The sequence below is a fragment of the Mirounga angustirostris genome, unplaced genomic scaffold (genome assembly GCF_029215605.1).
Source record: "Mirounga angustirostris isolate CCGP_5_RB_7025 unplaced genomic scaffold, mMirAng1.0.hap1 SCAF_1, whole genome shotgun sequence".
NCBI lineage: Eukaryota > Metazoa > Chordata > Mammalia > Carnivora > Phocidae > Mirounga > Mirounga angustirostris.
The window spans coordinates 33,785,003-34,035,065 of NW_026991709.1; the positions used below are offsets into that span (position 1 = coordinate 33,785,003).

Genomic DNA, 250,063 nt, shown 5'->3' on the forward strand with positions numbered 1-250,063 from the left:
GCTACCCAGTTAGCATCCTCACAACTTTAATAATTTAAAAAATATTCTAAAACATGTTACTTGGGTTTTGTTTTTTTTTTTGCCCCCAAAGGTTGTAGACAGATACAATGCTATTATCCTCCACTTACTTCCTAGTTCAGACGCTACCAAAATTGTAGACATAAGTCAACCTAAACGATTTCACTGTCGGTAGTCCTGAGGAGGAATAATCTTAAAATAATTACATAAGCATTTTTTTTGAAACTCCATCTTATTCCTAAACTAAGAAAGGCATCTTCCCTAAAGAAAATTATAATGGGAAGAGAAAAGTCAGGCAATATATTAGTTTGGTGCCTTGAGACTATCTCAATGTATTATATAGAGTAACACCAGAAATAAAGACACTTATAGTTATCAATTTCTCAGGTATGGATAAATCATTTTACCCAGCCTGGCATCACACAGACATTTATATATCCTTTTAATGAAATCAGAGGTTTCTTCTTGTATACTTCATAAAATTTTTTACTGCCAATTGAAGAAATTCAGGACACGCCACTTCAAAATATGATGCTTTGGTATATTGATTATTTTCATCTGAAGGCATTTGAAAAACAACAAATGCAAGGAGAGGCTTTCTCTAAACTCCCCTTATCTGCTTAAAGAAGGATCCTCCAAATAAAAATCAATTGTCATAAATCCCCTCCCAAAGTGTTTCATCAACCAGGGAAGTTTGACTCTTACCAAAAAAAGAAGTCAACACCATACCCACACAAATTGTCACAAATTATCATACTCTCCATCTACTCTTCTAAGGGCCCATTCATCGTTCCTAAAAATAATTTACACTCCCCTAAGTTACCCCTTCCTCTATTAAGGCAATATATAAGCTCTTAAATCTCACAGCTTTTTTTTGTGATTTTTGCTATTTTGCTTTTTTTCCCTGTGATGCCCCATGCATGTAATATTAAAAATAAATAAATTTGTAGACTTTTTCTCTTATTAATATTAATGCCTGCTATCAGTTTATTTCATAGACTCATCTATGGAACCTAGGGTAGAAGGAAAGTCTTGCTCTCCCCTGCACAATTAATAGTAGTACCCCTATTTTTACTTTTATGCATAAAAGTGTTCAAATCTTCTCTGTGATGATGAGATAAAGCTTTCCAGCCCTTCCTTAAACTAGGTTTGATCCAATTTTCTACCACTCAGATCCTTGTTCCCAGAAAAGAAATTCTCAGATCCAGTTTGATTTGATACTCCCCATCACCTAAATGTGCCACAGGATTTTTTGTATCCTATTTTCTCATCTACTTTCTCCCATCCATGATGGCTTTCTCCAATTTCTTACACATTAAACTTCCTATTTTAGAAACAAATTAGAGTAAACACTTGAGTTTTTGTAATTCAAATACCACTTCCCTTTCACCTTGTGGATTAACTTATATTTTCCTTAGGGAATTATATATTCCCAATTCTCCCTTCACCGTGATTTAAATGGCACTACCCTCCCCCCGCCCCCTTAACTGAAGAAGGCAGTGGACTTAGCCATTTGCAACCCACATGTTCCACTCTTCTGACTACAGATCAGTGATGGTCACATGACTCAAGTCAGTCTAATTATATATCTGTAGGACTGTAGCTGGGTAACCTGGAGGAAAGGATTTCTTTTTCTAATGTGCTTGGGAGTTCTGTGAATTTATGCCTGAAACTGTAAGGGATGAAATGTGGAAAAAGTTTGGTTGATACTGTTGGATGGGAAACATTTTTCTCTATCCATTAAAGTTCTTCTAGGTGGTCTAAGACCCAAATTGACATGAGACAGATTAACAGAAGAAAATCAAACAAAACTTTAATAACATGTATATCTCCTGTATCCATGGGAGAGACCCAGGAAAACTGAATATAACTCCCCAAAATGGCTACAGCCATCACCTTAAATACCATCTTCAGGTAAAGACAAAAGAAGATACTGGGGAAAAGAAGAAGAAGAAGATGTAGGGGGCGAGGAGTCAGTTATGGCAGGTTACCAGGAAAAGCATAGGAAATAAGAGTAAGGTTTTTATGCAGATATGTCCATGCCTTTTCCACTGATAAGTTTTTAGAAATTTAAAGTCCTTCCCTGCTCCCTGGTACAGCTGTGAGGAGACACCCTTACATATGGAGATCTCATGTACATATCTTTTACAAAAGAGTAATTTCTACTTGATTTTCAGAGTCTTTTTGTGTCTGCAGTTTCTTAAATATAATCAGCCTAAAATTACCAATATGCCAAAGAAGTATAGTTTCAGGTGGCAAAATATGTACCCCTATACAGTACAATGACAGTGAAGAGGTATGCAGAGAAAAGAGATTAAGTGAAAAACATGAGCAAAAGAAAACTTGGGTTTTCAAGACATGGTGAGCGCCCTAAAATCTAGCCTTGCTTGAAGCAATTTCTTCGCTTAAATATTTGCCCTGAACTTTTTCAATCAAGGGAGCCATCACATCCCACATCTCTTTGCCCTAAACCAAATGTTTAGAAGGAATAGTTCCTGAATGATGCACACTTATCACATTTATATCACATTAAGTATGATACATATTTTATCTTTATAAAATCAAGATTGCAGTTTTAAGATATAATTTCTTTTAGAGATTGCCTTAAAACATAAATACATAATAGTCCACTGAAATGGTTTATATGTGAAAGAAGTAGACATTGATAGATTTTATTTTCCTTTTATCTCATGGTTCAAATTTTTAATTATGAAGTTACATTCATCTAATACAAACGGGCATAACATATACTAATTTTTTACTATTAAAGGTAGTATTTTGCTCGATTAATTTGGGGATGATTTTATTTTCTTCAAGCAGTATCACTCACTTAGTGTTCTTCATAATTACAATAAATGTCACAATTCTAGGTAAAAACTTAGACAATATCCTTAAAGGAAATTATTTTATGTTTTATATTATTGAATAAACACATATGTCCTTGACAAAGAAAGTTTTATATAAATAATTAAAAAACAAAAACATATTTTCCTACAAATCTTTCACTTTTTTCTCAAAATAATTTAGTCATGAAAAACTATATAAGAATATAGAAATGTAATTGCTATTTTAATAATTCCATTTTCACTGTTTCTTAAGATTTTGTATAGAATCTTTGCTATATTTAATTTTCAGTCCTACAGCCTGTTAGATTAACTGCATATATAAACTATTTACCTTAATCTTAGTAGTGACTGGGGGTGCCTGGGTGGCTCAGTTGGTTAAGCGACTGCCTTCGGCTCAGGTCATGATCCTGGAGTCTCTGGATCGAGTCCCGCATCGGGTTCCCTGCTCAGCAGGGAGCCTGCTTCTCCTTCTGACCCTCCCCCCTCTCATGTGCTCTCTCTCTCTCATTCTCTCTGTCTCAAATAAATAAAATCTTAAAAAGAAAAAAATCTTAGTAGTGACTGTGCCACAGATACGATTATTTCACAAATCATCTAACCAAGCATTGTCCTAGGCTCTGTCAGAGAATTGTTAAAGCATTAGGAAAAAGCCCCTCTTTTAATGCAACAGAGTAGGGACAAAAAGATAGATTATCCAATTATATTATTTATGATTCATGCAACTTTCATCATTCTAATGCATGTTAGCATTGAAGTAGGTGTACAGATCCTATTAGTGACAGGAAGTCACATAACTTTAGGTGCCACTGTAAATATTTCATATTCTAACAATACAACTTTTCCTTATGTACATTGATTTCTTTTTCTGTACCTGAGGCAAAATTTTCATTGCTTCCTAAATAAGAGATATGAGAAAATACAATATAATGAGCAACAAGCCTAGACAGGACTAAGCTTGACTAATGAAATGTTCTATAAAAGATGTATTTTCTTTAGTGGCCCAATTCTGCATGCTAAAATATTACTTTCATTCTGAGTTATGGCCCATGAGATTGAACCACCTCTGTATAACAGTATCAGTAAGGAAAATTTTTTAGGACTTATAGAGACAGCTAAAACACTAATATATATGATGACTAAGCCTATATTAAATCATAAAAACAAATACAGTTTACTACACAATTAAAGCATAAAAATATATATAAATAGGCAAAATATTTACAGGTAGGTTTATCTTTAAATCTCATTATGCAATTGTATTTTTATCACAGTAGTTTTAGAATACAGTAGGTTCTTTCCTGATATGTTAGGCTATAAGAAAAGCAGCAAAATAAATATATCTTTTTGGAATGTCAATTGAGGAACATTATTCTGTTCAATTAGGGACCATATTTCTGGAATATAAACTTTTGCAGAAAAATCTTCAATACTAAAATCAGGAACTGCTTTAAACTATTAATTTCACATAGGTTTTTCAACTTTTATTTTATTTTTTAAGTACATAATACATTTGTGTAATGCAAATTTCAAGAAATTTGGGGTCCTACCTCTATCCTTTGTCCCAGCCTCTATTTTCAATGATGCTTCTATAGTGAACAGTCTTAGAAGTTAGAGATAGTGTCTCCTTTAGAGCAAAGAAGGGGCATGTTTATGCTAGGATAAAAGATCTGGGTTTCCAAATCACAGGGCTCCTGAAGTTCAATGGTCCTATCCTATTACACAAACCACTGCATGCACAAGTATCTATCTGAGCCCTCTGCATCACCTTCAAAGGACTTGGAGGCAAGAGAAAATGACAGAAATATGCCAATGTATGTTGTTTGCCTGACTTGAGATATAAAGTCCTTTATCCTTGACCCAAGAGTTTGTCTTCTGTCAGCACTGATGAAATTGGAACAGGCTAACTGATTAGCTTGTTAGTAGGTTAAAATCTCAGAGTTTTCATAGTTCTTCAAAATTTTGCAATAAGGACAAAATGCTAGCAGATAAGGCTTACTGGATAAGGAAAGATAAGGGCCCCAATGGCAATTGCCAGTATACAAGAAAACTCTCCATCATCTGGCTGTGAATGCTCTGGTCTAAGCTGTGGGTGAGAAGGTTGAGGAGTATGTCTCTCACTGTCCTAATCCTCCACTGAAAGTTCAGAAACGGAGTTATGAGAAGTAGGTTTGAAAGGGTGTCTTGGGGGATGCCTGAGTGGTTCAGTGGGTTAACTGTCTGCCTTCAGCTCAGCTCATGATCCCAGGGTCCTGCATCAGGTTCCTTGCTCAGCAGGGAGCCTGCTTCTCCCTCTGCTGCCACTCCCCCCTTTTCATGCTCTGACTCACTTTCTCTCTCTCTCTGACAAATAAGTAAATAAAATCTTAAAAAAAAAAAAAAAAGGGTGTCTTGGTTGTTTCCTCTTCTCTGGGCTGGGAAAGAAGGATGTTAATGATTACAACTCAGCATGTTCCCAAGCCCCAGCTAAACTGCAATGTAATTGAGGAGGTTGAGTCCCCAGAGCTGAAATAAATGGCATCAGCAATGAGGGCCTTGATATTCAATATAGGAATTGGGCTGACCTGATTTTAGGCATTCATTTGGCTGCACTATGAGTAAACAGTCTCTCAAAACCACAAAAACAAAATGAATTCAGAAGCTTGTTTATGAGGGCAGAGCTGTTCTCTCCTTAAATATCTCCTGATTCCTCCCTCTCTTTCCACTTTGACTTAGCTGCTTTAAAGGGAAAGATAATCACGGTTAAGGACAGGTCTGCTCCCATCCCCAAGGAGGACTAAAGGCCATACACACACCCACCCATGAATGCTTGGAAACTTTGAAGAGAGGAGGAACTCAAACTTTTATGGCTCTCTTGGAAACCCTCTCTATCCTATCTCATCCCATAGGAGAATAAGAGGTGCTAATTTAGGCAGGGAAAGAGAAGATAATCTGACCCTGTGGGTGGAGCCGTTTTGATCAATTTAATTTACTTTTGTTGCCACACTAAAAACTCCAACAATTAAAAATAATGATGTTAATGTTAGCTATTATAAACATTGAATGTATTATGTAAAAATCTTTGCTATATTAATGACCTCAGTTAAATGTACTCATTCAGTGATGATTTCCTGAGTTTCTATAATAGTGCATTTTTGGGGTTATAAGGATATAGTTAGTATCTTAATTCCTGGTACCCAGCAGGCATTTAAGTGACTGTTGAACTGATTTGAAGTGAGGTGAAGCAAATTTCATTAAAAGCTTCGATTAATGGAACTTACAATGTATTGGGTAGTAGGAAACTGACAGAAATTAAACATCACACTAAACATACGTTGAAGTTCTCTGGCAGAGGAACTCAAAAATCAGTAAATATTTAGTTGCAAAGGCAAATATTTATCAAGAAGATGACAGAGGCATGGTTCTAGGAGGGCATTTCTAGTCTTTAGAGCAAGTGAAATTTGAGAGAGAAAATCAATTTGAACATTACCACCTCTATCTCCAACCATCTAATATTCAATTTTCTACCTATAGTCACCAGCCTGAAATGCATCCTGTGGCCTGAAAACCACTTGATTTGGGCAATGTAATAGTATATACAGCCATACCTCATTTTATTGTATTTCACTTTATTACACTTCATAGATACTGCATTTGTTTTTATAAATTGAAGGTTTGTGGCGACCCTGTGTTGAGCAAGTCTGTTGGTGCCATTTTTCCAACCATATTTGCTCACTTCATGTCTTTGTCACATTCTGGTAATTCTCACAGTATTTCAATTTTTTTCATTCTGTTTATTATGTTGATCTGTGACCAATGATAATGACTCACCGGAAGTTCAGATGATGATTGGCATTTTTTTAAAAAAGTAAATTTTAATTAAGGTATGTACATTTTCTTTTTAGACATACTGCTATTGCACACAGAATAGACTGCATTATAATGTAAACATAGCTTTTATTGGCACTGGAAAGCCAAGGAATTCATTTGACTTGCTTTATTGTGATATTTGCTTTATTATGGTAATTGCTTTATTGCAATGGTCTGGAACCAAACCCACAATATCTCTGAGGTATGCCTGTATTGTAATGATACCAGAGTTTAGGGTAAATTACCTCACAGATTTTTCACAGTGCTCACAAGCAGTTTTCATGAAACAGCCTGGAGAAAGTAAGCTCTGTGTGAAGCAACATAAGCAGATACTCACTTTTCCCTGAAATAGTAAATTCATCAGAACTAGAATTTTCGGAAAACTCATGTATAAAGTGGGTTGGAAAACTGAAGTAATTAATGGGATAAACGGCAAAATTTTTTAAATGCAAATCAAATGTCTACTAGATGATTCAGAAGTCAGGATATTTTGTCCCCTCATATACATTGAGTTGTCGAAGTCACAGATATTTTGAATTAGTCAAGATAACAGAGGCCAAAACTTGTTCCACATGTTATTTGAGTAATTTAACTACAGAAAATAAATTTTTCCTAGATTCCCTAAATATCTAGGGGAAAAAAAACCTGAAGAATTTGTTTTATTTGCCTACTGAGGTATCATATACAATTATTAATATAATTCAGATAAGTCAAATTTCTTCTAGGATTATTCCCAAAGAATTTCACAGAGTTTTTGTTTTTGTTTTTTTTCTTTTGTTATGAAGTACCAGCTCTTACAATTCTAAAACTTTTCTAGTCCAGCTAGTTTGTCTCTGGGTGGGGAGAGGGAGGAATGACTTCTCTGGAGACTCTCAGCACTGGCATTGGCTAGAATTAGGAGCTAGTTAGGTCTGCAAAGGTTTAACAGTGAAATCACTCTTTCCCAGTGGTTAGGCTCAACCTTGGGAAAGGGTGTAGGTCAGGTCTTATTTAAACAGAGTGGGTAGCTCATCCCTGATATGTTACAACATTACTATGCTCCTAAAGTTAAATGTTGGGTTTATTAATTGGGAAGAGCTTTAAGAGGCAATGTTGTGGAGTGCAATGTGAACTTTCCAGGTTTCTGCTCACCTCAAAGTCCACTGGGACATTCTTAGAATGTAAGTGAATTCTGCAGTTATGCTACATTGACCAAACACTATAAAAATTGAAGATTAACTTAAGTCAATTGTAGCATAAGAAACTTTACATGATGTTAATAAGCAGTAAGTTTAACTTCTAACGTTTTCTGTTTGGGGCAAGAATTCTCAGCCTGCATGAATTTTTCCTAAATATCAAAAATTAGCAGACTTATGGAATGTAAGTTAATTTTTCATTATAACATCTAACATATGATTGCGATTGATATAACTCCATTTTGAGGATTTAGATATTTTTATTATCCTCTCAAAATACTCAAATATATACATTTGAGACCCAATATTTACTTCTCAATGTCACATTTAAAAGATGGCACCTTGGCCTCCATTATAAATCAGATTGTGTAATGTAAAAATTAGTGCTTAGAAATCATTAAGCAAATTCTGATGCACAGGTAAATATTTTATACAAGCAGTAAGTTCTCATTATCGTAATCATAACTTCAACCATTCCACTCATCCAGTCAGACCATACCAATCTCCCTTAGAAATAGTAGTACAATTATCTTAATATGTTGAATTATCTGCCTTCCTCAATAGATTCCAAGCTCCCTGAGGAGAAGGATCATCACATTCAACTCATACAATATTGGGTCTCCAGTACATAGGACAGCCTCTGGAACCAAATGCACATTTAATAACTCTTTGATGAATTAAGTTAAACAGAGAAATGGAAGCAGCTCAACCAGAGGACTAAGAGACAATGTATGTTTCTAGTGCAGTCCTCTTCTAAGCCAAGACCATTTGTGCTGATTGACTCCTGCTTCTAAGCTTTGGGCTACTGTGCACTCTGGTATTAAGTCAGAGCTAAATATTTCCTTAAACCACAACTGTGAGAATCCCTTTCTTGAATGTTATACATTTGAATTTCATCTGGTTAATATTTAGGTATTGTTCTGTATGTTAATCTATCACCTACTAATATTACCCAAATTTTATGTGGTATAGAAAAAAAAATCAGACTTGAACTTTCTCTAAAGTATAAACATAGTATTGATTAATTGATAGAGATCATAATATTTCTAAATAATTTTGCTCTGAAGGACATTGTTAAGAATTGTTAATCACACTCTCAAACACTAATTGGAATAGGAGAACTGGATAACTCACTTATTTTATCATTTTCTAAATCTTACCTTCATTATTTGCAATTCACTTAAACTTCCATTTCACTTCATTGTTATATTTATGTATTAGATTTTGACAATTAATATCAGCAAAATGCTATTTACATATATGTTCAGCTTCCTCCATTATTCCTTTCATTATATGTATGGTTAGTATTACTATTATAATTCCCAGTTGACATTTAAGTATAAGGGATCAAACAACTTATTTAAAACTTGTTGCCATAAAATCTTCACTCTGTGTGTGTGTGTGGTGTATGAAATATATCAGTCTAGGACTTCTTTTCTGGAAGGTCCTGTTTTATTCTGGTCAATTCTATTCCCCTTTCTAATCATCACTTTATTTTTTTATCAACTTACTGTTTTTTAAGAAGTTTGTTTTCTCAAGAATGTTTCTAAGATGTGATAACTAATTGTTCTCTGATATAATGTGGTGGAGGTGCTAATTATCACTACAACGGCAATCATCTTACAACATATAAATGTTTAAATTAATATACTGTGCACCTTAAATTTAGGCATTGTTATATGTCAAATACGTTTCCAAATAGAGTGGAAAATTATTGTAATCTGATATAATTGAATGAAATCTCTGCTGACTTTTTTTTATATATATTTATATATTTTTTATATATATTTTTTATATATACTTTATGCCCTTTTACTCTCATGAATCTGTCATAATTGGTAAAATAATGCATACCATCTTCTTCTGGAAGCACTCATTTTATCAAACCTAATTAGTGCACTCTCTCTGGTACTTTAGATAGAGAGGAGAGCTCAAATGAGTAAGTACCTCCATTGTTCATTCTTATCCCTGTCAGAGAGTGCTCGTTAGGTGTCTCCAGGTATTTCTGAAGTTTGTGTCTCTAGGTAATCCCAAAACAAATGAGGAGAAAATAAAAGAAAGAAGGCAGGCATTTAATTAATCAAATAGTTCCTGAAGTCCTACTCTGTACCTGGCAATATTCTAGACTATAGGAATACCTCAGTAAACAAAACAGACAAAACTTAGCCCTCATGAAGCTTTCTTTATGTGCTATGCTGGCCAGTAGAACTTTCTATGATAATGGAAATGTCCATATCTATACTTCCAATACAGTAGCTAGCCACTAGCCACATATGGTTATTGAACACCTAAAATGTGGCTAGTTTCACTAAATCTTAAATTTCTACTTTTATTTAATTTTATGACATTTAAACTTAAACCTGTGGCTAGTAGCTTCTGTACTGTACAGCATGATCCTAGTGTTTGTAGTGTCTTTGTGGGGGGGGGGGCAGGGGGAGTATGAAGGAAGGCAAGTTGGGTGGACATGGCATAAGAAAATGAAAATGAACGAGACTTCTTCCTTCAGACTTCTTAGTCCTTTTCAAGACTGAGAGTCTGGCTAAAATGATTCGGAAAGCCACAAGATATATGAGTCCCTGAAATACATAATTAAGCTGCAAAATGGTCTTTTTACTGATAGGCAATCATGTTGATGTCACAATTAACGCCTGAACACCAGTTAATGTCCACATAGGGAAGAATAATTACAAAAAGTCATTAATTAGGATCTATTTACTATTCCATTGTCAAAACTAATTGCCTGGAGTAAGATGTTCTCCCTTGATTAATAGCTTTAAAAGTGCAAGGGCCAAATCTATGACGGCTACTGTTTCCCAAGAAAAGTGCTTAAGGTTCTGGGAGCAGAACCTTAACAACCATCACTTGTGGTTTGGCTGCCCAGGCCAGACTTCAGTGTTAATTTCAAGACAGTTAACTGAGTTTGATACATTCAATAGGTGATCCAAATACCACTTTTTTCTATAAAGATGCAACCCTTTCCAAAAATAGAACCTTCTGTTCTTGAAGTATTGCTTTTATTTTGGAAGCTTCAGCCAATATGTAATATGGAGTTACAGTGAAAAGCCTAAGTCCCTCTTTGATACAGATTGCTGTGTGAGTTCACTACCCTACTCAGCGATCTGTCTACCTTAATTCAACCTTAGATTTTTGGTGGGTTTGTTTTTTTTGTGTTCTTTTGTTTTTTGTTTGTTGTTTTGTTTTTCCAAATTGACCCTTTTAATAAAAGGTACCAATACTCAAATGATCTAATAAATACATATATAACAAAAGTGAAAAAAGTAAAAGTAACTATGTGAGATGAGGTTCTTCCGAAAAACTGTCTTGTCAAGCATTCTAGGAGTCTGAGCCAAAGAAACACCACCATTTAGCTCATTCTTCTGCCCACCCACTCACACTTTTTGACCCACCTTCATACCCAGCTAATTCTAGTACTCCCTCTAGGGAAGGCTCCATATTAGCCCGGGGGTTCGCCAGCATGTGGTAAACAGACTGAAATTTTAAAAAGCGAACAGCTGTAAAATGCGGCCAATGGTGGTAAAGGTGCTTCCTGTCCTTCCTGATAGAGAAGGATGTGGGTACTGACCAGCTAAGGAGAGCTGTGCCCGGAGCGGTCACTGCAATGTCTCAGCCCTGCGACCACAGACTGCAAAACACCAGCAGGACTGGAATGACACCTGGGAAAGCTTAGTAGTGCCAAGTAGAGGACAGGTATAACTCACAGGACCTCAAAGAAGTGGAGGGTCACCAAAAGCAAACAGCAATGGGTTATTTTCCTGACCCGTGGTTTTGGTAGAAAGATAAGAAAAGTAACTTTTCACTGTCCACAAAAGCTTCCTCCCCTTGGTTTCACCTGCCCTGAGCTCCCTACCTTCTTAGCCTGGGATGGAGTCTAAAGGCAAGGTGAGCACAGCCCGGGGCAGGAACTAGCCACCAGGAACAGCTTATCTTCACCCTGTTCCACCTGGAGGATGGTTTTAGTATTAAGGTTACTTACTTTTAACGTTTTTACTTGCACAAACTTAAAGCTATAGTTGCAGCCCTAAAAGGTGAACATTTACCCATTTCTTCTGTCCTTTTGTCAGAAAAGAGGCAGAACAGCTAAAATTGGGTAGCGGTGCTTCCAGAGACAAGTTAAAGGCATGCATTGAAATGCGATCCCGGAAGGCATTTAGGGCGTTCTGCAGAGACCCAAAACAGACTGTAGACATACGCAGGAAATGTCACTCGGATTCAGCCAGACACAGCCAGTGGTGGAGCATTTACCCAATCCGAAAATTAGCAACTGTTACTCATACAAATCTTACTACAATCTGATTGCAGTTAACTCTACCTCAGCCTAAAATAAAGCCACAAGTAGTGCTGCATGTAAAAAACCAAAGGGAGAAAAAGTCTACAGGGCCATACCATCCGACAAGGCGTCATACCCCTGGTGGGCAGCAGGGGAGGAAAGTCTGCAGGGAAACCACGTAAGAGTGCTTTGAATATTTCCCCCCATTTGAGTTAGTCCCACAGTTCTTTAAGTTATTCTCTTGACTGATAGAATAAAATATATCCAGAGTCTGAATTTTTTGCTACAACTGATGTCAGGCCATAGAATTCCTCAATAGCTTGGGCATCTATTTTCTCTACAATGTTATCATCAAACAAAAGCCTGAAGCCATGACTCTTCACAATCGTAATATAATGCCCACGATTAGGACCACTGCCACAGTGAACTACCCGGGCCACCAGGTCGTACATGCGGTCCAGTTCACAGCATCGCTGGAAGTGCTGAAGAGCCCGAGTTCCAGTGGGAAGACCACCCAGTGAGACAGCGTAGAGACAGCGTGGTGTACCTATGGAGTTGCTCCATGTACTTGAACCACTCTAGGTGCAGGGCCAAAATCATGGGCAGCTTTTTTACTCTCATCCTTTTCTGGGCCTCTTGTTCGCTGCAGCGCGTTTCACGATAATATGTCTGTTCTGTGTTGCTGAAGTCTCTTAGACAGTGGGTAACAGATGTATTCTGCTCCACGGTGACAGAAAGGTCAAGAAAATCTTCATCTTTGCTACTAACCATATTACAGATGGAAGCGATGTTTCGGACAGTCAATAGTCTAAAGGTTGCAGCGATCCCGCACCACCATCTTTATAAGGTGAAAACAGGACTGTTCACCGTGGAGCACTGGCGGGGAGGCGGCCCAGGGTCTGGCTTGCAGTTTGGCTGGGAGAGGGAGGCCGGGGGTGAGTTTGTTTTTTTGTGGAATCCAGGATGCGCATATTTACTGGGCCCTTGGGTGTTGAGGTGGTATCCAAAGAGCAAAATCTTCCAGCAGCAAAGCTGGATGATTTCTCTGGCCTCTCTGGTTGTAATTCCTAGACCCTTTCTCTGAGCTTCCAAAGATTATTCATTCCATGAAACAACCTGAGGATCGAGACAAGTAGCAAATGATGGCAAATCTTTCCCAGTCCAGGAATTCAGTACAAACTCGTAGAATAAATGAGTAAGTGAATAACAACTGAATCCCATGAAGAAATAAAAGCACATTTGAATCTCCCACATTTTGTATTTCTATAACAAAAATTGAAGCTTAACAAATAACTTCATATAATTTTGTTCTTATCAACATATTAGAAAAATAAAGAGCCCTAATTCAACGATTAAAAATGACATTCCCCTGATGATAGCAAGTTCTACCATTCAGTATTTTATTCTGAACTATTTACTGTTTATTAGTGGTTTGTAACTGTGGGGTGAAAATACATATAGAACCCTTTGGCAGGGGGAGGTCATGACCCCCACATTTGAGAATAATTTACTAAACGTTATGTATTACTTTAGTGTCCCATGACAATAAAATGGAAAATGTTAAATACAATAAATACACTAGAATGCTATTGCTTTCCATTCATTTCCATATATTTTCAATATATATATGCATATGTGACATATATGTGTGTGTAAAAGAAAGAGAGAAACCAGAATGAATGCAAAGAGAATTTTCCACATTCCTCACACCACTTTTTTTTTTTTTTTTAATCATTTCAGGACCTCCAAAAGTCACCAGGACAGAATTAGATACGTAAGAAACTGGCTAGAAGAAACCTGGGGAGAGAGAGTAAGGCCTCTGAGTGAAAGCTGAGGTGACACCCTAATGTACCACGACTAAAGGCTGTCAGCTGACCATGCTCTCCACCGCAGGGTTTCTGTGTCAAGGAGGTCTGAGCAATGTCCTGCCGTAGCTGTTACAACCACCAACCATCCTAACAAGATGAAGGGTACAACTGTCATCATAAAGTATTCCCCCTTATAATATTTCAGTGACTATCATTACAAAATCCCATGTTCGAACTGTTCTAGATTAAAGGACTAAAGAGACATAATAAAATATAATTAATACATCTTCCTTGTAGGGATGCTGGCCTTAAAACAGTATTAAAAAAACAGCTATAAAATATATTTTGGGGACAGTTGGTAACATCTGAATATGGACTGGATAGTAGATGATTTTAGGAAAATATTGTAAACTTTCAGATGAGCTAACAGTATTGTGGTTACATAGGAGAGTTTCAAATTTATTATAGATGTATACTGTGATATTTAAAGATAAAACACCATGATATCTTTACTTATAAATACATTGATGACAATAAAAAAGTAGCAAAAAAGTCCAAATGTTAATAGGTATTAAATATGTTTAAGTATATGTCTGTTTATTAAATATTTCTCTACTGTAATGTGTTTGGATATTTCATAGTTAAGATTTTAAAGAAAAATATGAGCCAGTGTTGTTCTTTTAAAACACATTCTAGGGGCGCCTGGGTGGCTCAGTCGGTTAAGCGTCTGCCTTTGGCTCAGGTCATGATCCCAGAGTCCTGGGATCAAGTCCTGCATTGGGCTCCCTGCTGAGCGGGGAGCCTGCTTCTCTCTCTGCCTGCCACTCCCCCTGCTTGTGCGTGTGCTCTCTCTCACTCTTGCTCTCTCTGGCAAATAAATAAATAAAATCTTAAAAAAAATGTTATTACTCTACATTCATGGTAAATTATGAATAAAGATATAATTAAAGAAATTATTTCATCTATAGATGAAAACTGTTTTCTTTTTTTAATTTTATTTTCTGACAGAAATTCACTTTATTATAACTACTTTCAGAATCACACATGGGGTGCCAGGGTGGCTCAATCCATTAAGCAAATGACTCTTGATTTCAATGATCTCAGGGGCATGAGATTGAGCCCGCATGGGGCTCTGTGCTGAGTGTGGAGCCTGCTTAAGATTCTCTCCCTCTCCCTCGGCCCCTCTACATTGCCACACGTGCACACTCTCGAAAGAAAGAAAGAAAGAAAGAAAGAAAGAAAGAAAGAAAGAACGAAAGAACGAAAGAAAGAAAGAAAGAAAGCCACACTACGAGATATACTTTTAATATGCATCACTCAGATGCCAAAGGATCCATTTCTCCAATTTTTTTATATAAAGGAATATTTGTTGTGAAATTTATTTTAAAATGCTAATTTTGCTTTAGTTAGAGAATCTTTAAGAAACAAATAGTATACTGGTATGTGAGTGGTGAACAGATTGGCAGGTCCTAAAACTCCCAACTATATACTACATCTCTCATTTTCTGTGGTTACCTCTCTAGTCTCAACATTATCCTACTTAGCATATAAAAACAGATGGTGTCTACACCTATCATGGCGAAGCACTGTGAATGTGTAGAATTTCCAAACCACTTTGCTGTACATCTGAAACTAATATAGCATTATATGTCAACTACACTTCAATAGTGATAATTTTAAAAGCAAACAGATCATGAGATTAAAGTAGGCTACCTATAAAGTTTACGATATGTTAAACAGTGAGAGAATTACTCTAGTCATCTAGATACTAAAAAAAAAAAAGCACTAACTGAGAAGGATGCCATTTTTGCCAAAAGCTAATATTGTGGTTACAAAGAATGAAGAGATTTAAGTCTGTGCCATATTTAACATCATCACTTTAGTCCTCCAAATCAATACTTTCAGTAAGGTCTGAATTCATACACACAATAGAGATCATTAAAAAATAATAATCTAGTTTAAAAAATAAAATTCTCTGAGATTCTACAGCAACATAAATGCAGCCAATAATTAAAAACACATTTATTCTTCACGTGCTTTTAGCAGAAGCAGCTTATACATATGACAGGGAAAGGAATTTTATTCATGCACGTTACTCAGTATGAGGAAACTAAATTATCAACCCAGCATCTTATACACTTGAATTTTCCTTTCCAGATAATACGATGGATTTTTAATAGTGCCTTAGTAGCTATGTTTCAAGCTCTGTAGAAGTCCTAAATACCATTTCAATTAATGAAGAAGTATCAATGTCTTGAAAACACAAATTATCTATTCTTACGTCATCTTAGTGATTATTCTACGCTATGTTAAATTCTGCTTTTCTGAATGGGATCCACATCCTGTCTGCAGTGCAATCTAGTAATCAAATACTCCAAGTGCTTCAATTCTTAGCAAACATTAATATTTTTCCCTCTGCTGGCAGAAAAAATTACCAACACAATGTATTTATTCAATTACTATTTATTCACTCAGTCATACATACATTCACTCAACATTTCAATATTACACAAGATTCTAAGGATATAAAAATAAACAGTCAAGGCACTCTCCCTAAAGTACTTATGTAAAGGGAGATGCAAACTATTAATTTTAATACAAAATGATAAGCAGTATCATGGAGGTAAGCTGAATCTCTCCCCTATTGCATTCTCTAGGTATAGGACCATCTCTACATGTAGAAAAATTCAATCCTTCTAGATTCAAATTTGTTAGAGTCTTTGGCATTTGTTATTGTTGTTTCCAAGTCATTGAATCAAAATTGTGTTTAAGGATGAGTAGCCCATATTATACAAACAACAGTCAAAATGCACATCTCCATCCCTACTCCCTCTAATTCTGATTCCACTGATTTTATACAGTTTCCCTGTTCATTTTCTGTCTCTTCTGGGGGCATAGCAATAGTGGTAATTTTCCACATACCTTAATTTGTTATTTAATATTTTGGTTGTGGAGGATATGTTTTCACTCATGCTCTGTCACATTCCTCCCCACACTCTCTTCTAACCAAGGCTATCTTCTCTTTTCTGATAATGTTTGCCTTACATGTGTCCATATTCAAGGCAGCTAAAAATTTATACAATATGTCTACTGCAACCTTAGACAAAGAAATTATGGAAGGCAAGGACACCAAAGTTCTTTTATAATAAAGTAGGGGTAGGGTGACATATGTTTTGGGTCACCAACCATTTACCAACATGCACATAGAGTTATGATAGCAGAAAAGCACAGACAACTAATATTTTCTCTGAAATTTAAAAAATTTGTCCTATGAGCTAAGGATGAGTATACCAGGTTGTACAGCAAAGAAAAGACACTTCCAGAAGATAATATGACTCTTTTTTTGTAAAGTACGACAGAATGTGTTGTGTATTGGGAATGGCACATAATTTATTATAGTTGGATTACAAGGTTTGCTGAAGAGAGTTTCAGAAATTAACCCAGACAGGTAGCAAGTATCCACTAATAGAGGACTTTATACTACGCAAAGTCTGGATTTTAAGTTATATATGGAAATATACAATAAATAACTTTAAGCAGAAAACTTACATGATTTAAATTTGAATTTAGAAAGATCATCCTTTCTCAACTGTAAGGATTCTGAATAGTCAAGAGTAGTTCAGAATCTATGAAGATAGAATTACCTAGAACTGAGATGAACAAAACCTAGAAGAATATGATTTATTTCCTTTGTCTTCTTATGGTGTACCTGTTAGATAGAAATACATGGATATATGATTGTGTGTGTTCCAATAGGAAATAATATCTATAGCAAAAACAATGCAATGATTATCAATGATTTTTTTTTCATTTGTTTGTTTGGTAGTAATTTCCCAGTAAATCTAACACCCTGACTTTAGACTTTATCTATAGCACATCATCAGGAAAGTCCCTGCATTCTTTACCTGACAGACACCTAACCAGCAAAGATTAGGCTAATGATTGATGAAATGTCCCCTACTTATTCTAAAAGTTTTCAACTCTAAATACATCCTTGAAGTTTCATTTAATGAGTGTAATAGATAAAGTATAACATAGGTAATAATGCTTTCTAAGCCACAGTTCATCTTTTTTTTTTTTCTTCTCAATGACTACTTCACTTACCTATTTAGTTAGATTTTACACTAATTCCACAACATATGGGAGACCAACATCAAGAAAAGTATAAAGTCAACTACAAAGTCTAAGTGAAAACTGGTATAGGGGAAAGGAAGTATTATGGGATGAGAGGAGTCATATTAAACAAATGTGCAAGACCCAAAGGTCAACAAGGTTGTTAGAATTAACCCAGATTTGAAGCTTAGCTCCTTGTTGACCAAAGAGAAAGGAAAATACTGCCAGTTATAAAAATACTCATTGTCAATAGAACACATTTCAACTTTTAAAAGAAGAAAAGCTTGTCCTAATGCATGGTTCTAAAATTGATTTCTCAGAGGCAACTAGAGTCAGAAATTGCTCAACTCATTTATTGGCTTTAGATAAATAACTGGCTTTATTTTCACCTCTTAATGTTCAAAAAAGTTGCTCATGGCCAATTAATTCTCAGAGAGGGTACATTTACATGTTAAAGGGTAAACATTTAGACTATAGCAATTAGGCAATTCTTCAATTTGCAAGACAAGGATAGAAATCGTAAGTTTTACCTGGATCACATTTCTATATTTAACAAGACAAATACGATTTCAGTAAGATATTATCTATGAAGATAGATTAACCCATACAAATCTTTAAAATGTTTAGTATAAAAATACTATTTTTCCAGGTTAATTTTTAATTATTTATTGTGTGAATAAACCTGAACACTCAAAAACTTTATCAAGCATTTGTTACTATCAAAAAGTGAGGGGCAAGAAAGAATTTTTTCTCATCACACATAAGAAAATATAGCACCATAAAAAAAATAAATAAAAGGAAAACTGGTTCAAATGGGTGCAAAATGAGAGTAGCAGTTTTATACATTCTCTCCATACACATGATCTCTTTTTGATCTTGCATTATAATAATAATATTACTAATAGAAAAATCAAATTTTATTTAAGAATCACAAAACAAACATGAACAATATGATAGCGTGGGAAGCAATAAATGTTAGATATTCTAAATAAAGAAAAATCAATGATAAGTTCTCACACAATCGAATGATATATGTGTGTGTGTATATATATATACCTAAGTGATAGATAAACAATAAATAAATAAATAAATATATAGATATAATAAATAATAAATTTATATAGATGAAATTATAGATGTATATAAATAGGCAAATAGATAAGTAGATATAAATAGATAAATTTAAAAGAAGTTTGAAGAAGATTCTGGAAAAATGGCACTTTAAATTAGCACCCTTCTCCTAAATCAAAACCCTCGTCTCTTCTGAGCCAAGCTAAGGCTGCCGTTGGAAGGCAGGTGGTGCAAGAATGTATTAGTGAAGCTTCAAGGTTCTGTTTTGAGTTCTGAAGGAAACAAATGTTACTGAACTCCTTTCTGACCAGGAGGAGATGCTGAGGAACATTGTCAATGGATCCCAAGGAGTGGTTAGATCACCGATCGAAAATGACACCCTGGAGGAATGTTAACCAAAGTTGGAATGAATGTTTCTCTTTTCCTAGTCTCACATTACTGAAGAGACCTTAAAAGCAAAACTACATTATCACTAATACTAAGAGTAGGAAGGTGGCAGTAGGGAACAAGATAAGGGCTTTCTGTCATCAGACATTGACAACAGATTTGTTAATATCTGCTAGTCCCAATAAGAAGAAAATCCTACCATTTGTGTGTCATGATTTAAGTAGCCCAAACTGGGTCAGGCCCCAGGCCATGAAATTTGCAAGAAATGTAACATGCAAAAGACATTGCTAATAAGTTTTTGGAAAAAAGATCAATCAGAAAAGAACAGGAAACTTGTACCAATAATTAAATCACTTAAGGGACCAGATAGCATTCAAATATACATTATATATTCAAATTAAATTCAAATTACACCTTATGGAAATTACCAAAATTAAAAGTTTATTAAATGAAAAAAATCAGTTGATAAACTGGTGGAGGCTGAAATATAAATTAAAAGTCTGGAACATTAAGTTTAAGAAACATATTAAAGCAATCCTTTAGACAAACTCATCAAAAAGAAAAGGGAGAGAGAGGGAGAGAGGATCTAAATAAACTCAGAAATGAAAGAAAAGAAATAAAAATGAACACCACAAAAAATAAGGGATTTTAAGAGAATATTATGAAAAATTATATACCAAGAAATTGGACAACCTAGAAGAAATAGATAAATTCCTAGAAACATATAACCTACCAAAACTGAAACAGGAAGAAAGAGAAAATTTGAACAGACTGATTACCAGCAAAGAAATTGAATCAGTAATCAAAAAACTCCCTACCAATGGCTTCACAGGTAAGTTCTACCACACATTTAAAGTAGAGTTAATACCTATTCCTCTCAAACTGTTCCAAAAAGAGAAGAGGAAGCAAAGCTTCCAAATTCATTCTAAGGAGCCAATATTACCTTTACCAAAACCACATAAATACCCTACAAAATAAAGAGAACAATAGGCCAATATCTCTGATGAACATAAATGTAAAAGTGCTCAACAAAATATTAGCAAATTAAACCCAACAATACATTAAAAAAAAAAATTCATTCACCACAATGAAGTGGGATTTATTCCCAGGATGCAAGGGTGGTTCAGTATTTGCAAATCAATCAACATGATACATCACATCAACAAAAGAAAGGATAAAAACTATATGATCATTTCAATAGATTCAGAAAAAGAATTTGACAAAGTACTACATCCATTCACGATAAAAACCCTCAACAAAGTAGGTTTAGAGGGAAGTTACCTCAACATAATAAAGGCCATGTATGAAAAACCCACAGCTAACATCATCCTTTATGGTAAAAAGCTGAGAGCTTTTCTCCTGAGACCAAGAACAAGACAAGGATTTCCACTCTCATTGTTTTTATTCAACATGGTACTGGAAGTCCTAGCCACAGCAATCACACAACAAAAAGAAAAAGAAACAAAAAGAAAAAGAAATAAAAGGCATCCAAATTGGTAAGGAAGAAGTAAAACTTCCACTATTCGCTGATGACATGATACTATTTATAGAAAACCTTGTTAACTCCATCAAAAAACTACTGGAACTGAAAAATGAATTCAGTAATGTCATAGGAAACAAAATCAATACAAAAATCTGTTGCATTTCTATACACTAATAATGAAGCAGCAGAAAGAGAAAATTAGGAAACAATCCCGTTTACAATTGCACCAAAAATAATAAAGTACCTAGGAATAAATTTAACTAAGGAAGTGAAAGACCTGTAAACAATAAAATACTGATGAAAGAAACTGATGATGACACAAACAAATGGAAAGATATTCCAAGCTCATGGATTGGGAGAACAAATATTGTTAAAAAATTTTTTTACATACTACCAAAAGCAATCTACAGATTTAATATAATCCCTAACAAAATACCAGCAGCATTTTTCATAGAACTAGAACAAACAATCCTAAAATTTTTATGGAACCCCAAAGATATATTACAAAGCATTGGTAATCAGAATAGTATGGCACAAAAATAGACACATAGATCAATGGAACAGAATAGAGAACCCAGAAATAAACACATGGTTATATGGTAAGTTAGTATTTAACAAAGGATGCAAGAATACACAGTGAGAAAAACGCTCTTCAACAAATGGTGTTGGGAAAACTGGACAACATGAAAAGAGTAAAACTGGACCCACTTTCTTATACCAGACACAAAAATAAACTCAAAATGGATTAAAGACCTAAATGTGAGACCTGAAACCATAAAAATCTTAGAAGAGAGCACAAGAAGTAATTTCTCTGACACCAGCAGTAATAACATTTTTTCTACATACATCTCCTAAGGAAAGGGAAACAAAAGCAAAAATAAACTATTGGGACTACATCAAAATAAAAAGCTTCTGCACAACAAAGCAACAATTAACAAAACTAAAAGACAACTAAAAGACAACATACTGAATGAGAGAAGGTATTTGTAAATGATATATCTGATAATATATGATATAAAATATATAAAGAACTTATACAACTCAACACAAAAAAAAAAAACCCACAAATAATCCAATTAAAACATGGGCAGAAGACATGAACAGACATTTCTCCAAAGACATACAGATGGCCATCAGACACATGAAAAGATGTTCAACATCACTCATATCAGGGAAATTCAAATCAAAACAACAATGAGATACCACCTCATACCAGTCAGAATGGCTAAAATCAACAACCAAGAAAGAACAAGTGTTGGGGAAAAACGAATCCTCATACACTGTTGGTGGGAGTGCAAATGGGTGAAGCCACTGTAGAAAATAGTATGGAGTTTCCTCAAAAAGTTAAAAGTAACACTACCCGGGTGCTTGAATGGCTCAGTCAGTTAAGCCTCCAGCTCTTGGGTTGGGCTCAGGTCATGCTCTTGGGGTCATAGGATCGAGCCCTGAGTCAGGCTCTGTAACAGCACAGTCTGCTTGTACCTCTCTCCCTTTGCTCCTTCCCCTCCCCCTGCTTGCTTATTCTCTTCCTCTCTCTCTCAAATAAATAAATAAATAATATCTTTAAAAAAAATAACACTACCATACGGTCCAGTGATTCTACTTTTGGGTATTTACCCACACCCCTTGCAAAAAAACAAAGAAACGAAAATACACACACACTAATTCAAAAAGACATATGCACCCCTATATTTATTGCAGCATTATTTACAATAGCCAAATTATGGAAGCAGCCCAAGTGTCAATCAATGGATGAATGGATAAAGAAGACGTGGTGTACACACACACGCACAATGATATATTACTCAGCCATAAAAAAGAATGGAATGATGCCATTTGCAATCATGCATGGATGGATCTGCATGCTAAATGAAATAAGAGTCAGAGAAAAACAAAAACCATATGATTTCACTCATATGTGGAATTAAAGAAACAAAACAAATGAACCACGAAAAAAGAGGCAAACAATAAAACAGACTCATATACAGAGAACAAACCGATGGTTAGCAGAGAGGAGGTGGGTGGGGAATGGGTGTATAGGGTGTATAGGAATTAAAGAATACACTTACTATGATGAGCACTGAGTAATGTATAGAGTTGTTAAATCACTATATTGTACGCTTGAAACTAATATAACACTGTATATTAATTATACAGGAATAAAAAATAAATAAATAAATAAAATTTTCAAAAAGGAAATGCATATGTAATTTTGTTAGGGATTGCCAAATTGCCCACTGTAAGGGTTATAGCATCTGCATTCCCACCAGCAATAAAAGAAAGTGTCATGCAGTCTTGCCAGTAGAATGTGTTGCCAAACTTTTAAATTTTTTGTCAACCTGAGAGAAGAGGAAAAGTATCTCACTGTAGTTTTATTTGCTTTTCTCTTATTTTGAGTGAAACTCAAATAATTCTGTATAAATAATAGAAATATATTAAGAATAGAACCAAAAAGACAAAAGTCTGTGAAAATGGAGTCAAAATGTAGAATGACAAGCCTCATTGTCTTCAAATTATTCCTCAATATGATAACAAAATAGTATTCAAGTCCAGATTAAACCCAATTTCAGTAGACCCCACGTTATGATTCTCCTATTACACTGGACAGGTTATATTTACTATTGCTTAAAAAGATGTATCACTTGAGGGGCGCCTGGGTGGCTCGGTTGGTTAAGCGACTGCCTTTGGCTTAGGTCATGATCCTGGAGTCGCTGGATCGAGTCCCGCATCGGGCTCCCTGCTCGGCAGGGAGTCTGCTTCTCCCTCTGATCCTCCCCCCTCTCATGTGCTCTCTCTTATTCTCTCTCTCTCAAATAAATAAATAAAATCTTAAAAAAAAAATGTATCACTTGAAATTCAAAAAAGAAAGAAAAACAAAATAACCAAATAGAAATCATAAATTATAACTTGGAGGATGGATACAGGTGACAAAATATAGATAAATAAGAGACTAAAGAATACAAAGAAAAATACAGAGGAAAGAGATATAGAGACCTAGTCCTGTAGATTGCAAAAACTCAGAGTTCTAGTTGTGATGGACTTAAAGAAAAAAAAAAAAAGATATACCTTGATAAAATTCCAGGACTATAATCTAACCAAGAATGTATTACAAATAAAAAGAATCTGCTATGGACAAAGGAAAAAATAATTTCTACCCACACACTCTATCTGAGAAAACAATAAAGAAATGACCCTGATAAAATAGCAAAATGAATAAGCACAGAAGTCTTAATAGAGACAAAGACAAAGAAGAGATAAAAGAGTGGGAAAAAAATACACTCCTCTTTATAACTTGAGTTAATTTTAAATGGATAAAATCAGATCTCTGTATATTTAACATAAGTACTGAAAGATGCTTTCGATGGAAGAGACATGTGACAATAAAAATGCTTATGCTAATTTAGAAAAAAAAAAAGGGTACTACATAGGACAGCAAAACTTAGGGAAAAGAAAAGGAAAGTAATCCAGCATTCTTAACTGGTGGGGAAGAGATAAAACAGCAAGATAATACAAGCAAATATTGTGAAGGTCTTATCTTATAAGGTGATGAGAAGGAAAGCAGATGGAAAAGAGTTGAGAAAGAAAGTTATATTGCTGGAACCAATGGCTGGAATTTCATTTTCATGTAAGAGTAAAGAATACTAGGTTTCATTATGAACATTGGAAAATAGCCATTAACAATGGGAAAAAATAGAGGAAAATTCCCAAATTAACATGGGGGGCATAAAAGGAAGAGTTACAACATTATTAGACCTTATAAAATAAGGAGAAGAAAAAGACAACAACAAAGTCAAATGAAACATAAATTTCAGTTGGAAGAAATACCAAGTATGTAAGTAATTATGTTGAATCCTCCATTAAAAGTTGAAAATCATCAAACAGATTTTTTTTAAAAGTCTGAAAATGAATGGATTAGACAAAGGTATATTAACTAAACATAATACAAAGCAAGTATTAAAATACTGATACCAGATGGGGCAGCTGGGGGATGCACATTAAGGAGGGCATGTGATGTAATGAGCACTGGGTATTATATAAGACTGATGAATCACAGACCTGTACCTCTGAAACCAATAATATATTATATGTTAATTAATTGAATTAAAATAAAATAAATTGATACCAGACAATACAGAATCTAACATCAATTAACAAAAATATGCAAAGATAGACATTAACAGCAAATTTGATAGTATGGATATTCTATTAATTATAAAACAATCAGTATTAAAGAGATGCTTATATGAAAGTAATCTCAATTATCTATACATGTTTGATATGTTTTTTGTGGATTAAGATAATTTTTAATGTCATGATTATAGTTTCACTAAATATTGAGCATATTCACTGGAACACTTCACTTTATCAGTTTGGGGAAATACATTTAAGGAACACAAACAAATTCACATAATACAAATAAAAAATGGAAACATTTGAAAAATCAAAAAATATATTAATAATAAAAAATAATATAGACATATGTATATGTGTCTGATTATCTCTCATTAACAGTCAGAGAAGGAAGGAAGGAAAACCACATAAAGCACAGAGAGAAAAATGGGAGAATCTATCAACGTGCATTTTTCCTGGGTCATCAGGAACATAATGACTGGAGAGAAGAGAAAGGGGCAAGCATGTAATAGAAAATAAAGTTGTTCAAAACTCCTTGGTTATTTGATATGATCCCATTCATGTAAAATGATATGCATGTGAGTATGCAGAACGAAAACAGGAAAGTCTATGCAGTTAAACATCAAGACTTTCTATCAGCATTGGGAAAGCAGAAGAATATCCATAAGATTTAGATCAAGGCATTGGGGGTTGGAGAGGACAGGAGAGAGCTTTTTGTTATAATGCTTTTATACCATTTTACCCTCTTTCATATGTGTTACTTCAGCAATTTTAAAACAAAATCCCCTTTAAAGGTAAATAAATGAGTATGTATCAGAATACATGCAATGGAAAAGCTATAGCCCTTGAGATACTTTGACCCATATATAACCACTTTCAAAATTATCTTGACAGAACTACAAACATTTAAATAGTTAAGAATAGCTCTTTTAAAGATTGCCTTGTAGTTTAGGAAGTCATCATTTAACCAGAAGCTTGTTTTAGAAGTCCTCCACAATAAATAAATGTTTCTAAAAATCCCCAAAAATAAAAATAAAATAAAAGTCCCCCAAAATAAACAAATGCATCTAACATTATTAGCAAACAAGCTGTGTATGTATCTAGGACAACATATATAATTTGTTGATATCAGAAAACAATGCTTAATTTTCTTAACTCCAAATGAACAGTTTAAAATGCCAGAAAAACATTCAAGCTAGTGAAGCTGACTCTGATATACACCTTTGCAGGAAAATATAGACAGTTCAATCTTGTATATGGTTCCTATCAGTATTTCAGAAGAATAAAAGAGCATTTCTGGAACATCCCTGTAGAATCTTCTTATTGTCCTTGTCCCATTTGTTGAGGGACTTATATGTTCCACTTTCTTGCAGAAGATATACGTGCGTGCATGTGTTGTACACATATAGATACAGAACGTATAGGGAGAGGTGTTTTGCAATTGCCAGAGAATTTAAATTCTTTCCTGTAAATAAAATTTTTCTTTGTATTTTTTGGAGAAGTATCCTATGTGACAGCTGAAAGTTATTTTTGAACTCATATAAAAAGCTCCTCACTACAAAGATATCTGATCTGACACCCACGGGCAAGTGATAAGCTAACCACTGTTCTGCCCAAATCAAAATCCTTGGAAGGATTGGCTCGCATTGGTGCATCTTGCTACCTGTTGGCATGATATTTATGCTTAGTGGGAAAGAGGCTGTGTTTATACTGAGGCAAAATGCTGGTCATCTCAGCTAATGAAAAGTAAAGTAGTGTAGTAGAAAGAGCAGAGCTCTAGAAACCAAAGACCTGGCATGACCAGTAAGCCCCCTGTGCCTCCTCAAACCTTGTTTCCTTTACTGTTAGGACTATTTTGCAGTTTATCAGTATTTTACTGACTGATCCTTGCTTACAAGAAAAGTTGGGTCCCTAAGGATGTTAATGTCAGTACCAAAGCAATCAATTTAGGAAATGCTGCAGATCCAATGAACATCATGGTACTAAACATTGTGTGAAATCATGTATTAGATAAACCAGTGTAAATGGTTGAATTACAGATATCCAAAACCTGTTTAACTTCAGACAATTTTGTTTTTATTTGTTTGCTCAGAGTTTTGAAATTTCACACAATACAATTTGGGAAATGATGTGCTAAATATTATATAACATCCCTTCTAGGTATAAAAATATATAATTTATTAAATAAATCATTCTAAGTAGAAAAGTTACATCACCTGTATTTTTGTATCGCAAACTTGGCTTAATTTTTTCATATTTAGCAATGTTCCAGCATAACCTAGACTAAGCAATGAGAGCATTTTCTTCCTTGTAACATAAACAATGACAACAAAAGAACAGTTTTCTCCCTACAACTTTTTTCTTACTCATCTGCTCACCAATTTTACTTAACATTTATTTTTAGTACAAAAACACATTTCTCAGGATAACACATAAGTATGATTGCCAAAAATATTTATTATATTCCATTAAGTAGTGATTTCATGCACTTTTTCAAAATGCATATAAATTATCTGTTTAAATCAGTTGCTGAAAATAATAGAACTATAAGTGCTGGTTTCCACCCTTCCAACTGAAAATCAGAGAAAGATTTTTTTTTTCTACAAAAGCTTCCAAAGTAGTTCTCACAGGTATCCTGAATATGTACGAATCCAAAATTAATTATTTTCCTGCCTTCTCAAAAGATGCCTGAGCCCAGAAGATGCTGCCATAAAAAGAACATACTTAATTTATACCACCTTTCAAATAACCGGGCTGTGGCAAAGCATGACCAGACAGCCGCCTGCAGCCACAGTCCTGCAGTCACTTTACATTTAATGAACTATTTTGGTTATAAATGAATATCACTCAGCTCCCCCAGACCTGTGCTATCTTGAGCAGCTTCTAAGGCTCTGAGAGCTTGAGCAAAGAAATAGTAGGAGGCAGAGAAAGTAAATGGTTCCTGATAATTGTCACCGCTGGCACCAAACAAGAGGGATGGTAGGGATCGCTGAGCTGACTCGACTCTGCAGAACGTATGCTCATCTGGAGTCGGGGCAACAGACAGCACCTCGTCAGTGTACATGTTTTCCTTCTGTTTTCTGCTCTGTTAGGTTTTTATTTAAATGCAGAGATCTGACTGGAACATCAGAGAACTGTTTTCCATGGAGTGGATATCCAATTATTATGACAATAGTCAGCAAAGAAAAATTAATTTCATGTGAAAAGTGACAAAGCTCAAACAAAATGTGACCTTGAATACAGATGTATTCATATTGGGGAAAGAAACTGCTCTTTCTTGTCAGTCCCGCAGATATTAGCTGAGTTACAAAGGGGGTGTGGCTTCTTGTAAATTTATTTTAAATTTTCAATATTTAAAAAAAAACATGTGGGTCTATTATTTCTCACATCAAACCTGAAAATTTTTCAACAAAATATGCAAAACTTTAAAGATAATGTTAGACTCTTAGGCCTTACTGTATATTTCTCACACTATTTGAAAGTCTTCTAAATTAGGGAACAGCAAATATATCATCATAAGATAGATATGAACCCAGCTTGTTCTAGGAATAGAAAGAAGGAAAGCTGGTGCAAATGTAAAGAGGTGGAGGAGGGGGTAAAATCATATGAATAACTCTTAGCAATGTTCAGAGGTTTGCTTTTTGTTCTAATGCCATTAACCCACTTTAGATTTTATAAACAAAGTAGCATGATATGATTCATAAGGTGAAGAAATCACATGGTCTGCCATCTAGAAAATGGATGCTAGGGCAAAGCGGGGTGATGATGCCTTGCACTAGAACAGAAATACTAGAAATGAAAGAAGTAATGAAATTCAGAATACATTTTTAGTGGTGCTGGAAGATTTTCTGAAGGATTAGATATTGGAGAGTGGGGAGTCAGTTCCGTTAATCTATTATGACACCTTGAACCACTTCCTGTTAGATTCAGGGACAATATGGTGCTGAGGGGAAATCACTGGGCTGAAAAACTAGAGACAGTTATAATATTCCTAGTTCTTTCACTTTGATAAGTTGTGAAGGCTCCCTACATCTCTTTATTCCTCTGTAAAATGACCTTCACATTGCCTTCTTACTTGAGAATGCTGTGAATGTTACACACAGCAATCTACGTTACTGCTCATTGTTCTCATGCAACTCCTTTCTCTGTCTTAATTGCATTATGCTACACTTGTTCCTATTGAATGTCAGTTCCATTTGTTTTTCATAACTTCCCCAATTTATCAAAGTCAACAATCCAATCTTATCCTCCCAAGGTGCTGACCTTCCTTTTTTTCCCCTCTTATTCCCATGTGTACTCCTAATGAGGTAAATTTTCTACTCTATCATTTAGATTCTGGATTCTTCTTTTGTTATCTGCCTCCACCCTTTATTCACTTTTCCCATAGCCTGATGATAATCAGGTTTTTTATTTTTATTTTTATTTATTTATTTGACAGAGCAAGAGCACAAGCAGGGAGAGCAAGAGACAGAGGGAGAGGGACAAGCAGACTCCCCACTGAGCAGGGACCCCGACGCAGGGCTCAATCCCAGGACCCTGGGATCAAAACCTGAGCCGAAGGCAGCTGCTTAACTGGCCGAGCCACCCAGGCGCTCTGATAATCAGGCTTTTAAAACCCCTTGCTTCCTATGAGTACTATCTGTAAAATGGTTTTAGCTTTTATCACAAAAGATAAAGTTGTGCTTACTAAAGCTACATAACAATCAAAATTCTCCACAGTATACTATATCCAACATCCTAGATTCAGGATAAGATTAATCAAACCTCACTGCAGAAACATAAGGCATCATACTGTGAATTCTGCCCATATGAATACATATTTCACATTGTGATAAATCTTTTAGATGTAGAAAGTAACTGTGTAAGTATGTAACTTCAGGTTCTACAGGTAACCAGCATAGATGGGCTGGCTCAAAAATCACATTCGTAAAATATATACTGAAATAATATAAATAATTAATATTATATAATTAAATAATTATATAATTAATATAAATATTACTATGTGTATGTTTTTAATATGTATATATAATTAAATGTCTTTCACCATATCAGTCCTGATGTTTGATTATTTCCCCTTTGTCTGCTTTTATTTAATGTTCTCTTTTCTTTTTTGATAAAAGTAGAAAAGGAAAAACAAGCATTAAAAAGTCTAATTTTTGGCAGCAGACCTATTGTATTTATTCTTATTTATCATCTTTTATATGCAACATAAATATATATATGGCCTATATTAGGAATATAATCTAATGTATAATGCCCTTTGCTTGTATTTAATCATGACCTTTAAATAATAAGTATTTTAATCCTGTAAACTCCTATCTGCAGAGAATAAACGTCTAATTACATGGGGAAAATAATTAAAAATACGATTGACCTTTCCCTATGATTGCATATTGTATGTTTTTAATTAGAAAAAAATTAATATAAACCTATGAATACAGATAATTATTTTAAAATATCAGTGAGTGTCCAACTTAATATGGTTTACTTTTCTGGATCAATGACTACTTTCTATTCATTAATGCTAATATATCAAACTTTGTAAAAATATGACATTTTATAGCAGGGAGCAATTCTTGTATTTGTCATTTTAGAATTAAACATGGAAGAGTTTGCCCTGAATGCTAAAAGAAATCTAACCCACCTAAAAATACACTAACAGCATGAAGTAATACGGAACAGAATGTAGTTTTTCTAATGCCTCTTATAATACATTATTTGAAAGTTTATTTCCAAGCTTTCTCAATATTTCTCAGCTAACCCATGTCCTAAATGACACATATGTGAAATAGTTCATATACTTGTGGGTTTTCCCTGAAAGTATACAGCTTCACTGCAGTAATCACTGAACTATGGATATGTGTATCAAATCATAATACTGTACAATTTATATGTATACAATTTTTATTTAAATAACAAAGTATAGGGCACCTGGGTGGCTCAGTCATTAAGCGTCTGCCTTCGGCTCAGGTCATGATCCCAGGGTCCTGGGATCGAGCCCCGCATCGGGCTCCCCGCTCAGTGGGAAGCCTGCTTCTCCCTCTCCCACACCCCCTGCTTGTGTTCCCTCTCTCTTGCTGTGTCTGTCAAATAAATAAAAATTAAAAAATCTTTAAAAATAAATAAATAAATAAATAGCAAAGTATAAAAAGAAAAAATTTACCCTAATAGAAAATGTATATGTATACATATATATATTTTTTTTTTTAAAGATTTTATTCATTTTGAGAGAGAGAGAGAGCAAGCATGGGGAGCAGCAGAGGGAGAAGCAGGCTCCCTGCTGAGCAAGGAGCCCGAAGTGGGGCTCCATCCCAGGACCCCGGTATCATGACCCAAGCTGAAGGCAGACACCCAACCAACTGATCCACCCAGGAGCCCCAGAAAATGTATATTATTTAAAATAGCAAATATAAACTCTTCTAATGTTAGATTCAATTTTATATATTTCTTTTAGGCAAATAAGATCACATGATAAATATATATAATGTGACTAAAGACAGCAATTCCTTATCTACTAAGTATCTTTAACATGACTAAAAACAGTGATTCTTCATATTTTTCCACCATTGAGACTAGAAGTTTGTTTTCTTTCTCTTGTGTTCCCACCCTTCAGGAATAGAAGCCTTAAAATTTATCAGTGGAGTAAAACAGGTAGCAATAGCGCATTATAACATGACTATAATAAACCACAAGGGAGAGAAAATATAGTCTAAAAATTCTAAGAATGAAATTTAAATTCTTTTTATTAGATCTAAGATATGTCATCCATCACTAATATGGGGAATATGCTCAAAGTAACAGCATGTCAGTTACTCTACCCACAGGTCAGAAGCACTTTGGGACAATTCCTATGATAGGAATTTCCTTAGATACACAATAATAAATGTCTCAAATTTGTGACAGGTATTATAAATTATTTTGGCTATATAAAACTGTGTCTGTCACTCTAAAAACACCAACAAATGAAATGTGTATTTTAATCAAGTGAAGACTTCATTAAAAGCCTTGAAATAAATACTTGAAAAATGTATTTTTAAAAGCAGGCATTCAGCAAGAAGTCAATTGGTCCTAGAAAGGGTAATGGATGTCTTTATGAAAAGTCATTCATTTAAAAAAGAAATGCCATTAAAAGTTGAAAGTAGTGATCATATAAAAGAAACAATTATGGAAGAAAATTATTTTGGGTAACATAATTATATATGTCCTTCTATGCTCATCATCATTTGAGTCACTTACTTGAAAATGGAACTTTGCTGCGCTAATATTAAAGAAAAAGTGGCTCAGTCGTTAAGCGTCTGCCTTCGGCTCAGGTCATGATCCCAGGGTCCTGGGATCAAGCCCCACATCGGGGTTCCTGCTCAGCGGGAAGCCTGCTTCTCCCTCTCCCACTCCCCCTGCTTGTGTTTCCTCTCTCGCTGTCTCTCTGTCAGATAAATAAATAAAATCTTTAAAAAAAAAAAAAAGAAAGAAAAAGTATTAGAAAGTTTTCATGGCTTATAATTCAAATTCTGATCACTTTTTAAAATCATGATATTGACAATTGTTGTAGATTCCTCAGTAATGTTTGATATGTTAATTAGAAACATATCTGCATAGTTTTAGTAAAATATGAAGAAAAACAGGAAGGTCAAAAGGTGATAGACTGTTCTCTATCTCTATCTCTATGGCAGTCACTATCACAACTATTGAAATAAAAATTAAAATAATTAAAATTAAAGATTCAATCCCTCAGTTACACTACCAACATTTCCAGTAGTCAATAGCCACATTGTTACAGTCTATAGTAATGGGCAGTGCGGATAAAGAACATCGCCATCATTGCAGAATATTCCTTGTGCAGCATCAAATCCATTTTCTATATGTCTGTAATTTTCAAGTAAAATTCAGTTTGTTTCCATATTTTCTATGAACGTCTATACAGCAGATGAGATTAAATTAAATAACAATGATGTCCTGTTAAAGGTGAAAAAAGTTAAAAGTTATTCAGATTGGATGTGAAGCCTATTCAGAAAACCAGAAGACAGGAAACAAATGTTAACCCTAAATATCAGTGATTTCTAAATTTGGCAAAGTAAAAAGTACTCATTTATATTAAAAGACTGAGAATCACACTACCAACTGATAACACTAATCCATGTTTCTCATGGGTTTGAAATGTAGGGATATATTTATAAAGAATTATTGGGCGCCTGGGTGGCTCAGTTGGTTAAGCGACTGCCTTCGGCTCAGGTCATGATCCTGGAGTCCCTGGATCGAGTCCCGCATCGGGCTCCCTGCTCGGCAGGGAGTCTGCTTCTCCCTCTGACCCTCCCCCCTCTCATGTGCTTGCTCTCTCTCATTCTCTCTCTCAAGTAAATAAATAAAATCTTTAAAAATAATAATAATTAAAAAAAAAAAGAATTATTAACAGAAGTCCTCTAACCAGTATCTTTTGCTAGGAGTAATATGGAACAGGAATCACAAGGTTTCAGTGATGAATGGTTCCATGGACAAACACAAATATAATCTGACTCAATATTTCTTCAACCCTAAATCAAAACTACTGATTAAACACTCTAGATGAAGTATCCCAACGCTCTACAGACCAGTATGCCAATGCTTTTGGGAGTACATTTTCATGAAATTCTAATAGTTAGCCACTCAATTAGCAAACAAACTCCAACCTTTTAAGATGAGAAGAAAAATAAATCTGACCCTTTAATTTTGAGACCCTTTAACAACCCTGAATCATCCATTCCATCAACCTATTATCATGTTCAAAATGTTGGAAGGAGTTGAAGTCTGTCACATACGTGTCCTCAACATAACATGAATTTAACACATAATTTTGTTAATCAAAGGAGTGTCAGGGAAAAAAAATCTACTTCCCTTATAGCTCTATCTTTTTAAATATATCAATTATGTGAGGTGTTTTGTTTTGTTTTGTTTTGTGTGGAGAGGGTCTTTCTCCTTTTAATGTGGTTGTGATGGTAAAACACATGTTGAATGCTTTTGATTTTAAAAAAGTTATAGGTAATTATTTATTAACATGTATATATATGTAAGATATGGAACCCCCCAAAATAAGTAAAAGTAAGGAGGTCTGAAGTTCAGAAAAGGAATAAGAGAGGGTGTGGAAATAGATGGGATCTGGATGGTAGCTACCATACCTATTGTCAGGGCCAGAGGGGAGATGAAAGCCAACAGCTATGGAGTGGTCTAGACTATGTCCAAGACCAGGGAGAGGTCTAGAAAAGACTAAAGATAATGAAAAGTTCAAGGAAAATCTCAGTAATGGTCAAAAACGCAGGTAGTCAAGCACCAAGTGGCAGTGACAGTGGTAATAGGTATAAGTGGACAAAGGAAATAATTCCAGCAGAGAAATTAAGAGCTTTAGCAGTCGAGGATTCTGACACAAGCATCATTCTTTTAACAGTATGTAGCATCTCAACCACTTAATGATATGCCCACAAATTGGATTCCATTAGAAATTATCAACAGGCTGTACTTAGCTTTTGTTTATAACTTAAAACATTAAAGTCTACGGCACTTTTCCTAAGTTCACCCTCTTTGTCAATCACCAAGTAAATTATTTGTTTTTTAAACAATGTATTATATTAATTCATATTCTTCTCATAATCTCTATTTCATTGATGTCCTCATTATCTCTGACCTCAACTGCTGTACAACTCAACATACTCCCACTTAAACTTTCCTTCCCTCCAACCATGACCATGACATTTAGCTCCTAATCAGTGTCCAGTGGAAAAGGACAGAATGACTCCATGTGATAAGTAAGATTTACCTGAACTACTCAACCCTTTTATTGATACAAATTCTCTCTGACTCAAATTCCTCACTGTAGTAAGAGGAATCATCTTAGGGTTCTCTAGTCATACCAGCCTTAAGATGGGCACCAAGTCTTTGTACAAGCTATATTGTATCCACTCAAGATTTTCTCTTTGTTTTCCCTCCTTGGGTTTCCAAAATCATTCCTAAAAGAAAGCACAAAGTCTACTTTCTCCATAAACCAATTACAGGGCTATTTACATGGTAGTCTTTCTAAACCAGTATCTTTAACCTTTGGACCAAAGATCTAAGAGGAGGGGCTGGATTATTGAAAAGAATTGCAAACCAATAAGTACATAAAAAATTGCCTATACTATATAAATAAACACCACACAAAATCATACAAAAAATATTTAAAATACATATATAATTTTATGTGTATATAGGTACAATGTCTTTAAAACATATTTGTCATTTTTTACTTAATATTTATCATGCAAAATATAGAGGTTTCTTACCTCCTTCCTTAGAGGTCTTTAAACTAACCAATCAAATTGCAAGGATATAAATTCTACTATTATTTAACATTTGATGTTGGTTAAAGTTTTGTTTTTGATTTCAGGCCAGTGATTCTAGGGTAAAACACTAATGAATCTTTTTTTTTTTCTTCTACAGATAAAACCTCATTAATTCTGAGGTTAGATGCTTTGAGCAAGATGTGAGGAACTTCTTTTTGCTTCATGTATTAAACAATCTATAGCCTTAATAATTTTATGAAAAATATTTTCTTGGGGAAAGGAATATCTGACAAAAAACTTGGACATCCAAAATTATATCAAACTTCATTGGCCTATAAAGCACATTATGAATCTATACTCCTAATATGACTTAGGCAATAAATACTAATATTTGGTCTATTTTCAATTTCATATATTATTGTGCACCCACACTTATCCATTATCCCATTTTATTTTTTATATTCTTCTATGTAGTTTTTTTAAATTTTATTTTATTATGTTACGTTAATCACCATACATTACATCATTAGCTTTTGATGTAGTGTTCCATGATTCATTGTTTGCGCATAGCTCCATTCAATACGTGCCCTCTTTAATACCCATCACCAGGCTAACCCATCCCCCCAACCCCATCCCATTTTATTTTAAATTAGAAAATGGTTTTGTATTTATCTTGCCAAGACCTACATGCACTCTGACAACTGAAGAAAATCAGAAAAAAAAAAATAAACTTTTCTGAATCTTTTTGAATGACAAAACTTTACCATTATTCATCTGGTCTTTAAAATACAGTATTGTAGGGGGTATTTATATTATTAAAAAATACAAATAACATTAACTGAGCATGTGTTATGAAAGAAATAGTTTAAGATATACTAGTTATATTCGCCCAGTATTTTAATGGAAAAAATGAAAGATGTAATAACAGATTCCTATATCTTCAACATTTCTATTTTCTATGAAAAGCTCCAAATCCAATATCCTATGAAACTAAACATGATTGAAACACTTTTTTAGGGGCACCTGGGTGGCACAGTTGGTTAAGCATCCAACTCTAGGCTTAGGCTCAAGTCATGATCACAGGGTTGTGAGATCAAGCCCTATGTTGGGGCTCCATGCTCAGCACAGAGTCTGCTTTAAGATGCCCCACTCCTGCACTTGCATGCATGCTCTCTCTCTAAAAGAAATAAATTTTTAAAAAAGAAACATTTTTTAAATTTGAATTGTTGACAAAATACAATCAATCCATATAAATACTCAGATCAATTTGGATTAAGGTTTTGAGAAGAAAACCTCATTTCTAACTGAGGGTAGAATCTATACTTAGATGATTCAGATATGGGATGATCTTACAGAAAATAAATAAAGATAATTTATTCAAGGGATGTCTGGGTGGCTCAGTCAGTTAAGTGTCTGCCTTTGGCTCAGGTCATGATCCCAGAGTCCTGGGATACAGTCCTGCATCGGGCTCCTTGCTCAACAGGGAGCTTGCTTCTCCTTCTGCCTGCCGCTCCCCCTGCTTGTGCTCTCGCTCTCTCTCTCTCTCTCTGACAAATAAATAAATAATCTTTAAAAAAATAAAAATAAAAAATAAAGATAATTTATCAAGTCACTTTGATTAAGACTCTCAGGTAAGTCTGGACTTGCCTCTAGAAGGGTGCTTCAACCTGCAAAGAGAACAAATCTAAGACCTCTTTTGTTGGGAGAGGGATAGTAGGATTAGGATGAAACATATTTCTAGTTTGTAGAAGATGACATAAGCTTTTTTCTGAACAGTCTCCAAAGCAACTACTTCCATTCTTTATTCACGAATGAAAATGCTCTCTACTATGTACCTCACTTCTGAATAACTCCTCTGAAGAAATGAGTATCAAATAAGAGTAACAACATGTGGGGGGGAAAAAGGAAGGCCTCGCTCAGTTGAAAGATATTTTTTCCTATGTTTTATATAGATAAAAAATTTCTATCTAATATCACAGATTATTATCTCTTAACTAGAATATTTGGTTCCGACTCTGATCAAAATACAAACTTGGTTCCTGAGATTAAGAATTGCTGGAGTGGTGGGGGGTGGCAGGGATGGGGTGGCTGGGTGATAGACATTGGGGAGGGTATGTGCTATGGTGAGTGCTGTGAATTGTGTAAGACTGTTGAATCACAGACCTGTACCTCTGAAACAAATAATACATTATATGTTAAAAAAAAAAAAAAGAAGAAGATAGCAGTAAGGGAAAAATGAAGGGGGGGAAATCGGAGTGGGGAGATGAACCATGAGAGACTATGGACTCTGAGAAACAAACTGAGGGTTCTAGAGGGGAGGGGGATGGAGGGATGGGTTAGCCTGGTGATGGGTATTAAAGAGGGCACGTATTGAATGGAGCACTGGGTGTTATACGCAAACAATGAATCATGGAACACTACATCAAAAACTAATGATGTAATGTATGGTGATTAACATAACATAATAATAAAAAAAAAACACAAAATTTTATTGAAAATTTGTGTCAATACATAAACATAGCCAAAAAGATCAATCAAGGAAAGTATTAATTTGAATGAAAAATAAAGTAATACAGATTTATTTACAAAATAAAATAAATTTTGGTTCACCTTCTCCTTATAAAGGGATTTTAGTAAACACTTATGTAGCAACTTAGCAATGACAAGATTACAGATAAAAAATTGTGTTTGTAAAAGAATATGTCATTAACTCCTATATATGAATGATAATTTAGCAGGATGTAAAGATCACAGAAAAATACTGACAAACTGGAAATCTTTTTGTTTGATTGTTTTCTTCCAAGAAGTTGGTTGGCACAAGGTTAAACATAAAATTCATGTGCTTGAAAATCTGATGTTGAGAAAAACTTCTAATATATATTAGTTGATCTTTTTCTTGAGTCTCAAGGCAGTAGTGATGAGTTGTGAACTCTAGAGTTGGGTAGATTTGGGTTCAAATTAAGACTTCAACCTTTACTCTTTCTGAACTTACATACTATATTTCTATTTCTTACTCAGAGAAAGTCTAAAGTGAGTGCTTCTGGTGAGCCAGCAGTATGTAGTAGGAGAAATGGGGAAATATGAATTGGTAGAGTAGTGACAGAAGAATAAATGTCCTGCCATCTCCAATTTGTAACTACTAATATTACCTGGACACTTCTTATGAGAAAAGAGAAGAGAATGCAGAATCAAGTGTGGAAGTTGTGTCTATCACATATCACTTCTGCTCATCTTCCATTGATTAAAATTTAATTAAGTGACCACACCTAACTGTAAGGGAGGCTGAGATGCTCTTTGGCTATATGGCTAGGAAGAAGAGAAAAATGGATTTATTGAATAGGTAGAAGACTCTGCCACAAGGTAATATAATGCTACCCACCACATAGAGCTGTATTGCAGATTAAATGGCATAATGTACAGTTCAGTATTCACTATGTAGGAGTTAACAAAATATTTGCTATTATTATTAATGTCAGTGTTACCATTCTGAACTTCATTTCTCATTATAGAGTTTTAAGGTTGTGAAAGAGATTGTAAATTGATTAAATATTTACTCTTTCCCAGAAAGAGAATGAAAAATTTCCTTTCTAACACTCTGATACAACTTTCTTATTTTGAAAGAGAATAAACTTTGGAGTTGCACTAACTAGAGACTAAACCTCTACTTTCCCACTTAATATCTGGGCAACTACAACTTAATAAATGGTTACTGAGTACCTATAAAGAGCTGACCTTGTAGTGTGCTCAAAGAACATAGAGAAAATTAGTTTTCTCAGATAAACATTAAACAATGGCAATATTTTTAAATGAGTCCAATTATGGTAGTAAATTCAGAAAGCAAATATAGTTATGGTGAAATATTTTATCAGGGGACATCAAGAAAGAAGATTATTGTGCAGTGTAGGTGAGAAGTGACAGGGACTGAAATTTGAAGTGTGGCTAAAAAAAAGAAAAAGAAAAACTCATTTGAAGGGTACCTGGGTAGCTCAGTCAGGTAAGCATCCAACTCTTGATCTCAGCTCAGGTCTTGATCTCAGGGTCATGAATTCAAGCCCCACATTGGGCTCCACACTGGGTGTGGAGCCTACTTAAAAATATATATATTAAAAATTTTTTTAAAAAAAGAAACCCACATTTGAACAACTAATTTTAGAGGTAAAGTAACAAACAGTACTTGATTAATTGAAAGTTGGGGAAATAAAGAAAACTTCAAAGGTATTTTGGGGATTTTTCACCTGTTGGAGGTATAATATTGCCCAGACAGAGAATGCATGAGAAAAAGTAGGCTTAGTAGAGAATGTAGTAATTTAAACCTTATGTGTTTAAGTTGGAATGTCCCATATGAATTGCACTGAAAATGCCTTGTTGGTATTTAAAAACTGTCATGGTTAAAGATTTCAGCATAATGAACAAAAATGTGAATTACTGGTGAAAGGTGGTCAGAAACGGCAAAGAGAGGAAGACCAGAATGTGACTAGGAAGAACTTTAGGAGGGCTGGGAATAGGCTGTGATATGCAGAATGAGAGTGAAAAGGAGGGGGAAACAGCCCACAAAATTCTCAGGGGCTATTTAAACATTAATTTTTAGTTTGGTTAAGTATTTCAGAAATGTCAGTTTGCCCCATGACCAAATCAACTGAGGTCTGGACTGCAGTGGGTTGAGAAAGGAGAATGATGAGAGGAAATGGAAGGCTTACTGCAGAAAACTCATTCAACAACATTCTTGTAGGGAGAAAGAAAGAAGGACTCGAGTAACGTAAGGAACAAGATTTTAATTTTGAGGACAGAGGATAGATACCTTCATATGTTTGAAAATTGAAATCAAGAATGTCAGTGGGAAAGAGATTTACATTACCATGGTGGGGGGGAAAGATGATGTGAAAATCATCAGCTTGAAAAGGAGTTGAAATACTGCTTCCAGTAAGACAAGGTGAAGTCAGAGATGCTCCATGCAGGATGAAAGGGAAGATGAGCAAATTATGACTCTGTTTCTCAGTGAATAATGAACACGATTTTGTGCAGCAGGTGAAGAGAGTGATTTTCAAGGTGTAGATTTTATTTATTCACTTACTCAAATAAATAAGCTGTGAACACTAAGTTCCAAACACTAAGATAGGCACTGACAACACAAAACTGAATTCAACATGTTTCCTAACCTCAAAGTGCTTACATTTCAATAGGGAAGACAAATCAGGAAACCACTGATTAGGGAACTGTGTGGTAAGTGCTGCAGTGGAGGTAGGAACAGGATGCTTCTTAGAGAGGGAACACTAATAGAATGCATGGGGAGAAGAGAAGGAAGGAATTCTTCCTGAGGAAAGAAAGCTGAAGGTGAGTCTTAAGGGTGAGTAGCCTGTAAGTAGGCAATTAAGAAATTGCAAAGTGTTTCTTGGTAGAGAAAGATAGCAAGACTGAAGGCAAAGTTAGAAAACAGCATAAGGAATTCAAAAAATGGAATTTGTTTATAAGGCTGGAGCTCAGAACTTGAGTGAGGAATTTTTAAGTAAGATTAGAGGCACTCAGGAGCCAAATTGCAAAGCACATTTGCAGTTTAAGTTGTATTTTCAAATAAGGTATGGGGAACTATTTTAACACTGAAAATGTGAAGGTAGGCTCATTAGATTTGCATTTGAGAAAAAACACTCAAATTCAAGAAAGAAAATGTCCTCCTGGAGGCAGCAAGTAGTTAAGGCATTATTGCCTAAACTGATCTAAGGCAACAGAGATGGAAAGTAGATGAAAAATATAGGAGCGCTTTAGGACTTGGAGCTTGAATAATCAGGCTTGGAAAAGAAAAGAAGTGTTCTAATATGAAGCATGGGTCTTTGGCTGATGGTGGTATCAATAATGAGCTAGGGACTAGAGAAGACTGAATTGGGGAGGATGACGATGTAGCATTGGACTTTTGTTAATACATCTAATTCAGCAAAGATTTATGAGCACATACTCTTTTCCAGGAGCAATGCTAAATGCTGATATATTGAGCTTGACTTATCTATGGAACATTCAAGTGAGATTTTAGTAAGTGTATCAGTCACAGTTCAACCAGAGAAGCAGAACCAGTAGGAGATATAAATATAATATATCCTACAGGATATCATATATATATATATGATATCATATATATATATCTATATATCTGTATCTATGTCTGTATAGAGATATAGATATCATGATACATATATGGAGAGAGAGGGGAAAGAAAAAGAAAGAAAGATTCATTATAAGAAATTGGTTCACATGAATGTAAGGACTGGGGTGGCAAAGAACAGCCAAAACCCATAGAATTCCCTTTATCTCCTTCTCCCTTCTCCCTCTCTCTCCCCCTCTCTCAGAAGTTTCAACTCTGCCTCAACCTCCTATGTAGCTGATTAAGTTAGGCCCACCCAGATTATCCAGAATATTATCCTTTACTTAAAGTCAGCTGATTTGGGACTTTAATTACATCTGCAAAATCCCTTCACGGCAACAACTAGATTAGTGTTTGATTGAGTACAGAAGACTAGCCAAGTTGCCACATCAAAAAAGCCATTACCGTTGGTAAATCAGAAGGGAGGTGTGGGCTAGGGACATATATTTTGGTATTATCAGATTGCAGGTGGTAGTTTAAAGCATAAAGTTACATGAGCTCTCTCAGAATTAAAAATATAGAGTATAGTACTGGCCAAGTGTAGCAGTACAGTCCATTATTAAAAACCCTCATATTATCACCTCATGCCACACACACACACAGCAGAAGAAGATACAAAATCTTTAAATAAAGGAGTCACTTCTGGAAACATGTGTGGAGTAGACAGAGGTAGGATTTCAGATGTGCCTGCTCTATTTAACTTGTCATTGCCAGCTCCTCAAGAGGCATGGGTGTACTGACCAATACTCTTAAGTCCACTGATCTCCTGAGATCACTAGGGAAAAACACACTCAGGTTTCACTGTTTCTCTTTCCTCTTGCTGTCTCCAAATTGAGATCCCTTTTATGCTCTTTCTTCTCTCACAATATCTCATTTTGTTAACTTAATTTCACTGTATGTAAGGACAGATGTTTGGCACAGAGAGAAAGGAATACAAAGGGGGAAAAAAGGAATCCTACCAAGAGAGTAAGAGATGAAGCACAATCAAGGAGGTGGTACTGATGAGCAGTCTCAGTGTGAGGAGGTGAGAACAAAGTGAATCAAGAGGTGAATTAAGAGGTAAGGAACTTCATATGTGGAAGATTTCCGAAAAGTGAGAAAGGGGTTATAAAAAAATGAAAATCTGAGCAAGGATGATTTCTAAGGTTTAAGTAACTTGAGCTTATTTGTATGTTGAAGGAGAGAATCTTTTGAAAGCCAGAAGGAGCATGAGTACAAGGGTGGCATAGGATGGAGCTAAACAGTGACCTGAGTAAGGCAGTGGAGAACCAGGCTTTGGACAGCTCCAACTAGCTCCTTGATAGTAGGGTGAGAGGCAAATAAAAAGCCTCAAACTGAGAGGTTACATGGGAACCAATGCTGCAGGAACAAAACCATTTACCAGTATAGATGTGAAGGTCAAAACAAAGTGAAAGAATTTAAGAAATTGTCTTGGCAATAGGCACAAAGGTCATAATTTAGTTGTAACGATAATATTAGATCACTTGGAGTCAGAAGATAAATAGGATATAGGGAACAATTGGACCATAGTTTTCTATCTAATATCTGGTTACGGAGTCGTGATGCTGTGATTAATTCCACTCCTGGCACCACATTTTTGGCCCATTGTATCAGTTTTAAGTTTCTATGCTAAAGAAATATACTGTATTGCTATTGTCAGAGCTGCAGAGCCGTAAGGGTAATTGAAAGTTAAAGATTTCCTGGTCTGGGAGCCCTTACCTTACCGGGTTTTGATTGTCAGCCCAGAGAGATGTAACTCAACAATTTATTCTTCTGTACATATGTCCTGAGTGCTCCCTGAATATCCTTCAGGTCACTTATCTCAGGGACGCTCTTGAATGTTAAGAAAATAAGTCAATAAGTAAATTGCATGTATATTTAGATTTCCAGGGGAAAATTTTCTAATTCTAAAATCAAAAAAGCAGGGAGGGAGGAGAAAAGGAAGGAGAACTGGAAAAGAGGAAGGATGATAAGAAGAGAGTAAAGGAATGAGTATGGATAAACTACTCAATTCCTTATCTTGGTAAATGGGTAAAGTAAAAAACACCACTCAACAACAGCAACAGTGTTTTCATTTTCCTAGGGCTGCCATAGAAACAAGGTGGATTAAAGCGACAGAAATTTGTTTTCTCAAAGTTTTAGAGGCTAGAAGTCCAAAATCCAAGTGTCAACAGGGCCATGATCTGTCTGAAGATTCTAAGGAAAGAATCCTTTGTTGTCTCTTGCAGCTTGTGGTTGTCTGCAATCCTCGGTATTCCTTGGTTTATAGCTATATCACTCCAATTTCTGCCTCTATCTTCACATGGACATCTTCCCTTTCTGTGTCTTTGTCTCGAAACGTAAAAACACCAGTCATTGGATGTTGGGCCCACCCTCATCCAATATAGTCTCATCTTAGCTTGATTACATACACAAAGATCCTATTTCCAAATAAGGTCATATTTATAGGTCCCGGGGTTTAGGACTTAAACAGATCTTTTGGGGAAATAATTAAATCCACTATATCAATAAATGTCTATCAAAGAAAAAAACTGCTCTTAAATCATTTCAGTTCAGCTTTAAAATAATTGAACTTAATTCCTTCTAGTCTGCTCTCAATAACTTAGTTCCCTCATCTATAAAATGGGGACAGTACTAATTTCTACCCCCTCAGATTGCTGTGAGGATTTTATTAGTACACGTCTAGTGTTTAGAACAGCTCCTGGCTATCATAAGCATTCTGTAGGTGTGAGATGGGCAGCCTTGAAATATTTGTTAGCCCCTTCTACAACAATGATCCTGCCAAGACTTCACCCTGAAGAAATGATTAGCTAAATCTTATTGTCCAGACAGTGCGGGAAGGAACCAGTCTATTAGTGAGACAGCACTAATTAAAGTATTTTTATCATGTTTTCCCTATTGTTTCTGCAACTGACTCTATAATTGGACAATTTACTCTAATAGACAATGACCTTGGGCATTGTGGTTGGTTTTAGCAGCCCATTCTCAATTTTCTAACAGAAGCAGGTGAACTCTCTTAATTGGTATGCCTAGGGAGAAATATAAACATGTCAAATGAATAACCATCAAGTAATACACAGTATTAGGTGACATTCACTTTCTCCTCTGCCAACTGCCTTTAAGGTAAACTTGATAACAAAGCAGGACAAATTTTCCTTGTCTATACAGAGGTAAGATTAGCTCATTTTAGAGGTATAATCAGGGAGGAAGACTGCCTATAAGTGAACATTATAGACCAGCAATTCTCACCAAGTAAGCACAATTAATAGACAAACCTAGGCTATAGAAAAAAATAGATGTGCTACCTGAAGATTATTTTCTTTGTCATATGTCAGTCAAAAGTCTCCTTATTCATTTTTAACTGTCACAGAAATAAATGTAATGAATCCCAGCCATCAGCCCAATTAAGCAGTAATGTTATTTTGTTTTTGTTTTGTTTTGTTGTTTTTTTTTTTAAAGATTTTATTTATTTATTTGACAGAGAAAGACACAGCGAGAGAGGGAACACAAATGGGGAGTGGGAGAGGGAGAAGCAGACTCCCTGCCGAGCAGGGAGCCCGATGCGGGGCTCGATCCCGGGACTCCAGGATCATGACCTGAGCCGAAGGCAGTCGCTTAACCAACTGAGCCACCCAGGCGCCCCAAGCAGTAATGTTATTTTGAAAGGACTTAAGGTGAAAAATTCTATTAGGCCATCACCTTAATCTGCATTATGTGGGCTAGATTTTCTTTTTCCTCCTCAAATTACAGATGCATGAAAAAAACAATGATGCCTCCACTATTCTGTAATCCCATAGATCTATCTAACCAATGAATCTCAATATTATGAATAACCCCCTTCCTATAAGAGCTTCACCACGTAGACAGAATTAACAAGGAGCTGTAATAAAAACAGTAAATCCGGGCACCTGGGTGACTCAGTCGTTAAGCGTCTGCCTTCGGCTCAGGTCATGATCCCAGGGTCCTGGGATCGAGTCCCGCATCGGGCTCCCTGCTTGGTGGGGAGCCTGCTTCTCCCTCTCCCACTCCCCCTGCTTGTGTTCCTGCTCTTGCTATCTCTCTCTCTGGCAAATAAATAAATAAAATCTTTAAAAAAAAAAAAAAAAAAAACAGTAAATCCTAGTTCTGTGTAATTTGGGGTTAGCTTGGCATGGTGCTTTATAATCCATTGACAGCAGCCAGATATTTCAATCCTTCATTTTCATAATATATCTGGGAGGGAATGAGAAAAAAGGAGAAGGCCATAATTAGCCCCAATATTTTAACTACAAAAAGGAAAAACTGATGTTTTGTTTTGTTTCGTTTAACCTGGCTTTCTATAATGATATTCATATATTTATGTATATATTTAAAATAAATTAAAATCTTTCTCTAGTTTTCTTAGTTATCATAACATTTTCATAAAAGAGACTTAAATTAGTGCTTCTCAAACTTGTTGGCTCATTAGCATCACCAGGGGTGATTTTAAGGCCTTGGATGCCTAAGCCGGACCTAGACTAATTAAATCATAACCAAGTGGGGTGGGGAATGGGATTTCTGCATAGGTATTTCTCAAAATCTTCCTGAAGTATTCCCATGTGTAGGGTTGTGAACCATGGACTTACATGGCTAGAATTTGATATTTTAGGTGCTCCATTTTGTTCGTCTTCCCATCTGTTCCTTGTCAGTTCCCCAATTTGTAGATATCATTACTCAGTGTTAATGAAGTTCTTATATTGAGAAAGCACTTTTGCTTCTTCATTTTCCCTTTCCTTTGGGATTTCCAACATTTGGTTGTGTGGGTATTAACTTCTTGACCTTTCTAAGGTATAACCACATTAGGTTAATTCTATGATAGCATTAATACCAAAAGTGTCTATTAAGGATCCTATTTCTGTGTAATTGTCTAGAAAACAACACAAATACAGTTAATGTCCTCTAGAATCTTGCACTGATAATAACTGAAATGCAACCAAAACATATTGGCTTCAAGAAATACTCAAGTATATATGTTCATCAGCAGCAACTCAGGATATTCAGCCATAATCACACCAATTTTACTCTTCTTTTTGCTTAAATATCTCTTTAGATGTCAGATTACTCCTCTAGAGATCAGACTACTGCTTATCTTTCAAGAATTGTGAGTACTTTAGTAGTGTCAGAGGCCTAGAATAATTCTGCAACCTCAAACACAGAAGAATTGTGTATAATTCTGTCTCTTAAATGACAATGGCCTGAGGTATAATGTGCATTATAAATAAAATGTACTTCTAGAGGAGTGTAATTTCAATACTTATTCATTTATTTCCACACCAGAATGGAGAAGAAAAAGACAACTTATGTGTATAGCCCATAGCAACAAATATATTTCTCACATTATTGTTTCCAAGATGTCCCAAACAGTGCTATTTTCTAGAAAGTTTTCATTTACAAATCTTGCAGGCTTTGCTATCTATTTCTAAGATATTCTTAGTAACCTTTGAAACTGGGAAGCAGGCACATTTATTATGACAGTACTATCTGCCTGTCCAAAATTGTAACATAGTAATAATAATAATAAGCATTTACTATTTGAACTGAAGTAGCATAAACTTTAAAGGGATTGACTAATAGTTTAACCATGAATACTACAAAATTGACCATGGGATAAAGGCCACATCAGAGCAGACCAGATAATTTCATTTTGTGGCGCTTCACCAGATCAGAGCATTGATTTGATTTCTTTCATGTATTACATTACTGATATCAGAGTTACAAAATCAATTGTATAGGTGGCCCCACAGACCAGTTTGTTAAATTTATGAGTAGCTGGTTAGGATGAACAGTCAGAAAATCAATTTCCTTCTATTCTGTTTCTCATTAGTGTATGTGTTTTGTTTTGTTTTTGTTTTGTTTGGGATTACCTAACTCTTTTGAGAAAGCAATTTAAATAGACTATTCTTGCATATTCTATCAACTTCCAATCAAGCCCCTCCATGGCAAACAGGATTTTGCTTCCACACAAAAGAAAAGTAACAATAAAAACAATAACAAATGGTTTCCTTTATAACTGTTTTCCCATTAAATTCATCTGACAGAGGTCACTCACACACTGGCTAATTAGTGGGGTCATTTTCATCCCAACTCACACCATTGAAGGGAGAGTATTTGGATAGCATTTAGTCTTGAAAATGGGAATAGAATGTCAGCAAATACTCAGAACTTCTGGATATTTAACTCAACTGTCATGGGTTCCTTATTGTGGAGCCTGTCCTGCCTGTCAGCCAATAAATATGTATTAGCTACCCACAACATCCCACAAGTAATTAAAAATTTAACAGATTTCTTCATCTCCTGGGCCTACAGTTAGTTCACCATAAAATCATAATCATCAAAATTCATTCTTATTCACTTGGTTCTCTGATATATTCAATTCAATCCTATAAATATTTATAGCATGCTTTCTACTGTTGAAAAGTTTACAGTCTTGTATGAAGGATAACGCAAGCACATATAACTAGCTACCCAAATGAGCTAAATGCCATGAGACAAGCATGAATGAAAAACTATGGCTCAAAGTATAGGCAGTGATATTATTTATGAGAAGTCCACATGTCAAAGTACCAATGTTAAGTCAGGAGAATTTTAAAAAGTAATTGAGTAATATAAGTATATAGAGATTTTGTGACCTACAAGGTGGTGAGGTAACCTGACATGTCAACAGTGACGTATTTTCCATTTCTGGTTGTGACAGAGTAACTGACACAAGACTAACCTTCCCTCTCCCCTCTCTAAGTAACACAAATTTAAACAGAATATATGAAACTATATTTTCAGATGTTATACAACAGGCAACACAGAACTGAGTGAAGGAAAACTAGTAAGGTGAATTCCACTATCCTTCCATCCTTCTGCCTGGATGCACTTTATATACCATGATTCAGGGGAGGGAAGCCCAAAGAGAGAAAGGTGATCTCTCTGAGTTAAGAAGACAGATAATATAGCAGGAGGGGAAGAATGAAGGGGGGGAAATTGGAGGGGTAGACGAACCATGAGAGACGATGGACTCTGAAAAACAAACTGAGGGTTCTAGAGGGTAGGGGGTGGGGGGATGGGTTAGCCTGGTGATGGGTATTAAAGAGGGCATGTTCTGCATGGAGCACTGGGTGTTTTACACAAACAATGAATCATGGAACACTACATCAAAAACTAATGATGTAATATATGGTGATTAACATAACAATAAAAAATTTTTAAAGAAGAAGACAGATAAGAGGAATCTGTACAGAAAAGGAGCTCCAGAATTCTGCATAAAGTTCCCCTTACATCAGTACCAGAACACTAACCTGCATATGAAAAAAGTCATGAAGGATAGAAATAGTTTATTTCTTTCAGGGATCTGGATTACACAACTGTATTGGTTACAACTCATCCAATTCTACACTTAAGGTTGGTGCATTTCACTTTCTGTAAAATATACCTCAATTTTCTAAAAAGTGGTGACAGGACTGGCTCATCTTTTAACAGGATCACTGTGGCTTCTTTGTTCAAATTTAATCAAGTAGGGACATATGGAGGCAAGAAGAAGAGATAGGAGCCTATTGTTGTAAGTTGAATGAGAGATAGATGGACCCGGACCATGGTGGTATCAGTGGATGTGGTAGGACTTCTAACAGCTCTAGACAGATTTAGAAGTTAGAACTATTAGATTTACTGAAGAGCTGGGAAAGGGGTGGAAGACAAAAGAGTGGATAATGACTCCCAACTATTTTGGCTTGAACAAATAGAAGAGTGAAATAGCCATGTACTGATATAGGGAAGAGTATGGACAAAGCACATTGCAGAAAATAATAAGGAGTTCAGTTCTAGATGCATTAGAAAAATTGGATGAAACCACCAAGGGATTGCGTGTAGATTGAGAAGAGAACTGTTCATGGTCTGATCCCTGGGACACCCTCACAATAAAAAGCCAGGAAGCTGAGAAGCCAGGAGGAAAAACTGAGATGGAGTGGCGAATGAGGAAGTATAAAATCCAGGAGAGCGAGATGTCCTGGAAGCCATGCTCAACCTCTCCCTATCAACTATATCCTTAGACTTTGAAACACATTGCAAACCTTTCTAAAACAAAACAAAGCAAAGACCCCCCGCACATCTACTCCAGTTATAAACCTAGTTATCTTGTTGCTGAAGTCAAAGTTTTAGAAACAGTTGTTTCTTCTCTCTTCTTCCACACTTTTTCACTCACTCCTCAATTCCCTCCAAACTGGGTTCAGCCCCTAGTGCTCTGAGGGAGGCTCTCACTAAAGTCACCAATAAGGGGCGCCTGGTTGGCTCATTTGGTTAAGCAACTGCCTTCGGCTCGGGACATGATCTCAGGGTCCTGGGATCGAGCCCCGCATCGGGCTCCTTGCTCGGCAGGGGCCTGCTTCTCCCTCTCCCTCTGCCTACTACTCTACCTACTTGTGCTCTCTCTCTGTCAAATAATTAATAAATAAATAAATAAATAAATAAATAAATATAAATAAATAAATAAAGTCGCCAATAAACTATAGTGCCCTAAATCCAAAGTTTGGGTTTTTCCCTAGACCTGATCTGACTTGATTTCTTAGGAGTATTTGATATTCTTTACATCTTAAAACACTAATTTTCAAGACATCATACCTTCCTGGTTTTCTTCTTACCTTTCTGGCTTCTTCTTAGTTTCCTCTTTGGACTCATCCTCTAGTCTTTGAATGTTGGAATTCCTCAAAGCTCAGTCATAGGCTCTTTAATCAATCTATATTTACTCCTTAAACAATCTCATTCATGACAGGTGGCATAACAATGATTAAGAATATGAAGAAGAACCTGCCTGGGTTCAAATCTCAGCTCTGACACTTATGAGCTTTGTCAACACGGCAGGAGCTTCACCTCTTTTTATCTCGGTGTTACCATTTACTTTAAGATGGGGATTACAATGGTATTTATCTCACTGTCACAAAGATTAAATGAGTCTATATTTGTAAATCACTAATACAAAAGAACATAGGTTTAACTACTGCATGTAAGCAGATGGTTCACACTTGCTTTTCAGTGGCCTAGACATTCTCTATTAGAAACCCACATATACAACCTTTTTTTTCTTTTTAATATTAAATTAAGTTTCTCAAAGTTATCAAACTCACTGTAGTCCAAAACAGAATGAATGATCTATTCCCCAAAGCCTTGTGTTCTTTCCAGCTCAGAAAACTAGGCAGTATCCTTGATACCATCCTTTCCCTCACCACAACCTTCACACCCATATCCAATCCATCGCCACATGTAATGATACTAATTTTTATATATTCCTTGAATTTGCCTCCTTCTTTCCAATAAGTTCTACACCCACTAGCCTATTCTCATTTACTTTTATGTCTACTCTCTACTATGATAATAGCTTCTTAACTGGGCACCCTGCATCTAAACTTTCTCCTCGTCTCTATGCTGCAGGCAGAACAATCTTCTGATTGTGTTCCCCAAACTGAGCACAAAGTCTTTGTTGATTTATTATGATTCCGGGAAAGGCCCAAAATTCTTAATATGGCTTACAAATCCCTCAACGGCTGATTTCTTCATGATCTCATTTCTACCAATCTCTCCACCTTTAGCTCTTCTCTTGCTTTCCATAAATTCTTCAAATAACACATGCTTCATTCTGCAACAGAGCATTTATGCATGGCCTTTCCTCTTCCTCCCCTTATTTAATTTTTACTCTGCTTTCAGAGTTTGGCAGAATAATCATTTTCTTAGTGAAGCCTTGCCTGGTCTCCAGGTGTGGTAAAATCTACTAACTCATGTCCATATATACTTTTCCCTATCCACATAAAACTGTGGTAAACATTTTTATTTTTTTTAATTTTACATTTTTATATAACAATTTAGGTAATGAAAACTTCATGACAATAGGAACACAGTCTACATTTGCTTATTATCATTGTAAGCCCAGGGTCTAGGATGATTCTTAGCAGTTAGAAAGTGGTCAGTACATATTTGTTGAATGCATAATAGGGCAGCAATACTTACTGGTAGGAGAAAAACAGTTTCTAATGAGCTGTGAAAGAAAATTAAGCAATTAAGTGTAAAGAACCATCAGCACAAGCACAGAGATAAAATATGTATTGTCATTAGCCAGGGAATATTATTGAAGAATAATCATCACAGAGTGGTAGGATTGCCAAGCAAACATCACCCTTTCCAGAAAACAAGTATTATTCCAGATGCCCTCTTAGGAAAGTCAAAGAAGCAGAGCTCTAATATGTTTGGTGATCTTTAGACTTGAAACATGGTACCTGCAATCTTTCTTTATAAGTACCACAAAGCCAAATTAACTCACTAAAGGTTAGAAGAAAAAAATAGGCAGAAAGACTGTAACAGGCATATTGGAGCCAATTAGAAACACAGAATGGAATGGAAACAGCCATTAGGATGTTTCGCTCCAGTGATCAGTTTGGTCTGCAGACACCTGTAGGTCGTTCAGTAGTTTCTCTGTGGGCTCTCTGCATTTGAACAAGGAGCTTAACAGGAAACAGACAACAGGAGGTGGGGCTATCTTTTACCAGTTTCAGAGATAATAATGTCTCTCCCAGCATGGAGCTGATTAGAAGAAAATGCTGAGCCGTGGAAAATATGGTAAATTGAGCAGCATTCCAATTCTCTCTTGAATCAGTAGTTGCACCTCTGACTTCATCATATAGCTCAAATTAATGTTAAAAGGGCATAGAGTAGACATAGTTGATAGCAGATAAAATTTATGTAATACTAAGACTCTTTGCTCACTCAGATATCTTCCCTGTCAAATCACCAGTGAATCTGAAATTTCTAGCATAGAGCCATTGATTAAGTATTATTCCAGAAATAGATACATTTAACCAACTTTCAAAAATTATGTTGTCTAGGTAAGTAAGAAGATACTTAGCTATCACAGATTGGTTTATCTTATGTTAAAAACAAGCAAACAACAACAAAGACAGAGACAACAAACCCCAAATGGAGTCACATGCCAAACCCCATGTCACCAAACTGAGACTTCACAGTTTTGGCTCTCCCAGAAATGCAATCTTAAACCAGTCAATCAGGAATTGCCTGATCAGCAAATTATTATTTTCCCCTAAAGGAAAATAATCTTGTAAAAACCAACCCACTTTTCACCTAGTATAACTTCCTTGTTTCCTCTCCCTTTTGCTTATAAAAGTCTTTCCGTTTGCACAGCAACTCTGAGATCCTTTCTCTCTGCTAGATTGGATGCTGCCCAATTAAGACTTTTTTCCTAAAATAAACTGAAAAATTTTTATGTGCCTCAGTTTACCTTTTAACACTTCTGGTGTCAGAAGAGGTAAGTGGAGACCCCTGACAGCCCCCAGAAGCAACAATCAAGCAGGAATAGATGATACCTGTTAAGTCCCTTGAGCTCACTGCTTTCTCACTGCCTCCGGAGGTAGTGGATACGTCCCTCAGAGATCATAGCTCTGTAGCTTTTGTGTTATAAGCTATGTGTTATTAACTTTGAGCATTTCATTTTCCATACTGGATCTGGAAACCAGCTGGAGTCAGACTAGGTCCAACTTCAAAACTGAACTGGGTCCAGGGTCAAACTGGTTCTTACTTAGAAACCAGATTGGGTCCAGGGTCACACTGGGTCTGACTTAAGAACCAAACTGAGTCCCATGTAAGGCCTCAGGTGACTAAAATTTTGTTTTAAGCCTGAACACGAAGGTTAACCTTATCAAATCTTGAATTACAGTGGCTATAGTAGAGAATTTTTAACCCAAACAAGCTTATCCATTTATCTTAGAGAAAAAGGGGTCTCGGTCAAGTACTCATCATAAAGGGTAGAGGGAACATTATTTTTCTTCACCTACAATACCCAGTGACCAGGATGAAACTGGCTGAGACATCCCATTTATTCCACAGCCTGCAGACAGGATCCTGGGGAAACTAGCAGAAGCCAGCAAATGAGAATGCTTACCAAAGTCAGCTCTCCCAGATTTCTATCTGTGATGCCTGTGATGCCTGGTCAGGAGAGGAATGTAAAATTTAATGTTGTACATTCCTTTCCAAATTCAGATCAACAGGCAACAACAACAAAAAGTAATAATCAGATCTTTGAATTGTTACTCATTAATTTGCTTTCAGGTACCCATCAGATGTAGATCCTTTCTTTCCCAGGGACAGCTATTACCATCTTGTCTCATTTTGTGTCCTGACTGCTTGGCTTGGCAACTGTCAGGTTGGGGATCCAAACATAATGCAGGACAGATATATGAACTGCACTCCATTTACAGCTAGGGTTCTACTCACTATTGCCAGCTCTCAAGGAAATTGTCTAACTCTTTCTTTCTTTTGGTTATTTTGGGGAATGACTCTGGATCTCACAAGGGTAAGTGTCTTTTGCATCCTCTTTAAGGATGCCTCTTGTGTCCATGGGGTTGCTCAATATTGCCAGGATTATTTACTGTGTGTCCTGGTTGAAACCTGATAAGATATCCAAAAGCATTTTTTGTTTGTTTGTTTTATTTGTTTGTTTTAAGTAACTCTATGGTAAGGAGTTGGCCCAATTGGAAGCTGGTATTCAGAGCCTTATAGAAACTTTTTAAAAGTCTTTTCTTTCCTAAGATAAATGAAACAATATACATGGTGGGGAGGTGGGGCATTCTGAAGCCTTTGTGGAAGGATTTACTAGAACATTCCAAAGACACACAGCTCTAAATCTAGAACATAGAAATTGCTTGATTTCAATCTCAGTTGAAGAACTTCTCCCTGATATAAAGTAAACAGAAGAGAGTGTAGTTAGATGGGCAGGTCAGCCTTGATATAATTCAGGTTGCAACCCCATTCTTTCAGGAATTAAAAACACCTGTATCTGACTTATAAATGAAGTCTGAGAACAGAAATGCAACTCTAAAACCAATTCAAAGCCCACCTACCCTTTTTACCAATCACCAAACCTCCTTTATTTGTCTCAAAAGGCTTGGAAGATAGTGTAAAAGATACGGAATTAGGGAACAAAAGTTCTTCTTGATGGAACTTGCATTCTTTCTCTGTGTTTTTTGAGATGTAAGTATTCTACCTGTTCTTTCTAGGAAACAAGGTAATTCTGAAGGAGGAGAAGAAGAAGGAGGAGGAGGAGGGAGGGGAAAGAAGAGAAGCTGGAGGGGGAAGGAGGGGGAGGAAGAGGAAGAAGAAGGGGATGGGGAAGGGGAAAAAGAAGAAGGGTTATCAGCATTAAATATACTTTTATTCTATCTAGGTTTACTAAAAGTCAAATAAGTTCATATTATCTCTGTTACAGAATTTGTCAGCAAAAAAAAAGACAATTTACGATGATGGTTGGCTGTTTAATGTCTCATGAAATTTTCATAAATAATCTAAACACAATTGTTTAAGAACAAGTAAATTAAATAGATATAAGTAAGATAAAAGTTTACAAATAAACTTTTCAACAATAACAGTACCTTATATTTCTACTTACCAAAATCTTTTTTGGAATAAACTTAATACCTTCTCTATTGTATCAGACTCCCTAACTCTGAGGGTCCATTCTCTGCCTCAGGCTAACAACACTAAACCCATGGAATCTTGCAACCAAGCTCTGTACAAAGGAACACAGGACAAAGATAACTGGAATAAAACCACCTGTGCAATCTATAGACCCTTGGTAACTTGAAGGCTTAAAGTTATACTGAGAGAAGTTAAAGGATGGATATTCACTGAATATCTAGATGACTTCCAAATAAGACAGAAGACTGACATATTAATTATTGAACACAAGTTTATCTACTTTTGTCTTATTACAAATGAACTAAAGATACCTTTGTCTATTAGTAAACATGTCTTATGCCACGCTAAAAATTTTACCTTGAAAAAGAGTGTATTTCTAGAAATTACAAAATGTATTAATAAATTTGCCAATCTAGAGTATGCTGGTATAACAATCCACAATTGATTACTTCTTTTATTTTTTTTTCATTAGGAATAAAAGATTCTAAGGGTTAAAAATACTAATCAACATATACAGAACTATTAAGACTAGTAAGAGTGAAAGGAAACAACTGTATATGAAAAGTAGGCAGGAAAGTAAAATGACTGGTTGTTCCAGAATGAGAAAAAAAAAAAAAAAAAGCACAAAAATCTTATGATCTTAATGAACATAAAATAGTTGTAGAAAGTCTGTGGAAAAGGAATCTTGGGAAATAAATTTTACGTATGGTCAAGCTAAGATTGGAACTAATTTATTTAAGTTTATAAGGAATGAATTTTAATATCAAAAGAACCCTGGTGAAAAATTAGAATTGGTTTTCTCTCCGTTAAAAGGATAGTTCTTGGACTATCGGTCTGCTTTTGATGACAGACCATGAAAGGGGTGTGTGTGTGTGTGTGAGTGTGTGTTTAACCTTTTGGGCAATCTACCTGGAAAGCAAAGATTTTGTTTCTTACCAAAATAATTTCTGTGCCTCCCATAGTCAGATCTTTGATTACTTAAGAAAACCCAATCTTCTCAGTGTTATAATAGTTTTGTTCACAGCTATGTAACCTTCTGCATTACTTCTAAAATATTCTATTGCAGTTTAAATAGATAATTAAGTATTATTTCATAATGATATGTGATCTTATTTAGTCAAGTGTTCAGACCTTTTGACATTTTGGCAGCCTCCCAAAATCAAATTCTAAAAGGAATCTTTTTGATCTCAAAGTAACTCTGAGATTTCCCAGAGGGCTCCTAGAAAATCTCAAATAATTTGTCTTTCACCTTGTAAAAGAGACATATTAAACTAATTAGGTTTATTTGATATGTTAAATTACATGGGAAGCATCATCAAATAAGTGATAAACCTTCTTAGACTATATTTCATAAATGTATGTTATTAATATAAGGGTTCTAGATGTTGTAGAAATCTCTAACAATCTAATATGTCCTGGTATAAAGTTATCAGTCACAATTCCAGTTATTATCTTAAAATGTTGTATGTCACAAAAATAACCAAATTTCTTTGTCAATTCCATCATAATGAACTATCATCAAATCTTTAACATATTTATTTATTTATTTATTTGACAGAGAGAGAGAGTGCACACAAACAGAGTAGCAGGTAGAGGGAAAGGGAGAAGCAGGCTCCCTGCCAGGCAAGGAGCCCGATATGGGGCTCGATCCCAGGACCCCGGGATCATGACCTGAGCTGAAGGCAGTTGCTTAACCAACTGAGCCACCCAGGCGCCCCTATCATCAAATCTTTAAGTATGGGCATTTTAAAGTCATTTGTCATTTACAGACTTGTTTTAACTCTAATGCTTTGAAAAAGTGAGATTATGGAAAGGACATGAACAAGTACCTTTAACCAATAACACTGCTTCCAAATTGTAGAGTGTTGAAACTTCGGTGCATATTTCACAACTGAAGAAGGCTCCAACTGATATCTGGTAAATGCTGGAGACCTCAAAATCGAATTTATTAGGAAGAGATGTAGCCAATATCAAGGTAGACAGCTTCCTCCCAAGATGTCAGATCAAGAACATTTCTTTCCATTCCTCCTTCCCTCTCTGACTATCCTTTTCCTAATTCTTATACCATGAAAGCCTTTATGATTCTTTTGTTCACCTTTTGCCTTGCTCTGTAATGGAAAGATCAGGCTATAGTTCGCATATCTCAGGCCATTGCAAAGTGGGCTAGTCCAGCCACCAAATAACTGTTACATTTGCTATGCGGGTAATCCTATAGTCCTGCCCTGACAAACTCCTCCTAGATTTCCAATACTTCATTTCCTCTGGAATAAACTCAGTTTGCTCTCTATTGTGTCAGAGTCCCTAACTTGAGAGTCCATTTCCCTGTCTCTGTTTAGCAACCCCAAACCCAGAGAATCTTGCATCCAGGCTCTGGATAAAGAAAGGGATACAAGGCTAGGATAACTAGAATAAAATCACCTATGTGGTTTACAGACTTAAATTTTACTGGCCTCTCTGGCTGTCACCTTTTTACTCCCAATCCACACACTCAAGTGGGAATTACCAGGAGGTATTCATGATTCAAAATTTGCTTCCTTAGATCCCTACTCCCCTGGTTAGGAGTAAATGCAAATGAGGCTCTGATCAGAAACCTTTCCTTAACTCTTGAAGCTCCTGCAGAAATAGGTTAAAGAAATAACTGGAAAAAAAAAAATCCCTAGAGTCTGTGTCCCTTTCCTCACAGATCAAAGGATCTGCATGAATGATTTTGTTATTGTGCCTCCACAACTGATTTCCTATTATAGATACTGGTATTTATTATTTAAGCCCATATTTACAGCTACGTGTGAGTAAAAGGCAGCATTACACAGAATTCTGCTTTTGTGTGATCGTATATAATTCACTCATCTAAGTGAATGCTCTGGCCAAAGTTGTTCTTGATAGTAGGAAGGTTCTTGATTATCTTTTAGCTGAGCAAGGAGGTGTTTTGCTATAGCCAACATCACTTGCTGCACTTGAATTGATACTTCTAGGAAAGTTGAAACTCAGTTACATTAGATCACTGAACAAGCCAATTGGCTTAAGAAAGTGACTCCTTCAACAGGGACTTACTGATTCTGATTGGTTTGGGTCTTGGTGACCATGGCTCTAAAGTGTACTCCAGACATTGGAATTTATCCTATTTATAACAGTCATAGTAGTCTTCCTAATACACTGTAATCTCCCAAAAGCTTTAGGTCCATGTTCGTAGCTACTAACCACCAAGCAAGTGATCTTCCTAAAAATAAAACATACAAAAAGGAAAAAAGAGAATGATAAACTTAAAAGAATGTGACCCCAATGTAGTGCCCTATGAATACCACACAGAGATCTAGCAAAAACTGCAAGAACTCTGGAACAGTAGCTGAGAGTAGCATGAATGCCTTAAATTTCTGATTAAGTCTCTCAGGCTGAGAGTCTTATCAAAATGAGGGAACTATTTAAAACAAACAAACAAAGGACAATAGGCCAAAAATGGAGTTGCTCATGCTAAGTCCCACATCACCAACCTAAGACTTAACCTAGGTATAGTTTCAGCTCTCCCAGAAGTGGAATCTTAAACCAGTCAGTCAGGAACCATCTGATCAGTACTAGTTAGGGAATCTGCCTGAAAGACTTCTGCCATTCAACTTCTGTCTATAAAATCTTTCATTTTGATAGTTTCTTGGAACTCCTTATTATCTGCTAGATTGGATGCTGCCCAATTTGAATCAATTTTTGTTCAATAAACTCTTAAAATGTTTAATATGCCTCAATTTATCTTTTAACACTAATAAAGATCATTTGTAACAGAAAGCAGAGTCATGACATTTAGGATTGCATGAGTTTCAGGAATTAGTTTTAGTTGTAAGCAATATGGAGAAAACACTGGAACCAGAGTTGCTTGATCATATAAGGTCATGGAAAAGTGAGATAATATCAGTGAGTTAAAGACATCTTAAATAGAAGACAAGTGAGGTTTAGTTGCAATGGATAAACAATTTAGCCCATTTTAATAATCATAGGAAGTGGGCGCCTGGGTGGCTCAGTTGGTTAAGCGACTGCCTTCGGCTCAGGTCATGATCCTGGAGTCCCGGGATCGAGTCCCACATCGGGCTCCCTGCTCAGCGGGGGGTCTGCTTCCCCCTCTGCCCTCTTCCCTCTCGTGCTCTCTGTCTCTCATTCTCTCTCTCTCTCAAATAAATAAATAAAATCTTTAAAAAAAATAAATAAATAATCATAGAAAGTAGTGGTAAGGTAACTACCTTGAATCACCTTGTTCATACTAAATTGTCCCAAATAATGACTTCTACTCATCCTGTTTTCTTTTTTATATTTGGGCTTCCAGAAGAAACCCTATTGTTCCCATGAATATTCTTTTCTCACTGCCAAATCACTGAGTATATCTGAAGTTTCCTGTGTTCCAAAAATAATCCTTGACACAATTGATTCTCATAATCTCTCTTCTAAGTAATTGTAATTCTCTTATAAATTTCTGCTGATTTGAAATTAAGATGTGATCTCTTCTGAGCAGTCTCTATAAGCTTCAAAAAAAAATGATTTCCCAACAATCCTTACATGGTGTCTACCTCAATGAGGTGTGCCTGTGTCCCTTTCCTCACAAATCAAAGGATCTGCATGAATGATTTTGTTATTGTGCCTCCACAATTGATTTCCTATTATAGATACTGGTATTTATTATTTGAGCCCATATTTACAGCTATGTGTGGGTAAAAGACAGCGTTACATAGAATTCTGCTTCTGTATGATCATATATAATTCACTCATCTAAGTAAATGCTCTGTGACCACTGAGAATTCAAGAATACACTTCATCCCCCAATGAAAAGGATGGAATTAGAACATATCTTTTTACAACAACTGACTGAGATTAATTTGACAAATACCCATTAGGCCATCCAACAGCCTGCTCAGTTATTCCTATTTAATTTATTTAGCAAAAGACCCTGATCTATCAAGTTAAATGCCTTGATCATTCATCAGTTCACAGATAGTGAAGTGTCCCAGTCTATACCCAGATTATCAATCTGTGAAAGGTGAACATTTGGGTAACTCATATAACTGAGCAAGGTCTAAAGCCTCCAATATTTTAAGTTATTGGAGGCCATGACTGAGCTATAATCTTCCTCCTGTCAAATATTACAAACTTATAAGCAGACATTTGTTTCAATGAACTAAGTGAGCTCTAAATAAATGTATTTTCCCTGGCAGTTCATTCCTGACTAGGTATTTATTCAGGAAATCTTCATTCTATTATTATATTGGATATGCTTTGGTTTGTGCACAGAAATTATATTGTTTTGACAGCTCTATTATTTTTACTGGTTGGCTTGCAGCAATTTATCTTACAGTACATGACGAATTTATTTTTTTAATTGGCTCTGCCTTTCTTTATGAATGTGTTTATGAGGCACTATAGAAGTTCAACATTTTAATGTTTCAATGTTTTCCACCAATTTGGTAATCTTGTAAACAGCAGCATTTCTGAAGGGCCTCTAAGCAGTTTTGAAAACAGAATTTAAAAGGAAAAGCTAGTAAATTTAGTTTCATCTTTCATACTTTCCTGACAGTGCCATCCTCATAGTCGCCTTGTCTACATACAAAGGAGATAGTGATAAATATAAAAAACTCTGATCAGAATTAAGTCATTTTAAATCCCTTTAAATTTCATTAGGAACTGACAAAAGAGTTGCTGTTAAAGAAGCAAAATATCAGTTTTCTATTGCTGGTATTACCATAGGAGCCTGCACAAATGGTAGCTTAACACATCAAAGACCAAAGTTCTGACATCCCAATATTTTACTTAAAAAAAAAAAAAAGATTTCATTTTATTTATTTGACAGAGAGAACATGAGCGAAGGAACACAAGCAGGGGGAAGTGGGAGAGGAAGAAGCAGCCCTCTTGCTGAGCAGGGAGCCTGATGTGGGGGATGTGGGGCTCGATCCCAGCATCCTGGGATCATGACCTGAGCCGAGGGCAGACTCTTAACGACTGAGCCACCCAGGCGCCCCGCAATATTTTACTTTTATCTAAGAATTCTTAACTCACAAAACTGGAGGTGAACTAGATTTGACCACTGAACTAAAATTTAAATGTTTAATTTCATAATTAGGACTGTTTTTAGGCCCATCAGTTTTTATGGAACTTGATGCATATATATAGATTAGTCAGTTAAAATATATTTTTTAATCAAACCCATCTAATAAGGATCTCTAAAATATATTGCAATTATGAAATAGATAATTCAAGCATTTATTGACTACAATTTTGTTCCACATAGCAGAAAATCAACCAGATAGTTAGATTTTAATGCAATTTAGTAATACATAAAATTTCACCCAAAAAGCCAACTACTTATAACAGCCAATGCAACTTACTATATTCACCTATATAATTACTTATTCAGCAAATATTTAATAAGCACTTTCTAAGTGAAAATACTGTGCTAGGAGTTTTAGGAGAATCAAAGCTGAATCTAATATCCTCAGTATATATTTTCATTAAGTCTATTTATGTGAACATTAAAAAGGAAATATGAAGTAGAAAACCATAAATGTGACATTTTGAGGTGGTGTCAGTAAAACACTTTGGAAATCCCCTGGGAGAAAGAAAGCGAACTTCCAGGAAATAGATTTAGAGGTCAGACATGAGAAATGATGGGAACGGCAATCCAGGAGGAAGAAACAGCCTGAGTAAATCCTATCTGACCTCTAACCCAAGGTACTTTGGCCCTTGGCTGACATTTCTAATCATGTGAACACAGAGTATCTTAAGGAGAAAATGGAGCAGTGCATGGCAGCATGAAGCACAAAGGAAAACTCCCACTAGCAGTACATTAGAATCACCTGCCTTGAGGCCCATCTCAGACCAATTAAATCGGATCTTTGGTATGAGACCTGGCTTAGACTAACCTACAACCCAAGTGTCCACCAACAGATGAGTGCAGAAAGATGTGGTGTATAGATAGATACGCACAATGCAGTATTACTCAGCCATAAAAAGGAATGAGATCTTGCCATTTGCAACAACATGGATGGACCTAGAGGGTAATATGCTAAGTGAACTAAGTCAGACAGAGAATGACAAATACTACATGATTGTACTCATATGTGGAACCTAAAGAAGTGAAACAAACAAACAAAAAGCAGAAACACACCCATAAAAACAGAGAACAAATTGATGGTTGCCAGAGAGGAGGGAGATGGAGAGATGGGTAAAATGGTGAAGGATAGTGGGAGCTATAGGCTTCCAGTTATGGAATGAATAAGTCCTGGGATAAAAGGTCAGAGAATATAGTCAGTGGTATTGTAATAGCATTGCATGGTGACAGATGGTAGCTACACTTGTGGTGAGCATAGCATAACATATAGACTTCTTGATCACTATGTTGTATACCTGAAACTAATGTAACATTGTGTGTCAACTATGCTTCAATAAAAAAAATTCAGTAAAGTAAAATAAAATAAAATAAGTAAAATAAAACACCCAGATGATCCAACATGCAATCAATACTGAGAAACACCAAGTATATCTATTGTAGCAGACAGGACCAACTGGTCATGAAATTAAGTTAACCATAGGTCCAAACATACTTGGGACATTCCTCGCACTGAGTTTTGTTTGGGCTACAATAGCCATTTTTGTCACTGGAAATTTAGCTTAAGTTCTTAAGCCTAACTCTTCTTCTCTCCCTCATCTCCATTATACTGCTAAACCACATTTTCCTCTTATGTATCTAACACTGTATCACCAAGATAATAGCCTCCATCTCCATCCTTGATTCTGCCATGCTTCTAAAAAATACCAGGATATCTGGGCTTCTAAATTCAGTGCATTTTTCATTTTCAGTCACCTTTTCCTGCACTTGGTCTCATGGTTACCCCTTGAACTCTGCCATCATCACCTGCTCCACCTCTGGAGCTATTAATTCACTAATTCTAGTCTCTCGTGAAAACCATCTGGTCTTTCTGCTCACTTTCTCAAGTTTCACTGCAAAAATGTTTTAACTATAATCATATACTCCAATGAGCCTTCTGTTGCCACCTACCAGCATCTCATTTCTATCTTTACTTTTCTTCATGTCCAGCTATCATAGTAAATCACTACCTAACAAACATCCTTAGTTTCCCTACACCCACTTTCCTTCTTATTACAAAAAATTAACCTTCAGTTAACCCAAAAACTTGCCTTCATCATGATGGTACATCAAAAGGTAAACATCACTGGAGAAGAGTCATATAACCAATGGTATTGGTATCATAATTCATAATCCCTAACCTCATCTAGACTTTCCATATTGTCCAGTTATGTTTTTGATTTGTTTGTTTATAACATTTCCCTGATAATATTTTTGTCCCAATTCTCTGTAACATATATTCCATGAGCTTATGTTTAAACTTTCCCACTTCCCCGTCCACCTCCACAGATAACCTTGTCTCATATTTTGTAAGTAATCTGTGCACTGGCCCCTATCCCCTCTCCTGGCATCTTCAATCATCACCCACTCTGTACTGGATATTTCATTATCATAAATAGGGTGACCCCAATTCCTCACCACTTCATCTTTCCTTTTAAAGTTAAATTCTTCAGACAATTTTCTTCAATTCCCTTCCCTCAATCCCATTCTTTCCTGAACCCAATTCATTCAGGTTTTTACCAATTACTTTCACTTTGTTAAATCCAAGGATCACTTCTCAGTTAGCATCTTACCTCACCTATCAGCAATGCTTGATATTGTCTGTCACTTCTTCGTTTGGTTTCAAGAGTACTACAGTGAGCTGGTTTCTTTCTTTTATTTAAAAAAAAAAAATCACTGTTCTCAGTCTGCTTTGTTGGTTGGTGCTCATTTTCCTGACCTCAAAAACTTGAAGTGCCCTAATCTTTTTGTCTGCACTCACTTCCTCAGTGATCTCATCCAATCTTACAATTCTAAATGCCATTAATATGCTGCTTTATAAAATTTCTATTTTCAGCTGAGAAATTTCCTCTAAACTCCAGGCTAATATTTAAATATGGCCATTTTTTAAAGATTTATTTATTTATACATTTTAGAGAGAGAGCGTGCTTGCACATGTGAGTGGGGGAGGGGCAGAGGGAGAGACAGGGACAGAAATCCTTAAGCAGACTCCCCGCTGAGTGCAGAGCCCAATGGGGGCTGGATCCCAGGACCCTGACCTGAGTGAAATTAAGAGTTGGACAATCAATCAACTGAACCACTCAAGCATCCCATAGATATGGCCATTTAAATATAGCCACTCCATGTCTTCAACTGAATAACTAATAGATATTTCATACTTGAGAAGAGAATACAAATAATCCTTACATTCTTTATTGACCTGTACCCCCAAAACCTTCATCTCTGTAATGAAATCTCCATTCTTCAGATGTTCAATCTAAAAATTTCAGAGTCATCCTTGACTCCTCTTTTTTCTCACAATGTACATTCCATTAGTTGGTAAATCTCATAGGCTTTACTTTCAAAATATATCCAGAATCTCATTACACTCTCAAAATGTATTCTGAATCATATTTCTCATTAAATTCACTATTACCAACTTGGGTTAAACTTGGATTATTTTAATTATTTAGTTCGTTAGTACCTCTAATCCACAAACTCTGCTACTTTTCTTCTAAGTGGCCTACTGACTCCATTCTTCCCTACTTTGGTCTGTTTTTAATATAGCAGCCAAAGAACTTCTGTTAAATATAATTGAAGTCATGTTGTCACTCTGCACAAACACTTCTAACGTCTTCCTGTGTCAATTGGAGCAAAAGCTACTCCTTATGTGGGAAGCACAGAGTCATCTTATACACTCCAGGCACATTCTGACATAAGGCACTTTGTATTCTCCCTTTCCTCAGTCTAGAATGTCCATTCCCCAGATATCTGCATCATGCCTTACCTCCTTCATATCTCAGCTTCTCTGTGAGACCTTTTTACCTTTTTTTTATTATACTATTCAAAGGTAAAACCACTCTAGAACTCTCTATCCCCATTCCCAGCTTTATTTTTTCCCCATAGCCTTTATCACCTAAAATACTACATAATTACTTATTTATTTGGATTAATTTATGTCTCTCCAACCTCCTAATATAATATATATTCTATAATTGAAGAGAATTATTTTCTAGTTCATTTTGTACATTCAAATATCCCAGTATTTAATACAGTACATGATACATGAGAGACATTCAATAAAAATTATTAAAAGACTATACGAATAGATGTCACCAAACAAACCAAAATTCATTTTATCGTCCTGTCCTCAAATCTGAAAATCTTATTTTCATCTGGCCCCATTCTCTTTTTCTTCCCTAACCTTAAAATAAAGGAGCTATCTCATCTTTTACCAAAATACATCTCCATACACATTTTGGACCCCTTCCCTCTATCCTTCCAAGAACTTCACTGTTGTTATCCCCATTTTATATTTTCTGGAACATTCCTTTCAGGATTCTAATGTCCCCTACTTTAATCCATATTTCAATAACATTTTCTTTACCTCACATCTCCTTCCAGTTACTGTTTTAGTTCTCTACTTTCTTTTTTTTATTATTATTATTTTTTAAAGATTTTATTTATTTATTTGAGAGAGAGAGAGAGTGAGAGAGAACATGAGAGGGGAGAGGGTCAGAGGGAGAAGCAGACTCCCCACTGAGCAGGGAGCCCGATGTGGGACTCGATCCTAGGATTCCAGGATCATGACCTGAGCTGAAGGCAGTTGCTTAACCAACTGAGCCACCCAGGCACCCAAGTTCTCTACTTTCCTTAACATAAAACTTCCTTGAAATAACTGATTATACATTCTATTTCATTTCTCATTCTCATTCATTTTTTAAGATCTCCATTCTTAATTCTGCCCCCAAAATTTTACTATATTCTTCCTAGCTGAAGTCACCAATGAACACCAGTGGACAATTTTCAGTAATAATGACAGTAACTTTAATATTTATTGAGGTCTTATTATATGCCCAGTTTATTCTATACATTAAGGTTACTGAAAATATAACAATGAACAAAATATATTTCTTTTAGTCCTGAAAATGACCTTGTGAGATGGGCACTAAAGTGTCACTGCTTACTAATGGGAACCAGAATAAAGAGGTTAAGTGACCAACTTTACATCAAACCTGGACCCCATTAATGTGAAACCCAGGGTTTGTACTCAAGTAGTTTAACCTCAGAGCACTAACAAAAACTATACTGCACAACTTTCCTCTAAGCTTATTGATAGATTTCATTTCCAGGAGCTTTTCAGTATACTTCACTGATTCTTTTAGGACTGTTTGACCTATAAATGTTGGAGTTCCTTGAAAATCAGTCCTGGACTGTCTTCTTTTCATCATCTCTGTACATCTTACTGGATGAGCTTATGTCTGATGACTTGTAATATTATCAGTCTGCCAACTTCTCAATGTAAATATTCTGCCCAGACCTCTCTTCTAAACTAACTTGACAGTTTCACCTCACTCTCTCATAGATTTTTAAATAAATTTTCAAAATTCAACTCATGATCCCTGCCCACTGTTCAAACCTATTTTACCTCCAATGTTCCCCATCTCATTTACCAGCATTTCCAACCACTCAAATTCTCCAGCCAGAAAACTGGTAGCCTTCTTTGACATTTCCTCCTCCCTTCATTTCCCTCATTCAATCTGTTAATAAAGGCTCTTGATTCTAATCCAAAAACTTTTTTGAGTCCTTTCATTCTCTCCATCTCCACTACCACAATTCTAGTCATTATCTCTTTCAAGTACAAATAAAATAGCTTCCTATCTATCATTCTTACTTCCACTATTACTTTTTGCCAAACCGTTTTCTGCACGAACACACTCCCTTGCTTAAAATTGTCCGATCGTTCTCCATTTTTCTTAGTATGAGATTTTTTTAAAATTCTTATTAGGCTCAAAATTCTTTTACAACTGGTCTCTGCCTACCTTTCTAAATTCACCTAACCCCATTCTCTTCACTCACTATACTGAGTAGACGGACTTTATTGCAGTTCTACAAATATTTCATTAGCCTATACCTGAAGCTGTTACTGAAACTAAAACCTGAAACTGGAGCTGTTAGTCTTTGCTTATCTGAGTAACTGCCTTTGTGCACAGGAGGAGAGTCCCCAGGATTCTTCTCAGAGAGAAAGATTGGCCCTGAATCATGACGAGGAATAACTGGATAAGCAATTTCATGGAGACAGACAAGAATAAGCCTTAAAAGCTTGTTTTATCAAGAAATGAAACTACTTGCTATTAGCATGCAAATATATAATGAATGTAGAGTATCTATAGAGCACAGATATACTCAATTTTAATTAAAGATGAGTTGTGATTTGGAAACCTGTGACTAAAATAATACTAAATGATACTGTATACATTAAATTTCTTAAATAATATTTCCATCCTATTCTTATGATTACCAAACAATTTAATCACCCTATAAAAATAATAAGAAAAGGTATATACTCTATAGATAACCTCCTAATTTGATAAATACTCACTTAAAAGATGAGCATGTCAGGGAAATATGGATGGAAAATGCTGTAATTAAATCATTCCATTTTTTTGAGGGGGGGAGGGGAAAAGGGAGACAGAGAGACAGAGAATCTCAAGCAGGCTGTATGCTCTCAGCATGTAACCTGACACAGGGCTCAATCCCACAACGCTGACATCATGACCCTGAGATCAAGACCTGAGCCAAAAACAGTAGTCAGATGCTTGACCAACTAAGCCACCCAGGTGCCCCTATGATCCAGTATTTTTTAAATTTAAGTACAACTACTGGTGATGTAATTGTATGTAGCCTATGTTCTCATTTTAAAAGGTTATGAAGATTTTAGTATTTAGGGAGAAGAGAGATGATATCTTATCTTTAATATAGAATATATAATTCATTAACAATAGTCATATCCTTAATAGATGAGGCATATCAGACACAGAAGAAAAGCACCAACACTAAAAATCATAAACCAATTTCACGAAAACAAGTGGTCAGTTTTCCAGAAATAGTTAGCAGACTTCTATCATATAAATTCTTCTGGTACACTATACTATAAGCTGTGGAGAATAACACATATGAAAAGACTGTATAACTCACATCCTCATGATAATATAGGACTTAAATTAATGATTTTACCATAAAGGAGATTTTTTAAGCTGTTTTTATGAAAACAAACAAGATTTACTGGAAAAAATGTTTAAATTCTAGGTTTTTATTAATAAAAATACATCCTAAATAATAGAACAGATGTTATAAAGAACATCCCCTGAGGTTCAAAATAGAAACATGTAGGTACACAAGATGATAAATACAAAGCTACCAAAGTGGTAATGTTTCCTTGCCCTCTCTTACCTCATTGGGCATCCAGGATGTAGAACTGAAAGATTAAAAAGTATAATTTTTAAAATGACAGGTTTATCAGACATCCAGTAGGATTACTAAATTTAAAATTTAAAGGCAAATCACACTTGAAAATAGGTTAAAGATAATCCAATAAGCTAAAATGATTTCTAACAATGAATTAATGTTGAACTGAGATCTCATCTATAAGATATGATAAAGACAATCTTGCTCAAAGTATGTTTTAAAAATAAAACTAGTGCAAAGAGGAAAAATCCTTAGATATTTTCTAATATAGAAAGGGCTTAGTAAAGAAATAAAAGCAAACAAGGAAATAAGAAAAAATAAAATAATAAAATAGAAGCGCCTATTGCTGCTAAAATAAAATAAAAAGCAACTCTCCTAAAAGTAAAAATCATTCATAATATTAATAAAAGATACAAGACGTTTATGCTTTACGGGACATGTGTAAAGAAAATTTCATTAACATCAAAGAATGGAGTTATTTTCCATTTGTTTCTAACAGCAGGTCATATGTTCGTTAATTTGTTTTCTCATTCATTCAATACATATTTATCAAGCACTATATCTAGTGCCAGGTATAGATAGGTGATAAGGTCACAGAGATGATACTGAATGATGATGATATGATGATATGAAACAAAATTCATACTTTCAACAACTCATAGCCTAGAATGTAATAGAATATAAGATGGGGAAAAATAATTTTAAAATATTGCAATAGGTATTTCAAAAATCAGAACCACTCCAGTATCAGCAGAGAAAATAACTTTTGAAATTCAAAAGTTTGGTAACTGTTCTTAAACTGGCAACTGTCCTCACTCTTGGGTTCACCCTCTAGGGAATCCCATAGTCAGGAAAGATAGCACAAGTTTGCAAATGTATAGTTTTCTCAGCTATTTCCTGCCAACAGAAATTTGAGACTACCTCTGCCTCTTTTCATTTTGTAGTGAAATTCTACCCTTTCAATTCAAGCTGGCAGTATTTAATGTGATGAACTTTCTGTGAATATATTAAGGTGAATATCATATCACCCCCATTAGGCAAAAGACACACCCACAAATCTCTTCCCTATAAGCATTTAGTTTCTTATAGGCTATACTGTTTGAGTAAGAAAATTGTGAGACAGACTCATCTTCATCTCTAGGCATTTTCTGGCAATGCCCTGTATTTGAAAACTGCTCAAAAGCCATTTCTTAACTATATTTGCCATCTAGAAACTGTGAGATTTTTCAAAATAATAAAGTCCTTTTATTTTGTTTTATTTCCAAAACCCTTCCCTCCTCAATTCATCTCTCTGTAAGAGAAATGGCCGCACCTTCAACACTTTGCTCCTAAGTATCCTTAGCTGCATCAACAAATGCATTAGGCACACTTTCTACTTTCCATATTACTGTAGACAACAGTGGTGTGGAGCCTTCTGCACTACAAAACAAGGATCCTCCTTCCTGTGGTTTCTAATAAGATGTTATTCACTTCCTTTTGAGCCCTCCTCAGCAACATTCTCAAAGTCCATATTTCTTTTTCTTTTTTTTTTTTTAAGATTTTATTTATTTATTTGACAGAGAGAGACACAGCGAGAGAGGAAACACAAGTAGGGGGAGTGGGAGAGGGAGAAGCAGGCTTCCCACGGAGCGGGGAGCCCGATACGGGGCTCGATCCCAGGACCCTGGGATCATGACCTGAGCCGAAGGCGGACGCTCAACGACTGAGCCACCCAGGCGCCCCTCAAAGTCCATATTTCTATGAATGATCTGTCCAGTGAAATTTCGGCTTTTTCTAACACCCTCCTCAAATCCTTACAGCTTTTGCTTATTGCCTGAATCCAAAGTGTGTGTGTGTGTGTGTGTGTGTGTATGCCCATGCTGTATGTGTATATATATGTGTATATATATGTATATATACAGTGCGTGTGTATATATATATATATACATATGCGCCTATAGTATATAGTAAGACAGATGCCTATAGTATATATATATATAGTGTGTATATATATATGGTATTTGTTAAGTCAGCTTCCTACATTCAGATACAAAAATATGCATTATTTATCTATTGCTCTATATACCAAAATGTAATGGCTTAAATTGTTGTTGTTGTTGTTGTTGTTGTCATCATTTTAATCTCATGGTTTCCATGGGTGAGAAATCTAAGCATGGTCTAGTTGAGTGACTTTTTTATGAGATTAAAATAGTTTCTTCCAAAGCTACAATCAGGTATTAGACTGAGTGACAGTCTCAAGTCCCAACTGAAGATGGCTCCACTTCCAGACTTACTTATGTAGCCATTGGTAGACTTAGATATTTACAGTGTTTAGCCAGAAACTTGAGTTCCTTGCCACACAGTCTTCTCCAGAGGGCAGCTCACATGACAGCTAGCTGACCTCCAAGCAAGTGAGGAAGGAAGCAACAGATCAAGTCAGAGCAACAAGACAAAAGCCACAGTCTACCTAATGCAGTCTCAGAAGTGGCATCCCATCATATCTGCCATACTCACGGACATGAAAGGGGATCTGGAGTTGGTTTAACCCTATCTTCTAGAAAATCATAGAATCAGGACAAATAGCTAGCTAAAAGCCCAGTAGACTTGTGTAATAGGAATAATAATGATCTCTCAAGGATGTCCAATCCTAATCCATAGAACCCGAGGTTATATACACTGTATGGCAAAGGAGAATTAAGGTTTCAGATGAAATTGTTTGGCAATCAACTAACCTTAAAATAGAGTGATTATCCTGGTATATCTGGGCAGGCTCAATGTAATCACAAGAGCAGAATTCTAAAAATGAAAGACAGAGGTAAAAGAGGAGAGCTGGAGGAAGAGATAGGACAATGGAATCAGGGTCCAATAGATGCTATATTAAAGAGGGAGCAAAGGGACCACTAGACAAGGAATGTGGGTAGCCTGTCTAGATTGGAGAAAGGTAAGGAAATGGATTCTCCCCTAGAGTCTCCCTCCAGAAAAGAATGCAGCCCTACCAGCACCCATATGTATAATATATATATATAAATACATATTATATAAACATATAAACTTATATTTACAAATGCACTCTATGTGGAAGAAAAAATTAAATTAAAAAGTCAATAAAGTTCAAATTGGCTTGTGTATTCAGAAGATAAGCATATATGAAATCATTAAGATGTTTAACAATAAAACCTGAAAACATTAGGAGACTAGAAAATTACATTTTTTCCCATACTCCAGCAAATCCTACTTCATCAAGACTATAAGATACATATGTACCCATAATATGTGTGTATAGTATGTATACATATAAACACAGACACATTAACCTCATGTAGTTGGAAAACACAGGCTTATACTTGAGAGTGAAACTCCACATTTATCAAAGCAGAGATATATGTGTAGGCTGTGCCAACACCATTTAGCGTCAAAACTAGATAAAGGGCTTTTTCAGATCATTTTAAGTTCGGGGATTTTTTCTGAGTTTTGTTTTGTTGTTTTAGTATCTTCTGTAATTGAGAGATTTTACCCAATCTTTAAATGTTTGCTGAGTGGTTTCACAGACCCGCTGTAATCTTTCAAAACAATCATGACTTTCTCTCCTTTTCAAAATGTGTTTCCTATCGTTCTTCCTATTTTACATTACGGTGATTCTCTTCACTCATCCATGTAAGCTTGAGGATGGAGCCTTCTAACCTTTTCCTTTTTCCTATCATTCATGTCTAGTTTATCAGGAAACATTGCTTATTTTGCTAAAAACATCAACAGCAACCTCACCTTCAGTATGCATTTTCCTCTTCACTTTTATTCCCTTATAGTTTATATCTGTATTATCATTCTCTAAACTATACTCATAATTTCCTATTTTATTTGCTGATACACAGGATTTTCCCCATCACCTCTTATGCGTTCTCTTATCCACTGTCCACATTGCAAAGTTCTTTCTGTGAAAGATTAATCTGATCAAACGTTGGTAATTTTTTTTCAATTTTCACTGATTCTTTTAATCACTTGAAACAGTATTTGATCTCACAGACCAAATTATATTACTTTATATATAAACACACAAATTAACTGAGGAACAAACATAGCATTTTTAACATTATTTTGTCAGGTAAAAACTAAAAACTTTTATTCACTATTGACATAATTTTGTAAAAAAAAATAGGAAAGAAAAGAAAAAGAAGAAAAAAAGAAATTTCAAATTAAAATGTAAAAATAACAAGATCTCAGAATATAAAATACTCCCAAAAGAGAGAACACAATAAATGTTCATAGAAATGTATGAAGACAGACAGAAAATAGGAAAAAAAAAAAAAAAAGGAAGAAAGGCGGAAGGGAGGGAGGGAGAGAGGAAAAGGATAAATTTAAAACGTTTGCATACTGAAAAGGATAATCTGACTCCAAAAGCACCAAAGAATTGTGTAGATCTCTACTGAAATTTCCTGTTGATGCAATATGTTTATCTGTATGGGAGATTGATGTGGAAATAGACTGTAGATAGCTTAAGAAAATTTCTCAAAACTCTTCAATCCTCAAGTTACAGATCTCACTCTTAGCAACTTGCATCTGTCTGGCTTCTCTTCCCCTCCCTCTTCCTCCTCCTCTACTCTAAATAAACCTGCTTTGTGGTCATCCAATCACTTCATTCTGTAGATAATTTAGATTTTTTATTTTCTCATTTTTACCTCTTCTCTGGTCAGAAAATGAAAAGAAAAATCCACACTGGAATAAGTTTGGGTTAAGATAAGGGAGGGTGAGACCTAGACAATCCATATATGGATACTTTGCCTCATCACAGGTTGTTTTACTGGTAGACATAGGTTAGTTTGGGAAGTGATATTCAAAAGCTCCAACATGGCTTGTATGTTTAATTTGTCCTATTACCGTCACTGTAAAAAATCCTGGGCCAGCCATTATCTGGAGCTTCATCATTCTAGAGTCCAATTCAACAACACGGAGCTGCCACAAATTTACAGTAAAGATGGTCAAAACCAAACATTGTGATCATCAGCAGGTGTTTAGAAAGGAGGGTGAGAATGGAGCTCTTGTACCTCCTCTGAAGCTTCATTTGCATATCAAACACAGCTTTTATCACTTACGCTTTGTTGAGGATGCTTCCCTGAAGATGGCAATCCCTTAACACAGTTAACTAATTTCTGGAAGAATATCCAAAATCTTCAGCATTTACCACCTTTCCTTCTTCAAGGAAATTCACTCTAGTCAATCTAGTTCACACTATTCTCACCACCACTGAATGATGTGCTCTTTGTTGCTACTTGAGTTGTATTGTGTTTCCTTTGCTTAAAAAATCCTTGATGCTCACCAACATCAGATAGTTATCTTAAATGTAGCACTAACCATATTGTAATTTCATTAGATATAATTATTTTCAGTTTGTCTCCTCCCTGAGGTATGAGTTCCTTCCGCAGTGTGCTTCTCTAGGAAGTACTTCACCCTCACTTGTAACATAAAAGAATCCTTGTCATAGAAGAATATCTCAAAATGCCTTTTGCCTCCATCTTTATTTAAAGACTTTCTGGTACATTCAGCCTAGTGCCTCATGTTTATAATAATGGTGCTAAGCAGTGTGGGGCCTAAAGCTGTCTGCTATTCTGCAGTGCTAATGATTCCTGGCTAGCTGTTCCCCTAGGAAAATATATTAATTAATAATGGTGCCTGGAGAGCCTGATTCCCAATATACACATTGGCATAAACATTTTCCATAATTATTTCTAATTACCCAATTAATTAAATAGCAAAGGCATAAACTTTTATTTCTGCAGAGTCCTGCAAAATAGTATATCTCAAGACTGATGCTGTTCTCTTCCTCATTACAAGCATTGCTTTGCTCCATTTCAGAATCAACCTAATCTGCTTGGGTTTAATCAATGTGGTAGTCTAAAAAGTTGGTGCCCCCAAAAGATACTCACATCAAATACCTGGAATCTGTGAACATTACTTTATTTGGAAGAAGGGTCTTTGCAGATGTGGTTAAGCCAAGAATCTTGAGATGGGGTAATCCTTAATTATTCAAGAGTGTCCTAAGTCCAATGACAAGAGTACTTATAAGAGAAAGACAGAGGAAGATGTAAGACAGTTAGAAGAGGAGGGGATACAGAAGTAAGGCAATTTGAAACAGAGACAATATGAGAGTGATGTAGCCACTAGGAATGTCCACAGCCACCAGCAGCTGAAAGAGCTTCTGGAGGGAGAGTGGCTTCATTGACGTCTCGATGTGAGAGAATACATTTCTGTTGTTAATGATAACCTGTTACAGTAGCCACAAGAAACTAATATCCTCTTGAAAGTTACAACCTTCAAGCCCCTACACACACACACACACACACACACACACACACACACAGCCACTTTCCTGTATTGGGTTTCTTCATAGCATTAACCACATCCTAAAATACCATATATTTGACTCGTTTATCTTGTTCATCTTCTGTCTCTCCAGCTAAAAAGTAATGAAGTTAAAAGTAAGCATTTTCCTTAAGGAAATTCACATTATTATACTTCCCAAGTAATAAAAAGGTAATTATTACATTTGGTTTGTCCTGATGTGATGTGCCATAATTTCATTGTTAGCCTTTAATCCCACCAAGAGTCCATCTTTAAAATAATATAGTTAATATCATTGAGAACAAATAAAACAAACTATAAGGAAGATTGTTCACTTGGTGAGGGAAATTAATGGTTATATGGGAAAGCAGGATCCAAAGATAGTATTTAGAATCTTTAAGTTAGTCAACTTACCATTGTCAAATTTGATATTTCATGTAATGGAAAGAGACATAAGCTCTTGTGGCTTTCAACTGGGAATGATCTACCAAAAAATTCTCTAAATAAGGCAAGAAAACACAAAATACACCAGCAAGTATATCTTGCACTGATAAAGACACTACAGGCTTAAGGGAATTTTATTGATTGATAATTGAAATATATTCTATTTCTGTAAGCCATTCAATTAAACAATATGAAATATTACTGATATAAAATAAAAACATTTAGAAGAATGCTTGACATATTTAAGTTTTATGCACCTATATAAGAATCCTAGTGTAGTTTGTGAACATTCTCTCTGTTGATTACTACAAATATAATGTAAAATATATTTTTTAGATTTATTTACTTATTTATTTGAGAGAAAGAGGGAGTATGCCAGCAGGGATAGGGGCAGAGGGAGAAGGAGAGAATCTCAAGCAGACTGCCCCCTGAGCAGAGAGCCTGACTTGAGGCTTGATCTCATGACCCTGAAATCATGACCTGAGCTGAAATCACGAGTCAGATGCTTAATCGACTGAGCCACCCAGGTGCCCCCAAATATTTTTCTATTTAATCAGATAAATTCCATTTATTTGGCAGTGGAAATAAAAGGAGAACTTTTTTTTATGTATGAAAATAAAAGAAGGATAACTGGATATAGCAGCAGTGGATATCTATTAGATGGCAATATCAACAGCTACAAATAACATTGTAATGTACATTTTATAATCTTACATTACTCATATAAGGGAGCCAATAAAAAAGTAGGAAATATTACTCTATAATTTGTTACATTTGTCCAGAAGGAAGCACAATGTTTAAGATCATAATCAAAATGATCGATAAAAAATGGATATTTAAAAAGATGTTTCTATCACTACACACAGACACACACACTAACATTCATCTAAAGTTAAATAATATTAAAAACACTAATTTATAAAGTGCCTCTGTAAGCAAAATAATTAAGTAGATATCAAGTATTACATTCAGGAAGTAGTATTATAATCAGTATGCAGCACAAATAAATTACATGATAAATAATTTGATACAATCCCCCCCCAAAAAAGGGCAAAATTATCTATCTATCTAACCCATTATTAACTCTAGAAACTTCTGAAACTTTAGTAAGGCAGAAGTAAGTGTGAGGTGTATGTGACACATACACATACCCTTCCAATTGATATTAAAGTCACTTGAAAGATTTTTGTTATTTTTAATACATTTCTGGCTTTATAGTTTTAAATCCAGGACAGTTGAACAAGTAGTATAATATCCCCTACTACTTTTAAAGAATGATAAGTGCAAATGAATCCTTGGTAAACTCCACATTATCATGTTAAAATCCAACTTCATTTTTAACTTTTATTACAAAGGAAATGTAGATTTATATTCCAAGATTCACTAAAGCCATCAGCCTATTTTTAGACTTTCTAATCAAAACTAATACATTGATAAAACATGTCTCCTCACAAAGTAAGAGTTACTGCTGCAATTTCTATGATTCTAAATATTTGATTTCATGAATATGTATGATTCATCAAAACTTTAAAATGTACATTTCAAGGCATTTACCTGAAACTCTACAGGCACTGATAACAAAAGGGTATAGAATAATACTGATTTTTAAAAAAGACGTTTGAAACTATTATAACATGGTAACAATTCTGTGAATAAAACTATGTAGATCTTATGCATAACAAAATAATCCACTTATGCCAAAGTTCCATTCATATAGCAGACTTTGTTTAGCTGTAATAAACATGTAAATGTAATTTGTTCACTACTTTCTAATATCTAATTGTTAGCCATTGTTAAAGATCTAAAAAGGCTTGAGTGATGATTATATGACACAACCATCTTCAGCTGGGGCTTCTCTTCTAGCCTACAGATTCTGACATACCTACCATATACTTCAATTTAAACACTTACTGAATTTCAAAGTCAAGAGAAATGAACCCAACATGTTCCCTACAGCTCTAACCTCTTCTTCACACATTATATTCATCAATATCTATGTATCACATGCTATTTGCTAGGCATTGTTCTAGATATTTGTGATACAGCATGAACAAAACAGATGAAAATACCTGTCTTCAAAGAATTTACATTCTAGAGATCTAAATACTGTCCCAAACATCTGAATATCAACTGTGATTCTGCTATTCTCTCTCCCTAGCACCCAATCAATAACCAAGTTCTTTCTATGCTACTACTGAAAGAATGCTCTCAAATCCACCCAATATTCAGCATTTGACGTTACCCAAGTATAAGCTAGAATATTTTTTCTCCACAACTATTGCTATCTCTCTTAACTTTTCTTTCAGCTAGCTGTCTTCCTTCCTTTCACTCACTCTCCACATATCAAGAGATTTTTTTATAAAACTAAACATATTGCTCACCTGCATAAAAATTCTTCAATGTAATGAGAATTCCATTTCTGGCTGAGCAAGGAGAGAGTAGGTCTCTGTACCTGTGAAAACAACCAAGGTAAAAAAACTGATGGATTAAAAATGTATACTTTAATATGGAATTTCAAAGAGTAGTAAGCGATGACCCTCTTGAAAAATTAAATTCAGGAAAGAATGAGAAATTCCTCAAGGACCAAAGAGTGATAGTAACCTGCATTCCAAAGAAAAGCAGTTGATCTGGGCACCAATGTGGGCTAAGGGAAACCAGATGAATTTTATCAACACTATTGTCAGGTGAAATTGATTATAAAGTGGAAAAGCCCCAAATGCAATTATTAAATAATTATTAAAGTCATTGTTTCTTCCACTCTTCCATTTCCAGAAGTTTGCTGAGGAACTTGAGAAAGTCTGGAAAGCAGAGAAAATTCATACAACTTTATATATCTCGTGGTGTTTGGATCCAGGTTACTACTCACATGAAATATATTGGTAAATCAAAACCATCTAGAACTATGGTCCTCCTATACTGCCAGCTCAAATACTGAGAAGATCAGAACAATCAGAACCACAGTGGTAGCAACACCAGAGACCGGGTACCGAGTATTGACAAATGAACTCAATCTAATTCAAGGTGTGGCCCAGACACGGCTGAAATCAATTCTTAGAAGAATCTGAAAAATCAGTCCCTTATCTTAATTGCTGCATAGCAGAAATGGCTTACACATTTAGGATTAAGGATGGTGGTAAAATCTTCTGCTTCAGGAATTACTAGCTTTTTAATGAAAATTTCCAGAATGCAATTTAAAAAAAAAAAAAATGAGGTATACAAAGAAGCAAGAAATTGTATTCACAATTTTAAAAAATTCTAATAGGATTTTATGAACCATCTATTGGTCATAGCAAAGATTTTAATACAATTATTATACATATGTTTAAAAAAATACATGATATAGTGGGTTAAGAATTGGTAAAAAGAGAAATGGAACATCCAAGGAAAATAAAAAATAAATTCTAGAACAACAAAATTCTGAAACATGGTGAGTTGGCACTTCAGAAGGATCACTGAACATGCAAACAATGCTCAGAAAGAAACATAGTTTGAGATTGATTAGTGATCTAATTTTCAAGTTTAAGAAGAGGAAAAGATGAGCAAATTAAAATAAAAATACATAGGAATAAATAAACTAATGGTAATAAAAGTAGACATCAATTAAATAACAGTCAAACAAGGAAGAAAGTTCAATTTTTAAAAGGACTAATGAAACTAATAAGCTCCTAGGGAGACTAGAAACTACCAATATCATGCGCACATTACTACAGACTTTATACACCATAAAAGGATAATGACAGAATATTATGAACAACTTGAGATCAATAGGTTTAATAACTTAAATAAGACAGACAAATTCTTATGAAAATAAAGCTCAAAAAAAAAAAAAAAAAAACCCACAACTTGACTATCACACCAAAGGGCCCATAAGAGGAAAAATGAATCAGAAATGGTGACAGAGCTCTGGCTGCAGCCCTTTTCCTGAGCTAGGAGTACTCATGCACAATGGCCCGTGACACAGAGTAGGAGCCACCTAATCTCCTCAAGCAGACATTAATCTATGAAAAAAAATGGCTGTCTTTTGCTGCTATGTGATATAATCTGTGCAGAGCTCTTGTATCTCAGTGGACATCACAACGAAGAAACATTCAAACCACAGACATTGTGACAGATTTTTTTTTTGTAATTGCTGAAACTTTATTAAACAAAGTGTTCTCAAAAAAATCTGAAACAAAATCTTAATAATCCTTTGTTTAAGAAATCAAATATGTGATTTCCTTTCCCATGCTGCTCTATGTATAGTATGATGTTTCCACCAGCACAAGAGGAATAACTAGGCTTTCTTATCAGTTCTCCCAGAGTGGGACAGAAGAAGGAGTGTGGGGCTTAAAAGCTGTCCACATCCAAACATCAACAATGGATTTAGATTTTTTTCTTATAGCCATTTACAAACACATCTTTTTTTTTAAGTTTTTATTTAAATCCCAGCTAGTTAACACATAATGAAATATTGCAAGAAAAATAACAAATATAAATATCAGAAAGGAAGCTTTCAGAAACTCTGAATATGTTTAATAACCTAATCTAGTTGGTTGGTATACACATATGTAAAAATCTTCAGGCTGTATATCTATGGTTTGAGTATTTTCTTACCTATAAGTTATTCCCCTCAAAAATAAAACTAAAACATAAAAAAGAAAGCAAAAAATAGAAATCACCATGAGATTAATTCTAAAAATTTTAGTATGTTTGAAACTCTATTATAATCTAGCCCCTGGCCACTGACTAATCACTCAAATTCTCATTTTTTTTTTCATTTATAGCCACTCATATTCTGTTATATATATGAAAAAATATTTTAAATTCCCACCATTATATTTTCTATCACACATAAATCATCATATATATCCTCTCTCCCTTTAAGCTTTCAAATACCCAGATCTTCACTTTAAACTCTATCTCCTCACCCTCCATCTAACTAATTTCTACATATTTTTAATACCTCAGTGAACTGCCTATGACTTTATTTACATACAACTGAAGTGACTAAATGCAGATATAATTATGAAATATCACTCTTTCCTCTATTACCTATTATCTAAAGCATATTTTATAGACTTGGATGTTCATATAAACATAGAATAAACAATTATTTTTATTTTTTAAGTTATAATGATACAACCTGTAATAACCATAGAGAGGTATTATTAGATTTGGGGTATCATTAAACCCAGGACACCCATGTATGGTTATATAGGTTGTACAATGCACAAATAAAAGTTCACAGTCTGCACAAACCTAAGTGGTATTTTTGAGTAAACCATTAAATTGTCAAAACCAAAGAAGATAGGGGGGAAAAATAAGCATTCTTTTGGTCCAATAAATAGCTAGCAAGTTTGTATAACACAAAATATAATCTAAATATTCCAAACAATAGAATTTTCTGTACTATACTCAGAAAAATAAACAAAAAACAAAAAATTCATACGATCAAATTATTGTTTTCCTTTAATTAAAGGTGAATTCTTTCTTTGTAAAAGGCCAGGTCTATGATTATATGACTTTTCTTCTTAAAGAGTGGCTTATATTATCTGATTTCTTAAAAGTACAGAAATAATAAATTTGGTGGTCCTAATCAAAATCTAAAATATGTGAAGGCAATAAGAGATCCAGAGTAATTTTTATAAGGGAAAGCATCAAAGAGCTAAAATGCAAACATTATGAAGGAAAAACTTTGGAGAACAACAATTTGTTATATGTCCTGGGACACTGCATCCTACTTAATATATTATCCTTTCCTTCTGTATGGACTTCAAAAATTCACAAGTGGATTTATGAGATTGCAATCGTGTTAAAATCTGTGAAGGTTCTGAGTCCTAGGCCTATGTAAATGGTGGGAGGTAGGTGAGAAACAGAGTCTGTATATTTGGATATGCTGATATATGAAGAGCTGCCATTATTTGGTTGGTATGGGAGAATATATGTTTGGGATATTTGTCAGTGTCATTGTTCATTCATTTGATGTTACAGTGAGATGTTCTTCCTGTTCAATTTTTCCTTCAATGACAAAACTCTAACTGCCTACTTTCATACAAAGTTTTTCTGAATATACTTGAAAACTCTTAGGGATTCTATTACTTCTCTATTATCATTCACTTGGAAGTGCTCCCACATGAAACAGGACTTATTGAATATATGGGGTATGAAAAGTTAAAAAGCATCCCCTGACATTTATTAGTTGCTTGGTATATCAGCTAGAACTTGGTGTTGGTATGAGTTGGCCTGGTACTCAAAACTAGGCATTAATAAAGATTAGAGCAGAAATAAATGATCTAGAAACTAAAAAAAAAAAAAAAAGCAAAAAAAGCAAAAAAAAAAACCCCAGTAGAACAGATTAATGAAACCAGGAGCTGGTTCTCTGAAAAAAAATCATAAAATTGATAAACCTCTGGCCAGACTTATCAAGAAAAAAAGATAAAGGACTCAAATAAATACGATCACAAATGAGAGAAGAAAATAACAACCAACACCACAGAAATACAAACAATTATAAGAATACTAAATACTATGAAAAAATATATGCCAACAATTTGGATAACCTAGAAGAAATGGACAAATTCCTAGAAACATGTAACCTACCAAAACTGAAACAGGAAGAAATAGAAAATTTAAACAGAACAATTACCAACAAAGAAATTGAATCAGTAAACAAAAAACTCCCAACAAACAAAAGTCCAGGGCCAGATGGCTTCCCAGCAGAATTCTACCAACATTAAAGAAGAGTTAGGAGCGGGGGAGGAGCAAGACAGCGGAGGAGTAGGATACCTAAATTTCGTCTGGTCCCAGGAATTCAGCTAGATAGGGATAAAATCATTCTGAACATCCATGAACTCAACAGGAGATTGAAGAAAAGAATAGCAGCAACTCTCTGAACAGAAAAGCGACCACTTTCTGGAAGGTAGGAGGTGCGGAGAAGTGAATCCGAGGTGATATTCGGGAAGCTAGATGGCGGGTGAGGGGGCCTCCGTCAGTCGCTACCAGCAAATGATAGAGCAGCAGAGCACAAAATCAGAACTTTTAGAACTCTGCTCCGCTGAGGGACGTTGCTCCAATGGCTAAGCGGGCGGTGGAACCCTCGCTGGGACAGTGTGGTCTCAGGACCCTCAGGGTCACAGAAAGACTGGGGGTGCCTGAGTGTGGCAGAGTTCCCAGGTATCGGAGCAGGGAAGCCAGCTGCAGAGACAGAGCCAAGGAGTGGGCTCTCAGCTCAGGGTTGCCATAAACCATGATCCACAGCACAGTCGGGCCACTGCTCTTCCAGTAGGGACCCAACAAGCGGCAGATCCGGGGAGACTGTCCTTCCTCCCCTGGTAGGAGCGGCGCGGGAGTGCACCACAGGGATCTACTGGGTTTGCAGACTCCACACAGAGTTCTGTGCCAGAGATAGAAATGCTCGGTCACAGGCTGGGTGAGCATGGAGTGCAGCTGGGGACCAGGGAGATGGGAGTGACTGACTGCTTTTCTCTGTGGGCACACTGAGGAGCAGGGCCCCGAGTTCTAGGCTCCTCTGGGGCAGAGATAGGGAGGCCTCCATTTTCACTTTTGTCCTCCAGAGCTGTATGGAAAGCTTGCAGGGAACAAAAGCTCCTGAGAGCAAACCCGAGCAGATTACTTAGCCCAGTTCCCGGCAAGGGTGGGGCAATTCTACCTCTGGCAAAGACATTTGGGAACCACAGCAACAGGCTCCTCCCCAGAAGATCAGCGAGAACAGCCAGCCAAGACCAAGTTTACTGATCAATGAGAACGGCAGAACTCCAGCTCTAGGGGAATACAGCACATAGAATTCATGGCTTTTTTCCCGTGATTCTTTGGTCTTTCAAAGTTATTTTTTTTTAACTTTCTTTTTTTTTTTGAACTTTTCTTTTTCCCTTTTTCAACCAACATCATTCCCTTTAAAGGTATTTTTTATTTTTCATTTTAGAGTCATTCTATCCCTTCATAGTAGTTAACCTTATTTTGGCATATATATATATATATATATATAAGTCGTTCTCTCTTTAAAATTTTAGGATACAGTTTCTTCTAACAGACCAAAATATACCCTAAATCTCTAGTGTATGGCTTTGTTCTGCCTGATCACATTCTCTCCTTTTTTTTTTAATCCTCTTTTTTTTTTCAACCAGTTTCTTATCAATTCCTTTTATAAAATCTTCTATAATTTTCATCTTCACAGTCATATTCCATCCCTTCATTGTATTTATCCTTATTTTTGTACATATATAAGTTGTTGTTTCTTTAAAATTTTGGGAGGCAGTTTCTTCTAACAGACCAAAATATGCCCAAAATCTAGCGTGTGGCACTGATCTATGCACCAGCCTGATCATATTTGATCATATTCTGGTTTTTTTGTTCCTTTGTTTGTTTTTATCTTTTTCTTTTTCTTTTTTTTTCTCTTTTTTCTTTCTTTCCCTTTCCTTTCCCCTGGTTTTAGGTCTCTTCTGATTTGTTTAGTGTATATTATTCTGGGGTCGTGGTTACCCTGTTAGCATTTTGTTCTCTCATTCATCTATTCTCCTCTGGATAAAATGACAAGATGGAAAAAATCACCTCAAAAAAAAGAACAAGAGGCAGTACTGACTGCCAGGGACCTAATCAATACGGACATTAGTAAGATGTCGGAACCAGGGTTCAGAATGACGATTTTAAAGATACTATCTGGGCTTGAAGAAAGCATAGAAGATATTAGAGAAACCCTTTCTGGAGAAAAAAAAGAAAATCTAACCAAGTCAAAATCAAAAGGGCTATTAATGAGGTGCAATCAAAAATGGAGGCTCTAACTGCTAGGATAAATGAGGCAGAAGAGAAAATTAGTGATATAGAAGACCAAATGATGGAAAATAAAGAAGCTGAGAAAAAGAGATAAACAACTACTGGATCACGAGGGCAGAATTCGAGAGATAAGCGATACCATAAGATGAAACAATATTAGAGTAATTGGGATACCAGAACAAGAAGAGAGAGAGAGGGGCAGAAGGTATATTGGAGCAAATTATAGCAGAGAACTTCCCTAATTTGGGGAAGGAAACAGGCATCAAAATCCAGGAGGCACAGAGAACCCCCCTCAAAATCAATAAAAATAGGGCAACACCCCAACATCTAATAATAAAATTTACGAGTCTCAGAGACAAAGAGAAAATCTTGAAAGCAGCTTGGGACAAGAGGTCCGTAACCTACAGTGGTAGAAACATTAGATTGGCAACAGACCTATCCAGAGACCTGGCAGGCCAGAAAGGACTAGCATGATATATACAGAGCACTAAATGAGAAAATTATGCAGCCAATAATACTATATCCAGCTAGGCTGTCACTGAAAATAGAAGGAGAGATAAAAAGTTTCCAGGACAAACAAAAACTAAAGGAATTTGCAAACACCAAACCAGCCCTTGTATTTCTTCAATACAAGAAATATTGAAAGGGATCCTCTAAGCAAAGAAGAGCCTAAAAGTAACATAGACCAGAAAGGAACACAGACAATATACAGTAACAGTCACCTTATTGGCAATACAATGGCACTAAATTCATATCTTTCAGTAGTTACCCTAAATGTAAATGGGCTAAATGCCCCAATGAAAAGATACAGGCTATCAGATTGGATTAAAAAGCAAGACCCATCGATATGCTGTCTGCAAGAGACTCATTTTAGATCCAAAGACATCCCCAGATTAAAAGTGAGGGTGTGGAAAACCATTTACCATGCTAATGGACACCAAAAGAAAGCTGGGGTGGCAATCCCTATATCAGACAAATTAGATTTTAAACCAAAGACTGTAATAAAAGATGAGGAGGACACTATATCCTACTTAAAGGGTCTATCCAACAAGAAGATCTAACAATTGTAAATATCTATGCTCCTAACATGGGAGCAGCCAATTATATAAGCCAATTAATAACAAAAGCAAAGAAACACATCAACAACAATACAATAAGAGTGGGGGACTTTAACACCCCCCTCACTGAAATGGACAGATCAAATAAGCAAAAGATCAACAAGGAAATAAAGACCTTAAATGACACACTGGACCAAATGGACTTCACAGATATATTCAGAACACCCCATCCCAAAGCAACGGAATACACATTCTTCTCTAGTGCCCATGGAACATTCTCCAGAATAGATCACATCCTACCTAGGTCACAAATCAGGTCTCAACCGGTACCAAAAGATTGGGATCATTCCCTGCATATTTTCGAATCACAATGCTTTGAAACTAGAACTTAACCACAAGAGGAAAGTCGGAAAGAACTCAAATGCACGGAGGCTAAAGAGCATCCTACTAAAGAATGAATGGGTCAACCAGGAAATTAAGGAAGAATTTAAAAAATTCATGTAAACGAATGAAAATGAAAACACAACTGCTCAGAATCTTTGGGATGCAGCAAAGGCAGTCCTAAGAGGAAAGTACATAGCAATACAAGCCTTTCTCAAGAAACAAGAAAGGTCTCAAATACACAACCTAACCCTACACCTAAAGGAGCTGGAGAAAGAACAGCATATAAAACCTAAACCCAGCAGGAGAAGAGAAATAATAAAGATCAAGCAGAAATCAATGAAATAGAAACCAAAAGAACAGTAGAACAGATCAACGAAAGTAGGAGCTGGTTCTTTGAAAGAATTAAGAAGATTGGGCGCCTGGGTGGCTCAGTTGGTTAAGCGACTGCCTTCGGCTCAGGTCATGATCCTGGAGTCTCGGGATCAAGTCCCGCATCGGGCTCCCTGCTCAGCAGGGGGTCTGCTTCTCCCTCTGCCCTCTTCCTTCTCGTGCTCTCTGTCTCTCATTCTCTCTCTCAAATAAATAAATAAAATCTTAAAAAAAAAAAAGAAGATTGATAAACACCTGGCCAGACTTATCAAAAAGAAAAGAGAAATGACCCAAATAAATAAAATCATGAATGAAAGAGGAGAAATCACAACCAACACCAAAGAAATACAAACAATTTTAAGAACATATTATGAGCAACTATATGCCAGCAAATTAGATAAGATGGAAGAAATGGATGCATTCCTAGAGATGTATCAAACCAAAACTGAATCAGGAAGAGATAGAAAACCTGAACAGACCTATAACCACTAAGGAAATTGAAGCAGTCATCAAAAATCTCCCAACAAACAAAAAGCCCAGGGCCAGATGGTTTCCCACGGGAATTCTACCAAACATTTAAAGAAGAATTAATACCTATTCTTCTGAAACTCTTCCAAAAAATAGAAATGGAAGGAAAACTTCCTAACTCGTTTTATGAGGCCACCAGTACCTTGATCCCAAAATCAGACAAAGTCCCCATCAAAAAGGAGAATTACAGACCAATATCCTTGATGAACAGGGATGCAAAAATTCTCACCAAAATACTAGCCAATAGGATCCAACAGTACATTAAAAGGATTATTCACCACGACCAAGTGGGATTTATCCCTGGGCTGCAAGATTGGTTCAACATCCACAAACCAATCAATGTGATACAAACATTATTAAAAGAAAGAACAAGAACCATATGATCCTCTCAATAGATGCAGAAAAAGCATCTGACAAAGTACAGCATCCTTTCTTGATCAAAACTCTTCAGATTACAGGCATAGAGGGTACATACCTCAATATCATAAAAACCATCTATGAAAAACCCACAGTGAATAACATTCTCAATCGGAAAAAATGGAGAGCCTTCCCGCTAAGGTAGGAACATGGCAGGGATGTCCACTATCACCACTGCTATTCAACATAGTATTAGAAGTCCTAGCCACAGCAAAAGTGGCAGGATATAAAATCAATGCACATAACTCAGTGGCATTCCTATACACCAACAAGACAGAAGAAAGAGAAATTAAGGAGTCGATCCCATTTATAACTGCATCCAAAACCATAAGATACCTAGGAATAAATCTAACCAAAGGGGCAAAGAATCTGTACTCAGAAAACTATAAAATACTCATGAAAGAAATTGAGGAAGACACAAAGAAATGGAAAAACTTTTCATGCTCATGGATTGGAAGAACAAATATTGTGAAGATGTCAATGCTACCTAGAGCAATCTACACATTCAATGCAATCCCCATCAAAATACCATCCGCTTTTTTCAAAGAAATGGAACAAATAATCCTAAAATTTGTAAGGAACCAGAAAAGACCCCGCATAGCCAGAAGAATGTTGAAAAAGAAAAGCAAAGCTGGTGGCATCACAATTCCAGACTTCAAGCTCTATTACAAAGCTGTCATCATCAAGACAGTATGGTACTGGCACAAAAACGGACACATAGATCAATGGAACAGAATAGAGAGCCCAGAAATGGACCCTCAACTCCATGGTCAACTAATCTTAGACAAAGCAGAAAAGAATGCCCAATGGAAAAAACACAGTCTCTTCAACAAATGGTGTTGGGAAAATTGGACAGCCACATGCAGAAGAATGAAACTGGACCATTTCCTTACACCACACACAAAAATAGACTCCAAACGGTTGAAAGACCTCAATGTGAGACAGGAGTCCATCAAAATCCTAAAGGAGAACACAGGCAGCAACCTCTTCGACCTCAGCCACAGCAACTTCTTCTTAGAAACATCGCCAAAGGCAAGGGAAGCAAGGGCAAAAATGAACTATTGGGACTTCATCAAGATAAGAAGCTTTTGCAAAGCAAAAGAAACAGTCAACAAAACCAAAAGACAACCGACAGAATGGGAGAAGATATTTGCAAATGACATATCAGATAAAGGGCTAGTATCCAAAATCTATAAAGAAGTTCTTAAACTCAACACCCAAAGAATAAATAATCCAATCAAGAAATGGGCAGAAGACATGAACAGACATTTTTCCAAAGAAGACATCCAAATGGCCAACAGACACATGAAAAAGTACTCAACATCGCTCAGCATCAGGGAAATCCAAATCAAAACCTCAATGAGATACCACCCACACCAGTCAGAATGGTTAAAATCAACAAGTCAAGAAACGACAGATTTTGGTGAGGATGCCAAGAAAGGGGAACCCTCCTACACTGTTGGTGGGGATGCAAGCTGGTGCAGCCACTCTGGAAAACAGTATGGAGTTTCCTCAAAAAGTTGAAAATAGAGCTACCCTACAACCCAGCAATTGCACTACTGGGTATTTACCCCAAAGATACAAATGTAGAGATCCGAAGGGGTACATGCACCCTGATGTTTATATCAGCAATGTCCACAATAGCCAAACTATGGAAAGAGCCAAAATGTCCAATGACAGATGAATGGATAGAGAAGAAGCGGTATATGTGTGTGTGTGTGTGTGTGTATAAAATGGAATATTATGCAGCCATCAAAAGGAATGAAATCTTGCCATTTGCAATGACGTGGATGGAACTGGAGGGTATTATGCTGAGCAAAATAAGTCAATCAGAGAAAGACATGTATCATATGACCTCATTGATATGAGGAATTCTTAATCTCAGGAAACAAACTGAGGGTTGCTAGAGTGGTGGGGGTGGGAGGGATGGGGTGACTGGGTGATAGACATTGGGGAGGGTATGTGCTATGGTGAGCACTGTGAATTGTGTAAGACTGTTGAATCACAGACCTGTACCTCTGAAACAAATAATACATTATATGTTAAAAAAAAAAGAAGATAGTAGGAAGAGAAAAATGAAGAGGGGGGAAATCAGAGGGGGAGACGAACCATGAGAGACTATGGACTCTGAGAAACAAACTGAGGGTTTAGAGGGGAGGTGGTTGGGGGGTGGGTTAGCCTGGTGATGGGTATTAAAGAGGGCACGTACTGCATGGAGCACTGGGTGTTATACGCAAACAATGAATCATGGAACACTACAACAAAAACTGATGATGTATGGTGATTAACATAACAAAATAAAAAAATGTTAAATTTAAAGAAAAAAAAAAAGAAGAGTTAATACCTATTCTTCTGAACCTGTTCCAAAAAAAACAGAAAAAGAAGGAAAACTTTCCAATTTATACTATGAGGCCGGCATTACCCTGATACCCAAACCATATAAAGACACTACAATATAAACAAACAAACAACAACAACAACAACAAAAACAACAGGGAACTACAGGCCAGTATCTCTGGTGAACATAGATGCAAAAATCCTCAACAAAATACTACCAAACTATATCCAACAACACATTTAAAAAAAAAGATCATTCACCATGACCCAATGGGATTTATTTCTGGGTTTGCAAGCGTGGTTCACTATTTACAAATCAATCAACATGATACATCACATCAACAAGAGAAAGGATCAGAACCATATGATCCTTTCAATAGACAAAGAAAAAGCATTTGACAAAGTACAGCATCTATCCATGATAAAAACCCTCAACAAAGTAGGTTTAGAGGGCACATACCTCAATATAATAAAGGCCATATATGAAAAACCCACCGCTAACATTATCCTTAATGAAGAAAAACTGAGAGGGCTTCCTGTAAGGTCAGGAACAAGACAAGGATGTCTACTCTCACCACTTTTATTCAACATAGTACTGGAAGTCCTAGCCACAAGTATCTCACAACAAAAAGAAATAAGAGGCATACAAATTGGCGAGGAAGAAGTAAAACTTTCACTACTTGCAGATGATATAATACTATATATAGAAAAACAAAAAAATTCACCAAAAAGCTTCTAGAACTCATAAGTTCAGTAAGGTTGCAGGATACAAAATCAATGTACAGAAATCTGTTGCATTCCTATATACCAGTAATGAAGCAGCAGAGAGAGAAATTAAGAAAACAATTCCTTTTACAAGTGCACTAAAAATAATAAAATAATAAGATACCTAGAAATAAACCTAAGCAACCAAAGAGGTGAAAGTCCTTACTTTCACTATAAAGCACTGATATATATATATAACGAACTTATAAAACTCAACACCAAAAAAAACCCAAATAATCTAATTAAAAATGGGCAGAAGACATGAACAGATATTTCTCCAAAGAAGACATACAGATAGTCAACAGAAACATAAGGAGATGCTCATCCTCACTCATCATCAGGGAAATGCAAATTAAAACTACAATGAGATATCACCTCACACCTCTTAGAATGGCTAAAATCAGAAACACAAGAAACGACAGGTGGTGCTGGTGTGGATGTGCAGAAAAATGAACATTCTTCCACTGATGGGAATGCAAACTGATGCAGCCACTGTGGAAAACAGTATGGAGGGTCCTCAAAAAGTTGAAAATAGAACTATACTATGATCCAGCAATTGCATTACTAGGTGTTTACCCAAAGAATACAAAAACACTAATTCAAAGGATATATGCACCCTTATCTTTATAGTAGCATTATTTACAATAGCCAAAATATAGAAGCAGCCCAAGTGTCCACCAATTGATGAATGGATAAAGAAGAAGTGGCATGTATGTATGTGTGTGTGTGTATATATATATATATATATATATATATATATATATATATTCAGCCATAAAAAAGATTAAAATCTTGCCATTTGCAATGGCATGATGAATGGAGCTAGAGAGTATAATGATAAGCAAAGTAAGTCAGAGAAAGACAAATACCCTATGATTTCACCCATGTGGAATTTAAGAAACAAAACAAATGAACAAAGGGAAAAAGAGAGAGAGAAACCAAGAAACAGACTCTTAACTATAGTGAATAAACTGATGGTTGAGTGGGGGAGGAGTGAAATAGGAGATGGGGATTGAAGAGTACACTTGCCATGATGAGTACTGTGTGAAGTATGGAATTGTGGAATCATGATATTGTACACCTGAAACTAATATAAGGCTGTATGTTAACTAACTGGAATTAAAAACTTTTTTAAAAAGCCTTTAAGATTAATAGTCATTAAAATGCTTTTTCATTAAAAAAAAAAAACATTTTAGTGTTCTCCTGCTAGACATAAACAATTTAAGGGAACATCAACATCAGACAAGAATACTCTGTAACTATGATGGATGATGACAAAGCAACAAATCATGAACACTGTCCAAGATGCAAAAGCGATCAGCCATCCCCCTATAACTGAATAATAATAATGACTGTTACTTCTGTACCAGTTATAGCATTAGCCTCATTCTAGGCCTGTCTTCTAGGTAAGATTTATTAACATACCCAATGTTGCTCAATCCAGAGGAAACTTTTGCTTTCTTAACCTCTCCAAAATTACTTAACACAAGTTTAAATCCTATAATAAGTACTCTCTAATACCCTCTTACTGAAAGGTCCCCATCATTCTCCCTGGAGTGTTTTGTCTTTCATTGCAACAAGCAATAAATCAAATTTGCTCAGCTACTGGGGTATTCTTGGTCATCTTGACTGAAGGACATTGAAAGGTCAGAGAAGAGCTCTACTGGATCTTTAAAATAGCCAGTTTCTGAAATTGTACTCTTTGTTGTTGAAATTTCCCCTTCCTCCCTTCCCTCCCTCCCTTCCTTCTTCTCTTTCTCTTTCTTTCCTTTCTCTTTTGTTTGTTTGTTTCTTTCTTTTCAGTATACATCTTTAACTTTTATATCATAATTTTACTGCATCTTCTATAAATTACAATATTGCCCATAACATGTTTTTAGCACATTTTTACTTTGATCCCAAAAAGTTATCTTTTCCTATCCTAATACTTATTAGGATATGAACAGACATATGTGTGAGAAATATCCATGCAAATGAACTTCCATATTTTGTAAAATATAAGTAATCTTTTTATCGAATGAGTTGAACTCAGTGGGATACAGAGAAAACAAATAAAAATATATTCTTCCCGCTGTCCTTTTTTATTACAATCTGTACGGTTGTTCTTCTCTGCCTACATATGAAATTTTGAAACAAGGCCAACTTTTCCTGGATCCATTTAGATATTTAAAAAAAATTAGTCACTTTCATTCACAACAGTCTTAATTAAATGATAAAATACCCAGCTAATATAAAGCTTCTCTCTCACCCAGCTTTTTACTGATGTCAGCACAGAAGTCAGGACTAGGTGGAGTGGTAAGGCTGAGTCCTCCTTTCTCTAGTATATTAGTCTTCTACTTCTCAGACTGCAGTAAGAAGCAAAGGTTAAGTCTTACCTGGCATGTTCAGAATTGGCACTAGACTAGTTCCCTCTGAGGGTGGCACATTGCCCAGGGCTGATTATTTTCCTCCCATTTTCTGAACAGAGTTAATGAAAACTAACAAATGATGGGACAGTACCTCGCAGCTGGCAATAATGGAAGCTGTTACCACACATAAGCCTGAACAGTAAAATAAATATTTACCAAAGTCAGAGAAGGAATTACAGCTATAGGAAAAAGAGCTATTGGCAGAAGCTGTGATCACCAGTAGAGAAATTCAAACACTACTAGAATAGTGGCAAGGCTGAGAAGGAACCAGCGGAATAAATACTCTAGACTCATTTGACAGATACCCTCTGATCTCCTGCTAGCAACTCTAATTAATGGAATCCAATCAAAAGCCAGAGGGCAAAGAAGCCAGCTAGTGGATTCTGTTATATAGCCTCTCAGGGCGCATAGGAAGGTGAAGAATGATGAGAAGTTAATCTAAAGGAAAAAATAATGAATATCTAACAGATCTCCTCAGGCCAGTGAATCTAGCCCCAGATGATGCAATAAACTATAAGAAAATCCAACAGAAGCAATCAAATATTAGAACTGTTATAAGAGTTCAGCAAGCTTTCTGGACACATAATCAACTTGAAGTCAATGATATTTTCCTTACCAGCAAGAGCCAACTAAAAACTATAATAGAAGATGAGGCATCATTCCCACTATCAATTCAGTCAAAAATGCGTAAGAACTTTCTGGAGAAAATTTATAACTTCTACTAAAAGACACAAAAATAAGGTTTAAATATATGGAAAAATATTCCATATTCATATGAATATGGCACCACTTAAATTCCTCTCAAATCTACAAATTCAATGATATTCATGGAGAATTTTTTAAATTTTTTTAAAGATTTCTTTATTTTAGAGAGAAAAAGAAGAGTGGGGGAAGGGGCAGAGGGAGAGAGGAGAGAGAGAATCCTCAAACAAACTCCCCGCTGAGCATGGAGCCTGACATGGGGCTTGATTCCAGGACCCCAAGATCACGACCTGAGCCAAAATCAAGAGTCAGATGCTTAACCGATTGTGCCACCCAGGTGCCCCAAGGAGAAATATATTTTTAAGACTTAACAAATTCTAATATTCACATTGAATATAAATGTTTACATATAGATAGGATAATTCTGATAAAGAACAAAGATATATGACTCATCTAACCAGTTAAAATGCATAGTTAGAAAGTTTAGCACAAAACATGGGTATAGTACCAGTGCGGAACAGGTAAATAAATAAATAAAATAAATAAATAAGTAGGATGTATATACGAGTACACATATATGATCAACTAATATTTGACAAGGGAGCCAAGAATACCCAGTGAGGAAAATAGTCTTTTCAATAAATTATAAGAGGAAAACTGAATATTTGCATACAGAAGAATGAAATTGGACCCCTATATTATACCACTCACAAAATTAACTTGAAAGGATTAAAGACTTAAAATGTAAGAACTGAAACCATAAAACTCCTAGTAAACAATACAGGGAAGACGCTACTTGATATTGGGCATGGCAAAAATATCTGCATATGACACCAAAAGCAAGAGCTACAAAAGCAAAAATCGACAAGATGGACTACATCAATATATAAAGATTCTGCATGGCAAAAGAATCAATTAACAGAATGAAGAGGCAACCTAAAAAATTGGGAGAAATATTTGCAAGCCATATATTGCATAAGTGGTTAGTATCCAAAAATATATGAAGAATTCAAATTAATAGCAAATAATAATAATAACTATAATACTAATTTGATTAAAAATGGGCAGAGGACCTGAATAGACATTTTTCAAAGACACAGAGATGGCAAACATGAAAAGGTGCTCAACACTGAATCAAATGAAAACCATAATGAGACATCACCTCATACCTGTTAGAATGACTATTACCAAAATAATAAGAAATAACAAGTGTTGGAGTGGATTTTAGGGAAAGAGGACACTTATGTACTGTTGGTAGGAATATAAACTGGCACAGCCACTATGGAAAATAGTATAGAGTGTCCTCAAAAAAATTAAAAATAAAAATAGAACTACAATATGATCCAGTAATCCCACGTCTGGGTATATATCTGGAGGAAATGAAATAACCAACTGAAGAGTTGTCTGCACTCCCATATTCGTTGCTGCATTATTCATAATAGCTAAGATATGGAAGCAACTTAAGTGCCTATCAAAGATGAACAAAGAAAATGTAGCATATATAACAACAGAATATTATTTGGCCATTAAAAAAGAAGAAAACCCTGTTATTTGCAACAACATGGATGAAACTTGAAGGCATTATGCTAAGGGAAATGAGACAGAGAAAGACAAATATCATACGATCTCATTTATACGTGGAATCAAAACAAAAACAAAAACAAAGACAAAAAACACCAAACTCATAGAAACCGAGCATAGAATGGTGGTTGCCAAGAGCTGGGTATTTTGGTTAAAGGACGTAAACTATAAACTTCCAGTTTTAAGACAAATAATTTCTGGGGACCTAATATACAGCATGGTGACTAGAGTTAAAATACTGTATGACACCTGTCTTACATAATTGAAAGTTGCTAAGAAAGTAAATTTTAAATGTTCTCACAAAAAAAAAATTGTAATTATGTGAGGAGATGAAGTGTTAACTAACCTTATTATAATTATTTTGCAATATATATGTATATCAAATCATATTGTATACCTTATACTTACATAATGTTATGTGTTAATTATATCTCAAAAAAGCTAAGGTGGGGGAAGATGGCATCACAAAGTCATAGGAAAAGGATAGATTTTTTTTTCATGATACTGCAGGGAAGTATAAAGTTATACTTTATATAAAAGTTAAATCTGGGTCCCTACTTTACACAATAGATACATATGTCCTCCAGATTAAGGAACCAATTACAGAAAAGTAAATATAAAGCCAATTTAGCTACTGAGGAAGATATTCATGATCTAGATGTATGGAAATAAATATTTAACATACTCGAAGTAAAAACCATAAACTGAAAACAACAGACTGACCACATCAAAATTAAGGACCACTTAATAGAGGGCAGTTGGAAGAATATATTTGCAACATCTAAAACTGATAAATAATTAAAAAAGAGAATACACAAGTACTTGCAAATCCCCAAGAAAAAGAAAATTCGATAGAAAAAATGAACAAAAGATTTGAAAAGGCAATCCACGGAAGAACCCAAATACCTGACAAGCATGTGTACAGGTGTTCGAACTTACTATCAATGAAATTATTGCAAATTATAACAACGAGATAGAATTTCATATTCATCAGAATGTTGAATTCAGAATATGGGTTAATTCCGATTATTGGCAAGGATGCGGGCAGACAGGAACTTTCACGCCCTCTGGCAGTGTATACTCTGCAACAGCCATTCTGGAAAGCCATCTGGCAATATTTAGCAAAATTGCGTATACGTGTTTCCTATGACACAGAAATCTCAGTCTTAGTATATATATATTCCAGAAAACACGTGCACAAATCAGTGTGGTGATATTTATAGAGATACTCATCTTAGCATTTCTTATGGTAATAGAAAACACGGGCATCCTAGAGTATCCATTACCAGGGAGTCAGTCAGTAAAATGTAGTGGACATGGACCATAACGCAGCATTAAGATGCAGTGAACCACACGTGCGTACAGCGACAAAGATGGCTGGAAAACACAGCAGTGCACAAGGCAGGAAACTGATCAAGGTCATCATACGCACACGTACACGTTTGAATGAGTTGGAATATGATTTTAGACCAGATACGTGTGTTTAAAAATAAATATCACAAAATATCTATGGAAGACTTAACAACTGTATGTGTGTATACGTGTGTGTGTATGTGTGTGTGTGTGTGTGTGTATGAAACGTGTATTTTTAAAAGGCATAGTTAAGGTTATCCTCTTAGTTCAGGCTGCTATAATAAAGTACTATAGAATGGGAGGTTTATAAACAACAGAAATTTATTTCTCACAGTTCTGAAGGCTTGAAGTCCAAGGTCAGGGTGCCAGCATAGCCGGGTTCTGGTGAGAACTCGCTTTCAGATTATAAACTGCCAATTTCTCTTTGTGTTCTCATTTAGTGGAAAAAGAATGAAGGGATTCTCTGGGTTCCTTTTTATAAAGGTATGATTCTCATTCATGAGAGCTCCACCCTCAGATTTAATTACCTCCTACAGGCCCCACTTCCTAATACCATCACTTTGGGGCTCAGGATTTCAACACATGAATTTGGGGGAGGACATAAACATTCATTCCACTGCATCATCGCAGTATATAAGGGTTTTAAACATTTTTATCTATCCCCGTGATTCAATTATAAAAAAGTAGGATTTAAATTTTCTGATACTCAGATATTTAGAAAAGGAAGCTTGGAATATTTCCTTAATTGCAACTAAAGTGATTCTATGGTTCTGACACTTATTTGGGGAGGACTACTAAAAAATGCAGAGAACCGCTTCACAGCCAAGCGGTGACAGTATCAGTTATCCTTCATATGAGTTAAATTCTTCTCTGTGCCTTCTGTGAATTTGCAGATTAAAGCTAGAGTCAGAAAAGTGTTCTGAGAACACAAAAGGGACAGTAAAATGAATTTTGCCCTTAAAATTTTTGATGGGGAAAAAAAGGAAATTTAATCAGCCACTTTACATTTACATTATTGATTACCAGCAGGATTTTGACTGTCATCGGTAAATGTCAGGAACACTAATTAGATTATTTCACAATTTGTGTGGAAATTAACAGCAGACATCATTGCATATAAAATGCAAACTCAGAAGAAAGGAGTTTTGTTCTTTTAAGTCTTTTCCTTCCTCATAAGGCTGCTTTCTTTTCCTATATCTTTTATATCCGTAGGATGATGGGATCAAACTGTGCATTGCTCAGAATATAGATTGATGCTGGGATGTTCTGTAAGTTTAAGTATGCAGACAGTGTGATTCTTATCCCTGATACACCAAGGGACTGCATAGCCACGTGGAAAGATTAATTACAGCTCACATCAATTTTGGCCTCTAGATGTCATGTAAAGAACATAACATCAGCGAGGAAGCTGCAGAATTTTGATTATAGCCATCTGAAAAACTGTATGAGTGGGAGTGGGAGGAAAAGGGATTCTTGTATTCTTTTACAGAGTGTGTATTCTTTTATGAGGCAGGCAAAGGCAGGTAGGATGAAAATCAGGTCTTGGAAGTGCTGCTAGGAAATGCTACTCACTTCAATTAGTCAACTGGTAGGATTAAAAGTAGATGAGGATTTATAAGAGGCGTGCTCTCTACGTACCCTCTCTAAGATTGCAAGTGATATTTTTGATAGCATTCAGGGTATTCAAGACAATGCAGAAATTAATCCTCTATTGTATCTTTAAGAGAAAAACTAGAAAGCAGTAAGAACTGACACTTCTGGGCATTTTAATGATCCTTCCTAAAAACAGAATAAATAGAAGAGGAACAGATTTGAATGAATCTTAATTAAATTATTATGTATGTTTAATTGCAGTATTTCAGTGTGACACCAGACAAATGATATGGGCTGCATTTTTGTACAAGCTGCTTCACAGCAGGAAAATAAAATGTGTTTCAGCCTGTTTCACAAAACCGAGCAAAAAGGGAACTAGATGAATCGCAGAAAAAAAATCCATCACAAAACATTGTATAACACAGGTTAGAAAAGAAGACCATATCTGTTTGTTCCTATGTTTCTTACAATCTTCAGTTAATTCATCAAAGTGTAGCTCCCCGGATATTTAAGGACAATGGGAAATGTCCACAAGCCCTCCTCTTATTTCCATTTGCAGCCCTAGAGTGCAGTGGGCTGCAAACAACAAGCCATTTAAATGCCTTCCCAGGAGAACAGATATGCTGCAAGTAGGCAAGCTTGCTGTAAGATGAGCAACGAAACACAAAGCAGACACAGTGAGGATAGGGAAATCATGCAGAAGAACCAAAAGGAAGGAAGAGGGGCAGAATGTAAGAAAATGAGAATCTGCTTAAACCGATGTATGGTAATAAGCTCAGACACTAGAAAAACTTCACAGTTGAAAGTGAAACAGTGCATCTGATTTCAGAAGCAGAACAGTGGAATAATGAATAGTGTTGAACCTTTTGGTCCTTAAAACTAGGTTCAGATTCATCCCCAGGAAAACTCTAGTGATTGAAAAAGTACTGGCTTCCCCCTGAGTAGCTAAAGTTGAATTTCTTCTTTTTCCCTGGAGCCACCAAAATAGAGGAATAAATTCAGAGTAATTGCTGGACTTGGTCTCATAATTATAGGTCTTGTTTATTCATCTGAATTAAGCAACTTTTTGGTCAAAGAAAGTTCCACTGAGTGCCCAACAATGGACATTATTATTATTATTATTATTATTTATAAAATTAAATTATACTTTCATTCTAAAAGAAAAACCACACTATTTTCAAATCATCATAGTATTAATCTCAAGCATTTCTTAAGCCAGAAGCCAAACATTCTTGATCATCTCTTTCACCACCGATGATTTGGAAGATTTCCTACAATAGAAACAATTTTAAAAGAGATTACTAGGCCCAAATCAAATAGTTATTAGTAGCTGAAACATGCGTATCTGCAGTTCAAAGGCAAATGGGGAGAATTTCTCTTTGAAAATGGCATTTCTCACCCAGCTCATGAAAAAAATATCCCCAATGTATCATTAAAGTGTATAGGCAACATGGATACAAAAGATAAAAGTGACAAGAGCATATATCGTAAGTGTTGGTCAACGTATTGGTAGAATCTGTAAAAATTTGCATTTATCAAGATTTATCAAGAATCTGTAAAAATTTGCCTTTACTATATACGTTTAGTTTGTACATCTGTGAGCTGTACCAGCTAAAGCACCTAGAGTGTCACCTAATTGAAGTAGAAGGAGGACTCTTTGTCTACCTTCCTTATTGCCACTGATTCAGCAACTCAAATGCATGAACCAGAAAAGTACACACAGGACTCACATCTCCTTAAAGCATATTTGTGTGCTTCTATTAAATGCTTCTATTTGTATGCCCCTCAACTCTCTCTGTCTCACCACCAATATTTGCATGAGATCATTGGGCCCATTCTCATTTTGTCTTTTTGTTCTTGTTTGTCATTTACCACGAGAAGCACAGAATTCCCATGCAACACCTCATACCAAGTATCCCATCTGAAGTATTGAGAAGCACAGAGGAAAGTAAAATACTAAACTGGAGGAAGAAAAGAGAGACAGAGACAAAGACACAGAGACACAGAGAAAAGGAGAATGAGAGAGGAGTATTTCTTAAAACTAAGCATGTAGAAAGCCAAAAGACACATCCAAAGTCCTTGGTGCTCAAAGGACGGAACAGAGGAAGTATTTGAGGAACAGAATAACAAGAAAGACCAAGGATCAATAAACCAAAATAGACTCTCTTTTCCCATCTTCATGTTCTACTTCAATCTGCACTTGCTTGAGGATAAATAAGCCATTTTCTGTTCTCTGTAGTTATTTTTGTGTTCAGTGGAGTATGTAAGTATGCGTCTTAACTCTTACAAATAATAGTGCATGTGCTGAATACGGGGAGAAAAGTGGTTTAAAGGAAGGAAAGTGAGACTATACCCTTTTTTAAATCAATAACTCTGTTTTTTCAAGTTTTGTAAGCCATAAGCCAAATCCTAAAGAGAAATTTTATAATGACAACTATAGATATCCTTAAATCAGTACTTATGCAGTAATCTTTTCCAGTGCTTACTCAGTAATTTATCACATAAGAATTAACAAAAATAAATTACATATCACTCTTAAATTGTCAAATGCTACACAGTTCTCTTTTTAGAGTTCTTAATGTTAAGAGTTGTACCTACCAACAGTATTTTTTTACCATAGCAATACAATGTGTTGCTCAATAAATATAATTACTGATTCTTTTTTCTTAACTAAGAAATGGGAGAAAAAGAAAATTTTCAGAGTATCAAGATTAGCTATTAGAAACAGAACATTTTTTCTTTTTTTTTTTTTTTAAAGATTTTATTTATATGACAGAGAGAGACAGCGAGAACAGGAACACAAGCAGGGGGAGTGGGAGAGGGAGAAGCAGGCTTCCCGCTGAGCAGGGAGCCCGATGTGGGACTCGATCCCAGGACCCTGGGATCATGACCTGAGCCGAAGGCAGACGCTTAACGACTGAGCCACCCAGGCGCCCCAGAACATTTTTTTCTTAACAATAGATGCCAGTCAAGCTTACACAATATATTACAGGTATTCATCCAATTCTTACGTCAAATGAGTTCAAGAAAGCGTTGAATCACTACATTGTACACCTGAAATTAATATTGCACTTTATGTTAACTAACTGGAATTTAAATAAAAACTTTTGAAAAAAGATTTAAAAAAGAAATCACTGAGACAGGTCTAGAAAGGACTTTAAATGACAAATTCTTCCCCTTCACAGTGCATAAATTTCAAAGATAAATAAATCAGGCCTCCATTTCCCTCCTCGTCCCCTCTCAGGGATTGGTTATAATAGTAATTCCCACCTAATAATCATTGTTATTATGAGTTTATCATTATATATGATTATGTACACATACTCAATGTTCTTTAAGTATTAACCATTCTCAAGAAGACTTCTTCATAGCACATCTTTACTCATCTTTCTAAAGAGTAATATTCTCTAGAACTCTGAATAGCTCAACTTCTTGTCTCAAAACAATAATGATCATGTCATCATTTCTACTGATTGACCCAAATTCAAGGTACTGCAATTGCAGCCTCTTCACACACACACACACACACACACACACACACACAGCATTATTAACCACCATCTAGATAAGCTTTCATAAACTTAGAAAGTAATAGTAAGCTCCCATGGCCATCACATTTCTAGAATAGATCAATGCCTTTAGTTTTCCTGTTAAAATTCTTTTCCCAACCAAATAAATCCCATTATTTCTTGGGCCTCCTGTGGATATTGTATGTCAGTTTTCATTTGCTGGATCTTGCTGGGCATGTATGCTAGGAATAAAAAAGAGCCATTCCTGGATAAGCATCATAAAAAGTAAAATTTCTTATATCAGAATTAGTTATATTCTGTGGATTTCTGTTCTAGACAGGGTAATTCTAGCGTCTGTAATACATAAATTCCCAAATCTTAGTGGTTTATAACATAACAGCATTTTATTTCTCTCTCATGTAACAGTCATGTTACTCATGTACTGTACAAGTGTGCTTACTCATGTAAAGAACTTGTGTTCTTTGTAAAATATGGATTTCCATACTGCAGAAACCCCAGCTCCTTCCATTTGATTCAGAAACCCCAGCTCCTTCTATTTGATGGCTCCCAAGGATTCCCATAGGACAGCAATGATCCAGAACCCCTGAAAATCCCAAGACCCTTTCAGTGGATCTATGAAGTAAAGCTAGCTTTATGATAGTAATAAAATGTCATTTTTTAAATTCTTATCCCATAAGTGAATAACTGCATTTTTGAGAACTATATAATGCATGATATCATATGAACTTGAATGAGGAATTAAGAAAGACTTTCAGGGGCGCCTGGGTGGCTCAGTCGTTAAGCGTCTGCCTTCGGCTCAGGTCATGATCCCAGGACCTGGGATCGAGTCCCACATCGGGCTCCCTGCTCAGCGGGAAGCCTGCTTCTCCCTCTCCCACTCCCCCTGCTTATGTTCCCTCTCTCACTGTGTCTCTGTCAAATAAATAAATAAAATCTTAAAAAAAAAAAAAAAAAGACTTTCAAAATGTAAACAATGCCACTCCTCTTACTATAGTTTTGGAAAATAGTTATTTGCCCTAAAAATTCACTGTTTATATAATGGGTTTTTACTTTTATAGTACATATAGTAAACTAAATAATTCTAAAATTTTTCTCAATTTTCATTTCTAATATGGTAAATATTGATGGATATAATTTATAAATATGAATGCTTTTGAGATCTTCAATATTGTTTAAGGGTGTAATGGGAGGGACCTTGAGACCAAAAATGTTGAGAACTACTACAAGAGGGCATCATATATTTTCCTTTCATATGTAGCTGTGGAAAGAGAGTGAGGAAATTATAGCCATATCTCAAACCCTATGACCCAAAAGAGGAATTTCAATTCTGTTGCTATCCATTGTTAAGTCCTAACACGTGACCCGTGAAGAAAAGGAACAAAGGCTCTGGGAAATGTAGTCCCTGTCCATCAGCCACTTTAGAGCTACAATTCTATTCTATGAAAAGAGGAACACAAATCTTTAGTGGACAGGTAACTGTCCCTTTCACAGTTTCCAATAGTGATAGTAATTATTTTCTTAGAAAGGAAAGAACATGCCTTGGTTGAGTTTCTTCCATTCTTTTTTATTTCTTTTTATCCCAAATTTAAGAATAACTGACATACAATATTATATTAGTTTCAGGTGTACAACATAGTAATATACATTACAAAATGATCATAGTAAGTCCACTTACCATCTGTCATCCATACAAAGTTAATAAAATATTATTGTCGGGGTGCCTGGGTGGCTCATTGAGCATCTGCCTTGGGCTCAGGTCATGATCCCGGGGTCCTGCGATCGAGCCCCGCATCAGGCTCCCTGCTCCACGGGAGGCCTGTTTCTCCCTCTCCCACTCGCCCTACTTGTGTTCCCTCTCTTGCTGTGTCTCTCTGTCAAATAAATAAATAAAATCTTAAAAAAAAGACATGTTTAAAAAAATAATAAATAAATAATTATTGTCTATATTCCCTATGCTGTACATCTTCATAACTTGTTTCTTTTTTAACTGGAAATTCATATTTGTTGATCTCCTTTACCCATTTTGCCAAACCCCCAAATCCCTCATCTTTGGCAAATATTAGTCTGTTTTCCATATCTATGAGTCTGGTTTTGTTCTCTTTTGTTTGTTTGTTCTGGGTTTTTTGGTTTTGTTTTTGGGTTTTTTTTAGATCTCATATGTAAATGATATCATACGGTATTTATCTTTTCCTATCTGACTTATTTCAATTAGTGAAATACCCTCAAGATCCATCCATGTTGTTGCAAATACTAGATCTCATTCTTTTTATGGCTGAGTAATATTCCATTGTAAATATATACCATATCATCTTTATCTATTCAACTGTTGATGGACATTTAGTTTGCTTCCATATGTTGGCTACTGTAAATAATGCTGCAATGAACATAGGGGTACATATATCTTTTTGACTTAGTGTTTTCATTTTCTTCAGATAAATACCTAGGTGCAAAATTGCTGGATCATACAATAGTTCTATTTTTAATTTTTTTGAGGAAGCATCATACTGCTTTCCATAGTGGCTGCACCAATTTATATTTCCACCAACAGTACAGGAGAGTTGCCTTTACTCCACTTCCTTGCCAACACTTGTCATTTCTTATTTTGTTCTTGTTTTTGTTGTTTTCTTTTGTTTTCTTTTGTTTCTGATAATAGCCATCTGACAGGTGTGAGGTGATATCTCATTGTGGCTTAGATTTACATTTCCCTGATGATTAGTGATGTTGAGCATCTTCTCAAGTGCCTGTTGGCCATCTGTATTTCTCTGGGTAAGTGTCTACTCAGAGCTGCCCATTTTTAATTTGATTATCTAGGGGGCTTTGTTTTTTGGGGTTTTTTGCTATTGAGTTGTATGAATTCTTAATATATTTTGAATATTAGCCTCTTATCAGATATATGGTTTGCAAATGTTTTCTCCCATTCAGTACATTGCCTTTTTATTTTGTTAACAGTTTCCTTCTCTGTGAAACCACTTTTTAGTTTTGTACAGTCGCACTTGTTTGTTTTTGCTTTTGTTGCCCTTGCCTATGGAGTCAGATCAGAAAAATATTGCTAAAAACCAATGTCCAGGACTTTACTGCCAATATTTTCTTCTAAAGTTTTATGGTTCCAGGTTTTACATTTAAGTCTTCAAAACATTTTGAGTTACCTTTTGTACATGGTATAAAATAGTGGTCCAATTATCTCAACATCATTTATTGAAGAGACTGTCATTTTCCCATTGTGTATTCTTGACTCCCTTGTTGTAAATTAATTGGCCATATATGCATGGACTTTTTTCTAGGCTTTCTATTCTGTTCCATTTATTTATGTGTCTGTTTTTGTGCCAGGACCATACTGTTTTGATTACTATAATTATGTGGCATAGTTTGAAATAAGGGATTATGATAGCTCTGTTCTTTTTTTCCCTCAAGATTGCTTTGGTTACTTAGAATCTTTTGTGGTTTCACACAAATTTTAGGATCTTTTTGTTCTAGTTCTCTGAAAAATGCTTTGGTATTTTGGTAGAGATTGAATTCAATCTGTAGATTGCTTTGGGTTGCATGAACATTTTAATAATATTGATTCTTCTAATCCATAAGCATATTATATCTTTCCATTTACCTATGTCTCCTTAAATTTCTTTCATTGGTGTCTTTTATCTCCTTGGTTTCAACGTACAGGTCTTTCACTTCCTTGATTAAATTTATTCCTAGGTATTTTATTCTTTTTGATGAAATTATGAGTGGGATTGTTTTAATTTCTCTTCTGATAGTTCACTATTAGTATATAGAAACATAGCCGATTTCTGTGTATTAATTTTGTATCTTGCAGCTTCATTGAATTTATTAGTTCTAATAGTTTTTTGGTGGAGCCTTTAGTGTTTTCTATATCACATCATTTGCAACTAGTGACAGTTATACTTTTTCCTTTCCAATTTAGATGCCCTTTACTTATTTTTCTTGCCTGATTATTGTGGCTAGAATTTCTAATACTATGTTTAATAAAATTGGTGAGGATGGCATTCTTGTCTTGTTCCTTATCTTAGAGGAAAAGCTTTCAACTTTTCACCAATGTGTATGATGTTAGCTGTGTTTTTCATATATGGCCTTTATAATTATTACTCCCTCTATACCTACTTTGTTGAGTTATTATCATAAATGGGTATTGATTTTTGTCAAGTGCTTTTTTCTTCATTTGTTGAGATGATCATATGATTTTTATCCCTCATTTTGTTGACATGGTGTATCAAGTTGATTGATATTTGGATGTTGAACCCATCCTTAAATCTGTGGAATAAATCCCACTTGGTCACAGAACATGATCCTTTCACTGCATTGTTGAATTCAGTCTGATAATATCTTGTTGAAGATTTTTGCATCTTTATTCATGAGGTATATTGGCCAATAATTTTCCTTTGTTTGTGGTATCTTTCTCTGGTTTTGGTATCAGAGAATATTGCTGGCCTCATAAAATGAGTTAAAAATTCCTTCCTCTTCCCTCTTCAATGTTTTCCTCCTTTTTCCCTCAAAATTTGATAAGGCAAAACATTAAATTTTCTTTGAATGCTTGATGGAATTCACCAGTGACATACTATCTGGTCCTGGACTTTTGTTTCTTGGAGGTTTTTTTGATTACTGGTTCAATCTCATTACTATTAATCAGTCTATTTGATTTTCTATTTCTTCATGATTCAGTTTTAGCAGATTGGGTGTTTCTAGGAATGTATCCATTTCTTCTAGGTTGTTCAACTACGTGGCATATTAATTGTTCATACGATTCCATTATGATCCTTTATATTTCTGTGGTATTCTGTACTATTCTTCATTGTAACTTCTCTTTCAATTCTGATTTTATTTGGGCCCTCTCCCTTTTTTTCTTCATGATCTTGCTAAAGGTCTGTCAATTTTGTTTATCCTTTCAAAGAACAAGTCCTTAGTTTCGTTGATTTTTTTATTATTTTTACCTCTATTTCATTTATTTCTGTTGTGACCTTTATTATTCCCTTCCTTCCACTTTGAACCTCATTTGTTCTTTCTCTAGTTCTCTTATGCATAAAATTAAATTTATTTGAAATTTTTCTTGTCATGAGGTAAGTCTATATTGCTATAAACTTCCCTCTTAGAACTTACCTTTGCTGCATCCCATAATTTTATAATGTCATGTTTCTATTTTCATTTGTCTCAATTTTTAAAAAATTTTTCCTTTGATTTCTTTGTTATTTACTTGCCATGGTAAGGTGGTTAGAATGAGGGTGCAAAAATGGCACCTGCCAATGCCAGTACCAGCAAGGCAAAAAGAGACTGTAAAGTTGGTGTCCAGCTGTGTTTTTGCCCCTGGGGAGAGTCCCAACAAATTTCTGCCCCTCTGGCAGACACTTTAAGTGTAGCAAGTAAACCTCCTTTACCTATGTTCTGAGCTCTTTTCAAATTGTTGCTTTTTGTGCTGGGTCTGCTAGCCTTTTAAAAGAGCAGAATCTTTGTTCCCTTAAACCCTATGTTCCCCCCGAATGTAATCCCCGTTGATTTTCAAAGCCAGATGTTTGGGGCTTATCTCTCCAGTGCAGAACCTGAGTGCTGAGTTGCCTGATGTGGGCAACTACATGGCTCAGTCAGTTACGCGTCTGCCTTCAGCTCAGGTCATGATCCCGGGGTCCTGGGATCAAGTCCCGCACTGGGCTCCTTGCTCAGCAGGAAGCCTGCTTCTCCCTCTGCCTCTGCCCCTGCTTGTGCTCTCTCTATCTCTCTCTCTAATAAATAAAATCTTGAGTTGCCTGATGTGGAGTACCAACCTTTTCTTTTGTCCTTGGGGAGAAGATATATATGTATCTTTGTTTTATTTTTGTTCCTTGATGTCCCTTTCAACTGCAGGTTGTTGCATGGGGTGGTGGGATTTTTGGTGAGAGCATGTTTCTGCCTCTCTTACCCAACTCAAAGTGTGGTTCTTTTATCCTTTGTTGTGTAGCAGGTTTCCGCTAGTTCTCAGGTTCTTTTCAGACGGATTTCTTTCTATATATACATTTGTTGTGACCCTGAAAGGAGGTGAGTTCATGATCTTCTTATAGTATCATTTTAAATCACCTTCAAGTCTCCTCCATTCCTTGTTCTTGTATTTCTTCTTAGGTAGATTAATCATTCTTCACTTATTAATATAGTAACCCTCTTCCAAGAGCATTATAAGCAAGTCCAACAAATATGAACATTTAATAAGTGAGTAAAAATTATTAAGGGCATGAAAGAGTTGAAAGTGAATATACCAGACTGTGCAGGGCTCATCATGGAAAGTTGTGCAGTTTGTACACTGAATAAAGTTGACAGCTGCAGATCTCCTGGAAGCGGATGTCCAGCCAGCTCTTCTTAACAAATCATTCAACTGACACTTGACTGTTTTCCAATAAAAGAGGTACTTTTTATTTAATAATTTTAAAAAGCTTGACTTCACCTGACAGGGTGCTTTGTTTTGTTTTGTTTCATTTTTTTTTTTATAATTTGCACAAAGGCGCAATATAGGCCATCAACAGCCCTGTCTATGAGGACAAACATTTGGTATGCTTTTATTGTCATAACCTCAGCACCTTGATTAGTCTCTGATGCATAATAAAAACTCAATAGATACTTGTTAAGTGAATACTCAAAAGCACTGAACCATGGATCAATATGTAACTAGAAAGACGCTTATAATGGCATAGTTTTGTGCTCTGTCTTTGACTCTGAGCCAGTTAACATTTTTATTAATACCTTAGACATAGAAAGAAAAATGCTGATTAAAATTTTAGATGTTCCAAATCTGAGAGGATTAACTAACACAATTGATATTATCAAGGTTCAGAAATAAAAATGGCAGGTTAAATGATGGGCCCAAACTAACACAAATCAATTTATCCAAAATAAATATCCTGCAAGTGGGCTCAAAGAATCAATTTTATAATTATATTCTTAGGAAAGCTTGACAAAAAGTACTTTATATGAAAAATGCCTAAAAGATTTTGTTGACTAATATTATGAAAGGAATTAGCAATAGGACTCAGTGCTAAAATAGTAAGTCATTAAAGAAAATAAGGTGTCCAAACTTAAAGATATAGTACATTAACCAAATGCTGGATGTGTCATTCAACATCTTAAGTATTGTGTCAGTTTGGGATGCCATATTTTTAAAGCTTGTATTGATATAGGTAGAGTTTGTCCTGAGGAATGCTTGACTTTCAGGGAAAATGAGGGGGAAAAAATCTAAGACTTATTTGATATTTATCTGCAGATACTTGAAGGACTTTCCTGTCTTCCAAAAGGAGTTTGACCTTACATTGAATTTCTCTAGAAAGCAGGACTAGAATTTATATTGGGAAGGTACAGGGAATATAAGAAAATAGAAGAAATACAGAAGAAAAGGTATCTAACAATTAAAGCTATCGAACACCAAAATGGGCTATATTTAAATCATTGTGCTCTCCCCTCTTGATAACATTCATGAAGATCCCAAGTGATAGTGACATGTCTCTGAAGAATCATCCTCTTTATCAGGAATCATATATAACTGTGAAGATCCCTTTCTTGGCCAAGATTCTATGCTACCCTGTGATTCTAATTCTAGTATGAAGTAATAACAGTATGTAGGAAAAAAAAGGAACTTAGTCTCTTTGTCCACTAATTGATCCAGCAGAATGTTCATGGATTAGCTCATGCAAACCAATGAGCACTCTCCCCCATCTCACCTAAACTTCAGGAGCTACAAATACATACACAGATGCCCTCACTGATCTCTCTCACTCTCTTTCTTTCTTCTGGCATATTCAAATTCTTTTATCAACTGTTGAGGTGGGCTGCTGGACCACCCATTCAGTACTCCTTTGCTTTACAATCCCACTCTCTAGTCATTCTTAACATCAAACTCCACACTTCGTTAGCATATTCATGAGGTCATTTTGTCAAAAGAAAAGGCATCATATCAACCCATTCATTAAAGAATCCTTCTAGCAATATTGAAGTTACCTTGTGCAGAAGAGTTCCACAGAAAACATGTTTGTTTGTTTTCTGTCACCTTTAATCATTACCTTGTTCCAGAGACAATTTTAAAAATTAGTAAATGGCAGCTGAACCCAACTTATATTTGTTTCCTATACTAAAAGCTATTTTTTGTTGTTTTTATTTTGTTTTGTGTTTGTTTTACTCAATGTCCATATATTGGTTTCCCTAAAAGGTGAGATAACACAACGAAATGGGGAGAAAAGTGGATTGAAAATATCCAATTCGGGGCGCCTGGGTGGTTCAGTCGGTTAAGCGGCTGCCTTCCGCTCAGGTTATGATCCTGGGGTCCTGGGATCGAGCCCCACGTCCAGCTCCCTGCTCAGCGGAGAGCCTGCTTCTCCTTCTCCCTCTGCCTGCCACTCTGCCTACTTGTGTTCTTTCTCTATCTGTCAAATAAATAAATAAATAAATAAATAAATAAATAAATAAATCTAAAAAAAAAGAAAATATCCAATTCATATAAGCTATACACCTGCATGCATATACTATTATCAAATTTGCTGAAAATACCAGAAACACCACATAGAATCTATTTTTCTTTTCAAATATTGTATAATACAATGAAAATAACAACTGTCTTAAAACATTGAATTCAAAGACATTTTCTGATAGCACAAAGTAGAACTGCAGAACAGAACTAATCTCATGCTCCAAATACCAAGTCAAAGTAAGAAGCTTCAGTTGTAACAAATGTTACATTCAGCAAGGGGTAAGTGATACGTATCAGGCAGTAAAGTATTTGATGACAAAAGATAATCTGAGCCTAGAGATTCATCCAATATGGATCCTTTTGGACCAAAATATGAATCATAAAAGCAGCCTCACAATGAAATACCGCAACCAGGTGAAAACTCCCACTGCTCCTTTTGACACTGCTATATGCAGAATTTGAAACAGAAAATATGAGAAACAGATGGAAGAAGAGTCCTAACCTACAGTAGGTTGACAGTACGTAGGGGCAGTTCACTAATTTCTTCTTGTCAACTATGAATCACCCAACAGCATCCTCCTCTCTTTTGTGCAATACAGTAGCAAGTAGATCTACAGATTCATACTAGCTTTAACATACAGAATATTTGGTTAAGTTCTCTTGTTTTCCAAGAAATTCTAAAAAAGTATACTCTCAAAATATGATTATAACCGACAAAATATTTATTGGAATTTTTTTATTATGTTCTAAAGGACTGGATGTCCTGTTCTGTTCATTGGTCAGAAAAAGACAAAGCTTATTCATATAGCATAATAAGACAGAGGTAAGGTTAAATATATTGATTTTATCAGTACATATTCGAATAGGCATAACTCACTTATTTAAAGTAAAGCAAAATAAAACATCTTGTTTCATCTAAAATAAAGACATTCAGGGGCGTCTGGGTGGCTCAGTTGGTTAAGTGGCTGCCTTCAGCTCAGGTCAAGATCCCGGGGTCCTGGGATCGAGCCCCTCATTGGGCTCCCTGCTCAGCAGGAAGCCTGCTTCTCCCTCTCCCACTCCCCCGCTTGTGTTCCCTCTCACGCTATCTCTTTCTGTCAAATTAATAAATAAAATCTTTAAATAAATTAATTAATTAAATAAAATAAAGACATTCAAAGAGATTTTTTTAAGTAGACAAAAACATACCTGCCTAAAGCAGTATAATTGTTATGAAGAAAAATTTAGTATTACCTGGAATGTATCCCAAACATACACTAGCAACAATATGAAAAGGAATATGGACAAGGTTATTTATTGAAGAACTGTTTTATATTAGCAAAAATAGTGATATTTGCCTAAATATCCATCAATATGGGGACTTGTTTGATAAATTACGGTATGGGCCACAAGGTAGAACACTTTGCTACTGTAAAAATAAATGAAGAAATTTCTATATATTAGTCTAGAGTATTTTCTTACATTTATCATTAATTGAAAAAAAGCAAGGTAGGAAAAAAGTGAGTATATCACAGTTTACCTAAGAAAGCATATGAATATACATGTTTATATTTGACACACAAGCAATGAAATGAAAAGTCAAGATTTTAAAAAAATGTTTACCAATAGGTAGAACAAGGGTTTAGGATCACGGGCAAAGGAATAGGAGCTACATATCATTGAATACACAACACACACACACACACACATTTAATCCTGAAAAATAAAAAAATATATAGACAAATAACAATAAACAAACAAAATTGTGCAACTAGTTGGTGGAATAACCACCCATAGAAAAGATATTTCATGAGTCTTTAATATAGTAATATAACTAAAACAAAAACTTACACTGATTTCCATAATCATACTGTTGGTGAAAATTATGATTATCAGTGGAGATTTCTGTATATTTTGTAGGATAAAGCAGATAATATTCTATCATTGGTAGCACTGTTGGGAATTGGCATTCTCTGTGTGGTAAAGGGGGTCTAAATATTAGAATTGGTTAAATAAAAATTCAGTAGTTTTGAATTGTAATGGAAAGAATCAGTTGAACTCATGCTATATTTCACCTTAAAAAAGTATTCCTACCTGCACTCACTGATAAGTACTAAAATTAATGACCTACAGTTGCATATAAATTAAAGGGCTCCTTGGTAAAATGTCCATTCCAGCTTTGGAGATGAGTACATACAAGATGATCATGGAAGCTCATAACTCTCAAAGAAGATATCGGGCGCCTGGGTGTCTCAGTTGCTTAAGCGACTGCCTTCGGCTCAGGTCATGATCCTGGAGTCCCGGGATCGAGTCCCGCATCGGGCTCCCTGCTTGGCAGGGACCCTGCTTCTCCCTCTGACCCTCCTCCCTCTCATGCTGTCTCTCATTCTCGCTCTCAAATAAATAAAATCTTTAAAAAAAAAAAAAAAGAAGATATCAAAGACTACTCTAGTCATACCAAAAGGAGTAACATGTCAACTTGACAGGGCTCCCATTGGCCAAAGAATGGACAAGAAGGATAATCACTATAATGGAGGAAGCACATCAAATATATATAAACTAATGAATTCATAATTATACTAAAAGACAAAAAAAATGGTCAACTAATTAACCCACTATTTTAAAAACTGGTAAAAAGAAAAAAGCAAACATTTACTCTACTTTCTCTATGTGAATTTTACCAAACAATAACCAAATAGACAAATCAAGTATTTGTCTTTCTAGAATTAACCCAGGTAATAAATGAAAAAGGAATTAAAAGAATCACAGTATCACCAGCTATTAGTCCCTGAAATATTAATGAATAAAGATATTAATTATTAACGGCAACCAAGTAACAGAAAGAGAAACAAAATTATGTGCTTCCTAATGAAAGGACATATCACCACCAATGAAGGAGATGTAGCAAAAATACCACACTGAAATCTGATCAAGCTTTTAAATTCAACCACCAACGCACACAATATATAGACAAATATGCTAAAAAACACCATGAAGATTCAATCAGCTAAACTCAGACTGTGGGAAACACTAAAGAAAAATGACAGTGTTTTTTTAATACATGAACATCAAAGAAAGAAAAGATGGAGAAGAAACTTCTATATTAAGAGATTAAGAAGACATTTCAAATCAAATGCACTGTGAAATTCTTGCTTACGTATCAAGTGAACCAAACAATTATATTTATGAGGTAACTGTAAGTTAGAATAATGACTGGTATCTTACGTATTAAGGAATTTTACTGTCATATTTAGGTGTGATAATGGTAATGAATTTTTTAAGAGTCCTTAACTTTTTAAGATACGTATTGAAATACAGTTTGAAATGCTATAATGTTGGGGATTATTTCAATATAATACAGTAGGGTCTTAGCATGTGAGGGTATCAGGTCATATTCCCCAAAAGCAGACCCGGAGACAAGGAGATTTATGGTCCCCTTTTGTTAAGTTAGCACTACTAGCCAGAGAAAGCAGAACAAGAGTGAGGAGTACAGGGGGTATTTCATGGAATGTCCTACAGAAGGCAGCTTTAACATGATCCTGCAGTGGAAGCCAGGAGTACAAATTAAACCTTTGAGATTTCCAGACCCAATACATAGGAGCTATACTTCCATGCCTCACATCTGTCAGTAATTGTTCAAGAGCCATTCAGCAACTTATAAATTCCCAGGCACTACTATCTTGGAGATGAGAGTGGGGAGACAGAAGTACACAAATAAGGAACTGAGAAACCAACCTTGTATGTTACAAGGATCGTATATTACAAGGGTTATGTGTGAAGCAAGACTGGTAAAATCGATAATTCTAAAGTCTGGATGGTGCATTGTGGATACATGGACATTCACTATATTATTATTCTGTGTACTTTAGAATTTGTTTAAATACTCTCTCTACAAAATGTTTAAAATATGAAGTTTCTAAAATAAATAAATAGATAAACCGATTTCACATTCTCCTGGTATTCCTTGGTTTCTTTAAATTAATTAGCTTAACTTCATTCTCTGCCGCCATCTTTACATAGTCTTCTTCCCTGTGTCTCAGTGTCTGTTTCTCAAATCCCTCCCTCTCCTTTCTCTTATAAAAACAACAGTGACTGGATTTAAGGCCCACCCTAAATCAGGATTATCTCATTTCAAGAGTCCTAGTTACATCTTCAAAGACTCTATTTCCAAATAAGGTCACACTCTCTGGAGTCCAGGGTTAGAACTTGAACCTATCCTTTGAGGGAAGAGGGTCACCATTAAACCCACAATAGGTTGAGAAAGCATGGTGAGTGATTTAAATGAACTTGTCATAAGAAGAAGGGGCACTGTCTTCATGCATTGTCATCTCTCTCTCCTCTAGTTCTAGGGCAATGTCCTAAGGTTATCTAGTAGCTACTTACCCTCTATCATCTACACGGTCTGTTTACCATTAACCGTACAGTTTCCTTTGTGGAAGCTGACTCATACGCTAGAACATAGTCTGCAGATCAACTTCTGGAATCCAAAAAGGCATCCTGGGTAGAGGCTGCACCTTACTTAATACAGTGTCTCCTGTTTGGAAATAAGCCTGAAGAAGAGAAAGTGGAGACACCCTTCTAACTTCTTAACTCATTCTCAGGGGTATGAAAATTGCTGGGAGATTATTCATCTCTCCCGTATCTTATACTTTTACCAGAAAATAGAAAGGGTTGTAGACCCAGAGTATATTTTCTTCACTCCAAGAGAGCTCTCTGAACTAAGTCAGCCAGACTGATCGATATATTAAAGAAGTCGGTAAGGAAATTTAGAAAATCCTTTTCCAAGCTAATTTGCCTGGTTTAAAAGCCTACTATGTCTTGCTGCCAGATCCTTTTAGGGAATGTAAAAGTTAAAGATTTTCTGGGTATCTCTCTGTTTACTTCCGTAGCATTGCTAATAACTGCCCATCCACCTCCATCTACCCTAGCCCTAATACCCCAGGGAGATGTATATCTGGGCTAATTATGGTAAAAATCTTAAACTCAATGTTTTACCCTATCAAATAGTAAAATAATAAAGTAGAGCAAAAGGGCTCATCCGGGATCTTTGTGAGACCAGCAAATTTCAAACTCCTGGCAGTTTCCCCTCCTCCTTCACATGTCCTCCCCTCCTTGGGTTCCGTTAGTGCTCCTCAGCTCCTTCATCTGCATTCCAGCAGGATGCATTCCCTCTGAAGGGCTTCCCCCCACCCTCCATGAGGTCACCCCAGCCCTCCGGCCACAGAATTTCACCAGCTGCTCAGCACTGCTGCTGACATCTCTTGTTTGGGGCCTGATTTCCTCCCTGCACCCCGAATACTCAGCAAGCAGCTGATTTTCTTTACTCCAGTTTAATAGCATTATCTCAAAGCCCCAGTGTGACTGAAGCTTAAAAGAGCATCAGCTGTGGAACTCTTTGCATATATGGGTTGGAGAAATCTGAAACCCACACTTACATGCCTTTCCCCAGCTCAAGCAAAAAAGTTTGACTCATGTAGGTGGAACGAAGGAGGGGTAGGAAGCGTTTCTTAAACTAACTCTGTGTACATGCCTGAGCAACTTTACGGCGCGTGTTCAGCTTTAATCAGAAGATTTCTGCCCAGCCTCAAGACCTAACCTCAGCCTCCAGCACGCAGTGCTCACTGCGCCTTATCCTGTAAAATCAGTGAACGCTCGGGTGCACATATGCACAGTAGCTGACTTTACAAAATGGGTAGAAATGACACTCCAGGGCCAAAGCTTGCCCTTTGTCTAAGGCTGGATCAGATTCATGTTACAGGTTTGGGGTTTTTTTTCTTTCTTAAGATTACAAAAGTGTGATATTAGTTCCTTTGCCTATAATACATCAGCCAGATTTACAAAAATTAATGGTAGAAGTAGCTTATGGCTAGAGGGTATTTGGAGACGGGAAAGAGTACGTGTCTTTTGAATTCTCATGCATTTCTTCCTTTACAGACTGTATATGCCTCTTATATGAATTTTATACACACACATACAAACACACACACACGTACCCACTCATCATCCACAAAGGACCTGAGTGAGTTTGGAATGAAAGGAAAGGTAACAGAAAGGAAAAAGAACCCAGCCCATAATGCAGTAGAGTTCTATTTTTGTCTACCTTATCTACCAAAGTAGTCACAGGTGAGTAAATAATCCTTCTCTTTAGCCAAACTCCGAATCTTGGTACCCCCCGCCCCACCACCAAGTTCCTTTGTTGTTTATTTCCCACTTGGGAAAATACAGCTTCTGCTGAGGTTGTTCACTTAAATGTTCTATCCTGGGTTTAATTTTAATCACATGGCATTTTAGCTCTGAAAATGCAACAAAATTTTTATTTAAATCTTTTTAAAATATCCTTTTACTGCTATTCAAATTTAATTATTGTAAGAACAGTACCACTATATTAAAATATAATCACCTTACACCTTTTGGCTTCATGACAATGTTCATAAAGTGCTTAATATTCATGTAACATGCTACCTCACCCTGTAATATCACTATATTTATGGAAAGAAATTGTAATCCTCTTTACTGGCTCAGGTTAATTCCAATAAAATATTAAATCCATTTTCTAATCTAAATGAGTTCATTAGGAAAGGCATGGTACTGAGAATACCAAACTCTCTATAGAGTTCAGCTTCATTACATTTCCGCACTGTGCGTTTCCAGAGCTGTTGTACTACATTTATGAGGATTTATCTGTACTGTTCCAAAAACATTCATCCTAATTCTACTCCTTCTGTGCATGCTAATCATGAATATGTTAAGTGGAAATACTAAGCTTGTAGCCAATCTCATCCCCAGATGGGTTCAAGTTATGATTACAGAAGCAAATTTGCCATAAGCACTCTTAGAGCAATGCCAGTGAGGAGGAAATGAAGGTTTGGAGCTATGCTAAAAAAGAGAGAGAAAGAAGACAGTTTGAGAGAGTGGTAATGTCATAGATGCTAGAGGGGAAAAAAGGGTATTTCTAGATTGCCGTGTCTCAGAGACAGCTTCTAGAATATATAAATAGATCTGTTCAAGGAAATTTAAAATAAATACAGGGATTAAATCATTAGTTTTAACTGCTTGGAGTCTCCAAAAGTCCATAATCCAAAGTTGAACTCCACATTATTCAGCTCATTACATCTAGCAAAGCTTTACTCCATTAAGCTCTCCATTTGAAAGAAATAATGGACCTTTTAGGAAGGGAAGAGGAGACCAATCTGGGATGTTCAGGTAGTGAATAATTATACAATCCCCAACTGTTTGCCCACAGAGTGCTTTGACCTGTTTTTCACATATACCTAGCAGTTCCTTCCTTTTCTTTACAGGTAAAAGGAAATAATAATAATAATAATAATAATAATAATAATAATAATAATAATAATAATAATAATGAATCTGGTTTACATATCACATAGGATGAACCCATTAAGAATCTTCCAGTCACCTCCCATATTTGCACTTGCAGTGACCTCTTAGTAAAACATGTTAAACTACATTTCAGATGCTTAGTTAATAAAACATTTCTTAAATAGACACGTGGTGGATATACACCTATTTTTAGTAAAAGATAAAATGAAGATCAGCAAGAAGCAAGTTATTTCTGAGTACTAGTTATTAAAGCGAGATGCAGGCCCTTGTTAATCTGTACAATGTCAGCAATAAATTATCAGCCGAAATGAATTGTCAGTGAAACCCAGCGGCCACTGGTTGTCACTGTTGTACCACAAAACAGCAATGCAGGTACTAGTCTTTGAAAAGACTGCCTTTAAAGAACAAAGTTTGAAATGATGTATTTGACTATTTGGTTAATCACTAAAGCAGAGCACAGAAACCCATGCCAAGGCCCCATGGATTTCAGACTATTATTAGGCATTTTGATGTGGAAGTCTGACCAACAAAGATGTAAAATGAAGATATAATTATATACTTAAACAAATACCCTTTGTATTTAGTAATGTGAAATATATGCTGTATCTTGAAAGCACACGTTCTTTCTGATGTTTAAAGTAAATATTATGTTAATGTCCAGCATGTATAATTGATCACTTTAAGACTTAGATACATTATTCAAATGAAGTGCTTCCTAACGATTGCACTTACAACATTTTTTAACCAATAGATGAGTAAACAGCCTTGACATAATCTTCCCTTTTCCCAAATCTGATTAAAACTGGCAAGACAAGAAATCAATGGGATCCTGAACATAAAAATCCCAAAATATTCTGCTGTGTTTGAAATTAATTAAGTACTGTGATGCAGGAGTCTCAAATCAATAAACATCAATGATGGTAGTGTTAAAGGTGGGACGAGCTGGCAAAAAATCAGCATGGTATTCGTGGTTATAAGATGATTATCTACTCAATGAAATTAAAGGTTAAAATTAGACCAACTATGCTTTGGGAAAATGCAAAAGCAGGTCTGGAGAGTCAAGAACAATGTGTTCCTGAATACTATTTTTCAGATTTGAAAAATCGTACTTTTTAAATAAGGTGGCACTTCTATTTCAATTTTAATAAGGTATCTTCTAAACCATGTTAACAATCACTAAAAAACTGGGCACTGGTTTTTCCACTGATAACAGCCAGAGTTGGGAGGGGAGGGAGGAGGCTAAAAGTACTAGTGGTGTTTTTACTTATTATCATCTGTAGGGACCTAGTGGACTATGGAGTCTTTCACATGGTTCTCAAGATAAAGCACTATTATTTTTCAAGGTCATTCTTTTTTTTTTTTTTTTATTCGCTTTCTTTCCTCCTTCCTTTGTTTCTTCATTCATTCATTCCTTCCTTCTTTTTTTCTTGCTTTCTTGCTTTTTTTTTTTTTAACCTCAGACATAAATTATAATCCAGAAGCAATGAGGCAAAACACATAATCCGGAAAGATGAGATAACTAATACTACCTATATCGCTTTTAATAATAGGTATAAAATATCAGTTTGTCCCATCTTAACATTTTTTCTCATTAAAAATAGGTAGAGATATAAAGAGACCACATCAATCACTCCTCTTATGTGAGATTACATTTTCATTAAGATGTAAGCATTTTAAATACATTGATTTTTGTCTTAATATGGCCAATGGGAATAACTGCCTTCTCTTGCAAGAGACAATCACAGTGGCAGAAACAATTTCACAAGAAAAATGTTTAAACTATGCAAAGAAAATTTATTAGCAATGGCGTCTACCCATATAAACTCCCCACAGTGTGTTCTTTAAACCAAGCGTTCTTTAGAGTGGGGAGAAGAGCAGCCACATAATCAATAGGGTGCTTGTGGAAAGTGACAGTTCCTGGCCTTTCTACAAGGCCTTTGGAGTCAGAATCTCTCCACAGTCTTTAAATACATTTTCAGCAAACTTCCTGCTTGATTAGAAACATTAAACTTTGAGAATCACTCTGTCTCATTAAAGAAGAGAAAAAATTTTATGACATTATAAACTTTATAATTATGCCATTTTCATGATCAACAGAATCAAAGAACAAAGGTAATATAATTTAGATGAACAGCCCTGAATAGAGGGTAGTATTATCTTTATTTCCTAATATAATAATTATATATGTTTACAATGGGATATTTCATAAACTACAGGGAATATAAACACTAATTCAAGAAAGAAATTTTTTGAAAAGGCATGTGATGAAAGAGGTTCCATCAAATACACAGTAGGTAGCTCAAACAAAACAAAGCAACAACAAACAAACCCCAATCTCTTCTTCCTATGACAGCTCTTGTATCATTGTTCTGTTTGGTGATTTTTCATTGGGTATCCTCAGGTAGTTTATAAATTACTTGAGGAAAGTTTCTTTGTGTTCAAATTCTTTGCATCTCCAAAATACTACACTCAGCTCTATTCATGTAGTAGGCACAGAATAATCATTTGGTGCATTAGAAAGTTAATTAATGAAACACACACTACATACTTCCCTAAGACCACAGATACAGTCTTTAAACATTTAGGTAAAGCACATTTTTGTATATTAAATAACTTTCAATTTGGTGCTTAAAGTAGTATCATTTAATATCCAACTATGCTCTAGTGCTATGGGCCCTCCATATTCTCCAGAAGATATGTAATGAATACATAAATAGCCTTAACCAAAAGGGAAGGAAAAGATTAGGAAGAAGGAAAGCATCAAAATGTAGTATAAATATCACCAGGCTAAAATTTAAAGCTATGACAGTTCCTAGTTTCTCCTCCTTTTTTTTTTTTTTTTTTAAGAGCTAGAACCCACCCCCATATTTTTGTCTCAAGCTACAGACTGTAATCCTCAAATTGTGTTGTAGCCAGGTGTGGCCACGTGACCAGTTCTCTCCAAAGGAATATGACATTGCAGTATCACTTCCATAAAAGGACATCTTTTTTCCCTTTAGTTTCTCATTCCTTTTTCCAGGAGGTTAAAATGCTAGCATGGTGGTGACCCAGCCTCACTCTTGATGGACCGCAACACCCTTGAGAAGACACAATAATGAAACGGAAGAAACCTTACTTTCTACTTTAGACAGGTAGGAAGAAAGTAAAGTCCTAGCTTGTGTAAGGTGCTGTATTTTAACCCTCTGTCTTAGCCTATAACTAATTCAGCCACACAACGAACAGTGTTGTGACTGTGTTCAATGCATTAATTCACTTCATGATGAAGCTTTCTTCATCATGAGTTGACTGATCCTACTGCTGACCAGGTGAAATTAGGGAAAGTTTAGCTAGTTCAGTGGGTGGAACACCAGAATAAGGAAGCACAGGAAGGCAGTCAAAATCTTGGGAGAGAATTGATGTGAATGTTATGACTACTGATGAAGAGCATCAAAAACTAATGATGTAATATATGGTGATTAACATAACATAATAAAATTTAAAAAAAGCATTTGGGGTGAGAGAGTATGCTTTAGTCTCAAGAGAAAGTAGAATATTTAATATTCTAAAATGGAAAAAAAAAAAAAACTTAGTTCTTGTCATGCCTGGGGATAAATGTGTTACTTAGAAAGTACCTAGAAGTGAGGAATACAAATTATTTAAGTAATTGCTTAACAAAAGTAGGGAGCAAGTAGAGTATAAACAAAATCAAAAGGAAAAAGCTTCCCATTTTAACTCATTTAATGTTTTAAGATAGTTTTCTTTAAAAAAAAATCACTAATTCCAGTATCTGAAATAGTTATTTCTTAAACTTATATTTTAAACTGCATAAATATAGTACTGTGAGTTTCAATTAATGAATATACCCTTCAGGTTGGATGTGTGAGGGTCTGATTTGTGATGCCCTTTTTCCTTCCCATGAACCGAAATAGCCATGACTTTGAAGTGTGAAACAAGCCACCATCTCTTAACATTTGAGAAGTCAATACACAGAATAAGTAAAACAAGGGAGTCAGATATTCAGAAAGGGAGTTTGTAAAGAAGACAGAACTAGCTAAGGTAAAATTATAAAGGAGGTTGCATTTATGTTCATGATCTTTACTGACTCTTTGCACCTCCTTCACTATACATATCACCTTGGCCAGGGCTGTGCCCTTTCAGCAAAACCAACCCAGCCAGTGCCCGATCTGCCTCGGGTGGTTACCAATCACTCAGTTATGTCAGGATTCTCCAGGAATTTTTGTCAAACTCTCAGCTTCTGAACTAAGTTATTTTCCTCAGGGATGCTGAGAGAGTTTATATGTCAAATCACACCAACACCTTCAGTCTGGCCATGCATCTTGTCTCTTTACCCCTAGTAAAAATGTCTGAGTCTTATGTCCCCAGAAATTATCTCTATGCAGTAAAAATGCCTGAGTCTTATGTCCCCAGAAACTGTTTCTCTGCAGTAAAAATGCCAGACTTATTTCCTAAGAAACTGTCTCTAGCTTTTAAGGTAGTCCTTAGCCAAATAGATCGACTATCAGGGAAATGAAATGGCCACTCCTTTCTCCCCTTCATTTATAGATAATATGGATTTATTTTAAGTAGACTTTTTTGAAGACAATGCCTGATTGGAACAGAGCAGAGACTCTCGTGTTAAGATTCTGTGACAATATGATAGAGGTCAAACAACTCAGTGGGCAGTCTTTTGGAAATTCACTAGGCATAAGTTCATGTGATATTTTTCAGCCATCAATGCACATTTTTTTAACTATGACAGATTTAAGGTTACTAAAGCAATTAGAGTTCATGCTTCTGAAACTGATTCAACTATTCAAGTCAAAATTATTTTTATTAATTAAAAAAAACTCTGACATACACCTTACACCTTCAACCTGTTAATATTACATTTTACCTGCCGATTACCATAATGGTTACTCAACTTGCCCCATTCTGTTTTCCATTCTATGCTTTGTGTATGCACAACAATGGGTATTACAGAACATTTGAGCTCTTCCTCTTGGCTGCTCCAGAATGGCAAAAATGAAAGAAAACAACAACAAGACTCATTGTTCTTATCTCCACACTGCCAAAGAGACAGACTTGAAATATCTAAGATTTTCATCCTTCTTGGAAATGGTTTTCAGCTTAAAGGCATTTGACCTGGAGTGAGGTTATATTTCAGTCAGCCTACTGAATGGTATCTAGAGAGGCCCATCAGCAGAAGCTTAGCAGAAAAAATGTGAGTGAAAGTTCAAGTGCCTGGTAGCTGAGAAAGCTGGAGGAGGGCAAATCGGCTTGAATATCAAAGCTAAGTTCTGTCAAAATGTCAAACGTGATTTTCAAAACAAGACATCCCAGGAAGGCATTAATTGAGGAAGTTTAAATAATAGTTGAGCTATTTGACTAAAGGTCATCTTCGAAAGCTTTGAAACAGTTCCTTGGGACATAAGACTCAGACATTTTTATTAGGGGTAAAGGGATAAGATGCATGGCCAGAAGGTGTTGGTATAATGTGACATATAACCTCTCCCAATATCTCTGATGAAAATAACTTAGTTCAGAAGCCAAGAGTTTGACAAGATTATAGCACAATGCTGACATATCTGAGCAAAACGTCTAAGGAATTTCATACCACGATGTTTATGAACAGGGATCAATTATGAATTGATAGTAGAGCTGATTATTTCAGCCTGAGCATTTTATTTTTTTAAAGATTTATTTATTTACTTTAGAGAGAGTGAGTCTGGGGGTGCGGGGGTGAAGGAGCAGAGGGTAAAGGAGAGAGAATCTTAAGCAGACTCAGCATGTGGAGCCCAACACGGGGACTGATCTCCTGACTCTGAAAACAGGACCCTGAGATCACAACCTGAGCCAAAACCAAAGTCAGATGCTCAACCAACTGTACCACCCAGGCTCCCCCTAACCCTGAGCATTGTAAAGATGGTGTTTTCTAACACGGGTAGAAATGATCAGGGGAGAGAAAATACTTAAAACTCATAGACTGGCACCAGGTTAATCAAGACAAGTGTTGGTGACCCGGTCACTATTCTCTGTATTCAGGCAGGATGGCACAGAAGCCTCAATGCCTGATGCTACACAACTTTTTTTCCTCAAATTGAGCAACAACCTGGTCTGTGATGGCTGTGCATAAGCATTGTCTGCTGGGCCGCTTGGCAGCAATTTTCAGTCTATTTCTGTAAATTGAGTTTCACAGTGCCCTTTGAATGTTTTCTCCTCTAGATTACAGGGGCTCCAATGCTGTTCAGTATACAGGACTCACTTTTTCCTTTAGCTGCCTTCCAACATAATCGGGCCTGGATAAATTGAGTAGTGCACCTCATTTTTATTAGTAGGGAATAACATTGCCAGCAGAACCAGTGAGAGTGCTTTCAGGTTTAATGAAAGATAGAGGAAAATAGTCAAAAAGGGAGTTGTCTACCTGATTCGAAGTTTACAACAGTTGAGACTCAAACTGCCCTACTCTCTGGCCGAGAGTTTCTTTCATGATTCAATGAGATTTTTTAAGAGATTCTTCAGGAATAAGTGAGCAGGTATTCTTATCCTTTTGCAAGCTTGTGCTTAAACAGTAGCAACCAAATATTGCTTTCCTAAGAACAGTGTGGGGAGGTGACATGCACCAGGGAATTCTACATAGGTGACATGTATGCTGTCATATCCCAGTGTCCATATGCTTAGTCAGGCACCATGGCCCAAGCATCTCTTCCCGGACATAATGATTAGGAAGAGCTCACTCCTGTTCTCTCACTGCGACTTCACATGCATGAAATTACTTATTACTAACTCTGGATAACAACAAAAATTGGCTATGTGTGACCACCGACAGGAGCAAATCACCACCTCCCATTACAAATGCATAGCCAGACATGTTTATCTCCGGGTGTGTCTGTATTTGTTCTTCCTTCAGATGCATTCACACAATGGGCTTGGGTAGATCTCAAGGAAGGTCACGGAGAGAGAGTGTAAATTCTAAAAGTCACAAGCATTAGAAATTGCATGTTGATTTTGCTGGTAATTTCCTCTCTACCTTTTACCCTGAGAGCTTTCACATTTAAGTTAGTAGAAAAGGAAAGCAGTTTGGTTATGGCAGCAGGTTACTGCAATCCTAATTCAATTCATAAGTACTACCAAGGAAGTGAACTCATACACTGGATATCTATTTATTGTAACAATATTGGTAAGTTGGAAAGGCAACACTATGAGTCCACTGAAACTCTCTTGCAGTGATCAATAGGCAAGTAGTAAACTAACAGCCTACACTGCACAATCAGTCCTCAAACTTGCATGATTGGATTTACAAGGTTTAGACAGGTCAAAACCCTCTCTTCCTTTGTGTATTTTTTTTTCCACCCAGGTTTACATTCAGTGCCTCCTTCAGAGAAATCCTGATCACACCTTCCCCCAGGGAAGTCCCAAAGCACTGCCCACCTCCACACTCAAACTTGGCTTACACGTCATCTACAGGGCGTGGTTTGGCATCCTTGGCCACCCTGTTGCCACATGGCAGTCTTTCCTTGAAGACAGTCCTAAGATCACTTATTTTTTTTCTCAACATACATAAAACATAATATGTTTCTATGACAAAAACTACACTTGAACCAGGATTTTATTTTCTGGTTTGATGTATTATGATTTGATATATTTGAGACATTGGTTGATAATGAACTGGATTCTTTTTCATCACTGCTCTTGTGTTTAACTCTATTTTTTTCCCAAGGCCTGTTTTCTTCCTAATCATTAGTCCTATTTATTTTAAAGCAATATCTGTACTTGATTACATTAATAGTTACCACTGTTGATTTTATTACTTATCATGCTACTTCCCAAACCTCTTAAATATAAAACATGAGTACCTTCTCTGCATACATTTATAAACCCAAAAGTATCCTTTAATGTTATTCACATGTGAATGCAAAATACTTCTAAGTAAAAAGTTCTGTTTGCAGAGTTCAAGGATATGATGGTGAAAATTTCCAATAGTGTGGACTAAAATAAGCCAATGTCTCAGTAGTCATAAACTCCATTTATCTACTTCGAAACAGAGCATTTAGCCACTTTTCAATAATTAATATATCCCAAACCCTTGTAGCCCAGGTTGCTTTATGCATCACTTAAATGTTTAGAGCCTGGAGTGGACGCCAACCATATGCATCTTCAATGGTGCACATTTTGAAAAGAGTTAAAAACATCTATCGATGTTCTTAAGATTTACACATCTTCTTACTAAGGATATAAACAATACTTGCGTCAATGGTTCCTCTATGTAGATGTGACCTAATTCTATGAAGTGCAATAAAAGATGTCAGTGAGGACAGCAGATGATCTACCTTGTGTTGCTTGTGTCTGGCATTGTGCAAAACTTAAGCTATGATTCCCTACGTCAAACCTCAACTACAATTTGAAGAGTACAAAAATAACACAGGAGTTAACCCATTTGCTCTCAAATCCTGCCTCCTGACATGTTTTTTCTACTTACACAAAATGAATAAGTTATCACTTATGAAGTGCTTGCTATGGACCAGGCACAGTGCCATATCTTAATGGATTAAACACATTTAAATCTCACAAAAGTCCTAGAGGGTAGGTACTATTATTATTCCCATCCTATATTGGAAAACTGAGTCTTAGAGAGTTGAGAAACTTGACCTAGGTTATGTAAGTTGTAAGTGGAGTAGGGACTCAAACCCAAGCAGTCTGATTCCAGAGAACATGCTATGCGTTCTTTTTTTTAACTTTATTTTAAGATTTTATTTATTTGACAGAGAGAGACACAGCGAGAGAGGGAACACAAGCAGGGGGAGTGGGAGAGGGAGAAGCAGGCTTCCCGCTGAGCAGGGAGCCTGATGCTGGGCTTGATCCCAGGACCCTGGGATCATGACCTGAGCCGAAGGCAGATGCTTAACGACTGAGCCACCCAGGCGCCCCCATGCTATGCATTCTTATATTTCACTGCCTCACCTTTGTGGTGCTTGATTCCTTTTTTTTTTTTTTTTTTTCAAGAATTTACTTATTTATTTGAGAGAGAGAACATGACAGAGAGAGATCACAAGCAGGGGGGAGGGGAAGAGGGAGAAGCAGACTCCCTGCTGAGCAGGGAGCCAGATGCAGGACTCCATCCCAGGACCCTGGGATTATGACCTGAGCCGAAGGCAGACACTTAACTGACTGAGCCCCCAGGAGCCCTGCTTGATTCCTTCTTAACCAGGTCTGGAGACACAGCCAAGCCTTGCCACTGGGGATGGGATGGAGGGTGGGAGTAGGGGGGGTATATCTGAAATTAGTATCACCTCAAATCTGGTATCCTTGTATCTGTGCTCCTCCTACCAAGCAGAAGTCCCTCCCCAATCCATTTGTGGTTTACCAGTCCTCGTGCTGGAAATTCTGCCTAGCTTCTAAAGTCCCTCTAGATGCCTTCACTTTTCCATAGACCAACCCATTCTTAGGAATGTTGAACCCCTGCTTATCTCTTATCAACTCCCCACATGAGTTATATTCCTCTTTACCTCAATCTTGTCCTAAGGTCTTCCATCAAATTGGATAAAACTTCCTGAGATTATGATAGAACCATTGGGATATAAGTAAAGATAAGCATCATGAAGGATCTTAGAGGGGATTGTTTTCCTCTGAATTTTCCCCTGAATGTCCCAAATTTCTCACTGCCCTTAAAACTACAGAATCTGCACTTGTCAGTGTGGGTGGGAAGCCTGTATTTCAATTTCTCCTCTTCCACTTTTGGACATTTATGCATTGCTTCACCCACACCTCCAGATCCTCCATGTTAGCTTCTTTTTTTAAACACACTGCGGGAAAGGTACTGTTTCCCAAAGATACTGAATATTATTTTTATTTCTGTTTCTGATAATAATTAGTTTTTAATCTGAGCCTTTATTCAGATACATTTAGTCCCTATCCTTTTCATTCTTCTTCCCTCATCTCTCTTAATGGTTTTACTAGCAGACACACCAGTTTTCTTATTTCTTGTCTTTCCTGTCTCCTTGGAGAGGAAAGAAGAAAGAAAACACAACTTCATCACTCCTATTTTGTCTTCACCCCTGGTAGCTAAGATTCACTTATGTGTCTAAAGAAAAAAATTAAATCATCTTGTTTCCTTTCATTCAAGCAAAATCAGCTTTCCTAATTTCCCAACAAATATTTAATCAGGATGCTATTTCATTGTGTATATTAAAATAATTCTCCATTAGTTTTTCTAGTTTCTTCCCCTCTTATAGTTGAGGCCTGGAAAAGTGTAGGTGCTCTCTAAATTTTTATTGAATAAATAATTAATTATTATTTTTATTATTACTATATTTACATAGCAAACTGTTTCATAGCAAAAAATAAAATAAAAACAAAAAGTGTCATTTAATTAGCAAAAGAATAATATATTTTTAAGCTTCTAAAAAAGAGAAAAACTGGGGTGCCTGGGTGGCTCAGTAGGTTAATCGGCTGCCGTCAGCTCAGGTCATGATCCCAGGGTCCTGGGATCGAGCCCTGCATCGGGCTCCCTGCTCGGCAGAGAGCCTGCTTCTCCCTCTCCCTCTGTCTGCCGCTCTGCCTACTTGTGCTCTCTATCTCTGTTAAATAAATAAAAATCTTAAAAAAAAAAAAAGAAAAACATAATTATCTATACATTCAGAATCTACCTTTTCTCAAAGTTAAAATCCTTCTTTCTACATTACAAAGAATCAACAGATTCTCATATAGATCACTTTTTAATCACTACCATTTTCAAAGATTCTTTTTTTTATACAATGACCCAGGAAAAAAATGACAAAGCGTTCTAAAACTCAAGCACTAATATTGGGAAAAACTCAAACTGTAGAAAAATATTTATATATAAAGAGCAAATGCAACCTTGAGTAGACTTTCTCAGCTGCCAGTTTTAAATCAAAATGAATCAAGTGTTACCTGTGGGGAAAATTCTTGATTTTATATCACAGCGTCCCCAAGGGCAGGGGTAGAAGCTCAATAAATACTTGTTGAATTGACTTTGAGCATTTTGAGAAAACTAACTCTTCTGGGAATTGATGTTTCACTTCTGCCTCAATTTTTCATGGCCTTTCCCATTAGAGAAAGAGAGAGAACATTATTTTTAATATTTGCTTTACATTTTCTAAGGTTTTCTTAAATATTAACATTTTAGAAATGAATTAGTTACTATTTCTAATTGTTAATGGTTTTAATGACAGAAGAAATTGAAGAGGAGGAAATTAAATGTCATAAAAAAGGAAAAGTGAATGGAAAGAAATACTTGGAAGGGCAGAAAATCTGAAAAGAATTGGCAAGTAATTTTCTTATAAAACATGAGAATATGGGCTCATATATGTGTAAACACACACACACCTGTACCTAGAATTCATATGTTGTCACAAAAGGACAACAGCATACTTAAGAGTGTCATAATGTTTAGGTTGTAGAAATGATTATTCTGGGGAATTTGAAAATACATGAAATGTTTAATGAATATTTTTAAAACTATTTTCCAGAAAAATATTTTCTCTCACAATTACGAACAATTTACACATGCTTATTTTTTCCTAATACAAAATTCAGAAAACTCTTTGCCTTTTTTAAAAAGATCTGAACTTTTGGAAAACCATTTATTATCACAATACACACAGTATTTTTATTCTCTTGATTATGTCCTGATTGATTAGTTCAATTTTACAATAATAGTAAAAGGTTTGGGGGGTAAGGAGCTATGAAAGTATTGAGAAGATTTTCATATTTTTATCAATGTATTTATAAATATCTCAATTTATCATTTAGCACACATGAATTTGGAATTGATACTTTTCATTTCTGTATTTGAAATCAGATTCCATTGACTTTATTTTGTTTTGTTTTATTAAAGCAAAGACATGATGATTGTCTCAAAGACTTGTAAAGCTTCTGTCAAAGTTGATATTTACCTGTAAAGTTGTTGTGTTTTTTATTTTTTGTTTAATATCAGACTAGTCACCTTGGAATTATTGCTTTCAGAAATCCTCAAGTTTATCCTGATTTCTCTTCTGATAGATGCCATGTTGATGACAAGTGGACTGTTGTCTCTCAGTAGGCAAACTGACTACACATCACTTGCTATGTGGAACCGAATTAACGTATTCAAGACATCACTGAGTAAACTGAAAGTTATCCTCATTAAATGAGGATAATATGGGCAAGTTATTCCTGCGACGCCACTGACTCTGGAAATAAGGCCTCCTTTTTTATCCTTTATCCTGTTAAACGAAGGTATAAATGATTTAAGTGACTACAAACAGATAAGTTTTCATCAGAGAAAAAGATTAACAAATTAAGTGAAAACTAAACTTGAAACAAATATCAAATATCTCACATATTGAAAAACTACAATGATTATGGGATTACTTCCTATAGACTGGGAGGTGTTCTGAGTCAAGTTTGGGGGATTCCTTAATAGTATCTGTAAAGTAAAGTAAAATGTGGTAGTTTTCCTGATTGTAAGTCTAATACAGAGTTCTGTACACTAAAAACCTTTTTTTCTGACATCTTTCAGTCACAGCAAAAGCCTAGCTGCCTATTCATGTGTTGCTCAGAGACCTAAGTAGATAATTAGCCATTCTCTACCTTAGCTCTTCACCAAGATCTGAATTATCTCTGGGGTCTAAACACCACTTATTTTTTTTTTTTACTTCCACTTCTTAATAAAGAAAACCATAATTTAAATATACAATGTAGTGATGTATCTCTAATGATAAGTGAATTATACTTCTTTGTTTACGCCACTGTTTCCCCTTCCCCAGCTGCAAAAGTTTCTGGGAGCTTAACTGGTTTACTAATAAGTAGTTATTAGTAACACCAGAGGTTACTAGATACACATTGCCCAAAACAACAGCAACAAAACTCTTCCCTGTAGCCAGGGACAGGAAATTGTTAAATTTCATACCTACATAAGGACTCATTTGACATGCACAATTTATTTTCAATCAGCCAGAAAGATGTCAAAGTTCATGATCATGAGTCAACCTCTCATCTGCAAGAACAAAACACACCTATCTGTATAAACCCAGGATGTGAGAAAATGCTATTTTAATTTGCATGTAGTCATTTGATATTTATCAAATCTGCACTATGCAGAATGCTCACATGATCTCTGCACTATATGAGATAGTGTTCTTCATAATTTTGATATGTAAATATCAATTCATAAATTTCCAAATCACATATTAGATGATGCATAACTGGGGCCATCATAGCAAGTTTTTCTTCAGCAAGTCAATAATGACCATTTTTACAAGTTCTAGGGACAAATCGGAAGAAATAACTGAATGGAATATTGTTAAATGTATGGCTGAGAAGACAGGAAGAAACCCACGCCCCACCAGGGTGATCAGGGAATTCTACCTAAAAATCAGGTCTATGAATAGTCAAACCGCAGGACTGACACATGATTGATAATTAACGAAGTAGGTGGTCAAAATGAAGCTTAGAAAAACAGGTAAGCAAGATAGTATTTGTGCTTATCTTCTCCACAAAGTAGGAGCAGCACATTAGACTGGGGGAGATGAACATTTAGATGATTTTAAAGGCATTTTCTGTTATGATCATGATGTCTCACTAGACTTTATCCTATATGGACAAGAGATTCCTCCCTAATACTCACCTCCACTTTGTTTTGATTCTAGATTTATCTATTTAGCAGTTCCGAAGAACCCTGATACTGAGGAGGGCACACATAAGAGTAGAAGAGGCAAATATTCTTGGAATTGGAAGAAGTCTCATAGGTTAACATGAGATAGTCCTTTGTACATTGTATTAATGTGAGTCAGTCCCTGCCTGTACAACATCAGCTTTAAATGAATTGATAGATTAATTGTTTTTGGAAACTTCAAAACTTCAAACAGACCCTGAAGCAAAAACAATCCCTATGAAAGGATAGCCTTTAAGTCAAGACATGCTTGTGAAGTCAACTGGCCTCTCTGGGTGGCGTTAGCATGAACCTCTCATTTACCACCCTCCCCTGTGAGGCAGGAATCATGTTTTACTACAGCTGGTTTCACTAGCACTGAGCAAGGACCAGTTATGTAATAGGTGCAAAACTGTGTCATTAGCTGCTCAAACACTTAGTCTTAACCTAAAATTGATCCATTTAATAAATATGCATTGGGTGCCTATTACAGGTCAGGCACTACTCTCTATGCTTGGGGTACAAGAATGAACCAAGCAAAGATCCTTATCCCTGTGGAATTTATTCAATCCCTAGCATTTAAGGACTCTATCTTCTGTCTCTGATCACTCTCTCATTGTCTTCCTTGGTTTCTCCTTTCTCTGAATCTCACTTTCTCTGCTGGCATGCATATCTTGAATTATTTCATGTTCATCTAATATATATATATATATATATATATATATATATATATATATATAATTAAAAAGTGAAAATTTAGGAGCACCTGAGTGGCTCAGTTGCTTAAGCATCTGCCCTTGGCTCAAGTCATGATGCCAGGGTCCTAGGATCAATCCCAGTGTTGGGCTCCCTGCTCAGCGGGGAGCCTGCTTCTCCCTCTCCTCCCTGCTTCACTCTCTCTCACTATCTCTGTCTCTCTCAAATAAATAAATACAATATTGAAAAAATAAAAAGTGAAAATTAATATATAGCTATTTGTTTAAATTTACATATGTACATGTATATATGTGCATGTGTATGTACACAAACACACACAAACACACACACATATATATATGTGTATATATATATAAATTGGTGAAAAATTTTCAGTGGGGCACTGAAATTTGGTGCCCCATTCCCTATCCTAACCGTAGTCTTGCACTGTCCTATTAAACCAGCAGCCTCTGAGTGGTGTGGTATATGATAGGACCAGTGGATGCCACTCTCTTTGCTGTGAAGCAGGTCACTAGATCCTTTCTATGTTAATGTATTAAATACTTTGTAAGGCTTCAGATGGAAAGACTGACCCAGACTGCAGCAGGACTAGCTACGTAATTGGTTAGGCCCATGTAAAATGAAAATGTGGTGTCCCTTGCTTGAAAATTAATAATTCCAAAGTGACAACAGAATAACATTAAACCAAGCATGGGACTCTTCTGAGCTTGGGCCGTGTGACTACACAGGTCTCATGCCCATGAAATTAGTCATAGGCTGCAGGCAGGAATGATAAATCCATAACAAAGCACATGTTGATTATAAGCAAAAAAAATCACTGCCCTTTCCAGGGAGTAAGGAGTTCAATGTAATTAATTTGCTACCAAGTGGCTAGTTGGCCTCAAAGGATAGTGCCATAAACGGGTCAGCACTGGTCTCTTTTGCCACAAGACTAGATATTAGCAATGCCACATTAGCTTTGGTGTGTGAAAGCTCAAACTATTGGGCTCATGCATAGCTTGCATCCCTGTTATCATGGCTATCTACTCATGCACCCATTCTGCCAGAATTAAGTTGGTCAGTGTATGTTAAAGGCTGCTGGACATCAACTGATTGAATCATTTTGTCCAGTTGGTTAGTGTCTCACCAGTAATCTTTGGTGAGAGTTAACAGATCATACAAAAATCTTAATACACTCCCAACTCCATGCCTCTTCCTCTGACCTTGATATTCCCTGCCTTTTTTCTTCCAGGACTTTGAACAAACTATTCACCATGGCCCATTATTTAGTATATATTTTATCTCAAACAACTTCTCTTTCCATTCAAAGTATATTATCAGGTACACAGTTTGAAGATCTCTATTCATTGAGAGAATCTATCTTTTTTTTTTTTTTTTAAGAGTGAGAGTAAGGGCGAACAGGTGTAGGGAGGAGCAGAGGGAGAAGGAGAGAAAGAGAAAATCTTAAGCAGGCTCCACACCCAGCACAGACTGTGACGTGGGGCTCGATCTCAAGACCCTGAGATCATGACCTGAGCAGAAATCAAGAGCCAGACACTTAACCAACTCAGGAACAAGGCACCCCGAGAGAATCTATCATTATAGTCAGTCATTAATGCCCTCCCTGATTTGTGTGCTAGTGCAAAAGTTGTTCATTTGTAGCTCAAGCAAAAGTGCCACCTGCGCCATGGGCCAGACCTGCTGCAAGACTCCTTTCTGGATCTTTCTCAAACCTGGCAGCTTTCTATGTCACTCAGTAAATGGATTAGATCAGCATTTCTAAATGTAGAAACTACCACTATCAAACCCCAAAGACACCTACAAAGTACTTGCTTTCTTCTTAGTGGCAGGAAGTGTAAAATGAAGTAAATTGTTCTTTACTTTGGAAGGCATCCCCTAGCATATCCCAAAGCACATGGGATGGGCCCCCTGAATCTTTGCAGATATATCTCCCACCCTATAGAGTGTATAAATCTTTAAAATGTCTTTGATAGAGGCACCTGGGTGGCTCAGTCAGTTAAGCATCTGCCTTTGGCTCAGGTCATGATCTCAGGGTCCTGGAATTGAGTCCCGCATCGGGCTCCCTGCTTCTCCCTCCCCTCCCTGGTTGTGCTTTCTGTCACTATCTCTGTCTCTGTCTCTCTCAAATAGATAAAATCTTTAAAAAAAAAAACTAAAAAAAAGAAATGTCTTTGATATACTTGCAAATCTTGCTCATCTGGTGTGATTACATGATATAATCAACAGAGTAGAACAATGTAATGTTCTGCAGAATGTCCTCATGGTCCAAACTATGTTATGACAGGATGAGGAAGAGTATCCACAGACCTAAGGCAAGACTACAGAGGCATCCTTTTCTCTTCCACATGTAAATATAAGCCTTCTAGTCCTCCTTAGTCATAAGGACAGAAAATCACTCATTTATTGAACCAACAGCCACATACCAAGTACCTGGGTCCATGTTAATTTGCTCTAACCAAGATACCAAGTGTAGCACAGCATCTGCAGTGGGGACAAATACTTTCTTGAGTTTATAATAGCTCACTGTCATACTTCAGGATCTGTCTGTTGTGGGTGGTGGCCGGACTACTAAATTAAATGAAAGTAGAATGGGAATCACTATATCTGCATTTAGTCCTTTAAAAGTGTCACTAATGTATTACTGTTTTTAATTTACTATATTAGCTGTGGCTCAATTTGAAAGACTTCCACTTGACTTCCCTTACTGTGTCAGCTCTAATACTTAGGCAAAGAAAATGATGTTGGGGTTCTGCCAACCACCAAATATGTCCATTCCAATTATGCACTTGGGATTGAGAAAAGAACTGCTGGAGAGATGCATGAACACATCTGAGCCAGGACTCCATTTATTTTTTATTATTTTTTTTAAAGATTTTATTTATTTATTTATTTGAGAGAGAGAGAAACAGCATGAGAGGGGATAGGGTCAGAGGGAGAAGCAGGCTCCCCGCCGAGCCGGGAGCCTGATGCGGGACTCGATTCCAAGACTCCGGGATCATGACCGGAGCCGAAGGCAATCGCTTAACCAACTGAGCCACCCAGGCACTCCAGGACTCCATTTATTACATGACACTCCTATGTCCTTTCGAACGAATATTCTAGTATAGTCCATAAATAAGAAAAATGACCAAGAAGTAATAGTAAGATAAAGGAGTTTCAATGACAAAATGAGTATGAGGTCATTAGTATTCACCAGTAGAGGAACACTGTCCCTTCCAGTAAGAATTTCCTATCAGGTACCATGGTATTGGGGATATCATAGAAATGTTTGATTCTACCAATGAACTCATCTACTTTAAGACAAACAAACAAAAATATTTAAATCAGAAACTTTGTTTTATGAATTATTTCTAATTCTATATTCTATAACTCAAGAGACCAGTCAAAAGAGTTTACTCATATAGAAACATAAGTTTAAAATTTTACTCTTGGTGGATAATCTGCTGGAGGTGACAGAAAGATAAGAATCAGGAAAGCTCTAAAGAGCTATCCCAGAGTGGGAGAGCCTGAGAGATCAAGAGGCAAAAGAGTGGCCATCTGACTCACTGGCCTTTAACTAATACAGCCATCAGTCTAAATTTACCATCACACCTGCATCCAGTCACCTTTATTACATCCATGTTCTTTATTCAGAAAATATGTTTTGAAAAACATTACGAATCTGAACTTACGGGGTTTTTTTTCCTTTTTGTTAACCTATCCTGTATATCTTGGATGTTATCTGTCTGATAAATGTTTTGATTTCCAGTGCCCCAAACACTGCCTGACACTTGATAGGCCTTCAGTAAAGAAAGACTGACCAAATGAATGAGTGCATATGCCAGGATCTGAGAGTACAACGGTGAACAAACCTCAGTCCTGGCACTCACGGAACAATATGTCAGGGTGGAAGACGATGATGTCACCAATCACAGCATAATAATACTAGGCAAATGCACTATCATTAGAGCAAGTGTGGGGGGCTCCAATGACATGAAGCCCCAAAATTAGACTCTCCAAAGACAACATCATCTAGTCTAAAACCTAGAAGATGAGCAGGAGTTAAAGAGCCTATGTCTGGAGTATGACTGAGTCATGCTAAGACAGGAAAGAGCATTCCAGGCAAAGCATTATAGCCGACGCAAAGGCCTGGAGTCAAGGGAGAGTTAGGGATGCAGCACTTGGTTGGTTTGGGGGTTTTTCTGTTGTGGTGGTTGCTGTTTTGGTATTTTGTAGGCTTCGACTTCCAACACACTTCAGGAACCTAAAAAGCAATAGATACTGAAAATAATAAATATGATTTACTTATATTTGGAATTTAGGCATTCACGATGGACACTTTCATCTTCATGAAAGCAAATGATATAATCCTCATGCACAAAGTTTTGATTCTATATGGTATGATATGCCATTTCATCATGCCTTCCTCTAATGTTTATAATGATAAATAGGTTGTTATCCTAATTCATCAGAGCAACATTTCATGAAACCACATAAAGACTAATGCTATGATAATGTGTCTATTACATGCTACCTTGAGGGGAAAATCCATAGGTAGTACTCTCATGCTATAAAGATTTCATATTACAAAATGGCAGAGGCCAAACACTGAAACCGTTACCAGTTTCTAGGCAGGTTGAATTGTTTCATGATGTGGTTGTATCTCTACAATCTATGAGATTAAGAATAACATAAACATTTTGAATATATTTACTACTCTTTGAACAAATGAAAGTGTAGCATAAAAATTAATATCTAACATTCTTCTTGATGAATGTATATACATTTGTGTATACATGATTAATACATGTATTAACTATGTTAACATAATAATATCTAGATACATCATTACAGATATTAATATATATTAATTCTGGAAAATTTCAACAGATGCTTTGTTAGAGATTTATCTCTTGACTTGTACTGAGTTTAAGAGAAAGTGCAAGAAAAATCATGATTTGGCTTATAAAGCCTTTTCAGTATTCTGAAGTTCTTGTTTTTACATACCAAATATGAGAGCCCCAGTCCATAGAGGAAAACTCCATACTTCTATTATTACTTGGTCTGAGTCTTTAGCAACTTTATGGGCAAAATATTTTTAAGGTTAAAAAAATATAGAAAGAGTATAATGTCCTTTAAATGTTCTTTTATGTTGGTGTTTGGATCCTAAAAGGAAGGAGAAAAAATACTGCTACAGTGGTGATATGAACAGCCTTGAACAATGTTGTTTTATATGCAATGATGATGCATAACAGAAGAAGCCAAAATGAATCAGACGACAGTATATCAAGCCCATTTTCCTCATTTTGATTCAGAGGTTTTTTGCTAAAAATCACAAGCCAGTCTTAGTGGCAAGCTTCAGAAAACTTGCACAGCTCTGATAAGAGAGGACATCGCTCATAAATATTCATTAAAAATTACCTTTTCTGGATCATGAATTTTTCAAGCAGACACTGATTTGACCTCTACAAGGAACAAAATCCAGCCTATAGTGGAGTGTCTCCTATTTCTGACAAAAAAAGGTGAAAAATTGGTTTTCCCAGCTAAGCAGCTACTTTGTACACTGTGTGAGGTCTGAGGTCAGTTACCTCCACGCTCCACACACTTGAGCATTAATATTCATTCGAATTACAATCTTTAAATTCTAAAGTCCTGTTCATACTTCTCTGAAAAACTGATTGTGTGGCAGGCCAGGGTTTGCATTTTAACTAATTTTTAAAGTAACTTCATCTAACTTCTCTGTTGCTAAAAAATGTATGAATTCAGTAATTTTCTTTAGAAAAAAGTCACATCTGCCTGTTTTGAATTTATATGCCCTCTCACTGAGGATAAAAGCCACGTTTTTCCTGGTAATTATCTGCAGAGTGGGTGAATGGATAGAAACGTCTACATTTATGTCTATCAGAGAGCTATTGTGGGCATTTCATCTTCATATAGCTCCTCATAGTTCCTACATACAAAAGGAGCTTTGCATTATTTGGGGGCATGTTTTTTGCTTGCATTGTTATTCCTAAAATATCTCAGTGGGGTAGTCAGCATTACCACCTGCATTGTTTAAATAGACTAACTGATAAGTAGAATATGAATTTTGATAGCAAATCGTGTGCAAACTTAGCAACTAAACAGGAATGTCTCTCCAGAACTTTATCCCAGGTTCTTGTTTTAGGTTTAATTCTAGAATTATTGCACCTAAGGTCTGGGATTCATATTTGGGTAACTTCAGAGAGTAAGCAAGAAGTGGCCAAAGAAACCACATATAGTTCAAGTTACAGTGGGATAATTTTTATTTTTTTTCCTCATGTAGTTAAACAGCAGTAAAAGCCTTCTTATTACTTCAGGATTCTAATCTCAGCTCCTTCCTTTTCCTGGATTTATGACCCTGGACGTATTTTAACCTTTTTATGTTTTGCTGTCCATGTGAAAATGAAGGTACCTAGCTTAGAGGATTTATAAGGCACCTCAATTTATTCCTGGCACTCCAAAGAGTTACTTTTTAGTATAGAATTAACTTGATTTAAGTACTATGTAACTTAGAACAAAGATGGTAATGGAACTTTTACTGGGATGTAGTCTCCAAGAGAAATGGAAATGTGCCAAATTGGAAATTTCTACCCCTTCCTCCTCCATTAAAAAAAGAAAGAAAGAAAGAAAAGAAAAGTCTCCGAGAAGCAGTGGAGGAGAATAGGGAGTATTGCAAAAAGGTGGTTGAGCTAGAGTCTCTGCTTCTTCTGGTTTTACTCACTTTTATTCATAATCCAACCCATACTGCCTCTTAGATAAGTGCTCATCTGATTAGCATAGGACAACTCTTTGAGGGTGGAACCTGCACATTATTTCAACATCCTTGGTAATTTAATAAGTCACATGCTGATGTTGCATCTTATTGACACTTAACTCCCTAAGTCTTCTATATAGGTGCTCCTAGATACAAGGATCGTCAGCCTTGTCCTCCCTAAATCTGATGGCTCATGGCCCTAATTCCACTTCTCTCATATCAGAGTGTGGAACAAGGAACAGAAGTTATGCAGGGGAGGCTGAGGACCAGTCCAGATCTTATCCACTCCTCCTTCCCCTCCTACCCCAAGGATGTCCATACACTACAGCTGCCAGCTTTAGTAAAGGAAAATGTACAACATAAAATCACATTTGAATTTCAGATAAACAATGAGTAATTTTGTAGCATAAGTGTACTATATAAAATATTTGTGACATATCTACAATAAGATTATTTGTTTTTTTAGGTGAAATCCAGATTTAACTGGATGTCCCATATTTTATCTGACAACCTTGTTTGTAGCCCAAATTCATTCAAAGAATCTGTTGCATGAAGAAAACAATTGCTTTTAACCTTTCTCCCATTATCCTCCTCACTCATGCAGAATGGCAGAAGTCCCCAGTGTAGTTTTTACTTCCTTTTTATACTTCCATATTATGCCATCAATGTAAATCACCAGATAAATCTGTCATGCTTTTATTTCTACTGTGGAATCACATGTTACTAGAGTTTTTAGGTTCTCTATCCGTAAACTATGGCAGAATTCTTTAACAGTCAAAAAGACACTTAAAGATTTATTAGAATGTCACAGTTAGAAGCTCTTACACCGTCTCTCAGCAAATCCATTATGGTCTGTTTTTCTTGCTGCATTAAAGGACAATGCTATTATGTTGTTGTTGAGCATCAAACGAAGTAGGAGGCTTGATGTTGGAGGCACATTGTATTAGAAATCGATCGTAGCCTTTGGCTCCTGATGGTCATCAAAAAAATTTTTTAATGTAATTTCCATAATAGACTTATTTGTTGCCAGAAATATCACTTTACTTTGTATCATATTCCTAGGAAAAGACATTTATAGAAAGGAAGGAAAGAGAGAGAGAAGGCATGAAGGAAGGAGGGGAGAGAGGGAAAGAGGTAGGGAAGGAGGGAGGAAAGAGCTTTCAGAACTCTAGTATTCAGAGCTATCATTATTTTCCAAATAGTATTCGAAAAAGATGATGAATACATACTGATGATATAAAATGTTAATTTATATAGAAATATCATGAAATGAGAAACAATAGATCACCAAAATATACAATATTTGTTTAGTGTGTATTGACATATAGTATTTTAAATACAAAAGGACAAAAAGGTAGTGTACAAAATTTGGACGAGTACATTTTATAGTAGGGTAGGTCCAAAAATCATTCTACCATATTGTTCCTAGTACAAATTATTCTTTTTGATAAAGAAGCATGCTCGTTGTTAAGAACTATTTAAACTTTTTCTCTACCAGGCAAACAGAACAGACCATGAGAATCAAACATGTATTCACTTTTTTAACATGACAGCTCATGTTAGAAAATGATTACCCCCGCCTGCCCTGCTCTGCAATGGGCTCTCAGCACAGTAGTATTTGGCTACATCACTCTGCAAGCACCATAATAGCTACATTTTCTCAAATGTTACAAGTGCATTTTTAATATTAAAAGCAATATTTTACCATGTTAAACTTCTATTAACTTTTTGTTTTCACATGACACTTAAATTAGCTTCTGACAGATACAACTCCATATACACAGAATAATGTATTGAGCCGATGTGTTTGGTATGAGAGGTGCAGTCAGAAGAGGAGACGTATTATGTTCTACATTTGATTGTTTAGGCATGACAATACATTTAAGCTGACTTTCAGCAAGCCAGTTGCCAGAGATTCAAAGCCTGGCAAATAGCACATTCTCTTCACAAAATGAAAATGTACAGGCATCCACACCAGCTTACAAGTTATTCTTTACGAACAACAGAATTGCTTTTTGCCCATTTCAGACAGAACCCTAAATGTGCTCCACACAGCAAGAGAGAGCGTAGGAAGCAACGAGAGCTGAATATTCCAGCACAGCTCATTGGAAACAACCACCACAAAAACAAAACAAAACAAAAAAACCCTAAAATGACAGAGCAGTGTTCTGTAGAGCAACATGATTTGTCTGCTTTAAATGGAGAATAATGGTTTTAAGTTTAGAGCAGAACTAAAGGGCTCAATTACTATTCATGGATTCTGAATTGTTCTACTTTGGAAACTCCTTTAGCATGAAATGTTCATCAAAATCAATGCATGAAACTATAGGAACAAACAAAAACAAAAACCTAGTTTCAGTATGAATAAAGGACTTACCCAATTTAGATCACTGAAAAAAAAAAAATGTGTTGCCAATATACACAAATCCTCCTTAGGCAGTAGGACTAAACATTTTCAAATAATAACTTTTAGGGGGATATTGAGAGGTAGAGAAATATATAACATGATGGTAATACATAGCCCTGTTTTTAGTCTTGCAACTAATACTAATAAAATAGTGTGCTATTGCTTCTTGCTCGGCCTTTTGGCTAAAATCATATGTAAAATAGTGTGCTAGCCCTCACATAGAAGACATTACTACTGAGCCACCATCAATTTTTTTTTTTAATTTTTAAAAACTAACAGCCATCTAAAATATGTGGACATACCCGCCGGGTGAAATGTGAGAACTGTTTTTTTTTTTTTAAATAAATGCATAAAAATAATTAAAACAAATGGACATATCTTTTACTAAAGAATTGTTACCATTGGAATTGAGATTTTCTTAGAATAATAGTGTAATGCTAAGTTGACAAATATATCACTTCTTTAATTGTGCTTATATCTAAAACAAAGGATCCAGTTAAGTAGCTTTCACATTATCGAACTGTAGAGTTATAAAGGAAGTATTCAGTAGTAGAATAGTTGATAACTCTTTGGTAATCAGAGCAGAATCACTTGTGTTTGTTTTGTTTTGTTTTCCATTTATTCCCTCCAATATTATTATGGTCTCCTAAAATGATGAAAACAAAAATGGATGACCTGCTATTCTAATCATATGCTTAGAACAAACAAAGAAACCACGCCTATTAATGTATGGAATATCCATTTTGATTCTGTTTCTCCCCAACATATTTTCTCATGAGCATGGTTTTATCTGCAAAACACTGGTAATAAACTAAGGTAAAAATGCATCCCTTGCATACTGACTTGTGGAGGAAAACATTTGCTTTTATATTGACATTGGCAAAGTTTCATGTGGACTATTATGGATTATAATTGCATTTCATTTGCCATATTAAAAAATGTCAAATCCTAAAACCAAGCAAAATAGTATCTGCATTTTTTTTTTGTCATTATGTAGAACGGTAAAGTCCTGAAAGCAATTTGAAAAACTTAGTTAACCAGCTCCTTCTGTTTGCATATTCAATCCCTCAATGTAACATATGCATAATTTTATCATCATTGTGTGCCATCTGGAGTATACTGATTGAACTGCAGTTTGAAAATGAGGGTTAAAAGATAATTTGGTTGCATACATTTAGAACTGCAATGTCTCTCACGGAGCAGAACAGAGTTATTTAAAAACAGAACTATGACTAAAAGATGAAAATACATCCTATAAGCTCAAGAAAACCAAGGAAGGCACTTAAGTCTTCATGATTTTTCACTTCAAGGCCCTTTAAAATTTTAATAACAATGGTATTCTAAGGAAATAGTGGGGGGAAAAAAAAACATGTGTACCTACCTCTTAATGTAATAATTATAAATACTCTTCCAAGCTACTTTACACTTTTCTTTAATTATCTGGGAAAATTTAACAGATTATCAACAAACAATATCAGCTAGGGCATGGGTGTGTAACCAATTTATTTTTTAACTGTAACATCACAATGTTAGGTTGGCTTGCAAACTAGCAGGAGTTCATCAAATTTGAGCATCCTAGCTGAGAGCAACTGCTATGGAAGCACATGAGAGCCGTATTGAAGGCTGGCAATAGTTCTAATCCAGAATTTTTACTTTCAGTTATCACAGTGTGATGTCAAGTGAAACACTTTATAAAACCAGTTTCAAAGTGGGATTACCTTGTTTGTATTTGTGAGAACAATAATTTATCATAGCCTCACTCTTCCAAAACTTTTGCACATTTTCTCCTTTTTCTCCTTTTTCGAATTTTTTTTTCACCTTTTCTAATACCACCAAATTGCCCAGCCACCTGTTTGAGATAGGTCTACTAAATTACATTGTCAAAAGTGTAGCCATTAAGAAGGGAATTACAAGACCTAGACTTATAATTTTCAAAAGGCTTTGGGTAGTATAAGCCTTTTAGATTTATTAGATTTCATATACAATACATGTTATTCTTTCTTATCTGTGAAAGAGAACTTTTTTTAAAAAAATAACCTCTCCCAAATTATGGATTTCCAAATTTATGTATGAAGAACCCTATTATGAAGTGGCCACCTCCTCAGGTACTGCTTTCCTTCTCCAATAAAGACCTTGCTCCTTCAGAACTGGAACCTTCTCCCTCTCTTCATTTGCTTCTGTGCGTAGTTTTCCAGCAAATTCTGAAACTATTAGAAATCGTTTGCTGAGTTCACAGAGCAGATATGAAGGCATGAGCATAAATACTTGGGGTAAAGAACCCAACCACCATGGCAGGCCTTTGAATGAGGCCACTAAATGAGGCAGCTCATGACTGAACTTCCCCTTTTTTATCCAGGAAAGCAGAGAGGAGCAAGCATCGAATCTATTACTATCCCATCACAGAATATGACATTCTAATTCAGTCAGTAGGGACTCACAATAAACTCCAAATCACACTGAGTGCCTCCCTGGTATGACAATTGATTACATCTCTTAACCTTTCTGCATCTGTGGTACCATCTGGAGCAGTTAGTTCTTATATTTTTGCACACAAAGAACAGGTAACAGCCTACAGACCCACATACAGACTCAATCCTTCCACTATAAGGCTGTAACAACAATAAAAAGGAAAAAAGAAAACAATAGCCAGAATCACCTTGATTTCACAAAAGATGACACTCCAAAGGAAACAACACAATCCAATAACTAACATTTTGTAGAATAACTACTACAAGATTATCAATTTAAAAAGTTAATCCATTCACCCTTGGGAAATTTGTCCACACAAAGAAGAGAAAGAAAGTAAGTCTATTATAAGGAACTAATACATGCCAGGGGGTTTACATACATGATAGTTCATTAAATTCTAAGTAGCAAGTACTAATGTCCTGTATTAGTATAAAACTAAGACTCTTAAATGTTAAGTAACTTGATCAAGGGTACACAGACATTTAATTTGGGAGCTAAGATTCAAACCCAGTTCTACTCCCAAAGCCATGGTTCTTCATAACTACATCATTAAATTTAACCCAGATCAAGATATATTAATCCTCTTGACAAATATCTTTTAAATACTATACTATGTGATAGGAACCTCTGCTAGTTGCTAAACAAAATAGCAGATACCTCCACTATATGTAAAGAATTGTGCTAAGCAAAGAATAAATTCTGGTCAAAGCCAGAGTTTAGAACAGGATTTCTCATTTGGGGCCAGATTATACTTTCTGTGGGGTCTCTCCTGTGCATTGTAGGATATTTAGCAGCATCCCTGCCGTCTACCCACCGCATACCAAAAGCACCCATTCCTGCAGTTACTAAAAAGGTCTCCAGATGTTGGAGACACATGTCTCTTGCGGGCAACTTCTCCCCGCTCCACCACCACTGAGAACCATTGGTTTAGAATAAGGCGGGTGGACAAATTTTTGTAAAACCTGTTAAGATCGTAAATTCTTAGGTCACAAGAACTTTCCTAATACAATTCTGCCGCCGTTAGTTCTGTAGCTCCCCCAACAATAAAACCTTTGGAAAATTTTGATCATTACATGAGTAAATGAACGAATGAATAAAAAATGACAGAACCTGCCAACCAAATATTTCTGTAACAGTCGAAAAGTAACACTTGTGCAGGCACTAGTTAATTAAAAATAAGTAGGGAAGACCGGTTCGTTTTCCTCTTTTAGACTTCCTGCACTAGTTCCCAGACAGAAGAAAAATAAACTATATGAGAAAGAGTGTTACCCAAATTGGCAGACACTTCTGCCATCACTGTACTGAGGTGCTGCCGTCTTCATTTGCCTCATCCAAGGTCTCGGTCTCCAGGCAGCCGTGCCCTCCTGTGCCACTGCCAGTTGCCAAGTATGGCAGAAATTCACACTTAATTGCTTTTTCCATAAAATGGAGGGGCTCTAACTTTAGCTTTGATAACATCATCCTTATACTCTTGCATTGCTAAGCCCCCTTCTTTGTAAAAGATTTTATTTATTTATTTGTCATAGGGAGACACAGAGAGACAGAGAGAGAGAGAGAGCACCACAAGCAGGGGGAGCAGCAGAGGCAGAAGGAGAAGCAGGCTCCCCGCGGAGCAGGGAACCCGATGCAGGACTCAATCCCAGGACCCTGGGATCATGACGAAGGTAAACGCTTAACTGACTGAGCCACCCAGGCGTCCCTCTAAGCATCTTAAGTGAAAAAAAAAAGATTTATGGCCACATGTGGGGAAAACTCAGAACCCACGATCTGTGTGAAAGCCCTTTGTGAGTGACAGTTAGTGCTATCCTGACCTGCACTTAACTGACGTAGCAATTCCAAATTATCAGTGTGCTTGGGCATGCGATGTTATAGTGACTTCCATTTCCTCTCTAAATTTACTCATAAATAAAATTTTAGTAAGGAAAGAGGCAAGGATGGATGGGGAAAAATGAAGAGTGCAATATGTCTGCATTGCACATGAGTGAGAATGAGGTAAGAAACCATTTTCTGAATACTGATCTAATAATGATGCAGATGACAAAATCCAGAGACAAATCAAATGTAGGGCAACAATCATATCCACATTAACTATGTAGAAAAATAGGTACTCTGTATGTGCTATAAATATTAGCACTCTGATTTACAGTAATAACAGGCACTGTGGAGTTTTTACACCATCAGAAATGCCACACCATATTATTTAAATCATTCAGCAACTTTCTTTTTTTTTTTTTTAAAGATTTATTTATTTATTTGAGAGAGCGAGAATGAGAGAGAGAGAGTACATGAGAGGGGGGAGGGTTAGAGGGAGAAGCAGGCTCCTTGCTGAGCAGGGAGCCCGATGCGGGACTCGATCCAGGGACTCCAGGATCATGACCTGAGCCGAAGGCAGTCGCTTAACCAACTGAGCCACCCAGGCGCCCCATCAGCAACTTTCAATGACTAGGAAAGGGAGGGCTAGAATGTTTACCAACAAGCACCCCCTCAGAGAACATGGGATCTTCCTGAGCACAGGGAACCTCTGGGGCTTCCTCTCTTAACTTCTCTTTCATTTCCTGGATTTCAGAATCAGCTTTCAGGTGCCAGGGTCTCTGGATAAGCGTATCAGTGAGAAACACAGGACACTAAACTAAATATGATAGTTGTTTAGGAATGGTCTCCAACCATTTCCTAAGATCAGGGTCCTCATGGTAGAGGGCTACAGAGGCCTTGTCAACTTGAAGCAGGATCAAATCATGCCCATGCTAACAGGAATGAATCACACGAGACGCCTAGGTGGCTCAGTTGGTTAAGCGTCTGCCTTCGGCTCAGGTCATGATCCCAGGGTCCTAGGATCGAATCCCACATTGGGCTCCCTGCTCAGCAAGGAGTCTGCTTCTCCCTCTCCCTCTGCCCCTGCTCATGCACTCTCACTCACTCACTCTCAACTAAATAAATACAATCTTAAAAAAAAAAAAATCACAATCTCACAAACAGGATCATACTGAGAAGGTTATGTTGGCAATTTGAAGAGGATGAGAACACTCTGAGAGCTACTGTCCACATACCTGTTGGTTACCCATTTTTTTCAGTCTCCTAAGTTGATGGTAGAAGACTATATAAACTTTATATTCAAACCATTTCCCACTTGTCAAGCATATTTCTGAGTCTCTTACTCATTTGTCATCTTTATTCATAGCAAGATGTCCATTTGTGATAATTCATTGCTTTTCAGTGTGAAAAGAGAACACACTGTTTAAATATGGGGAAAGTTCCATTTTCAACAGTTGAAGTAAACGACAGCATTTTTAAACTGATCAGTGAAGAAAAGGAGGTTTGCAAATCCTCACTTTCCTGCTGTTTCTACAAAGTGCATTACCTAAAGATTATGAATTCTGAAGATTATAGAGACCATGAGCCTTTATCAGAGGACACAAAGAAAAAAGAATCATCCTTTTCAAAAATTGTATTTAGAAGCTTCAACAAATCACCAATGAATTACAGTCATTTATGAAATCCCATGTCACAATGCCTGGTTAACAGGCCAGGACAGGGCCCCAAGTACAATCAACTATTTCAAGGACACAGCACCTGTGTGCAGGGGTGAGTGACTGCTTTGTCCTTCCTTAGCCCCCATTCTTGTAATTGCATTGTGGGCTGGCATAGGAAAGAATCAGGCTCATTTGGCCCTTGTCTCTTCTTGTCAGAGAGAGGGCTCCCTTTCAAACAAGTGACAAGTTTGGTGGGAATCAGGTCTGGGCAGCACATTTATATTACCATTGCAAGTACACAGCTTCTAGCAAAGGAAGCAGAATATTATCTCCTAGGCAAAATGCTGTGATCTTTGTTTTTATTCTAGGGGAAAAGCCCACATAAACAAAAAGGAAATAGTAGAGGATAAATGAAATGTGGGAGCAAAACATAATGTGTGGTTGATACACACAGGCAAGACCTGCTGTTGGCTGAGACACTGAATGGGACTCAGAGAAGATTTCATTTCTTTCTACTTCTTAGAGGGTTAGAACTATTTCCAGAATCATCTTTGTTTTTTCCTTCCACCAAATACCTTCTTTCTTAAAAGCATGTTGTAGAAGAGAGAAAAGAAAAACCAAGGAGGAAAGAAAATGGGAAGAAACATTCTACCTGTTTCGCTCTTTCTCTTCGGCTTACTTGATGACTAGAGAAAATCTAGACTGGATATAATACAGAGATATGGATTTTAAGACGATTGCCTTTTTTTTTCTTCTTCTCATTAAGACTCTAGTTTTTAGTCCTCTTCTTTTGTTCTTTTTTTTCTTGCTTAATGCTCAGCGATCTCTATTCTTAGACACGTATTTCCTAGGCAATTTATCCACATCCAAAAATTTAACCAATATCCATCTACACCAGAAGTCTGCAAATTTATTATGAAAAGTGACAGAAAGGAAATATTTCTAGCTGCACAGACCATACGGTTTCTGTCACAACAGAGCTATTTGCATTCAATTCTTCTGTGTAGAGTGAAAGCTGCCACTGACAATATGTAACCAAATGAGCATGGCTGTGTTCCAATAAAACTGTATTTACAAATCCTTGGTAGCATGGATTTGGTCAGAAGGCCACAGTTTGTCAATACCTGGTCTATATTAAAACATTTATCTGCAGTCTAGAAACTTCTCTTCACTTTCTTTCTAACTGACTGCTACGGTCTGAATGTTTGTGCCCCCCACTCCAAATTCATAGGTTAAAACCAATCTTTGAAACAGGATTAGGTCATGAGAGCAGAGCCCTCATGAATGAGGGCGTCATGAATGAGATTAACGCTCTTCTGAAAGAGGCCCCAGGGAGCATCTTGCCCCTTCCACCAAGTGAGGATAAAACGAGAAGTCTGCAACCCAGAAGAGGGCCATCCCCTGACCATGCTGGCAGCCTGCCCTCAGACTTCCATCTCGAGAACTGTGAGAAAGAGTTTCTGTTGTTTAAAAGCACCACCTAGGCTGTGATATGTGGTTAGAGATGCTCAACAGACTAAGACACTGATTAACATGCCTTCTTCTCTTCCTCGATGTTTCCCTGCCCCTTCAAGCCTCTTTCACTACTTTCCTCATCAAATCCTGCTTCCGTGTCCTGTATTTCAGGTTTTGTATCACTGTCACTTCCATCTCCCATGCCAGGGACTTAGAAATTATCACTGACTAACCTTTTTTTTTTTTTCCCTCGTCCCACTTTAGACAGTTTTGTCAAATTTGCCACCTAAATATATCCTGAACCTCCTCCCACAGAAGCACACTTATAGCTTTAATGTAGTAAAGTATCATCTTTCCTTCCAGGTTTGCCTTCCTTCAAGCTAGGACAAGTGTGCTTTTTGTAAAGTGTAAATATGATCACATTCTCCCCAATGCAATGTTTCAAAGGTCCCCAAGCCTGAAACATCTAAACCAGTTTACAGAGCCTCAACTCAGACCTCGTTAATTAGAGGCTCCAGTGTAATTAATCATTTCAAGTAATAATTGTAATACTTGTAACACTAAGACCATGCAAAGTATTATGAATAACCTATAAGAAATATATTGTTATCACTAATTAAAATAATATGAAAATGTAACCAAATGGTGATTTTTAATGTTTGTAAACTTACAAAGTTTTTTGAAAAATCAAAAAAAATCATAACCTGAAACACTGCACATCATCAGAACAAGAACTGAAATATTGAAAAAAAAATTTCCAACATTTTAAAAGGGAATAATTTGCTATGCTAATGTTAACACATTTAAAGTACAAGAGTCAATGTTTTTAATTTAAATTCAATTAATTAACATATAATGTATTATTTGTTTCAGGGGTACAGGTCTGTGATTCAACAGTCTTATATAATACCCATTGCTCATTACAACACATAACCTCCCCAATGTCCATCACCCCATTACCCCATCCCCCCACGCCTCTCCCCTCCAGCAACCCACAGTTTGTTTCCTAAGATTAAGAGTTTCTTATGGTTGGCTCCCTCTCTGGTTTCATCTTGTTTCATTTATTCCTCTCTTCCCCTATGACCCTCTGCCTTGTTTATAAGAGTCAGTCTTAATCACACTTACTCAGAAGTAGGCTTTTTCACTCCTAACCACTAAAACATTCTTAGTTGCCAGAAAGTTATGCACTATTATAAAATATTAAAAAAAAAAAAACCTGAAGTATTTAAAGATGTCATCATGTTGAGTGTTAAGAATGGTAGTCTTTTCAAACAACTGTATATTTTATAAAAAGTGAAATGAAGTAAGAGCACACTGATGGTAAAGACGAAGTTCATTCAAATCATCAGGATAGTCAGAGCATGGGGAGGGAACTCACTGATTTGGCTCAGTGAAGAAATTCAGTATGAGAGCAGAGGTTAAGCTGAAGCAAAAAGGAAAAGGAACTATATAACTAGAAGAATTCATTCTATTGTGCATCTTCTATTAGACAATGTACAAGATCATAGAGTATCATCAAAACAATACTGGGAACAGGTATGATAATCCCTATTATACATACAACAAATCTATAATACAGATAAACTTAAAAAAAATACCCAGAATCACATAGCAAGGAAGGATAATCAGCAGTCAAGCTGAGATCTGTCTCATACCGAGGGCCCTTCCTTTCTACTACCACTCATTCTACCTCTTGCATCACTCACAAGCTCAGAAGAGCAGATCAGGAACTGTCTAAGTAAGATCCTGTGTGCACAGCCTGGACATGAACAGGCATCAAGCTTCATAGGAGTTAAATTGTCTGTCAGTGATTCTGGATTGACCTAAGAAAACCATCTCTAATGATGCCAGGCTGGGCCATGTTCCTTAGTTAAAAAGCTTCTTATCTCTAGCAGGACAATGATTTACTAAAGGAGGTGAAGTTTTCAAAATTTCTGAATGGAAACTCTGAATGTTCAAAGTATTACATTTGAATAAATAAAAAACAGGTGGTAAATCTAAAAGCGTTCATCTAAAAAGTACAGCAGGGCTTTCATGATAATCTGATGTGATGATATACAGGTGATAATGGTACCAAAGTATGAATGAATGGGCACAGAATTCTGTCAATACATTCATCAGTGCTATTAACACCCTGACGATGGACTTAAGGCAGTTAACCCAACACACTGGTCTTCAATTAATCTCTTAAACTCAAGGTTGGGCATGATAATCTCGTTTATTTTTTATTGCTGTATTTTCTGTTTTCTCTTATTCATCTCGTTTGGATTTTTAATTTTTATATGCTTTGAAATGTTAGCCTAATCACTCCTTTACCTGGTATCACCAAAAATTAAGCACCAAAAATCAATTTTTAGATACCCATCCAGAATTTTTTAAATTTTATAATACAAATTATTAAAGTTATGGACCAAATTACTCCACCTATTTAAAATAAAATTTAACACACTCTTAATGTGTCTTATCATTACTGCAAACAGTCATTTTAAAGAAGGCAAGATGCTTAAGAATCCAGGGCTATTGCTGCTATTCTGAATTCACCCACACTGCAAGTGACTTGATGATTCCTCCACCGTCTTTCCTTTTCCCTCTCAACTCTCACCTTGTGATTTCCTTCCCGGCAGCCATAACATAATCGTATTTCTAATCTCTGATCCACTGGGACCTAATCTAAGGAGAACACAAGTAACTAAGCAAAAAAGTAATTGTATACATAGACTCAAGCCCACTCTTAGTCCTCGGTATGATTCCATAAGCTTTTCCACCTTGTCTCTATGTTTATAGTTAAATCTGTTTTATTTAATCCTGCTTTTTCTAAGAAGTTCAATTTCTTTCTTTAATTCTATCTGTTAAAGAGAAAATGGACTAACACTGACTTTCCTGGCTCAAACATAGGATTAGCTGAGATAATACACCTTAGGCAGTGTCTTGGGGAGACTGAGAAATAGTTTGGGAAATGAGGTCCGTGTTCCCTTATGATAAACAAAATGATCCTTCTTATATATGACACTATCTAGGTATGTTTAATCACTGCATATATATCCACATACTTACATTTTGTTGACATTTATTGTATAAAAATGTTCTTTTTAGTGGACATCTAACTGATCCATTTTTTTAAATCTAAGTCTCTCAGGTCTTGTCCAAAGTTTTTGAGAGTCATATACTATGATATGCTCACTTTGATTTAATAATTTACTTCTTACTAAATTTGAATAGGATATATTTAGCCAGACTACACTGACCAGCCAAAATAAGTATATTTCTAAACATAATAACATATTTAGGTTGCACTTTATAATGCCCTATGAACTTCCATATAAACTTATTTTCTTTTTTTTAAAGGTTTTACTTATTTATTTATTTGAGAGAGAGAGCACATGAGCCAGGGGAGAGGTAGAGGGGGAAAGAGAGGGACAAAAGACTCTGCACTGAATGCAGAGCCCAATAACACAGGGCTCGATCTCGTGACCCTGACATCACGACCTGAGCCGAAATCAAGAGTCAGACTCTCAACTGACTGAGCCACCCAAACACCACTAAACTGTCTTTTATTTCTTAAAAAGTTAAATATGTCTTCTCCTTTTACTGTGCAGAAACCATATTCCCATGTAAGATTTATACATGAATATCCTTAGCAGCTCTTTTTGTAATAACCAAAAAATAGAAGCCACTCAAATGTCCATCAATAAGTATATGAGTAAATAAAATATGGTATATCCAAACAACAGAATGCAATTGAGCAATAAAAATAAAGTATTATACACACTACAACATGGTTGAACTTCAAAATAGTAGTATTGAGGTGAAGAAGACAAAAAATGGGTAAATGCTGTATGATTCCATTTCTAGAAAATGCAAACTAATCTAGTAATGGAAAAGTCAGGAGTGACAGTGAGATAGTGGGACAGGGATAGGCAGTAGTGATAAAAGCTGATCAGTGGTAGCCTGATGCTGATCAGAGATACAGCAGATAGGGAGTCTACAAGACTACAGAAAAGAACAAGGAAATTCTGGGGTTGTCATATATGTTCACAATCATGATCATGGTTTTACAGGTCACATATATATATTTACATATGTGTACATACATATGTATACACACATGTTGAAACTTACCAAATTGTACACTGTAAGTCTGTGCAGTTTATTGTATGTCAGTTGTAGTTCAATAAGTCACTTAAAATTTTTTAAGTCAAATATAAGTTTTCTTTAAATTTTCTATTCTATGTCAATACTTTCCCTATAGAAGACCATGGCGGATTTAGTACAAACTTTACCATATTCAAGGATCTCCACCACTATTTTGAACAAGTGTCCTGCACTATCTATTCTCTGCATGAACATTATCTTCAATATTCATAACACAAGACAAAACATTTCTCAATTTCTCATGCCAAAGGTCTATCTAATAAAAGATTCCTAGTTGAGTATCAAATAGCTCACCACAAAAATTAAAGGGAAAGCATTGAAACCTTACACTAATATCGTCCAATCATGAGAAGCTAGAATACCCACGCTAGAACAATAAGGATAAATAGGACTTGTATGAGAGATTCAGTGAATGCACTATGACACTCTAAAATAGAGAAAAACTTCTAGCCTCTAAGGTAAAGTAAAAAGAAAAAGAGGAATCTTCTTCCTGTTTCAAGATACAGAATTGTCCTCTATACTTACAAGAACCGCTTTTACTTAGAAGCCAGACTATAACCTTTCTCTCAAAATCAGTTAACTTCCATTCTACAAAAAGCCAGGGAAATGCTGATTCTGATGAATTAGGCAAAGGATTGTTCTTTGGCAGACATAGTTTACTTGCATTTATATAAACTTTTATACATGAAGGACCAGTGGTAAGAGTGGTAGAAGTACATTATACAAATTGTTAGTTCTCAAATAGTGCCTTAATTTAGAGTTCCAGAAAATAAGACAATGGTTCATGAGAAGTTTCCATCACCGTTAGTGAATTCTACTAAACAATGCTAGCTACTTAGGTACCATGAATGTGCTCTCCAGTTGTGTATTTGAGAAAAAATAATGCACAATATTCAAATCAATATGATGTCAAGGCAAGTCTGTTGTCAAATGTTGATTTGGATTTGATAAATTTCTCATTCTTGAAGTATGAATATAAAGGAAAGAGAGTATGGAGTCCTGAATAAAACTACTTCAATGCTAGGTAAAGTGAACACTATTTTGTAGGCTCAGAGAAGGGGAAAAAAAACCCAAAAACTAAAAATTATTTATTCACGGTATGAAAGAAAAAAACATGAAAATGGTTATTATTTGTGTTCAAAATAATACAAGTAGAAAAGGTTCCCATGAAATATGTGCAGAAATCCACAGGAAGATAAATAAAAGACAGGAGGATATAATCAAAGATAAATGGGAAGGAAAAAAAGTCAAATACTCCTGAGTGATAGAAGGGAAAATTGCCAGGAAGCAAAAAGTTAAACAGTAAAATTAAAGCCCACCTTTTCTGGACTTGAAAACCAGAAATGAGTATTAAAATAGACTTACTGAGTCAATGAATAAAAAATTTTAGAATATGTACCTGAAAGATAAAATGATAAAAATGCAAAAGAAAATGTAGTAGATACGGAATATGAAGTGAAGATAAAAACTAAAAGTTGAAGATGTTTACAATGAAAAAATAGAACATTAAAAGAGAAAAAAAATATGGTGAGATACACATTTTTTAAAATTTCTGTGATTCTCTTTGGAGAGTAGGATCAAACTGTCCCAGATGATACTGATGAAAGGAGAATGACACACAAATCTTTGTATGCCATGTAAAATTTGAGAACTAAAATAATAAAGTTAAATTATGCAAACAATTTGTTAGAAAAAAAAATGCTGTCCACACATAGGAAAATCTGACCAGCCCCTGTTTCTCCTCTACAAGATTAAATGGAAAAGAGACAAGATTTATGTTTTAAGAGGAAATTTTGTGACTCTCAAAATTCTGTGCCCAGATAAATCATTTTAATTGATGAAAGAAACCAAAAGATTATTTCATATATTAATGATCCAGAAAATATATGGAATGAATTCCACAGAAATGTGCATCTTCTAAGACTAAAACTGAAAGAGACAAACTAAAGATAGGTAAAGCACAGAAGCTGTAATAGCTAGCATATATTTAAATATATAAGGAAAAAATTTAAAAAGTAAACATTAGGGGCTCCTGGGTGGCTTAGTTGGCTAAGCGTCTGCCTTCGGCTCAGGTCATGATCCCAGAGTCCTGGGATAGAGCCCCGCATCGGGCTCCCTGCTCAGTGAGGAGTCTGCTTCTCCCTTTCCCTCTGCCCTGCTTGTGCTCTCGGTCTCTCTGTCTCTCTCTCAAATAAATAAAATCTTTTTTTAAAAAAAGTAAACATTAATGTTAGAGAATGTGAAAATTATTCATTAATTTATTCAACAAATATATAATGAGTACTCAATTAGAACCATAAACTTCCTTTCAGGTGCTGGATATACTGTATTGAGTCAAATAAAAGAACCCATTAGTTCATAAGACTTTTATATTTAGTGGGGGAGACAATAAATAAGGTAAGTGTGTGTGTGTGTGTTATTCAAGATAATATTAAGTTCTAAAAAGGAAAAATAAACTGAAAAAGAAGATGTGCATTGAAGTTGGTGGAAAAGGTGTACGTGTTTTATTAGGAACAGAGAAGTCTGCATTGAGAAGGTGACCTCTGAATGAAGCCCAGGAGGGAGTGATGGAATGTACCGTGCGAACATATGAAGGAAGAGTATTACAGACAGATAAAAGAAATGCTGCATAGGTCTTGATGCAACAGCATGTCTGCCATTTCTAGAAAGAGCAAGGCCACCAGCATAGCTTGAGTGAGGGAATAAGGGACAGAGTATTAGAAGGAGTCAGAGAGAGCCGAGAGCAGAGATCAAGGCATTCTTACATTGAGACATCAGAGAATGAGAAAGAACCAGGAAATTCGGGGCCAGCAAATTAATAGGAATATCAGGCAAGTGAGGTATCAAATAAGCCTAGAGAAGAAAGTGCTTCAGGTAAAAACAAGAGCTAGCTCAAATAAGACAAGAACTGAGAAACAACATTGGATTAAATGGGCTGGAGGTCATTGGTGACTTTCACAGAAAGAGATTATTGGTATAATGAAGGTAAAACCTGATTAACTGGGTTCAAAAGAGAACAGGAAGAGAAAAATTGGAGATGAAAGAGGGAAGAAGGGAAGGAAGGGAGGGACAGAAGACAAATGAACAAAAGTCAACACTTTTTGAGGCAACTGACTATAAGTGAACATATCCTTCTAGTGTGCTGTGCTAGCCAAGAGTTTTTATAAAATTCTTCCCTGGGACAGGGCTGCAGAAAGTGTCTATGAGTATTGAGAATAATTGTATTTTCCCTGAAGACCTTTGAGGCCAAGTCAAAGAAGCCACATGAGAAAGCTTTTGATGATGAAATATATTTCATCTCAAAATGTACTTATAAAGGGCAAATGCAGGTTCCAGGAGACAGTCTCTGAACAAAGCTGGAAAGAGCCGAGACTGCTGAGTTTAAAACAGTGATCAAGGGAAGGGAGAAATAAACTTCTCTTTTTCTATAGTAAAATTTATAATAAAGCCATAATAAGTTAAATAGTGTAGCACTAGTACACATACAAAAATTCTAAAAAAAATGTAGAAAATATTAGGAGGCAATGAGACAGATCAAAATACATAAAAGAACACAAAACTAATGATGATCCATGAACCCATTTAGAAGAAATGAATTGATTATGAAATGATTTGAAAAATGGGATAAATATTCAAAAGAAATCCAACAAAAATCTTCATTTTATTTCAGCAGTTCTCAAACTTTTAATGAGTGTTTATTGCATATATCTGACCTTCAAATTTTAGTAATCTTAAAAATATTGCAATAATTTTTAATCATAAAAATGTTTATAATTAATAATATTTTTCTATCAATGATAAGGTTGACATCAGAAGCTTATTCCAAGGTATCTATTTTTGGGCCAAAGCTGAATATGTTCAGTCAAAAATCGAATTCCACATCTAACTAGTTAATTTCCTAACTCTTTATTTCTACTACATTAGAAAATTCTTACAATTGTTAACTTCTGAGAAAAATGTCAAGTGTTTTGTGTTGTGGCAAACCCTTCCATATATTTGGGCCAAATGTGAACACCACATTTATGAAGACATTTCTTTTTAGTGCACAAAATGAGACCAAGACAATAATTGTTGGGAGTATTTAGAAACCACCTAAAAATACATATCACATTCAAAAGTAGAAAGTTTAAATGTTTCAAATTTGAGAGATAGTGGCAAATAATTCTGAATCAACTATTTGACTACATTTGACTCTAGAAAGAATTACTTCAAAAATATGCCAAAATATCATTAATTTCTTTTTCTGAGTAGTGAAGATAATCAAGAGCTGGGAAAGAATAAAAATCTTAACCAAAATCTACTTCTATCAATGGTGGCATCATCAAGATTCCCTACAACAAATTCTAACATTGTAGTTTTAAAGTTAAAAAGTAAATAGATGAAGATATTCAAGATACAGGATATATTCCGTAATTAAGTGAATTCTTGAACCCTTAAAAACAGTCTTGGGTGTTTCATCATTATTTGTTTCAAAATGCATAAGAGAAGATTTTCCTTGCATAATGGCAGCTGCCTACTACTGAATCTCTGTAGACATCTTTCATGCAGATTTAAGGTGTTGTTTTTTTTTTTTAAGATTTTATTTATTTATTTGACAGAGAGACAGTGAGAGAGGGAACACAAGCAGAGGGAGTGGGAGAGGGGGAAGCAGGCTTCTCGCTGAGAAGGGAGCCTGATGTGGGGCTCGATCCCAGGACCCTGGGGGATCATGACCTCAGTTGAAGGCAGATGCTTAACCGACTGAGCCACCCAGGCACCCCTTTCATGCAGATTTAAAAGAAGAATAAATAGGGTGCCTGGGTGGCTCAGTCGGTTAAGCGGCTGCCTTTGGCTCAGGTCATGATCCTGGAGTCCTGAGATCAAGCCCTGTATTGGACTCCATGCTCAGCAGGGAGTCTGCTTCTCCCTCTGCCCCTCCCCTGCTCTCATGCTCTCTCTCACTCTCTCTCGCTCTCAAATAAATAAAATAAAATAAAAATCTTTAAAAAAAAAAAAACAAAAGGAGAATAAATAAAACTACCATAACCCACACCTACAGTATAACCAGGAGACAGAGAAGTCCTTGAACTTCCAAGTATATGTAAGTGGAAAAATAAATATCCAAACCAATAGAGCCATCTCCAGATCTGCTCGAGCCAAAAGTTAGGAGAAATTATACAGAAAAGATGAGGGAAGAACAGGGTACTAGCAAAGGCAGAAAACAGTTAAATCATCCACAGCAAGAAAAAGTTTCACCCTATGTGGGGAAATATTAAAAATACATATGTGATCTGTTGGACATGCACCAATGTTGATTTTAGATCTCTACACCTGCCCACCAGAATATTAGCAGTTTCTAGAGAGGCCTTAACTGGATTCAGTCACTTATACTACCCAGATGACCTCAACAAAACTTTACTCTCTCAAGGCTACATCCTTGGAACAGCTCCTAGGATGGGAATGGTGGGTGGAATATATACTTGGAGGACAAGGTAGGGAGTAAGGAGCCTCCAATTTAGAGTCCAACTCAAGGATCAACAGTTGGTCATATCCTCTTGATGACCTCCTCCAAAAGCAAAATGTACCTAACAATTAACAGGCAAACTATTAACTGGGAAATAATTTTGCAACACATATTAATGAAAAGTGTTTAATGTTACTAATGCTTACAAATCAGTGAAAAATGGAGACCCAACATCAGATTGTATTCTCATAGAATGGGTATTAGAAATGCCTGATCAATATACCAAAATAGTCTATTTCACTATTGATATAAGAAATATATATGCAATAAAACTTTTTTAAATTATTAAAATAGCAAATATTAAAGAGATAACCCTCAATACTGTATTGACAATATTAGGATTATAAGTATTACCAAAAACTGTAATGCCCCGTATGTTAAAAGTCTTTAAACATTCATAATTTGGGCCTGAGTAAGTAATATTACTTCTTAGAAATATATTCTATGAAAAAAATTAGGGATTTGTTTATAGATCTCTTTTGGAAGTTATTTACTATAATGATAAAATATGAAAAAAAATGGAAATGATATAAGGAAAGAAGAAAATTGTTCAATTTTAGTGATAAAACTTAGTATGAAGATTTAAATGGTGTTTTAAAAAGTCTTTTATTTTTATGAGAAAATGCTAACAATGTGCTAAGTGAAACATGGTATACAAACAATAACAATTTACTAATCTTCTCTTGTTGCTTTGTCTCACTTGGGGAAAATTATCTTTGAGGTTTTTTTAAACCAGTTAGAAACCTCTTTATGGGGAGGTAGAAAATTATTTGATAGCAGATATACAAATCACATTGTTATTTATACTGTGGTGAAAATAAATGATCTGTTGAAATTACTGGAGATATATTTTTAATAAATGTGGGAAACTAGTTATAACATAGTTACAATTTTAATCCTTCTTAATTTTTCCTTGGGCTTTGGAATTAAACTGAATTCCTTTAACTTTAAATAAGTATAAAAGGCTTTCAAGAATTTGTCAATAACAATAGAGTAAGAGGTTTTATTCATACTTTTACCAAGGTATTATATTATCAAGGTATTAAAAGGGAAAACTTGTTCAGCAACTGGTTTTTTAAAAGGGACTTTTCTTCAGCCCTAAGATTAAAAAAAAAATTATAATAATTATTTAGTCACTTAAGAAAATTTGTAAATGTTAGATTTGATTTTATCATGACAGAATCTTTGACATTTCATGTCACAATGAACTCTCTCTTCTCCACTGCATAAGGAGTATCATTTCACATTGACTGAAACTGGACAGGGATCATTATAGTTCACATTTCAGTAACATGAGTTGAAAATCTAATTCACATTTTGCTGGATCACATCTACACAGTGCTCTACTGTAAATGGTGACTTCACAAGCTGTCTCCTACAGTAACCATTTAAATGGAAATATCTCAGGGATCATGTTGTTCACCCAGCACAGCATCTTCTGCTTATCTAAATTCATTGTTCATTGCAATGTACAATGTTCATAGTTAAAAACTCATTACAAAATCATGTTTTGATTAGGCTTCAGACAGTAGATTTGATGGGAAAAGGAAACTATTTAATTTTATTTTAAAGAAAACTACTGTCAAATGTAAACATCTGAAAAATAACAAGGTTAAAAATGACAACTTTAATAATTTTAGTCCAAAACTTAAGATTTTGATGGCAAAAAAAAAAAATTCAGAATAAAACTTAAATATTCCTTCTGTTCACCCTCAATATCCACTGATTAAACGAGGATAAAAATGATTTAGAAATCATTTGTATAAAACAGAAGAATATGAGCCTTTTATGATCTTTACTAAGGTAATAATGTCAATTAGAAATAGATTTTCAGTTTACAAAATAATTACATTAGGTACAAATGCTTAAAAACAGTATGATTTTTCATCCGACTCTTGGTTTCAGCTCAGGTCATGATCTCAGGGATGTAGGACTGAGCCCCACATCCGGCTCCACACTGAGCATGGAGTCTGCTGAAGTTTCTCTCTCCCTCTACCCGTCCCCATGCTCAACTCTCTCTCACTCTTTAAAATAAATAAATAAATCTTAAAAAAAAAAGCACACTTGTGTGCATAGCAGAAATAAAACAAAAACAGTTGCATATTTTGCTGTTGCTATAAAATGACAGTATATCACTTTGCTCCTTGATGGTTTTTATTTTTATTTTTTTTTAAAGATTTTATTTATTTATTCATGAGAGACAGAGAGAGAGAGAGAGAAGCAGAAGGAGAAACAGGCTCCCATGGGAGCCCGATGTGGGACTCGAACCCAGGACCCTGGGATCATGACCTGAGCCGAAGGCAGATGCTTACCCATCTGAGCCACCCAGGCGCCCTCCTTGATGGTTTTTATATTAAGTGGGTTTAAACTAACACTGGATCTTGTGACATCCTACATAAGGGTAAAATAATAAAATTTTGTCAATAAAGTAGGAGAAGGTTGCTGCTCACTTTTTCCCACTCCTTAAAGTATCTTCTTGAAAATATAATAGGCCTGATAAGAAGTCCAACCTTTTGATTCTACAATGTAAGGTCATGACTTTACATTGTAAGACATTGTAAGACTATCACAAGGTGCATCCATTTGTCTCTTAAGGAAGTAAGAGAAATTTACTTATTTACTTATTTATTTTTATCCATAGTCAACCCTTAAACAACATGGCTTTGAACTGTGTGGGTCCACTTGTATGCAAATATTTTTCAATAAATACAGTACAGTACTATAAATGTATTTTCTCTTATAATTTTCTTTATAACATTTTCTTTTCTCTAGCTTACTTTAAGAATATGGCATATGCTACATATAACATACAAAATATGTTTTTATAGGCTGTTTATTTTATCAGTAAGGTCTCTAGTAAATAGTAAGCTATTTGTTAAAGCTTTGAGGGAGTCAAAAGTTATACAAGGATTTTTGACTGTGAAGGTTAGTGCTCCTAACTCCCACATTGTTCAAGGGCCAACTGTACTTGACCATAGAGATTTGCATGAAATTCTGTCCAGACTTTGTAGTGTCTTAAAAATACCTGCATGCATGTATCAGAATTGCATTACTTGGTTTTCTCCCTCTTACATATTAGCACACAGGAAGATTTTTGGTGGCAGTTTTTTATTTACTCAAAATTAGTGACAAGATTAATTTTTTATTTTGCATTTTTTCTTAAATATTGTGTAATAAAGCACAATCATGAGGATTTCTTAAAAATAGAGTAAGTCAGTAGGCACAGATATATGATCGACAAATTAAGGAAAATATTGTACTTCAATGAAAAACTATACATTGTTTAGAGCACACTCTTCTGGGTTGCTAATTCTGATTCTATGGGAGCTCTGCACCTTTCATTGCCTTTTAGCTATTTTACAACTCTGTAAGTTGTAAATAACTGATAGCAATGCAAAATAATTCTTGTCTACAGACAGGCAAATAAATTCTGTTAGGCAAAGGTTCAATTGATTTTCCTCCCTTATAGTGGAAAAAGCCAGTTTTGTGTCATTTGCTCATTCATTTCAATATTTCTGATTTATAAATGTGTCTGTTCTTTAGATTTCTCTTTAAACCAACTGTAACATGTGCCTGACTCACTCATTAATAATGAGTTAAACAAAATTTTTGCCATATGTTCATCTTATATCTGTATGCGAGTGATTTTACCTTTTTTAAAAAATAATTATCCCCATAGATAGATGAAGGAAGGAAGGGAAGAAAGGAGGGAGGGAGGAAAGGAGGAAGGAACGAAGGAAGGAAGGAAAGAAGGAAGGAAGGAAGCTTGTTCTTTATTAATGTTCTCAAAAATTGATACCTAAAAAGAAGTCAATTAAAAAAAACAGGGTTGTCATTCTTGTTGTTCCTTTTCATTGGCATTCCTCCTCCATTATCTTCTTTTAAATGCTAGAAGATGCCCATATTTCGATCCTAAACACAACAGACTGACAGAGAAAGAGAAGAAAAAAACATACACCATAGAATGGCACATTACCCCATCTCCTTTATTCTTACCTGTTCCTGTAACTTTGCTTTCATAATGGCATATTTCTCTGCCTCTCTTCATGATTTTTATATTTTATATTGTTATACTTACCAAAATTCTTAGACTAAAGTTATGGAAAGAAAAACAAAGCTCAGCTAAATGTTTACTTTTGTAAGACTTCATATTTTGCTTTGTTTCAGTAAATAAGCTTAGCATATTTGTCTTGATTGAAATTATTTTAATTAGTAAACTTTAGAAAAGAAAAATGGAGTTATTTTTTGAGTTTTCTCAAGATATTCCTCTGATATATCTCTTTAAATAGTTTCAATCATTCAGAATGACCATCAAGGGGTAGTATTTACATTTTAAGCTACATAAATGACCTTCCTTCCCACTCCCACTGAATTCTAGACCTATTCACATAAACTACCACATGGACTTTGCTCCATGGGGTTCAGCAGTGCAGCAGAGCTCTGCTCTCACTGAACGAGAGGTGCGACCTCTATGTCAGTAGCTCAGCGAGAAAATTATTTTGACTCTACCATAAATTAATTATAATTCTTTAAAGATAATATATCGCCTTCTGTTAGAATCCTCCACAGAAAAAACGCAGGTCCGTGATTCAACCACCAAAAGAGCTAAAATTAGGGCGCCTGGGTGGCTCAGCTGGTTATGCGACTGCCTTCAGCTCAGGTCATGATCCTGGAGTCCCAGGATCGAGTCCCGCATCGGGTTCCCTGCCCAGCGGGGGGTCTGCTTCTCCCTCTGACCCTCCCCTCTCTCATGTGCTCTCTCTCTCTCATTCTCTCTCTCTCAAATAAATAAATAAAATCTTTAAAAAAAAAAGAGCTAAAATTAAAAACACTAACAACCTTAAATGTTGGTGAGCATGTAGAGCAACTAATTCTTATATACTGATGATAGAAGTATAAAATGGTTCAATCACATGGGAAAAAAAAGATTTTAGGGGCGCCTGGGTGGCTCAGCTGGTTAAGCGACCGCCTTCGGCTCAGGTCATGATCCTGGAGTCCCTGGATCGAGTCCCACATCGGGCTCCCTGCTCGGCGGGGAGTCTGCTTCTCCCTCTGACCCTCTCCCCTCTCATGTGCTCTCTTTCTCATTCTTTCTCTCTCAAATAAATAAATAAATAAATAAAATCTTTAAAAAAAAAGATTTTAGAATTTTCTTATAAAACTAAATATAGGGGCGCCTGGGTGGCGCAGCCGGTGAAGCATCCAACTCTTGGTTTCCAGCTCAGGTCATGATCTCAGGGTGTGAGATGGAGCCCACATAGATAGATACACACACACACACACACATACACACACATATGTGAGTGTATATATATGTATATGATACATGTATCTGTGTATGTATATACATCAACAAAAGAACTTGTATAAGAATACTCATAGCAGCTTTATTGTTAATGGCCCCAAACTGATAAAAAAAATTTTAAGTCTATCAACAGTAGCATGGATAAACATCCCGTGGAATATTCATACAAATGAACTACTGATATATATGCAACAACATGGATGAAATGTAAAAACACAAAACAAGATGAAAACTTATTATGCTGAGTGAGTGAAAGAAATATTTCACCAAAAAAATGCATATTATGTGATGTCATTTACATGAAGTTCTAGAACAGCCAAAACTACCCTATGGTAAGAACCAGAAGAGTGGGGAGATTGATCTAGAAGAACATGAGGAACTTCCTGGAGTGACTGAAATTTCTACATCTTGAAATAAAATAGGGTTACAAAGCTTTACATTTTTTAAAAATATTCATTGGATGACACATTTAAGATTCACACATTTTATTGAGTGTAATTCTATCTTAAAAAAATCATAGTCAAACATGGAACTGTAATAACACTGATGAAGACATGTGTACTCAGAAGTGAGATATGCTGATGTCTGCAATTTGCTTTGAAAACATAAAAAGATGGATTAAAAAAAATTTTTTTTAAATAAATAAAAATTTTAAAAATATGGATTTATTGTTGGACAGAAGCATACATAGATGAATACATAATCAAACAAATGTAGCAAAATATATGTTGCAGAGCCTAAGTAATGGGTATTTGGGTGTTTATTATACAATTATTTCTATTTTTTTATATATTTGAAATTTTTCATAATAAAAAATGAAGAAATATAGGGATTTCTAAAACACATATGTAATCACTTATTATCAGCATATTGATTATATGTTGGGTGGGTAATCAATGGCAAGATTTCAGTATAAAGCAAATCAAGCATTGTGTTGATTCTGTTTCCCAGTGTCCTTAAGCTTCTTATTCTTTCGTGGACGTTTGGCGCATTTCCCATTATCCCTTGCAGCTAAGTATGGCAACATTACTTTTGGACTAATGAAATGGGAGTGGAAGTAAAAGGTGCCACTTGGGACTTGTAACATGGCTCATACATTTCTCTAGCTTCTTTTTCTCTTTGTTTTAAGCTAAAATGCTGATGTCCTAGTGACCCACCTTCAACCATGCAGACTGAGACAGCAACCTAGAAGTTCCCACCGTGAAATCATTCCCTAAAATCTAAAGATCCATTGCCTATTTTTAGACAAAGTCTTATTGGAACACAGCCCCACCCATTCAGTTATATCACATTATATAAAGTCTAGGACTGCTCAGTTTCCACACTACAGTAGCAGAGTTGAATAGTTGAAATGGAGATGGTATGGCCACAAAGCCTAAAATATTTTCTATTGGACTTTTCACCAAATATATATACATTGACCTTTGCTCTACAGCATGAAAATGATTGGGTCCAAGGCCCTGAGTGAGCTCTTGGAAAAGAGTTGTGACACCAGAAAAGACTGGCCAGATTGTTTTGTAGGAAAGGAACAAACTTCTCCCTATTTAGCTGTTGTTTGTTGTTTATGTTTGTGTTCCTTTGTTGTCCTTTTTTCTTGTTGCTATTTTTGGCTCTTGTTTATATGAAAAGTAACCATTACAGTTACCAGTAATATTTTTACATATTATTTCAGGGTCATCCATGCTGCTGTCAATACATAAACTAATTTTAACATCCTCCTATTAAAAAATAACCTGGAGCTCCCAGAAGTCATATTTTGGTATTTGGCATTTTGAAGCTGAAGAAAAAGAAACTTTGATTATGCAGATTATTGTTTCCCTCCTTTACTGAAGTTCACTGGCTTTTGGCATTTCAAAGACAGAACTCTGGATCTCTTCCCCACAATCCAAAAAGATATTTTTTCCTATTAGACTTAAAATAGTTTTCATCGGGGACAATAAATTTCAATGTCTATCTGTTCTAAGGGGACACTAGGTCATGTCTCTGATGAGTTGCTCAAAAAGTTTTTTTTCCTCTCTTCTTTTAAGAAAGAACTGTGACAATAGTTCTACCTAAAGAATGTTCTTCACATTCTAAAGACTTTAGAAGACATTAACACTACTACAAACAGAGAGAAAATGCCCTACTGGAGAGAAACCATTAAACTTGGATCTGAACATCTGTAGTGAAATCCAGGCCTAGCATTTAGGTCAATGGAATTCCCCACCTGACTCCTCTCTGGGCTTCAGATCTTCAATGTGTACAAGAAAGTGTCAAATTATGAGATAAATTTCTAAGGTCTCCTCCAGCTTTAAAATCTCCACGGCTTAGAATCACTGAGTAAAGGCCACATAATCATTTAATATCATACCTCCATTATATGTCACTGTTCTGTTTTGTATGGCTTACAGTTTCTTATTAAGAAAACCCCCAATAGTTTAATTTTTTTTTAAGATTCTATTTATTTATTTATTTATTTATTTATTTATTAGAGAGGGAGCGAGAGAGAAACAGCGTGAGAGGGGAGAGGGTCAGAGGGAGAAGCAGGCTCCCCGCTGAGCCGGAAGCCCGATGTGGGGCTCGATCCCAGGACTCTGGGATCATGACCTGAGCCCAAGGCAGTCGCTTAACCAACTAAGCCACCCAGGCGCCCCCCAACAGTTTAATTTTAAAGCATAAAAGCTATCAGTTTTGTACTTCCTGCTATGTTTTGTTCAGCCTCAAACCATCACATCTTCCTATCTCACGAATCAGCACTAAATCGAACACCATAAGACTTCAGTAAATATTTATTCCAGTCGTGCTCCCTAAACTCTATCACCAACACAACACAGGCATCTTTTAAAGATAGGAAGTTAGATCATGTCATTCCTGTATTTGAAACCCGAATATGTCCCATTTCCCTCAAAATAAAAGCTAATGCGTTTGTTATATGACTACAATGTGATCTACAAGGTCATAGAAAATCTGCCACCAGCTAGTATTGCTTTTTCTTTCATTCTGCTCCTATCCTCCAGGCACATCATTACCAGAGTCCCTTGTTTTGGTTCCCCCCAAGATCCCCATGACTCACTTCTTCACTTCCTTCAAAGCTTTACTCAATCTTCACCTATCCCAGAAGCTTATTTTAAATTTTCACTTTCCCTGCTTCCCTATCACATTCCCAGTCCTCCTCTCCCTTCTCTAGATCTTTCCTCCATAGCATTCACCACCTTATAATATACTATATAGTATACTACTTTGGGGTGTTGTTTATTGTCTGCCACCCCACACCCCCCACCAAAATGTAAGCTACACAAGAGGCAGGGCATTTTAGTTCTTTAAGGTATCTCAAGCACTTAAAAGAGTGCCTGGCACAAAATAAATGGTTAATGATATTTGTTGAATAAATTGGAAGAATAAAACAAATTACTGAATTTATGAATCTTTTTTCTCATTAACTATTTACTATGCCCAATATATTTTCTTTAACTATGTCCATTTTCTATATCTGTGGATGATAAAAATGAAAACAATATTCATAGATGTTATGGACTGAATGGTTGTATCTCCGCAAAATTCATAGGTTGAAATCCAAACCCCCAAAGTGATGGTTTTAGGAGAGGGGGTCTTTGGGAAGTGATTAGGTCAAGAGGGTGCAACCGTCATGAATGGGACTAGTGTCCTTATAAAAGAGATCCAGAGAGCTCTCTCAACCCTTGGAAGAGACAGCCATTCAGTCTATAAACCAGGAAGCAGGAGAGCCTCCCCAGACATCAATTCTGCTAGCACCTTGATCTTGGACTTCCCAGTGCCCAGAACCGAGAGAAATAAATTTCTGTCGTTGATAAGCCAACTACTCTATGGTGTTCTGTTATGGCAGGGCAAATGGATAAAGACAGGAGGTAATTTCAGTAGAATTGAAAAGTACTTTTAAATAATCAACATAAATGCTAGAATCGACTTACTCAATAAAAACATTTTTTAAAAACTACTAATCTTTGTATAAGACATTGTGTCAGACCCTGAAGACTACAAAAGACCTGTTCCTGCCCTCAAAGATTTCTAAAGTTCCTCTTAAAACAGATAAGTCTTCAAATATTATTAAAGAAGACAAAAAGAAGGCATAAAAGAAGGCAAGGAAGAAGTTACATGTGGTTCTCCTCAGCCTTTAGATTGTGAATTGGGATGCTGATGCTGTGAAGTGGGCTTCTTTTAAAATCCATTGGCAGTAAATACTTTAGTCCCAAGAAAGTACAGGGGCAGAAGAGCGGATCAAACTGAAGGGATTTTAGTAGCTCTAATACCCCAGTGCAGTGTTTCACAGTTTTCCATTTGGAAGAATAGCCCTTGTTCAGAACTGAGAACATGCCTTTATCATAACAAACAATTACCTCTCTAGCATCGTAGAGTGCCGACATCACACACTCCCCTTCTTCTGTGGCCAGTTAATGTGTGTCTCTAGTTACTTGCCACGTTTGCCAATCTCCCTTTAAATGGCACTTATGAAGATCCTGCTATCACTTTATGAACTTTTATTTCCACATTACTCTTTGTTTTTCCAAATCATTTGCCGTTAACTATTCCAAAAGCTTTTATCAGAGGAAAACCCTTTCATTGAGCTAGTCCAAGGATTTAAAGCAGTTAACCCATGATTATTTTTTAAAGTCCTTGTGCTGCTTCTGCTGTTATAATGCGTCCTGTTACGGCTTCTAGATTATGTTAATATGGAAACTCCCAAGTCTAACACTCACAAAGCACACCATTGTTCAGCCTCCCGCAACCCCTGCACTTACTCCTGGCCATAAATTCAATCAGAGTGGCAGATTTACGCTCACTCACTATCAGTCAGTACATTGACTTTAAAATTTGGCTCAGAGTTTTTCATTACCTCTGTGGAACTTCCCTTTCATTCCTATCAGAATTGGCCTCCATTTATACGTGCCCTCAGTCCCTACTTTCTAATAATAAATCTCAAATTCATCAACCCCCTTGTCAGGTCCCTCATCCATGGGCAACAGAGCATTCACCTGGTCTGCCCTCGAGCTGTGGAATTCCCTGAACTGAGCACTCCTCTCCAAATCCCCTGAGCTTTATAAATCCCTTTTTGAGTCTCACTTATTAAAATTTGCTTTTAATATTTGATCTGCCCCTGACACATGCTGCAGGCTTGGCTGTTATAAAGAATATATATATAAGGAGAAGAAAAGTATTTTTATTTTCCTCACCATTTGTGGAAAGGACTGAAATTACTTCTGCTTCTTTGTCAGTATTTTATATTTTCCATTATCCTTTCCCTTCTCCCTTTCATTACTAGGAGAACAATCGCCCCGCAGGCTTGGGTCAGTAACCAGGGTTTAGAGTTAAAGATTGCATGTGTTATGGGATTATAAATAAACTAGTCACAATATCATTAATTAATTTGCACCCTAGAGATTGGTATAGATTTTTTTAGGAGACAACATGGAGTTCGGAGAAAAATGGCTCTGTCCTTATACAACCCTCCTCCCTCACCAGTCTTGCAAAGCAGCTTTTTCCTCCAGTTTTATTTTAATGAATAACTACTCTGGCTCACCTTCACTCTCTTGTCAGAAGAAAACAGAAAAATGCATTTAGTGGCACTAAAGCACATGTGGCTTTTGTACTGTTCTGGTTAAAAAAACAAGAACATCAAACTTCTGGATATAAACGGTCCGGTCCTATTCCAAAGTAGTCAGTTCCCAGGATCTGACAGTATTAAAAGAAGGTCATGTATTTCTGCATTCTCCCTGACATGTAACCCAACACCACGCACACAGGAGGCACTGAAAAAATGTTTGTACAACACTGAATCAATTATTTTTATCTTGGTCCTTTAATTTTATTTCCATTCCCTCTTGAAAAGGATCCGGTTTTCTCTCTGTTTCCCTACTCATTAGAGTACAGTTTTTCCGTCACCCTCGTCTCTCTTCTACAACTGTTGATCAGCCTATTGATTAGGACCCAGAGCTAGCTGACAGCCAGGAAAGGGCATTATATTCTGGCACAATTTCCTCTAAGTGCTTAATGTGCTTTAAACCCCTCATTCAATTAGATGGCACAGGCTATTACACACAAGTGCCCCACCACAGAAAATTACAAGCTCATATCTGAGAGATACAGAGAAAGGAAGGCAGAGAGTAAGTTAATAGGACATTGTCTGTATGTTTGGTAAATCCTGTGGAGTTTAGGGCTCCAGGTTAATATCAGAGTGCCAGGCTATGGAATTTAAACAGCAGGTAGATTTCAATAGCACAAAATACAAGAGAGAACACAGTACAGCTTGATATATTATTCTGTTATTTGAAATGGCTACTGTGTAAAATTCAGCATTTCCCCCGAAACATTTTGAAGATGATTTAGGCCATTGAAAATAATGGCAGAGTTAAAACTTTTTTTAAGGTTAAGGTAACATTACTAGAGTAGGTGACCTGATGGAATTTCACTAACTGGCAGAGTTTTTTGAGAGTTCTGAGGTATTACACAGATAGAAGAAAGCACTTACTTTTCTTTGTGGAAAGGAGGATACAATTAACCTCATAAGACACAAAACTTAACAGATGAAGATTATTAGTTATTATTATTGTAGGATGACAGTGGATTTTACATAAGAACAAAAACATTAGTGTTTCTGCCAGCTATTGGCTGCCCTTTCAGTGGGAATGCACATAGCTGATGAAATACAATGAGGCTGCTTTTAGCTCCATTCACCCCCGTCCCTGGTGCCTTTGTGCAGTGCACAAATTTACAACAGTACCTGACCAGCTGAAAATGTTCTTACAATGGATATGAAAACATAAGCAGCCTAGAGAATCAGTCTCACCATCTACTCCAGGCAACATGGAACTTTATAACTATGACGTAACCTTTACTCACATAACAATAGCTGATATTGAAAGCAAAATCAATAAATGCCAGACATAGCATTACAGCTTTGCCTGATTTCAATTACTTTTCAAACTAACTTTATGAGGTAGTTAAGTTTGTTTTCTCCATTTTACAATGAGAAAACTCAAAATGAAATAGACAGTTTGCCCGATGTGACATACAGTTAGTAAGTGGTGAAGACAGGACTGTAATCTAGACAATATGATTAGAAAGGGCTTAACCATGATATAAACCTAAAGTATATCATAGCGTTTGTTTGGCTTATTCTTAAATAATGATATATTATTTTAAAAAATTGGAATCAGGGGCGCCTGGGTGGCTCAGTCGCTAAGCGTCTGCCTTCGGCTCAGGTCATGGTCCCAGGGTCCTGGGATCGAGCCCCGCATCAGGCTCCCTGCTCAGTGGGAGGCCTGCTTCTCCCTCTCCCGCTCCCCCTGCTTGTGTTCCCTCTCACACTGTGTCTCTCTCTGTCAAATAAATAAATAAAATCTTTAAAAAATAATAATAAATAAAAAAATTAAAAATTGGAATCAATAAATCCAAAGAGGAAAATTAAAATCACCCATAATTTCATTACCAAAAAGTGCTATAAATATTTTGGGGAATATAGTTTCCATGTGTTAGATGATGTATATGTTGTTTGTAACCAACTTTTCTAATAAGCAAGTTTTCTACCTAAGCAATACTTCTATGACATAATGGATGACATGCATATGTGTACTTTCTAAGAATCATATTTTACCCAATAAATTGCATATTAGTAGTGTTTCCAATTTTATTTGCTATTAAAACACTTCTATGAATATCTTTATCACTAAATCTTCAGACTCATTCTTAGACTCATGCTCATTCTTAGACTCATGCCTAATTATTTCCCCAATATTTTGGATATTTTTTATAACTAGAATCTTTTGCAACTACAGTTTTGTCCTCTACCAAGTTATGCCAATTTACAGTCACTGCCAATATGAAGTAACACTCATTTACCCCCGCATTAACCAAGTGTCATTTTAAAACAAAAAATCTGCCAGATTAATAAAACAAAAGTAACATTCCAATAATATTTTAATTTCATTTCATCAATAGATAATTTAGAACATTTTGTCATGTTTATTGGTCTTTCATATTTTGGTGAGCAGATGGCCAACTCTTTGTCCATTATTAAGTATTTGTTGTTTCCATTCATTTGCAATATTTCCTCATATTTAACAATGTCATTACTTTCCCATGTGTATTACATCTTTCCCATTTCATCCTTTGTACTAAGTTTGGTTGAGGTGTTTTTACCATGTGTAAATTTTCATGTTTCATGGTCAAATATCTCAATCCCCTTTTTTTTATGATTTATAGAGCTTTATTTTTCATGCTTGGAAGCCATTGCTACAAAAAGATTAAATATTCATCCTTTTCCTAAGGTTTCATGGTTTTATTTTTATGTTTAAAATATTAATCCATGTGAAAATTATTTTGTATAAGGTGAAATACATTTTTAAGGGGGGAGGGGCAGAGGGGGAGGGAAACAGAGAATCTTAAGTAGGCTCCACATGCAGCACAGAGCCAACGTGGGGCTCAGTCTCACAATCCTGAGATCATGACCTGAGCCGTAATCAAGAGTCGAATGCTTAACCACCTAAGCCACCCAGGTGCCCCTGAAATAGATATTTTATTTTCACCCCTAAATCATGAATCACTTTGATCCAACATTGTTCACTGAATTAACTATCCTTTGCCCACTAACTGGAGATGCCACTTTTATGAATTATATAACTATTACATATTTTAGGGTCTGATTCTGATTTTTCTGGTCTTTCCCTTTGATCATCTACATGGATTTTTTTACTGACTACTAGAAAAGACATCTCAAATAGCTTCTCATCAGAAAGTTTCTTGGTCACCCAGCTCCTTATTTTGAAGGAATTAGGAATTACAAATTCTTGATGATTAGACATTTTAAAAGAATGAGAAATATCAAAAATGAGAAACTCATTCACTGGTGCTCAACCATGTAGAATCTGAAAGGAATGACTTTAGTATTGAGATATTTCAAAAATATTTGCCTAAAATAAAAGAAATCCAAATAGATGAGATATTCAGGCCTATCATTTGGATCATCATATTGTTAGCACTTTTTTTTAAGTGCGTAGAGTGATCACATAATATAAAAATTATCCTGGGGACATATGTTAGAATTACCTCTGAAGAGATATATGAAATACATGAAAATGTTTTACTAAAGCCACTATGCTACTACCACCTCTACTAACAGGTAGATTACTGGCAGTGTTAAGTAAAAGAAATTAGACAAATGTGATCAGACTCACCTTGAGAAGTCAATTGACTATGGAACTCAAAGTTTTGAGATTTTTTTAAAGTGTAAGATTTTAATTGAAATCAAGGGGACAATATAAAAATGCACTTAAAATAGATCTTCTGATATATCCTTTTATTTTTTTAAATAAAACTTTCATAACAGAAGCAGCTATTAAAGTAATTGACTTGAACACCCTAGGCTGCAAAAAGTTTCCTGAGGGGTTCACTCTATGTAACAGAGAATACAATCACACTCTGGATCCCCCAGAAAATACAACTCCATAATAAGTGGCAATTGTTCATTAGAAATGATGTATTTCTCTTATTATCCATTTCAGTAGTGGGAAAACTATTAGAAAGTTTGACCAAGGTTAGACCCCAGACTGCCAGAGTTGTTTCAGGAAAAAGACAAGCAAAGAGAACGTTCATCTTTCAAGGGTACCCTATTTTGCAGCCACTTGAGAAATGTAACACCTGCTGCCCCCAAAGTTGTTCCCACCTGCTAAGGTTGTAAAACAGACAGATTGGTCTGCCCGCTTAGATTTCACAGGGCAAGTCTGGAGTAAATAAGCGATTCTACTTAGCTTTGAAAAAAAAAATCTATTGGAAGTGACAGAGTAGTTGATGAATAGAGATTATTTTGAAGTGTGCTGCAGAAATTGGCCTTGGTACAGGACTTTTTTAAAAGGACATTCTTCTGCTTTGTTGTTAGAATGTAGGAAAATTGTGCAATCTTGCCATAACCCCTTGATTCTTTTCCTCTGTTATGGAGATAGAACTTCCCAAGAAGGGAACCACATTCATGTGATTCACACCAAGGAAAGAAAAGTCAGCTGGTCCCCAGGGAAAATGATGTACTCTTCACTCTTCACCATAGTTTCCTTTCATTATTTAGGAAGCTGCCATTCATTAATGTGGCAATTTTATTCCTGTAAGAGAAGAGTTACTTCTTAATTTCCTGCCCTATGCATAGATTTACATTCACTGATCACTTCAAGGATAACAGTACCAATTTACCAAGACTCAAAAATCTGCCCAACTATATTCCTCTTCTTCAGGTATAGTGATGATAATCAAACTAGCAATAACATTTAAAAATTGCATGTAATATTAGTGTAGCCAGTCCCCATTCTAAAAACTTTATGCATATTATGCAAATATGCATTCAATTCCCATAAACCCCTATAAGACAAGTACTATTATTTCCATTTTACAGATGAAGAAACTGAAAAAAGATTAGGCAACCTGCCCAAGATCACAAAATAGAAAGTGCAAATGTATAGAATTCTCACACTTGCTAGAATATAGAATACTATTCCTCTCTAGAGAATAGAGAAAGCTTCTAAAATCTTTCTCAACCCCCTCCATGCCTTACAAAGAGTACATATTATATGATTCCACTTATATGAAGTATCCATAAAAAGCAAATATAGAGAGACAGAAATATATTAAGACAGAAAGTAGATGAGTTGTCACCCAGGGCTGTGGGTAGAAATGGAGAATGACTGTTTCTAAAATTAGATTATGATGATGATGAATATACAAACATTCATTGAACTATACACTTAAAACAGGCAAATCTTATGGTATGCAAGTTATATCTCAATAAAGCTTTTTAAAAAATATAAAAATCAGCACACTATCCCAACCACTCTACAGGAGAAGGCAACACAGTCGTTCTTCCCCAATTATGAAGCGATGTTCCTGAAAAATGTCATCATAGATGAAATAAAAGTGGAGCAATTTTGCACCTAATTCAGGTAAGCAGGGTACATGGAACAAAGTGTGACTGTGATGCAAGCATTCCCTTAGTACTATTTTGCATTCTCTAAATTAATAAACAATTGGGAAACATGTCAAAAAGAAAAAGTGTGCTGCATGTGTGCATAAAAGAGAATATCACTGCCATTTTATACAGCCTCTTTAAGGCAGTTATTATGGGTAATTTACCATTAATTTGTATTTACCACTCTCTGGTTCCTAGAAATTTCTTTCTCCCACTTTCTACATCAAGTTTGTAAATGTGTTTTGTGTTGCTTTAGGTAATATGCAAATAAAAAGGCATCTTTCTGTGTGTGGTTCTTCCTCTAAGTGTTCCAGCTCAAATGGCCAGTTAGTGATCTGTACTTCTAGAAGTTTAAGATGCTTGAACAAAGTCACCATAACATTGAATGGATAGCCACATGGCCAATAAAATGATTAAAAAGGTACTATCAATCCTTTCTGAACGACAAGTTCCTTTATGTCATATCATAGCATTGAAAGTTTTCCTTTTTAGCATTTGCCAACCACAGAAATGCAGTTTCAAGGATATGAAGTGTCCTGAGTCTTTTTCATCTTACTTTTTTCAGATATTCCACTGCCCTCTTCTCTGATTTATTGCATGCAACCCATACTTCCTTCATTATCAGTAATTTACCTCTTAGAGAATTTCAGTCAATGAGTTTAGGAAGTTTGTTTTTAATTTTTTTTTAGGAAGATTTTAATTTCCATCTCTGACTAATTCAATCATCTTTTACTAGAGAGAGAAATCTGAGTCAACATGCCTCCCTAGAAAATGTATTATACAATTTTTCTATCTTTTGCCAACTCCTGTTTCACATTGTCATGTTCTTTTATGATCCCCTCAATTAGGTTCACATCTAAGGCACCTAGGTAAGTGAGAAAGTATCTTATTTTAATGTTGTTTTACCAGGATTTTCACTACCTGCTTTAGTAAATCATTCTAGGATGAAAAATCTTTATGCTTATCTCACAACGAAATTAGCCCTGCCTGAAAGAATTTCAAAGACACTAGAGGAGTTTTTAAAGGCTGGAAGGCTAGAGATTAAAAACATAGAAGAGAGAGCGGACACCAAGGACAAGATGGCGTCAGTCGTACAAGTGAAGGAGAAGAAGCTCATGGATGTGCAACTAGGAGAGCTGCCCAGCTGGATACTGATGTGGGATTTCACCCCTAAGAGCATTGCTGGAGCGTTTCAAAGAGGTTACTACCGGTACTACAACAAGTATGTCAATGTGAAGAAAGGGGGCATCGCTGGGATTTCTATGGTGCTGGCAGCTTATGTGCTTTTTAACTACTGTCGTTGTTACAAGGAACTCAAGCACGAGCAGCTACGCAAGTACCACTGAAGAGGGCCCAGTGTGGAGGCACATTCGGCATTCCTGACCATGACCTTTGCCTGGCACCCTTGAATCCTTTCACATCCTAATCAGAATTAACATCCAATAAAAGATGACTGGTTTAAACACACACACACACACAGAAGACATTCCATGCAAATCACTAATATTCACATAAATAGAAGCAGGAAACCTGAGCTCCACTGAGGGAACAAACATAGTGTGCAGCTTAGCAACACAGCCTTGGGATCTAGAGTATCTCCACTCTGCCTCTTTCTTCTGCCACTAATGAGTTGTGTCATTTTTGGACAAAATTACTTATCTTTGCTATAACTTCCTTCCCTCATCTATAAAATGGACCTAAAAACAGTACCTGTAACTAAAAGATATTTTGTGAACATTAAATGGGTAAATACATATAAAGCATTTAAAATACCGTATGACATAATTGTTAGCTATTACTATCTTGTAAGTCATTGATTCTCAATCTGGGAAGGGAGGCATGTGTCTGAGTCACATGGCAAGCTCTGCACACTTTCCACCTATCTTTTCCCATTCCCAAGCGATATACTATGTGATAGGGAGCCTCAAAGACTTTTAAACAGGGAAGTGGCATGGTATTTGCCTTTTACAGAAATCTCTCTAGGGGCACTGTAGAGGGAGAGAGAAATGACATAAATCAGGAAGTCTGCTGCAAACATTCAGATAATTCTCTGAAAGGAAGCTGTAGCTACAGAAATAGAAAAAGACAAAATAGATAGAAGATAGATTTATCAAAGTAAAAAGGAACAGAGTTTAATCACCTGGTGAATGCAGAAGAGACAACACCCATGTTTCTTGCTCTAGGGACCAGAATGGATGGAGCTATCATTGTCCAAGAGGGAATGAGAGATGGAAAAGGATATGTAGCATCTGCTTTCTTCATAACTAGTAAACTAGTAAACAGGTACTCAGATGTACACTTGTTAGGAATAACTATAAAGCAGACTCAACAAAAGGGAATATTGCTTCTGTCTCTCTAAAGGAAATGTACATCTCTTCTGTACAGAACCCAAAATCTATCAGTTTCTCTTCTCCAAAATCAAAGGTATCTGTCCTGTGCCTCTCATTAATATCAAAACCCTAGCATTAGTAAACCTACCAGCCACAGACTCCTAAGGTTCTGACAGAGTCTTTTAGTTATTCAGCTGCTAAATAATGGCTCTGAGTTAATATTCTCAGTTGTTGTTTAAAACTGAAATTCAAGAGAGAGCACAGGATGGAGGATGACACTGAAAATGTATATTCAGCCCAGACCCACTTTGTCCAGTTCTTTCCAGTGGAAGGATAATCTTTATGGGATGAAAGAGGAATCACAAATAAGTCCAGCAAAGATGTGGAAAAATAGGTCATTTCAGGACTTAAGTTGGGGAAAAGAATCAAGAAACAATGTATTTCCATGGGTCACATGTCATCCCACAATGTACAAGATCAATTCATACAGCAGGGTAGCAAGATCTGAAATTCCAAATAAGTCCAGGGGGCACTGGTACCTAGAAATTGTACATGATGCTTGGAGAAAATTGATGTAATGTGGCACATCGATGGAAGAGCCAACAAGGTTTTTATTTTAATGATAGAACTGAATTCTGAAATTAAGCACAGCGGGTAGGAAATGGATCTAGCACAGATGTCAAAAGCTATCATTGGCTTTTGTGATAAAACGTTTTTTTTTTCCTTAAACCCAGGCCAGTGGCCTATGTAGGTCATTGATGTTGAGCAGGAAAAAACAAACATCACAAGTTGAGTGTCTTTCTGAGGAAATTTTGAAATAAGTTACTGACATTCAAGGATTCTTTTATTTTAGCAGATCTTTCATTATCAAATAGAAGTAACGGAGGTATAGTATTTTCTTTCTAATACATTTTACTGCAGAATATACAAAATAAGTAGTTGAAACTAAACAAAACAAATAAACTGACACCAGGATCCTAGCCAGTGTCTGACATCAGGCACAACTTGTATGGCCAAGAAGATAGCCGTGATTTTGTATTAGTTCTTGTTTATCACACAACTTGAATAATCTTTCTTCTTGTATGTAAACTGTTTCCCCAGAAATGGCTTTTTCTCTCCTATTTTCCAGCTTTTTACACAAGAAATGTTAGAGCTATTTAATAATGGGTTTTTCATTTCTTTTTGAATTCTTTGTTTATCTTAGGCACTGCAATCTCATATTGAACACTGAATGTCAAATTCTTCAGGCATTTATCATTATTTTAAAAGAGGGAATCAGCAAAGTTGAAGTTTTGTCTTTTCATCAGAACGATATTCAGTCACAGAAAATCCATGCATTATTCCTCTTCTTAAGACTACACTTGAGTTTTCATTACTAGTGAAAGCATTTACCTATGTGGTATAATTCAAAGGACACCAGTGAGCCTTTTTGTCCCCCAAACCTTCCAAATAACCAGTAAAACACTGAGCCACTTCACAATTAGGTTTTCTGTACTTTAAGTCCTTGAAAGGTCTCTAATGCAATCTGTTAAATGTAAGTAACCCTGGGAAAGGCAGTAATATTAAAGCAGTTATTTTTCATACTTTTTGTATAAGTCATTGTAATTGCTCCTTGAATTAAATCATACATAGAAATGCAATATATAAATAAGATGGAACAAATAGGATTAGAAACTTGTCCATATTTCTGTCCTTGCCTCTCGACCCAAATTCACACGGCCCCTGAGGCATTGCTATTTCAATGATTCCTGAGAGCAAATTTGAAAACTATTAAGTCAGAGAGGTAGACAGGAACAAGATCATGCTATGAGAAAGTTGGTTTCTTTTTGTAGTTATGTATATTCATGTGATCACATCATTACTAACTTTATTCAACAATGAACAAATCTTATTTATGTACCAAGCATTATGCCAAGTAATGAGTATACAATAATAAAAAGATACATCTTCTGTTCTCGGGAGCTTACAGATCAAAATAGAGAATTCAGAAATAACCTCACACATGTAGGGTCAATTGATTTCTGACAAAGGGACAAAGAAAATTCAGTGGAAAAAGGATGATCTTTTAAATAAGTAGTGTTGGAATAATTGAATATCTGTCTGAGAAAAAAAAAAAAGAAAATTGATAGATATCAAAAACTAACTCAAAATGGATCACAGATTTAAATGTATAACCAAAACTTTCCAGAAGAAAATTTAGAAGGAAATTTCTGTGATCTTTACTTAGGCAAAGAGTTTTAAACATAACACTCAAATTACCATCCGTTAAAAAATAATTAATTGCACTTCAACAAAATTAAGTACTTCTGTTCTTCAAAAAATACTGTTAGAATAAAATACAAGTCACAGCCTAAGCCTGCTTAAAAATATTCACAAATCATATACCCAATAAAGGATGCATATCCAGAACATACACATATAAAGGACTCTCAAAAGTCAACAATAACAAAACAAATGAAATAAAATAAAAATTGGGCAAAATATTTTAAAAATATTTTATCAAAGAAGATGTAAGACTGATAATAAGCAGATTTAAAAGCAACTCAACATGTCTAGTCATTAGGCTTTAATGCAAATTAAAATTTCAATGAGATATCTCCACACACCTATTCAAATATCTAAAGACTAAAAGACTGACCATAATTAGAGTAGATGAAAATGTGGAACAACTGAAATTCTCATACACTGATGGTGGGAATAAAAAAATGGTAAGACCATTTTCTTTGTGTGTGTGTGTGTGTGTGTGTGGTCTAAGATCATTTTATTGAGGGGCAAGAGGCAGGGAGAGATGGGGGGCAACTACAACCCCCCCAGGGGAAACAAACCTCTTCCCCTCCCCACTCCCCAGAAAAATGAACTTTCAAAAACAACTGACAACTTTACTTTTTTTAAGTTAAATACATACTACCTTATGATCCAGTTACTCAAATCTTAGGTACCCATCCAAATTAAATAAAAACATACATCATAAAGTCTCACTAAGCAACAGGTGTAAGTTCTAGAGATCAGCTGTACAATATTGTCACTATACTTAACAATACTGTATTGTACACTTAAAAATTTGTTAGAAGAGTAGATGTTAATCATTCTTACCACAATAAAATAATTTCTCAAATTCATACGTGAATGTTTATTAGCTGCTTTATTTTTAGTAGCCAATATTTATAAACAACCATCAAGTAAATGGCTACACAAGCTGTGATATTTCATATAATAAAATATAAAGAAATAAACTACTGATTCACATAACAATACTGATAAATCTCAAGATAGACACTGAGTGAAAAAAGCCAGAAAACCAATACATATTTTATGATCTCATTACTAAAAAATTCTATAAAATTAAATCTAAAGTGACAGAAAGCAGACCATTGGTTGCCTGGGGTGGAGGGAAGGTGCAGGATAGAGGGGTTACAAAGGGATAGAAGGGCCATTTGAAAGTGGTAGATATGTTCATTATCTTCATTGAGGTAATGGACTCATGGATATAGACATATGTCAAACTTCTCAAATTACTCTTTTCAAATGTATGCATTTTATTATATATCTATTATACCTCAATGCAACTGTCAAAAAATTCCAAATGTATCAAAAATCCAAATACTAAATATAAAACTAAAAAATAAAATTTATTTATTTTTTATTTTATTTATTTATTTTTAAAGATCTTATTTATTTATTTGTCAGAGAAGAGAGAGTGGAGAGCACAAGCAGGGAGAACGGCAGGCAGAGGGAGAAGCAGGCTCCCCGCTGAGCAAGGAGCCCGATGCGGGACTCGATCCCAGGACCCTGAGATCATGACCTGAGCCGAAGGCAGACACTTAACCAGCTGAGCCACCCAGGCATCCCCTAAAAAAGAAAATTTAAAACCAAATGATTAAAAGGAAAAATTACATATTACATAAGTAAGTTTAGAGAATTCTGTGGCTGCATAAAGGTGACATGCACCCTTTCTTGTGGGTTCATGGAAACCTATTTTAGCTACACCAAGTATGGACATTCCAGGCTGAAAAAGCAGTATGTCCTTATATAGTAGACGCTCCAATTGAGTTAATATAGCAAAGCTAGCTAAAATAGGACAAAGAAACATCAACGAACAAAAACTTAAGTACTTTTCTTGCCATCATGCTTCTCTGACATTGTGAACCCTGATTTCCAGGACAACTAGATGCCAATGAGGCAAAAATATAATCTCAAAGAATTTGATAAAACACAACTAAGCTCAACAGAAAAGAGCCCATGTGCATAGGATGTTCAGATGCAAATTCTACTGGCTAAAACTATCTCACCGCACCACACTTTGGCTTTTGCACTATTTTTACACTTGCCCTCTTTTGAAGAAGGGGGAAGGGGAGGGTTAGAAAATGCCTAATGAAGGCTATCAGAGGATACCAGAAAGTACTCTCAAGGTCTGATGCATAGAATTATAGATATAGATAGATCTATAGATCTATTTATAGTTATTTATATAATTATAAATATATATATATAACTATATATAAAACTATATAGCAATATAAGTTCTAATCTTTTCTCCTGGTTCAAGCCTTCTATGGCAAATGTTCCTCATTCTGGAGAACCTTGCTCTGTATTTGTTTGAGTCAGAATGAGATCCCCTGAGTTGGTCAGAAACACCAGAAGTGCTTATTTGTTCTTTGGGTGTTCAGTTTGATAAGTTCTTTATAGATTTTGGATACTAGCCCTTTATCTGATATATCATTTGCAGAAGTGCTTATTTTTAAAGGTTGGTTGAGGCCTCATCCCTGGACTTCAGAAACAATGTTCTACACCTTGGAAATGCAAGCTGGTGCAGCCACTCTGGAAAACAGTATGGAGGTTCCTCAAAAAGTTGAAAATAGTACTACCCTATGACCCAGCAATTGCACTACTGGGTATTTATCCCAAAGATACAAATGTAGGGATCTGAAGGGGTATGTGCACCCCAATGTTTATAGCAGCAATGTCCACAATAACCAAACTATGGGAAGAGACAAGATGTCCATCAACAGATGAATGGATAAAGAAGATGTGGTGTATATATACAATGGAATATTATGCAGCCATCAAAAGGAATGAAATCTTGCCATTTGGAATGACGTGGATGGAACTGGAGGGTATTATGCTGAGCAAAATAAGTCAATCAGAGAAAGACATGTATCATATGATCTCACTGATATGAGCAATTCTTAATCTCAGGAAACAAACTGAAGGTTGCTGGAGTGGTGGGGTGGGAGAGATGGGGTAGCTGGGTGATAGACATTGGGAAGGGTATGTGCTATGGTGAGTGCTGTGAATTTTGTAAGACTGATGAATCACAGACCTGTACCTCTGAAACAAATAATACATTTTTTGTTAAAAAAGAAGGATAGTAGGAAGGGAAAAATGAAGGGGGGGAAATTGGAGGGGGAGGCGATCCATGAGAGACTATGGACTCTGAGAAACTGAGGGTTCTAGAGGGGAGGGGGGGATGGGTTAGCCTGGTGATGGGTATTAAAGAGGGCACGTACTGAATGGAGCACTGGGTGTTATATGCAAATAATGAATCATGGAACACTACATCAAAAACTAATGATGTAATGTATAGTGACTAACATAACATAATAAAATAAAATTTAAAAAAAAAGAATGTTCTACCCCTGCCTTTAAAACAAAATCAATTTTAATTACTGTTATTTTTATTAACAAACAAATCAAAGTGGATGTGAAGGGGGAAAAAAGTCTTTATTCCAGATTTCAAATGTAGCTTGAACTCTCTCTTTTTACAAGCCACAATGGCACTGGTAACAACAACAACAAAAAAAAGAGCTTCCTTGGGAATGTGGATGAGCAGGTGAGAACATAGCTTCTTAGAGAAAATTAACTGGCTCCCCAAAATGTCAAATTTGGATTACTAGGAGATGAGTAGAAGCAGGTGGGTCTTATCAAATATGAAGCCCATGTAAAATACATGATGGCAGCTACCAAAGTCATAATGAGTTTCACTGTTACTGCCCACAAATCCTTGTACATATGCAAACACCCGTTGCTAACTCTTTAGAAGAGCAAATATTTGCGAAGCAAGGCTTATGCAAACTAGAAACTAATTACCAATGTTTGTTTCCAGCCAATTTTTACAAATTAAAATTCTAGCTCAGCCAAGAGAGTGTCTTTTAAAATAAACTCGATTATCAATATTTATAAATGATTAATCATTAGAAATGATATTGCATGCTCAAACTGTGACCCATCTAACTTTCGTCCCATTGTACAAAATGTATATGTTTCATGAAACATTCTTGCAAAGTAGCCACAAATGTCTTTAACTCTAGGAACATCCCTAACTCTAATAAATGAACATGTATTTAAGTATTTTATATGTGTCAAAAACATAAAACGTGGGTTCTCCTATTTAGCCTATATCACCATGACATTTCCATCAATTGCAACCATAGTAATAATTACCACTTATTACCACCAGTGTAATGTATAATCCCTAACTTTCCATTTTCAATGCATGAGCTTGGCAGTATCGCAGAAGAAAAATTCTGTGGTAGTATAGTTAGAGATAATTCCATACTTTCTAGTGAAATGGAGTGTACCAAAGAAGAAAGAAAGAGTAGAGGAAAGGGGAAAATGGAGGAGACACTGAGCATATAATTAATCATTCACTTAATTCATTATGTGCCCTGGTTTGCATTTAAGGAAGAAAAATGGAATTTACTGGTTGCTCTTTTTGTGCCTAATATTGTCAAACAAGTTCACATTTTCTAATTTAATTTTCAAAACAATACATGATGAGGGGGATAAAAAAGATGGGGTAGATGGGTCTAAAACTTGTCCAAGGTTATGAAGGTGTTCTCCACGCCAGTGTTCAAAATCTCTTTTGATTTCAAAACCAGTAATATTCCCCTCCCTCCTTTTGACTCTCATTGAACCATATAAATTTTAGGCTTTAACTCATTTCCCCATATGGCATTTTGTCTTACCGATGTCACTTTTAACCCTAAAATTTCAAAAATATGTCTTCTGACTTAAAGGAATTAATTAGAACCTGCTAGGGATTCTAAGGAAATAGAAGAATGCTGTATAAAAAACAAATAAATACAATCTGAAGACTGTATTTCAACCTCCCAGAAAAACCAGACTGCACTCTGTAGTAAAGTTTGTTCGACATTAAAAAGTAGGCACTATTGAAAAAGTTTAATGCAGAACACGGTAGAAAAGATGCCCATTGCAAGTCCTTCACGGCTCACCATAAATGTGAACAGCGAAGTGCTATCCATTTTAAAATCAATCAAGGTGATGCAACACTTAAAACGCAATTGATTTTGGCTAATTTGCAAGTAGAAAGGTTTGGAACTTGAATAATTTCTTTCCCACTTTACCTGGTTCAACAGCCTAGTCAATGAATTGCCTAATTACTAGTCTTGTTTGTTTATTTATTTATTTACTTTAGATAATTCAACTTTTTATTTATTTCCAACTGCCCCTGGGTACATGAAAGAGACAGCAAACCAAAATTTGCAAAAAAAAACCCACTAGTCAGGGTGAGCAAGAAGAGGAAAAGCCTCCAATACACGAACTACAATTTCCAAACCGTGCGTTTGAAATTTGTAAAAAGTGGAAAACAATTAAGAGACTCCATTTCAGCCTCCTATTAGTGATTAGGTTGAAAAACAATGAAAAGAAATAGGAAGAAAAGCACTGCAAATTCCATTAGGAACAGATTAGAATGATGTTAAATTACTCTTTCTGCCTGCCTTCTCTGGTCAGGCAGCCTAAAGAGCTTACCACCTTTCTGAGGAATCAACATGCCACCTGGGTGTCCTTTTAAATAAGCATTTATAGTATTTTTTCCAAAAGCTTTTATACATACAATGGTGTATTTGAATGATATGATAAGGAGCCTATATTCTCCAAGCACTTGAGGTCCCCTTCATACCTTTCTCCAAAGGGACCCCTGCAAGAGGGGAGGCAGCAACATTCTAAAATCTGTCAAAAGTAATCAACCTGGATAAATATTCCCACACACCCAGCCAAAGGGTGTTGCATCCTTCCTACATATGCATACCTGTGTATGCAGATGAGAGAAATATACAAATACCTAGTTAAAACTATATGCGTGCATGCACACTGCAAATATAAACATTTGCAGATTTGAATATTTGTCTCAGCTAGGAAAATGAGAACTCAGTAAAACTTCTTCAGCAAAATAAGTGGTTCAAAATATCTGCTGTTTTCAGAAATGCCTAATTAATCGGGTATCTTTTTTTCCCCCCAAATTGTATATTATGCAAAATAATTGCCCTACTTTCCTTTGATAAAATTATTGGTTTATCTCAATACAGTTAATTTAAAATCTGCTTGTGGTAGGGGAGTCTGCACCTTACTTTTCAATTTAATAAGGTTTTACTGAATATTCACACAATTATTAAAATATTTTTGTAGAGTTATACTTAGTGCCATTATAGCTGAAGTTCTAACAGCATTTAAATGTTTTTCTTATAGAAATTTAAAAACCTGGTGAATTGTTCACAATTTCCATGCTGAAAGCCTGCTTGTCAAACTGAAATAGCAACACAATGCAAGCCATTTTGTGACTCAGTTCTTGATTGCAGACAGCTGAGATTCAATAGCTGGAGGGGGAATTAAGGACACCATCCAGACGTCTGTAATAATTCCTCTACTTTTTTCCCCCTTACTTGAATGCCGCATCAGTGCGTCTGCCTATTTCTTGTCTCTATAATTAAACAGGACAGCGGCACTGATACACATCTTGATCATAAAAAACTTACCCATTCACTAAAAGACTAATGAACATACCAGCAGAGTTATCTGGTCTGGAAACTTTGCTTATTGTAATTCCCGGGGCCCTGGTTCTGATATTTACAAATGACCCACTAAAGCCAATGCAGCTGATCATGGCAACCTCAAAGTTATCTTGGTGACATAGAGCACCCTCACCATGAGGGGAGAAGCAGAGAATATCAGAACCAGTAAAGCCTTCTCCACAGCCTGGACTGGACTTCTCTGAGACTCACATCACTTACGAATATATACACGTGCACACACACACACACATTCATACATTTATGCATATGCAATTCTTTGAGATGAATCAAATAATTGTACCTTAATATAGATGGCCCATTTCTGCAGCACTTGGCTGTGTTTTCTGAAAGGTAAATAGCAGACTAAATGACATGGTCTGCAACATAGCTGAATTCATAGTAGATGAAAGAGTTACAGGATTGTCTTGGGTCTTAAAACAATTAAACTTTCACCCAAATACATACAAACACTCAAAAACACCACACACCTGCCAGCATATGAAGGCACTCTGCCAAGACTCCAGTTTTGCTCACAGCAATCACCCTGGCACCCTAAACCATACTCAATCAGTTTTCATTCTGATCAACACTGCCCAACACTGATTTGTGACTCTTAACTGGAGCCCACTGAAGCCAGCATTTGATTAGGTCTATTTTTAGCATTCCAGCCAAGACATTTTTGCTTTGTCCATCTGGCTTTCAATGCCCAGGGCAATCTCCTGCTCTGAGGATCCCAACCCCATTCCAAGCCCCTGACTCTGGGAGCAAACACAGATAACGCTTAGTTCATGTTGTTTTCAGGTTCAACCACAAACAAAAATTCTGAGGCTTCTATAAGATACTCCCAGTGTCTTGTTCCACTGTGTCCCAGGTCCTTGTTCTGCTCAGTAACTCTTCCCAAGCTACCATTCAGTACATTAGTAGAATTTGAATCCCTGTCCTCAAGCCAGATCCTGTTGCCTAACTATGTAGGACACACAGAAGCATGCAATCATGGTCTCATATCTGCAGGGGTCATGCTGATTGGCTCATGTGCAGAATCAAGGTACAGAATGATTACTGAATAATTCTAGTTTTTCATGAAATCACCTCATGCTATTTTGTCATTTCTCAAATGCTCCAATCCTGCCCAACTGCGGGTGTGGAAGATTTTCCATGAAAACCATCAGCCACAGCTAATCTAATACCTGACAAGGAATTAGTAGTCCATCCACAATAGCAGTGAGTTTGAACTTTAGCACTCCAACAATTTGGGGTATGGACTAGATGAATTTCTAGACCTTCTAAGCATTCAATTGGAATTAGAACTTCCCTGAGCCTTGTGCCTCTCACAATTAGGTTGATCTATAACATACCCATACCAAAAACTCATCCCTTTGGGAAGGATACAACTCTGCTTCCATTAACAGATCAGTGCCTCTACTCACAGCACATCCTGACTTTATTATAAAGTCTGTTACTGAAATTCCAGCACTACTCATGACCAAGGTCACATGGGCCACTCATTCTTTATTGAAGGGTCAGAGATACAGCAATAAACAAAGCAGGACACATCTCTTCCCTCATAGAATTGCTCACATGTAGAGAAGGAAGAAAATAAAATAAAACTTTAGAAAATAAAGTAAATATATAAGGCCAGGGGGTAATGAATGTTATGAAGAAATACAAAATTAAGGAAAGAGAACAGTGACACTATTTTAACTTACACCGTGGGGATGTAACACTTCATCTCACGCTTGAGTGAAATGAGAATGCAAATATCTGGAAAATTGTTCTAGGAAGAGAGATCCATAATGAACAAAGGCCCAAAGATACTTGAGCCACACGGGAGCAGTGCCATCAAAAATTCCTCTTATTTCTGTATCATTTAGGACCATGTGCTACTTAGAATCCAAACAATTGGTTTGAACAAAACTTCCTTTAAATTTTTTTAAAAATAGTTTCGCCTTTCTTTACTTTCCATGTCATGCTCTAGTTCAGTTCTTCATAACATCTTACCCAGAACCATTTCAGGGATTCATAACTGGACTCCAAAACCCCCAGCGCCTCTTTGATCCAGCTCATCCTGCTGTTGCCAAAATTATCTTAAAAAGCAAAGATGGTGGCAAGGCACTCTCTCTTGAGAACACAATGTGACTCCTGAGTTCTGGCCTTAAAGCTCTCCAAAATTTGGCACTTGCCTCCCTTTGCAGACTAACTTACCAAAGTATATTTTACTATGTCCACTTGCCTTAGCCAGGACTGTATTTCCAAGAATCCCCTTCTTCTGAATGCTTCCAAGTTAAGTTTGCCACAAGAGAAATCTGCGCATGATTTGGAAGACACATGGAAATATTGTTCCTCTCCAAAAGTCACTGTAGTAGAATATGAGAAGAAACAAGCACAGAAGTGCTGGCAAGTTCCAGCTTGTCCTCATCTCCCTGTTCAACATACAGCTCTTCTTCCCAACAGCCAGTTCTGCTTATGGGACCTCAGGACCCCTGCTGTGTGCAGAGGCACCAGACTTCAGCAGCTCTCCTTGCCTGTCTTGCTCCATCAGCTGGAGAGACCAGCCTTCCCAGATCCCTTTGCAAGTTTCTATCTGTCCATCCACATCAGCGCTTCAGACATCTTGGGGACTAACTTTTCTGTAATTCTCTACAACTCCTCCTTTCAAAAGACCCTTACTTCCCCAGAGTCTCTTGATTGTGTAAGGTCTTATTCTTATCATAAAGTCCATATTCCACAAAACCCATAGTGATTCTGCCTCCTTTATTGAACCCAGACCCACTTTATCTGTCTCTCCCTCTCCCTCCTTCTCTCTCTCTCTCACACATTTACTTCCAGAGCACTTCTATGTTTACCTCTACTAAGTACATACTATTTCACAGTCTTAAGAAAGGGTTAACTTTTTTAGCTTTTGATTTGTTTTTTTCTTATGACTTGATTATAGAAATCCACAGTCATGAGAACACAATCCAAAACCACTTGCCTAGTGTGCATACAGTCTGTTCTGCTCCCATGTGTGTTTCTCTAACACTGATTACCTTATACACGATCAGGACTTTGGAAATAATGGGAGCTTACATGCAGGTTTTTCTAGAAAAAGGGAGCTAGAATAGCCAGAGTAGAATTAGAACTTTCATCAGGAAAGGAAAAAGCCCTCAGCTCAGCTGCTACACTCACGGCTGTACTTTAAGTAAAACCAAGTACCTGCATGAGGGGCTCTTTTCCCAGAGAGGCTCGCTGCCAGCTTTGTACAGCTTTCAGCTCGTGGCCCATTTCTCTCCCTCCCATGATCCCTCAATGGCAGCCCCACCGGCTCAGAGCTCAAGCTGGTCTGCATCATCTCAGTGCCCACAAGCCAGCATTTCCAGGTTTTTAAAAAAAAGTTACTCCCTGAGGCTAACTCCTGCCACAGGGAGCTGCCTATCTCTGCTGTTTGTGCTACATTCCCAGATACCAATGAATATTTTAGTTAATGCTTGACTTAAAAAGTTATACCGGTTTTGAATCTCTGCACAACTCTGTTTTTTCCAATAAGCCCTGTTATTTTCGGTGTGCAATTCTGCAGAACAAAAATTATCCAAGAACACATTATGTGCATGGCAGAAATGCCTGTATATGCTTTATAAATTGTATATGAAATTATCTCTGTACAGGAGTCTCTAGCACATAACATTGATATGTGCTAACCTGATTAATGAGTATATATGTGCATTTATGTATATTATGTGTAGTACATATAACTATCATATTTATAGCTTGTGTACTGATTTCAATGTTTTCTCTACGAGAGAATCTTTGATTCAATTAATGGAAATAATACTGAGTGAACATGACAAAATCCATGCTTTCACAGAGCTTATAACCTGTAGGGAAGACAGATAACGAAAAATCAAATACAGACTTGTTTGTGTGACAGTAGAGGTTCAGGTTTTCTTGGAAATCTGCTATTGAGGGAGCCTAACCTAGTCTAATGGTCAGGAACATTTTCCTGAAGAGAGTGATGTCTGCTATAAGATCTGAAAGGTGAGGAGGTGTTACAGGATTTCTTTTCTTCTGGTGCCCACGGTTCTTGGAAGAGTGAAGAGGTAGACCAGAGTGGTGGGCAGTAAAGCAGCTTCTTGAGCAATAGCAATGTGATAGTACAAAGCTGCTGAAGAGGGAGGGGACCTGAGAGGGTTGCCACCAGAGTTTCTAAGTCTAGGGGGTTTTATGAGCTTTTATGGGTTTGTTGGTGGGTTGTTTAATCTGATTGACCCTCCCTGAGCCTGTCACCCAATCAGGTTTGTCATCTATCTATCATGCGGGAAAGGGTGGAGGGCTCTTCCAGGGTGGTGTAAAATCCTTTTAAGGGTGATTTCCTCTTGGGGGGGGGGGGGTTGGCTCCTTGTCCCCACCTGCCTTTCTTCCAGTTACCCTTTATTAAGGTAATCAGAAGAACAGGAGATCTTCTGAGAGACAAACAACATGTGTGAACGTGGTGAGAGGAGAGAAAATGTGAAAAAAAATCAGGGAACTGAAAGAAATCAAAGTTTGAAGCATTGAGTTTGAGGGGAAATATTCCTAAGGATGGGGTAAGAAGACACAGTCAGGGCAAAGCCCTGGGTAATTTTACCAGCCACCTTGAGGAGTTGGAACTTTATCCTGGGGACAACAGGAATTACTGAAGGATTTTAAGGGTGGGTTTGTCCGAGTCAGATTTGTGTTTCTAAAAGATCATTCTGGCTTTACAATAAGTAAATTGCAGATACAAAATACTATAGTATGGGAGACAGGAAGCTATTGCATAAATTAAAAAGAGAGAGAGAGAGAGACAATAGCCTGATCAAGGGCAGTAGAAAAAGGGATAGAAAAAAAAAAGTGGCCTTTTAGTTGGTAGAATCAATAGGCTTTTAGATGGTAGAATAATAGGCCTTGGCAATTAATTGATTGTCGTTAGGAGGTAGGGATTTAAGGCTAAGGTGGAATCAAGTACCCTTAGGTATTTTTGTCTGAGTAATTGCTGGGGATGAAGCAATTTAATGAAATGGGAAATAATGGAAAGGGAATATAGACAGTGAAAAGATGAATTCGAGTCATGGGTATGCTCTTTACGAAGGTCAAAAGAAAATAGTGTGTATTTGGGTATCACCAGTATGTTTGAGGCATCTGAATCTTCAGAGTGGATGCAATTTTCCAAAGTGGATGTGAAAAGAACTGAGAAAAGAAGAAACCTAGGCAGAGATTGATGTAGGAAAGATGTCAGGGTTCGACGCTGATGACCAAGGAAGAATTCTTGAGATGTCTTTGGTGCAAAAAGGTGATTTTATTAAAGCACAAGGACAGGACCCCTGAACTGGGGTCATGAGGAGTGGTCCATTATGTGCTTTCAAGTTGGGAGGGGGCTGGGATAGTGTAAGCCTCCCAGGTATTTTGGAAACAAGGTTTCCAGGATCCTGAGGGGGCTAGCTATTGTTAGGAAAGGTCATTTATTACTGTTTAGTAAAAACTCCGTCATGAGACCCTTCAGATGTATTGCCGTGGGTCATATGCTTGGGGGATGATTGCCAACATGTATCTGGGATGGTGGGGTTAGAGATAAAGGAAGTTTCCAAAGGAATTTTTATATGTTAAAGTATATTTACAGGGCCCTGGGGGTCGGGCTAAGATTGCCTTTTGCCCTCAGCAAAGTATCAACATGGAGGCAGCTGAGTCCCTAGAGGAATGTCTCTCTGCCTGTTTCAAGGACCTGACAGTGGGCTGTAGGTAATAAGGAAATCTAATAATTTTTCTTCTGCCTTTGTTTCCCACATCAGAGATTCAATAATTAGAATGTAACTCTAAGGAAAAGAGTTTGCAAAGAAGATGGGAGGTAGGAAAACCAAAAGAGTGTGGCGCCATAAAAGCTGAGTGAAGTATGTTTCAAAAGGATAAGGCGGTCACTGAGGTCAAGAAAGGTATGAACTTGCAGAATCCATTGTGTGTAGTCTCACTGTCTCCACTGGGCACTGGTGACTTTTAAGGTCACTTTCAGTGCAGGGCTGTGGTGGAAGCCACAATGTAGTGGCTCAGGATTGAGCAGGAAGACAAAACTCGCAACCGGGACGGACTTGCAAGTGTGATGGTGAAAAGGGAGAGATAGACAAGACAGTGGGGGCGGGGGGGGGGGGTGCGTGGAATATAGGGAAGGTTTTGGAGATGCAGTTCTATGTTTGTGTTTGCATGTGCCTATGCTGCCTTGCTGCCTCCGGGTATTTCATCTTGGAGGAGCAATATTAAATTATTGGGACTTCACCTCTCCTTTCCCAAGTTCTTTTTACTTCAAATCGTGGTCCCAGATTTCAAAAGCCTCTGAAACCACTTTCTCTGCTTCAGTGCTACTTGGATTTGCCCGGACGCTGTTCCTTCTGTGCTTCTGTCCTAGGTTGTCTCTTGCCCCATGGGCTTCCCCCTCCTAAATACCTCCAAACATTCTTTAAATTATTTTTTTTTTATTTTTTGTTTATTGGAGAGAGAGAGAGAATGCAAGTGCATAAGTGGAGGAAGGAGCAGAGAGGGAGGGAGAGGGACGAGCACACTCTGCATTGAGTGCAGAGCCCCACTCAGCCCTGTCCCACAACCCTGAGATCTCCATCTGAGCCTCTGAGCCCAAACCAAGAGTTGGCCACTCAAACAACTGAGCCACCCAAGCGCCCCTCCAAACATTCTTAATATGTTCTGATATCTTTTCTGCCTTCTCTACTGCTACATTACTATCATAAAGAAAAATCTCTTAGTGCCCCTGCAAATGGAGATAGGTCCGGAATTTCTTATAGGACCTTCTATTGTAGAACTTGGGATATTTGATTATTACCAAATGTTATATTTAAAAATCACTGGTGCATACAAAACATGAACCTGAATTCCAACACACGATTTCAGCACTCAACATTCTTCTACCTTAGGGTGATTTTTGTTGCTTTAGGGAGAAACCTAACCCACCAAGCCCAACCTAACTTAATTACGGGAACCATTTATCTCATTCTCCTCTCTAGGTCTCTAAATCCTTTTAACTCTTCCTCCCATAATGCCTAGTGGGTTTGATGGTGCCTGTGTGCCCTACCGTGTGCCCAAGGGAGACATGGAAATTAGACAGAATTATTCCTGACTAACCACTGCACACCCATGCTCTTGCACATGAAAGACATATTGCTGATATTCTCCCCCACTTTAACTGCCCCCTAAAATGAACCTTGAAATCTGCTTTAAAGAAAACCAAGAGCTGGGCGCCTGGGTGGCTCAGTTGGTTAAGCGACTGCCTTCGGCTCAGGTCATGATCCTGGAGTCCCGGGATCGAGTCCCGCATTGGGCTCCCTGCTCGGTGGGGAGTCTGCTTCTCCCTCTGACCCTCCCCCTTCTCATGCTCTCTCTCTCTCTCTCATTCTCTCTCTCAAATAAATAAAATCTTTAAAAAAAAAAAGAAAAAGAAAACCAAGAGTAAATATCACTTGAAAAAGAAAAGCAAAAAATTTCTAAGTATCTCTTCAGAGCAAAAAATAATCATAAAGGAAAACCAGTCAAGGCTAAAAGCAGCACTGAAAAGTGATTCATTTGGTAAACAAGAGTAGGTGTAATTATCACAAAAGCAAACTTTGCTAAGGGGATAACTGTCAGAGCTCTTGCAGTAAAAGGTCTCTTTACCATTTTAATCCGACAGGCTGAGAGTTCCCTAGTGAAAACAATTCTCAATAAAATCACAAATGTAACTATGGTATAGTTTTAGACTTTCATTCCAGCCATGGCTACCAAAACAAGCTTAATATTTACAATTCAAATGACGCTAGTATATTGGCTGATAATACGGATTATGAAAAATCTTTTAGCACTGTATTTTCATGTATTGAACAATACTCTCTTATTGGCAGTGACACTTTAGAGTTTTGTTTATTTGCTTATTAGAAGCCAAACAGGCCTGACCCCTGAAAGAAACCAAAGTCAAATATCCGTTTGAGAGGCAATTATTCATTCAGAAACTTTTAAAACAAGAAGTGTGCTTTCAGGATGACTCTTAGCTCTGTTCTGTATCAGAACCTTACAGGATTTGTGCATCACTGCTGAGGAGACCTAGTGGGTTTTCAAACATCCTCCTCATTTGAAAAAGAAATTGAAGTCAAGAAAGGAAAAGTTTCAAGTCACACAAAATAGTGTGAGCCTGACTCAATCCATGGTCTCTTTAACGCTCAGGCCAGTGCTTTATTATTATTACTATTATTATTATTATTATTATTCTAGGATATCTTGCAATGCTGCCCAATAAAACTTTCTGTAATGACAGTAGTATTCTATCTCTGCACTATCCCATACAGAATCCACAGGCCACATGTGGCTGCTGAGGACTTGAAATGTGGTTAGTGTGACTGGATTAAAAATTGAATCATTAATGATATTTAATCTTAATTAATTTAAATTTAAGTAGCCATATGTGGTTAGAGGCCACCATAGAGCATGCAGTAATCAGCTCTCTAAGAAATGTCCAGGGTACTCTCTGTCTCTACCAGCTCCTAGTTAAATTGACACAGGAGTGGGAAGGATTTAATGCTTTGACTCTTGCCTCTTTGAAATACAGGCAATGTCTTATGTTTCCTTTTATTTCTCAGATTCCAACACCTGGCTTTATACACAGAGTAGGCACAAAACTAAAATCTGTTGATGCTATAAATATTTATTTGCTTTAACAAATCCTAGGGCAGAAAAGAACAAAACTTAGAAACTGGTTCATAAAAACCGCCCTCCCTGCAGTGAGAGAAACCCGTTCCTTTTTTTAAGCTGACTAAACCTTCTTCCAGGAGAGGGCCCCTACACACACACAGCTGTCTCTTTGGGGCTCGATTCACCTGTGATACACCCGTTAGTGGTGTTGAACCCAGAGATTAGGACGGCACAATACAATCGCCACGAAGGTGTCTACTGCCCCCACTGTCCACATCATGAAAAGCACACCACTCACTATCAATAAGCCATTTACCTCTACCTAGAGGAGAAACTCGGTAAGGTAAGGTCGATTGACTTTTTTAAATAGAAAAAATAATGGAAAATAGTATTGATTTTTCTTTTCGGATGACCATTTAAATGGTAAATATAAGTTTTCCTTGATCAACAACAGGAGGAATATTGGTAGGAACGTTAGAAACCGAATGTAGCCACAGATCGACCTTCAATTACCGCTTCTCTTTATTATAAACACTTTTCTTTTTTTCTAGCTCTTATGGAGCTCTCCCCTGAAGACCCCAGAAACACAAATAAAATCAGCGGTTACCGCAGCATCCGAGTTTTCTCTGGTTTCTTTGATTTGTTTGTTCATCTGAGTCATTTCTAGAACAGCAGGGCCATATGTCACGAAACAAATATCCTTTTCCAGGGCATGTCTTTCCTTTCCTGCCTTTCTTTTTCTTTCTCTTTCTTTTCCTTTAATAAATAGAAACCTTCTTAAAGATTTAAGGAAATGGATGGCTTAGAACAACTACCATCAGTCAAAAACTCTTGTTGAATATATCTCAAGGGAGCTACTTTACAAATCCTGCAGTGCATGTCAAATTCCATCGACTTCTTAAGAGGCCAAAAGGTCTTTTGACAGGGTCTCAAAATTGTTTCATCTCCTTAAGCTGTCCTCTTTGAAGCAAACAGTTTGATGCTCTGAAAACCAGCATTTATATCTATTGCTCTCAGTCTCCAAGGATCATAATTTCTTTGACTGTACAATCAATGATGTTACCTAGGTGGTTTATTTAAAGACAATTTTGTTGCTTCTATGTAATCTTAGTGCTGTGTCAGAAATTCTCCTTTTAATTAAAATGACTATTTTGCTCTATATATTTAGGCTTTTGCGAATCCTATTCTTCTAAATTAATGGAAAGCGGTTCGCTGTTACCTGGAATTTGTACTTAGCAGTTGAACCTTAATGCTATACACCATTAGTAATGAGCTTTGGATAACTTCATTATCACCAAGGAAACATAGCCCCTTACATCTAGGGTAAGAGAACTTCAAGGCCATTGTCAATATTTATAATAGGCATAATCTGGCAGTTCTGATCAATGATTCAATTTATAAATTATGAATGGAAAAATACAGATGTGGAAGTATCTTCTGTGTTTATAGGCTACACTGTTGCTGGTTGCAACAGCAATGTGTTTCACAGTGTTGCATTTGGAGATGATCCTAAATCACTGTGGCAATTACTGAGGTTTTTTGAGAGTCTGTAGTCTGCAGTACCATAATTTTCACTTAATAGGCTTAAGAATTGGCCTGTCATCCAACCTTCAGAGCCTTCAACTGAACGATATAAGCCCAAGATACCATCCTTTAGATCTCAGGTACAGCCATGAAGAGAATATATATATATTCCAAGATTTGGGGGATTCTAAGCTTATGCTTAGCACAGTTTCTAAAAAGGACTAACCCTACTGAGCTTTCCAAATCCCCAAGGCCCAATTATATTTCATTGCTTCAGCATCATTTTTCAGATGTTTTCACCAGTGCTGGTGAACACAGATAACATTTGGGGTCACCAATGAGGGAATGCTTGAAAAGAAGGTCATTAAATATTAAGTTAATTATAATTTATTAGTGATTACCATCACTGTTTCCTGAAGAGGTTAGTATTGATCACAAAATCATATAATCTCAGAATTGAAAGTTCCTCAGATGTAAAATAGCCTAAACCTCCTGCTGCAGTTTTATCCTTCCATACTGAAGTTCTTCAACTATTTTAAGACAGCTATCATACCTGCCCCTAGAGTTTTCTCTCCTCCAAGCTAAATATCCTTAGTTTCTTTTTACTGTTCTTAATATATGGTTCTTCCCCCTTCCCCTCCCCACCCAACCTCCACCCAACCTCAGTCACATTTCAAAACTAATAGAGTCTTTAAAGGCATTAGTTTTTCAAGGCAGGCACATCACACTTGATTCATATTGAGCTTACAGTCAAATTGAAAATCCTGAGTCTTTTTTGCATGTACTTCCGCTATAACTTCTACCATTTTTTTATTCAATTAGACTTTCTGACCCAAGAGCAATTTGCAGTTATCCTTGTGAAATGCAGGTAGTTTGTTTTTTCAGTTTGATGTTATTCCCCTGTATCTTAATTTGAGTCCATAGTTCAAAATAATATTTAAAGTGTGTGTATCAAAAAGACAGAAGCAAGCACAATAAGTGAGAGGAAAATATCAAGGAAAAGGAAAAAAGGCCAAATTCTTTCACTTAATCTTCTTTTTATCTGCAGGTTAACAGAGATTTATGGAACACAATAAGCAAAATTATGTGGTCAGAAATTCTATTATGTAAAGATATATTCAAGCTAAAGTTTCCAGTGACTGTAAAATAAATCAAAGAATGATTTTATTTAATAAATTTAAAGACTTTCTTAGCAGAACTCAGTCTCATTTCTAGGAAAACATAAAACTATTTTTAATCAAAGATTATTAGACAAAAGAAACCTAGAAACTTTTTTTTTAAAGATTTTATTTATTTATTTGAGAGAGAGAGAATGAGAGAGAGCACATGAGAGGGGGGAGGGCCAGAGGGAGAAGCAGACTCCCTGCCGAGCAGGGAGCCCAATGCGGGACTCGATCCAGGGACTCCAGGATCATGACCTGAGCCGAAGGCAGTCGCCCAACCAACTGAGCCACCCAGGTGCCCGAAACCTAGAAACTTTTTATTTTCTTCCAAGATTTTATTTAAATTCAAGCTAGTTAACATATAGCGTAATATTGGTTTCAGGAGCAGAATTTGTGATTCATCACTTACATACAACACCCAGTGCTCATCACAAGTATCCTCCTTAATACTCATCACCCATCTAACCCATCGCCCCCATCCACTTGACCTCCAGCAACCCTCAGGTTGTTCTCTATAGTTAAGAGTGTCTTGGGTTGCCAGGGTGACTCAGTTGGTTAAGCATGGGACTCTTGATTTCAGCTCGGGTCATGATATCAGGACTCTTGATTTAGGCTCAGATCTCAGATGTCATCTCCCTCTGCCTCTGCCCCTCCCCACTCCCCTGCTGGCATGCCTGTGCTCTCTTGAGAAAAAAAAAAAAAAAAAAGTCTCTATGATTTGCCTCCATTTCACTTTTTATCTTATCTTTCCTTCCCTTCCCCTATGCTCATCTGTTTTGTTTCTTAATTTCCACATATGAGTAAAATCACACAGTATTTGTCTTTCTCTAACTTCTTTTGCTTAGCATAATACACTCCAGTTCCATCCACATTGTCACAAATGGCAAGATTTCATTCTTTTGGATGGCTGAGTAATATTCCATTGTATATATACCACTTCTTCTTTATCCATTCATCAGTCAGTGGACATTTAGACTCTACATAACTTGGTTATTGTTTTGATTTTGTTTTTTTTTTTTTTTAACTTGGCTATTGTTGATAGTACTGCTATAAACACTGGGGTACATGTGCCCCTTAGAATCAGTATTTTTTTTTTTTTTTAGATTTTATTTATTTATTTGAGAGAGAGAGAATGAGAGACAGAAAGCATGAGAGGGAGGAGGGTCAGAGGGAGAAGCAGACTCCCCGCTGAGCAGGGAGCCCGATGCGGGACTCGATCCCGGGACTCCAGGATCATGACCTGAGCCGAAGGCAGTCGCTTAACCAACTGAGCCACCCAGGCGCCCCTGAATCAGTATTTTTGTATCCTTTGGATAAATACCTAGTAGTGCAATCATGGGGGTGCAGGATAGTTTTATTTTTCATTTTTGAGGAATCTCCATACTGTTTTCAGAGTAGCTGCACCAGTCTGCATTCCCACCAACAATGCAAAAGGGTTCCCTTTCTCCACATCCTCGCCAACATCTGTTGAGAAACCTAGAAACTTTTAATTTAGTTTACAATTATGTCAGATGTGTAGTTTTAAGACATATGATTTTCATACTCTGTTAGGAATGACTGGTAATCTCCATTGTAACTGTTCCAAGAGGATTTTTCATAAGCAACACATTTTTAAAAGATATGTGTATCCCTAAATATATATATAAATTCCCCAAAGATTGCGTCTAATCAAATGATTCCATATTCAAAGTCAATATATCCAATAAAATAATCCATACCTTAAGCAATCTAAGCATATAAGACATTATTTGTTTTAATTTAATGTTATGAAAAGCACATAACTATTTTAACTGGTGCACATCTTTAACAAAAATGTAGCAAATCCTCTAAGGAAAAAGAAAGCGTTAAGATAATGCTCATGGTTAATTCATATAGTAAATATTTCAAAATCAGAAGAGTTCAAATGTTATTTTATTAAATACTATTTACCTATCAATATCTAAGGATATTTTTCAGGTTTGAAATCAAAGTTTAGTTCACTCCTTGAATATAAGTTTCACTTTATTATTTGTTATTAGAAGCTTCAATCATCCCCGATTGATTTACTTACCCACTAACTCAAAATTATGCTAGATGCTGATATGTCACTAAAATTTCAGTGGATAAATGTCTCTAATCCCCCTATGGAAATGTGATCCATGAGGAATAGATCCAAATTTTGCAAATTAACATATGTTTTTGGGGAGTGTGTGGTGTTCTGTCAAACAGCAACACTTTCTTTGAAAAGCCAATGATAGTTGCTCTTCCTACTCATTTTAAATCTGCTCTATTCAAGTTTATATAATTTATGCAATGTTATTTGCAATATCCAGCTGCCTTGTAGTTCCATATATTTAAGCAATATAAGGAAATTTTCAGCAGCATTTTTACTTTTAGAAGTGCTACATTGCACATAAAGACCTTATTTTTCGAAGTATTATAAATTACTAAACAGTCCTCCTATTTGGGTTGCATTTGGAAGCAAGTAATATTCTTAATGCCTAAACTATTTTCAGATATGATCTTTTGTAATGCTTACATTTGAAAATAAGCAAGCTTAAGCAAAACAATTCCTGCTAATCATTTAAGTGATGTGATAAAACATTTCATATGAACTATCAGTTCATTTAAAAGCAAAAGAAGGGTTAGCAAATCAAATAGTCAGGCTCATACACACAGACAGTATAGAAAAAGATGGTCATATATAACCATGCAAAAGGTACAAAACTAATCTGTCCTCTCCTTTCTGGGTCTTCTAGTTTCTCCTATATTGTTACCAAATTCCATAAAAGTAACAATATTGTATGTTTTTCAAACTCTTTCCTATCCATAGGGTCATAATAATTATTACAATTTTTAAGCCTAGAACTGCCAAAACCAAACACTTCTGAGAATCCTAGAATTGTTAATCACCAATCAATGATTTATAAGTATGTACGTGAAGTATTTTTAAAGCCAAAATTAATTGAAAATTTATAAATAATACATCTGCCTTAGTTTGGGCTGATATAACAAAATACCATAAGCTGGGTCAGTTATAAACAACAGAAATTCATTTCTCACAGTTCTGAAGTCTGTAAGTCCTAGATCAAGGTGCCAGCATGATTGGGTTTCTGGTGAGGGCCCTCTTCTGGATTGCCCATTGTCAAATTCTTCTTGTAATCTCATATGGTGAAAAGCAAGAGAGAGCTCTCTGGGGTTTCTTTCATAAAAGCACAAACCCATTCATGAGGGCTCCACCCTCTGACCTAATTACTTCCCAAAGCCCCCACTTTCTACTTTCCTCCCACTGGGGATTAAAACTTGTAACACAAGAATTTTGGACAGACACAAACATCCAGTCCATAGAGCAATATCTAAGCCAAAAGGGCAATGTTATGCAAACTACAGACAGAGTTTTAACTAGAGACATTGCAGCAGCTTCACTCATGCAGAATCTCTCCCACACACAATCACTCAGAGTCCTGGTAGCATGAATAAGTTGAATCACAACAACTAAGATTTATTGAGTGCTTCCCCCATGCCAAGTACTGTGCTTAATCTGTACGTGCATTAATTCATTGAATATGTAGAATTTTACAAGGATTTGTGTTGTCTCTAAATATGGTCAACATGTCACATTGAGATCCAGCCTGAGCCCCTTTAAAAGGTCAAACTATATGGTATCTTTCTGGATACAGACATCTGCACCTTAGCACCTAAAACCCGATGTCACAATGCCACATACTCAGTTCTTATTATCAAAATTTATCATGCCCATCATTTGGTCCTCTGGCAGAAAATAAATCTATTTGTAGATTAAGTAATGAATTCAATTAGAACATTCTCAGTTCAGGTTCTAAAACAGCATATCATTTTGTTTTCAAAAACATGTCTGTGGGTGTGTATATAATTATAATAATGATTGTTTTTTTATTTTTTGGTTTTAGAAACTCCTAATGATTTTATTTTCTGTATCTTCTACATTTCCTATACTAGCCATGCATTACAATAAAGAAATGAGTAAGTAAAAGTTATTACCAAGCCCAGGAATATAATAATAACCCTACAATGTATCAGCAGTGAAGGCACTAAATCTAAATAACAAAGTTCTGTCTTTCCCTTTCATGTATTTCCACAGTAGCTGATAAATTTTTGTGAAATATTGAATTGCATCATAAAGATTTTGCTTCTATATGTTCATATGCATAGAAATGCAGAAAAGAGAGCTCATGTGATGTGTTATGAAAAATAAAACAATTTTTGACTACAAAAGAATTACCTGTCATGCAAAACAGCACTCAGGCTACAAAGCAACAGTAAAACTCTGTTTAAATAAACTACCCAGGTAACATTATTCATTCTTCAGGTCCATAGGACCAAGAGCAGTATCTATAAGTACTGGTGTTCAAAGCTTTAAAAGTATTTGCTTCAGAAATGACAGCTTCTACAGATGAAACAATTCTGAGTCCCCTTCTAAAGATTCTTGGCCTTGTAGGAAGTTAGAGGATATTTGACATGCATGGCAGGGTTTTTTGTAAAGTGGTTCTCTAGAGTGGTATATAAATGAACCTTTTGCTAGATTTCTCCTAAGAGGGTGTGGACTTGGCAGCTGGGATCCAAGATCAGACTCCAGTACTAAAAAGATAACTCGGTCATAGGGAATTATGAGACAGAGTGAAACCCGGCCCCACCAGCAGTGCGCAGAGTTGGGACACAGAAACGTGAGAGCCAGCGATAACTGCCAAGGGACAAGGCACTGAGAGAGTGATCCGAAAGGCAGGGCATCAAAAAGTCCTTTTCTACTTCTTAAGTATTACACAGACCTTAGACTTTAGGAAATGTTTCTCATTTCAAATTGAAACTTTATAGTTCAGAGGGGTCAGTCACTTGTTAGTGTGTTCAGTTTATTGGATCATAATTTTATTTTATTTAAATGGCATTTCCTGTTCATGAAATATGATTTCCTGGAGCATTAAGTCCCCATTTTATAAGTACTAGAGCATAAACACAACAGGGGTGTGCTAGAGTGGTACTGATGTTTCTAATACAGATGAAACCTCCCCTGAGCTGGTCTTCACAGGGCCCTGATATGCCAATCTTGGCTCAAGACCTGGATATAGACTAGAACCAAACATTACGTGGTGTGGTCTAATATCAAGAGTAGATATTGAACATTGTTACAGACTGAATATTTATGTTCCCCCAAAATGTGTATGTTGAAACCTTAATTCTGCATATGATGGTAGCAAGACCTGAGGCCTCTCAGATATAATTAGATCACATGGGTGGAGCCCTCAAGAATGGAACGAGTGCCTTTAAAAGTAGAGGCCGGAGAGCTAGCTTGCTTTTTCCTGCCATGTGAGGATGTGATGAGAAGTCTGTAACCTGGACGTGGGTTCTCACCAGAACTTGACCATGCCAGCATCCTGACTTCAGACATCCAGCCTCCAGAACCCTGAGAAACATTTCTCTTGTTTAGAAGTCAGCCAGTTTCTGGCTACTGCAACTCAAACTGACTAAAAGAGACACCTTATCTACTCGTTCTGCTCACAGTTATTCAGAGCAAACTAGATGCCCCCAGCATCTTAGACTCTTCTTACTCTTCAATCCAGCCTATTAAGTGAGATACACTTTGAATTCTATTTTCAAAATGCTATTCAAATCCAGCTTATCTCTATTCTAAAACCTAGTTAGAAACCTCAGAAAATATCACTAAATTTTACTGATAGTCAGTCTCTCTCATCCCTAATCCATCCTACATAATGTTAACATATTATTTACTTTCTGAAATGCAAACTGACCTATCCCTTCACCTATAATTATTCTCCGGTGCTTACAGGATAAAGTCTAAATTATCTCCTGTTTTCACCCACTAAAAATCCCTGAGAAGGGATGCACTTATCTACTTTAATAATAGCAGGGAGGCCACAAGCTGAGTGAATGAAGACAAATGGCAGAGGAAATGATGTCGGAGAAGTGAAAGAGGAGGATATAATGAAGGCCACGGGAAGGTGTGACTTTAGTCTGAGTATGATGGGAAGCCACTGGAAGCATTTGACTAAGGAGTGACTTGGCCTCTCAAGATTAGACAAGGTCGCTCTAGCTACTGTGTGGCAAATAGACAGGGAAGGGGTGGGAGTGGCAGAGGAGTCGAAAAGAAAATATCTTGGACGTATTTCTGAGGTACAGTGAAGAATTTGCTAATGGATTGGATGTGGCATTTGGGAGATAGGATGGTAAAGGTTTGTGACAACACCCTTCCAATTATTTCCATTTTCCCAATGAACTAGAAAGCAAAGTCTTATCCTTAAAGTGAGGCCGTAGAGTTAGTGTTGAGGTTTAAAGAGAAAGGAAAGGGTATAAAATAGTCATGTGGGACAGAAAATGATTGCTCAACAATACTAGGGACATATTTCAGTTATGGTCACACATCTAACATGAGGCTAGGTAGATTGTTGGGGGTTTCCATCCACATCCATTCAGCTTCAAACACACAAAAATGGAGAAGATAGGTAATTACATTTAAACAGAGTTGAGGGGTGCCTGGGTGGCGCAGGCAGTTAAGCTTCCTACTCTTGGTTTTGGCTCAGGTCATGATCTCAAGGTCATGGGACTGGGTGGTCAACATGGAGTCTACTTGTGATTTTCTCTCCCTCTGCCCCTCCCCCCTGCTTATGTACACTCACTCGCTCTCTCTCTCTCTAAAATAAATCTTTAAACAGAGTTTTGCCTGATATATAAGACAAAGTGAGAGAAGGACAAGAGGGTAGAGAATGTATATGAGGGAGTGATTACAAGGGATAATAACATTTAAATTGGGTAAGGAAGACTGAGCACATGAGTGGCTTAAAGAGAGAGGGAAGAGATAATGAGATCAATGCAGGGGATGGAAAGACTATCGGAGCTGGGTACCACACTTAAATATAAGAGGTAGTAAACTGCTTGAAAATTGAAATCACAAAGGAATTGGAAGTGTTGTAATGGTAAGTTCTAGCATATGACCATGATAGGAGTGCCTAAGGGAAAGTTGAGAAAGAAAAAAAAAAAAAAATTAGAGAAAAGGAAGTCAAGGAAGTGAGAGGCCATATTTACTGAAAGTTTATCTACCTGAGTATTGTAATCACAAGGACTTTATGACAGGATATTGGAAAGAATGATAGTGAGCCAGGAGCTAAATTTTTTTTTTTTTAAGATTTTATTTATTTATTCATGAGAGACAGAGAGAGAGAGAGAGAGAGAGAGGCAGAGGGAGAAGCAGGCTTCCCGCTGAGCAGGGAGCCCGACGCGGGACTCGATCCCAGGACCCTGGGATCATGACCTGAGCCGAAGGCAGACGCTTAACCATCTGAGCCACCCAGGCGCCGGAGCTAAAATCTTTTAAAAAAGGAAAAAGTAGAACAAATATGAGAGAGTGAAAAAATATGCTTTGGGGATTAGAATTTGACTACAGATAGTGGGGGTAAAAAGTTAGCAAGTGCCTGATATGAGATTAAATACTGGGGATTTTGAGAAAGGAAAAGAGAGTGTGAACAAGTAGTTCAACAGAAATATAAGAAATATATAATTAAAAATTTTGTGGTAACCTCATTAAAAAGGAAAAGAGAAATAAGTAAAATTAAGCTGAATAATATGTTATTTAACTTAATATATACGAAATGGTATCATTTCAACATGCAATCAATATATAACTTATTAATGAAATATATTTTCTTTCTTTTTTGGTACTGTCTTCAAAACCCACTGTATGTTTTTCACATACAGCACATCTCCATTTAGACCACACACATTTCAAGTGCTAAAGAGGAATACTTGGCTAGTGGCTACCATATTGGCAAGTGGAAATCTAGAGATACCAGTTATACAAGAGTTATGGTAGAGATTCAGAGGGTTTCTAGAGTCGCCAATTCAGACTTTCTAGTGAAATAATGTACCCAGGGAGAAAACCAGATTTCATTAGATTGAGAAGGTAAATGAAACATTCAGAAAGTGAAGGATGAGAATATAGGGGATTTTGTTTATGACCATCTGTGAGTGCCAGAGGACAGAGTGGAAGATTTTCGGGTCTTAAGAAAGATAATAAAGCCAGTTAATGTTGAGGAAGAAGTTGGGATAGAAACCACTCGTTCAGACTTATTTGGGACTCCTAGCTAACTCCCAAAGCAGGTCTTCCTGAGCTTTCTTCTGGTTCCTAAAGGTAGTATGTGAGGGGTGGGGGGGAGGGGTAGAGTGTAAGATTTTGCTTGTTTTAGAAGTCTCTTGCAATATATTACTTCCAATTTCTCTAAAAAACAGGATCCAAGGTAGGACTATAGAAATGTTAGATTGGCATGCTCCCAATTTTCCACTAATACTATTTATATAGATTTATATTTTATTTCAAGCCCACCAGATTTGCTAAAGAAAGAAAAATAATAATAGGTACTCACACTGACAGGGTCGTTGACTCCAAGGAGAAGCTCTACATCACTATAATTGAATGAATATAATGATAATACCTTACCTTTATATAGGTACAGGAATAGATACAAATAAACTAAACCCTGAGATTGTTACAGGGATGGTATTTCTTGGAAATTGACCCTAAAGATACAGTTTCACTCAAAAATGAACAAATTAGAGTTGTCAGCAGTTATTCTCACCTTTTAAGCCAGCAGGTAAATAGCCAGAGCTGAGAGGAAAAAAATTGAGAGTCAAAGAAGTATTAGAAAATTTAATGGTTCTAAAACCTAATGTAACTTCTCAAAGGACTTTCTAGAATCCTCACCTCAATCAGGTGATTTCCCAGACAGCAGGGGACAATCATTAGCTAAAGGCCAGGAAGCTCCAAGGGAATCACTGCGATGGATTCTGTTCTGTGTTATCTATGTGTGCAGGAAACTATGTCAATTACTTACTCTGTTATGGGCTGAATTGTGGCCTCCCCCTCACCCCCCACCAACCACCATCAAAATTCATCTTGTTGACCCTAACCCCCAATGTGACTCAGATGAAACCCAAAGACAGAAAGGTAAGTAAGCATCATGAAGGCATGGAAAGCTGCCTGACCTCTTGCTCATGCCTCATCTGTACAGATCTGATTCCTAAGTCTTTTCCTCTTCTGCAATCCATATAGTGAATTTGGGAGTCATATCTGGGGTTGCATATTATAGGTCCAGGAACAAGCATTTGGAGTCAGTGAAACAATCAGTCACTCCCTTTCCCACAACTCCAGATATCCAATAATGGATGTTTCATTGGTTTACCTTGAGCCACAAGCTCACTCCCATCCAGTCACCTATGGCCAAGGGATGGGACACTAGGATAGTGGCAGACATACATAATGACTAGTGTCCTACCATGGGTGGATGGACTAAATAAGGTGTCTACCACAAATAAGATGCCCACCAAGTGTCAGCACAAACCAGAGAAGTTGGCCTTACCATCCCCATCTCGTATTTCAGGGAATCGAAACCCTCATTTGGCCAAGGGCACACAGGTTTTAAATGGAATCAAAACAATTGCCTCTGATCCACATTCCAATTCTGTCAACTTCACCACCTGACTAAAGTGATATATTGCCTCACCTTCAAATATTTTTAACTGAACTGAGGAATTAGCCTTCAAAATTCAAATGTAGATGAAACTGATGATTATTTTAGAAAGATGTTTCACTCACTGAATTTATGAGGCTGATATTCTTTCAGCAGAATCTAAGTTGTATAAAAATGCAGATTTCTCCCTTAAGTTTTACGTCGTGAATTGTCACATTATATGTGAAGATAGCTCATTTTTAAAATGCACTGATACTCTGTCTTTGGGGTAGTGTGAAAAGAAGTACATTTCATAAAAATATGAGTGATGAACTAGACACTCTTTCTTCTGCATTCCTAGGACACACTAGCAAAGAAAAACAGTAGGGAGTCTCCATTACTGTCTCCCTTCTATTTATTACTGGAAGTCAGTGGCATTGCTTTCATTTAATTTATGTTCAGTTCTATGGGAAAAGGTTGTCATTAGTTACTGAAGACAACAATAACAGTAATAGTGGAAGTCACCTTGATAATTCCACTTAAACTCATTTACTTTCAAAACGAATGTGATTTTATAAAATCCCACAGGATGTTACTTTTTTCAGGATTGTGATATTTTTCAATAGGATTTTTCATAGGAATAATACCACTTTAAAACACATACAAAAGGGCGCCTGGGTGGCTCAGTTGGTTAAGCGACTGCCTTCGGCTCAGGTCATGATCCTGGAGTCCTGGGATCGAGTCCCGCATCGGGCTCCCCGCTCGGCAGGGAGCCTGCTTCTCCCTCTGACCCTCCCCCCTCTCATGTGCTCTCTGGCTCTCTCATTCTCTCTGTCTCAAATTAAAAAAAAAAACAAAAACAAAAAAAAACAAAAAAAAAAAAACACATACAAAAAAGTTTTTCCTTTTGTTTTGTATTGCTTTGCAGGGTGTCAAATGGACATCAGAATACTTTTAATATGCTAGTTATAATACTATCCTTAGCATCTGTATAAATTTTCTTTTATTAAAGATTGCTAAAACATTTTGCCCACATAACTCTCATATTATATCCTCAGGGAATGGAGACACAGGAAAGTCTATAACAAACTCTCTCTTGAGAAGTCTATTATATACTACACAAAAGTATGTTAACCGATCCTTTACATAGTGTGTGAGTCAATATTCTATCCAGTAAAGAATTAAAACTAAAGAGGTATAGCAGAAGCTCTTTTACTGCTATTCACTTTTCTTACAAATCACAGGAAAGCCATTCCAGGTTCTGGAGACATCCCACATGGCCATCCGTCCCATGGTCAGTGAAGCAAATATTCCCTGTGTCACTTCCTTCTTGTCTCCCCTTTCTCCTCAAGTATTCTTCTGTAATCAGCCTCTGGTATGTTGGACTTTCCTGTCACTCACAATCAGCATTAGATCCTGTCCATATAAACCCAGTGCTGGATAAGAAACTGAGAGATTGTGAGGTAAAGGCAAGAAGAGAATAAGGGTTTCAAAAGCTATGTGGTGTGTTTATACATGAGGATGGCATATCTACCAGTCATTTTACACTATTACAGCACTTTGCCAGACTTTCTCTTTACTCGTCTTAGTCTCTGATCTTTTTCTAAAACATTTCTCCTTCCCTTTCTCATGTGCGAAACCAGATGAGGGGTTAATAGCACCTTCACCTAAGGATTCTACCAAATGAAATGCCTGCTGCCCAGGGTTTAAAAAAAAAAAAAAAAACAGATGGAGTTTTGCATGGAAATCCTCCCCTTGATTCCCCTCACTCATTTTCCACTGTTGTTTTCCGTCTGGAACTTATTTTCTCCCTTGTGGACCATTACAATCCAGCATAGTCAACTGGCTCTATCTAGATACAACACATGTACCCCAACCACCTAATACTCAGACCTCTGTATTACCTTTGTACGGCCGAGAAAAAGTATCTACATAGTTTATGTTTAATCAACTTAACATCTCTAGGCAGATTTACATTCCCACATTGCTGTGGGTGAGATATCTTAATGTAAAAGTACATAGTGAACTCTCCTAGGAACTTGAAAAAGTTAGAACTTGAAGAATTTCAGAAGTCCTATGGTTCAAGCTTCTCATTTTACACAAAGGAAGTGAAGCCATGAGAGGTGAAGTGATTTGACCTAGGTCTCATAGTTCTTCAGTGTGTGCAGAGGGACAGGAAGGGAGGAGCAGGAGGCTTGATTATAAACTCAAAATGAGCTCAAAATGGCTGATATGTTTACGTCAAAAGCAGAGTTAAAAAACAGACTGCATGAACTAACAAAGGCTCCCTTATTATATTTAGTTAGGTCTATATGAGGCCCAGGACGGATAGCAGCAAGGACCTGGTGGGGGTAGAAGTTAGGGGTAGATTGCGATCTGTAGCACACCACTTTACTAGAAAACTTTGAGCATCAAAAAAAAATTTCAGCTCCTCCTCTTCCTCTCTCACTTGGCAGGGAAGGACCTGGGCGTAAAACTATCCCATCACTGCCAGTCAGCACTGTCCACCTGAGGGGTTCTCTCTGTTCATGGTGAGGTTATTCAAAGTAGTGCGTTGCCAGGAACCTCTGCAGTAGACAGTACCTCTTGGAGGATGCAAGCAAAGGGTAAAAGTCTTGGTAATGCTCTGGACATTAAGTTGGTTGGTATGGTCACTGATGTTTGATTTATTATCATGCTCTATAATTTACATTGTGCTACATATATGTTTTGTTTTTATCAAATATTTAAAATAAAATCAACTTTTATAATATGATCCAAGATTCTTATGGACAGTGAAGTTATTCAAGAATGGAAACCACAGAAAAATACTTTCAGACATGCAAGAATTCAGGGCATATAATCTACAAACCCTTCTTGAAAAAAAACAACTTGAGAATGAAATCCAGCCAATTAAATTGTGAATAGAGATACCATTATTATCTTAAAAAAAAATAATGGTGAGCATTAAGACCTCTAAAACATAGAACCACGGCTAAACAATTATGAGAATGATGGTAATATTCAATTTTCAATTGAATATGTTACTTTTTGTCTGAATCTCCTCCACAATATTGGGCCAGGGGAACTATCTACTCTAATTCCCTAGGAACTATGTACTCTAATTATCTGTATTTATTCCCCCCAAGGTTTCATGAATCATTCTTAATGCAATAGGGCACTGTTTCTGAGGAAATAGCAACTCATGCTGCAGACATCACTAGGTACTGTGTTTGCTCACTCCCCTCTATCTCTCTCTCCATCCCTCTCCCATAAGTATCTATATCTATATGCATGCGTGCACACACACACACACACACACACACTTCATTAGTTCTTCTTCCAAGAATACAACTCTCAGTCTTTAGAAAAGGCTTCAATTAACATCTTTGAAGGGACTCACTTCTCAACACTGTGGTTTCTACTTCTAAATTTTCCAAACATGAATCATCTTCTCTCACTGTGACAGGAAGGATGGCTTTAGGATTAAATAATTCACAGTTTCTCACACCACCCACCCAAGACCCAGGTCCTTTTCCCTCTCCTAAATAGCCTGCACATAATAGCCAGAGATGCTATCAGAGACCTGAAATTAACACCAAAGCAACATAGCTGTGGTACCTTTGTGCTAAGCCAAGGCTGATAATAAATGCTGTAATTAGAGACTAACAAGAGCTCCTCCCCAGCATAGCTTCATAGAACCCAATTTAATACTGCAAGGACACTAATAAATGGTTGTGTCACTCCACACCTAAAAGTGTCTTTCCTCTCCATTCTTTTTGCTGCTATTTGGCATGGCTGATGTTAAAACTAAAATGTCTTCTTCAAGTGTGTGGTATCTTACTGGCCAATGAATAGGCTAGTATTGCTGAAGAGCACAAGATTAATTTCTCAAGTTACCTTGTATGTTGCCCCCCTTACCCACCACATAAACATATGCATGTGTCTATATATACACACATACACACACAAACTAGCATCAATGCTTAATATAAAAATCTCCTGAAGGTAGGAAAAGTCAATGTGGTCAATCCGCTTGTTTTCTGGGAAACAGAAGCATGAGTTCTCCCCACCTCCTTCTAAATGGTTGTAAAGAACAACAGCTCTGCCCTTCTTTAGTGTCTGTAGTGGCAGGATTGTTCTCTGGAAACAATCTGAAGCCTCAGGCTCCCTTTAATCACATGGCTCTGCCATTCCTGATATTACCAATAAAAGAAAAATCCTAACAAGAACATTTATGTGCTGACTCCCAAAGAAAGTAACTAAACGGCACTTCATCTATAGGTCAAATTCTATTATGACAGAAACTATTTCAATAAAATTTCCCATATAACAAAAATACCCAACTGATTACCCTTTATTTCAGAAAATATTTCATCAAAATTGTAGGATGAGGACCACAGCCAGACTCCTGTAGAGTTCACTGTAATAGGACCTGATTTATTATGAGCCTGTAAATACTCTCATTCACATAAGCTATCCACAAGCAATCCTCTGTTTTCTGTATTGACAGTTTATCAGGGATAGATGACATCAAAATTATTATTCTCTTTGTGCAGTTCCAAAACACATAAAATTCATTGTTTTTAAGCAAGTCATTTCACTTTCCAATTCACAGATTCTTATTTGCTATGAGTCCTGTTAGTCATTAGTATAAATTAGGATGGGTCTACAATTGTAATGATCCATGCCTTATTAACCTCCTCCATTTTATCAAGCACTGTGATTTAAGAGATATCAGTTCAGCCTACACAGCCTGCAAAATTAACATCAGTCACTCTGGAAATAATCATGAAAGAAAGCATTGTAACAACATAGAAGGAAACCCTGAGCCATAGAAGACCATCATCAATTCATAAATTTAAAACTTATGGAAAGAAAAAAGAGTAGAGATCCATATGCAAATATGTGTGCATCTATCCAGGAATACGCTACTTCAGGTGTGTTGGATTTAGTTACTCCAAACACTGAATGCTAAGCATGTAAAGATCTGGTAATAGGTTTTAAATGGAGGTAGCATGGCTTAATGGACTAAGCTCTAGGACTTAATGGAATCAACGAGTGAATTTTAAAACCTGGTCTGCCACTAAAAAATTATATCAACTTTAGGAGTCACTTAAATTTTTAGTAATTTCAGGCTCATTACTTCCAGTCAGTAACATCCGAAATATTGTCTGCCAAAATCCAGCTTATCAGTTGGAAATTTACTAGGAAATGTTTCTATCTCGATATGTGTCCATATACTTATATTTTTATACTGGTATTTTCTCTTTACCCACATGCTTGACTTAAAGGACATAATGGTTAAATGAGACTTTACTTTTTACTTCTATTGCCTTTCACAGATTACCTTTGTAAACCTATAGTTGTTAATGAGAGATAACCCTCTTTTCTCACTTAGACAATGATAAACATTAAATCACTTAGGTATTTAGACTAGAAATGGTACAAAAAGGTGGATGTGGTCTGCCTCTTCAAAACAATTCTATTTTGACATTCTATCAGTCACATTTCCTGGTGCACTAATGATTAGTATAGAAAAACCACTGAATGCCAAACATAATCGGTAGGCAAGTTCTAATCATCCTGTCTGTTGATAGTCACTTTATAATCATATTGATTCCTCACATTCTCTGCCCTTAGATTTATGCTAACACACATCATTTGAACCATTGCTCCAATCAATAGATCTCTAGAACAAAATAATAAAAGATGGAAACTGTAGAAAGTGAGTGTGGACATCATGAGTAAGACACCTCCTTCTTTGCTTGTTTATAATTAATTCTCCAAAATAGCCATTCAATACAGTTCTAGCATCCTTTCCCATATTGTAACTTGTCTCCTGGAATGTGACATCTCAGTGGAGTGGTTATGCACTGGCCTAAACAATCTCTCTGCTATTCACTCCATCATTCATTTAGCAAGACTAGTGATACAGAAGTAACTAAAACAGGAGGAAATCCTTATCTACTGGGAAATCAGACACATGACCAAATATATGTTAACATTTTACAAAATATAATAAGTCATCTTTCATTTATTACTTTCAAAGAACCAGGCACTTTGTTGAGTGCTTTACGTGGATTATCTCAGTATAGCCTCATATAACCCTATTGAGAAATGTACTGTAATTATGTGACATTGGGCAGATAAGAAAACCAAGGCAGAGGATAAATTACTTGTCTAAAATCATATGCTAGAAAGTGGCTAAACAGATTCAAACTCTTGTAATTCAGACAAAATGTATGATATGGGAACCCAAATGGAAGCCCAATGGTTACAGCAAAGCTGCTGTAATTGTAATAAGCCATATTTATTCTCAGAGATAAAGTCTTGCATTCCAAATGCCTCCTTAGTTCTGATGTAGGTCTAAATCAATCTTCTACAAAACCTACCTTGCCCAAGCAGTATTATCCTGTGGATTCATTCTTTAGTATTGTGAACATATTCCTATCCTATCATGTCCAATGTAAAGGAAGAAGATTTGAGGAAAACAAAGAAGAAGGTGGCTAGCATTTATTGAGTACTTATTTTTGAAGGTAAAAAAAAAACATATATTAATAAATACTTAAAGAACTCTATAGGAATTGTCAACTCCATCTTACTGATGAGGAATTTAAAGCTTTGAGAGTTTAATCAACTTCCAAAGATTATCCTGGTTGGGATTTTAATTTAGAAATGCTCATGCACCTGAGTGGCTCAGTTGGTTAAGCGTCTGCCTTCATCCCAGGATCAAGTCCCGCATGGGCTCCAACAGGGAGTCTGCTTCTCCCTCTGCCTCTCTCTCTGTCTCTCATGAATAAATAAATATTTTTTAAATTAATTAATTAATTTTTAAATTTTTTAAAATAAAAATGATCATGTTTTCACCATCGCTAGGCACAATATCCCTCCATCCTCCCTACCACGCCCAGCATACAAAGTTAAAGCTATTTGCTCATTTTAAACTCAAGTTTTGTTTCCTTGCGTAGGTTCAATAGAATTATTCTGAAGGAATAACTGTGACATTTAGATTGCTTAAGATGTAGTATCTCAAATTTCTAGTTATAAAAAGGGTTAAGATGAGAGTTGGGGATCCAAGAGTTCATTTGACCATATAATCCCTGTTATCTATTAAAACAGATTACATAAATTGCACTCAGTAAGACAAAGCCTTACCATTATTTGATTTGCAACAACAACACACATTCACCCTTCAAAACACAAAAAGATGGCATAGGCTTTGGCAGAATTATGTTCAGATACCATAACTAATCCTTTGAAAGAAATCCAAACTGATCACAAAGCCTTTTAGAAGACCATAATTTAAAAAAAAGGAAATAAAATCAGCAATGTTAAGGGAGATGAAAAATATACATGCTGATCAAATTAGTCTTGGAATCTAGTATTTAGTTGATAGAATAGCTTTATTCTAGAAACTCTCAGGAAATGAATGGGTGGCAGGGGTTAATACAAATGTGACCCTCATTAATAGAGAAGAACAGCATCAGCTCTCTGGACAATTAATTTTTCAACTGTGTTTGAGTAACATGACCCCTCTAAGTCCATACCCTTAATACTCTGTGCCATGTTCCTATGCACCATCACCAGTTCTTGGTTGGAATAAACTGAGAATGACTCAAAAGATCTGCCACTTTCTATATGTGCAAAGTAACATCAAGCTTAATCAGACAGCTGGAAATGGAACCCTAACTGGAATTTTGCACTGGTGACCATGAATCAGACACAGTCTTTGATAGAGTGACAAGCATAAGCATGGCCCTGAGTACCCTAGATATGAAGATCTTAAAAATAGAACTTCTTTGCATTGATAAAACCTGACTAACCAAAAGGCTGGCTGGAACCTCATTTTTGTCTAGAACAAACACAGAAATTTCTTAAATCCTGAAGAGTCCTCATTGAAAGTTGGGAAAACCAATAAGGCCTTTAGAAACTGTCAAGCCACAAGCTGTGCATGAAGTCAAAGGTGGCAAGATAAATCCAACTTGACATTCATAATCATTCATAATTCAACATCAGAAATTACACAACCTGTGGACTTAAAACACCCTAATGCAGTCTAGGGTGGTACAGGGATGTCAGCTGAGCAGGTATATCAATCCAGAGTTGATGTATGGTGCTGAAGTTTTCTGGACAACAGTATGGGGCAATGTCCTAGGGATATGTTGTAGGAATATGGATTATGGCAACTGGTGATTCAACATATCCTTGTCCTCTTGTTCTTGATAAAGATTTCTTTTGGTAAAAATCGCTCAAGATATTGTCAAAGGAAAGGCACCAGGCTGTCCATTGTAGAGAACCTCCCAAGAAAATTACAATGTCATAAATATATAAGTTGGCCCTTCTTGCTAGTGATAATGCTATCAGAAATATGTGTGGCTGAAAATACTCTGGACTAGATAACAGAGACCTACGTCTATACTCCAATCTGCCACAGATTGACTTGCTTCTTTATTGGTAAAATGAACCATATCAGTATTAAATGACTGCATTCATGTAAGCTTTCTAGAAACAAAACATGGCAAATCATGAACATACATATGCATGTATGTACATATACACAAATATACTGGAATTGCTACATCAAGGAAATCAAAAATGAAGGACCCATCACCTACATACTCCTCTACAGTTAGTCTCTAAGACCCCTCGATAGAGATCCTAAAGTAGCTGAAAGCTATTTGAAGTTGGTAGTATTATTTACAAATGTATTACCATAAGACAGTGGGTTTTTAACAATAAGAAACTATTTTTTTTAAATTTGACTTTTGATACCCCAACTACACTGGATATATATTCCATAGTATTCCTGGTGAGGAAAAAAAAAGTGTGGGGAAATCACTGAATTCCTTAGGACATTTTAATCTACTTCTACTGATTTAATGTTCATTAGAGGAATCACAAAATTTCACTGATTTATAAGAGAAAAATGAGTAGAACATAGCAATTGAGCCATAACTCTGAGTGTGAGTGAATTCAGTGCAGGATTTAATCTTTATGAAAAGGAAAATAAGAGAAACTATCAAAATAGGATTGAAAAGAATAAAATGACTTGCAGATATGTCAACTCTTCTAAGAGAAGCAGAGATAGATCTAACCCTCCCTTGTGTAAAGTCACTTCAGAGAGGGGAGGATATTGTATCTTCTGAGTGTCAATGAATTTGTAACCAGGTGAAATTCCTTGACCTGAAAGTAGGGTCCTGTACCTCACCTGTGCAAGTGGAATGACTTAGATGGTTATGGCTAAAGGCTTATATCAGCAATGAGAATGTCTACAAGGTTCACTATTCTCAAATAATTTGAGAAAAAATAAGAAATTACCACACAGTTCCTTTCAGAAAGGTAAAAAAAAATTCCCTAGCATTATTGGAGACCTCAAAGTGATTAGTCACAAAAGATCTACTGTTTATTATTATATACGAGGAACAGAAATTATGAGGTTGTCCTGGGAATGTAAGACCCAAGAAACGTGATATACAAAATAGCAAAATGACAAGTACAGTAAGAGGATAAATCCTGATCATCTGAGAAAACTAAGTAATTACATTGTGATGGGAGATTTATGAAATTTGAAAAGGAAGAGAAAATGCAAATTTAGAGTAATTTCATTAGTAAAAGGTAACTAATCCCCAAACAAATACATCAATTATGTCCTTGGTTCTGCTAAGTCTGGGCAAACATAAATGGAGTAAATACTATGATATTCTAAAACTGATTTGAACTAACTTTCAACATTTGCCTAGGTGTCAATCTTCTCATTAAACTAGCAAAGTTTTTTTTTTTTTTAACTGAATGCCCAGAGGAAGTTTATTACTATTTTCAGCATATGAAAATCTGATTCAAAATAGGTACAGCTCCCTACTCAAGGCACTTGCCTAATAATTACTAATTCATTAATTTATCCTCATTACTGTCATTTCCATTTTATGTGTGAAGAAACTAAGAGACAAAGGTTTCGGTTCACTTGTTTAATACAACATATGGTATATGTGGATGTCAAAAGAAAGACATTCCGGAGAAGATAAAACATGAACTGAATATTAGAAAACAGAGAGAAGATAGCCTGGCCAAAGGGATGGGGCATGAGGAAGCTTTTCTAGGCAGATGGAACTGCTTCTGGGCTTTTGAACAAAGAGACACAGAGAGACAGAAACAGTGACATTTCAGAGGCTGAGTGTTGTTGGAGAAGAAATAGCAAGGTGTAGCAATAGAAAAAGTTGGAGAGTTAGGCTGGTTCTGTGTCATGAGATGTCTTGAAGGCCGGGCTTGGAAATGTATACTTTTCATTGTGGATCACTGAGGGAACATTATAGGATTTTAAGCAAATATATTTGTATTTCCAAAATAATCTTTCTGGTTAAATGTTGAAAATGGTTGATAGGCAACAATTCTGAAATTAGGAAATTCCATTATAGTGTTCTTTCATTTCCCCCATCTCCATTCAGATATAATTGGCGTATGACATTGTGTAAGTTTAAGATGTATAGTGTTATGATTTGATATATCCCCATCACTTCACATAATTGCCTGTGTGAGTACATGAAAATATTTAAGATCAACTCTCTTAGCAATTTTCAAGAAAACATTATTGTTAACTATAGTCACAATACTGTACAGTAGATCCCCAAAATTTATTCATCTTATAATTGGAAGTTGATAACCAATGATCAATATCTTCACATTTCCCCCCAGCCCTTGGCAACCACCATTTGATTCAGTTTATATGAGTTTGGCTCTTTTAGATTCCACATATAAGTGAAATCACACATTGTCTTTCTCTGTCTTTTTTCACTTAGCAAATACCCTCAAGGTTTATCCATGTTCTTGCAAATGCCAGGATTTAGTTCCTTAATGGCTGAATAATATCTGTCTACCTACCTACCCACCTACCTAATCTCACATTTTCTTTATCCATTCATCCATCAATGAACACTAAGGTTGTATCCATGTTTTGGCTGTTGTCGATAAAACAGGTAAACAGCTGGAGGGGCTAGCCCTGAGCACATGTACAGCAGCTGGGTTCTAGGCTGGTATCCTGCACTCACACAGCAGGCCACTCCCACTGTGTGGCTGATACCAGCCTCTGCTCTTTTGCCTTATTCCTAGCCAACCCTACATATCTCAGCTTTGCTGATTTCTGAGTGGGATGAAACTGAAGTGGGTCCTTCATGCACTGCCTCAAAAGGCTGGGAAAGTTCATTGCTAACCTTATTTTCCATTTCTGGAGAGGGAAGCTCTTTCCAGCCAAACAATTTCTTCTTGGTCCCAGGCAGTGCCAGTCTAATGGGATGGTTCAGGCAAAATAAAACTGCTCATCTTTTTGTGCAATTATCCTCTGGTTTTCTTGTTGTTCAAGTTTCTTAAGTGGATCCTGGAGCTCTCTCAGAGCTATTTTTGTTTGTAGATAGTTGTCTAATTGAGGGTCTTTGTAGGGGAACAGTCTGTAGTCTCCTCTTCCTCCATTTTCATGACATCATTGGATCTCATGTTTACTGGTTTGTATATATTGAACAATCCTTACATCCCAAGGATAAATCACATTGATTGTGGGGGGATGATCCTTTTAATGTGCTGCTGAATTTGGTTGCTGATATTCTCTTGAGAATGTTTGCATCTGTATATATCAGGGATATTGGCCTATAATTTTATTTTTCTTGTAATATCCTTATCTGGCTTTGGTATCAGGGTAATGCTGGCCTCACAAAATGAGTTTGGGAGTGTTCCCTCCTCTTCAATTTTTTGGAGGGATTTGAGAAGGATTTGTGCTGATTCTTGGTAGAATTCACCCATGAAACCTCTAGTCCTGGGCTTTTCTTCGTTGAAATATTTTGACTAGTGATTCAATCTCTTTACTCATTGGTCTGTTCAGATTTCCTATTTCTTCATGATACAGTCTTGGTAGGTTGTCTGTTTTTAGGAATGCATGCATTTCTTCTAGGTTATCTAATTTGTTGGCATATAACTGTTCCTAGAGTTTCTTATGATTTTTTACATTTGTGTGGTTCCAGTTGTAGTGTTTCCTCTTTCACTTCTGATTTTATTAGAGTCTTTTTCTTTTTTTCTTAGTCTAACTAAAGGCTTGTTGATTTTATCTTTTCAAAAAACCAGTTCTCAGTTTCATTGACCTTTTCTATTATTTTTCTGGTCTCTATTTCATTTACTTATGCTCTGACCTTTGTAATTTCCTTCCTTCTGCTAACTTTGGACTTAGTTTCTTCTTCTTTTTGTAGTTCCTTGAGGTGTAAATTTACTTTAAGATTTTTTTTTTCTTAACGTAGGCATTAATTGCTATAAACTTCCCTCTGAGAACTGCTTTTGTTGCATCTCGTAAGTGTCGGCATGTTGTTCCCATTTTTGTTTATGTTAAGATATATTTTATTTCCTCTTTGATCCACTGGTTGTTCAGAGGTATGAGGCTCTTTCCATAATCCATGTATTAAGGATTCCTGATTCAGGAGACATGCACAAAAAGTGATAGAACTGGAATGTATGAAGGAAATGAAATCAATAGGATTTAATAAATGATTTGACTTGGGTAAGAAGTAGAAGCCAAATATGATTACTAAGAATCTTGTTTCTGTTACTGAGTAGAAGAGCTAATTGCATAGCAAAAGAGTACAGAGGAAAGTACAGATTTGGTGTGACAAAAATGGTACATCCGGAGTTTAGGCACATGAGTTTGATAAACCTCATTGTTCCGGCAGGTGCTTGCTGTTATTTTGTCATCCTCAATGATTGATCTGGGAATTCGGAGCATGGAAGTGATTGGACATACTGACTGGATACTTCCTTTGTGACCCCAACTGGGGGCTTTAAAATGGTGAGTCAAAAACATGAACAAGAACTACCCTATAGTGTAGTTCTCTTTGGAGAACTTTGGAGTCTTTGAATAAATGGCTGCTGTATTCTTCAGGGTCTCTCCACTCTACATGTTCAGCATTCTAGTCTCTCCCATCACTGTTCAACTCATAGAATGTTTGTTCAGCTCACAGTCCCTGGTAACTGGCCTCTTAGAATCTTGAAATGTGCATGACAGCTTAGAGTTCATTCAAAGATTGGAGGCATTCTTATGCTAGTTTCTGGATCATTCTCTGTGATATCTTGATGATAACTTGCCCTGGAAATTATAGCTGCCTCAGCAGCCCAAACTGATCAGTTTCCTTCATCCAGTGAAACTACTGACTTCTACTTGGGATCCACTTCCTGGACCAAAGTTTGAGAAGTGCCTCCAGGCAGAAAGCAGAGCAAATGTGGAGGTTATCTTCTGAATTCCCCTTCTCTTAAGGATCACAGTCCTATCCAAAATTTTGTCTAATATTTAAAACAATTGCCTTATTTATTTTGTCCATTTTCAAAGTTCTTAATGTCAGAGGATAAACCTGTTATTTGGTTATTTTCAGAATCCCACATTATAAAATTTTTAATAGATACTACTCAATTACTCTCCCCAAAAGCTCAATAGGGATTTAGATGATCCAAGGATAAAGAGTTTTTAAAATGCAAGAAAAACAAAAAGGATTTTTACATCAAGAAAAGTATAACTCAGTAATTATTTCTTTTTAATATTATTATGTAAAAATATTAATACTTAGTATTATTAAGTTTTTTAACTTAAAACATTTATTTTGTACTTGTGAAATGCTGCAGGATGGAAATGTAAAGAAATATAGTGCGGGGACTTCTCAAAAATACATATGGTATATATGGAATGGACACATCCACACAAGCAAATTAAGAAAGTGATTAAAGAGGATAGGATATGAAGTAATGCATGGTGGCTGATAAAGAAAGACACGAGATTAAGCTCCAAAATAGAAGATAATGTTTATATGTAATGGGATTAATTTTCCATCATGTCTCATTCCTAGAACATCCTCTTCAATCTAAGGATGGAAGAACAGGCTGGATAAAACAGGCTATATTTAAATCCTCTTTGTGTTACTCCTAGGAGTGGGGAGAGCAGGAAAAACACTACACCAGCATTTTTCAAAGTCTGTTTCACAAAATGCATGGTATTCTTCATAGAACAGTTTCTACATATTCACAAAGAATTTAAGATTCTTGAAAACAGTGAGAAATCCTATGATAAAATGTCCTGATTAACTTGTTTTAAATGTAGCATTTTATAAAATTGTGTAACTACAGAAAAAATTATGCAATGATATCAATTAATATGCTCTATATTGTTATATGATTATTACGGCATTAAAATAATATGAGTACCCTTTGGAACACACTTTGAGAACCCCTGAGCTATGTTACTTAGACATGCCCAAAGAGACTTTGTAGAGAGATGCAGCTTTTTCCTGAGTCAAACTGACCAGTGTGGCTACTGAAAGTTATACATAAAATGGTCTTCAAAACCAGAAAAATACGAAAGCCATTGACCCTGTAACCATACATCTCAAGAGGAAACACAAAAGACAAATATGTTTAGGCAGATGGACACACTGGTCATAGAGGAACTTAGAAGTCAGTGTACAACGGAGAAACTGAAGTCAGGACATATTCCAGTATTGAAAATTCAAAGGTCACAAAGAAGACAAATTGCAGTATTCAGGTGAGACAGGGCAGCATGTCTCTTAGTCAGCAATATTACATAAGGTCTATCTGTGCTAATGGAAAAGTCAGAAACAGGATGGCGAAAAGATCAGTATAGTAGCAACATTAGCAGCCCAGTTAGGCCTTTTTATTAAGAAGAAAATAGAGACTTAAGAAATGCAGAAAGATTGTGACAGGATCCACCGCTCTACTCAAAAAAAGGTTTCACAGCATACATTACAAACATCAGATGCATTTCTACCAGCAGAAGGGGATGGCCTGCCTGAATAATAATAAGAGAATAAAATAGAGAAGATTTTCCCTTGTAAGAACCTATAGCTCAGAGTTTATTCATTAATCATGAAAGGACTAGTGATTAACAAAAGGAGTCCAACCAGTCTTGATTACTTACAGGTATAAATTATTTGCAAACCTATATTGCTTAGCTAATTAACTCATAAGTTATCTATCTCATTAATTCGTAATTTGTTATTTATTGACCAATAATATGTAATTCTGATGTAATTCACATTTAGGTTGATGTTAAAATGGAACTGTTTAAACTTGGGTGAAGTCAGGTCATGATCTTGGTGCCTGGATAAAAACCAAAGTTGACTATGTCTAAGAAATGACAGCTAACCAGATAACTGCCTATATGTACCTTCCTACCTGCTAGATACTGTGTTTCATACTTTACCATCAAACAAACACATGGTGATGTTGAAACATCTTCTATAGAAGATGGGTTTTTAGGCATTTTCAGGGTAGTTTCCTTGTGCTGAGTTTTGGTTTTATAGGTGTAAAATATGATAAATATCTAGCTATACCATTAAAAAAACACACTCATGTCCTAATTATTACTGCAACACTCTAAAACAATGATGGATCAACACGAGAGTTGTCTTTGCATAAGAAAAAGCTACACTTTCTAGGAAACATTTGTTGATCTTTTGTTTTTCATTGACTTCTTTTCAGTTACACCTGTTATGAAATAGAGAAGGAAATGTTATGCTTGCAGTTCTTTAAAAATTTCAATCTGGCTAAATGTATCTAAAATATTCATAAAATTAAGCTTTTTCAGTATAAAAAAACATGGTTTCCTAAACTGTTTACAAGAGTGACTATATGCCGATGGAGATATTTTGAGCACAAGGTGCAGCAGAATTTTAAATAACTTCCTCTCACTCCTCATCAGTGTCTATATGATTTCTAATCATTCCTCTACACATCAGCTGTGATGAGAATGAATCCAGGTGTGATGAATATGATGTTCTTGTTATTCTGAAGGACGTTTATTTTTATTTATGCCATTGTGTTTAGGCTTTTCAAGCAATATTTAGAACAAATAGGCATACAAAGCTTCTAAGTTAAACCTTCTGCCCACTCCATTTCTGAAGTGGGGGCAGGATTTCGTCCTCTTTAGATAAAGGTTTCCAACTGGAATAGGATGAGTGAGGCCAGAATATGAATTTTCAAATTGCCCTTCGTCTGCTGTGGAGTAAGAGAATATTTTCTCAGTGGTTCTATCTGAAGTTCTAAAACTCTCCAGAAAAATTAAGAAGAAGAAAATACATATTTCCCAATGTCAACTTCTGTTAAAAACTTTTCAAGCACAGATGTCGATCCATAGAGTTGTTAAGGCAAGAGCAACTTTCTGTAATTATAGGTAATCATGCAAACCCCCTTGGAACACAGATTCCATTTCATTTTTTGTTTCTGAGATTGACTTGGGAAAAGGGGTATTTTTACTTATCAAACTAACAGCAGATCTTCTGAAAAGCTTAGCATAATGTATCTTTTATTAAGCATATATTTGCTCACTAAACAAGTGATTCTTGTTTATTTCCAAAGATAATAATTTGGAAGCTCAATCCATCGACAAATCTAATGCTTCATATTTGCTGCTGTGCAAATAGGAAAAATAAACAAGAGCTAACTAAAGAAACAAAGCTGAATATTAGGAGCCTACTTGATCACACCCAGGAAATGGTTATATTTGGTTGATACTTATTAAAGTTGCATGTTTAAGTCTATTAAGATGCATTTCATTACCTCTGCCATATGCAAATAGGCTTTCAAACTTTCCAGAGCAGCAGGATTTATTGTACAGTTCAAAGAATGATTGTATCTGCCTTCTGGGCTTGGTATAGTCTAATTTCATAATATATACACAAACAGGATTTGTTCTCAGAGTAACACTGGGACAATTTCAGAGCTGTAAGTCAGGTGCTTGATGAGCTCCTGAAAATATTTGTTTAGTATTCCGAATAATACATATAATTTACAGTGTTATCCTGAGATAACGAGGAAATGTTATTTCAAATAACAGCTTACTTAGTAAACACGGGTTCCAGTGGAGATACTACCCAGCTATCACGAGACACCATACATTCATTTTAGGTAAGCCCATATCTATAACTCATGTCCCGAGAAAATTATGAATATTGTTGTGAATTGGCTGACATTCTGCTCAAATAAGATTTCTCTAGCAGCTACAAAAATGCAAAAGAATTAATTGCTTTAAAAATGATTTATTGCATTGATAAAAATTACATTTTACTTGAAGGGAAGCCAGGAAAAAAATAACAAAGGCCACTAGCAAGGTATAATCGAAAAATGTTTGAAATAATTATAATGTAAATCATTAAAAATATGTCCACTTTCATCAAAGGTTAGGTTATACAAAGATATTACTTACACATATCAATATTCACTTGAATTTTTAAAACCTTATTTTTTTAATTTAATTTATTCTCTCCCATGAAGGATGAGGTACACCTAAATGTCTAATACACTTTATTTCAACAGTTAACTTTGATATTTAGGGAGCTGAATTATTGGCTCTTCTATTATTAAAAAAAATGCATTATCAAATCTGTATTTGCTGTTTTTTCCTGCTCATCCAAGTTTTTTATTAAATTGTAAGATTTTAAAATATATTTTCAATTAGTTGTTTATCTATTTGCTTTTGAGGTACCTGTTACCAATATGATTAAACATGAAAACATATTATTCTACAAACAAAATAGATATATGTATTTATATGTATGTATATATGTGTGCAAATTCTAAAATAAATATATACTAAATATAGTAGTTATAATAATCACAATGAATAGAGATATTCTTCTACCTACATAACTACCTTAGAGCAATGTTCAGTGGAGTCTTGTAGAAATGAGAAATAAGACATAACTCCTTTCATTATTAAATTTATAACTCCTCATCACTGTTTTAGTAAATCATTTTATTCTGCCGAGTCTTGTAATATGAATATGGTAGAGAACTTTGAATATAATAAAAATAAGCTAGCTAACTGAAGGGAAAACAAAAAGTTGAAATATTTCAGAAAACATACACTGTTAATTAAGGCATGATTCTAAATAAATGTTTTCAGTGATAATTCATTGTTTACATTATTAAATATATTAAAAATATATGACCACTTTAAATTCCCCCAAAGATTAAAGTTTTTCTCCATTTTAGGCTTTGTACCTACATCGATTTTACTTACTTTATAGGAAAATCAAAATCTATTCCAAGTTTTGTTTTTTATTTACCTTTTAGATATATGTCATCACTAAATAAATATATTTCAAAGAAATACAGAAAATGGCTCTTTTTCTTTCCTCCATCTTGGAGCCTGTCAAGGCCTGCTGGGAACAGGACAAATATGTTAGAAGGCTGTGGCATTTTTGCTGGCTACAAGCAGGGCCTCTGGAACCAGAGAGAGCACATAGCTCTTCTTAAAATCGAAGGTGATTATGCTTGAGATGAAACTGAATTCTATCTAGGCAAGAGATATGCTTATGTACACAAAGCAAAGAACAGCACAGTGACTCCTGGTGGCAAACCAAACAAAACCAGAGTAATCTGAGGAACAGTAACTCATGCTCATGGAAACAGTGACATGGTTCTTACCAAATTCCGAAGCAACCTTCCTGCTAAAGCCATTGGCCACAGGATCCATGTGATACTGTACTCATCAAGGATTTAAACTTACTGAAAAGTAAATAAATAAATGCGTACATTAAAAAAGAAATACAGAAAATGAATGAGGAACTGAATTATAATGAGTAAAGAATATAATAAATATAAAATATCAGTAAGAGACATTTGCACAGTGCTAAAGTTTTCTTAAACACACACACACACACAACCAAATGATAATCCAATGTCCTTCTTTATATGACTACTAGGCAAATATCTCCCTCACATCAAGGAAGAAAGTCAATTTTATTTCATAGTGCTTCTAGCAAGAGCTGAAAAGTGAATTAGATAATCTACATCTGCCCTCTTAGATGGCCCCTTCTCTCCATTCCATCAACTTGACTACTCCCATATTTGCCATCAGATGAACACATCTCTCATGACCATCCATGATATTCAGTGTAGAGATTAAAAGATATTTTCCATTAGAGAACATCCCTTGCACATCAGTATCTATCTGTTCCACGTGTATCTCTTCCTTATAGAGTGATAGGCAGGCAAGATAGAGGAAGATTCAAGTATTTTTAGTTCCAAATCTTGCCTCAGGCTTTCAACATTCTGGAAAGAACAGGACAGAATGGCTAAATCCCACCTCCAACATGCTCCAATCTCTAATTGTATCACAGGCAAATAAATGTCTTCTCTTAATTGACATTAGTTATGTGAAAATTACTTCAAAGATTTGAAAACTGTTGTTGCAATTTTTGAGTCTTCACTGGCAAAGTAAAATAAGTCATTCATTCAACTAGTGCATAGCAGGTATTCTCTACGTTCTAGGTATGTAACAGAACATACAAGATCCCTGCTCTTAGCCAGCTTTATTCTCACGAGGTTAGTGGACAGAGAATATAAGAAAACAAATAAACAAGATAATTGTAGTATCCTTAGCCTCCATTTACCCATTTTATTCACCCAGTCATGAAATATTTACTGAGAGTTTATGATGTGCTAAGCACTGCTCCCTTAGTCGTGAATAAAAACAAAAAATCCAGTCCTCATGTACTTACATTCTAATGGCACAGATAATAAGCTAAAGAAGCAGGTAAAACATGTACTATGTTAAATGCTCATTTGTACCATAGAGAGAAAATAACCAAGGACAGTGCATAAGGAAGGCCAGAACAATGTAGGTAAGGGTGTCAGGTTTCAGTTTAAATTTGGGTAGTCAAGAAATCACTTTCTGTGAGTGTGTTAGGTGAGCAGAATTCTGAAGAAGGTGAATGAAGAAGCAAGGCTTAAGAATCATCTTGGCGGGGGGAGCCTGGGTGGCTCAGTCATTAAGCGTCTGCTTTCAGCTCAGGTCATGGTCCCAGGGTCCTGGGATCGAGCCCCACATCCAGCCCCGCATCGGGCTCCCTGCTCCATGGGAAGCCTGCTTCTCCCTCTCCCACTCCCCCTGCTTGTGTTCCCTCTCTCACTGTGTCTCTCTCTGTCAAATAAATAAATAAAATCTTTAAAAAAAAAAAAAAAAAAAAGAATCACCTTGGGTCAAAGCATTATGGATCCTTGGTTTGTTCCAAGAATAGTAAGAAAGCCAGCTTGACTACCCAGAGCAATCAAGAAAAATCATAGTAAGGAAAGAGGAGAGAGAGAGAAATACATGGGTTGGAGAGAGTAAACTGATGGTTTAGAACACTGTAGACCATTCAAGGGATTTTGACTTTTAATCTGTGAAGAGGAAAACCAACGAAGCATTTTGAATGGATATATTTCACATAATCTGACATGTTTTAATAGCAGAGAGGCAAGAAAGACAAATTAGGATGCTATAACAATTAACTGGATGAGAAATGAGCACGAGACATTGCTGGCATTTCATAACACTGTAGCAGTGAGGGTGGTAAAGAGTTGTTGGATTTGGAAGGTAGTCAGTGGGATTTACTGGTTACTGGATTTGGGGAGAGAAAAAGAGGAATCAAGAATAACCTTAAGAGGGCGCCTGGGTGGCTCAGTTGGTTAAGCGACTGCCTTCGGCTCAGGTCATGATCCTGGAGTCCCTGGATTGAGTCCCGCATCAGGCTCCCTGCTCGGCAGGGAGCCTGCTTCTCCCTCTGACCCTCCCCCCTCTCATGTGCTGTCTGTCTCTCTCATTCTCTCTGTCTCAAATAAATAAATAAAATCTTTAAAAAAAAAAAAAGAAAGAAAGAATAACCTTAAGATTAGTGGCCTGAGCTCCAGAAAGAATGGAATTGCCATTAATGGAGATGAAGAATCAGGGGAAGAATTGGTTTTGGAGAAAAGATAGAGCTCTGTTATGGGTGTATGGTTTTAAGGTGCTAAATAAACATCTAGGACATCTAAGTATGGAGATGAGTACAGAAATTTGGAGCTCAGGAGAGAGCTCCAAGTTGGAGGCACACATCTGGAAATTATATTTAAAATTATGACAATATATAAGGAAAGTATGACAGTCACACTGAACTACACCTCAGGGTATGGCTAAAGAGAGTATCCTCAGACATTTGCACTGTACCTAATACAAGTTAAGCCTTTAATATATGTTAGTTATTATTATTTAGGATTCTGCTTTATGCACAACTACTTTTCATCCATAATTATCATAACATCTAATAACTACCAGAAACCAGTGTCAAATCTAATTAAAATGTGCTACTACCTTGTAATTGAGGTAATACGTCACAGATTATACAAGGTTCAAAAACAGGTGGAAATAAAAATGCATTCCTAGAACAGCATGAAGATGAAACACTATACATAGACAGGGGTTTCATGGATATTTATCTCTAAAGCATCTCCTCCTGATAAAAATTAAGTAGATATGCATGCCAAATTGACACCCCCTCCAAAAAATAGGTTTATATTGCTTTGTTCTGTGGTCATACAGACTCAAACTCAAAAGCAAGTTGACTGGCATGTGAAAGACATGAAAAATTTGACTTGACCATATTCTAAAAGGGGGTTAATATAAAGACTATCAGAAAATAGATAAAATGTGTTGGGGGAGTGTTCCGTTACCTTTCCTTTGCTTCTATTTCTCACTTGAGGACTTCCATTTAATTAGCAGACTCAAAACAGACTCAAGCATTTTCCAGTTATCTGAAAATACAACTATTTGCAAGATTGCTTTGAAAACATAACCTTATTGAGCTATAATACAAAAATAAGAGAAGATACTAAAGAGTAATAATAATAAGTGTTTTCACAATCACATTACATTCATCTTTAAGAATGGGCTTTATGAGTAGCAAGAGATTAAGAGTGCTTTTAGTTCCATTCCCAAGAAAACACTAATAGAATCTGTGGTAACATTTGCTGGCCTTTGCCTATTTTTCCTTTATGTTTCAACCAAATTTGGCAAAGCAGGTTTTCACACTCAAAACTTTTAAGTCCATTATCAGTTGTGGTTTTCTTATTTTTCTCACATGAATCACTGTTAAACTGTAGAGCAAAATGAAAATTAATATTTCTTGATCAATCATTATGTTTCCATACAAGTTCCAACATGTAAAGCATAAACACTGAAGTGAGCAGTCATGAACGAACCCTTATGGGCCACTGTTCTATCAGCATCCTTACACTTAGGTTTGTCAGTTAACAAACATAACTAAGAGTATTAAACGTTAAGAAACATGTTACACAGCACCTACACCTTCACAGACAGAAAAGCTGCATCTATTATGTCACCTAGTGGATAAATTGAAAACAGCAAGACTACTCCCTGTGTAATTGGGGGCAGGAAAGTCAGATCTTATTTTTTGAGTTTACAGTACCTGACTAGAAAGTCTGTAAAAGCAACTACATGGTGGATAGAGTTGTTTTTCATCTTTGGAGAAAGAGGTCATTATTCAAACACAAATTTATCTTCAGTACTGAGATTGAGAAAAAGTAAGAATCAGGTGACTAGACTTAAGCAGGTTTTTATGTTTTTCATAAAAGCCAATCCAAGTCCTGTCCAAAGAGAAATGGCACACTTACTAATAGAAAATACAATGCAAGCTACTTCTAATTTTATTTCTATATGAGTTGACCTAATGAGAAGATCTTTTTTCTAAACTAAAATTTTTAGGGTGATTTAACTTCATTTATTTTGAATCTGTGAAACGTTAACATGAATATCATTTTTTTTACTTTCAACAAGAGTTATTATTTCCCTAAGGAATCAGGAAGTAAAGCCAGATCCTAATACAGCAAAATCATGTACAGACATGTGTTTTAGGGTTTCAAAAACCAGCCTGTAAGGCAATTTGTAGATTATTCAAAAATCCAATTACTCTCAGGAACAAATGTGACTGAAATACTTTGCCATAGAGAAAAGAAGGTGGCTAATCAATGTCAAACGTACATTTAATTGATAGTCACAATTTTAAACCCCAAGGCTTAACTACTGGTTAAGGATTTATATTTGTATTGAGCACATTTTAATAGCACTTGACTCTCCAAATTCTGAACCCTATGCTTTCCTAACAGAAAATATATGTGACCCAGATTTGAAGCTTACAACTTGCACAGCACAATCCTCAGAACTGACAGATACATCATGCAATTTTATTTTCTTTTTTAAATAAAAAAAGATTAGCTGTTATAGGGTAATTTGACTTACTGGAGAAGCCACCAGAAAATTAAAGGAAGAAAACTCCCATATTCCTACAGTGCCAACAGAAAAAAAGATGCACATATTCTATGTGCACATATTCAAATTGATTAATTTGTATGAATTTTTCTCTTCACCTAACTGATGAATAGTTATGCAACTGAAAAGCAGACATGAAATCTGTCAACAATTTTAACATGATTAGTTAAGGAGAACTGCTGCTAGTTCCTCTTACACCGATCTGAAGCATTAATATAGTTAGCTTGGGCAAGCTTGTCAACCAGGTCATCTGCCTTAGGCATGAATCTGGCATACAGCATTTTTGATAATCCTTTACTCGATTTCAACTGTCAAGCAACTCTAATGCTATTTTTCTTAGGTGTCAGTGTAATTGCCCCTGACTGAGAAGTGACTTAGTGTCTTGGTGTTCCACACATCTATAGCTTCTTGCCCGAGGGACTTGTCCCAGGCTTCACTCATGTAATGTTCCATTAGCTATGGTTAACCAGGAGTAGACTTAAAGAGCCTGAATATATTTTCTTAAAATGGGAAAAACAAAAGAACTGAATTTCAATTAGTCATAAAGGTTTATCAGGTGGGTGGGTATGGGTGTGAGATTTTGTACTTGTGTACATGGGTGAGCACCTTTTGTTTCTTCCTCCAATCACTATGGATAAAAATAGGCAAATGATAGTGATAGATCGATACTTCAATATTATCATGAGCTCCAGATCCCCAGTAGGCTAATAACAAGACTTCTGTTTTTCAATACCAAATAAAGTCTAACAGACACTGCTATAAACATGAATCAAAAATTAATGCTAAGGCAATACTCTGGAAACACTGTAATATTACATTTACAAAGATCTTAATCATTTTTATAATAATAATGAATAGAAAATAATTATATAGGACCTGTTAAATATTTAAAATATGAGAAAGGTCTAAACTCATTTAAGTAGGAAAATGTTCACGAAATATTATTGAGTGAATAAGCAAATTACAAAAGCTCTGTAATATGATTTTGTTCAGAGGGGGAAGGGTAAATATTCATAAGTGGGTATGCAAACATAGGAAACTATCTCAAGGATATACTCCAAAATATTAGTGGTTGTTATTCTTTGATAAAAGGATTTTAGGTAACTTTTGTTCTTTCTTTATTACTTGTTATTTTGACAAAATTGTGGTATATCCATATAATAAAAAACTACTAACAGTAAAAAGGAAGTAATAATACATGAAACAGCATGAACTAATCTCAAAATAATTATGCTGATCAGTGCACCAGCCAGCCTGATTTGCCAAACTACAGAGCAGTAACCAAAGGTATACCTACATGATATCTAGGTATCTGAGTCATCCAGGAAGTTTAGTGAAGGTGAAAACTATTCCGTTTCTTCCCTAATCGCAAAGTTTTTCTCAGGAGAATAGAATGTTATGTATTGCTGAGCTAGACTGGGAGAATCTGGAACAAAATTAACTCATCCTTTTTAGTCAAAATGAGTACTGCTATTAGCTGAGAACTTCCTCAATCCCTTCAAAAATTATGTATATTATGTTTCAAGACCCAGTATGATACTGGCAGAAAAAACCAGCAAGTTGAATCAATAAACTAGTGTTCTACTTACTATTCTACTACTAAAACAATTTATTTTCTGTAAGATCATACACTATAATTACTGACATAAATACACTTGAGTGTTGACTTAGCCTTGGTACATGTGAAATTAAAACATTGTTGTACTGTTGATTTTATGGTTTTGATAATTGGACTATGGCATGTAAGCTGTTAACAGAAAGGAAAGCTATGTGAATTCTATTTTACAACTTTTCTAGGAGTCTAAAATTATTTAAAATAATATTTTTTTACATAATAATAATACTGAATGAAAAAAGCCAGGGAAAAAAACAAGAGTTATGCAACATAATTCTATTCATGTGAACCTTCTAGAAAAGTAAAATCTACAGCAACAGAAAGGTAAGTGGTTGCTCTGAGCTGGGTGGGAGCAGAGCCTGCAAAGAGGCATAAAGTAACTTTTTAGATATGATACAAGTACTCTAAAATTAGATTGTCATAATCTTTCCATGACTGTATATATTACTAAAACTCATCAAACTGTACACTTAGAATTGGTGTGCTTTATGAAATATGTATTATATTCAGTAAAGATTTATTATATTTGAATAATAAAGTTCATTGTAGAATGGCCATAAAAGAGAAAGAGGAAGAAAAAAAATACCTTGATGATACCAAAATATCCAAAAGCAGAAGTTGAAAGTCATGGTTCATTCATGCAACTGGACACTGTACAGCTATGAAAGAGAGAAAAAGAACATGTGCATGTGCTGATATGGAAATATTCTGAAGATGCATTAAGTAACAAAACAGAAAACTATGTATATAATAAGGTATACTTTAAAGGGAGGCAAAATGCTATAATCTGTATCTTTTTCCATGAATATTGTAGAGAAGGAAAAAGTTCTATCTTCTTAGATTCTGTTGCTGGGCCTGAAAATTAAACTGACATAAGACAAATAGGAGAAAACATAGGCAACTTATTTAATATTTTTATGTGCACATGAGAGTCTTCAAAAGGAAAATGAAGACCTGAAAGGAGCATTAGACCCAAAAAAGCTAATATGCCTTGGAAAAAAAGAATAAATCACAAGAATGTGACAAGACATAGTGGCTTTGTCCAGGGGCAGTAAATTGTGGGACAGTGACAAGGAAATATATGGGGGAAACCAATGGAATTCAAGGATTATTTCAATAGGTTTTTTTGAACAAATCCATTTTGGTATCGACTCTCAATCTCTGGTGGTAAGAATGTTCTGTTCCTGGTACAAAGGAGGCACCCTTTTCATGGGAAATTTCATGACCCACTTTTAGGTAGAAAGGGAGAGGTTAGAGAGCCCTTCCTTCATCTGCTGTTTCTCAGGTGCCTTCACCTGAAAATAATCAATATGACAAGGGGCATATTGTGGGGTGGGTATGTTCTGAACCTTTAGTATAAAAGTATCTGAAAAGCACACAAAAAAATTAGCAGTAGAACTGGGGTGCCTAGGTGGCTCAGTCAGTTAAGCATTCGACTCTTGGTTTCAGCTCAGGTCATGATCTCAGGGTCATGGGATCAAGCCCTGAGTGGGGCATGGAGCCAGCTTGGGATTCTCTCTTTCCCTCTGCCCCTCCCTTCTCACATTCTCTCTTTCTAAAATAATAAATAAACAGATCTTTTTTTAAAAAAAATTAGCAGTAGGACTAGGAATGGAGAATTTATTTCTTCCAATTTATTTATTTATTTATTTATTTATTTATTTTTAAAGATTTTATTTATTTGACAGTGAGAGAGAGTGAGAGCGGGAACACAAGCCGGGGGAGTGGGAGAGGGAGAAGCAGGCTTCCCGCGGAGCAGGGAGCCCGATGCGGGCTCGATCCCAGGACCCTGGGATCATGACCTGAGCCGAAGGCAGACGCTTAACGACTGAGCCACCCAGGCGCCCCTATTTCTTCCAATTTAAACTCATATTTAATTTTAATCACATACATATACAGCAAAAAAAAAAAAAAAAAAAAAAAAACCAGCAAAACAAAACAAAACAAAAAAACTATTATTCTCCAGTACTTAACTTTCCCCCTCTTCCTGCTCTTTTGCCCAGTTCTATTAAGGTTTAAAGGAAGCTGGTTAGGGACCATTTCCCCAGCCTCTCTTGCAACGAAGTAGGGTCTGTGACTAAGTTTTTGCAATGAAAAGAGCAGAAATCAGGCATACAATTTCCTGGGCATTTCCTTATAACAAAATTGCTTGTTTTGTGTCCTGATCTTTTTCCTTTCCAACAGGCTGTGGGATGGACTCTACCAAGTTTTGGCCATGCAGATGAGGATAACACCTAGGTGACAGTATATTATGAAGCTGAACTGAGTACAATGGAGCCCATCTATCTGCTTTTTATCTGTTCTTTGAACTGTTCCCTGAGAAATAAATTCCTGTCTTACGTAAGTTCTTGCATTTTGAAATATTTTCACAGTAGCCTGGCCTATCCCCTAACAAAGATAGCATATATTCTGTTTTAAATATAGTTTAAATTTTAAAATTCAAGATCAAGGAAACAAGGTAATCAAAGTGTCAGTCCTATTACTTATTTGACCAATATGAATATTTCAATAGTATTTGCAACTTCCATTTTAGAATGGCATAGTAACTTAGCAGTTGATTTTCCTAACTCCTATATTTTTATGCCCAAAAAATATGACCCATTGTTATGTCCAAAGAAAAAGGCTAGTTCTTTTCATTTCATTTCAGAGATTTTTTTGATATTCACTTTTCTTCATTTTCCTAAACAACCCTCTCACAGGACTATATACTTCATTTTGACAGCTATGATATTGTCACTTGTTTACTTCTCATCAGATAATGGACTTGGGTATCTGATTAGCTTTACTCTATTCTTGAAAGAAAAATGACATCCCCAGGCTAACATATCTTACTGATAGCTGTCAGTAAAATAACCTTTGGCACCTTCCCAATACTGTTCTAACAATTTCCACAAAACATACTGTAAATGAGACTAGCTGGATTCAAAGCAGCATTCATAAGTTGAAAAAAAGTTCCCAGTAATTACAGTCTACAAATCTGTAAGATTTTTAATTTGCAGGAAACTTACATGGTTTGTGAATTAACTTACTAATCAGGCAATACACAGTTCTCACACCTAGTGTCACTTTCAAAATTATTAGTATTGTGCCATTTACTCTCATGCAATTCCTCCAGAGACGAAATATATATTTTTTTTAAAAGATTTTATTTATTTATTCATGAGAGACAGAGAGAAGAGAGGCAGAGGGAGAAGCAGGCTCCCAAGGAGCAGGGAGCCCGATGCGGGACTCGATCCCAGGACCCTGGGATCATGACCTGAGCCGAAGGCAGACACTTAACCATCTGAGCCACCCAGGCACCTGAGATGAAATATTTTCTATCTGAAACTCCTTTGTACAGTGATTTCAGAGCTTTCAACATCAACATTTAGAAACAGAGAATTGGCTGTTTCTAAAACTCAATATTCTGTAACTAGATAGACCCTTGCTACTATTAATCTTATAATCATGTGTTTATTCATAGAAGGTCTTACATCTAAAAGTAAATTTTCCCTGAGAGCATTTACATGAACCACTTATACCCTTATTTTATCATCAATTTTACCATTAACTTACATAACCATGAGACCTTTTTCCACTTATTTAAATAAAAAGAAAAAAAAAAGGGAAAGAAAAAAGTAAGAAACTTTACATCAGTGAGTCTGGTATGGGGAGTTGAGTCCCTTCATGTTTGAATGATCCCACTCAGTCTCTGCAACTCATTTAGGTTTTTTGAGGTTATTGGTATTGAGTTTATCTGGGAACTCTCATCAGTAATTAAAAAAATTTTTGTCAAAGAAAGATGCTCCCAAGAAAGGCAAAGCCCTGTACGCCTTATGTAATGATGAAAAACAGATGAAGGCTATTGACCAACCTAAGTTTAAGCTTAAATGACGCCCAGAACCAAGGTAATGGCCAACAGAGATGGAAGGGAAGGCGCATATGTGAGAACTGCTGAGAAATAAAATCCATAGAGATAGACAACTTACTGAATTAGGTAATGAGACAAGGAAGAAGTGAAGGAGGCTATAAGGCCTTAAGTCTGGCAAACTCAGATGATGGGGGAAATGTTAAATCACATTTGATGAATGAAAGTAAAAGCCAGGGGCACCTGGGTGGTTCAGTCGGTTAAGTGACTCTTAATTTCAACTCCAGTCATGATCTCAGGGTTTTGAGATCGAGCCCCTGCATTGAGTTCCGAGCTCAGCAAGAGTCTGCTTGAGATTCTCTCTCTCCCTCTGCCCCTACCCCCAACTTGTGTGTATGCACTCTCTCTAAATAAATAAATAGATAGATGGATAGATAGATAGATAGATAAAATCTTTAAAAAAAAAAAAGTAAAAGCCATATTGATCTAAGTTCAAAGTAAAATGGACTGGCACAGCAGGACTGATGCACAAGTTCAATAAACCTGAAAATACTGTCAATCATAATAGATACTCAAACTCTTAGGTTTGATTTGCTGGTAGTCATTCTTGGAGAAGGCATTTCAAAAACATTGACTTTGATGTATGCTTTTTTTCTCTGTTATAATTAATTGTTACAGAAAAGGGGGGGAATAGGCATTAAACATAATCATAAAACCTATTTCCAACAACAGATTTAAGAAAATTGCAATTCAACAAATATTTACTTGAACATTTAATGCTGGAATTTTCCTCAAAGGGAAATTATAATTATTCAAGAACTCTAATACAGTTAAGTCAATTATTATAAGAAAAGTAACAACACTGAACCGCTACTTTCCAGTAAAGTTTAGATCACTTTTATTTAGAGAGATACAGAAAAAACAATTGGAGCAGAAAGCATTTGTAAGAAAAATTATGCCACTGCCTCTCCTCATTGAATTGTTTATTACTGATTTGTGAAGATATAAGTACAGAGATTTAAAGGGTTTAGAAACTTTTACAGCCATTTGAAAATGTGTTTTGAATATAATAACAAATTAAGGCTTGTATTTGATAAGCCTTTTATAGTTATATCATATGCCCAGTAACTCCTTTACATTGCCATTTTGGAATGTGACCGAATAGGAACTTTCAAAAAAACTGGTCCTTTACCACAGAGAGGATAAGAAGCACTGTGTTAAAAGACATAACATTTTGGGCGCCTGGGTAGCTCAGTTGGTTAAGCGACTGCCTTCGGCTCAGGTCATGATCCTGGAGTCCCGGGATCAAGTCCCACATCAGGCTCCCTGCTCAGCAGGGAGTCTGCTTCTCCCTCTGACCCTCCTCCCTCTCATGCTCTCTGTCTCTCATTCTCTCTCTCGCAAATAAATAAAATCTTAAAAAAAAAAAATTAAAAAAAAAAAAGACATAACATTTCTACACAAACATGGAAGGCAGTCCAAGGTTTTTGCAAAGCAAAGCACTGCACCTGTTCTAGGATCAGGAAGTAGTCTATAGTCTAAGTTTCATTGAAGTATAGTGTTTATAAAGGTTTAAACATAGAGAGGTTATAAATTAACTTTAGGTTATAACCCTAAAAAGTCTTGAATGCTGGGTGCCTGGATGGCTCAGTCGGTTAAGCATCTGACTCTTGATGTCGGCTCAGGTCTTGACCTCAGGGTTGTGAGGTCAAGCCCTGCATTGCACTCCAAGCTGGGCATGGAAAAAAAAAGTATTGAATGCTACAGTTTAAAGAGAATTTTCCTGAACTTAACGCAAGAAAACTTTAACATAACGAATGAAACCATCACATAGATAACAGGCTAGTTCTGGTTGTTTCTTCTAGACATACAATTCTAACTAGTATCTTTCCTTTGAGTCCCCTCACTTTCTCATCACATATCTATACAAGATCAGAAGAAATGACCAAATAGTAATGTTATATTATATTCTGGTATATTTCCTTACATAGCCACTGATTTGAGAGAAGGTATTACCTTCAAACCCAAATTTCATCAAACATCTCAAAAAATGAGATTCTGAATAGTTCCCATCAGGTATTAGAATGCAAGTTCAAGTCATCCCATTAATTTCTCATATCAGAACATAACACGACAGAAAAGACAGAAAAAATGGGCTAAAAATTTTGTCCTGGGAGGTTTCATTCTGGCTTATTATGAGCACTATCTTTGATAAATCAGGGTTGGGGTGAAGGGAGAACTACCAAGAGAAAAGGAGAAAAGCCTTCAGGGGAAGCCAGATTCCCAAGTACTTATGAAATAAACTGAAGCATTCAACATAAATCTCAAATAAATACTTTGGTATGATATGAACTTCAAAAATGTGATCTAGGACATTAGTAGCTGAACTCAGGCCTTTCCTTGGCTCTTAGTCAAAAATACCTATTGGAGGTTATGTAAGTTATAATATAGCAGACATATGCTAAAGAACCAAGTCAATGATCTTCTAAATTCATTTGTTTTTCTTTTGTTCTAACTATTACAATATTCAAAATAGTGAAGTTGCATCAAAGGAAACAAATAGAAGACTTGATTAGCAGCAATCATGGAGTTTCCTGTCTAAGCTACTCCTTACATCCTGAAGGACAAAAGGAAAAAACAATCTGATCCTGTATCTTGGCTACCCACTGGTTTTAATCTCCATTTCCAAATCTATGCCTTCAATCTAAAATGACTTTAAAAGACATTCAACACAGACATTATTTTGATCCTGTACAAAAACAAACAAACAACAATAGAAAATCAAGCTTCCATTTATTGAATGCTCATTTGATTAAGTATTAAGATCAGACTGATGCTAAACATAAGACAACTGCAATATGTCATTTTTCTATTAAAGGCAGCTTGATAGCTTTGTTCCGTGAATGGGCATGTAGCATTTTCAAGTCACCCTCCAGAGTTATTTGTTGTTCATTTTCTCCCACGGAGTAGAGTGGTAACAGTTCCTTTGGGAGAACACTTTTAAAACCATAGTTCTCCTCAGTATTAATTAAAAAAAAAAATCCCCTGAATTGATGCTAATGATGAATGTATTTTTTAAAATTAATATCAAAACTCACACAGAAATATGAAACGAATGTGCCAAATATTTTATTAAGTCATTAATTAATAAGAATACCATAAGATGTTACAAGTAGTTCAAGGAAGAATTCAAATAACTCACACATACATAGGCAATCAAGAATGCTGCAATAAATTTACAAATAGATCTAAATCTGATAAATATGCACAGAGCAATTATCAGTTGCATTTTACTGGACCAAACTCATTTTCATTTCTATGGACAAGAATTATTTACATTATTAACAAAGAGGATGAATGGAGCGGGCCCAGACAAAATCGGATAACCAGGAGAGGTGCGGTACCCAGGACACTCAGTAATTTTTGTATTTTGTCCATTTCAATGTTCTTGGCAAAGTTTCCCTACAATCGTATCAACTAAAACCTTCTATTTTTGTATGGTGTATTTTACCGGTTTTGTTATTATTAGTTTCCCAATTCATCCTAAAGTAAAAAGAAGAGAAAGATAGTCAAGCACCCTTAAAAGTGGGGTTTCAAAGCAACTCCTCTTCAAAAAATGTAACTGCCAGGCATTTGAGAAAGGGATGCATGAGGTCACTGTATTCTCTTTGCCTAACAGGGTAGCACTCGCAAGTAGCCATGTATTGTTTGTACAGGGTCCTTCCAATTCTTCACACAGAAAACTCATCTGTTTTTAATCCACTACCATTTATTGGCACAGAAAAGATTTTGTTTGTTTCAGGAAATCTGCTTGACAACCTACGGTGTAGAAAAAAAATACCGTGGACACTTTGTTATACCACAGCAGCAGACTGTAGGGTAAGCATAAAGCTGCTCAAATTAGTAACTGGGAGTGTCAGCAAACAGTGGGATGTTTAACCAGCAAATGGCTTCTGTGGGGGAGGCCCCTCCTTACGATGGCTACTCCACCTTCCACTGTCAATTTAAAGCCCTAACTGAACACAGCTGCGGGTTGACTCGTGCCCTTGGAACAGGAGCTAGTAGTTTCCAGAAAGGCCCTATTAGGCAGGCATCAGTGCTTCCTGGAAACTTGAAAGGGCTATCACAAGCCTGAGGGGCTTTCTAGTTTACTCCTCTGAGCCATGTTGGTTGATTAAGTTTGAGGGTCTGGTGTGAAGTGCTTGGGGGGAGTCCACATTGTGAGACTGGCAACACAATACGTCTTTTGCTGATTAACTTCCCCAGGGCTCTCAACTCAAAACCTTGCTCTTGTACATACGCATTGCACTTAAAATTTTACAAAAGCCAGAACCCCTGAGGTCTCATTGGCTTCTACTGAAATTTGTCTCTGCTGCCAAAAATGTATCTTCTTCAACAGAGGCCTATATCCTCTCCACTATCTCCCCTTCAGAAAACTGTCCAGCTGTGGATCGCACCTCAAGTGCTCTCCTTGTGATAGCCAAGATAAATCGGACTCTGTGCATACGACCGTTCTGATTCAAGTAATTACATACTTGGCTTAATAGTGGGTGCCAGCCACAAATGTGGTAATTTCTTCTTCCTGCAGCCTCACACAAAGAGGCAATTTGTTCCATGCCCCCAGCAACAGGTGAATGGCACAAAACATGAGCAATGCGTGCACAGAGAAAAAGGCGCATTATATGGATAAAATGGGTGACAGAGAAATGATCCATGTGCACAATTACTAAATTTGCATTAATCATTTTGGGATGGATGCTCTCATTGTATGAGTCTTGGGAAACTTGGCAGAGTAAAGCTGTTGCCTAGAGGACAAAAATAGCTTTATTCCTGCCGTCATAAGCCTGAGCACTGGGGGATTCAATTCCCTTGCCAACTTTTTGAAACTCCAGCCCAAGGCACTACAGTGTCACTTAAAGCCCTCCACTTCTTAATCAAATTCCCAGTTTTTCTTTCTCCAATACTTGGGTTTTATTTGCTCTCAAACAATAGTATCAAATAAGCTTGGCTTTCTCTTGGCAATTATATGCCATTCCTATACTGGTGTGAGACAAATTAAAGATATCCCACAGGTAAAGAAGGTGAAATATAGCTATTAGTATATTTTTTTAAAAAAAGAAGATTATAGGTTTCTTACAAACCATTCATTCTAGTTCATCAACTGGCAGGAAGAAATGGTCACTCACTTGAGTGTCACCTAAACCAATGGTTAAGCCACGGGTGAACATGAAAGAAAATCTATGGCACGAAGGTTGTACGAAGAAAACTATACATCTCCAGCTGTGCTACAACTGCAGATAAACCTTGAAAGGCTTGGAAGAAAACAAATTAAACCTAACAGATGGGGAATCAGGGAGCCAATCAGTATTCATATATTCACATGAATGGAGGTTATATGGTTAACTTTTTGTTCTATTGATTATACCTACATCCTACATCTTCATTTACCTGGGGAGCAGTTCCTTCCATGCCCACAAACTCAGACTGTCACTCTTGAACAGCTTCTTCTCCATCATTCCCACGAACTTGAAAAGCCTCCTCATGCCTCATCATGACTACCCCCACACCTACCCCTTTAAGATTTCTCTAGTCTCTACCTCCTCTATCTGCCTGTACCATCTTGGTGCATGATCACTGCTGTAAATCCTTTCCCTGGATCCTGTTATTGTTCTGGAGGCAAGCCCCGTAAGCAGGTATTTTAAACTAATCTTTCTGTTCCTGAGGCCACCCTCACTTGCAAAATGGACTTTGGTTTTCCTTTGTTCTGTCTGCAGATGATATCTGGAGTAAGTCAAGGGGATGTGGAGTACACCTACAACATCTGTTATAAATTCCAACTCCAGTGTATTCGGTCTATATCATTCCCATCTTTCAAAGCTGTTGGGTTTTTTTTTCTCCACAAAACTAGCCTAGACAAGCGACATGCCCTGATGGCAAGAGATAGAGAGTGGGGAAATGCTAATATTTCACAGGAGATCTTGGACGGCTAGCCATCTGTGGTAGGCAGAATAATGATGCCAAGTCGACCTACTTGTCAAAGCTGATGTCCACAGATAAGCCCAGCTGAGATCAGCAGAGCAGTCTACCCGACCAGAGAAGGACATGGATGACACAGCCCAGTCAAAACCAGAAGAACCACCTATCTAAGCCTCACCTAAATTGCCAAACTATAAAATCATGATCTAACTGAATGCTTATTGTTTCACGTCACTCAATATCGGGGTGACTTATTGTACATCAATAGCTAAACCACACTTGGTACCTCCACCATCTGACTTCACAGGAAGAGTCTGCAATCCCGGGTACTTGCATGCCTAGGTTCTTGCATGCATGGACTGGATCACAAGCAAGCTCTATGACTTCTGCGAAGTCATTCCGTTCTGAAGCATTCCACGTGTAAAATCAGAAGCTGCTATCTTGCAGTACACAATACCACATTTAGCTTTATGACTCTATCAAGGATAAAAAGAAAGATTTTAAAATATCCCTTCTGTGAAAAAGAAGCAAACAGAGAATATGACCGATATGTGCTCCCCAGATTACCATTTTTATTTGACTGGGAGAGTAAACTGTAGCAACTCTGAAAGCCACGCTAGGCCCTGAGTTTAATATTTACATTTATTTCACATCTCCTCTTAGTACATCAGTTCAGTAACAATAAAAATAAACGGTAAACAATATAAAGAAAGGAGTGCTCAAATTATCAAGCATTAAGCCCCTATTATGAGACCCTTATCAAAAAATAACACATTGCTCTCTATTTCTATATAACTTAGTAACTTTACTTTTATATTGAAAGCAAAATTCAAAGAGCAGCTCTATGCTTTTTGAAACAGAGCTCATCACCGCAGCAAAATGGAGTATTTGCTTTATTGTAAGAATTGTGGGGGGGGTCATCAATTTACCCCGTCAGTTCCAAACCTACTCTTCTGGCCTCTGTGGTGGTGAAGCGGGACTCGATGACATTTCCGGGCCGGCGTGTGCAACGTCAGGCTTTGCCAATAGAGGGTGCCAGAGGGACCCTGCAAGACCAGAACAGAAGCAGCCGCCAGAGTCTCTCCAGATTGAGGAGGCTCTTCTAAGCAGAACAAATTAGGGGTCCTCAGAAAAAGAAAGATGAGACCTAGCTTTCATGACACACAAGAAGTCATTTTAGGCCCCCCAGCTATTTCTGTGATCCATGCCCCACTGGCCCCACTGGCCCTGGAACACAACTTGCAGAATTTCCTATGAGGTGCTGGAATTACAAAGGAATGTAAAAACCTCAGTACTAAGGATTCTCAGGAAACAAATGGAAGGCAAAAACCTAGCAGGCCAGGAGATAGCCTAACCCTATCAGACACAGTAAATCAGGGGTAAAACTCCCAGTGCTTTTTCAAAAGGAAAGATGGACCTAACACACATTCTGTGGCTGTTTTTTGCAGGAGTCAAATCCCAGTGAACACTCAAACACCAAGCTAACTGGAGCCAGAAAACTGATGATCCTGACCCTTGCTGGTCTTTGGGACTTCAGTCAAGTAGGACGCAGACTTTGTCTATTAAAGATGACTTTTGCTCCAATTTTATACTGAACTCTCCTTTGCCAAGCCCCTCCATGAAGATGCATTCACCCTCAGCTTAAAACCTCCCCAGTTTTGTTGTTTGGAAGGTCACGGCTTTGGAAATTATTCCCCATGATTTCCTTATTTGCTTCTAATAAAGATTATTTTGTGTGACAACTGCACCTGGTGTAGTCTCTCCCTCTATCTCACCAAGGAGCGAACTCACGTTCGTCTGGTTACACTCACTCTTATGTGGCAGCTCCCAGGAGACAGGCATATAGGTGGCCCAGTGGCAGTCATCCTCTGGAAGGTTCCTCAGCCACAGTGGACTGCTTCTAGGGGCCGGCTCCGTCCTCCAACACTGCAGCGAGCTTCTCTGCCCCCAGCTGGCTGCTCTGTGTGGAGGAACTCCAGCTCTCAGCATTTGTGTTAACTATGGAACATTATAAACAACACGTGCTATGGTGTCATGTTCAATAGCACTCAACTATCACCACATGTAAAAGCCGTCATAGCAAAAATGCATAAAAATTAACACTTCATGTATTATTTCTAAAGTTTCAGAAATAAGATTTCCTGCTTTTCGAAGTGGGAAGTGTAGCTGTGCTATCAAGAATAAGCAAATTAAGAGTTATATTCAGGCTGACTTTCTTTTCCTGAAGAAGGTAAGTTCTCTGGTTATAGTCAAAAGAAAGTCAGTAGTCTTATTCTTCAGTATGTAAAATATCAGCCATGGTATTAGAAAGGAATCAGTGTAAATAGTATCACTAGTGTCAACACATATACAGTCTTACAAATATTGCAAAATTTTGCTAAGGAGGAATAAATTCCCTTTAGAAACTTACTATGAACATGGGCTGGAAGAAGTTAATCATTATGTGGCATATAGTTTGTCCTAGGTCAGGTCGCCCAGAAGCAGAGTTTAAGAAGAAGATTCTTTTGCTAGTGATATATTAAGGAAATAATCCCAGGAGAGATCACTAAGGAAAGTGTGGGGAGAGAGGATATAAGACAGAGAAAGGGACGAAGTTAATGAGGGGTACATTTGCAGACAATACCCCAGAAGAGTACCTTCAGCCTGCTACTGCAGAACTCTTGGAGTACTGCATTTCGGAACTGTCCCAGCCTGAGGCAAGGGCAGTGGGTGGTCACACTCTACCAAAATCAGTCATTGGCTAAGGGCCTACTGAAGACAGTCCCCTTTCCCCTGCCAGGCATTTCAGGCTCCATGGGGTTAAACGTGGACCCAAGGGCATCTGAGCATCTGAGTGAAACAAAAGCGTTTGCTGCTTAACAAAAGAAAATAATCTTTCTGACCTTAGTGTTTTTATTTCAGATGATTCTAAGAACTCTCCTGAACAAGTTATAATAGAAAAAAGACCTAGAATCGAACAATTTATCAAAAGATCATGCATGGTGTCAAAATAGTAATGCCCAGGGATAGATTTAGTAATCCCATGGTACTCTACAAGTCAAGATCCCTGTCTTACAAAATAAATAGCAATGTTCTAAGGAAATACAAGGAATCATATAAAACTCAAAGATTACATTCTGTTTAAGCATAGTCACTGGAGACTGAGAGCCTCTTTTCTTCTTAACAATGTCACCGTATGTATTTATTTGAGACTCAGGGCTGAATCCAAATATTTAGGTATGCTTTCCAATTTGGGTTCAAAATATTTCTCTTTGGTTCTATGCAGCCTAAATCTGAATCATATCCATCCTCTGATGATGTATAAATACTGATTAAAAAGTGAAGGATAAACTGCTGAGCCAGAGAACACAAACAATGCAGAGAACATGGGTTTTTAAAGGCTGCAACTAAAAAAAAAAAAAAAAAAAAAAAAAAAATTGGCAACTGATAAAATTATTATCTAAAAATCTGAATTCCACTCTCATGAGGAAAATACAAGGACAAGCAAGATGGCTTCAGCATAGCTTAACTGACTAAGCAGGGATGTTTAAGGATTACAGAGCACCAGTGTCTGTATTTATGTCAGGTAATGAAACATCACTCATATACAGAAAGTGTATATACCTGAAAATAAATCTCACTTTATAATGACATTCTAAGAGGGTAAGATACACAAGGAATGCCAGCAATGATGTGTTAGGAGTATCAAACTGTTTTGTTTCTGGCAGATTTTTCCCTACTTATGGTAAGTATGGATCAATCTTTGGCAAAGAATGAAATATACAAATCAGATTCCACTCCTTTTCAAAAGAATTAAGAATATAGCAAGATTAATCAGATAAGCGAGAATAATCATGAAAACACTTTCTCAAGTTCACAAATTTAAAATTAAAGAAACATCAATGTCCTAGGAAACAAGAAGGGAGGTTGGAGTAAGAAAAGATAAGAACAGCAAAAAGAAATCTTAGTTATAGTAAAATTAGACATCCATTCTTCCCCACCACACACACACCCTCTCTCGCTCTCTCTTTCTCTTTCTCCTTCTCCCTCTCCCTTTCCTAATGAGGAATGAATCACATACTCTAATCTTTAGCATACAGTTCAATGATTGACTTTTTACACACATACACATGTATAGATATTTTATGGCACCTAAACTCCCAGTTAAATCCCCCAGAGTAGCAATTATTCTAATCCTTATCACAATACATAAATTTTGTCTACTTTTCAACTACTTATAAGTAGATTCATACAGTATGTATTTTTTTAATCTGGCTTTATTAGAACTCATTATATATTTGAGATCATTTATGTTGTTGCATTATATAAGCTTTATTTATGGTAATGGAATGAATCTAAAACTAGACTACACAGTTGGATTTCTGTTCCTTCGTTTTGTTCCTTCAAGTCCTCACTTGACTGTGTCCAGCAAAGGTGCAAATTTCCATTTTAACCTCAATATACAGTAAACTTTCTGTAATGAGCTGGGCTACCTAGAGTTCAAAGAGAAACTTACAAGCATCTAAGAAATTCTTACAGAACTTTAAAATTCAAATTTGAGTGACTTTGGAATAAAATTTTAATAATTATTCTATTTAAATGTATATGTACTGTTCAAGAGTAACATTATATATTAATACACTTTACTCTTATGTTCAGCCTTTTGAAAATCTAGATAACTATTAAATACAAAAACACAACATACAAATACATGCACTTTACTAAATATAGGAACAAAAGTAATCCCCTCAGATAAAAGGCTGATATGATCCAATAAAACAGAATATCAGTATATAATAAAGATGATTATGCTGGTAATGATGATGGTCTGATGATTATTAAAAGTTATGATATTAATAAAAATATCTAAATCTATTGAACGCTAAACATATACCAGTATTTTACATGTTGCATCATTTATATCTCCTAAAAACCTTACAGGTTATGTGTGATTATTATATCTTTTTTTGTGAAAGAAAATTCAGGCACAAAGAGTTCAAGTAAGATGTTCAAAGTCACACAATTAATTTTGAAACCAGAATTTGAACTAAGCGAGAATGACTTCATGCCCATACTCTTAACTATAGGCTGTATTACCTATATATACCATGTTACATTACCACTAACTCTGTTACTACCTTGTATCTGTTATCTTTAGCCAAAAAATAAATAAATAACAACACTAGCCAAAGGCATCTCCTGTTTGATGACTTCTCATAGGAAAGCGAAAAACAACTAAAGATCACTCAACACATACAAGCATGTGTGTACGTACACGTGCATGTGTATGTGAGGTGTTATAACAATAACCTGACCCTCATCTACTGGGTTTATAAAATCAAACATTGAACTCCACTTACGGATTTAACAGCCTAACCTTCATCTTTTCTAAGCTTGGGAAAAATAATTTTTTTTTCTGTTTCCCTTCCAGGGGTGAGAGGTGGCCTTTTTACTAATCGCCAAGAGTGCTTATGAATTAATTCAAACCTAGCAAAACCTTTCACTTGAAAGAATAGAGGTGGTTATGTTATGGGACCTCTATTAAAGAAACAGAGGCTTTGAAGGGACTGCCCTGTCTCCACATGTTATTTATTCTTAGGAAGAGAACATCAAAACTGTTCCAATTCTTTTCAGAAAAAGTGCTTCTTTTATGTGTTTTATTTTGAGAACCAATCTGCCCAAATAACTTTAATCTTCTCAATCATTCTTAAAAACTTCTTAAAATGTAAATTCTAAAATACTCTATTTGGCAAAAAGAGGGAGGGGCTGCAGGTTGGTGGGCTATCAAAGGAACCTCCAAATAGGGCAACCAGGGAGACAAATAAGAAATATTGCATAATTCAGACTTTATTGATCTAAATTTTGTATCTCATCAGTTTATAAACTTCCACTGAAAAATAAATGTAGGGGTGTCTCAGTGGCTCAGTTGGTTGAGCGTCCAGCTCTTGGTTTCAGCTCAGATCATGATCTCAGGGTTGTGAGATAGAGCCCTGCATCAGGCTCCTTGCTCAGCAGGGAGGCAGCTTGAGATTCTGTCTCTCCCTCTCCCTCTGCCCCTCCCCCCCAACTCGCACCTTCTCTCTCTCTCTCTCAAATAAATAAACACATCTTTGAAAATTATTTAAAAAATAAATGTGTATAAAGAACTGAAATAAGATTTTTTAAAAATACAATTAATTGAAATTCATACTTAGGAAAATTTCCCAGATTCTAGGGTAGTTCCCTTTCAGTGGGAATTATTTATTTTATTCCCTCTGAATGACACAAAAATCTCTACATGCCTAGTTTTAAACTGTGAGAAAAACATGAATACTTCTGTTTGATGCTAACCATAACAAAAAGATAAGTACTTTCCATTTTCAACATCAGATGTTTCCTTATAGTTATGTCAAGTGTTTTGAGCAGTAAATCTTTACTCCTTCTGAAACTGAAAAGTACCACCATCTCCTGGGTATTCACAAAAATTGCATAAATGATTACAGTGTTAGTTGTAACTCCCCATACAGTCAATACAAACTTGGTGATTCTTCTGCTGGGAATACTCATCCCAGAGAGCAAAGAGGCAAAATTCAAACTCTTTATTGAGACTTTTCCAACTTTTTCAGCCAGCCCTGAAGTAAAATGAAATGATTCCACAAGTTTCAACTAAACAAACACTTCTAAGCAAATCAGAGTATAAAAGGATCATTTCTAATCCTAAGACATTTTCAGGTCATGTAAAAATTGTTTGTCAAATATAATTGTTCTCTGTCCCTTTTTAAACAGCATGATGTTTGGCTTTGAAACGTATTTGACTATAGTAAAATGACAGTACACAGCAGTTTATATGTAGATTATAAAATGGTGAGTACAAAGAGTCAGAACCTCAAAGAAAGCCCGCAGAATGTAATTATAAACTAGAACAGAAGGAATCCTTGGTTTCTGCAATCTACTTATAGATATTACTAGTAGAAATATAGTATATTATATTGTGAATATTCCAATAACTACTCCTAAAAATTGGCTAATATCTTTAAGCCTCCTTTCCCTACCTGGGAAGAAATCATTGCTTTTCAGGTATAAATTATTTACAGAAAAACAATACTCTTTTCTTTTGCATTTAAAATCTTATAAAGCACTTACATATGTATTTAAATGTTAAACTAACTAGTTTTTCAAAAGTTCACATTATGCTACTTGGTTTTTAAGACCTACATTACTACCTATTTTCACTAACCAAAAGAAATCCAAGGAGGATTTCACTTTTACCAGAAAAGGCAAAAACAGGGCACCTGGGTGGCTCAGTTGGTTAAGCGACTGCCTTCGGCTCAGGTCATGGTCCCGGGGTCCTGGGATCAAGTCCCGCATCGGGCTCCCTGCTCTGCGGGGAGCCTGCTTCTCCCTCTCCCACTCCCCCTGCTTGTGTTCCCTCTCTCACTGTGTCTCTCTCTGTCAAATAAATAAATAAAATCTTTAAAAAAAAAAAAAAAGGCAAAAACAGAAGCAGAATTTAGTGTTTGTCTTGCAGCAATTCCTTAAAGAGGCAGCATATACCCCAGCAGCAAAAGTGGGCCCACCAAGCTCCTTCCCTGGGAGATACCCTCAGCATCTCAGCATCAAGCCACCAAGGCTTTCAACCATGTCTGTGAGCATCTGTGCTTTATCTCAAATTGTTTTGTACCTCCATTAGCAAGATGTATCCTAAGATATCAGAAAAGTCTAAGAGAGGTTATTTTGGGGGACTGGGAATGCTCAAAAAAATTTCCATAAAAATTAATGCTCTTTGTTTCTTTGCTTTATGCTATTTTGACTTACAAAAGGTTTTTATAGTAACACCACCTTCAGACAGAGAGGCATCCTATAGATAAACATATATAAAATATATCATGTATATAATACATCATATATACATACTGTGAAGAAATTTCAGTCTAAAATGGAACAGGAGGATATGAAATGGGAGAATCTCCCACATACACCTTATAGAAGAAGAGAAACTTAAGAACTGAGAGACTGATTTCTTATAAATGCCTGATTTAGAGAAAACTGAGACTTGCCTTCCTACCAATAAACATCTGCCAGGAATCTCCCCATCCTCAAGCCAATGAGCTTACTGCTGGGACTCCAGCTGGACTTCTATCTTTTTGCTATCCTTGCCCATAAATACAGCCACCACAAACTCTCAGTGGATTGACCTGTAGCTTGCTACAACATGCATTTCCTAAACTGCAATTCCTCTGCCATTCCCAAATAAACTCAATTTCTGATTTGAGCTTGCCTCAGTTTGCCTCTTTATTTGGGTTTACAATACATATGTATACAATTTAGAACTCAAAACAAAGGTCTTTGTGCCAGATATTATTAACCACATCTTCATATGAGGAATCTAAGGCTTATAATAATAAATTATCCAAAGTAACATAATTAGCAAAAAGTTGAACTCAGGGCAAATTTAATCCTTTAGAGTAGAAGTCCCATGCACTTTCCAGTACACCAAGAAAGGAAAAATATCCTAGAACTATCATTTAAAAAGGCACTATACAACTCAAACATTGAACACTAGAATGCAATACTTAGGGTTTCTTTTTTTTTTTTTTTAAGATTTTTTATTTATTTATTTGACAGAGAAAGACACAGCGAGAGAGGGAACACAAGCAGGGGGAGTAGGAGAAGGAGAAGCAGGCTTCCCGCTGAGCAAGGAGCCCCATGCGGGGCTCGATCCCAGGACCCTGGGATCATGACCTGAGCCGAAGGCAGACGCTTAACGACTGAGCCACCCAAGCGCCCCTAGGGTTTCTTTTTTTAATTTTTTTAAAGATTTTTATTTATTTGTCAGAGAGAGAGAGAGAACATACAAGCAGGGGGAGTGCAGCAGGCAGAAGGAGAAGCAGTTCCCCGCTGAGCAAAGAGCCCAATGCAGGACTCGATCCCAGGAGCCTGGGATCGAGACCCGAGCCAGAAGCAGACATTTTACCGACTGAGCCACCCAGGGGTCCCTAATGCTTAGGGTTTGTGATGGCTGAAATATCCTGGTGAGGGTACCTATTTTTCTACATCCTTACCATTCCTACCTTCAACCTGAAGTGATAAGTCAGAAAGGTAAATGAGATAAGTAAATCCTTAAAACAAATCACCAGGTGAAACTGCGTAAGTGATACTCTCCGAGGTTAATTATCACTCCTAGGGAAAGACTAGAATCCCAAAGGGGATTTGAACACCTAATATATCATAGATTAAACTCACACTTTTGAAATTGCAATGATTTTCTCCACCCAAAGATAAGCTAAATGGCAGAACACCAGAAGAAACAAAAATAGAAACTGGATTTACCACTTTTAAAATAAAAGAATCTACTCTGCAAGCCTTTTACTTAATCATCTCCCATTGAAGAATATAAAGCTCCTAAGTACTGCAACGCAAGTCATCTTCAAAAAATTCCAAAATATGCCCTGGTTTCAGGACATACCATAAGTTTCACATTATTCATCATCTTTGCTATCAGAAGTTGTATTCTCATCTATTAGATCATCAGCTAGATGACATTTATCACTCAGCCACTGTTCACTTTATAACAACACACGGATATCTTTCCCAGCTGGCCAAAAAGAAAGAGATCTAAGACATCCAAAAAAATGCTGGAGCAGCAATGTATTTGAAAATGTACCAACAGTTTGACAATTCCTAAAGTGTGTGATGATTCTGGTAATAGCCAAGATGAAGTAAGCTCACTAGAGCCTTCAGCTCCCAATATAGTAATGGAAACTCTGGGCAGAATACACAGAGAAACAATGTAAAGACTCTAAAAATAAACAATAACCAATTGAGGAGGGATGTCAAAACTTGAAGAAAGTCTAGCATAGTGGTGAGTTAATGGTTTTTTTCCCCTCCTTTATCTTCCATGTTTGATCTGAGAGCAAGCTGAGCCCCATAACTGCACAGAGGATCAACTGCACATTGACAGGAAAATCTCCCACAGAAACTCTATTTTCAAAGTAATAAGACCGGAAAAAGTAACCTCTTGAGCTGGAGAAAGCAGGAGGGACAATCCAGTAGGTTTTGTTGTTGTTTTGGTTTGTCTTGTGTGTGTGTGTGTGTGTGTG

General features: G+C 36.2%; 1 protein-coding gene and 2 pseudogenes across 1 annotated transcript; 2 read left to right on the forward strand and 1 right to left on the reverse strand.

Moving 5' to 3' along the window:
• Window positions 1-8,851: 8,851 nt before the first annotated feature.
• LOC129045339 (ubiquitin carboxyl-terminal hydrolase 46-like) lies at window positions 8,852-243,354 on the reverse strand (annotated as a pseudogene).
• On the forward strand, window positions 174,597-174,969 carry LOC123863299 (ATP synthase subunit f, mitochondrial-like). The gene has a single exon (XM_045902676.3). It carries the CDS (start codon window positions 174,597-174,599, stop codon window positions 174,861-174,863), a length of 267 nt encoding a protein of 88 aa, XP_045758632.1. The 3' UTR covers window positions 174,864-174,969.
• Window positions 223,660-223,983, forward strand: LOC123834612 (large ribosomal subunit protein eL33-like; annotated as a pseudogene).
• Window positions 243,355-250,063: the final 6,709 nt, after the last annotated feature.

Bases quoted from the DNA above. Each gene is read 5' to 3' on its own strand.
- LOC123863299 (XM_045902676.3), top strand. From the start codon at position 174,597: ATGGCGTCAGTCGTACAAGTGAAGGAGAAGAAGCTCATGGATGTGCAA.